Source organism: Brachyistius frenatus, unplaced genomic scaffold, assembly GCF_029030835.1.
Source record: "Brachyistius frenatus isolate BFR_SWC_R1_liver_20210118 unplaced genomic scaffold, ASM2903083v1 Contig_70, whole genome shotgun sequence".
NCBI classification, from domain to species: Eukaryota; Metazoa; Chordata; class Actinopteri; family Embiotocidae; genus Brachyistius; species Brachyistius frenatus.
Window position 1 is genome coordinate 1,278,673 of NW_027210669.1, and position 288,358 is coordinate 1,567,030.

General features: G+C 42.1%; 2 protein-coding genes across 5 annotated transcripts; one reads left to right on the forward strand and one right to left on the reverse strand.

Annotated features, from left to right (window-relative positions):
* Positions 1–29,968: 29,968 nt before the first annotated feature.
* Positions 29,969–41,050, reverse strand: dthd1 (death domain containing 1). The gene is made up of 10 exons (XM_069707677.1): positions 40,393–41,050; positions 39,502–40,003; positions 38,467–38,800; positions 37,240–37,419; positions 36,442–36,704; positions 36,198–36,353; positions 33,431–33,738; positions 32,438–32,691; positions 32,294–32,351; positions 29,969–31,286 (listed from the first exon to the last, which is right to left on the reverse strand). Exons 1-10 carry the CDS (start codon positions 40,784–40,786, stop codon positions 30,961–30,963), a joined length of 2,775 nt encoding a protein of 924 aa, XP_069563778.1. The 5' UTR covers positions 40,787–41,050; the 3' UTR covers positions 29,969–30,960.
* Positions 41,051–41,283: 233 nt separating this feature from the next.
* On the forward strand, positions 41,284–154,542 carry arap2 (ArfGAP with RhoGAP domain, ankyrin repeat and PH domain 2). 4 transcript variants are annotated; one of them, XM_069707667.1, is made up of 33 exons: positions 41,284–41,374; positions 46,137–47,011; positions 47,438–47,520; positions 50,891–50,967; positions 51,281–51,345; positions 52,352–52,696; positions 53,530–53,599; positions 61,071–61,191; positions 70,084–70,277; positions 77,746–77,852; positions 85,938–86,137; positions 91,458–91,543; positions 91,874–92,056; positions 97,158–97,332; positions 108,249–108,377; positions 115,784–115,928; positions 124,052–124,154; positions 124,680–124,869; positions 131,354–131,417; positions 131,992–132,155; positions 132,772–132,984; positions 133,386–133,491; positions 134,817–134,964; positions 137,091–137,168; positions 140,752–140,826; positions 141,545–141,662; positions 144,270–144,395; positions 145,303–145,436; positions 146,431–146,513; positions 148,911–148,946; positions 150,970–151,033; positions 152,860–152,985; positions 153,399–154,542. In XM_069707667.1, the coding sequence occupies exons 2-33, from the start codon at positions 46,203–46,205 to the stop codon at positions 153,741–153,743; spliced, it is 4,962 nt and encodes a 1,653-aa protein (XP_069563768.1). In that variant the 5' UTR covers positions 41,284–41,374; positions 46,137–46,202; the 3' UTR covers positions 153,744–154,542. The 4 variants fall into 4 exon arrangements, with proteins under 4 accessions (XP_069563768.1, XP_069563766.1, XP_069563769.1 ...); XM_069707665.1 differs by lacking the exon at positions 41,284–41,374 and adding an exon at positions 43,216–43,284; XM_069707666.1 differs by lacking the exon at positions 41,284–41,374 and adding an exon at positions 44,504–45,132.
* Positions 154,543–288,358: the final 133,816 nt, after the last annotated feature.

The following is a 288,358-nucleotide window of genomic DNA, read 5'->3' on the forward strand; positions in this document are numbered from 1 at the left end:
TATTTAAGTAATTCAATCTGCACTGTTAAGGTATCTCAGTTTGGTGCTCAGGTCTTTTCCTTTCCATCTCATTGACTTCAAGGGACATAACACTCACTAATTGTCTGTTCAAAAATTTGAGTGCAGTTGACTGATATATGATATCATCAGTAGCTCAGTAATCCACAGCAAAACTCAAACATGCAGAAATGTGCAGTCCAGAAGCCGGCTGCCACCAGTGAAGAAGCTGGTGTGAGTTAGAATCAATGATTACTTTGATTAAACCGATTCAAGACAGATTCCTCAATATAACATGTCTGTTTCAATGACCTTCGAAAACAGAAAATTGAGAAGAAACATGATTTATACATCACACAAAAAGTCATTTTAACTTTCATTTAATAAGATGCACACTTTTATACAGTTCCCAACTTCCACAAACTCAAGGACATTACAAGATTTAAAGCACAATTACCATCAGTCAACTCAAGCAAAGCCAAATAAAATAATCTGCTAATCTTTCACAAAAATAAATCTGGTCACGAGCTGAAGAACTTCTTAGCCGGGACCAGTTACCAGGCAACCGGCAGACATGTTGTGTCCCAGATATATTTCACGCTGTAATTGTGAGTAGGCTTTCAATTTGTAGTTTGTACACACTGTAAAAAAATAAATAAAAAGGAAGTAAACCCCGGGCGGTCAGTGCGCCATGCTGTTCAACGGGTCTTTGTTGGGTTCAGTCGCGCTGTTCTCGTCTTGCATTATTCAGTCGGGACCGTATAATAAAACCATAAATCACCGCGCACAAATAGCATGAAGTACTGCGACGCAGCTTTTTGTCCCGTTTAAACGATCGCTTTGGATTCATGCGAAACACCGTTCAAGCAGGTAGAAGCGTTATTTGTTCGCGCCGTCATCACTCACGTCTGCTGCTGACCATGTCTGGCAGGGATGACGAAGACCATTCAACTCTCTTTGTGGATGTCACACAGACACACTTTGGAGCTACGAGGAAAGCCCGATGACATCAAGCGGCTCCTGACTCCTGACAGGAGGATATATATATATATATATATATATATATATATCAACTTTATTTCATTTCAAGTTTCTATTTTTAGATCTCCGCCTCGAATCTGCTGAGCATATTAGAAAGGAAAGGGAAATTGGAATACAGGAAAAAAAAAAAAAAAGGTGGGTGCAAAAAATTCCTAATACGAGCGATGATTAAAAATGCATTTAACTCCATCCAATCGTCGGTCGGCTGCTTCCTAATAACACAATATGAATAGGGCGCTCATGAACCCTTGTAAAGAAGTTCTTATCTGTTCTGTTCCTCCGAGTCGTGTGCGCGAGAAAGTAGCATCATGTTTATAGCGGGAGGATCCTAATTGTGTTTCAACAAGATTGATTGTGTTTGTCCTTTTAGTTCGTGACATCACATTTAAATGGAACATTTAACCTCCTGGTCTTAACGCTCCCTCTCATTGGAGCGCACAAACAGGCACACAACCCCCCTCCTCCCCCCAGAGCAGCAGCTGGATCTTGCTAATTGCGAGCGCTAAATTCAAAAGCCGCCGTTATCTTGGTTGGCGGGGGCATAAATATTAATACATCATAAAGAGCCATAAAAAGCTCGCCTAGCCTCATTTGGATCCATATATATGCAGCGCTTAGTGTCTATCGGAGAGAAAGGGGGCATCATTCATTGAAGGAGGGGGGGTGGGTGGGGGTGGGGGTGGGGGTTGTCACACAAACAAAAAATAGGAGCTCCAGCAAAGACAACAGGAAATGACTTTCTCTCCAAACACGAGATTGACGGGTGTGTGTGTGTGTGTGTGTGTGTGTGTGTGTGTGTGTGTGTGTGTGTGTGTGTGTGTGTGTGTGTGTGTGTGTGCTGGAAACGGAGCTGATGTCGTCGTCCAGAGGCCCGAAGACATCAAAACGTCTGATTCCGACTGAAGTGTCGCTTCATCCTCTCCGTCTGTAGAGATTCACACACACACACACACACACACACACACACACACACACACACACACACACACACACACACACACACACACACACACACACACACACTCTTGACCTGTCCTTGGCACTCAGCTGTCCCGGCCGCACCAGACGGCAGAAGTGCCGTTGCGCTGCACTGCTGTGCTCGCTGTTCCTGTCTCCGCCCGTCCCCGTCCCGTCCCGTCCCGTCCCGTCCCGTCCCGTCCCGTCCCACCTGCCTGCGACCTGCTGAGAGCAGAGCAGAGATGGCAGGTGTTAACCGAGTTCCACCTGAAGGGATCTTAGCGCTCTCAAACGCTGCCGCTCCCCAGCTGCTTAATCAACACAGACGTCACAAAGTAAAGAGAAAGATAGCCTTGTAAGGTAAGAACAACAGCTTGTGTGTGTGTGTGTGTGTGTGTGTGTGTGTGTGTGTGTGTGTGTGTGTGTGTGTGTGTGTGTGTGTGTGTGTGTGTGTGTGTGTGTGTGTGTGTTGGGGAGGAAATGGAGGAGTGTTTTGATGAAAGACAGCAAAATAAACACAAATGTAATTAGCCATCAGTCGGCTCATTAGCTGTAACAGAGACTGTAAACAACACGTCGGGCAAATTCACCAACAAACAAACAACGACGACGGAAAGAGAAGAGTTCTGCTAACTTCTGAAGAAGAAGTGAATTCCCCGACACTCGGTCGTGGTTAACTCGCACTGCCGTTTGCCACGAAACCTAATTAGCCTAGCAGCAGCCACTTGCTGAGTTGATTGTCGGCGGTGCGTGTCAGACAGCTTTCTTTCACATGTGAACAGGCTGCGTGAAATGGAGACAAATTATTGCGGCGTTTACTGATTGACTGACCGGATGAGATGGAAAAGGCAGACGGGGAGAAAAAGAGCCGAGTCGGGAGGGAGTCGCAGGTAAAAGAAAAAAAAAAAAAGCACAGACGACCTTCGAGTAAAATAAATGCTCATACTTCTTCGTAAGTGTCGTATGTGCTGAATGAATGTTTGCATCTTAAGAAAATGTCCCATCTTAAGTATGTGATCCAAATGTAAACAAAAAAGTGGACTCGACCTACATTTCGGGGTCCGAAGCGTTTTTTTTCCTGAGCGTAGCGTATTTAAAAAACAAAAGAGTTAATGCTATATCGGGTTTTTTTTTACATCTGCACATAAATATTTGCATATAAAAGAAGGATCATACCACACCAAGACGGAAGTGTGAAGAATTTAGCCACGTTGCATTTTTATCAATTCCAACTCCTCGTTTGTGTCGTGTCCTCCTTGTAACGCCGTCTCAATCATAAGTGGCCATAATCAATATTTGATGTCATCAATGGATTATCTAACTGCTTAAAAGGGTTCACTCGTACCGTACAACGTCTCTCTCAGTCCTGCAGGGCTTTTTAGTGTCTTTCAGTTTTGCATGTCAGCTGATTAAAACCGAACAAAGAGACACAAAGTAAGTAGTTCATGAAGAAAGTGGAACATCTGGCGGTACTGAGATTGGTATTTCCCTCCGGGGATGTTGTAAAGAAAAGATTCTTTGTTGTCCCATAAACAGTAACCGCTGATGGCTGCAAACAAGGAGCCAATCTGATGTGGTCAGAGATCCACGTAGAGAGGAGGTTGTGGTGGATGACTTGGACAAGGAGGTATTGGACTTTCACACAAAGCCATAGAATATTTATTTTAATCATAACCGTTCTACAACCTCAACCACATGTTTATTTTTTGTAGCCATGACAACACAGGTCCTCTATTTTAACCATCGACGCTCCATAAAAGTGGACTTATCTTCCAGGCCTGAAAAATGAGGCAAATGGTGGAAGTGCCTTCAAGTTCAATACCAGCGAGTGGCCACCAGGGGTCGGCTCCAAAAAGCCTCCGGCTCCGTAGACTCCCATTCAACTCCTCTAATTAGCTGGCCTGGTGGCGTAAGGTTTTCCAATCAGATCGAGTCTGAACGCCTGGCGAGCTAGCCGGATGGCGAAGGCCAAAATCACAACGCGAGGCTTCAAAACAGAAGTTCATGAACCACTGGGTGACGTCACTGTCAGTAGCTTCTTGATTTTAAACCAAGCCCCAATATTTTTCTAAACCAAACCAAATTTTTGTGCTTAAATGGAACCAAACAGTGGAAAAAAAAAAAGAGAGGTTATTTTAAGCTCCTGTGGATTGTTGACTTGTCGTTTCCGTCGGTATTTCTGATCATGATCGTACAAGGAAAGGCAGATTGTTCCTCTATGTGTCAGCCTCCATATCAACGACGCATGTATTTACACGTATGACACACGGCCTCCTGTTTACTGTGTAGCTTTACTTTAAAAGCCACCTTTAATGTGTACAACACGTTACTCTAATTGATTTCTTTGGCACGCGGAGCAGCGTCGCTCCTCCCAGCGAGACTTCTTCATCTTCTTCTCCGGCTTCTCTTTTCTCCTCACCATGGTGATTTATCCGTCCCTGGGTGAGACGCGTCGCTGCCTTCAGAGTCGTATACACTCCCAATCAGTCGCAGAGAGGTCCAAGGCTCTCGGCCGTGTGCCAGGCTTTCTCTTAAGAAAGACCTTGTGTGGGCGTGCATGTGTAAACGAGAGACGCAGAAAAAGTTTAATTAGAAGTATAGAAAACGTGTGTGTGTGTGTGTGTGTGTGTGTGTGTGTGTGTGTGTGTGTGTGTGTGTGTGTGTGTGTGTGTGTGTGTGTGTGTGTGTGTGAGAGCAGTAATACATACAGTAGATCCTCAGTTTATCATTGAAGCTGTTTTCCTCTTCTTCCCTGCGCGGGCAGCTTGTTACGACTAATGCGTTTATCTCTTAGCGCCCGCCACCAGAGAAAACCTTACATCACACAGTCCAAATGCATGCTGGGACACGGACCACGGAGGAACTGCATGACAGCTAATTCCAAACACTGGCATGGCACGGGCTGGCACTCACACGTGGTGATTTTACATTACTGGGTGAAAAAAACAAAAAACTCATTAACATGACATTTATATCTTAATTAGGTTTCTGAGCGTGTGTGTGTGTGTGTGTGTGTGTGTGTGTGTGTGTGTGTGTGTGTGTGTGTGTGTGTGTGTGTGTGTGTGTGCGCGCGCCCACTACCCGTGCCAGCAACTCAAAAGGAATGAGCAACGAAAGAGGTGGCGAGGGATTTTCTCGCTGACAAGCTGTCTAATCCATCCTGTCTCCATGTACATGCACACCGCCGTCATCACCGACGCGTACAGTGAATATGCAAAAACTAATTTCTCTCGTCAGAATATTGCTGCAATTCTGTTATTCTGGCTATAGAGAGCCTAATGAGTGAGGCCCTGTTATTACTGGGCTCCAGCTACTTTGTCCCCCCCCCCCCTGTTTTTTTTTTTTCTTTTTTATGCATAGAGTAGCATTCAGACATAATGACACACACACACACACACACACACACACACACACACACACACACACACACACACACACACACACACACACACACACACACACACATGTGCACGCATATAAATGGGAGCCAATAATCTGGTTGCAGCAGAAACAGCGGGCTCATTCTGTTTGAGGTGTTTTGAAGCGCAGGAGACAGAGAAAATAGGGCTAATTTAAATTGCCAGATGTGATTGAGTTCTATTGTGTGGTCCGGGTTGGCTAATGGGTGGTAGTCAAAGGGAAAAGGCAGCCAGGAAGGATGAGAGGGAGGGGAGGGGAGGGCGGGGGACGGGGGGGAGACGGGGAGCCTTGATGTGCAGAGCTTATTAGGGGCAGGGCTGCTGAATTGGACTCGATCGCCGGGGATTCTTCCGTAAATCCAATATATCAGCAGACGCTCGTGCTGAAATACCATAATGTGACTTTCTGCCATAAACACAAACACACATACATTTACAGAAAGGCATAGATCCTCTCCTGAGGATCCTAAGCTAGCTCAGATAATGCTTTTCAAAGGAAGCTCAAAACATATCTCTTTACTTTAGCCTTTAACTAGTTTCTCTTGAACTTGAACTACTGCGCCTTTAAAATGCAAATTGCTTATTTCATATTCTACCTCTATTCATGTTTAATTTTTATGCATTTTGTCTGCATCTCATTTCTTTTCTATATTTTTAGATATTCCTTTATATCTGTTTTTATGTGAAACACTGCATGTCATGTTCTTGCTGTGAAGCACTTTGAGCTGCATTTCTTGTATGAAAGGTGCTATACAAATAAAGATTATTATTATTATTATTATTATTATTATAATATCTATATATATATCCAGCACATTTTAAACAGACAATCACACCACATCCACTCGGTTTCCGCCTGAACTCAGGGCAGAGAGATGATCATCCGAGGGACACTGACTCTAATTTATCCCAGCAGAGCTCCGTCCTCAGCTTACTGAACAGAGACAGAGTACACTGTATGTGCAGCTCTCATATGTCACACCAACTGACATCCAATTAAATTTTGCTGTCTCCGTCTGTTTTGTTTTGATGACCTCGAAAGCTTCTCTGTCAGTTTTTTTTTTTTAACACCGTTTCCATTTACAGGAAATGTTGCAAAGACTTGGTGTGTTTGTAAGTGAGTGAAGGCACAAGGAGTCATGTGCGTACTTTAAGGACTTCGCATACACACTACAGCACCAGTTTAACTAAAAGGCTACTTCGAGGGTGATGCAACTCAACGTCCTTCAACAAAAACTGATGTAAACCATGTTCTTGGCTTACGGTGTAATTTCTGTGCTGCATGTTATACAAATTAGCACCACATGAAAATATAGCTGAAGGCTGACACAGGTCACCAACAGAATTACTGGGAAAATGTTGATATTGAGCTGATTGTGGCCCTAAAGGGCACCAAAATTTGTGACAATACTTTTAATAGCTGTCGAGATGAACGTCAACCTCGTTGTGAGCGTAGCGTGAACGTGAGGATAATGTCAGAAGTTGCTGGGATGCATCATGTTACAGTATTTCCATTCAAAATTCTGTTCATCACCCATGTAGATGTTGATTTGCTGGGAAATGTTGAAGTCATTCGTTTACATCCGCCACGATTGTCTGTACAGACTTTTACAGCCACCTCCGGGTGTCTGGATAATTTAAGTCGAGCCTCGTATTGCCGTTCGTAACTTTCCATCGTCGGTTATTTCCAGGCGAAGACCTCAAATTCGTTTTGACATGATTGGAGCAACCAAATCGTTTTTGACCACCACAAACATTAACCTGCAGAGATCCTCGTCGGTAACCGACCATCGCAGACTTTTTCACAAAAAATGGAGGCATTGCTTTTGCTATGGCTTCAGTTCCTGGATATTTTGCTGGCATTGCTTCGTTTCGCTCCATCTCCTGTAGCTCCGCCGCCGTCGGAAATACATTTAGACAAAAAAAAAACGATTGACTTTAACGTCACCGCCTTCCGGTTCCTGATCGGTCCTCCTGTCAGTCTGCGACTAATACGGCATCGGTCCTCGCAGCCACATTAACATGACGGATACACATGCAGCCGCCTTCCAAAGACAAAGAAGCAAACAAGGAAGCGAACAAAGCCTTTTGTACCGCAGCGGACACGAACAACTGTTTGATGGTGTTATTTTAACACCCATTAGCTGAACCACCTTGATGTCTAATGAATCAATCAGCATTTAGCTGACAGCCGAGCTTCAAACACCAAATCCAGGCAGCCCGCCGCCCAAATTAGGGACGCTCTGAAGACAGCGTGTTGTTGATGAGCAGGACGTAAGGAGAGGATCTCTTCCTCATTCCCTCCCCACTCACTCGCTCTCCCTTTTATGTGTCCAACAAAGCGTCCTTTAATCACTTTGACTTTGAACACAAGCCCCTAATGGCTCCGAGGGGTTGGTTACGGCAGCCGTCTTGACGAATTCCTTCTGTCCGGAAAAGGAGTGATAGAATTTTAATAGGAAATCCTGTTGCTCATATCTCACGTGCGGTGATGGAAGAGTGATGAAAAGCTGCATCGTGGGAAACAATTATGAGGATGAGACTCTTACAGACCGAACATGACGCCCAAGCATAGTTGCAGCACTTTTTTCATATAAACCTTGACAAAGGTTCGGCCGGCCATATCTACTAGCTTAGTTATGAGCACAGTACTTGAAATCTATCCTTAAAGGTCCCATGTTGTATAAATTCAGATTTAAAAATAAGTTATGAATCAGGTGTAGGTGCTTTATAAATACTGACAGTGTCACTAACGCTCAGTCGATGGAGGATGAACACAGTCCGTAAGCAGTAACTCTACTGTTTCGACGAGATGTTGGGACTTCCACGAGTTTGTGATGTCACAAACTTGCGCTCGTGTCATACGTCCGCCAAAATGATTTTGGACAGCTAGATCCATATCGACCAACATGGACTAACGCAGACTTTATCTCTGTGCATTAAAAATCAAATTGATGATTTCTGGAAATAGAAAATTGAAATTAGTGACTAATGCAGTAACTGTTTGAGATATCCAGTCAAAGCTGTGAATTAAAAACATCTCCACATCCTGTGAAATCTCAGTAGGTGCTGTCATACTGTCTTTGGAGTTACTTCCTATCAGTGGAGCAGCTAAATGACATCATCGGTTTCTTAGCTGCTCACATCCATTAAAGGAAAACCAAGCTGTGCAAAATTAGAACCCAGATTAATGTGACCACTATATTATCATGGAAACAGTTTATATTCACTCCCTGAGCAAACTGTCAAATATAACAATGTACATAACAAATGCCAAAATGTTTTTTCACCACTTTTTTTTTTGTGTGCATTAATTATCTGCAAATTACACAAATGCCTCTTCCAAAGGAGAAACTAATTTTTTGATCACGTGTTGTAGTTCTAAGTTTTATAGGAGTAGGATCGAATCTGACGTGCAAATGTGCATGCAAATAGGCACAAATATTTACAGTATTTTCAACACACCCTCGCTCGGTCGGGGATTTTAGTCCCTCGCTAGCCGCCACTCGACGGGGTGCCGCCTCTGACGTGTGCCAATCTGACTTGTTTACACTTGTTAATTGCTTAAAGGAACTTCCTCTACATGTGGTGCCGCCGTCATGGCATCAGGACACTATGATTAGATGGTCCTTGTTTGCGCCGCTGGTAATTATACCAGTTTGAAGCACTGGACGTCTGCCCCTGAACCACAAGCATGCACGGTAAAGACATGTTACGTTCCTGGAAAGCAGCATGCGGTGATGTTTCCTCAGTGACAGCGTATACTTCGGATGATCAAAAAATATTTTAAATTACAGTTTGGTTGCAGTAGAATACATAAATACACATAAATCTGAATGATTTATCGATATATATAAACTGGTACATTGCTGTCAGCAAGTATGTTGTCGGGTAAAACTTATTTTTTAGAATAATGCCAAAAAGGATTATAAGCATAGACTGTATATAAAAATGGACATTGTCTCGGGATCTGAAAAGTGAAGCCAATGCAGAAGTGTCTTAAAGTGCAATAACGCTCATGGCCACCAGGGGCTGCCTCCAAAAAAAAACTCTGACTCCCATTCAAAAGCATCAACCTCTATCATAAAACGACGTGACCTGGTAGCCGGTTGATTGTGAGTTATCTTTTAACAATACAAAATTAAATAAGTATTTTTTCAGCAGATATTTTCACTTGTTTTTAACACTACATTAAAAAAAAATTTAACTCATACATGTACACACTCTACATTGTTTTGACAGATTACCTTTAAACCCTATTACACAATTTAAATATTATTACACACTATGAATTTACTGTTTTTAAGCTTGAAATAGATCACTTGTGTATTATCATTTTAATGTTGTCACACATGCACGGCCCACTCGGATGTCTGTGCGTTCCTGCTTATGGTAAACAGACATGAAAAAAATGGCTCTGATGAATAACAATATTGTTTTTTCTATTTTGTCAGGCAGCGACATTATTTATTCATTCTATTTTTCCAGTTAATGAAAGGAATTATTTAGAGTGAGGATCTGATTTCAATATCAAATGAAGAGAACAATCACTTTGGTGCTGGCCTGGCTTGTTAAGGTTCCTGTTTGCTTGCGTCCTCTGGGGAAATATTTCCACTGTGAGCCTCGAGGCCCAGCTGTCATCACAAATAAAGTCTGAGAAGCCCCCATAGGCTTAGTTAAACTCACATTATTTTCCCCAAATGATGCTCAAGCGGTGTAAAATGTCATTCACAATCCAGTGGGGGAAAGGTACAAGTGCGTCAGAGCCTCAATGTTTTTAATGATTCACAAAAAGCTATTGGCAGAAATGCCAGCTAGTTTTTCTATGCTGTCCGTGCAGCGTCAACAAAAAGGATTTCATCTGCCATGTATGAACCAGGATAATCATGTGGGGATGCTGGAGTGAAGGTCAACTCAGTTCCTTTGTCAGGCTGTAATATTTGACTGCACTGGCAGTTATTGAATGTCTGACAAGCTCAGTTTCAATTCAGCTAATTCAGAAATGAGTTGCTGCCCAGCAATGTGTTAATTACTTCTTGAACTGTTTTCCAACCAACTTAATGCTCCCAAGTCATGCAACAACACAGCACATTGTTGTGGCTAATAGCGCAATGCCTCATTGACTGTTTGTTAATCTGCTCATGTAAGAAATCATTGGACAAGCAATTTGTTCAGTTGTAGGAATTAAGTCAGATATTAAACTCTGCAAATGTGAAGGAGCTTTTTTTTTCTTCTCAAGGTTCAAACTGGGCTCTTGCATCCACAGTGTTAATTACCATCCCGTATTCATTCTCGTGGCTAAAAGCTAAATGAACCCAACATTGTGAAACTAAATATTTTTATGCTAAGGAGTTCTTTATAACCAATAACACCCCCGACAGACTCTTCACGTTCAGATTAAAGACAGATTATTGGTTCCAAAGTGGTCTGTTGCTTGTTCAAATTTGTCTGTAGCTGGATGTCTTACTAAAGTAAACCCACGTTTTCAGTGCTGAAATGTAGGTAAATTTAATGTGCACCCTATATAGCGAGGACTATAATGTGTATTAAGCTATTATTCTGGGTTTTTACATCAATGTTAATGAGCATCCTGGGCTATTCAGTGCCGGAAGCTAAATGAGCCCAGGAAGCAATTTCTAATGGGTTTTTCAGTATTTAAAAAAATAAAATAAAATCAGTAATATGCAACATCAAAACATTAAGTAGGGGGGATTGTTGATGTTGACAGGCAATTATTTTCTCTAAATCAAAGAAGAACATGTCGACATAATGCTACAAAAGGTATGTCAGCCATCCACAGCATCAGTCTGGGCTATGTTTTCTATACAAATCAAATCAATGCTCAAAGAAAGTAATTTACAATTGAAAATAGTTCTGACAACAGTTTTCATTGTCTAATTAAAGAATAATGTGTTTTTAATGGCGCCGTGCTAATCTACTGTGTTTCGGTTTTGCAGCATAGTCATAGCGTAGTCATAGCTTAGTGTAAAATAAGCATGTTTTTTACTTAAGTTAACTTATCGACGTTAAGCCAACATTTTCCAACTACCCCGACCTCCTTACGTGAACTCTGACACTCTTCATATCGCTTTGACACATCGCTCGCAATAATCACGGCCACGAGAGTTTTACATTAAATGTAACTTCCTGGCCGACTTGCAGGTGCAGTTTCCTCAGTCTGAACATTGGATCAATGAAATAACTGGGAGGTGACAACTTCCTGTCCCTACCGGCAGGTTTAGCTCCATATAAATGGGACAGATGTGTGATGATAACCGCCTCATCATTAATGTGATAACGGTCAAATAAGGTGATTCATTATGGGTTATTAATGAGTCATTTGGACGTAGCCCACTCCTTAATGTTAAGCAAACCCACATTTCCAGTGTTAAAACAGTTATTTCATGCGGGGGAGGACATTAAGTGTGTGCCTCGTCGTCATAAAAAAAAATATATAGTTGCGCCTTAGGGTGTCATTAAAAATCCTAAATGATGTGCTAATCTGGGGGGGCACTGTGTGTGTTGGGATCGTCCGCATTGAGATGCAAAGCTGCAACGGAAAAGCGCCTATTTGCCTCGGCGGATGACGCTGGAACTTTCCTGTTTGACACAGGATTAATAACAACAATACAGAGATTTATTTGCCTGCGTAAAGCTTGCCGTCTCCCTCCTTCTCTCTCTCCCTCCTCATGCTCTCTTTACTGGTTTTAATATTTGACTAATTCTGGCACAGCGTTCAGGGCTGAAGATGGGATGACGCTGCAGAGTGAGTGCATGGTGTAACCTTTTTTTTTTTTTTTGAAGTCATTCTTCGCCTCAAGGTCCTTTGATGTCGGGGTGTTGTGTGCAAAAACGGTCGTCATTTTGAACGTATAAAATAAACGTCTCTCTCCGCCGGCGTATGAAACCTTATTGAGATGCATCCTTGTGGACTAATAAAACAACGCTCGGAGAGGCGGCGCCGGCTTTCTCAGAGCTTTTAAGAGCAGGCCACCATCTTCTGTTTTTGCCTGTGCAGAACTTAATCGAATTTATGCAAGAAAACAATAGATGAAAGCTTGTCTGAGGCTTTTCCTATCTGTGTGTATGTGTGTGTGTGTGTGTGTGTGTGTGTGTGTGTGTGTGTGTGTGTGTGTGTGTGTGTGTGTGTGTGTGTGTGTGTGTGTGTGTGTGTGTGTGTGTGTGTGTGTGTGTGTGTGAGAGCGTGCATCCGTATCAATCCATCCAATCTCCTCGACGACCAGCCTCTTGAGAAGTGCTGTGGTAGCTCAATTAATAAAGCAGCCAGCAAATTACGGCGTTTTTCTCTCCTTCCTTCTCGCTTCCATTTGTTTGTTTTTTCCTCCTCTTACACGCATTGGTTTTCATAGCACTGACCCCCCCCCCCACCCACCCACCCACCCCTCCTTAAAAAAATAGTTGAATTAAACAAAAGAAAGTCACATTCACACGCACTTTCTTTCTCTCGTTGACACGCAGCCACACTCAGACCTACTCGCAGATATGAGCTGACACAAAGGCGCAGAGCGCAGAGAGTACCAGATCACCTTTTGGCCCCGGCCATCCACACCGCTATACTCCGTGTCTGCTCAGACTCAGTGGTCTGTGAAGGTGAAAGCCAAAGGAGCCAATTAGAGCACACCAAGCCATCCAGGGCCCTTTTCTTTTCTACTCCACGGCTCTCCCGCTTCAACCACTCGGCAACCTCCCGAGTTCACATTCACAAGAACCTCTTCAAGATTATATTTTGTTTAATATTTGAACGCTGTTGCCAGGATTCTTTTTCTTTTGGACCAACTGTCTTTTGTTTATGAGCTGTTTGTTGGCTCCAGTCCGGCCAGCGGGCCAACGCTTTGACCCAGAAACACGAGACGCTTGGAGTGTCAGCGGTGGCTCACCGGTTCTGTGGAGACAATTTTCAGGTGTAATTACGAGGGCTCGCCGGGAGTGCAACAGGTGACACCTGGTCCGCAGTTATTGTGTAATGCAACCGCTGTACAGAACCATCGACAGGTGTCAAAGTTGACTTGGTCTTTGCAATTTCCTTTCAGGTTGTGGAAAGGTGGACATTTCTCGACGTTGCTGTTTTGAAGCCTCGAGTTTGGCGTTTTGGTCGTCACCATCTTGCTTCTTTTGGAGCCAGAAGTGACCATATTTGGACGAGCTGTGGGAGGAGCGATGGGCGGATCTGACTGAAATCTCGAGGACACTATGTCCCGCCCATCTATGGTGTCAACCTGACTGAACTCGAGGCATGTCAATCAAACTAGACGCCCCCCCCCCAAAAGATAGCTGTCTTTGAGGCCTAATATCTAATTAATTGGTGTATTTTTTTAGACTTTCCATCAGAAGGAGGGAATTTAGCCAATGACAACATATTGACACGTGAAAAAAATATATTGACTTTGTATTTTATGAGGGAAGTTGACACTTTGTAAATGGGAGTTTATTGGAGCCAAAGGATGTTTGGAACCAGCCCCTAGTGGACATCAGTGGTATTGCACTTTCAGGCTCTTCAGCAGCTGGTTCGATTAACCAACCAGCTTTGGTCTGTCTATCTCACTAACTGTGATTTACAGAGATTTATCCTGCATACAGAGTCAATAAACAAGATGTAACCTCTTAATTTGCGAACTTTAATGCTGCTGCTGGTTGTTTCATTCTCAACCCATGCTAAGCTAACCGTCTCCTGACTTTGTATTTACGACAACAGACATGAGGGTATCGATCCTTTCATCCAACTCGAGGCAAGACGGGAAATAAGAGTGTTCCCAACACATCAAACTTTAAAAGAGACGTGAGAAATTGAGTTTCCCCGAAGCTCAGTGGTTGTTATCAGAAGAATCATGTTTCAGACGGGAAGATCTGAAATTACATCTTTCAAAAGAGATCATTAGCCTTTGAATTATTACCTGTAATATGTGGAAGCAATAATCTTCTTAACTTCCAGGTGCTGAAATGTATTGAGCCTCAAATTTAAAAAAAAAAGCAACAGCTCAGTGGATTTTTTTTCACAGTTATTCTGTTTTGACCCAGTTTGTCTCAACAGTCCAGAAGATAAAGAATACGCAAACAGGAGAATACATATTAATTTAGGCCAATATGTAAATCATTTCTTTTTGTCCTTGGGTTATTCCTTTTGTCTGTATAATGAGTGCGTGAATGTGAACTTGGGAGAGATCTGTCTCTTTTCCTTCCTTGTCTCGGTGAACAATAACAAAGCATGAAAACAAACCAAAAGGTCACGGTTAGTGCAAGAATATTCAGTCAAGTTCACCGCAATGAACAACCTTCATTTTCATTTAGTTACTTAGTTCGGTGCAAATTTCTCCTATTTTTTGTCTCAGAATTAATCCGGCCGTGTTTCTTCAACCTTTTTTAGAAGTGGAAGTTGACATCTCTTCTCATTGACTTTCCATTTTTAGTGCATAGACCACTACTTTGTGCACATCGTTGCCGTATTCTCCCGAAAGCTGAAAACCTTTTACACAGTTTTACGCAGCTTTTTCTAACTCCAGCATTTTGGTCATCAACTGACATGTAATTACATTTATATCCTTCGAATGAACGCGGTTATCAAAGCAATTTAAGGGTTTTGTGTGGCAATTCTTTCTTTTCGCTTTTATCTATTCATTTTTGTAAAAAGATGTATTACTAAAAGTGGAAGTGAGTAGCAGAGGCAAAGCAAGAGGTAGCAGGGGAGGAAAGCCAGTTTGACATGGGTGTGATGGTGATGCCGGGCCTGTGTTCTTTCGGTCATTGCACTTTCTCGCTCCGGGTCAGCCTATCTCTTACATGTGCAGTTTGACGCCTGATAACACGAGCCTACAGGCGGCTGCAAGCTGCGCGTCTGTGCCGAGTTTGAAGTTGAGATGTGGGGCGCGTGATTTCTCCCCGTGATCCTTCCGAGGATTTGTTTCGGCTCACGGCGCTCCCACATCGTCGGACAGAACAAATACCCTCCTCCTCCTCCTCCTCCTCCTCCCCCTCCTCTTTCTTCTCCCCGTCTCCCCGTTTCCCGCCCCCGCCGCGGTAGGTCCGGCAATCAGCACAGGAGTAAACCAGCCGCAGTCACAAATGAGAGAAACCGCCCGGCATCCTCATGAGGCATCAGGTCAATCAGGCTCAGCGTGGGCGAGCCGTGCGAGGGCCCCCCGGGCGATGTGGATCGGATCTCAATAAGCGCCTGTTGGTCTCGGGGGCAGCTTAGTAAATGAAAGAGGATATTGGGGAGATTGTTTTGCTACTATCATCGTTCATCATCGTTCCTCGGCTGGAACGTCGACAATATGTTGCTTGGTTATTGCGCTCCCCGTGAGGAAGAGGAGCAGCTGCCATCGATAAAGACGTACGAGCGGATTGGAGGGTGCAGAAATTGGACGTGGTAATGAAAGTGAATGGGACAGAGGAGGATTTGTGACAGAAGAGGAAGGGGACGGATCAATGAGAGGATGTGTGTTTGTGTTCTTGCTTCCAATCAGTTCGTTGCGGCTGTTCTTTGCTGGGGAGGCAGCGCTAAAAGGCACGTAGTGTAAACCGAAGGGCTGGTTCTGCCTGGACACCCCGGAGGCAGCAAGAGCAGCAGAGGAGAGGACGGGGATTAAACTGAACTCCATCTTTTTAACAGCACCACCCACCCTCTCTCTTTAGGAAGCTGACAAAGCAGAGCAGCCACTGCCTCATTCTTCAAAAGATGCAACCTCGTGGCATTACGCTGCACAAAGCCTTTTAGTTTCGTCAGCGCCAGTACAGTAAGCTGTTCACGGTTGAGAGGTAGAAACGTGAAAAAGCAGAAAACGAACCTCTTTTTTGTCGATTTTTCACATGCGGACGGTTTTGTTTACCAGTGAAGGGCGAGGAAAAAAACAGATTCAGGCCCATTTTGATTCAAGTCCATGATATCAATAAAATACATAACAAACTGATCCAAACAAACCGCGTCCTGTATAACTGTCTAAAATCCACGATTTAAGCATTTTTAGGGTGGATCAATGTTATTAATAGAACTATAAGTTCTATAAGTCGTCGACTTTTTTCTGATCGAAGCAAAAAAATGAAGGAAAAAAATTCGCAAATCAGGAAGTAAACCAAATGCTTTGCTTCTGGAACGTACCAATCGGTGGGGTTAAAGAGCCAGTCGTCTTTTTCAGAAGTTGGTAGAGACCAAAACGGAGCTAAAAGAAGCTTTATGATTGACCTACATTTGTTAAGTGGACACAAACACACGCATGTATCCAAATGATAATACACCCTTAAAACGGCATCAGAAAACATGAAGTTACTTGCTGTCGTCTTAGTCCTCGTGTTATTTGTGGGTTTCAATCTCGTGCTTTAAATTTTTGAAATTAAAAAAAAAAAAAGAAATCAATGTTTTTCTTCCTCAGTGTTTTTAACTGACGTGTCTCTTTATCAGCTGACCTTCGGGCTGATTCTAAATCAGTTTCCGTTGATTCTTCCTTCATTTGTTTTGTTTAGCAGAGCTTCAGAGCTGTAAGTCGGTCTGGTTTTCACCTTGGATGGAGCTCGACCAGCTTCTCCTTCCTTCCACAGTTTCCCCCTAAGCCAGATTAAACGTGACTCCAGCAAGTCATCAACTTCTCCTTATCTCCACTCCCTGAAAGAGTATTTTCCCCCAAAAAAACGACTCCTTTAATAGATATAACGTGAACTCGAACTTGATGAGTTCAGTGAATCATGGACCTCTACACGTGTTTATAATGATGTGAAGCCGAAGCTGTGAAGGAAAAATGACATCACTGCTGGAGTGGCAGGAGAGCACCCCACGGTCAGTGACATCACCGCGTCCTGTGATGTCACCGGAGCGAGGGCACGTGGTCATCCTTTGCTGAGCTTTAAATAGTCCACTGTCTTCCTTATCTCTTTATTCCCCCCTCCCCCTCCCCTCTCTTACTCACCACCTCCTGTCTTTCCCTCCTTCACCCATTTGTCCCCTTTGCCTTCTCTCCGCCACATTTTCTCCGCTCATTGAACAATACAGCAGCAGCTTATCTCCGTCTCCTTCTTTCTCCCCCTATTTCTCTCTCTCCCCCTCTCATCTCCCTCCCTCTCTTCCTGAGTCTTTTAGCAGGAGCTTGGATGGTGGAGCGGGGGCAGGATGGGAGGGGGGGTGGGGGTGGGGGTGGGGGTGGAGTTGTAAAGCAGGGGGTTCAGCACGGCCACATCCCAGCCTCTTTGCTAGATTAATTTGCGGGGGCACTGGGCTGCACTGCGCTGCTTACTGTACGCAGTGAAAGTCACTCAGGGATTAACGGCAGGCAGGACGGCAGCGGCCCCCACCCACTTGCTGCCTCGGCAGAAAACGACCCCCCCCCCCCCACCACCACCCCACCTCCTCTCCAAAAACCTAACCTCCAGCTCTCTTTCCTCTCTCACTCAAAAGCACTTTCTGTATCTCTCATACCTCTTTCTTTCTTTCTTTCTTTCTTTCTTTCTTTCTTTCTTTCTTTCTTTCTTTCTTTCTTTCTTTCTTTCTTTCTTTCTTTCTTTCTTTCCATCCCATCAACCCACTCTCTAGTTAATTACTGTAATGGGCTGGGCGTCCTTGGGGGGTAGTTGGAGGGCAGGGGGTGGGGTCCATAGGAGATGCTGTATGGTTCAGCTCTGTCATGCTTCTCGCCTCCAGCACACACACACACACACACACACACACACACACACACACACACACACACACACACACACACACACACACACTCATAAGGCTGTATATTGTATGTATATATAATATATCTAAAGATATATGTATGTTTATGGAGATAAACAAATCACAGTATCACAATACAAACCGCTTCACATGATAACGCGACTTGATTATTTTGGCTCCGTGTTCAAGTTGTAATCCTGATGATCTCAGTCTCGGTTGATTTGGCAACACCTGTGGTTACCGTGGTAACAGCCAGTGCGGTTCAATACGACAGGTACCCAGAAATCTGGAGGTCACAAAACACTCTGCGAGCGGCTAGTTTGTCGGAAACGCCACAGAAGAGCAACTGGTGTTGGTGTTTACAGCCAAACAAACTGAATATGTTTATTGAAACGTGTGTTTTGGGGCGCTTGCTGAATTGATTGAGCCTAAATACAACTCTGATATGAGGAGAGACTAAATAAGGACACTGATGTCAATGCGATAGAATGGTTGCAGAGGCGAAATCATTTATCTCACAACAGCGGTAATGAGCTCGCAACCTAACGAGCTACATTTTCGATGTCGGTCAGTGACCACTAATGCTACCAAACATACACGTTGGTCAAAAGTAGCTCACTAATGTTATAGCTACCTGATATTCCACGACTTGGTCCAAAACATGATAGAATTCCCTGTCTGGAGAAGGTGTTTTAATATTCACTGATGTTATCTGACCAGTGGGAACCCGGGAAGACACTTTGCACTTATCTCCGAGACGCACCCGGACCGCCCACTCACAGAAGGACGTGGAACTCCAGATGCTAATTTTTGATCAAAGGAACGAAATTTGTAACGCCTCCTCACCGGGGTCCCACCGTCCTCCCGCTCCGCGCACGTCACGGTGCTGCGCATCGTTTGTGCGCAACAGGAGCAGTCTCTGAACCTATTTGTCCTCCCGCTCGTGTTCGACACCCCGGGGTTACAAGAGCGGTTTGGAAGGAGTGAAGGTGGAGGAAGATGAAGTAGAAAGGACTGAGTGTGGAAAAAGAGGGTTGGTCAGACAGAGTAATGGACGGCAGGAAGGAGAGTGATGTGCTGTGATAGATGCAGCAATAAACCCAAAGTGTCTGTGGGGTGGGGAGGGAGGAGTGGGGGTGGGGGGGATGTGGGGTTGTGGGGTTTCATGTGGGAACTTATTGGCCCAGTTTAGGGATCAGTCAGATGAAACACTTTGGCTGAAGCTGACAGCTGTTTGAGAAATGCCAAATGGTGCTGGCAGAACTCGGGCACACTCACTCACATCCACGGAAACGCACTTTTTGCTCTCGATCCATCTCTCGTATGTACGCGGACCATCTCTGAAATACTCCACATCGCGCTCACAAATGTGGACAGACACATGCACGCACACACATAACAGTCTGTGTGATTACAAATGCAGTATTTGCAAGCGTACAGTTCAGTGCACATGAGCAAACATGCTGCACAGTAGGCACACACACACACACACACACACACACACACACACACACACACACACACACACACACACACACACACACACACACACACACACACACACACACACACACACACACACACACACACACACACACACGATAGTTACCACTGCCAATTGCAGATGAGAGAGCATATGTCTGCGCTTACAGGAGACACTAAGCAGACATGACTTTTCTCAATCAAGCCAGTTAACTTGATCATCCGTCTGGCTGACTTCAGGAAGAAATCCTTTTAACTGTTTCAACGTCTAGACTCTTTTAAGGCTTCGCAGCTGTGAGATCGATCGTAGTTTTCATTCAATCACCCTCAGTTCTGCCTGTGCTTCGGTTTACTCCTTTTGTACAGTGCAAAAACACATAAGAGGGAAATGAAAGGAGAGGGTTTTTTTTTTTTTTTTTTTTTTGGAGCTGCTCCATTAACAACTGAGAGACTTGGACGGAAAGAGAGTATTTAGTTGAGAGATTCTGGGGTTATCGAGTGCACTATCGAGCCATAATGGGGACATTTCTGAAGGGTGCTGGGTCCATTTTCTAGGAAAATCTCAGCCTTTTTATGCGTTCAGAACTATTAGTGATACAAAGCTGTGACGCTGAAGAACTATATATCTGGTTAGAGCTTCGCGGAAGTGGTCTGTTTTGCTCTATTAGGGAAGTAAAGCTGCGGTAGAGAGGTTTGTACAGTAATCATTTAATAGAACTGAAACCTTTTGTCAAATAAGTGGTTAGTTTATTAACAGAAAAATGAGAAGTAAAGTGTCTCCGGTTTTGGCACAAAAAACAATGTGGTTAGGGTTGAGAAAAATTCATCGTTTGGGTTAAAATAAGTCATTTTATGTCACATACATTATTACACATACAATACATAAGTAAAATACATTGTTATGTATGTAGTTTACTTATGTTACTTGTGAAAAAAAACACCAGCCCAAAGACGTCAGACTTCCAGCCCAAATCGATTTTTTTTCTCTCATATCCAGATTGATTTTTCAAGACCAAACACACGAGAGGCAATTTTTTAAAATCAGATCTAAACCACACTTGGAGGGGGTTTGAAATGCGAAGCATCAGTCCGGACGATCTGGTGGCTCTGATGGGATTTCTCGCATCACTCACAGCACGACACACGGTGACGACATTTTTCAGAAAGAGAGTGTGAACAGAATCTGTGCGACCACCAGCGTAGCTCTGGAGGACAACAACTCGACAACAACTTCTCAAAGATGGAGAGATGATGGACCTCCATTTGTCATGCTTCCACCAGCGTACGTCGCTACCACAACGACCTGTGCAGATAGATTAGTGACGTCAGGACACACCAAGTCCAATCTGCTCTCTTGAAAAACACCAGTGTTGGACAGTCAAGCCATACTTGGCAATATTTTCATGTAAAATCGAACCATGTAATCATCCTGAAAGCCGACCTGCAGCCGTGCTGAAGACCTTTATATCAAACTGTTGCTACTGAATGTTTGCTGGTGTATTGTTGTCGAATTACTGGTCACGTCACGTAATTTGGAAAACAAGAAGATCCAGAATAACGCATTCCTGCCAGCACACACATACAGTACAAAGACAAAAGGAGCTCAAGATTATGATAATGTGGTTTGACCTTGGATCTCAGCGAGCTTCATTTCCTTTCATGTTTACTCGTGATCATCGGCTCGATGCGTGTGGATGTGTGTTTGTGTTCCCATCTGCTTTTTTGGTATTTTCTAAATCATTTTTAAAGGCATGAACAACCATGTTGATACTCTTAAGAGAAGAGAAATGAAAATTCATTGATTTGCAGTATGGCGGAAAAAAACCAACCAAAAATTATAAAAAATATAAAGTGAGCCCTTACAGCACATTGTTGTGGTGCCACTGCTCATTAAGATGATTATGATGTGAATATTTACTGTTGTTCTGCTGCTACTAGTACTATACTCGCTGCGTGATAGCCGGCAGCTATTAACATCTCAACGGTGCCATTTAGTCTCATAAAACACACGTTGCTTCACAAATTCTCACATAAACAAGTCAGTTCAGATGTACCACGCATGAGCACACACTGAGTAACAGAGTACATCGATTACAGTGCATATACCCCACGCAGCATTACAGCTCAGTACAAACACCATAACCATTACAGTATCATTTTCATTTCTTCTCGAATTACCACAGTGATTCCTCTTCAGGATGTTTAGACTGCTGTAACAGAGCTGTTTAATTTAAAAATACATTCATATAAAACCTTGTTTAGTCTGGTCCATCTTATCACGTTTCAAATTTGGCTAATTGAATAAAGTTGTATTCACTTTCTTGCCAAGAGTAAAATGAAACCACTCTGGCGTTTGTGTGATACATACAGAACGAGAGTACTGAGGTAATTAGCTGAGCTTAGCTTTGAGACTGTTAGCCTTGCTGCGTCAAAAGTTTAAAAAGACGATATGAGAAAAAGGGCTAGAATAATACAGACATTTTTGTTTCTTGGTATTTCAGTTTATGTTTAGCTTTATGTTTTTATTTTATTTTTTTGTATTTTTAAGTTTATAAAACAATGAGTCTTTGCAACTAAAAATGATATTTTGTCCAGAATTGACGTGCTTTTATTGGCGGTGTAACCGAGAGGAAAATAGTTCAATATTTAATTTAGTTTTGGAAAGTATTCTTCTTTTGGACTTTGCTGAGAAAATCAAACTCCGATCCTGCACACTGGAGGTTGAAGCTCCGCAGTTCAGCTCCACAGACATGAAGGCAGACACACAGAAAGATTCTGTCAAATCAGCGCCGCGTATCGACCGTGCCACACTCGCTGTGAATATTTCCAGACTTGTTTCATCTCTATCTGCAGCCGCTGTGCTGAGCGCCGATCAGAGGCCGGGGAGAGGTCAGCCAGCCAGCCAGCCTGTTGGCTTTCAGCGAGGCGACTAACAAGATGCTCATGTAATGTAAATGGCTACATGAAACCGGTGCCCTGGGCGGAGTAAACCCAGGATTTTAAATGCACTGCTGCAAGGTGCTAGAATATTATTATCCGCGTAACACTGCTCTGCGTCCCACAGAGTGTGGTATGAGGCTCACCAGGTACATAAATATTGATAATGCATTCAAACACCGTGGTCCCTTTTCGCAGTGCTTTGAGAATATGAGAATATACTGAACATTTATAGCCGTGGTCAAACATTGGTTGTTGTTCGGATATATTGCACTGTGACCAGGAAGCCGTGCTATTGCCTCGAGTCGTCTGAGGGAGAAAAAAAAATACAAAAAAGAAGGAAAAACTGTGAATCATTGTCTGCTGGGAGAAGTGTGTGCATTGTGATGGGGGTTCTCCTTTATCGTTGTCCTCTCTTTTCTCCCCTTGTGATAAGAGGACGTGCATCATAATGCCTTGCGAGCCTCAGGAGTCGGCTTCATAATAAACAGCAAACATACCGAGGAAGGCAGCAGCTTGTAGGACACACATAACTGATTCAGACGTGTGTCCGAACTGGACCTCCAACCCTCCAAAGCAATATCTGCACTGTATTTACAGGCGGGAAAAAAAAAAAAAAAATCGGAAATTATTTTTATCCATCTATTTTTACAATGAAACAACATAATCCTCGAGAAAATATGGCTTTTGGAAATCCAATCTGCTCCCACCTCAGCCCCACTCGAGCGGCCGCATATTGGAGGAAATGGAACCACTTGACTGCGAGGTCATCTGCAGTGCAGCGTCTAACGAGGATTGGTGGAATTAGTAAGGAAAGCAGACAGCTGGTTGTTAAAGAGTGAGAGGGACTTGTGTGACGTCCACGCTGCAAAAAAAAATCTGTCATCTAATTTAGCTCTGATGCTTTCAAATCGTATCTTTGGCCGGGAAACATTTCCTCTGAATCCGTTTTACTTTGATAGTTATTTTAAGTCATATTTTCCCTTCAACGAGATTTCAGGAAATTGTTTTCCCAGAAAATGCGAAAGACTATGCGGCTATGTGATTAGCTTGCCCCGGGTCACGGGATGTGACCGAGATATCAGTTCATGATAGACGGGTGAAAGTAGAGGAGACGCTGAGGCCAATTAAGGCCATCAGACGGAGTGTGACATTCAGAGAAGTGTCTTCATTGTCCTGCCAAACTTCTCTCTTTCTCCTTCCTTTGCGCCTGTTGTTCCCCCAGAGACTTTTGTCTTTTTAAAAAGGACTTATGGTTCTTCTCCACACACAGGTTTTTTTTAAGCTGCTATCATTAATATATTTAGATTAAGAGTTGGTTTAAAAGACCCGCAGATCTTTATAATTCCACTGCAGCTCTCCTCAAGTCTATGAAGCGTTTTTGTATTTTTTTGGCGTCTTTCAGCTCACTGTTTTGGTTTTCAGCTCGCACCTTTAACATTTTGGTTGGCACTCAGAGCTCTCACTGTTTTAACAACAGCAGGTTTAGAGAAGCATGTAGAAAAACGTGTTAAAGGGTCAACTATTTCCCCCTCAGACTTGGTGAAGACCAAAACAGAGCTAAAAGAAGAGTTTCTACTAAAACGATCAGGTAGAAACAACACAAGCACTGAAAATAATTTGTGCGTCAAACAGGGCTGAGTTTTCTGTCGCAGCCGGTCTTGAATACATTTTCCTCACATGATTTTACTTACAGTGGAATGATTTACTTCAAATAAATTGGAGATATTTTTAAATCATTTGCCAGACTCATCAGCATTCACAACCTTAGTTTCTAAATGCCGGCACTGATGATTGGCACCTAATTACACCAGATTATAATTTGATGGATTTGAAGATGTGATTAATGTAGGGGTGTACCGAATTTTTTTCCAAATGATTGATGTGTTTTTGTTTAATTACATTATAAAAAGGACAATAAGATGTCAATTGCATGTGTCATTGGAGGCTCTGTCACCCAAGAAGGTTCTGTGAATGTGAATATCAGGTATGAGGAGAGTTTGATTGCATGATTATTGATTAAAAACATATACCCACTGGGTTGCATGCACTGTGAACACTTGCAGGCATACAGTAGCTTTAGATTTATGCTTTTAAGGTGATGGGAGTGTTGTTTGTGTTTGAGTGGGTCGTCTCTACATGTTGAATCACGGAGGGCCGAGCAATGCTGCGTTTTTGACCTTCTCACTCGGAGGAGATCCTCTCAGACAAACCAGAAGTGTTTTGAGTGTCCGTGTGTGTGAAGAAAAAATCAAGCCGGGAGTCCGTGACTTTCCCTGTCTTGTGATCTCACACACACACACACACACACACACACACACACACACACACACACACACACACACACACACACACACACACACACACACACACACACACACACACACACACACACACACACACACACACACACACACACACACACACACACTCCCCCTCACATTTCACCATCTCCCATCACGTCACACCTCCTTCGCTCCTCCATCACTCCTCTGACACCTCCTCACCCCTGCTGCCGCTCTCTCCGTTCCCCTCCTCATCATCCCGACCTTTTTTCACCTTTTTTTTTCCCTCCCAGCTCCGCATCACAACATTTCATCCAATTTTGGAGCATTTCCTCTGCAAACAATACGTATTTCCACCAGGAAATGGCCAACAGGGACAGACAGAGAGAGACACTGCTGGTGTTGCATTTGTTTTTGTGTGCCTTCTCCATCTGAATCGATGCAATAAGGACAAATTCAGCCTTTTTATGTGTTAGAAAAAGAGCACAACACAATACGAACTGCAATATTGTATTTTTACATTATTAGCGCTGCTAAATTTTGCCAACTTCTTATCAAAAAGAAACTCGGCAGCAACCCAGCATAGAATTTGGCTTGAACGAAATGCCACGGCGGCCAATCAGAAACCTCAAATTCCCTTGAAAAATCCCTGGCTTATGTTTTAAAAACTGCGTCCAACAAGCTTGGCATCGCACAAAATCCTCAACTATATTCTTTGTATCTGCGTTCCAAACTCGAATGCTCTGCCTGTTCAGTCTCTGTTGTGCCACTCTGCTGCATGAATACCTTTCAATTGGCCCTGATTTTGGGAAATGAACTGCTGTGCTGTTGATATGTGTCAATCCTCCCAGCTTTTGTGAGACTGGGAGGGGGTGGGGGGGATCTTCAGCAGTGTTTTTTTTAATATCATTCCTTTTGCCAGCGTACTTCACTCAAAGTGGCGAGCTTATAAGAAGTGAGCTTCAATTAGTGCCAGCTATCTGAACATGACCAAACTCTGAAGCACAGATGGAGCGGATAGAAAACCTCAAAGATCTCCCGCAGCTTTGTGAAATTATTTTTAGGTGCCGGGTAGGTATCGTCTCTGATCGGTTTTTGAAGCTTTTTCAATGACGGGTGACCAAAACAACGAGCTGAAAGACTCTAAAATGAGTCTGATGATAAGTTATGTCACATTACCCACACATCCAGCCACTGTGCTCCGATGTTTATTACTGAAACAGGGATTATAGCCCTGCTGGGGTTGTGAGCTCTTCGGACGGGGACTCGAGTCACGGACACCTCGACCCAGCTGCCCTGTCTGACGCTGAAATGAGAGACAAATGAAGAGTTTGTCACGGACTAGTGAGCATTACACCTGAGAGGTCTCTCTGTCTGTCTATTACTCTCTGCCTCGCTCTCTCTCACACACACACACACACACACACACACACACACACACACACACACACACACACACACACACACACACACACACACACACACACACACACACACACTGTCTATTCACACTGAGGGATGGAGGCTGTGAGTCAGAGAATCACCCCAGAGACTTGGTCCTTCCGTGTTTTTTTGTATGAGTGGGCAGCCACACTGGAGCTTTCTCCATTTTCCTCTCATCACAAGGTTCGGCTCGGCACGCTGACCCCCGTCACCTCACTGCCCCTTAGGGTGCTCCAACACTAGTATTTTCCTGAGTACACGATGAAACGTATGTCCAGACTTCTTTTTTTTTTTTTTGTACCCTCTGGCATTTTTGCATTTTTTTAATCGCATTATATGATGTTTTCACGAAGTTAATTCTTTCAGACAGAAAATGGAACTTCACTCGATTTCACTGAGGTGAAAATGATTATTATGTAAATATGTAAAATAGGAAAAGCACCAATGTTTGGCGTATAAGCTTCATTACTTCTACCCAGATAGAAAGCTAGACTCGGGTCATGCAGGCAGGTGCTGAGGTGGAGGTGGAGGCGGAGGTCTTTTGAAGTGCTGTCAGCAGCAGTATAGGCCTGTCACAATTATTACATAATCGCCTTACTGCTAATTAAGCAATCATTTTGCATAATCTATGGTTTCTATTCCAACTAGCAGAAATGTCATATTTCTGTCACTATTTCCAGATTTTGTTTTACCTATTTGAGGTTTGAAGCTCTTTTAAAAATGGTATCTCTCCTTCCATCATACCTAAAATGATGAACTTTGTTTTTAATTTCATTGAGTTTTACTTCCAGTGTTTAAAGGAATAAAGGAAGTTTAAGAAGTTCACTTAAAGCATTTGTTGAAGTCTTATTACATTTTCAGATTTAGGCTGAGCTGACCGTGTTGCTTAGAAACTGCAAGCAGGAACCCACAAATTTGATGTTGTTTTTTTATTTTTTATTTCCAATATTTCCACATTTATTTTTCATGATGATTTGGTTCATAAAGAATAAATTGTGCTTGTTGTAATGAGTAAATATGAGCCTGTGTGATCAAACCAGCCTGAGAGCCTTCAAGTTTCTCTACTTGATGGCAAACTGTTTCTTTGTGTGAGTCTGTGTTTCCTTCCAGATGTGAACGCTACGGTCCGATAACGCTCAGGACGAGCTCTGACAGTGCATATGTTCATTCACAAACAGGCTGTTTTACCTTGACAGCTACAAAAGTTAATAAATAAGGGTGAGAGTGGCAACTGATCAAGGCGGCGAGGATTCCTGGTAAAAAAAAAAAAAAAGTCAGAGAGCTCCGAACGAAGAGAAGGATGATGAAATGAAATGATGAAACAGATGAGGTTTTTAATCAGAATCTCTTTATGCTGGCACTCCGTGGGAATTCTTCATCACCTCATCAGCCCTCTGTATCCCCCCTCCCTCCCTCCACCCACTCCCCACCCCACTGGATGGCAGGGCAACCTCCCAGAGTGCCTTGCTGCGTGGCCTTTTCAATAATGTAGAGGGGGAGAGAAGAGAGATAAAATGAGAGAGGAAATGATTTCTTGGCGCTGTGGGAGCCCCCTCTGTGACATTTACCTCTAGCGAGGCCCTCAATGGGTGTGTGTGTGTGTGTGTGTGTGTGTGTGTGTGTGTGTGTGTGTGTGTGTGTGTGTGTGTGTGTGTGTGTGTGTGTGTGTGTGTGTGTGTGTGTGTGTGTGTGTGTGTGTGTGTGTGTGTGTGTGTGTGTGTTTGATGGCCCTGTGCCAGACTAATGATACCCCCCTCTGGCTCACACGGTCGAAGTGCCAAACTCCTGCTAGTGATGCCACATGTGTCCTTTCGAATCACACCGAAAGGGAGAGAAGGAAGAAGAGTGGCGAGATAACAGCCGAGGAAGGAGCGCGAGGAGTTTGAAAAGGAACTGAGAGAGCAAAAGTGAGGAGTTGAGGAACAATAGAAAAGGGCAGGAAGTAAAAGAGAGGAGAAAAAGGTTAATGAGGGGGAGGATGTGGTTGTTTTTTTTTGGGGGGGGGGGGGGTTTGTCAGAGAGCGACGGAGAAAGAGCGAGAGCAATCGTCCTGTTTAATTGATCAGCTCCACCTGTTACCGTTTCATACTTCATTAACCGTCCCCTCCTATTTGCAGCGCCGGGTGGTCCCCCTCCGTCTTCGCGGGGACTCCACTGCCCCCCACCTGGACACATGGCACCTATCATTACCTCCCTGCTGCAGCTCAGGGCCTGCAGAATGTCACACAGCTGGAGCATGAGGCTCTGAAGACGGATGAAACGGAAATACCCCCCCCCGCTCCGTGGACGTCTTTCAAAAGACGGAGAGCCACTGCTGCTGCCTGCCGTCTTAGTTATTAACGGATTCGTTACAGCGCTATAAAAAGCAACGGAATATAGTTGTTAAGAAAACTATCTCACCACAAGGTCCATCCAGCAGCTGTTTCATATCACACGATCATCAGATGTAATCGTCTTGGAGCTGGATGTTCATATTTTTCTATTTTCGGAGCCCTTGATAGAACGATCATCCATATTTTCTTTAAAACTTGGTGGTTTAAGTTCATTCTTATCATTGGAATCAGCAAGTTAATGAAAGAGTTTTGATCATATTTGATGATGGAAAATGGAAAATCTTTAGATGGTATATAAAAGTGGGCGTACCCTCCGGGTCTCAAAAGTGAGGCTAGTGCCTCAACGTGCAATACCACCGACAGCCACCAGGGGGCTGTCTCCAAAAAGACTCTGGCTCCACAGACTCCCATTCTACTTTTCTTCTGAAATACGAGTCGATAAATTTTTTTCCGAGTCATTATGGTGCAATTCCCTGGTCACTCCTTTTTTTTTTTATTAGTTTTCTGGAGGTCCATCTGAAAATAATTCCATTGTCAATTCGATATTAGACCTCAAAAACTCGACTCTGTTTGATTGACAGGCCTGTGGTGCAGCCAGGTTTCTGCGAGAGGTGTGCGGATGTAGTGTCCTCAGAGATCGACATCTCATTAACTTCATTGCCGTATCTCGACCGCAACTTTCTCCATGTCTCTGATTTACTGGTCCCACCAACCTACCCACTGTCTATAGTTTGCTGTCTCTCTATGCTGCTCTTTTCTCTCTCTGCTCTCGGATGGCCGCCCACCTCGGAGCCTGGTTCCTTAGAAGGTTCATTTCTATTAAAAGGGAGTTGTTCCTACCAGCTTTCACTGGAAATTGTTGAATTGTTGTTTTCCTCTCTGTAATGTCGTACAGTTTTGTTCTAAGGACTTTATTATGTTCGGTGTCTTGAGACTGAATTGGAAGTGTTTAGCACTTCATATTTTCTTTTTTAATGCTACTAAAGAAATATTTTGTTTGGTAATCACCTGTGGTGACATTAGCTTCTGTAAACTTCCCCCAATCAGCAGAGGGAGGGCAGAGCTGCTTAAACCTTTAGCATCCTGAACAGAAAGGCTGACAAAGACACGATCCTTCAAGCTTGTTTACCAAGAGACCGTTGCTCACTGCATGCGGGAAGGAAATTCAAGTTTTCACACACCTGCCAAGGCATTTTATGAACCGATATTGTTCAAGGTTGAGATTTAGTGACCAGTCGATTCCACGATTACTGAGAAACCTTCATGTGGTGGTAAATAACAGAGCAGAGGAGCTACTAAATGGATCACCAGGTGTTTTTGTCAGCCACTCGAACCCCCTGGATCATTTCAAGAATTTGCACACAGACGGGATTTTTTTTATTTATGTCATCATTATTTAATGGCACATATTCAAAGTAAACACAAATCTTCCAAGTTTTTTGTTCCAACTCCGTATCTAAGACAGAAATATATCTGCTGTGCTGAGAAACGAGAACGTTCGTTATGCAATCAGCTATCGTCGACGTACGCCGTCACGTCTCAGAGATGACTGGGTGTCAGGGAGCTGAAAAGAGGTCACAGCTCGGTGTCAGTGTTTGTTTACACGGAGAGAAGAGACGGCTGACTGGTCGGCTGAATCACCCACCTGTCGGCGGAGACAAACTACGAAATGAAGTGACAGAGTGAAGGCTCTGTCAGACTTTAAGACAAATTGGAGACGACACTTACAGTACTAAACACACAAGAGAAAACTACAATATAACTAACTTGGTTTTAAAAATATATACATATATTATTACTACGATTATTTAAGTCTGCGTCAAATTGTCGTCGCAATTAATTCTCTGTGTTTGTTTCTCGTCGAGTTGTTGAGATTTTATTGCATCATAATCCATTATTTGAGGTATATATTTCCTAAATACTTTATTTTGATTGTCTGAATGTCTCACTCCATTGCTTTAATGCCAAAACAGAAACATTACAGATATCACTGGTTGCCAACCTGGGGTTCTGGGCCCTCCAAGGGGTCACAACATTAATATATGGAGTCTGTGAGCAGAATTTTTTTTTTTTTATGAACAATATATATATAAAAAAAAAAGATTCTAGATGTTTCCTCCAATTTTTTATTGTGTTCTTATGGCTAGTTTATATTTCTCGTTTAGACTTTTAAAAATTAGTCTCATAACCACCTCTTTGATTGATTGATAATGGGTTGAGGGTATACTTTGAGTTTAATGGATTACAAGCAAAAATGTTGTGAACCACTGACCAACACTTGAGACCAGAAGACAGCACTGAATCTGGAGGTCTGATGCTGACCTCTAGTGGATGAAACAAAGCACTGCCCGTGAACGCAGTTGGCCCCTGATTTAAAGCAGCAGTGAAAAGCCAGCGTGAATTCAACTTTTTGATCTCCCTTCTTTCAGCGAGCTTTGCCTGGTGGCCGCAGCCTGTCGCAGCAGCAGCTCCCTGGCCAGATCCGGCCGCCCGCTCTTGGCCAAGCAGTGAGCGAGCTGCGAGGCCTTGGGTTGGTGTGGGACGGCGGGCTGCCCCCTCCTCCACACGGCCAGGACGTGGAAGGCCCGGGAGGACAGGCTGTGCCCGGCCCGGAGCTTCACCAGCTGAGCGGTGCTGCGACAGAGACGCAGGGAGAGAACCAGCAGAGCGAGTTCCTCCTCCGACAGCTCCCCGGACAGCCAGAGAAGAAGAGAGTCTGCCAGGGGATCTGGAGGAGGAGGAGGAGGAAGAGGAAGAAGAGGAAGGCTGCAGGTAAGAATTTTCCTTTACATTGAAAAATTATGCATTTATATCTTCAACAGCAGATTGTTTAAAAATACTCGTTTTTTTTTTAAGTATCTGGAGCAAAAAAAAACAAGTTTCAAACATTTTTTTACTCAAGTATAATTACAGCTTACTTTGAATTATGATCTTGAATAAGCTTTATGAAAAATTTGTAATTGACAGATGAGGTGAATATGTGGTTAACTTTTACATAGAAATGAAATACACAAGAACAATGTAATACACCTTTAAGTCCACTAGAGTGTTAATGTCACGCTTTCACCACCACAGATGCAAAAACAAACTAAAGTGTTCATGTTTAGAGACAGGAAAAGATTTCTCTGAAGAAATCCATATTGCAAAAAGTTGGCTGTTTTATCTATCAAACCTCCCAACCTGCCAGCGTACGTGGACTTCGGGACTTTTGTAACCACCTTTAACTCAGTTGGGGATAAAATAATTAAATCGTGAAGCTCCTCGAAGACTTTCCAAACTTTATCGGACCGAATGGATTCAAATTCTGACAGTGACTCGAGTCATTTTGCAGGGAATATGACACTCAAAACAATTTATCAACAATTTACAGCCAGAACAGCAGCAACAGAGTCGACTGCATTGGAACCTGTGAGCACATGACTACACTGTTTTCTGTAATTACACTCGGTGCCAGAAGGGGGAGCCAAAAGTTCCAAAGCTCTGACCGCTATAGTTTCTGGTTACTTCGTATGAAAAATGTGCAAAGTAACCAGAAACTATAGGCGTCAGAGGTTCATATACAACTATGAAAAACATCCAAGATGTCAGTACAGTCAAATAAAGTTGGATTTTTAGGATGTCTCAGTGGAAACTGCAGTAATTTTGAGAGACAAGGTCGAATGCAGCAAGAAGGACGGGAAGAGACAGACAACAGAACCGAATGAATTAATGATAGATGAGAGACGCATCACCCACCTGTCTCCTCGCATAACTTCACCCTGGCTGTAAAGGGCCGAATAATGTTCCTCACTTTCTGAAATGAAACGAGTAAATCTGTAACGATGCGCAGTTCTTGTGGTGTCACGTATGATATTGAATTCTCTGTAAAAGCTTCGGCACCTTGGGTAAAGTCAGGGACAGCTTACAGACGGGATTTCCCAGGAGCTTAGTGTCCTTCGGGACGGCTTTGTCCCCTCGCCACTCCAGCTGACCTCTGGTGACCTTATAAAACAGGAGCGTGCCCTTGTAGTGAGGAGAGCTGTGGTTTCCGAAGGGGTCCACCTCAGTGAGACGCAGCAGGAGCTGATTCTTGCGCTGACCGTGAAAGGTGAGGCGCTCGTGCAAGGCTTCGTTTTCGTCGTCCTGAGCGCCGACTGCAAAACACCAAATATGACAACTGAGGAACTTAAATGACGCTGTTTTCTTTTCTTACGTGATCGCTGAGCATATTTTCTAAAATTAGTTTTTTGTTTTTGTTTTAGTTTAAATGATTTTAAATGAGGTGTTTTTAAAAGGTTGCTTTTCTCATTTTAAAATGTAAAATAACATTAGAGCCTTTCTGCACGGTGTCAATAAAAAAATAAAAAATAGAGTGAACGTACGATAGTCTGAACAAACATCAAGTGGGAATTACAACATCAGAGAAAACGTGACAGAAATCACACAGCGCTGTAATACACCCATCAGTCCACTAGAGGATACCGTGTCATACGAAACCTACGTTAAATAACGTAACTTTATTTATGTAAAGTTACTTATTTGAACCAAACCATGATTTTTTTTCCCCCCTGAAACTTAAACGCGTAGTTTTGGTGCCTAAAACTGACCAAATTGCGATCATGTCACCTTTAATTCAAACCGTAACTATGACGAAGAGTGTTACATGTACAAAAAGTGACCGAAAAGTGAACATGTTTGATCGTGGCAGTACTTCAAAAGGCATGAAATTGACTTTTTAAAGGCCATTAAAGAGGAATGTGTAGAGAGACGTTGAGATCCTCCGATGAGTCATTTTCTTTTACATTTTGTCACCTTTTGTTCATGCAGTTAATTTGTTTATTTATTTTTTAATCTGAAGAGCCTCGTGTCATCGTGTGGCCATTTTTCCTTTACCTTTCGTGCTCGCCCCGCCTGTGGAGGTGATGTTGCCAGTGAAACGTAGAAGAAGCTGATCTGCTTCGCGCATGGAGATCTCTGAGGAGGTCTCCACGAGGCCGCCGCGGCCTTCGGCCTGCAGTCTGCTCAGCTCCCAGCCGAGGTCTCTGCTGGGCACGGCGGCCACCAGGACGCCGTGAGGCTCGCCGTGCCGGCGCTGGAGGACGACGGCGACCGTGTGGCGGCACACCGAGTCCTCCAGCTCCTCCGCCAGCGAGGTGAGATGACCGGGCTGCAGCGGGGAGAGCAGACGAACCACGAGCAGTCTGAGAGGGAGACGCACACAGAAAACTTAAGGAGTTTAGCTCGGGGGAAAGATTAGATCATTGCTGAACAGGGGCGAAGACTCTGTTATCGCAAGCCAGAATACAAAAGTAATATACTTAAAACAGAATTAGGAATTCACAAAACCTACTGCCCATGTATCATTCCCCAGACTAAGCAATTTTAGATAAGAGAGAAGAAGGAATTACAGCTCAGGAAGGAAATAAAAGGAATCCATCCTTATTACAGCTACATCTAATACTTATGATTTAATTAATTTTTTTAAAGCAGGTGACTGGAACAGAAAGGCAATGAGGTGCTTTTATTTTCTCCTTTCAGTTACCTCTCTGGTGGTTTCCAACACGTTTCCTGTGTTCTCATGACATAGATATGGAAAAGTCTGGAATGTAAAGCATTCATTCCCCCTTTATCCATGCTGCCTTTCTTAAACTTCTTATGTAAGAAGAAAAGCTTTGACCTCCCCCCCGTAAATCTGGCGTTTATTTGCCGTGGTGCGCAATTCCTTTTCTTTTTCATCCCGTTGCCTCTGAGAATGTCTCAATGAGAGGAAAAGGAAACTCAACAGCCAAAAAAACCCCAGAGGACGAACAACAGTCCCTTCAGCGGTGAGATCATTTCTTCTCTGTGTCTCCAGTTTAAACAAGGTGAGGACATCAAATTTGTTTTGCAATTTTTTTAAGCAATTTGCAACATGTTGCTAATTGAGCCACATTAACTTCAGGAGTTTAGTTTACTTTTACTTTACATAGTGTGGGTGAACTCATTTCCTTCTTATCATTGTCATGATTAACTTTTACTTTTGAAATGTAATAGGTTACTGATTACTCGTTAGCTTGTTCGAAATGTTCGAAAACTATTTTAATTATTTCATCAAAAATAATAATAACTCATTACATTTGATTACTTTTTAATGATCTTTATTCAAGTTATTTAATACAACTTGAGTTACAGTTGGGATGTCTTGGTGTGGTCAGCAGTGTACTTTGATTTAATTGGCGGACGAGAGGCAAATTCAAACAAGAGAACCAATCACAAATACGGGTGAAAATGTAATCGCATTTTAGCTCAATGTTAGATTTGACATATATGCCTTTTACTGAAAAACATATTTGGATATAACTTCTTTATAATCACCAACATTTTCAATAGTTACTGTAATATAATTACGTATATTTCACTGCAACGGTTTGTGATTACGTTTATTTCCATTTTTACATGTAATTAGAGCTGCAAACACACAACCCTTCGAATCAGCAGCAGTGGTTGGTCAGCTTCAGCAGGAAGGTGCAGGCCCAGGGAGACGTGGTCTGAGACTATACATCGCAGCTCATTTGAAGAAGACTACTCTAAGTCTACGCTGAATACAATATGACATATGTTTTTCCGATTTTTCTGCTGCTGGTTGGACAAACTGGGCGAATCAGCGCTGGATCCGACACGGTCGACGCTACGAACGAGACGCGGCCGACACGTTTCACCCTGGGTTTGTCCGCGCTGCGCGTCGTCCCGCTGTGGGTGTTTCTGCCTCGCGGCACAGTTTGCGCTGTGATCTGTTCGGGTTGGACGGCACAGCAACAAATCCGCTGAGTCATGCTGTCGTGGAGACACTTGAAATCAAGATTTGGAATCTTAACAGCAGCATAAAATGCATTATATGCTAATGATGTCTGCATATTATTCATAACGGCCTTGGCTTTATTCCAGTTCTGAGATTTTCTGACCAAAAAAACCAGACTTTTAAATACTTTCAAATCTACCGAACTGTCTTAATATTTTGACCCAAGTCTCTTTTTGCTGCCTGCAAATCACCTGAACGCTGCAACAAGGCTTCGAACAGGACTGGATAACCATATTACATTTGCTCTTACCTCCCCCCAGTGGCTCTTTGTTCGCTTGAGAACTGAATGTGCCTTTCAAACAATCGTCTACAAAGCACTGTGTGTTTTTTTGGGCCTTAAATACGTTCTGCATATCTGAGCTCGCTGTAGGACTGCAGTAAAAACCCTGTCACACTCCAGCCAAGCTCCAAAACCAGTCTGTCCACTGTCTGTTTGACACACATTTACTAACTGGCTTCGAAGTGTCTTACTTTGAGAAAAGAAAAATCCTTTGTTTCCCGCTTTATCTTTTCAGACATGCGCATTTCATTTTGGCCCCCCCGTTCCCTTTCACAACCCGTCATTGTGTTGGACATTTCAAACAGAACCACCGAGAGCAGACATGTCCGAAAGACGTCCGTTTAACATCTTCGCTAATGTTTAGATGACAGCCAGAAAGGCTGCGGACGTCCAAACGGGGTCCGACTCAGACCTTCAGATGTTGAACCCGTCTTGGACGTCCGCCTCTGATCCGTTATCATCTTCGCTCACAATTCTCTGCAACTATTTAAAATTGCAACCAGTCGTTACGTTAAAGACAGAGAATACCTGGCGTTACAAACCTGTCCCAGTTCTCCGTCAGCTCAAAGGACACCAGTCCGTTCTGCTGGTTCCTGACAGCCACTTGGTCCAGGACGCTCCACTGTTTGTCCCTCGAGCCCAGAAGAATCAGCGCCTCGTTGGACATCTCCTTGGACTTCACAGGGACACTCAGGATCCTGACACAGACAAAAAGAAACTCTCTTGCTCTTCTTTTAGGAAATGTTCCATTTTTGTATTCACTATATATATATAGATCCACCTCACCTCACTCTGTTGGTGACTGAATGATCCCAAGCTGAAGAGGCGCTGACGGGCCCTGTTTGGAGGTCTTGGTTCTCGGGTTCCCCCCTCGTGCGCCTCTTTTTTTCCAGGTTTGGGGGACACGGCAGCGTGACCGTGAGCGGCCTCCTCAGGGGCTGCGAGGTCGGGTGGGTGAGGTCGAGCAGCGGGCTGGTGGACACCACCGAGTGATAGACGTCCTTTCTGGACTTGACGGCGGCCAGAAGGACGGCGTCGAGCGGTTGGATCTGAAGCGGACGAGCAAACGTCTGTTCTGCGTGATTCAGGCAGCGGTTTGGACAGAGATGCTGTGTGATGTGAAAATAGTTTTTCGTTTCGCCGACAGCCTCTTGTTTTTTATGAAAGAGGGCGGTGCAGAGGGGGAGTTTTTTTGTTTTTGTTTTTGCGTAAGATCAAGCAACAGACTGCTGCGGTGAATTTAGTTCACAAATGATTGGGCTCAGAAGTAAATTCAAATATCGGCCGTAGCTGTTAATTTGTTTACCTCACAGCAAGACATCTGCAAAAACTTAACTCTGTAAATCAGAAATGGTCTGTTTCTCCATCCTTTGCTTGTCTGTTCCAAACAATTTTCATGACCATGTCTGTGTTTTTATCTCTTTTTTTATTTCAATATTTTAATCAGGTTCTATTTCAAAGGCTCGATCTCAAGGTGTGTTACACATCTCTCAACCCCAAACCGCCCTCAGCTTTGTAAACCTACGCTTGCAGCTGCATCAAACTAAGTGGGAGAAAGATAGGTAGAGATGGTCATCTCCATACCGTGCTTTGTGCCATTATAGGTGCAGTGAAGGATCCTGGCAGGTAGTTCAGACAGATTCGAGGGTCCATGGGGAGTTTTAGTGACAAACCCCTCCTGGGAACGGTGTAACTTTCTCTCTTTATACACGAAACCACTGCGAATAGACCCAAAGAGTAAACCTTCACCTCCGCAAATGAGCCCTGAAGACGACAGAAACAAAGAGTGAATTGTACATTTATAAACTAAGAAATATAACAGTTTCTAACACAAAGCAATATTCACCCTGATGTTCAATCAGGCTTAGATCGAAATAAAGGACAATTACAGCGATCTTCTTTCGTATTAATAGTGTTCTTTTTTTTCAATTAATAAGATTTAACATTGGCCAGCTGTTTTCATAACCTCATCTCCAACAGATTACGCTTTATAAAACTGAAATATAACAGCTAATGTGTTTTGTAGGAAACGTAACGGAGACCAGGTTATGTTTTCTATCATTGTGATGAAATTACATGAATTAACATATTTAGCTGGTTGCAAATACGTTGATATTGAAACGTACCCGTAATATATTCACTGACAACATCATAGCGAACTCACAAAAGGTGTACCACAAGGCTCTATGTTAGAATCTTTTCTGTTTTCATTCTGCCCATGAAAACACTTCTATGCAGACGATACAATTACCTACCAATATACTTTCTTCAGAATTTATTTCAACAATGTAGATGATATTACTATTTAGAAAGTACAAAGTATATACATACAGTACAAATGTCATGGAACATGGCTGAATGACAAAATAACTCATTAATAACCTTTTAGACAAATTCAACCTCTACATCTTTTAAAGACATTCATCATGAAATCACAGTCTTTCTCTCTAAAATGTTCCCTCCTTCAATCGGCTTGCAGACCCAACAAAATCTATAATTGTCAGTTTCCAGCATCTCTGAACTGAAACTTCATTTTCACCCTTGAGCTCGGAGAAAATTAGAAGAAAATAGAAGATCTTTATTTGGAAAAAGCTGCCTTCATTGGAGGCATACAAACACACATTCAAAGCCCGTTTTATGAATAATAGAATTTTTAAAAGAGCTCCTCTGTGGCCAGATCTGTACTGGGTATTAAATGATGTATCAGAAGAATTTCAACACAAATTAAACTACAAATATAATGAGTGAAATAAATGAATGATCGACATTATGGAAAGTTAGAGATTATTTCAAAGTAAGAGAACACCTTACCTTCTGCCCTCCGTACACACCCTCTGTTGTTACAGGAGTGATGTAGCTCGCCCTCCTCTTCCCATCAACTACCTTCACAGTGACATCCCTGTAGCTGCCGCGATACCGCGCACGGAAAGGCACAACCACAGTTACGGGGAAGTGAAAGGTGGTCCCGTCTTGAACTTTGACCCGGATCACTCTGCTGACCAGCTCCTCCGAGCCGGTGACCATCAGGCAGCTCAAGTCGTCGGCCACCTCACACCTCAGGCCGTCGGCTGCACCCGCGGGTGCTCTGATAAAACATGCGTCCGGTACATCGGCGTGGCGGCCCTCCTGCAGCTGACCTGTCAGCCTAAACGTCATTTCAAAAACACGCGTGTGTGCAAAATTTGAAAGTTTCAGCAGGAAATAAGAGAGAGTGGAGACCACAACTCTTTTTCTAAATAAAGCTTCCTGCATCAATTATGCATGTTTATCTTTGCACTTAATATTAATAGTCACATTTTTTCTTTTTAAATATTATCATCTTCGACACATTTCGAGCAGCAAAGCAGCTATTGTAAGACTTCCTGAAATGCTGGAGCGCGCACATTTCCATATCAGCTCTTCGCAGACTTAAACCTCTCCCTCTGATCTGAATTTTCATGATTTGCTTAGCTTTTTGCACAAACGCAGGCGTTGACTGGACGGTGAACTGGATGAAATGGGCGGCTGTGTGGAGGTCAAGATGCCAAACAAGTGTGGAGTTTTTAGGTGGTCAGCAAGTCGTAGAAAGTATGAGCTAACTTTATCCGTGGTTAATTGAAGTGGAAAATAATGATCTTTCTCATCCTGCGCAGAAAATGTTTATGAATATAATGCTTGAGTAGCTATGAATACATAAAGATCAGTTCACTGATTGTAAACTTTATGAATCTTCAACAAAAACAGAGAAAGCGGATAGAGAATGTAAAATACTGGCAGACTGTGAATTAGGACAAAGATTTTAACTACCTCCGAGCTACTTAAAGGGAAACAAAAGGAGACATTGTGTGTTACGAAAGGATGACGTACCCAACTGTAATCCATTCACTCTTTATCTCCTCTTTGCCCTTGTCATGTGTCCTCTCCTGGTCCCTTTCTGTCTCCTCCATTAAATCAGTCGGACAGTGAATGAGTTTCTCACTCACTTGACCTTTGGCTTGTGATTCTTCTCCAGTCTCTTCCACATTTTTGCGATCAGAAGTGTTGAACTTGGCGTCTGGTGTTTGTTCTCTACGTCTTCGATCAGCTCCGTCCTCAACCTCCTCTTTGTACCCAGAATCAGACTCGAGTCCAGCGTGGGAGTTCAGGTGGTTGTTCACATCTTCAGGTTGCACCGAGGTCTCTCTTGGTTCCTGAAATGCTGCGCCCACAGTTGGAGCCTCATAATAATAAGATAATTGGAGATCTTCCGCGTCCAGCTTGGTCAAGATTGTGCTCAGTTTTTCCAGGATGTTCTCTATGTCGTCTCCAACGCTCAGAAAAGTGTCACTGAAGGAGTCTGAACAGGGCCGAACTTTACATCCTGTAACATCTGAAACAAAACAGACATTTAGAACATTTTACAACAATAAAACTACAAATTGCATGTGACAAGCAGCTTTTCTTTCCCTGAAGCAGTTTTATTTGACCTCACTCGTCAGCTGCTTTTAGGAGAGTCATTTTTTTTTAATGCTCAAATATCAACTATTTTTATTCTTCAAACTTCCATAAACACTTGACATGCCTTTATTTCTTAAAGTGAGCTGATTTAATAACTATTAAATAGTGCATACATTAATACCTTAACTGTTTAACTTTAACTGTTTCACCTGCATTAAAAAAAAAAAAAAAAAACACATTTCGCCTTTCCTGTTAATTTTTTTTTTTTTTTTTTTTTTAGGTTCTGAGGATCACATGCACCACTCAGATAAACCCACATGCCTGTTGTGGATGGATGCTGCTGATCACTGCCCTCTGGTGGAGACTTGTTGAGCATGAAGGCACATTTTCTGAGGGCTTCTCTCCAAGCTGCAAGTCTGCATGAATGAAAAACACTCAGCTCCCTCAGCACTTCCAGAGCTTTCTGCTTGCACTCTTTCTCCTCCTGCTCTTCATCGACTCTCCTTCCTCTTCTTTCATCCTCCTCCTCCTCTTCTGCTGGACTGAACATCGTTCCTTCACTCCTCCCAGCCTCTCTTTCACGATGATGATCTCTGCAGCATTTGACACCTTCGAGCCCCTGAACAGTTTCAGTCAACGTAATGAGGAGACTGTCCTCACTCCAAGGAGGCTTTACTTCATCCTTCTGTTTCTTCGGATGCACATTCGTATCCATGCTGAGCTGAAAAATGCATGAAAGATGAGATTCAAAAGAATCTAATCGGTCCTGTTTTCTGGCCCTCTTTCAGTCCATCTTGCACATGGCAAAAGCAATTTGTTCCTTTCACAAAATTTTGGTGAATAATATCAAACGTCGATAAAAAAACAAAAACATTGCATTCCCTGTGTACCTCCTTTTAGATTTGAAGCCGAAGCCACCCCTAGTTCACTGTGTCCTTGGCATTGACTGTTTCTGTGTACTGCTATCCAAGTTTACAAGAGCCAATGCTGTATTTATAAGGCTGCCAGCAGTAAAACATGTTGCCAAGGCGACCTCTGGGGGCGTGGCAGAGCGGAACAAAAGAGGAGCCACTGAGCAGAAGATTCACAGGAAGACGAAGCGCTGCCCTCCAGACATCTTCTTTTCTTCTGTCACTCATTTTACTGCTTCTATGTCCAGACGGTAAAAGATGTCAGCTCTTCAACTTTACAAGCCTGTAAATCATTAAAAAAAACACACAAAAAAACTGCTTGGAGTCATTCAATGATGAAGATTGCATGGTATTTTTTTTATTCTCGAAACACTGGGCATGTGCATGTTGAGGTAAATATAAACTTTGACCCATTTTATTGAAACAGAGCGTGCAACAACACCAACATGGGTTGTGTGGCGCAGGTTTGTGGGTTTCCTATGATATTTGTGTGAAAGTCCTCACACATCTGTGGTGAACGAAGCATCCAGAACTAAAAGTAGAAATACTAAAGTCTAAAAATTTACAATTTAAAAAAATAAATAAATGAAAATGCTACATAACTACATTATTATGCAGGAAAAAAAAAATCCTCTCATGGTGCTGTCTTATTAATACCTGTTGTATTCTTGTATACTACTGAATAATGCAGTCATTTGTTGATTAATAGTCCATTTTAAGTGCTTTACACACTGCATTGCATTTCATAAACTAATCAAATGATTTCAATGTTCTGTATTAATCTGAAAAGTAACGATTGGCGCTGACAAAGTTTTATTTAGTTTTATGAAGTCAGAAGTTTCCCTCTGAGATGTGAAGGAGTAGAACATTTAAAGTGAATATAAGAACCTCGAAATACTTCGGTGCAGTGTTTGAGTAGATGTACTTGTTGAATAACGGAAGTAATGCAGGTAAAAAGTGTCCCGTTAATGCTATTCCACTCAGGTGTTCCCAGGAAGTCATGACAGTGTGTCAGTGAGTCAGCTTGTACAACAGCACTCCCTCCCTCCCCCCAGCAGCTTCATGGAAGTCAGCCATCCATCATTTTATTATTTAAACCAGTGCTTTTCCTATCTTTGTGAGTAGAGTCACAGTTCTGCAGCACTTTGTCGCCATCATGTGGCTGATTCTGCTCACTATCTCCAATTATGTTTTTTAAATTTTTTTTTTATTAAAGAACTATATAAACACTAACAATGTCCATCTGTTAGGCAAGAAGTACACAGTGGGGAAATACATTTTTAAAAATGTTGAAAAAAAATGTCGAATGAAGTTTTTATAGTATTGATAGCAGGGTAGAACTGCTGTAAAAACATTTTGATTTAGGCTATCGGATGTATTGTCCTGAAGATATTGTCTTATTTAACCTATATATATATATATATATACATATATATTTCAAATATTTTTGAAATATTAACAAATAATCGACTGAAATCAGCAACAATATTATATAATTATTACAATCATGATTTGAGTTCCTATATTAAGAAACCTGCTATTTTAAATAGTCTTATTAAAAACAGAAAAAACATGTAAATATTTATGACAACAAAGTTAACAATGATTTTATATAATTATAACAGTAATAATATAATATTATTCTTATAATTATTATAATAAATTGTGATAGTATTAAGAGGAGTTGTGTTAGGATTAGAAGTATCAATACTATTATTGTTATAGGCAGTATTTGTTGTTGTTCTATAGTATATCACCTGTCATAGAACAATACGCTTTGTATGTTTAGTGAAAACTAATCTTGAAAATGAATAATACTACAAAAGTGTTTTTTCAAACTGTTGCGCCAGCTGCATTCCTGCCTGCATTGGATGTGTGTCCCGGGGCTGCAGGATCAAGCTGGGACACGTTGAGTGTTCCCAGCAAAACATCCCAAACTGCCTCCTCCACTCTGCAGCTCAGCCACATGCACCCACACTTTGTTCATATTGTCTCAGCTCAGAGTGACTTCCCCGTCAGCACACTGTCAGTCAGTCAGTCAGTCTGTCTGTCTGTCTGTCTGTCCAGGTTCAGCCTCGCAGCCTTCACGGACACAGCGGATGGAGGGGAAGCTGACGGACCGCTGCCCGTCAGCTCGTGGAAGGGGGCGTGGACTTCGGCTCAACGACGGAGACAGCCGAGCGCGTTGAAAGGCGGCGAAGAGAAAGTCGACGCGGCGCTAAAGGAACAGACAAGTGGTCACGGCGAGTGCGCGAAGGTGCGCGGATCACACCTGAGGTTCCCGACACCCTCTGACCTGCAGGTAAGCTTTTACAAACACCCCCCCGCCCCCCCTCCCCTCCTCCACACACCCCTGGACACGTCAACAACAAGTGTGGCGCCTGTGTGGCAACTAAAGTGGGCGCGAGACTGAAATAAACAAGGTAAATAAGCTGTTTGTCAGAGCTGAACGTGCTTGTAGCGATTTATATCACGTGCCGGTAATTAAGTGCAACTGTGGCACACCAGTGCCGAACATGATGTCGGTCCCGGTGTTGGACCATGATGTCGGTCCCGGTGTTGGACCATGATGTCGGTCCCGGTGTTGGACCTTTCCTCAAAGTGGAAATGAGCATATCTGTCTCACGTGCTTGTGTTGCTCCTGTCAATGCAAACAAGAGTCCTGCTCGTGCAACCGAGGACGCGTTACACCAAACGAGTACTTCAGCAAACGTTTTGAAATGACTTTCTTCTACAAATATGTTCCCGAATCGTCAAAAGACCGCCTAAAGTTGACAAGAGTTACAATACAAATTGTCAAAAATAAATACATGTTGTTTTCTTCCTCAAACCAGGAAGGGCAAATAATGTGGACTTTGTTCAAAGCTGAGGCATGTTCAGAAGTATGAGGTAGGTTTGTGTTGGGCGGGCATGTTCTGACTCACTGCCTCTCCTTTACAACCATCCTTTGCAGTGCTGGAAGAAGGTGGCGACACACCCACCCAACCACACACCCACCCAACCACACACCCACACCCCACGCACACGCACGCGCACGCACAGTTTCATATGTCCCCATGCCCGTTGTAGCATGTGCAAGCTGTTTACCTATTGAAGTTCTCCTTTTGCTATCCGCTATTGATCTGCACACTCTGTGGGTTCCCACACCAGGCAGAAGCTGTGGATCAAAACTCCTATATACAGCCTTTAATAATGTTTGCCGTGTGCTTTAAAGTGTGCAGTTTTGTGTGTGTGTGTGTGTGTGTGTGTGTGTGTGTGTGTGTGTGTGTGTGTGTGTGGGTGTGTGTGTGGGTGTGTTGAGAGTCAGAGATGTGCAGCAGGCCAGGTCAAATGTGGCTGGCAAGCTTTGGTGTGTGCCTGCGCTGGCCCCGAGCCAATACAGGTCCCTGCCTGTTAAAACTGCAAACCTCAGCTGGGGCTGCTCTGATAGGCCTGATAGACTTTTTCTATGATGACGACTTAATAGAGTCATGTGTGGTACAGGAAGAGGAGGAAGAGGAGGAGGAGGAGGGGTAATTTTGTCCTGTGTTGCCAAGAATGCAAAAGCAGTGTGGCGGCTTAGGTGTGATGTGTTGGCAAGTTAATAAAAAAAGAGAAAGTCTGTTATGAAATAAAAAAAAAATAATGGATGCAAATAAGTATCAGAGAGGAAGACATATCGTATACGTTCCGTCGGGCTCATAAAAAAAATCCGGGCTACAAGCGGGTTTCTATTCTGGTTAATTCTGTGAACTATATATTTGTGTAGGAACACATGCCAAAAGATTGCGTTTACTTGAAAGCAGAAGTAACACTTCAGGTCCCATACGTGCTGCCAGTTTGCTGCTAAACAGAGAAGTGGACAAGAAGTGGATGTTTATGTACCTTCCTGTGAGTTTCAAGTGTGTGTGTGTGTGTGTGTGTGTGTGTGTGTGTGTGTGTGTGTGTGTGTGTGTGTGTGTGTGTGTGTGTGTGTGTGTGTGTGTGTGTGTGTAAAAGAGTGAGAAAAGCAGTTGAGGCCCACAGCTCATAAATGCTTGAAGATATGCTGGTGGAGAAGCATAAGGAAGTGAGGAGGTTATGATGTGTTGCTCGGCAGTAAGCTGCGATGTAAAGCTTGGATGTTTAAACTCCCCGGTGGTAAGTGCTGCTGCTGCTGCAAAAAGAAAAGGTTTGTCAGCTGGTCTTCCAGAAGAAATATATATATATATATATTTATATTTATATATTTTAAAAATACTGTAAGGTCCCAAAAACGAGGCCAAACTGTGTCATGCTATTTCCTCATAACTGTTGCTGTTTCCTGCTGTTTCACAGAAGTTTTGCAAAGTGAAGGTGTGTGATGAGATGTGTTGAAGTTAGAACTTGGCCAATGCTGGATGTTTGGGGTCGGTGCTGATGTCAGGGAATAAAAATATCTGATATCAATATATCGGACGATTTTCCTTTTATAAATATTCAATAATTTATATCTATGTATAAAAACTTTTGAAATGATCCGTCAAATGCGGTTATCAACCGCTTTTGATTCTAATGACAAAGATGCTTTAGAGTTTAGAGCACTAAAATAATAAACTTCACTGTGAAGTCAATAATTATAAATAACTGTTAAAAAACAGAAAACAACAAATCCTAATTTACATCATGCATCTTTTTTGCGATATTTTGCCAGGCCGATATCTGCCCAGAACGTTGGTGGATCTCTAGTTAAAGTGAGCTACGGAGGTCGAGTTCTGCCTGTTTTACAGCGCTCTCCTCCTACTTTTTGCTAAGCTGGGAGATTCATCTCCTACAGCTTCATTTTTACAATGCAGACACGAAAGTGGTTCACTCCGGCAAGAAAGTGAATAATAGCATTCCCCAAAATCGGTCCTGAAATTAAATCATGTTTCTGAAGCCGGAGTCGATTGATGCCATCAAACCGATTCAATTTACAGGTGAAGTTCAACCCTTAAATTTCAACCTGCAGAACTTCCTTCTCAGACAGAATCAATATTTGCTTTGGGTAATTTTTGGCTTGCGGAAAAGTCAAAGTAAAAAAATCTTGTGTGGTTCAATAGTGGCAGTTGGATGTCAGGTAAAAGATTAAATTCTGTACGATAACTCATACGGCTCCTTTACAGGGTTTTGCTTCACACATCACTTATTTTTATCTCTTTTTTTGTGTGCCTGCAGTGAAAAGCGGGACTACTTCATCTTCTAAAAGTCTTCCTAATGTGGCAGTTGTGTGATTAGAGCACCATGTCGGAGGCTCCGGACCCCAGCCAAGAGGTAGCGGAGTGGCTGTCCACCCTCCGCCTGTCCCGGTACGTCTCTTGCTTCCAGCGGGGAGGCTATCGAACTCTGGGAGACTGCGAGGACCTCACGGATGAGCGTCTCCTGGAGCTTCAGGTGCTGCCGACGGGCCACCGCAGACGCATCCTCCGGAGTTTGGAAGCGCCGGGAGTGAAGCAGCCGGGCGCCGAAGAAGATCAAGATGAAGAGGAAGGTGCGGAGAGCACGAGGGGTCGCGGGGGGCCGGTGCCACACCCGAGACGCATCTTCCTGAAGGATAGAAAGAGGGCGACGTCGTGCTCAAAGGAGAGGAGGGAGCGTGGTTGGGAGGGGAGTCAGACTTTGCCTCCAGGAGCAGGACTGGGAATAGAAGCTGAGCACCTTCCGGAGAGCAACCTGCCTCAACCGGCCCCACGTAACCCCCAGAACATCCAGACGTCTGCGACAGCGCAGACCTGCACGCCTCCTGCTGTGCACTTCAGCTTCAGCAGCAGTAACAACAACAGCAGCAGCAGCAGCAGCAGCAGCGGCGAGTCTGAAATACCCTCAGATTGGGACATTTCCCCTGAAGACCCTTTCATATCCGGTACCGACTCCATCCCCCCCCTGACTGACGACCTCGGGGAGTTTCTTGGTGAAATGGTTGAAAACTCCATTTATGAGGCACAGCCGGGTTTTAAGAGTCCCGTTGGCCCGCGGCTTACTCGCTCCTACCGACTGAGGCACCGGCCTGTTCCTGAAATCCCGATTCAATCCATAGTGGCGCTTCAGGACAGGTACTGTAGTCCTAAAAAAATGCCCAAATTGTTGAGCTATTCCTTTTAAGCAGAACATTTGACTTTGTAAAAGTTTATACTGGCAGTGTTTGAAAACAAGTAAGAATAGTGAAGGGAAAAGCACGAAGAAATACATTACCATGCCGTCACTGCATGATTGAATATGCAACTTCATTTTTTTTCTCTCTTTACTTTCAGATTCGCACGCAGAACTTGAAGCCTGTAATTTTACATTCAATTCTGCAATTTGAACTGTTAAACACTCAGAGTTGCACATCTCTATTCTAGAGGCCTTTAGGGTTACCTATATTTCCCACGCGCCGAAAAAGTGGTTCTAATCCACAGAGTTTTTTTTTACCCCCCCCCTTCCTCCTCCTCCTCCTCCTCCTCCCCCCTACACCCCCTACTCTCCCCCTTCCTCCTCAGGAGTGCACCACCAGTGCAAACAAGCAGCCCTGAACACCTCACCGGCTCCGAAGGTCCCACCGGTGCAAACGGCATACAGAAAGGTACACACAAGTCTTTCAGCTGCATCTGCTTCATCTCTGCCATGAATATTTCATTCGGCGGTGCTGTTGTTTTTGCCCCGATGAAAGTAGGGAGAGGGAGATGAGTAGATGGTAGTGCGTGGGTGGGGGGTGAGGGGTGGGGGTGGGGGTCGGGGGGACTGGCGGTTGTGTCGGAGGCTTGTGTCGTGGGAAACGCTGGCACCCCTGTTTCAAGTGCTCATCTCACAGGGAATCTGCTCTCTCGCATCTTGTCCCTCAGCGAGACCCCGGTGAGTATTCCTGTCGCACCGCTCTCCAAAGTTTTTTTTTTTTTTTTTTTTAAGAAGTTGTTTAACTTTGCTAACAACACACAGACTTGTAGTACAAATATGTTTTTGAATTCTTCCCCAGCTGTATTTATTGGGGTTCGTCAGCCGTCTGAGATAGACGCGATCTCCTAGGATTAGATGATGCCTTTTCCGTGTCAACAATCTGTATGCACACGTGATAAACACCCGTGAACATGTCAAGTCTTTTTGGGACCATAATTCGACCACGTTGTGACTTTATCGCTCGCAGCGAGTCAACAGATTTCTGTCCATCATCACACTTAATCTCCCCTCACGCTCCTTTTTCTTTTTTACTTTTACTGCAGCAGTCTCTTGATAAGCCTTGTTTTTCTGAACTTTTTCTCTGTACGGAACAAGAACGGGGACCCGAGACTAGAGAGAAAGGCGCGACAGTGAAGTGGGATGGAGGGAACGAGGTGGAGATGGATGCAAAACAGGCAAAGACGGAGGAAGGAGAGGGAGTCCCAGTGCAGGGAAATGGGGAGCTCGACAAGCAAGGCTAAAACTCCCTTTACGACGAGGTCTAGCAAGGCGTTATTTGACTTTCCATTTTACCCGAGCATATTTGAAGAGTTTATTCCAGAGATGAAATTCAGAACGTACAAAAAAGCGTGCGGTGTTGTCTCAATGAAACTGGCTACTGGAGGCCGAATTTTAATCACTCTTCCTCTCAAAGACACTTTTTGTTTTTACAAGTCAAATCTTATTGAGAAAACAGTTTCCTGTCTCGTGCTTCTTCAGCAGATTTGTTGGAGCACAACAGACAGTACAGATTTTTTCAATAATTGTAACATGATAAAAATGACAATCGTATTAATAGCCCAATAATATTTGTAGGTGTTGGTCTTTTGATAAAATGACACGAGTACAAGAATCCCACACACACACATGGCTCAAGTTAAAGAAATTATTTTTTTTATCAACAATAAACCCCCAAATTGCTTATTTTTCGTGACACTGCTTTGCTGTCGGACAGCTATCACCTCGGTGCACACACACACACACATCACTGGAGAAATCCCAGTAAACACCTTCTCCAGGACTTTGAGAGGAAATTCCCCAAAAACATTTTAGGGATCTCAATTTGTACGCCTGAATTCTTTTCAAGGTTTGATTGAGCCATTCTGTGGAAATCTGACATGCTTGAATAACAACAGCATATATAATGCAAAGTAATATCTTTTGGAAGGAGGAATACCTGCTGTCAACTGTGCAACTAAAGGCCCAAAGTGAGATGTAACATATGATTCAGAAACATAGTTTTGCTTTAGATATGCCCTTAATAATATATGACTTGTTCAAACTCCAGTTTCTGTAATGTGAGAATTTTTCTCTGTATAAATAGAAAATGTCTTGTTTTTACAGACGAGCAGGCTCTATAGATTATAGATTAATCAATTATTAAAATGCTGGTGAGACTGTGATTCCGATATGAGGCGTTACCTGAGTGCGGCGGTGCTTTGAGCAAAACATCTGCTGACATAAAGAAACCTACTCACAATGACAAACAGAATATGCTGATATATTGCAGATATAATCATGCGAAGATCTGATAATAAGTTGAATGTTTGCTAAAACAATTTCCCGTCGGGGATTAATAAAGTATATACCTACCCTACCGACCTACATACTTTCTCTTTTAGTTCTGCTTATTAACATGCTAACGTGAGCTAGCACTAAACACAAAAGTATAGTTGAGGCTGTTGCTTTAGTTACTTTTGATCTTAATATATAGTCAAATAATTGTTTTGATATTTTTATGATAAACAACAACAACACAAATCTAAACTCAAAGTATTCTCACTAGCACTCCTGAAGAAAACCCCCCCCCCCAAAAAAAACCAAAGAGCTATTGTCTCTTTTTTTTCTCGATTTACTCGCTGCTAAATTCAGGGAAGCAGTGACTCAAATAAGAAATAGTTTGGTCACTAATTTGAATTCTCATCATGGCAGTTTTGTTTCCTCCAGAGTGCCACAAACAAGCGAAATTAACAACCCGACCTGCAAGTCCCCCGACTTAAAAGACACGAGGCTACAATCGGAACAAAATCAATCTCCTGGCGAACTCTGAGCCGACGGCTTCGCGTCCAGGTTGCTTCCCAGACTGCGACTTGACGGAGAGACCGGTCAGGAGCAGATAAAGAAGTGACGGGAGAAAACAAAAAGGGGAGGGGGGGTGGAGGGAATCGGACAGGAATTGAGTACAGTGGTGTCTGGCGGCCCCTCGGAGAGAGTCATGAGTGGCCTGAAGGTCGGCTGATAGATGATGATTGATGGTCCGCCCAGCGAGCCTGTCCGCGGAGAGGGAGGCTGAGTTGGAGTGGATTCTATCATCGCGTAAACCCCCCCCTCCCCGCCCCCCCTCCATAAAGCCCACCGTCCTCCGCTCCTCTGTAACGGCCCGCGTCGCCTGGACGCGCGCGTCTGTAAAGCTTTAAAAAGTAGTACATTCGCATCCGTGCGAGAGTCCGCTTATTCGTCTGTCCGTCCTTTTACGTCTTCCAGGCGTCTTCGTGTCTTCTGAGGGGTTGTTTCGATCTTCGTATCTTGCTGCTGCTCCTCCGCCGGTGTCTACGTGGGCGTCTCGCCCCTGTGGCGGCATCTTCTGGCTATCACAATCCTCAGGAGAGGGCGGTGTCATTTTTCACAGTGACAGGCCGCGGCCCACGCAGGGTGGCCCGGGGTCTCCACACTAATAGAGTCTGCCCAGCCGTCTCTCTCTCTGCTCTGCTTCTTCATTTTCTTTTCTCTTCCACCGACCACCGGACCCCAGTCCAGACACAGAAATGGTCTTGTCTGTTTGAGACAGACTGAGGAGGATCATCCTCCAGTTGGGACGTGAATGAAGGCAGAGAGATGGCCGCTAAAACGAAATGTAATCGGTTCATTGGATCAAATGTTGACGCCTTTTATTCAGATCAATAAGTCGGTTTAATCAAAGGGAAACATAACATCTGAGTAAATTTGAAGTTTGATTGGAACAATCCCGTTAACAAAAGCGCTATTGTGTTTGTCTCGTTTTTGTTTTTTTTGTTTTGTAGCTCCTCTTCAAGGAACCTTGACGGCCATCGCTCCCTACAGAGAAACGTTGCTGTACAACACCCTTGACAGTGCTCTGGTAAGACAGCGTACACTCCCACTAGTGGACAGGGAGGAACAGCTTACCAAAGAGGAACAGACATTTCTCAGATCTTCAACACTATCTCCCGCATTTCAGCCTGCACACACACAACTTCCCTTCTTAGTGTTAATGTTGTCACCACATAGCTGACTGGAAAATGTGCTTGTTTCAGTTTGCTCCCTGAGGTTAATAGAAATGCCACCTCGCCACTAAAGTTAACATAGTTTAGTGCCCCGACACGATAACGGTGTCTGACTGAAAGATGGACACTTTCTTTTCATCTGATGCTAATCTCCTCGGTGCTCTGTAGGACCGAGGCGCTAAAGAAGGGTTGCAGAAGTGTTTTAAGGACAAGATAAAGCAGAAGAAACAAAGGTATAGTATGTTGATATAAAACCGCTGTCTCACACTGAACATGGGAATAGAAATTCACATGTTCAAAATGAGAACTAGTGACCACCGATTCAGTTATTGTGGACTTCTCAGCATACATTATGGGATACACGGCTGAAAACGAGTGTGGTTGTCGCTGCAGAAAATGTGCGGATGGAAAAGAATTGTGATCACATCTCTAAAAAGTCAGTTCGCGTCACGATTATTTCCTCCCGTAATGAATTCAAATCTAAACTTGGATAACATTATTCGAATCCAAACAATCATTTTTAAAACCTAACAGAATAACAAATGTGTCACACTTAAACCAAACCTTTTCCAAAACATAACTACGTGCTTTTTGGTGCCAAAAGGCACCTTGTGCGTATCATGGCACGCCAGCGGACTGAGACAAAACAACAGTTTCTGACAACCTGAGATGAGAATTTGTCGGGAGCCAGGATAGCAGAGCGCAAACACTGCATGGCTCTCTCCGAAAAATGACTTGGGTTGTCATCCGGAGGTCACTAACTGTTTCAAACTGAACAGAAGCCAGCGACAGTAAATCTTCTTGATGTTTGTGTTGTATTTGCTACATATTTTACATAAAAGGTCAATTCATTTGAACATTGTTTCATTCAATATCTATGAAGCTCCTTTAGGATGTCAGACACTAGTTTCTTGACCTTGGACAGAGCTCATAGCTTCAGTCTTCATGCTGAGCAAAGCAAACCATTTCCTCAATTCATATATTCCTCGAACCGAATTTCCGGCAAGAAAACTAAAAGGCCACAAAAAAGCGATCTAAATTCTCTCGTAAATAAGGCTAATTAAATTGTATTTTACATAAAAGCCGTGCTAATCGGAACGTTTCTTTCTTCATAAGTAAATCCTCTTTACGATGTGCAGGGGGCAGAGTCAGCGTTCGAATTACAGGTTCTACGAAAGTGTTATTTCTCTCCGCGACTTACTTTTTTTCCTTACTGGTAATGTTGCCGTCCTCCTGCAGAAAAAACAAACCGAAACCGAAAGAGTCGAAGGTAAAAGAGTGTCCGCCAGCTCCGACCGTCCCACATCTGGAAGGAGACGAATACTCGACGGTGGACGAGTGTGTCGGCTGTTTGGACCAGAGTTTTTCCGCGACCCCCGACACCGCTGCCGGTGCGCCGGCCTCAGGCCCCGAAGACGGGTCGTTGATCATGGTGGAGTGTGACCTCTACTCGGAGCCCGCGGACGCTCTGGGGGCCGTCACCAAAAACGAACTGCCCGATATTTCTCCCTACGCGTGCTTCTACGGAGCCCCCAAACGGCAGGTGCTCCGAGTGGGCTGGCTGGACAAGCTGTCACCTCAAGGGTAGGTCACGCTGCTTCGTTGTACGCGGCAGGTTTTCCTGCAGCTCAGGGAACGCTACAGATATTTATTTCCTCCCTAAGGGGGGGGGGTTTCCGCTGGTTTAGTTTACAACCTTTCACCTCTAAAAACTCCAAAGAGTAACTGAGGAAACTCAGCACAACACTTAGACAGACACTGCTGTCTGTCTTATTTTTTTTTTTTTGTTGGTCTTTTCTTTTTTTTGTGCAGTTTAATTTTACACTCTCCTCTGCTTCCCTGCGTGTCTTCTATCTTTTATGCTGATTTAAAGCTGATAAATGGTATTAGACACAGAAGCCCGAAGCAGATCTCTCCATAATGCATGGTGCTATTGAAAGGAAGAGGAAAGAAAGACGGGAGATAACCTTGTAGTATTGAGATGCACAACCTAACTGCTTTTACTTAGTTCAGGTTTTCCTGGCAAAACTACATTTTCGAATCTCTCGGTGCTACATGTTCCACCGGCGCCTCGATGCAGCAGCTATCAATCATTTACTTCCTTTTTACATTCCCCTTCACCAGCTGATTTGCATAGGTTTGGCAAACTGCCCTCCGGCTGCTGAATATTCAAACTGGAAGTAGCCATTTGTTTTGATTATGCTAATTGACAGCTGTTGATACGACTCTGGCCATTAATGAATCAATGGCACTCTTGATGAAATATGAGTACCTGTGCAGAGCAGATTACTGGCTCAGTGTCTTGACAGTTTGCGATTTTGTTTGTATTTCTGACAGTAACGGTGGCTTAGCTCGGTTGCATCTGCCAGCGTAATAAATCCATTTTTCGCCTCACCGTTTTCACTGTTTCTTTGCAGAAACTGTGTTTTTCAAAGGAGGTGGGTGAGATTTGACGGCAAGAGTCTGGCCTACTACAGCAGTGACAAGGTAGGTGTGAGGCTGACACCCGCACTCGCACACTAATGGCTGCTGAAGCCCAAAAAACGACAGGCATGCACACGTCCAAACTTCCCTTCCATCCTCGGGTTTCCCGCCGACACACCCTCCCGCCTCCGCAATCACAAGTCTGTTAGAGAAATGTTGCACCACGAGCAGCCGAGCCGAGTTCACAAGTTCACGAGCGCCCCTTTCTTTCTCTCCTCCTTCTCACTGTCATCATGAGCTCGGCAGAGTAAAGAATGGGGGCAAGGACAGAGCGACATTACACCATGCATGACGGGCCAGCCATACAGTAAAGTACATTGATGTTGGCACCGGACCAGTTCTCTGGCAAAGAACAACTGAGGAGAAAAAAAAAAAGGGAAGGCAGAGAGAAGACTCTCGTCTCGTTTTGCCTCCCTCAGCATTTATCCGTCTCTGTACCTTTCTCCATTCTCCCTCCGTCTGACAGCCGAGTTTGAAATTTCGCTTAGCATCGCCTGCCTCATCATCAGAGGAAGAGAGCGATAGGTAGCTGTGGGATGTGAGTGTGGGAGCTAGAAACGAAACCGCACAGGATGCAGACACAGATGCCGGCAAGATGGCGGATTAGCCTCCCCCTGTTTAGTCTGGACAGCCTTGGGTTTTTCTTGGGTTACATTTTTCTTGTAATGCGTCGGGCCTCACTGCAAATTTGCATGGAGGTACGAGTTGTATAAGCCACTTGAAAAGTAAACTGGATCCTTAAAACTACAAAAACAATTGAATAGCGTTGAATTTCAACACAGCAGTACATCACAGTAGAGAGTAATTAAAACTGGAGTAAAGTACTGAAGGTAAGCCTGAGTTATGTAAGTTAGTAAAATGTGAGTCAGGTAAACTTGATTAATGTAAGATAAATATGAATGAAGTAGGTGGGATAAACTTGAGTTCAGTAACTAAGGTAAAGCCGAGTTAAGTAAAGTAAACTTGAGTTCAGTCGGAACCAAAGATTTTAGTAGGTAAGACTGGTGGCCGAGACTGAAATAACAGCAAAACAAGTCAAGACCGTTCCTTCATGTGTTGATGCTGTGGGCACATTTGGATTTTTGAATAATCTACTTCTCAAGCAATCTGCCATTAAATGCCGTTATCATGCAACAAGAAGAAAACATTTCAAATAATACAAATATAAACCCAAGAGATCCTGGAGTAGACGGCGAATACATGAAGAAATCTCCAACTGCGCTACATGCATCTGATAATGCTCACATGACCAGTAAATGAGGAAAGTAGCAAGCACTCACGTTGTCCTTTTAAAATCATTTTTTTATGCTTTCTGTGTTCACGAGTGAGTCTCAAGTCTGTCTGACAGAACGTGCTTTACCTTTATGTTCTCACTAATGACCGTGGGATGCGTTTTCGAGTAGGAACAAACACATCTCAGTGTGTGTGTGTGTGTGTGTGTGTGTGTGTGTGTGTGTGTGTGTGTGTGTGTGAGTGTGTGTGTGAGAGCAGTGACCTCGTACCCTCCTCCTCGGGCCAGCTTGTTTTCGCTGCAGCAGCACTGCACAACATCACAATCAATGATGTGGGACCTGTCTGATGCCTGCTCGTTAATCACTTACTAATTATAGCCCTCCGTGCTCCCTCGCTCCCTCTGTCTCCCTCTCTTTCCCCTCGTTTTCTCTTTCCATTGCATTTGTTGCTTTATTTATCACGACACGCTCCGTCGACAGCGGGGCGGGAATCGGCGGGGAGGCCAGCGAGTCAGCACTTTATACTCCGTGTCACTGTCGGCATTGGCACGCCAGTCTTTGGAAAGATGAAAGCTTGCTTTTATGCGTGTGTGTGTGTGTGTGTTTGTGTGTTTGTGAGGGAACGGGGATTGTTGTTTCGACTTTTTAAAGTCTAAAAAGACTCCTAAAGTCCTGCCAATGTGACTCTCCCCTCTGAGACAGCGGAGGGCTTCATCATGTTGCGGGTGAACGGAGAGGTTGAGTACAATCTCTCTGTCATCCCTGCTTTGTGTGACCAGCTGAGGCACTGCACCCAGCCTCCTCCCCCCGCCTCCCCCCCTACCACCTCCACAGGGTGAGCAACGCGCAGGGGTGGGCTGGGGTGGGGTGGTTCGGGGGGAGGGAGGGATTACAAGGAAGTCTCTCTGCACTGCTTTATGCCAGAGATGGAAGACTATGAGTTGGTGGGATTTGCTTCTCTCAGTGCAGACGTCGATGTTTGTGAGTACAAAAACCCTTTTTGTGTCACGTACTGCGGTGTTGTTGACGTAGGGGTTCAGAACTGGATTATTTTAGACCAGAGCAAAATTACTGCGATATTCACCGAAAAACAGGCAAGCGCTCGCAGAGTGTGTCAGTACTGCGTCACTTCTTCACCAAAACATAAAATCTAATTTAAGTTTAAGATGCTGTGCGCTAATTTGCATGTTTATGACATCAATACCGGCTGATTAACGTCGGTTAGGAAGTAGCCCGTACACAAAAACAAAAATGCCCACTCACTGAAACATTCCCATGCTTGTTCTCTCTCTCTCTCTCTCTCTCTCTCTAACTTTCAACACCCCCCTCCCCCCAAAAACCCTCTTTTTGTAGTTTGAAATCCTACGGGATCTCTCAGCCTCAGACAGAACTAATCGCACTTAATCACAGTCGCAGCTTGAAGGTCTCTGGCCGCGGTGATGTCATCGCAGGGGTAGCGGAGGTGGCGTGGGAGAGTAGCGAGAACCCCGGTCTCACTTCTCCCGCTCTGCTGCATTGTAGTCAATCTGTCTGATCAATCACGCCTTTCGCCTGATTTCGTCAACACCGGGATTGACTTGGGAGAACGCTTTGGGCCTGAGATGTAGTTTTCAGGGTCCTGATGTGGTGGCGTGTGTCCCTGTGTGTGTGTGTGTGTGTGTGTGTGTGTGTGTGTGTGTGTGTGTGTGTGTGTGTGTGTGTGTGTGTGTGTGTGTGTGTGTGTGTGTGTTTGTGAAAACAGTCCAAAGCCTGGCTTTGGGGGTAGTGAGGGGAGGAAGTGAGGAGGATGGCTGCAAGGGATGAAGGGATGAGAGGATGGGGGGGGGGGGGGGGTTGACGGATGAGGCTGGGTAGAAGGCCAAAGGGGAGATGAGGTTTTAGGACCGGAGGATCAGTCTTTCAGTGCATCAGTCTGTCTGATTGTCTGTCTGTCTGTCTGTCTTGACGCTGAAAAGCTCTCCTGCCAAGCCTGAAAAGCTCCTCGTCTTACCTTCTCCGGTATCTTCCTTCACAGGTCGCTGATGCTCCCGTTTTATTTATTTATTTTTTCGTTCTCTTTTATTGATCAGCAGAACGCTGCTCAGGTGGGTGATGTTTGAGAGGATCTTTTCATGGCTTCGACGTACATTTTCACAAGCATGTTCATAAGTTCTGTCTTGTCATAATCGAACTTAAAAATTCTTCGTCATAAAGAGATATAATTGAGTTTTACCTGTCAGGAAGACTTACCACCTTAAATTCATGCTGCTTTCTAGAAAAATACGATTACAAAAAATATTGACTTCTTCCTTAAAACTGCACTTATTGATATTTTTCAGCACCACACCTCAGACGAAGTTAGTGATCAGCTGGTGCTACTGGCTAACTTTTAGTGAAGCTTTTAGCAAATAAAGAGCAGCATATTTTGTAATAATAACACGCCTATAAACACAAACCAACATGAATGCTATTGAATGAATGCTGTCATCACTGGAAGATGAGAAATGGTCAAAAGGACAAAGAATGATAATCTTAAACCTAAATCTCCAAAAATGAGGACTTGGACTTGGCTCAGACTTTGATTTGACTCTTCAGGGTTTTTTTTACACCTGAAAGTCCAGACCAAGGTTTATGGTTTTGTTACATCGTAAATATTCGATCCGGTTAGTTTTGGTTTCATATTGCAGTTTTCCGAATACACTGAACAACTTTACTGAACATACCTCCGTCCTGCCATCATCACCTGCCTCCTCCGGACCAAACTACTCAAACTCCTTTTGTAGTCGTCTTCTTTTTCTTCTATTTCTTAATGTGTTACAGTAATCTGTCTCAACTTCCTGTAATTTGTCCAAAAGTGTTCTCACACTGTGAACAAAGCGATTATGCTATTATGGTTCCGACTAAAGTGAAAAGTCTGAAGGTCCGGACCAAACAAGGTGGACATGAAAACTTGACTTCAGACTTCAAAGTTCAATTTTTTTGACTTTGTCTGATCCTGAAACAACAGAAGATAAATGAGACTGTGACGTGCTGACCTCGCATGGTCTCACTCAATTAGACCTCAGATATGTGAAGGAAAAAAAACTGACCCAGGTAAGAAGTGAAAATTTTATTGGTCGACATTCACCTGAAAGAGTTGCTGCTTGACTTCCCCCAGAGAAACCTGCTCTGCCTGGAAGCACAATCTTTAAAACCACTTCAGGCATCCCACTTGATGAGATGCTGATGGAGGACGCGTCCAGAAGCATTTTCTCTAAAGTGCAGTTTCCTGCAACAGCCAGCTGGTGTCCTCATACCTCCACTGATAAAGCTTCTGAGACACCAGAACCTTAACTCCATGCTGGTGGTAAAAACTCCTTCCACTCTTTTTTTATTTATTTATTTATTTTTTATACCCTCCTCCCTGTTTTCTCCACACAGTGCCTCCATTATTGTAGGCTTTAGCTCCATTGCTCTGCCTTAATTGTTACCAGGTTGTTTTTTGAAAAAGAAAAAGGAGTTCTCCATGCAGCAGTGTGTCGCTACACACACACACACACACACACACACACACACACACACACACACACACACACACACACACACACACACACACACACACACACACACACACACACACACACACACACACACACACACACACACACACACACAAGAAAGGAGGGACACCGCCCTGCAAAATGACACAGGTTGACGAATGTCGGGAGAGTAAAATGAGAGGAATGGCTCGGATGATGTTGGAGAGTCAAACGTTGTGTGTGTGTGTGTGTGTGTGTGTGTGTGTGTGTGTGTGTGTGTGTGTGTGTGTGTGTGTGTGTGTGTGGGAGGAGGTCAGAGCGAGGGGAAATGAGTGAGGAGGAGATCTTTGGCAGAGGGAGGCGAGTCAGGTGTGTCTGTTATTGGAGAAAGAGAGATAGTTAGGCCTCATTGCTTCCATGGCAGCCCGTCCTCTTGAGATTAGTCTATAAACATTACGTGGGCAGCTGCAGTGCGCCGGTGCCGGGTCTGAGTCCACCGTCTCCAACGCTGACCGCTTCCTTTATTTATTTGTTTTTATTTCTTTCTTTCCGCACCACGTCTCTGCTGACTCTGCTGTCGGAGTATTTACTGATGCACAACTCACAATTAAACAACTCCCTCCTGCATGACCCCAAAACTAGAATTAAAACAATTAATTACCGTTAACCCATACCGGGGTATAATTATCACCAGCGCACAGCCACCGGGCTAATTCATCCACACTTAGTTTCTCCTTTCACTCACCTTCCTCTAACTTCTATCTAAATTTAGAGAGAAAAGAGGGAGATATTGGTGTGAAACTCCCGGGGAGAGAAATGGACAAGGCTGGCTGTCGGTAATTAGGTTGAGCCACTTCTCGCCATTGTTAACATCCTGCTTTAATATGAGGAGGACCCCTTCCTGACCCTCTTAGGCATCTTCATTTCGACATGATGTCTCTATCTTTCCCACACGACTCCTTTTTTTATATATATATATTTTTTATATCCTCCCTCTTCTGCATCTCTTTCTGATTGTTTCCGTCTGTTCTTATCTTTCTTTCTTTTTCTTTTTTCTCCCATGTTGTATCTCTCGATAAGCTCTTTCCATTTTCTTTTTCTCTCAGTTCTCTCCTTGACCTTTCACACAAACCTAATTTCTCTCTCTTTTTTTTAAATTTTTTTATTTCACAGCCCTCCCTCCCTCCCTCCTTCCCTCCCTCCCTCCCTCCCTCACGAACTCCTAACTCACTGTGTCGGCTGGTATATTTTTGGCCGTATGGTCTCTGGAAATAGGCTTTTTTGTGGATGGCAAGGTTACCGGCTTAATTAAGAATGGCAAGTGGGTGTCAGAAGTTCACTTCCTTTCCTCCTCTCCTTCTCTTCCATTCTTCGCTTCGTCATCTCTGCAGGATATTGACATGCAGCAAACCTTGCGGTAGTTGTGTGACACGTCATTGTGAACCATTACATAAAAAAAAAAAGAATCCAAATTCAGGTCAAAAAACTGCTACAGAAAAAAAAAAAAAGGAAGAGAGAAAATAGGAGTCATGTCTGTATTTTCTCGTACTTTGCAATGATAATGATATTATCGACATGAATAATGCAACGTCTGCTACGACCCTTTTTTTTGTTATAACCCAGTGATTTGCACACTGCTGCCGCCCCCCTCCATCCCCCGTTCACTCTAATGCAAGAACATTACAATCTGAGATGATTTTCCGACTCCTTTAAAGGCATTTCTGTGTTATACTTTGCCACATCAGGTTTTGAATACTGATTCGATAGCGGTACCGTTCTGTCCTTGCTTCTTCAGTAGTGGTAATGTGAGGGTTTGATTCAGTTTTTTTTTTCCTTTTTTTTTTTGCCCCCTTCTGTCTCTTTCACATTGACAATGACCCAGTACTTTAATTGCCATTGTCAGGGGAGATTGTAAAGAGGGTCATGAAGCCTCCAGTGCAACATCCTCCTTATTTGGATGCCTCCGCTGTCGCTGCTTGGGGAAAAACATAATGAAACAATCCACACACAACCAAATCCCCCTTTACCCGAGCACTTCCTGTTACTCTGCAGAAATTCCCAACGCGTTGTGCATGTCTCTTTTTAAATATTTGAGAAGTTTGTTTTCCGGCTTGTTTTCATGATGTCCCCGTAACACCCGAATGACAGCAGCTGTGTGTGTTATTCTTGGGTTTAATATAATGCAGTTCACTTTTTTTTTTGCACCTCTATTTCAAATCAAGTTTCGACTTTAAGCTCAAAGATAACATGGATGCAAATTTGGCTCGTGTAACTACACGCGGCTCATTTTCGAACATATTATGGTATGTTTGTATTCCTGCGGCGGCTGTTCTTTTTTTGTTTTCGTCTTTTTTTTTTTTCAAACGCTCCTCGTCCAAGAGCTTTGTGCCATTTTTCAAAGTTATTGCTTGAAAGGGAAACAGTGATAGCTATTTCTGTGAATAAATGTGACTCCGTATTGATGGGATATGGCTCGAGTTTGATGAGGGTGTCTGTCTGTGCCGTCTCAAATTGAATGCCATCCTTCACCGACTGTAATACAACTCTGAATTACAACATCTATTGATGCAAACAATGCGCTGGAAAATAGTAATTGTGAGCCCACAGATGCAGATAATAGGAATAAGCAAGGATTCAATAACATTATCAGCATGCATGAAGCCGTGCGTGTTTATTTACTTATTTGGAGCGTGTTTCTGGCGCCCTTCATCTGTGTGTTTACGTGCCCCCCCCCCCTGTCTGCAGGAGATGTACTCCAAAGGCATGATCCTGGCCAGTGCCGTCAGACAGGTGCGAGGACTCGGCGACAACAAGTTCGAGGTGGTCACCTCCCTCCGGACCTTCGTGTTCCGGGCCGAGAGAGAAGGTACCAGTGCATCTTTTCCCTCTTTGATCTGCATCCTGCATCTGTCTGTCTGTCACTGTGCCCGTCTGAGTCTCGCCTCGTTTCCCCACCTCTCTCTGTCCTCTCCAAACCTCCCCTCCACCCCCTCCTCCATCCCCCCCTCCCTCGACCCCCCTCTTTCTCCTCTTCTCTCACTCTCTCTAAAAGCTTCTGTGGCTTCTTCTTCTTCTTCTTCTGTTTCACCTCTTTCTCATTTGTTTTCTCTCTCTCTCTCTCTCTCTCTCTCCTCACATGCAATTTATTTAATTTTTTTTCTCGTGCAATTTCTCCTCTTTTCAGTCTGATAGGAGGTTTTACATGACTCTGAATTGTTTTTGCAAAGTACCCCCCCGCGTAAAGACGTGGTTCTATTTTTGGGGAAAAATACATTTATCTTCTATCTTTTCAAAGTGCACACATAAAAACGATCAATAGCTATTTCATGCTTGTGCGTTAAGCGCAGCTGTGTTTAGCTTAGCTTCGTATAAACACTGAAGATAGAGGGAAACCAGTTAGCATAGCGTCGCACAAAGGCTGGAAAAAGTATATGTTTATATAAGTATATGTAAATATGTTTAATTAGTCATATCATACAGTAGCTGGAGAGATTAAACCAGCTGGCCTGAAGTTAAAAAAAAAAAAAAAATCCATCTCTTTGAATGAGTTATGTAGTTATGTGGTGAGCTAGACTAAGAAGTATCAACCAGGAAGTGTCCTTTAATAATCTCATCCCTCCCTCCATGTCTTCATCCCCCGTGTCAGACAAAGAGTTTGTCTCTGCTTATCGTCTTTCAGGTGGAAGCTCGGTCCGTGTCGGCCTTAATGAGAGGGGAAAGAGACACTTTCCCCTCCTTAGCTCCCGCCCGCTTCATGGCAGTCTATCAGGCGGCTCGGGTCGAACAGCTCATCCGCTAATCACGGGTCTGGTTCTGGGGTCAGATACCGGGCGCCGCTTTGATTCATTGGAACGAGTCAGATTGGAGAAATTGAGATTTGCACGGTTGTGGCAATCGGGAACCTCGGGGCTCATCGAGCAGATAGAGCTGGAAGATCGCGATTGATTAAAAGCTCAGTGCAAGTTATTGACTATTGACATCTGTTGAGCAGAGGATGGAAAAGTCCATATTTGACTTGGTCATCGTTGGTATTGAGCATCAGTTTATTGGTCTTGATGAGCTTGACTGGACTTTTCGTGCTCAGTGGTTAGCTGGGATGCTAAAGCTGTTTGATTAGACTTTGATGCATCAAATTGAACTCCTCTGCTGGTCTTATGGTTATTGAGCCAAGCTTGTGACCAGAAAAAAACAGTTATAGAAGTCTGAGTTGTTCTTCATTGAAGCTCTTGACGGTCGAACGCTCTCGCTGCTCTTCTGGAGAAGCTTCAGCGATCAACATGATAGCACTGATTAAACTTGGTATAATTACTCACGAATGGCCATTCACATCTAGTCTTTCAAGGGATAAGGATTTTCGTAAAGGACCATTCAAGTATCTCAAACTAGAATAGCAGCATGTAGAAATGTTTTAGAAAGCACAGTATTAATGTCAATTAATCAAAACTGAAAAAGTGACATGAAATCTCAGCAAATACATGAAAGCAGAAAAGTGAAGCAAAGTTGCTCTCCACTAACACACATACAAAGCTCTCGGGAGGAGGAGGTGGAGACAATCGTTGAAGGAGTCCATTGCTTTAGAAAATACGTGAAGCTGAAAGGAGGCTTAAACAACGTGAAACCTCGCGACTGTACTTGAGAAAAGTTCTGAGTTTATGAAATCTCACTTGTCAAAGCTGAATTAATCGATGTTTGTCAGTGAACAGTGGATTAAATGAATCATCACCTGATACTGCTGCTCTATTCAGGGCATTTTAGCATCTTTCGGCTATTTGTTTTGGTTTTACAATGTGCTTCTTTACTGTTCGGTTCAGTCTTACTGCTCACATTAACTATATTTCCAGGTGCAGCAGATATCTTTTTTTTTTCTTTCTGAAAAAGTAAAAAAAAACCCTGATAAACATACTGTATGAAAGAAAGAGAGACAAAGTGGCAGGTGAGGATAGTGAAGCATTTAGCAGCTAAAAAAGGCAAATATATTTCTCAGAAGTTGTTAGACACCAAAGTACGTGACATATTTTACAGAAAGCTAACATTTTAAATCTAAAATACAATTTCAGAATAAATAAAAGGCTAATCTTTAAACTGTGTAGTTGTAATTGTATTATTATGCTGAATTTTCTTTTTCAAAAACATTAATTTCGCCAAGTTTTTCCAAAACCTTCTCTTGTCGGTGTGTCAATGCCTTCGATCTCTAATCTTGACTGGCAGCCCAAAGTCAGTGATGTAGGACACAGTAAGAGCAGGGGAGCGTGAGAACACCATAATTCTTTGCAGATAAGACGTAGGCCAATGTCGTTTAAGAGGCTGGCTGTACATTCCCGTAAAACTCACAATATGTACGGTTCGTAGTCGCCACGGTTAGGATTTTACTGCACTTAAAACAAGGAGTGTGAACATCAGCTTGGACCATGGGCCCCTGCTGTTGATGAAGAGGACTTGGGACATAAATATGTACAAAAAAAAGCTTAAAAAATGACACATAATACTTTTAGGAAGTAAAAAAAAGAAATCTTTGAGGAATACACAATGAAGCAGGCGACTACTCTGCATGTGAAAGAGCGTTTTGTAGACGGCAAACTACAAGAAGGGCATTCGTGAATCTCCTTTTCATAAATTTTTTGCATTTCTGGTTCATACAAAAAAAATAAAAGCTATATAAGTCGCCCTCCAAACTTATTTCATCTTTTTTTCACCACTCGGAGCAGATCCTGTCAATTCAGCTCATCATCATATCGATGACTGTCAGCTTTTTTTGTCCGTTTATGAGTTGCCGGTCCTCGGCCGCATCATTTATCACGCTGTCTGCCGGCTGATCGTCATACGTCACGCTCAGCCATCCTGACAAGAGCCGGGACGGGCGGAGGGCCTGTCTGATTTGGAGGTGGCCTCTGACTGTGGGAAGCCTCTCGCAGAGGTGGCGGCTGCCATCAGGAGAAGGAGCCGGGTGGAGAAATGGAGAGGGTAAAAGAGAAAGAGATAGAGAGAAGGAGGAGGAGGAGAAAACTTGGCCTCATCACCTCATGCATCTTTAAACAGGCCCACTCGCCTTGTGGCGGAGAGTCATCAATCTTTGGGGAAACACATGAGATAGAGGGAGACATGAGGAGACCGAGGCAAAGAGAAGGAGTAGGTTAGTGAAGTGGAGTTAAGGAGCTGCTGGGCTGATGCGGTAGGGGTTGGGAGGGTGGAGAAAATGATGGAGTGATGATCGGAGGAGTGTGCGAGAGTGTTAAAAGGCATCCGAGAGGGGATTGGAGGAACAAGGGAAGGAAGGGATTAAGGGAGGGAATAATGGGAGTGGATAGAGCGAGAGAGGCAGACACGCAATCTCGGGGTGAAAAAGCAACACAGAGGTAAAGGCAGAGATGGCGGGGAGAGATGAAAAGGGCAGAGAGAAGATGGAGAGACGGGAAAAAGGAGGAGGGAGAAGTGAGTGAATAATTGAAGGCCACCGGAGAGAGTGTGCACACAGCTGTCGGCTGATTCCCCACTTGGTCCGCAGGTGGCCTCTTCCCTCAGGTACTGTCAGCTTGAGAGAGGAAAGATGGAAGGAGGAAGGAAAGGCAGGCAGGCAAGCAGGCAGGCAGGGGGAGAAGAAGAAGAAGGAGGAGGGAGGAGGTGACGCGGCGAGCAGTGGCAGCGAGGGAGGGGGGAGAAGAAAGGCGAGAGTGAAGGAGAGTTTGGCAGGAAGAAGGTGATGGAAAACAGACAGGACAGAGAGGGGGAGTGTTGGAGAGGTGCTGCAGACAAACGCTCTGGAAGACAGAAGATGGGATTTATTGTGTTAAAAAAAAAAGGTGATGATTTGTATTCTGATGCTTCGGCAATTGGCTTTTCACAAGCTTGCTAGTAACACATGTTGGTTTAGTTTGAGATGATAGGAAAGAGGGTGAGAGAGATGTAGAGAATAAGGAAGAGCAGCGAAATGACTGCCAGCAGGCCAGAGACAAAATAATGGCAGAAATATATATTTGTACATGTTTCACTTCAAATCATTGAATGTTTCAGTGGTCTGTTTTAGTCGTGCTCCTTTTCTGTACCTGTACACCTGCTGTTAGTTCAATATTCAGTCTGTTTTCGAAAAGTGCGATAAATAGATGAACTTCACTGTACTTATTATCACTTCTCTGATCCGTCTGAATATGCTTCTATAATTAATTACATATCAGGCCTCAAAGAGAGCTATGTTTATTGTTTAAAGTTAGCTTCTTGACGGGTAGATAATATATAGTTAGCATCTATTAGTGAGGCAATTAGGTCCATAATGCAAACTTACCTAATTCAAAATGTGTAACATCCATTGTTCAGTAAGGTTCCCGTAAATATAAAATATAAAATCATTCTGACAATCAAGACATAAAACGGGTGAAAGACATGTGGCCTTTGTTTCATGTGATATAACAGTGAGTCTAAGATGCGTTTTCTTTTTCTGTATCGCAGTTTCTTGTTACCGTCGTGACATCCACATGCAGGTACCAGTAAATCTGCGCTAAACTAAGATTGGCTGATAAAATTGTTCGTGCTGACGCGACAGTAATCCGTTGCAAACATGTAGATTAAAAATGGACCCGTAAAAGTGAATGTTTTATTCAGTGTTGGTGTGTTTTGGGGCGAGGTGATTGAAATGAGAGAAAACAAAGAAAATGGCCGCAATCCTTCTGCTTTGTGTAATTTTTTTTTTTTTTCAATTTCTTTTAATTTTGTATTGCCTGTTGATGGAGACTGTGTGGGCGGCTTCTAAGATCTCTGCTGAGCGCTGAGTGGACCTGGCTCTCATCTCATCCACTTTCAACGAGGATTATCTGCCTCTCTCCTCGTCTCTCTCCATGTAAAGTGTCTTCAAATAGACGGCCGCGCATCCATCCCTGAACAAGCTGCGTAGACGGCTGTTGGCTTTGAGTGGTCGAGGCTTCGTGTGCGTTCTCTTCGTGTGCGTGCGCGCGGAGGTGAGGTCATGTTTACGTGTTTGCGCGCCGGGGAAAAAATATTTTTGGCAAGCGTGCTCGGAGATTCGAGACTCAAATGAAAACATCCACTCAAACATATGCAAAATCCGTTCAGGAAGTCAGATGCACACATGCTAACATGGTATGGGCGATGCCGCTGTCGGTTCCTCCCAGTCCTCCCACCTTCTTCCTCGCTGCCTCCTCCTTGCGCTCAGATTGACAGCCTGGGCGAAGGGGAGAGCGGAGGGAGGGAGGGAGGGAGGGAGGAAGGATGGTAGGAGGCCCTGAATTAATGAACAGGCAAATAAGTGAGAGCAGGGCAGGTAATGGAACTCAGAGAGCCGAGTGGGAACGGAACAGTAAAGGCTCGTGATGTAAAGAGTCGTCAATAATTGAGGAGGTCATTCATTATTGAAACTGGCTCTTTGTGAATTCATAAGAATCTAGGGGGGAGGTTATGGGGGGGGGGGGCAGTCAGACCAGAGCTCAGTTTGGGTCCAAGGCAGCAGGTACAGTATTTTGGAGGTCATCGAGAGGGACGCCCAGAGACGGGGAACGTTTCTTCAGAGGTGGATGTGTTTGCACGCGAGGTCGAGGAAAGTTGAAAAAAAAAAAAAAAAGGCTGCCGCAAAGTTTGTCACTGAAAACGGACGTGTGGAAAACCGACCTGGACTTCACATGCAAAACTTGAACTGTACTTTGTACAAAATGTCTAACGAATGTCTCGGGTGTATTTCCACTCTTTTACAACATTTTAAAAATCCGTTGTTTTCACTATTTTGAAACCAGCATTGTTGACATTTATGCAGCTCTTCTTCTTCTTCTTCTTCTTCTTCGCTGTCTTGGCAGGTGGATTTGCTGCATTACGTGGCTCATTGCTGCCCCCTGCAGGAAACCCTTGATAGGAATATGTACTGAGTAGGACTCGTATCAACATAACACAGTCCTACAATAAGTGGGCCTGCAAAGACGACTCAAGGACAGGGTTGAGCAGCTTCTGTCTTTTGAAGAATGCTTTTTATTTCTGTCCAGCAAACATATATGCATAATGTATGCAATAATTCCCCCAAAATTTTGATCTCTTTTAAATTAGATTCTTCTTTCTAGACTTTCCTTGCTTTTGTATTCAAAACTATTTAGCATAATTTCTCGCGCTTCACCTGCTGACTCAGTTGTTTTCATCTGGCAAGTTATGAAAGTTAAAGAATTGCCCTTTGTACAGACATTTTTTTTTCTCCAGGATGTGAAGCTGATTTCCAACATTTTACTTGATCGCCATCCCACCATCAGCTATTTGGAAAACGAGCATAGTAGGAAGCAGTGGAAGGATGTCATGTTATTATGTAGGCACTCTAAGGCGGACATGTGATCGGCTATCGTGGAAGGAAGCGTGCAAAATATGGCTTTTCCCCCCCGCTCCTCCTCCTCCTCCTCCTCCTCCTCCTCCTCCTCCTCCTCTTCCTCCGGTCCAGCACACGGTGTTCTTTGAGGAAAACACCGAGTCCCGACCACCTCTAGGCCTTCTGTTGTTTTCCTGAGCTGTGGGAAGAAAGTTAAAAGACACATTATTTTTCCATGGAGGAGATCAATAAATTCGCAAAAACAATTATTCTATCTTCTCCTAAATTGGCGTGCTTCAGCGCCATTATTTCTTAACCTCCTACAAACATTTCCCGCCTGCTTCCTTAACCCACGTCGCTAATCGTTCAATTAATTTTTGGTGACATGGTTTGTGTGTTGCCGGGGTTTTTTTTGTGCACAGAAGTAGCCCATAATAAGCGTGTTAATGGGTAGTAAAAGCAAACGACGGTAATTACGCAGCGTCTCCTCTGTACCCCCTGAACATTCTAATAAAATACATTAGAAGCACTTGGAAATGCAGACATCAAGTCCTGTGTTTGGAGATCACTCATAATGTCCTCCATGCTGTTATTTGCTCAAATTGCTTTATATCCAAAAATACATTTCCTGAAGAAAGAAAAAAAAAAGAAAAAAAAGGGGTGTGTGATGCCCCTTTGGCGACCACACAAACGTTCATTGTTGTTCTGAGAGCTTCACTTTTTCAGAGAAGTGTCTGTCAGTCTGTCAGCTGAGGTTTTTGTTTTTGGATGATGAGTTTTATAGCCGTGTAGATTTTAAATTGAAGTGCATTTACTTTTCAAAAACGTTCCGCCTTTATATTTTCTATTTTAGAAAAAAATATAAATAAAAGGTGCCTTGTTGCCTTTTCAAACATTTGCAGGTCCATCCTGACTGATAGTTTTTGTATCATCTTTTTTTGATTTCTTTCTCTGTGATGTGTGTGTGTGTGTGTGTGTGAGAGAGAGAGTGTGTGTTTACAATCCTTTGGTATTTCTTGTGTTTCCACTTTGCCAGCTTTGATAGCACTGTGTCTTGGGCGGTAGGGGAATGGGCTTTACATTGTCGGCTTCGTGTCTCCTTTCATGTCCATTTGAAAAGTTGTAGAGGACGATATCTGAGGGGCCGTTTGAGTGTACATCGTTTGAATGTAAACTCTGGATGGGACATGATCCATCGTGCAACTTTTGAGCCATTTAGCTGTGCAGTAATCCTGGGGGAGGAGGAGGAGGAGGAAGGGGATTCACAGTAAATTACAGATTCTGTGTCCTGCTCAAGGACAAATAGCTTTTGAAGACACCAAACATGTTGGATGGGACAATGGACTGTTTGCTAAACCCCTCCCTCGAACATTGATCGTCCAATCATAACTTTAGCAACAGTAACGAGGCACGTCAGGCCTGTTCCTCTTTGGGCTTATACTAAGAGATACTCTGTAGATATAAAGTTGGGATGATGGCGTCTTTCCAAGGCTAAAAACAACTGAAGTTATTTATCTGCTCCAACAAAAGCTCCAATTCTTAGCATTCCTGACCTAGCGGTAGTAACGAGAAGCCTGCTTTGTCTGTCTGACACAACGACCCACTGTTTTCCCAAAAAAATGTAATAATTCGGAAGTCTTGCAGACAACGTTCACACTGCATGTGCGAAAACGGAAAGCCTGAAGCAGGAGATGAAGGGTCGGGGCGTGATAGAGAACAGTTCATGGCTCTAACCAGCAAACAAAGATGATAAAGGAAGTGATACTCCTTCAAAAACCAAGATAAATGCTTCTGTGAAATGTATTCACACCTTTGGGTGACCGAGCTCTGTTGTTTTTCCAGCTCCAGACAAATTAGTGGATTCGCAGAACTGTGGCTGCTCCTCATTAAAAGCTATATTTTTTTTTTAATTGTGTAATTTAATTAGGTGTTGTCTTGGACCGAAAAATGTACCGCCGCCAAAATCTGGCTTGAGGCGTGTGGATCTCAGAGAAGCAGATATCTATATCTTCACTGCTAGACTTTGCACTTTTCAGCGTCGCAGGATTTTCTGTTTCCAGGGGCAAAGTTAATTTTCATCAATTGTAGCTTCATCCTGTTTCATTTACTTCTCTCTTTTTTTTTTTTTCAATGGAATTTTCTGTATCAGTATGCGGTGGAGGTTTTTGCAGCCAAAGAGCCGATGTAGCTCACTGAAGACATGCAAAAATGATGAATCAACACTATGATGCAAAGACTTTAGGATGCCCTGATCTCTCTTTGTCTTGTTCTCTTTCTTGATTTCCTTCCCTCTTGTATTCACTCGCGCGCACACACACACACACACACACACACACACACACACACACACACACACACACACACACACACACACACATGTGTGTGCACGCGCACACACACACTTGTATCCACATGCACCATCTGCCTCTCTTTTCCTCTGTTTCTGTCTCTCACTCATGCACGTGTCCACAGGGGAGCGCCAGGAGTGGATGGAAACTCTTCAGACGGCCACGCGCCCCCCCGCCTGCGGCTCCCAGAAGCGCTTCGACAGCCTCTCCCGCCCCGGCTCCACAAACAAGCGAGGCTTGCTGGAGCTCCGCGGTTACAAAGGCAGAGTGCTGGTGTCCCTGGCGGGGAGTAAAGTCAGGCTCTGCAAAACAGAACAGGTACTTCCAACACCGCCGGGACTTCCTCTCTATAGAATGACAGCTTCCTGTTTAAAAAGAAGAAAAAAAAAAGGGAAGATGATAAGCCAATTTGAAGCAGAGGTGGCAGAACTGGGGATGTTCATGAATGTCTAATGCGGAAAAGTAAATATATATGGGTGTAAAAATGCCCCAGGGTGCGCCGAGAGACGCTGTGCGTTGGGTAACAAGCACGTGCCGGCGCTCAGGGAGGGCTTGTTGTCGCCGAGTTGACCAGAATCACAGACGTGTTGGTCCAGATTGATGTGGAGGACAGGTACAAGAAGTATGTCGGGAATTTACAGTTAGAGGGAGCTTTACCTAGTAGCAGTTGGCATTTAGCCTGTTCTTTACAATAGCCAAACAAATCAGCTGCTTTTTGTGTCATTTTTTTTCTATTAGATTTATTTAGGAATATAAAATGTGGGATTAACAGAGGTGATGAAAGAGAGCTATTTCTTTTATTTACCTTGTTGTTTATTTTGAATTGATATTGTCAGATTTCAACCTTACATCAAACTCGCAATTTCTTGAACGTGGGGGATATTCGGTGTCGACCAAATTTGACAACTTTGACACAATGAAAAGAAAGACGAGCTAAAACTCATAAAGTTAAGTATTGACCATCTGTCCGTACGCGGGTACTGATGGCTGTCAGCGCTCGGTTATTCTGAGGACGCGAACTCCAACCCACACTTGTCTCGGAGCAACTGCAGTTTCATCTGACTGACTGTGAGCTGTCAGAAGCAGACAGGTGTCACAATGTTATTGGTTCAATGCCATTAGTATGCAAGGATCCTCCAGCTGCAGCGCCTCGGCCAATCGCATCTTTATGCAAATACTTAGTGCAGAGCAGCGAGACGGGGGAGGGAGAAGTTGAAGAAGTAAAAATCAGAGAGGTTGACACTATTGAAGAAGGACTCAAGATTGTCAAAGTCCAAAATACTGGCAGGACCAAAATATTTCCTGGTGTTTCTCTCAGTGAATTACTGGGAGCTCCAACAGGCTGTTTATGTGACCCTTTAAAAACTGCAGCATTTTCATTTGTTTCGAGTCATCATTACTGAATCTCAGGCCCTGAGAAAAATTAGCATCCAACCTGTTTGTGCTTTAATGAGTGAATACATTATAGGAAGGGAGAAGCAGCTGGATGTGGGAAGACTAAAATGTGCACTTCCCTTTTCAGTGTTTTTAAAAAGGAATTATTGTCTTGATTGAATTTTTGTATATTTTGCTCTGATTAAAAAAAAAAAACTGCTCTAATTGAAGACAATAATTATGCATTCATAAAAATAATATTTGTTGAAATACCCCAACCAAAGGTGCACACAATAAGAACAAATTACAAATATATATATATATATATAAAAATATACAATAATAATAAGATAGATAAAAATATTTTTTCTTAGACAAAGTAAGAACAATGAATAAATACACACACGCGCACACACACACACACGCACACACAAATAAATACAAATAAATACATACAACTTGGGATGAATAAAAGTGTCAGCTGTTGTTTGCCAAGAAATAGTTAGCATGTAGCATGTAGCATGTAACTCCCTTCAAAACAAGCTCGTGCTTCGCTCTATCGACCCACGTCAAGTTCACGGAAAGTGGTTTAGTCCGACTTGTTTTGAAGGCAGCAGTAGTATTTAGGAGTTAAAGGTTCATGGGGAAATCCTTGGTAATGGTGTGCTCATACTTGTGGGGCATGTCAGGGATGATTTAAGAGGGCCGTGTCGTGGAAACAAAGGGGCCCAAAATAAAGTTAACGGAGTCCCTGAATTACTTTGTTTATTACTCTTACCGTTTACGTCGCATTAATTGTCACACTGTTTGTGATCAAATGAGCTGACTCATAGTTTCTTTAGAGTCTTTCTTTTTTTGATGCGAGTCTAATTAAGCCCTAATGGTCCCCGCTTATACGCAGCTTCTCCGTTGTCTGCCTCAGCAGCGAGTCGCTATCTGAAATGAAAGGATACCTTATAGCGATGATACTATTTCTTAAGGCATGTATTCGCAGGCATATTTGATAATGCTACATGCATCCAGCTCATTTCCATCCCTCCTTGGCTCTCATTTCTTTTCGCTCGCTCTTGTAGTTTTGTTGTTTGCCTTTCATTATTTTCTTCATTAGCGTGAACAAACATCTTTGTTAGAATTCTCTTTTGGGTATCACTCCATGTCAGCACATTTCCACTTCCTTGATCTGAGACGGCGGGAGAAACGCAGGGAAAGAGAGAATCGGGGAGAGAACAAATTAATTGTATTATTTCAGCTTACAAGCTAAATCCCCGGCATAAATGCGGCGGCGGTGCATTTTGCAGAGAGGAAAGCGGGCGGCAAATGAAAGACAAGAGAGTTTAAGAGACAGAAACAAAGAGATAGAAGAAGTAGGAAGATGAAGTGAGCGGGATGGAGAGACCACTTTGGTACAGGGGGCTTGAGCGAGTGAGAAATTGAACGTTGGTGGTTTTGCAAGAAAAGGAGAGAGTGATGGGGAGCGAGAGCGCGGGGAGGGTGGCGGACCGTTGCCCCGTTCAAGTTCAGTGGAGTGGAGTATTTAATCTAACATGATGAACGAGCTATTGGAAACATCATCCACCCAGCCCCTCCTCCACCACCCCTACCCCGTCTCTCACGGACCGTAAGCCCTGTGATGGAGCCGTGTTTAAGGTCATTTAAACACCAAGGTAAAGAAAGTCAGACACTGCACAAGGTGTGTCACACACACACACACACACACACACACACACACACACACACACACACACACACACACACACACACACACACACACACACACACACACACACACACACACACACACACACACACACACACGTTAACTCAGAAAATGATCTCCAGGACGTTGACTTCATAGGCAGATGGGTACACGTCTTATCTTCCAATACATCAGCAGTGGTCTGTTTTCAGCTGAAGGATTGATTCATCGTTGGATGACCGTATTTCTTGCCGTCATCTGTTTTACACAAAGCAGAATTCCTGCGAGTTGGGACGAGTTTTTACAGCAAAATATTGGTTGAAAGGAGAACGTAAAACACGCAGGAGAGCCTTCTCTGGTGGAGACGGTATTCACAAGGTCCGCTTTGTGACCATTAACATCATCCCAGGACTGCAAGGCCGTCTTGTAGAAATTTGTGATTCTAATTATTTTGCTCACATCAAAGGCTCTCTTATTTCTTTGTGCTCATACCTGATAAAAATAAAAGCATATTTCGGTGTCTACCAACACGTGAGGCGTTTAGGGAACATTTTTAAGTTGTAAAAGCAGAGAGCACGTCAAAGTTTGCGTCAAAGTTTTGGGAGAACGGAGAAAAAGTCGCGAGGAGCCAAATCCAGTGGGGAGGGATGCTCCTGGGTTTCCGACGCGTTTCAAGATATTGACACAAAACACGGTCGTGTACTCTCGAGTCGATTGTGAATTCGCAATCGGGTCGATGTGCGATGTGTAACGCAACCCGACGACCTCGTTCCATCGAACCTGCTCACGAGCACGAGTTGAGGCGGACTCACGTTTTTTTACAACCCTGGACGACACGCATCGTAAACCTTCATGAAACACCTTCAACGGAGGGAATTTGAGTGACTTCATTGAAATAAATGCGCCACTCGAAATATTTTCATGAAGGCATATTTGAGTTTTTTTTTTTTTTTTGAGTGCCTCTTTCAGTTTCTCTTTCTTGTGTCTTGTTCTGCGTCTGTTATATGTGTTTTGTCATCGTCCGTGACTGTTGGCTTCCTTGGCCTCGCTGTCTCCCCGCCTAATGTTTAAAATCATCAAAAGTCTTTTTATCTCCATTGAGTGTGCGCTCTTTCAGACTCACCTAACCCTCCTCGTGAGACGGTCTTACCCAGCATGCTTTTACACCATCTTAAGTGGCTGAGTGGACATGGAACTACAGATAGAAGCAGAGGCCGCCTCTATTTGTGTGCCGTCTTTCAGAGCGGCTCGATACTGAGAAGTGACTGACTCCCACAATGCGCGGTTGAAAAGCTTTGAAGGGAATTATAATTGGATGTACGACTAGAATATTCAGAGTGGCCTTTGCTCAGAACTCATGAGGTTAAGTCTATTCATTTTAGGTGCGAGAGAAATCCTTTTTCTCTCAGACCTTGCAAGAATTTCCTATGTTTTCTTGATACGTGTTGATTATTAACATTTTTTTCTGTTTGTTCTTTGGTTTTTGTCTTATGGTATGCGGGCAAAAAGTAGCCAAGTGAGTAAAGTCACGCATGCGCACGATTGCGTTCACCTTAGGGCCGTTTCCCCCTCGCCATTATTGCCACCTACCCCATGGCGATTGTAATTGGGTGAGTTATTTTTACCTCTAATGCCTCTCCTTCCTCTCTCCATCCTTCCCTCCCTTCGTCCTGGGTGAATTAATTGGAGAGGGCAGAAGGCCACGGCACATATTGGGTAGGTAACGAGTGGCGAGGGCTGGACGGCCGCTAACACCCGGCTCTCTAATTGGCTGCCTGAGAGGGATGAGGGTCATTAGGTATAGGTGACTGCTTTGCCCTCGCAGCACAGTCATGCACATACTTTCAGACTGGCGGGAACGATCATGCATGTATGTGTGCACCTACGCTTCCTCCTCCTCCTCCTCCTCCTCCTCCTCCTCGCAGTCTTAAACTGAGCAATTTTTCCCGGCTTTTCGCGTAAAGCCTTTTCGTCCCCGCGTATTTGAGTGACAGTCGTGTGTGTGTGTGTGTGTGTATTGCCTTGAGATCCTCGACTGAAATGACTGGTCAGCAACAATGAGCTTTGAATGAGTTTGCTTTTATACCCCCCCCCAACCCCCTCCACATTCTCATTATCGCGTCATACGGCTTCAAACCTTCGAAGAGCTTAAAAGAGCGATGACTGCACGTCGCTATAATTGATAGGATGGAGAGGGAAGTTTGCGCTGCCCCGGAGCCCTCAAATCGAAAGTTTTAGCTCAATTAGGACTTGGCCATACAGTGAATTCACGCTTCACACTCTCATATTATCTCTGTCTGTCTCTTATGTCATCCTTCTCAGAGATCAGAGTGTCTTAATTACTCATAATGCTTCATAGAATCTGAGTTCTGTTCATGAGTCTCTTTCGCCGTCCTCTGGAAACACCATTGTGCCAGGAAAAAGGAGAATAATTGTTTTTCACCACGGTCTCCTAAATTTGTTTGAAGTAGTCTAATTGGGCCTAATGATAGTCAAATGAGGACCTTGACAGCATTAGCCCCAATTGAACCAGCCCACACAATACCGAAAGATCGGGCTGGAGATTCAGCAGCGTGCAAATATTTTAAATGATTTCCATCTTGCGTCGCAATCTGCAAAATTTGGCTGCTCTGAGAAGTTTGTCGCTAATTACTCTGCGAGAGATATGGCAGCTCCACGTACATAAACACACACACACACACACACACACACACTTCTTTGCCAGGCCGTGTATTTCCAAAAACATGCCTAATCAACAAAGATGTTGTTGATTGACTTTGCTCTGTGTTTGGTGTAATTAATGTAAATTGTTCTGCCGGTGAGGAACAGTTAGCGCATGAAAACACACGTGATTTATAGCTGGCACAGCGCGGCAGCATTCAGCGCTCCTCACTTAAGTGGTATTTTGTAATCCGCTGTTGAGGAGTGTTGGCGTAGATGCCGTTTCGTTCTGCCCCCCCCACACACACACTTTCTGTCAACTGACCCCTCAACCGTCTCACCCACTCTCGGGGAGGATTACTAAAACCTTATTTCACTTATTCTGCCTCTCTCCTTCCTCTTCCTTTGAGTTCTTGCTCTCTTCGTGTTCCCCATCTTTTGAGTCACATTTGTTGGTTTGCCTCAGTGAGGAAGGAGTACGGTGTATATTCGTCTGTATTGTAATGGTTTTTTTTTTGTTTGTTTTTGTTTTGCTCTGTTTTTGATGTTGTGCTTATACGTGTGGGTGTAGGTGCACGTCTTCTGTCTCTGTCTGTTTTTCCGTCTCAGCTCGGCGCTCCGGGCTACAGAAAACAGTCTAAACTGCTGTGGAGGTGGGACGGGGGGTGGTGGGGGGGAAGGGAGGGAGGGAGGGTGCAATGCAGAGTTACAGTGGAACTTATGAAAACTGTGCCGCTGCATCTAACCCCTATTACTGAAATGGGCCTCAGAAAACATTGAAGCTGAAAGCTGGGGTTGGTTGTTGAATTCCCCAGGTGCACCTTTTGGCTTTCGTGGAGCTTTTGCTGCTGTTCACAGGTGTATTCGCACACGAAACACACACAAGCACAAGCAGCAGCACACGCTGCAGCCTCTCTATCCCTTTTCTGTCTTTAACACGCACGTCACATACAGGCTCGCTTCGCGTGTCGCCGGTGAGGAGATGAAAAAAAAACACACACACAAAAAAAAAGCCACTGACTTGTTGGCGTGCCGTCGGTCTGTCACAAACTGTTTTCAGCAGACACGTCTGGCTTTACGTCCGCTGCCATCTCTTAATTAAAAAACAAAAAACAAAAAAACCCAGCACACCAACAAAAACAAGAGATGCTGAGTGTCCCTGCTGCGACTGTGGGTCTTCCTTAATGTTTGTTAGTTGTCATTATACCAAAATGACATTCAAGCCCCGTCTGAGAAACAAAATGTGACTTTAATGAGACGACCTGTTGATCCCATCTTATTAGTTAGGGTGTCTTTAAATCAGCCAAAAAGGGCTCCAGGTGGTGTCTAATGAAGAGCTCTTCGGGGGAATAAAACTTTCCTACACTTTCTAGATTCATATAGAACTTCTGCATATTCATGCTTCAAAGACCCCCTCCGGTGAAATGCTCAGGAAGGGAAGTGAAGTTTTACCCTTGTTCATAGGCCCATATAGTGTTTTTTTAGGGGGATACTAGAAGACATATCATGCGTAAAATAAGAGGTCAACGCATTTCTGTTTTTGGAACGGCAGTGACAGTCTCAAAAATACAGACGCCGGAGATTTTTATGTCATAAACCCAAGGAACCAATCCCGTCGTCTCGCAGGTGGGTCTGTCCATACCATGAAAATGAAAATGAATATTTCGTCATACATCTCACAAAGAATAGTTGGATATTTTTTTTGGGGAAAAAGCCCAAATGCTTTCTTGTCAATCAGCGTGTGATATTTTGCCGAACATGTCACTCAGAATAGTTTGTTCTTTTGTGAGAAAAGTGTGTTTCTTTAGCGTTTAATGGAGGGTGTCAATATCAACTTTTCGGTGCATGAAGGCCTACTGCTAATCTCTCCAAGATTCAAAGCATTCCTGTTTGTGTGCTTGGCTTTGCTACATAAACATGTAAAACATAAAAGGGGCAATTTTGTGTTTTCATCAACAAATTGAATAAACGTATGTAGTATGGCAAACGATTCCTTTTCGACTTAAAAACAAAATATCACATTACATTTCACTTCTCTCTGATTGTGTTTTCCAGGACTATAAAGCCGGGCTGGCTATCGCTGAAGTGGAACTGACTGCTGCCAATATTCGGGACGTGGACCGCCGGGGATTTGAAATCAACACACCCTTCAAAAATTTCTGGTATGTCTGCTCTTCATTTGCTTTATTTTTTGCATATGTGTGTGTGTGTGTGTGTGTGTGTGTGTGTGTGTGTGTGTGTGTGTGTGTACAGTGTGTACCTTGGCATGTGTGCGTATCGCTGTCTGTTTCACCTTGCTCCCTTTTGTCATCACAAAAAGCTCTTCATTCGGTGATGTGCGTGATGTCTTCTTGTGTGTGTGTGTGTGTGTGTGTGTGTGTGTGTGTGTGTGTGTGTGTGTGTGTGTGTGTGTGTGTTAGAGAGACAAAAGTGCACTGTATCCGTTTGATCTCACAGCTCTTACCTTAACACACACTGCTTCTTATTGCTTTTTCATCATCTCAAAGATGAATGCTAAGTGAAGGAACTTCTGCTTCACTACGGACCCCTTTAGAATAATGTTTTCAACAGGTTGACGCTGTACACCTTCACTTTTCTTTTTTCTTTTTTCTTTTTTTTTACATCTGACTGCAGGGAGCAGCTTGATTTCAAGACATTATTAATATTCCTTTTTAAAAAACGAAAATCCTATTGGATTATCATCTGATTTCATACATATAGTTCAGGTAAAGGTCCTTCACATACACTCAGGCTTTTATAACATTGTGTTTTAATCTCATTCATCATATCTTACAAAGCTACAGCAATAGGTGAGGGCGATTTTTTTCTTTTGTTTAATCGGCTCTTATACACGTAAGGTATTAAGAGTCTCATACTGCGATAAGAGTTTAGGGCACTTCTGGTAAAAGAACATTCACAGTACGATCAGATTGGCCTTTTTCTTCTTCATAACATTTTTTTTTTTTTTTTTATGCCTGGAGAGGTTCAGGATTCATTTGACTCGCTGCTATCTAAAGGCCTGAAAATAACTCCTAATGAGACGTAGCGCGTGGGAACCGTTGATGACTTGTTAATTGGTTTGTTACCTATAGCTTTTGAGTTAACTTTTTTCTGCGCTTCATTCCTTTGAAATATGAAAATGTTAAAGCGTTACGGCCTTTCGTCTATTAAATCGAAAGTTTAGTTAAGCAGCAAGAGAGTAAATGATCAGCAGGATAAATCGTTCCTGTTTTGACGACGGTAGCCCGACATGTTGCGTATGACACAAACATGGTTGCTTCTTTTAGGGTGTTGTGAAAGCTGTGCTATCTAGTTTGGACCAACCAACTGCTTCCGGTGTGACACTGGTGCAGTTTGTTTGGGGCGTGAATGCGAATCAGCCTGACCACAGGATTATGTGGTCACCAACGTGTTATTTCAAGCGGTTAAATGAATGTGAACTGTGAAGACAGACATCTGTATGTGCGGTCTTAGTTTGAGTGAGCAATGTGCAGGGGAATTACATGGCTTAATCAGAAAGGGACAATTATTTAAAACAGAAGTGTTGGTGAGAAAGGGAGTGCCGTCCAGGAGGCGCAGCAATTAAATTTCCAATTCCAAATTAATGTTTATTTACACGTGAGGTTCACTTCCTGAACGGATAACTTAAGTACAAAGTCCCTGCTAACATTTTGAGAACATATTGTAAGGAGCAGTGAGAATGAATCTGCAACTATTCTGAGAACTGATGAATCATTTGAAGGTGTTAAGCCAGGGGTGTCAAACATACGGCCCGCGGGCCAAATCCGGCCCGCTAGGGGGTCCAGCTCGGCCCGCCTTTGCTAAGTGTGAAAATTACAGAAAGACATAAATTGCATTTCTATGAGAATATGGAGGTTTATGAGTACAACATTTTTGTACGTTTTTTTTTTTTAATCGATCCAGTAATTGCTTCAAAAACAGCGTAAATGCGACGTCTGCTCCGGAGGAAGAAGCACTCGTTTGACGTCAAACGCGTCACAAAGCGAGGGAATCTGCAGAGGAGAGCCGGGGCAGATAAACAGTGGGCTGATGTCTGAGTTTTTGCTCTTTATGTTTCCAGTTTATTGTAGAAAGACCTTAAAATAGGGTTTATCATCCAAAAACCTTCACCAATGATTTAAACATAGAGAAATATTGTCGTTATGTATGTGTTATTATGCTATGATTTTACTGGTCTGGCCCACTTGAGATGAAAGTGGGCAGTATGTGGCCCCTTAACTAAAATGAGTTTGACACCCATGTGTTGAGCAAATAAATAAATAAATAATTCACGTTATCATCATCATGTTCTACCTATTTGCTTATTATTATAGCCCTCTGTGATACTTCATCAATATATTTTGGTTTTAGAGAGCTGATCAGAGAAAAAACAACAAATTGCAGATCTGCCCTTTGGGATATATCGATGAACATATTTTTATTTGAACATTTTATTGACCAAACATTTAGTCCATTAAAATGATGTAAACAAGTGGCAGGTGATTCGCTAATGACAAGAATCGTTAGTTACAGCCCGGGTAACAGATTGGTAGTAACGATCATGCAGGATTTGATCACCAAAACGTTCCAATGGATTCTGTAACTTTCCATCCAGATGATAGCATTTTTTTTTTTTTATCTCTTGTGGTTTGTTTGTGATGAATTTTGAATAAACCATCCGTTATCCATCCAGTATAGTTAACAATGTGAAAGTGACACGCATCGAAAACGTTCTTTAAACAGGAAGAAAGTTGAAACCGTTCACTGACGATCATTTCTGCAGTCAATCACTTCAATTTATGCACTTTTCCTTGTTATAATAGAAAATATAGTAAATGTTTTCCTTTGGGGTGCAACTTGTGAAATTAATGAGCAGACATGCCCCAAAGTTAAGACTCGGCTCTAATGAGACAAAAGAGAATCTAACCGTAAGTTCGCTTTGACTGCATTCAGTAGCTCTCCTGTCAAATCCGCTGCACCCGCCGACACACCGCGTGGACTTTATCGATCGCGGCGCTGCACACACTACATGAGAACGGGGTCCTGTACAGAAACCGCTAATTATCGATCAGGGTGGCTTTCTTTTATGAAGTCTCCCCCCGGGAGCTTTGTGCAGGTATCTCCGCCTCTGCGGGGCACGAAGCCTTTCAGGCGACTCCGGTCCCTGAGGGCCGACGATCAATGAGGGCGCTGCTTGTTTGTGCCGTAATGGCCCATTTAGAATACAACCGTCACAGCCGCCTGGACAAAGCACGGCTCGTTTGTTTGTGTGCGCTTGTTCACTATTTTCTCTCCTTTCTTTTTGTTTTTCTTTATGCACCGTTTTCTTATTTTTTTTACCGTTGCCTCCCGTGAAGATTATTATTATTATTTTGACCGTCATTCCTCTACCTGTCTCTTGTATGTGCGATCGATCTGTTTGTGCCAGCTCCCTTAACGGTCCCATCGTTTGGCAGCTTCGTTAATACGCCGGGTGTAATGGAAAAAAAAAAAAAAAAAAAAAAAAGTGAAATTACAATGAGCTCAGGTCTCCCGAATTGTTTTGATGGGTTGATTGCTGAAAGGGGGTTTCATTGTGTATGTGAGTGTGTGTGGATCAAATCGATTGGCAGCCCTGGGAGCGTTCTCCTACCTGCTCAAGGTGGGGATTAGTGAGAAACTCATCTAATCACTTTAAGCTGTGGAGACTCACTTTGGCTTTTCCATTGTTTTGCTGCCGTTAAATGGACGGAGCGTTCAGTCCGCTGTGGTGGATACAATGGCAAACGTTTCTGAGTAGAGAGAATGACAATGAGGCACAGAGGAGAGGAGATGTTACCAGGCAAAGACGTTCAACTTGGGAAACAAGAAAAACTTTGTGCTGTTGATCAGAAAGCACTTATACGAAAGTAAAGCTGCACATAAATGCCTGTAGCTCAAGGGCGAATTGGAGTAAATCCATGTTCGTCTGGTTTGTTTGGTGTGTATTGAAATCTCTGGACAGTTTCGCAGTTTTTACCTTAGAAAGAAATATGTTTTGGCAGGAAAATAAATCTGAATGAAAACTCTTGACATGCAGGGTTTTGGATTATCTGGACCAGAGGGCATTGGACTTGGGTTTTAGTTTGCAAATAAAATGTTCCAAAGCTTTTAGCTGCACAGACTGCCTGGTTTCTTTCATCACCACTGTATCAAGTGGGCCGATGAAATATCGGAGGGAAATAGTTCAAATATATATAATATGACATTATTTCTGCGTATTTGTCGTCATTTTTCATCATCGTCAGCATTCACGTGTCTTTAAAATAGCTGAAATTATTTTTACAGAAATGTCAGATTTCCATCAACATTTCCTTCATTTCCAACATTTGAAGTTTGATTGATGCGCCCCCTTCTTCTGTTTCGGATTAAAGGCACGTGAATGGAGAATTAGCGCCACCAACTGTTTATCTCGAAGTACTTAACTTCTAATATTTAACCAATGTACATTTTGACGAGCATCTTTTGACATGAATATTATGGATTCCGATGGGAGGCCAAATACCTCCGCCTATAAAATGACTCCTCTCCTTCATCAGCTGTATTATTCGACTACAATTCAGCTTATACTTTAATAGTAGTATAAAATGACCAAAAACAATAAATTTGATTGTTAATTGCAATTATTTGTATGACAATTAACTGTCAGCTGAAATGGCGGTGACCTCCTTGTGTGGTCGAGGTTGTTGTGGGTTTTATGCTTAGTATTTTCATATTGTCGGTGCTGCTATGCAATGTTTTTCCATCTGTAGTGATCTACTCTGACCTCATTCCATCGCCTAACATATATATGGCATATATTGAAGACTGTTTAAAAAGAGAACTAATTTCCCCACCGCTTTCCAACACAAAGTGGTGCCCTTGCATTTGAACCACACAAATTTAAATCAACACTGGTCCGACTACACCAAAGCCAACTGATGCCGTAAATTATTTGTATACTATTGGAAGCCGCCTTAAATCTGGGTCCAAGTTCAGTGTTGTATTTTCTGCCAGTAAATTGTGGAATGTAAACTTGTATTGTCTGTTTATTTTCTACTAACTACAACTCTCGGCGAAGGGGTAGCAACACCTTGATCTTAAAGGGGCACGGCGGCTTTTAAGTTTTGCATTTCCATGACTTAAGAGAGAATGACTGAAAAAAGCAGCGGTAGAAATAGAAAGAGGACCAGATGCACCTCCGGTTTTAGTCTCTAATAAAGGCCAAGCTATCAAAACATCAGATCATACATTTTCCAACGTCTACCAGTAGCATTGTTTAGTTTGGCCCTCTGTGGCTGGTTCAATGTCCTGCGTAAACTGGAGTTCTTGTGTAAAAACAGTGTAATGTCCCTTTAAAGCAGACATGATGTAATTGTAATGCTGGAAAGGATTCCTGTTTGTTTTTTGTGCCGGTGTTTTTATTTTATCTTAACACTGCTTGTACATTTTGGACGTAGTTGTTGATGTAATTGGAAAAACTTTTTCATTTTGTGGCTGTGAAGCCAGAATTTATTTTGAGTTGTCAGTGACTGGCATTTAATTCGTTTTTAGATACATCGACTGCATGAAATTAGCTCTGACTTGTTCTGTGTTTTGTAAAGCAGGGCGCTGTTAGAAGTGCTCTGAAGTTTGTTGATTTCGTGTCAAGGTCAAAGAGACCATATTGATTATCCACACATTAAAGCTCTTTATTCTCTCGGCACTAAATGCTGTTGCGAATGACTTTGTTTCCACGTCACCTGAACTTTTGAAAGAAATATTGAGCTGTAACTGATGAACTTTCAGTATTATGTCGAACAAAAACTTTTCGTAGTACAAACCGCAGCAACAGAGAAGAACGTCAAGCTTCTGCACATCGGAATTGGATTACAAAATGTAATTGTCGTTTTACTTTTGATATAAAATACATTTTCATGAGTGGGGACTGATGCTAAATCCTCGTGTGAACGGGGATCCCTGAAGCTGACTTCAGAGAGAAGACCATGAAGGTCAGCTCGGCCGGTTAACACTGAATGTTAGAGACTTTTCAAACAGGACCGTTCGAGACATTTTGGGAAATTAACTTATTCGCTCTCTTTGTCGAGACAAATCTGTTCGTGCAATATGGAGCTAGAAGGAGGGCAAGAAACCAAGGTGTAAAACCATCAAGCAATGTGCACAGTAAGAGTCCAGGAAGTCACTGTCCCGGGCCAAGGAAGGGTTTTTGAGCCAGGCTTGTTTGCCAGTCTTTATGCTAAGCTAAGCTGAATGTCTCCTGACTTATATTTATTTAATGGACATACAGTGCCAGAGAGTGACATCAATCTGAAACAAGAAAGTAACTCAGTTGTGTGACTTTTGACTCTGACTCTGTATTTTTCATATCTCTGGAGTGTTCGCTGCACTCTTTGATTACTTTCAGCTTTGATAACTTTCCAGATAATGACATGGGAGCAGTGTGGAATAACTTGAGAGCTCTGTGATTGTAGTTTGTGGTGGAGTGGCAGATAATGGAAGCTTTGTAGCCGGTGGTTGTGAAAGCATATTTCAACAATATGAAATGACTTTTAAGTTGTAAAGTTATTGAAAAGGGTACTTGAAGGCAACTTAGCTAAAGCACATTTCACATATACAGCAAAGAGTACACTTTCATGGTTGTTGGCGACTTAACTTCCACAGCATTTTTTCATTGAGACTATTCGGTGTTTGTTTCTAATTTCCGTTCATAGTTCTTCAACACTTGTTGTCCTGCAAGGCTGCAGTTTATTTTGCGGTCTCGTGTGAGACCAGCCTTCACTTCATATCTAAAACTCTGCGTCACCTTCCTGTCCTCCCGTGCTGCCTCCCTCTGCTCCTTTGTGGTTTTTCTCTCTCTCTCTCTGTGTGTGTGTGTGTGTGTGTGTGTGTGTGTGTGTGTGTGTGTGTGTGTGTGTGTGTGTGTGTGTCGTAGTTCAGCAGACAGTGTGAGCAGCCGTCTCTTCAGATGGGCCCTGGGCAGAGACCGGTGGGCACAGAACGGCTGAACCCAATCAACCTATCGATCTCTGCTGGGTTACTTGGGCGAGGCTGGCCCCCGCCGTACATCCTCTGCTCCAGGCGAAAGCTCCTTCCACCACCTCCCCCTCCCACTCCTCCCCCCCCCCCCACCTTTACATCTTCCGTCTTACTTTACACCGGTTGCCAGGTTGCTATGGAGACCAGTGGTCCCATTTCTCCTTTCTAAGTGCTTCTTTCAGTCAAGCAAGGGTGCTCTCCGGCTCTCTTTCCTCTCAATTTTATATCTCCGTCGATCTCGGTCCTCCTCGTTCGCTTTGTCTTTTTTGTCTGTCGCTCGCTCCCACTCAGGCTCCCACAGATCAGCGCAGCAGGTACATTTAGCTAATCCTGAGATATTCATTACTTTCAGACAACTTCTTCAAAATACATTTACACTTAAACGGCAGCTTCAAGAGAAACCGGCGCTGTCTGTCTCTGAATGTCACTCCGCTGTGTGTGTGTGTGTGTGTGTGTGTGTGTGTGTGTGTGTGTGTGTGTGTGTGTGTGTGTGTGTGTGTGTGTGCGTGTCCCAAAAAAAAAAAAAATCTCTTTACTTTAGAAGAGACGTTGCACGACCAGCGAATGGGAGAAGTCTCATTATAATAACCAGGTTACCACGCTGCATGTAAAGCTCAGTCTATTTTAATGACATATGCTTGCAAATTAAACTTGGGCTAAAAATTCAAAAAATTACCATCATGAGACATACTGTCTCTAGAAGAAGCCCCACCGATCACCCCCCTTTTTTCCCCTCATTTTCTCCCTTTCCCATCAACAGATCTCTTGTTCCAAGTCCTGATGGAACAGAAGTGTTAAACAGGAGGTTTTCTTTTTAAATGCGTATTGAAGCTGTAAATGGGTTATGTTTACACAGTTGTTGTTTTTTTCTCCCTCCATCACCGTTTCTCAACTGTCTCTGGCCCTAATGTAGAAATAATATCCCCCAAAAATATCCTGCATTAGAACTTTATAGATTTTAGCGGTGAGACAGATTGATTCACCCCCCCCCCTTCCCCCACCCCTATCAATTTCACCAAATCTATTGCAATCACACATAGGCATACACGTTTAGCACCCCGCCCTCCCAAAACTACTTCAAACACTGCACACCCTCGTAACCCTGCCAAGCGATACTATGCTGTTTAATTGCTCTCTCAAATCAAATCAATAACAGTGAGGTATGTGTTGGGGTACTGGGGGGGCCAAAAAAAAAAAAAAATCAATTGTTGCAGCTTCACGGCCGACTCAGAGCGGGAGAAGGAGGAGTGGATTGAAGCGGTCCAAGAATCGATCGCTGAGACGCTCTACGACTATGAAGTGGCGGAGAAGATCTGGTTCAACGAGGCCAACAGGAGCTGCGCCGACTGTCGCGCCCCGGAGCCGGAGTGGGTGTCCATCAATCTGGGCGTGGTCATCTGTAAGAAATGTGCAGGTAAGTCGGCACCCGCTCGCTCTGCTTTTACATCCGGTGCAGACACGCATGGACACACACGCACACACGCACACGCACACGTGCTGGACGCAGGTGTAAATGCTGATGAACAACATATAGCACAAATAACCGCCTCAGGAAAACAATCCTCACATGTAAACATGCCTCCGACAGCTTTGTGCGACTAGAAGCGACCAACCTGTCAAAACACGCTTCATTAGGGGAAAAAAACAACAGAAAAAAACCTAATCAGGAACTACTCTACACTACATGTAGGTCAGATTTATCTGATTTAATTCATGGTTTATTTGTAGTTGTTTGTTTCCAAGGCAATTAAAGTCAATTTGAAGAAACTCTACTCTCTCTATATGTTTCATTGCATATTTGCCTGTAAACGAATTTCACATGAATGTTGTGCTGACCTGTTGTGCACTGACTAAAGGAGTCCTGAGTACGGTGGCCTAAAGGGGCAAAACACAACCACAATTTACACAATGCAAAAACATTTCTTAAAAGGCAGCAAACTCCCCAAAAATTTCACTGAACACATATTTTTTGTGTGTGTTTTTTTCTAGCTTTGTTTTGACCCTCAGGGCCACCGTACTCAGAAATGCTGCTTTTCAGAAGCATCTTAGAAGTTTCTTCCTGATGAAAATACGCGTGTTGTGTATTTTCGAAGCTGTGTAAAGCTGCACAGAGCAAATTAGGCAGGCAGGAAGTCAGACACAGGAACCTAGTCAATTTTCAAAATAAAACACCCTGGGTTGACTCTTAAGCGTATGTCAGTAGACTATATCAACGCTTTCCCTCCTCGTCTTTCAAGTAGGAGAAGAAACACGATCTCCTCGTGCCTACAAGCACCGTGTTTAAAATATAGACATAAAATAATTATGAGGATGAACACAGCAAAGCGTATTAACTTTGTCTGTGGGCTGCAGTACAACGATGCGGGAGACCGTTACAATAAACACAAACCTGACAACAACAAAACATTTAACAGCGTGATCGACTCTCATGCTGGAAGCACAAAAATCAAGAAAAACACGAGCAAGTAAGTCAAGAAAATCGAGCAGCATGTGATACTTCGCTCTCTAAAACGCTTCCAGTGGGGGGAATGAAGTCGTGCAGAGGACAAAACAAAACATCGTGCCCGGTGGAATCCACAAGTTTGACTCGAAAAGGTCACAAACCGCAAAGGAAACCATCTGGAAATGCCAACAGACATCATTCTCAAGCTCACGTCATGTTTGAAGATTATTTACTCGTCTCTCTCTGAAAAAAAAAAAAAAAAAAAAAGAAACCCGTGCTGCATGTAAAAAGTTCTGACACGCTGAATTCAAAAGACATGCATGTTAGTCGCTTCCCCTCCCCCTCCCCTCCCCCGTATGTGTGCGGTCCGATGTGTGTACCTGTGTGAGTATGTACTCCGACCCAGAGGCGCTTTTGGAATACGATCTCAGGTGATAAGCCACTTATGGGAGTCTTGGCGTCTGGCCTCTGGACTCCCTCTAATCTATTTGGCAATACTGGATGGCTCAGATGAAATGACAACAAAGATTAAGCCACAGGCGAGAACTTGGGGGATCCCGAACTGCTTCTTGACCCGCTAAACATGATTAGAGCGACGCAGCAGCTGTGCTCGGTGTGCAGGATATCTTGTTGGTGTGTACTTTTTTTTTTCTTTCTTTCTCCCATACACTCTCTCTTCCACTTTTTAATGCGATTCTTCACTTCACCTTTGCGAAGCCGGTGTAATTGGTACACATCGGATATCCGACATCTCTTTTCAAACACCCTTAAATGATTTCATTTGCAGGGGTGTTTAATATTACATTTTGTCGACACGCTGGGAGCAAGAGGGTGAATATTTGCAACGTGGAAGCTGTCCTCACTGTGCTCCCCTTAAATTAGGCCGTGGTCCATTTTCAAATACCGATGACTGCTCACGCTTTCAATTAGCGCTCTTATGCTTTATTATTGTGGAAAATAAAGAGAAACGCTGTGGAAGAGGAAAGAAGTAATGAGAAGGAGTCCAGATTGCCTTTCCTCTTTTTGTGCCAAGGCAGAAAGAATATTAATTCTCTGGAACTTCACTCTTTGATATGGAACAGCTTCATACTGCAATATTTTCAAAGATGTAAAGGATTTTAAGTTTTTTATTTTTTATTTTCAGTTGGTTTTTAAAATAATCATGTGAATCTATTTGATGTTTTTTCAATATTACTTCAAAGATCCAATATTACAAAAATCTGAGTGACATTTTTTTTAGAAGAAAGTATTGTACACGTAGCACCGCAACTTCAGAAAATAACCAGGCGTGGTTTTCAAATTCCATTTTTGTTGACTTTTTATTACAAAGTAAGAAAACACAAAGAGAAAGTTTTATTACTGAAACATTATATTTTAAGCCGTTGTTGTCACAATTATACTGCAGTGTCTTCTGGCACCAGGAAACCCGACTGTCCTTCAAAAATTAATCTTATTATTGTTATTGGCCACCAGGGGGCATTTTCAACAAGAGACACAGCAAATGCAAAAGACATGTTGCATTATCTGACTGGAGCTTATTTCCGTTTTCATTAGTTTATTTAAACTATTTTCATATTATATTTTCAATAGCAAGAAATCTAAATCAAGATGTGATGATGAAAGAAGTTGCAATAAATGCGAGTTCATTATTTACTCTCCTTTTAGTGTTATTTTGGTCTCCGACCTCTGTGGGCTCCGTTATGTTAGCTCATTGCAAACTTGGTCTACCAGTGGTGCTTTGCAGGAAACACACGGTGGGTTTATTGCAGTTTATTTCCTGCTGTAGTGGCTGAGAGGTGCCACTGAATTAGCATGTTAAAGAAACAGGTTTATAAAAACAGTCCAGATTGCTAAGGGAGAGAGGGTGACGATTCTTAGCAGGTTTGTCAATGTTTCACATTACGTGTAATCATTTGATCTATGGTCAATATAGAAATACTGAATGATTTAAATCTACACATTTTAGAGGGAACATTTTCCATTCTTGACTCATGGTGTTTTTCTGTAACTGTTCACCCGAGTTCTTCACACTTTTCTTGGCCCCATTATCAAACCAATATTTTTCTGTCATTTTTATTTTTGTTTTTTTACTTCCGCAATAACATCAATCTGTCCCTCCATCTCCAGACTCCTTTTTTTTAATTTTGTATTTTTTTTTATAGCCCTTCCTTTCACCTTCCACCACAACCACCAGAGGAAATGACATCTCTTCAAAGACATTAAGGCTGCTCTCCACACATGTAATTGCAATAAACTTCTTTCAACCAGGATGCCACTCGTAGACAGTCTGCTGGCAACAGTCGCCACGATAACACAAAAACACAGCGCTCATTGTCTCGCTCCGTTTCCGTCTGACTCGTCACAAATGCCACACAAGTACAGAAGGGTCGGAAACGTGCTCCATGAACTGTTGCTGGAGTCACCGGGAAGGTTTTTAATAGGGGCTGAAATCCAATTTTATTTAATTTTTTCCGATGGCGGCCATGATGGGAATGCCCTTTCGTGCGCCGTCTTTGCTACCACAGGAAAGATGAAGACATTTACAACAGGCTATTTATGTGGGAAGATCCCACCGTGCACCCGGTGGCACATGCACACTCTTCTCCGCTTCATTACCCTTACACAAGTGAAAATGGTCCTGTGGTGTTGTACGGCTCAGTGGATGGAGCACGGTTGTGGCACTGCAGCGAAATGTTTTCACACCCTCGCTGGAAAAACGTGACAGAATCTTGCTCTCTGGCCTCCATTTGTCGAGCTGGACATGCGATCTCAGAGGCAGTTATCGTCCCTGTCGTTTCAGTGACACAAACCAGATTCCAACAACGGTAAACCTAAAGCGCGAAAAGCATCCGTACTCGGCACTTTAATATGTACTTCACCAGAAACGTATTTAATCTAATCTTTAGACAGAAGAAAATCCCTTTTATTTGTGCTCTCGAAGAGCTAAACTGGTTTGCTGTCAACAAAGATTTTGCTAATAACACCAGATTTGTCTTTCTTTGAATCGATCGAAACAGATTACTCAACAGCTCAACTCGTCTTTGTTAATGTAAAGATTTTGCAAAATTCTTTATTAGAAATTGTCTAAATTTGATCGTAACAGCATCAAGAACGCCAATACAAGTGTAGTATTGGCCACACGAGTGAAAGCAAGTTAGAAATAACAATGATAAAAGAGAAAGTATGGTGCGCATTTCAACATAATAATTATTTTAGTATATATATTTTTCTTACTACGAAGCCACAGTTGTAGTTATTTGTCCCAATTAAAAATGACAACAACAGCCAAAACAAAACCCCAAAGGAAAACAAAAATAAAATAGAAATCATATTAGTTGCATGGTGTATGTAATGCTGCCCGGGCTGAAAACAATCGTCTCGGTTCAGAGCTGTTGTGACGGGGAGGGTGGCGCTGTCCTTTGTGTTCACCGACCGAGCACATCAAGCCTGACCACAACGGGACGTGAGCCGGCATATCAGATTTAAAATCCAATCTGGGAGCAATTAGACCCGTCAGTGAATGCATCCTTGTGTCAGATTCACAAGGCACCACAAAGTCCTGATGTTTGCAAATGCCTCAGTTTTAGATTAAAAAAACAACAACAACACATTTGGCATTAAACTTTTTCTAATACCTTCGTTTGGCAAATAGTTCCAAAATTATTCTTCTCGCCTCGGCGTTTTCAAGAACTGTGTCGAGACGGCCTTTCGCAGCTCGCAGCCCCTCGTTCTCACTCACAGCTGCTCTACTTGAGGATTAGAAGACGGTAATGAGATCATGCCCGACTCTAAATCTAAAATTATCCGCCGTTACACACAGGACAATCATTCACATTCGCGCATATACGCCGTGTTTCTGTCTAATGTATTATGCATGTATGCTCCGTCTTTGGCCACGAGCAACCCCAGAAGCCTCTCGTTCACCCAAATAAACAGGCCGACCAACAAACACAATGAATTACTCATGATTCATTAGCAATTAATGGTGCTCGTTCTCTTGCTTTCATTTCCAATTAGAAGAGCTGAGGGGACTAAATACATCTGTTGAGTGAGCGAACGAGCTCGCTGTCACACTCCGCTTCTCCGTCTCCTAGCCGCGTATTTATTGTTTATTCCGTCACCCGACGTTCGGCGTGCGTTTGAGCAGGTTTTTTTCCCCGTGCGTACGTGCAACGTGGTGTAACTTTCTTCGGCCCGGCGGCCGTGCGTTTCATGAAACGTGAATCTTAACTGTGGATGCGTGTTTGTTATTTCTGTACGCTCATATCCACGACCTCCGTGTGTCTCCCAGGACAGCACCGCTCCCTCGGCCCGAGTATCTCCAAAGTGCGCAGCCTGAAGTTGGACAGCAGCATCTGGAGCAATGAACTGGTGGAGGTAATTGCAGATGTGCGCAACTCTGGTATCCCCCTCCCCCTCCCCCACAGTCAGAGAAACAATATTATTTGCCAGAAGTAATAGCTAATAACTATATTTCACTTGTACTAACTATTTCTTCTCAGTGATAATGATACATTTCATGTTAAGGCAACACACATCTGTAATTTCCTCAGAAAAAATAAGCACTGTGGTAACTTAGCTGTAGAAATCCAACCGCTTTACTTTGGTTTGGTTGCGAAGCTTGGGAGGTGCTAAACTATAAACCGTAGCTGCAGAAGTCTCACCTGAACGTGTTTTCTCCTACATTTTATTTACATAACTCCGCAGCTCTTCCTGGAGGTGGGGAACAAGAACGCGAACGATTTCTGGGCCGCTCATCTTCCTCTGGAGGAGGATCTCCACAGCGGGGCTTCGGCGGAGCAGCGCGCCACCTTCCTCCGCAGGAAGTACCGGGAGAGGAAGTACCGACGGGTCCCGGAGGGCGTTCAGGACCCGGAGCAGCTCAACCGGGTGAGACCGAGGAACCGTCACAGGTCTCGTGTTCTGGGTTAGACAGTGGCCACTTGTTTAGGGGCTGTCGCTTTTACAAATTTGAATCAATTGAATGAAAGTTATAACTGTAAGTAAAAAGTAACAAATACTCAGTAATCAGTAGTCGCTTTGGAGGAAAGAAAATACTTTGCATGTGATTTCTCCGACCACAGATTAGAAATTCTCACCACACGCTAACTTCTTTCAGGTACAGTAGATGTACAGCCGAGTCCCTCCCTGCTCCTCCGCGTACGGAGATATCCTCGGCATTAAGGTTTTTTACCGTGGCGACCGGAGCACACTAACTTCATCGAGTCGGTCGACTTGTGCCCGAAGCCGGTTTCATTTTAGAGGACGGCGCTCCCTCGTCCGGCATTTGTTGTGCATTTTCAGCTCTGATGGTGATTTTCACCGGAGTTAGAAACGTTATATGCTGCTAGATGCACACTGTAAAGACAAGTCAGTAAAACATCAAGAAAATCCACGGGTTCTTTTTACATCCAGTTAGCAAATGAATTCTCAGTTGTGATGGAGCAAAGTTTAATGTACGTATACGTCCTACACAGTTAAGTGCTGCAGCTACAAAAGCTTCACCACGCGACTCTCCCCTCGCTAAATCCACTGAACCTTAAAAAGCTAATATTTTCTTGCCCTTCTGACCATCAGAAAATCTGCACTTTAAGTCTAAAGATGCCAGTGGGAGAGTCGTATCGATCTCATGTGTTGGTGCTGGAAGGGCTCGACGGTTTTATTGCTGCAGCAAAAAAAAAAAAAAAAAAGAAGGGGGGGAGGTGGAGGGGGGTGGAGGGGGGCCCCTGCTTCTTCTTCTTCTGGCCTCCTTTTTTAAAAAGAGGGTCTTAAAAGCTCAAAGCAGCGAAGAAGTTTTCCACCTGCATCAGCATTTACGCAGATCAGGCCCCCCGCCCCCCTCCGTATTGTTTTCCTGCGCGGAAAAGAGAGGAATGGAAATGGAGACGGAAAGAAGGGGAATGAGGCGAGAAACTAAGGAAGAGATATACCAGCTAGCTAAGTGGAAAAGTGGATTAGGATCCACAACAGAAACGCTTGGGTTGGTTTTATTGCGGCTTTGCCTGGCTTTTTGTGTGTGTGTGGGGGAGTGTGTACATGTGTGTGAACATGTGTGTTGCTCCACTTGAAGACGTGTGAATTTGCTGCTCTAGTGGGGGTATATATATATATATATATATATATATATATATATATATATATACACACATATATATTTTCTTTTCTTTTTTTTCTTTTTTTGCAGGGTGATGTAGAAGGAGGAAGTGTGACACTATAAAGAGTGTGGCTGCCTTAAAATGGGTCTGGCCAGCAGAGGTGTGTGTGTGTGTGTGTGTGTGTGTGTGTGTGTGTGTGTGTGTGTGTGTGTGTGTGTGTGTGTGTGTGTGTGTGTGTGTGTGTGTGTGTGTGTGTGTGTGTGTGTGTGTGTGTGTGTGTAGTTGGGGAAGAGGGTGGTTGTGTGTGCTCTTTTGCTGTCTGCTCTTCCTTTATAAATGGGCTCAACAGATTTGATAGGGATCAATGTGTCATAAAGCTATTATACACAGCCGGGCTCCACATACGTGTGCGTATGTGCGCTAAACAATAAACCCTCTTTAAAACAGTTATCTCAACATGAAGTAATAAATCACAAGCAGCACATAAAGAAGTATTTTTACTGCAAACAAGGACACCGAGTCTAATCTCATTGGACACGTCGTTCCAGTTCTGCGTCACATTTGCTAACTGTAATGCGAGTATGAATATGAACTAATAGAAGCTATATAAAACCTATTCCTTCGGGAGTCCTCTCCGGAACAAAGACAATGATACTCGCAATTTCCTCATTGACATTCATGCGATTTAGAAATCACTCGATGGCATTTTAACAGGTTTTTTTAGGGGCTCAGGGGTCGTGAAACTCACTGGGCGCCGCGACTGCAAGAAATTGCCGTTTAAAGAGTAATTTCAAAGTAATGGTAAAAAAAAAAAAAATGAGGTCGTGAAGTGATTTATAGGCGACTGCGTCGACATATGTCCTTACATGATCTCCACCGATTGTGCTGATTGTGTTAAGATGCATCTTTTTTTTTTTTTTTTTCCTGTCTGCGATCCATCCGTCGCCGTTTCTTAGTCCCATGTTCCCCATTAGCAGCTCATATCCCAGTGACCTCCACCGCGGTCTCCGCAGACCACATGACCTAGAGAGGGGTTGAGGTGTCAAAGGACCTTCTTATATCATTACACACACACACACACACACACACACACACACACACACACACACACACACACACACACACACACACACACACACACACACACACACACACACACACACACACAAACTCTCTTGTGGCGACGGTAATTGCTATGACACGGAAGGTCATTTCCAGAGATGGTACAGAATAAGGCCAGGTTGCATGGGACTGTTTTGCCGTAATCTGACCCCGTCTCGAGTGTGCCAGACAAAAAAAAAAAAGACTAAACTAATGACATCATTCTGCGTATTTATTTTTCTATTTTTTTTTTCTTACTGATGAAGATAAATCCTCATGGCGATGGGGAAAAAAAACAAAACAAAAAAAATCCCACATACTTAAGCATCTTTATCCCAGTGCAGGCCCTTTGTGTGGGCGGTCACGGTGCTATTGACAGGCACTTTGTGTGTATATGCACTAGGCTCGACGCGCCTCACTTTCAGACGGATATTGCTTGTTTGCGGCGGATCGATGCGGCCCTACTGACTCGCCCGATGAAAGCGGCGGTTGTTCGCTGAAAACTCCGCTATTTGCCACTCGACTCCTCTGTTGATCCACTTTGTTGCGGGTCGTTGTGCGCGATGGCACATCAATTGACTGGACTGATAGGAGGAGACAGACGGGAGAAAAGAAAATATTTTCCTCGGCTCAGACTGTACTCCTCCGGCTCCTTTATCTCGCTTCTCTTACCTGAATCGCTGTGTTGAACCAGGTAAATACTTCTTGCAAAGTCTGTCTGCATTGCTAGACGTCACAGACACACACACACACACACACACACACACACTGTGGATGTGATTCATTTGCCGCTATTAAAGCACAAATTATAGACTGTAAAGAAGCGAAAATTTACCTTAACAGGTGCTCGTGCCGACCTGAAGCCGGAGCAGCGGCGTCTCACACGGCACTTCTTCTGATATCCTCTGGAAACTCCTGCTGAAGAACATTCAGTCTGTGTTTGAATCAAGGTCAAAGCTCCTTTTTGAGAGGCTTTTACCGAAGGAGACAGACAGAAGAAGTGAGACTCACAAGCGGTTAGCGTCAACTCTGTCTCTGTCTTCGTCTTATCTCTCGGTGGCAGTTTTTCTGAACTATATTCTTCCATTAAAGGCGTCTTCGAAGTTCATGAGAGTCTTTGAGATGTGCTTTGATTGACAGGTGTCTCGGCCTATCACGGTCTGCTGTTGCGGTTGTTGTTTTGTTCGTTCAACTTAACTGATCCCAGGCTCCCCCCCCCCTTCTGTTAGAGATGGTAGTGAATATGAAAGCCTTGAGTCTCCGTTAAAGGACCAGTGTGTAGGATTTAGGGGGTGATCTCCTGCCAGAAATGGATTCTAATATTTGGTTTAGTTTTCGTTTGTATATAATCAGCCGAAGCTAAGAAATGTTCCGTTTTCTTAACTTTGAAATGAGCCCCAAGTATCTACATAGTGAGCGTGTCCATGTTGAACCGCCATGTTTCTACAGTAGTCCTGAAGGGACAAACCAAACAATTCTAGAAAAGGGCCTTTTTGCACTTTTTTGCAGCCATCAGAATTTCTCCTCCACGCTTCGAAGGGTAGCGTGAGGCGAGGAGTATTTAGTCGGTTGCCATCTGCAGCCTCGCCACTAGATGCCAATAATTCCTGCAGACTGCTCATTTAGGGAGTTAAAAAATTACATTTCAATTTCATGTTTTAGTTTTGTTATACGTTTTAAACTGGATGCGACAAAGTTCCTTTAGCGAGTGTTATTATTAATGGTGACATACTGTCACTGTGTTTGCATATAAACATATGATGTGTAGATTATTATTATTATAGATACTGTAACATAGTTTTCACACATTCTGATATATATTTTTCACCTGGCAACTTCATACAGTTCAGCTCAATACATTTTGTATGTAATTATTAATTTACAAATTTCCATACTGCTTGAAAGCATGTAAAGCAAAAGTGTTTTTATACATGATATACACTCATATATACACATATTCTTAAACAAGCATCTTCCTTTAAACTATAATATTGTCGTACTTGTTAGTTTCATATTGTTGTGTATATCTTGTATATTTGGTGTGTTTTCAAACAGCATATTCACTGTAGTTGTCTTTGCTTGCTGCTGTTCTCTTGCTCACTTCAGTGTTTTTCATGTCTTTATTCCCACATTTCTCTTCCTGGAAATTGTTAGTTTCATTATATTTAATATGGCCCATTTGTCCTGTTCTTATTTGCTATATTGCCTTTTTTTTTCACAGGGATTAGAGCTTTAATGATTCCCACAGGGAGCATTAAAGTTTGATCATATTTTAACTTCTCTTTGGAGATCAGCGAATGGAACTCAATTCTAAACTTTATATGGTTTTCCGACCCGCTTTATAGACTCTTTGTCCTCTATCAACCTGGCATTCGCACACATAGACGCGCATGTTAACGCCGGGCTGCTCCTCCTGCACCGGGGAAGTGAGCCGGTACTTGCTTTTTTTTTGGGCTTTTCACTGCTTCATTGTCTGGGAAGTGAAATTTTTTTAGAGTTATAAATCCAGCCATAGAAAAGCTACTTAGAAATTCAATGAGCCGCTGCTCCACTTTCTCAATGTTTCATTAGGCTATCACAGCAGGAAATGTTAAGTGACAGGTCAGCTTTAATAAATAAGATTTGTGACCGATAAAAATCATCCTCAAGAATTTGATACACATAACAAATGAAATATCCTACGCATGCATTATCGAAGACTTTTGTGAATGGTGTCGAGGTCCCGAGGGACCCGTCGTAAACCGAGCACAACACAGACTCCTCACGGGCTCTTGTGTCTTCTTTTATATATTCAGGCGCTGTGCGCAGCTGTGGTGTCGCCTGACATGCTGCAGACCATGGCGCTCGTGTTCAGCGGGGCGGACGTGATGTGTGCCACCGGGGATCCAACCTTCTCCACCCCGTACCTCTTGGCTCAACGGGCTGGACAGAAGCTCCAGATGGAGTTCCTCCACCAGAACAAACTATCCGGTAAGGAACTTTGTGTGTCCCCCCCCTCCCCCCTCCCTTCAGAGTGCCATATTATTAATTTCAATAATGATAGCAATACAAGTTATAAATACAGGAAACGTTTCCATGCTCGATGTTCAACCTAGGCGAGCTGCTGCGTCGCAAAGAGCAGCCATGAAAAATAATTACTCGTGTATTCTCCTGGCCATAGCTACAAAAAAGAAAAGAAAAAAAAAAAGCTGACAGGCTCTCATAAATCTGTGAAAAGGGCCTTAAACTAGGTGTGCAAGTTGGACTTTTACCACTGTTGGCGCCACATATATTCTGCCCATTATCTTTATACTTTAACAAGTCAATCATGTTTAAAACTAGTACTCACCGCCGTGCAGCCACATTCATAAAAGCACAGTGGGAAGTTTTTTTTTCTTCCTTTTCGCCATGAATAGGAAATGATGGCATAAAAACCCACAAATTTGCAGCCAGCGAGTTTTAAGTTTAAAGTTCTGTCTCTCCGATTTTCTTTTTTTCTATTTCTCTCATACTTTCACCCATTTCTCCTTTGTATTACCCACCTCGTGTTCCTGGCATCGGAGGCAGAGCACAGATGTGCCGTGTCGTGCGGCTTCCTCGTGATGTGCGTGTTTTGTTGGTGCGCCTCCACACAGGGCTGATGACAAGAATGTATTAGATTAAAGGAGCGAGAGAGGCCGTCGGCTGGGGTCGGGAGGGGCGGACTTTCTCAGGGACTGTATTTTACATAATGTATGCGGCGCATCTGTGTACGCTCGCCGGCGCCGAGCCTGTTAGAGACTCACTAATTGCTAGTGTGGGTCACCTGGTCACCATGGTGATGGCCATTACTAGGAGGTGTTGCTGGAAGACACGCATGCAGACAGGCAGACAAAACACACACACACACACACACACACACACACACACACACACACACACACACACACACACACACACACACACACACACACACACACACACACACACACACACACACACACACACACACACATTCACTGGTGTGGTACTGTCCATGTGAAATGTACATACAGGCAGTGTCTGTATGCTCATTATGTGTTGTAGGAAGTTGTAGGGCCTCATCTTTAAAAAAACACACAGAAGACCGGAGCAGACTTTTCCTGTTGAGATGGATGTCAAAATAAGCTGACCAACTGTTGTGGACAAGCAGGACCCGGGTCAGAGAGGTACCGAGGAGCCACATGTTACTCTGACAGATTGACTCTGTTCTGTGGCTGCAGTGGAGATTTTGCCGCAGGGACAACAAGTCAGTGCAGCACTTTTCTAGTTGGGACTAAATGACACCAGGAAGCTGCTCCTAACAGTGAGGTTAACTCGGGTTCAGACGCCACCTTAAGGATGGCGTCTTGTTTATGGTTAATTGCGGTCTTACATCCGATTCAAAGCCGTGCCAAGACGGAGGTGTCTCAGCTAGTTTGAGACCATTTTTCAGTCCAGTGCTCCCACACTGTTTAAACACCAAATGTACTTGTGTCCATTAATGTGGCATCATAGTGGCGTCTCGGCCTTAAAACGAGGTGTGGCCAGGCTGCATGATTGACCAATAAAGACCTGGTCTTAAGTCAATGATGCAGTATTTTAGGGCTTTTTTAAGGGCACATTATAAAGAAGTATATATAATAATATGTGGTTACATAGGTGAGTACACAACACACATAGGTCACACTCACAGAGGGATGCACGGTAATAGACTGTATATAAAAGTGGACTTAGCTTCCGGGTCTGAAAAAAGTGCCTTAACGTGCAATACCACCAAGGGCCACTAGGGGTTGGCTCCAAAATGACTCTGGCCCCATTAACTCCCAATTCAACTTCTCTCATGTAATACAAAGTCAATAAATAGTTTTCCACTATTCATTATGTTGTCATTCACTGAAGTCACAGTTTTTTTATTAGTTGTTTGATGGTCCATCTGAAAACAATTCCCTTGTTAATTCGATTTTAGACCTCAAAAAGCGGTGTGTTTGAGGGCCTGTGGTGCAGTCAGGAGTCTGCTGCAGGTGGGCGGGCGTCGTGTCCTCAGAGATCGAGTCAGATTCATCGCTCGCTCCCGCCCAACTCGTCCAAATATGGTCACTTCATGCCATTCATGGTAGATTGCTGCTCGACGGCGGCACAAGATACCTATTAAAAAGATACCTATTTACTACATTATTATTGTGTACATCAATCTGCTCACAAACACATCTGTTTTGCCTCCAGAGAAGCGTTTTTGTTTCCTACTACGTGGCAAATCTGCCTTTATACTAGCAATCTGTTGAAGTACAAGCAAACATAGCTCTTATAGAAAACTGGAAATTACACTCTGATTGGTTTATTTCATGTCACGGCCAAAACACACCCACGATTAATTAAGAGCCCTTGAACCTTGTGCTAATTTGCATTCAATTTACCCACCGTTAAACTAGCAGACGTTGGTTGGCACTTGCACCATGTGCTGTTGCTATTTTAGATGATTAAAATGTAGCCCTAAATATATTTTTATGTGTGAAACTTATAACGTGGAACCACAATCTTTTCTTAATATCCTGAAATACCAGCCCAGTATCCCATGAAATGACATTTATATGTGACAGTTCTGCAGTCCCATGATTTATGTTCAATACCAGCATTAGGTACCAAAGCAGGAAGCTGTGTGCCTTTTTATTTAGCATGGCAGGAAGTTTGAGTGTGGAAGCTGTGGGGATTGTGTGGCGTGTTGCAGGCGGTCAAAGTGACATACTGTCCCAGTAAAACAGTGGATTTCGTTTAAAAAAAAATAATAATAATCTCACGCTTTCCCACATTAACCAAGTTTAAGCTGCCAATCTTGGTAGAACCAGGATATCTATCCCTGAAGAGCCACAGCTTAACGAAACTATCGTTACCATGTGTGAATAAGGTTCATTATTCTGATGGCATATCCCATAAAAAGACCAAAAAACAATAATAAAGCGATCGAATCAACAAGTCTTGCTGCTTTTAGTCCCCAACAAATGCGACATTTTCTTCTGTTTGTGTAACGAAAACTATAGTGACACGACAATATTATTATTATTATTATTTGATATTATTTGCTGATGGATTTTGGGGCTGAGTGCCCCACAGACAGGCTGGAACAAAAAGCACAGACAAGTGACAGACAAATTTATTGCAAATATTGGTCTTGTCAGGGGATTTGTTGAGAACAAAAATAAAGATGATCATAAGCCTTATCTTTTTAATATCTCAAAAAAACGTATCCACAACTCGGGCTTTAACATAACCTGGGAGAAAATCTACAGCCAAGTTCTAATGTGTGTTTTCATCATGACTGTACATAAGACACATGTAGTCAAGAATTAAAGATAAAAGGCAAAGAATCACACTGTGCTGCTGTTTTTATATTGTGGAATCTTTTCATGTTGTTAAAAGACAAAACAGCGGTGTGATGAAAAGATTAAATCTTTTCCAGATGCCTTTTTTTTTGTTGTTGACATTTTCCTGCTGTTGGACACTTCGTCACATCACACAAAGCTGTAGAAAAGGGGTGTCTGCGTTGTTTTGGTGCATGCGGCCCCCCGAGGTTTTTGATTAAACAGGAGTTGAACTTTTTCCGTTGTTGTGTGCAGTGTTGTGTCTGGCAGAATCTGGGAACAACTCAATACCCATATGACACCATCCCATCTGTATGGCGTGGTGTTGACAGAAGGAAGAATAAAAGGGGGACACATAGCAGCCAATAGTGAGGACAAAACTGAGTTCAGAGTTGTTTGAAAGACCTCAGCCTGGAGTTACTGTCGAATAATAATGATTGCACACACGGGCGAGGTGACATGAGGACAGATACACGAGGGTCAATCAACTTCCAAGACTGGAACTTTGGTCGCACATAAAGTTATGCGAATGGAGCACGTTTAAGCTGAGGAAATATTGGAAGCCATGTTGCGTGATCAACAGCAGCACCTGGCATGTGCGCACTTCACCGAGGACACGTCACATTTTGTGTCCAACTCGGGGAAACGGAGACTCTTGAAATGTTTCAGAAAGCCTCCAGTAATGAAGCAATAAGCTGGACGGGGAGTTTAAGACCAAAGTGGGAAGGAATTTTCATTCTTTTTGGGGTCTCCCCCGTCTGAAATAATCAAGTCTCTCTAATCTGCTTTCCCGACCTCATGAGGTCACGATGTCGTCCTGGACTCTGTAGACGTTACTTCAGTTACTTCAGTTTCAAACATTCTGGGGGATAACATTAGCTGGACCGGGCCGGTACGAACTTACAGATGGATTGGCCAGATACTTTTACACTTGTCACTACGTCTCTCTTCCATCGAGTTCTGTCAATAAACAATCGCTGTTTTCCCACCCGAGGGGTCTCTTTTGACTTCTTCACGGCAACGCCACAAAAAAGGCACATCACACATTCATGTATCTTGTAAAACAAGCAGCCACATTAAGTGGTTCACTCCAACCAGCATATAGTTCTGTAAAACAGACACTATATTGAATCACATGTTCTTCCCTAAATTCACTCTCCCCCCTAACAAACAACTAAAATTTAAATTGGACTCCTTCTCGGTGTGCAGAAGAGAACATCGTGGTTGTCTCTCCTCGCAGAGCGAATCGCGCTCCCAGTTTGTAAAAAATAAAACTAGGAAAAACCCTCCTTTTCCCCTGGATATAGAGAATGAAAACAAAGCTGACAGCCGGCTTCTCCCAGATCCCCTCCACAGTCCATTCCCTCCACAGCGGCTCATTTGTTGCTCCAGTGTTAGGACATCCACTGATAGCGGAGCATGGCCACTTCATTAGCTCACCTCCGTCTGCGTATATGTGAGTGCGCTCACGTGGGCCTCGATGGGCCTCGTTCTGTCGCCCACACCTGCTCGCCCCGAAGTACCCTGGGATACTGTAGGAGCGTGTTCATTTGCATATTTCCATGCCAGGTTATACATAACATTTTTTATAAAAAAAGTCAATGGCAGCTCTCAGCGGCGGTGTCTCCTCACATTTTAGGGACCCCCGAGGGCACCTTTAATAAAGGCTCTATCCCTTATAGTCAGAGGCTTCCGCCGCGGTGGTGTCTTGTATATTTTTAAGCTCCTTTATTATGTTTTATGTGTATGGCTGTATTCCCATATGCTACATTCAGGCGGCCACATGGACCAAATAAATAAAATTAACTGTCAAAAATGTATGTGGTGTGTTGATACAGCTTTTTAAAAAGCTCATCTACAGCAGCGCCAATTCCCCCAATAATTAGTGTCTCCACAAAACTTCCACTCTAAATAAGAAGTCCTTCTTGATAAACACATCATATGGGGTTGTTGTCATTGCAACATTATCTGCAAATGTGTTGGGAGAGTTGTGAAACTATCTCAGTCGATGTGTTTATAGGCAGATTTGCGAGTTTGTGCAGTACGTAGACTCATTTTGAAATATGCGTGTTCAGATTTACAGGTGTGTGAAGATCCGTAATATGTACACAAAACTGTCGATTCAAATCCGATGTTCAGTGTGTGCACTCAGACATGGAGCTTCATGAAAGTTGCGACGATGCCAGCGAGCAAACGCTCTGGATTTGAAGCCGGAGTCGGGGAGGTCTGTTATCGTAAACTCGGCAGGCAACATACAGTGAATCTACAAGATTTCTAAGGTAAAAGCGTAAAAATAAAGTTGTGGGCACTGACCGAAAAAACACGTTCAGAGACTGAAAGGAAAACTGCAGAGTTGGGTGTGAGCAAAACATTTCACCTTAAACATATTCATTTCACCAATTTGCGCATATAGACAATTGAAGTAGAGCAGCTGTGTGAATGATTCCATTCACTGGCCACAACTACAGATAGAGTGAAAACAGACTCGGCCATAAAGAGACACCATTTTTTTTTCTCCACCACTGTTCAACTCCTCTGTGAACAAAAACTGCCAGAGAACAATGTTTGTGCGATGCTAAACTTCTACAAATAGTTTTAAGCCTTCAAATTTTGAGCTCAACAACTTGTGTCTTGTAGAAAGACGGCGAACCCCTGCCAGCTGCCTCGCCGACAATACCCGGATCAAAGCATCAGCTGATGCCCTAAACTGTAAACAGAACAATATAAACATGTAAATTGTGTTTCATGGCGGCTCTTCGCTCCACCCAGGAGGCCGCTGCACTGTAAAACCCAAGCCATGCAGCAGCAATGCCTCTTACTGTTGACATCACTCCGCCTCTTCTTAAATGACACACTGCGGATTTGGAGGCAAAGAAGTTTTATTATTGCCACCCGAGCATCCCCGACGCCTCGAATCTTGCGTCACATTAAAAATTTATCCAGCAGGCTTTCTGTGTGGATAATAAAAAGATAGACACACACACACACACACACACACTAAATCTAAAGGCCTGTCTCTTTTCCACTGTGTTGTTAGCGACATCGTAACACTTTGGCTGTTTTTTTTATGCGCTTGTTGACGTTGTTTACGTTTGTTACTAACTCACGACTGTACACAGGACCGTTAGATGGTCGGGAGGTCAAACGCAGATTTTTGTGTCTGTTTGTAGATGGTTTTAATTCAAAGACTGTTATTGGGAGAAAACTAAAAAGTGTGTGTGTGTGTGTGTGTGTGTGTGTGTGTGTGTGTGTGTGTGTGTGTGTGTGTGTGTGTGTGTGTGTGTGTCTATCTTTTTATTATCCACACAGAAAGCCTGTGTGTGTCTGCTCTGGCAAAATAGCTCAATAAATAAAAGTAGTTTCTTTTCTATAATCAGGTGAATGACTGTTTTTTATATTTATATTTACACCTGGAAACTTCTGGCCTCTTTTATCTGTAGTGGTTATCTATTCTGTTCTTGCATATGTTGTGTGTGTGTGTGTGTGTGTGTGTGTGTGTGTGTGTGTGTGTGTGTGTGTGTGTGTGTGTGTGTGTGTGTGTGTGTGCGAGCGTGAGTAGGCAGACTCCTCTGATTATCCCACTGTCCACTGCTTGTCGGGGACCACTTTGTGACCGTTGCCGTGGGCGACCAGATGGCTAATTGAGCACTATGTCATGTCACCTCCCTTCGCTGGGGACTGAGCCAATCAGCACAGGCCAGACTTCTCAACTGCCGCCCCCACAGACATCACACAGTCCCATCTTGACAGAGTCCAGCTTTAGGGGCCCAGAGGGATTGTTTAGAAGGCTCACAGAGAGAGAGCCTTGTTACAAGTGATACAGCATCAAACCACTGGCTTATTTACATTCTGTCAACCTGAGTGCTTGGAGGAGTGTGTGTGTGTGTGTGTGTGTGTGTGTGTGTGTGTGTGTGTTAGACTCACTTCTCTGCAGTTTAATGGTGAAAATTGATGTCAAGTTCCATATATTTACGACGCTGCTATTGGCAGACAACGTCCGCTGTGTTAGATTCACGGCTAGATTACAGATGTTGCTAACTAACTTGGCTCTGCATCCCTTGGCAGCACATCAAAAATATATTGCACTTGTTACAAATAGCCATAAGCGCATAAAAAATGCCTGCGTGGTGCCAGAAAGGTTGTTGTTTATTGGATTGCTGAATGCTACGAGCTAGATTGCGAATGGACAAAGAGTGATGGTGCATTTTTTTAAGGGTTCATTTTACTTTAAAGGAGCAGTGTGTAGGATTTAGTGGCATCTAGTGGTGAGGTTGTAGATGGCAACCAAACTCGAATGGCGCTCTCTCGAAACAAGTGTTTGGTTTGTCCCATAAAAGTGGATGTATCTTCCGGGTCTGAAATATGAGGCCAATGTAAAAGTGCCATGAAGTGCAACACCACCGAGGGCCACTAGGGGTTGGCTCCAAAAAGCCTTCGGCTCCATAATCTTCCATTGAACTTTGCTAATGCAATACAAAAATAAATAAAACATTTTTTATTGTTATTTTGGTGTTGTTAGCTAAAGTCACTCCTTTTCATTAGTTTTATTGCGCCCCATCTAAAAATAATACCGCCATTGATTATAAATTAGGCCTCAAAAAGTTGTGTTTTGGGTGCCTGTCTGTTTGATTGACAGGCCTGTTGTCTAGTCAGGTTTCCGCTATCGGTGGGATGGACGCATTGTTGCTGGCTGAGTCAGATCGTCCACATGCCAAATATGGTCACTCCCTGCTCCAAACTTTTCTGAACTGGCAACAAGGCAGTTCACAAACTAGTGGTTGACGTCACTATTGGTGGCCGCTTGGTGATGTTTCTGGGAAACTTAATGAAACTAAGCCGTCATTAATACACCCATGCTGTCCCTGAAAAGACGAGTCAAAATGTCTGCCACGAAAGGAATCCAAAGATACAAAGGGTTCATTTAAAGGTAATGAAAACATGATTCTTCGTTAGAGGTGATTATACACTAATGAAAACATAATCATGATTATTATTTTCAACCTCTGCCAGTAGATCCCCTTTAATCCTGCACACTGGTCCTTTAATCCTTACAGTTCTCATTCATAATTAGTAAGTTGGCAGTTTTAGGCTAATTAAAAGTGGGGATGCTTTAAAAACTAACGCCAAGAAAAGTTTTAATTACTGAGAATCTAACGCTCTCAAGTGCCTGAAACTTGTGCACAGGATTGTACAACAGCAAAATAAGAGAGTCATCACATGCAGGAAATTATATTAATTGAAGTATGTTTAGTAGTATTATTAAAAATATGAGTAGAAATTGTTACAGCTTCGTACACATCAAATTCATTAACGTTGATGCTGATTAATGTAATAGCAAAGAACTGTAGTATTTCTGTCTTCTCAACAGTTCATCACAGCTCTAAACCTAAAGATCTAATTTATAACTTGAGTAACTTGAAAAGTGGATCACATAAAACGTGGGATTCGAAAGTATTTGATAAGTATGGACTTGATGCATGAAATTCCTACCGAATTTGGATTCAAGAAAATACTATTTAACCCTCAAACCCAACAAATGAGCATAAAGCAGTCTGACTGCCAACTTGTAGTCTGTGACATCAGCCTAAAACAGCTGCGATAATACAAAGATATTCCAGGATTAAACACTGCGGGATGAAAGCTGTCTGGTGTGGTTGACAAATTTATACGATCCTGCAATATAAATGGTCCTAATTGGAGTTTTAAGTCAAAGTAATCGACTCTCAAGAATTTAAATTTATGGAGATGGATTTATAATTTCAACTGTACTTTTTAGATGATTGTAAAAGTTCTCCATAATGGCCTTTAATTTCACGTTATCATCGTTTTAGAATATGAGGCTTTAAACCACATCCATTTGGTTCATTTTCCAGAATAATAGCGCCATTTATTAATTCTTTACTGTAAAGCAAAGATTATTATTGCACATGTGAACACTATTAATGAGTTTGACATAATGAGTCCACACATAGAGCAAAGACATATTCAGAATTAGCTGTCTTCGTAAATTAACTGATTTTTTTCCCCCCATTCTCCGTGGAGTGATACGTGGACCTGAGATGAGGCGTCAGCAAACGGTGGAAATGTCACTTCAATTAAAAGTGGTTTCAATTAAAGTTATTTTACCTTGCTTGATGATGGAGCTTGGAGGTAGTGAAGATAAAATCTTTAAGATATTGCGAAGACTCTGGCAGAAAATTGAACCCCTAGAATTGAAGCTAATTGAATTTGAGGATGATAAGGTTGAATGTGGGACCAAGAGGAGAGGAGGGAAATGAGCGAGGAGGACTTCTAATTTACATGGACAAAGATGAAGCGAGGACGGAGTGTAAAACCCAGTTTGGACAGATACGGTACATGCAGGCCTGAGCCTCTCAGAATACCTTATCTTTGACTTTGCCACCGAGTGACCATGTGACAAAGTCATGACTAAATAAACAGCAGCTTGTATAATCATACTGTTCTGCTTTATTGATGCCCACGGGAAAATACTCTCCACGAGGAGGTCAGAGCAGAGGTTCAAGAGCAGCAATCATGAAGCTGATGGGGCTTCAGTGTCTTGCTTAAGGGTACTTCAGTAGTTTGAAAGCGTACATAATGCAGGTCCAGGAATCCGTGTTTTCAGGCCGAAGGACAGCCTTTTCAGTCATGTGAATAACTGTGGAAGAAAAAGCTCAGATCACATCTGGTGTTAGTGCCATCTTAATCAAAAAACATTTTCACTTTTCAAATCCGAAAATCCAGCATTATGGGATGTCGGCTGGGGATTTGACACTCGATGGAAGCTGGACACCTTTAGGGATAAATTCTACATGCATATGGCAGTAATACAGATGAATGCAAACTTGATTCATTGATTTATTACCAATTATGTGCTGATTAAATAATTCATTGCTATTCATCTTTATTGTATGAACATAATTGATTGTTTGAATAATCTGAGCATTTTAATGTACATATAACGAGTTTTGCTTTTGTAATGTTGTAATAACAGTGAAATAGACTCAACATCTTTGGCCCATAGATTATTTTGAATCTGATTTTGCCTATTGTGATATGTTTTAATAGAGCATAACTGACACTGGATTTTTGGGGCCGATATGGAAATAAGGAAGTCCAAAATTAAACTACTAAATCTAAATGACCTAAAGCTTTTTTCTTCGCATTATGTTCTGTTAAAAAGAACATTTCAATATCAGTGCATATCGGACAACATACACGCTGATCAGACAATATTGGCTGATAAAATCAGTTAGGCTCTAATATTCATATTATACTTCAATACTTTGGCATGATTATGAAATAGATTGCATCCTCCATGGTGTCATAAAATGTGTTTATATTTGGCTTGGTGAACCACCGCAGAAACCCCCGAGATACCTGGTTTCCCGTGAATCCGGCTGGAATCCACTGAGGGTTAAAGATAGAAACGAATTATTTAAAGATATTACAGCTGCAGGTGAAAGTGAGATGGTGACGCTGCCACCATTACATTCTTTGGGAAAAACCCATTTCCTCGCTGATCTTCCTGTGTCTCCCTCCCTCCGGTAGATTTCCCTCGACTGGAGCCGTGGTCGGAGAGCGCCTCCCCGTCCGACGCTTCCCTCTTCATGGACGGATTCCTCTACATCTCTACATCTGGCCCTGCCAGGGCCACGTTGGATCGGCGCGGAAGAGACGGTGAGCGTAAATGCCGTTTTGCGAGCCCCCTATCCCCCTCCCTCCCCCCTCCCTCCCGGGCAAGGCCAATCAATCCATCAATCCATTTGCAAGCAATTTAAACTGCGTGTTTGTCAGAGGTCCACTCCACTAAAGCGCTGATCGATCAATCAGTGTCAGTCTGTCAGCTGTCAAACTGCCAATCGTTTAATCCGTACAGCAAACAGTCCAGTCAAAACGATCAATGAATCTGTCTTTCAAATGTGTTCCGCGTCGGTCCTGCAGGACTTCTTGTCTGAGAGGAGTACGTTAGACGACCCAGCGGTGAACGCTCTGCGGAGGCACGAGGCTCACGGGGGTCAGTCGACAGAAAAAAAAAAAATCAAATGCAAGAACAACTCCTTTCTAAACATACTTTAGACGCCTCCTCCAAAACTTCTTCCTTTGTCTTCGAAGGCAGTTTGAAACTTTTAATCAGGTTTTATTTCCCACCCAAACTCCTCAGCTGCTGGTGCTGCTGCACCTCCTGCTCTGCAATGGTCCCACTCCTCCAAACAGCTGCAGCGTTCCTGGGGGCCCGCGGGTAATTAGGAGAAGGAGCCAGCTTTGGGGTACTGCCTCCGGGGGATGAGGGTTACTGGGATAATGGAGGAGTGAGTTGAGGGGGATGGCGGAGAAACGCTACCTACCACCGGATTAAGTCTCCAACTCTGTTTCCATCACTCGGCTCACGCTCCGCTCTCATTGGCGGTCGTACGAACCGGCTCATGAGCACGACTGAAGTCTGGGAAATTGCCCCTTAAGAGGAGATGGGAGAAAAATTCATCTCGTGGAAATCTCATTTTCGGAACAAATGAAATTAATTTTCACTTCATTTGTTAAAGGATAATTCCAAATGTTTTGCGTGTATATCTCAGCTCTTCATTTGATCGTTTTTGTCCATTATTTACTGTATATTGGGTTTGATAAAATTGTACTCACTGGGAACATTGGGATCTCAACAGAATAACGATGGGCTAAGAAACCTGAAATAAGTTTGACATTTTCAAACACTAACCTCTCACATAATGTAAAAAAAAACCATAGAAACGGTTATTTGCAGTTCCTGGTAAATAGTCCCGTGAACTTTACGTCCCGTCGGTGCGCCGTGCTACAATCCTGTGAGACGGCTGATTGGACGGATCAGAAAGCCCCGGGAGCACACAAAGACGTTTTTGGTTACCTGGTAAGCGATCCACTCTGTTTACCAGCTGTTTGATCTTGTGCTAGCAGGTAGGAAACAGGGTTTGGTCAGAGTGTTTTTGCTGTAAACGGCCTGCTTTGCCTGAAAATGCTACGAGAGCCGTGGGACTCAACCAAAACAGCGAAGTTTCAGAACCAAAACGCTTCGGAGAGTTGAGGGTATATTCCACGGTAAATTCAGCCAGTGTGATATAAATGATTCATTAGAGCAGCTTTAAGTAAGCATTCCTAACTTCTAAAAGAAACAGACCTGTTTGTGTATAAACCCTGTCGGAGAGACAGCATGTGATTTGTTCCTCCTCCTACAGTAAATATTTGAAATGACGTGATGCTTACAGGTGTCCATTTTGTTGAGGGCCATTCAAGTGAGCGTTGTGCATTTTGTACTGCTCACAGACACCACGCCCACCCGAGGCAGTCTCCCTTCACATAAGTGCTCGTAATATTTCGGCCGATAAATACCTTGTTATTTCATCTATTATGGAGAGCCGTACGAGTTTGGCTTTTGTGCTTTAATGGCGCTTTAACTGCAGCTGCAGCTGCTGAAAAATTCAGAGGGGTCGGGTTTAAAAACTCAATGTGCTCCAACTTCTTCAATCACAAGGAAGCGCTGTCAGGACTTTGTGAGCACGGAGGGATGAGGTATTTTTGAATGTACTCCAGGATGCCTTTCGCTTCCAGGCTAATGGTTTGATGGTCTATAGATGTGCCCAAGTTCTTAATAATTCATGGGTTGTGCTGAGGGCTTAATAAAAGCACTCTGCCACAGTGTCTTAAACTTCACCTTTTTTTTTTTTTTTTTACTTTGGTCTGGAGACGACATCCAATCGGCTTTTGTGCTTCATCTAACTAAATTCAGAGTATGACGTAAATTAATTTGGCAAGCAATTCTGGTAATGGCTTTGACAGAGGCGGCGGCATGGAGGATCGTTGTGCCGGTCCTTTGAAATGGAATAAAATATCATCCTATTTAGCATTTACGAGCAGCGTGTTCGGTCTCGTAAGAACTGAATTAGAATGAGAAAAACAAGTTGTCCTTGTTGCTAAAAATTTGTCAAGCTGTTTGTTGCTGCTGCACTTTATTTACTTGTTTCCTGTCTTGCGTTGTGCTCCTCTCCATATCGGGTTTATACAGTTGATTCCCGCACAAATGAAGTCTGACTCATGCTACTCCTACATGTACGAGTGTGTACTCTCTGTGTGTGTTGGTGCCGGTCTTGTGGAGGACAGTAGGCAGTCACTGTCTGGAATGGTGAGTGGCAGCGGGGAAATGGTCGCCCTAATTTCTGATTAGTTTTGTCTTTTCCTCATCAGCGGCCGCTCGGCTTTGGCCGGGCAACGTAACCGCCAGAGAGAGAGAGGAGGGAGGGAGGGAGGAGGGGGGAGGGTGTGGATGGACGAGAGAGAAAGAGAGAGTGAGAGAGAGAGAGAGAAGGAAGCAGAATAATGTTAACTCGTTTATTGAGGACACAAATCTGAGGCCATATGAACAATTCAATGAGTTGCAGTCAGGTTTTTGGACAATGAACCAAATCTTCTTCATGGTTTGTATTTAAAAAATGAGTTGTCAGCAAATGTTACATTTTTCAAGTGGTCACATCTACGCTCTTCTGTTTTATAGTTTAAGAGGAGGACACAAAGCCTATAAAAACAATTTGACTTCATCTAATATTCGGCTTGGAGTGTTTTTGTTGATACTGTGCTCTTGCCTGCCTAAATGAATGAGTAGTGCTGCTGCTCCAGCCAGAAATACATGGCAGATAGTGTTTTTTTTTACTTTATCTTATGCCATATCTGTCCATTCCTCCCTGTAATGAAGTGGGCTGTAATTCTGGCACAGACAGATCGTTCAGATCCCTTCAGTTTCTCGATTTCCATTTCTAGCCCCCCTGACAAGCTGTCCAGCAGATGTCTTCATCGCAGATATTTTAGGCTGATGGCAAGATAGGCAGAAGATTGGTGGACGGGGTAGAGGTGGGAGAGTGAGCGAAGGGAAGAGGGTGATGCGGTGGAAAAGGGGCACAGCCTGCTATTTCGATGGATGCTGAAATGGGTGTCTGTGCGATGGCGATAAAAAAAAAAAAAGAGAAGTTTAGGGGGACATTGGGTGAATCTGGCGGAGTGCAGCTAGAAATAAAGCTTGATACACAATCAGAGTCAAAACTTTTTAAATAAACATGTTCTACAACTCAGTCGTTGCACAATACGACGGTGTAATTGCTCCATTGATGACTTGATCTGTCTCATCAACCTGCTCATCTTGCAAACTTGGAGCATTCAGCTCATTTTACCAATTGGTGAAAAGCAAAAGGAGTTGAGGGGAGAGAAAAACGGAACAAACAAAAAAACACAGCTGAAAAAGCGAGAGAGGAGGTTCCTCATTGTAGATTTGGAGGCTTTTCTGCAAATGGAAAAACAAGCCAGGCGGGGAGCTCTCTCGGTGTACAAGCTAATTGGCCCAATTTGAGCTGGTGGAGGAACGTACCGCGGTTGGCTTCCGCTAGCGTCGTCTCTGGCGGCTGGTTGGACTCCCGTGGAGAGCGGCTGGGCCACGGGGCCGTCGCTGTGTGTGGGGGAACAGCTGGCAATGGACGCAGCTGCTTGATTGTAAATCAAGCACCATTGTTCCCACTATTGCACTGGTGCTAGTGGTATCCCACTCGCTAAGGAAACGCCGATCCCCAAACAAAGAAGCGAGAGAGGATGCTCGTGACTGGGTAATGTGCGGAGTTTTGATGAAACCAGTTTCCCGGTGGAATATCTTCGAGCCATCCAAAGGAGCGTTCACTGCTGCGTCAGGAAGCAACTTGTGCCACAGATTTCAACATAGCTGAAGAATTCAAGTGAATCAGACTCGTTGCAGCTCTTCCACATTCACACCAGCAGTAGATGTGGTAATGGAGGCGTCGCACCTGTTGTCTATTCGCTGTCTTGAGACATCGATCTTCCTTCCTGCTGCTGTCTTTTTCTTAATCTGCCAAAATCCCTGACATGTTTATTCACAATTGACAAAATCAGGAACTCCATTTGTCAAATATTTTGTCTCGCTGCACCTTTTGGCTTCTCGTCTTTTCCCTCCCCTCCGTCTTTTGAGGCAAATTACGGCCCGAGCATCTGCGCGTGGTTGTGGTGGTGCCGGCCATTATTAGGATAATTCTTCAAAAAACGGATTATACGAGGAGGGACCCCGTCCATGTGTCCACACTGTCTGGACCCACGGTCCCACAGCAATTTGCTTCCAGGATTCACAGTGGACTTTTTAGTGTCTTTGTCCTTGGAGTGGCACGGAGAGGAAATTAAAACCGCTTTCTCCGTGTGCTCGATGTGGATGGAAAAGTTCGTCGGACGTTGTCTGTTCAAGGAGACGAGATGGAGATGCCACGTAGGCCAACTTCAGAATAAGATCTAATCATATTTCTAATGTCCCTTCATTTACATATTTCTAGGTCTTCACCCATTGGGACTTGACCTCGACCGGAGGTTCACAACCTTTATGGCCCTTGAGACAAACCGATGTCTTGTCACCGGGTGTCGGGCGTCCACTGGTTGATTGTTTCTTCATGATTATTGTTTTATTTGAATCATTTTTAGAGGCCTCATGAGCTAAGAGTACCTTTTGCTTTAATTGGCGCCACTTGGCAGCTACCTGCCAACTACGACTCCTCTTCATATATATATATATATATATATATATAGATGATATATATACAATTTGGGAACCGCTGCCGTACACGTTAGCTGTCTCCACAGTAGCACTTTACTTCAGCTCCCTAAAAACAACCCCAGGAAACCGTTAGTTAGCGAAATACTGTGTCATAGTACATTTTAAATGATCAACGAAATTGCAGGTTTTTAGCAGCTCGTGATAGAAACTGACTTCGGTTAGAAAATCAAGTGTGCCTCTTCAGAAAATGATTGTGTGGAGGTTTCACACGGTACAACGGAGACTAATCGGTTATTACCCAATTTGAGGAAGGACAACAGCATTACTGGGAAATGGAGCACAAAACAAGAACTTAACTCTCCTTTGCTGTGCGAATGATGGACATGACATTTTCTGCAAAACCTCGTATTTGAAACAAAAAGTGCTTCACAATCTTTTCCATCACCAAGACGACACTGTGTCCAGTCAGCGATTGGATTGGTAATGGCTTTAAATACCAAAGTCTATCTCGGTCTATCCCACACATACCTGAAAAAACAACAACCTCGCTCAGTTTCAAACACAGGCGATGAATCTTCAGCTGCTCGAATGTTTTTTTTTTTATTTTTCTTGAATTGAAGTGGGGTCAGAGGGACAGTATTTTTTTAAATGCCACAGTAAACATCATTTTTGCGGTTTTATGGCTGTTTGCCGAATCCTGTCTAAATTGTTTCTTTAAAAAAACCAGAAACGAACCAACAGAAAACACAAAGAAGAGTCAGATAGAACCATAAAGAGAGGCAGTGCAAGGGTGAAAAGAGCAAAACTGACATCCTCCTTTCCCATGCTTATCACATCTTTTTTCTTTTAACAGCCAGTTGTAGACACTTCCTTTTTATTGGAACTATATCTGTTCCTTCAGAAACATCACACAGTTGGCAGAGGAATGCAACATTAGCATATTCATGAGATGAATACAGTGGAAACTTTGGAGTCGCAAGCGACAGGGGGTGTTGGGTGGGATGCTGCTTGTGTGTGTGTGTGTGTGTGTGTGTGTGTGTGCGTGTGCGCGCGTGCGCGTGTTTGTTGCGGAACAAAAAAAACAGATGGCACGGTGACTTTGAAAATCCAAAATTAGGTAGGTTTTCATGAACTTCATGCTCATTGGCTATGTAAATTGCACAGTCAGACAGTCATGAAAGACAATGTTGTGTGTTTTCCAGCTTTTCCACCGAGATCATGTTTGTTGATTGAAATCTGCTCGGTACTTGGAGTCTCTTAACAGTTTTAATTTTGTGTGTGTGTGTGTGTGTGTGTGTGTGTGTGTGTGTGTGCGCCCTCCCGTACTGTATATATTTACTGAAAAGTGACATCCCGTCGTCTCTTCACACGAGTTGGTCTGATTAGAATCGTAAAGTTTCCAGGCTGACTCGAATCTGTCGTTCAGCAGATAAATGTTGTCCTCCCGCATGCCAAAACATCTTTAGATCATTTGGAAACGCTGCCAGTCCCACTTTGGACTCCACTTTCACTAATTAACCCACGGATGCTCTTTTTTTCTTTACGGTTTAATTTTGGGAGGATTTTGGCTTGAAATTCTGGCCTTCAGGTGCCGGTGTTGTCTTTACATCTGATTGGTTTGGCTTTGGATAAAAACAAAAAAAAATTCGGTTTACGACTTCAGTGCGCTCTGAAGAAAAAGAAGAAAAGCTCACTCCACAGTGTGAGAGAGACCTATGACACTGCCACATGTGTGAAAGTGTCTTATCTCTGAACTTTTAAACGATTTCTCGGTAGTGCTGTCTCAGCTCGCAGAAAGTCATTAGCTGTGTTAAATAGGGTTGGAGTCGGGCTAATTGTTCACAAACCAATCTCTCAAATTGCAGCCTCTAATTAATTGCTGTTTTCTGACTCTCCAAATAATAGCCAGTTTGTTCAATTTTATCAGCATGTACATGTGTGGTTCTGCTGAAGTAATCCAATAAAGGCACTCGACATATTGAGGGGCGCATCGGGAACAAGAGCTACGTCTTGTGTGAAGTTAGCGCGTTGGCGTTATTGGACAGAGGAGGCCGTCTCTTGTGTCCAACTACGTAATGAGAGTCTGGAAATGTCTCCTTCAGTCTAATGTCAGCCAAAGTTAACAAACCGCGCGTTGCAATGACGTACGATGACACAGCACAAACATGGGTTCCCTCATATGTAGTCTAAGTGGGCCTCTTTACCATTTTAATTGTTAGGATCATTGGTAATAAAGTCTTTTAAATGCATTTAGGAAAGTTCAGCCCTTGTTTGTTTTTTGTTTTTTAACATATTGTATTAAGTTTTTCCAACACTATTTCCAATCGTTCTTAGGTTCACTACCTTTAACTGTCCTTTTCGTAGCCTAATCAGCTGGTCTTTGTTTGTCCTACCTATCGGGATGCCAGATCGGCAAAAGTGTTTGTGATAAATGGCTGATTTTGTTGTTAAAGCTGTATGTCCATCGAAGTGACTGTTCTCGGGACAGCGCTTTTCTAACGTGTGGATGATCGTGTTCCAGACATGGCGCGCCGTTGGTGCACGTTGGAGGGCGGCTTCCTGAGTTACTACGACAGCGAGCGAAGCCCTTCAGCCATCGGCAGGGTGGACGTCGCCGAAGTGGTCAGCCTGGCCGTCAGCAACACGGAGACCATGACCGGAGTTGGGTACGAACGCACACACACAACCAGCAGTTAGGGAAAATGCCTTATTTATTAAAAACACGAACTGTTGAAGCATCAGAAACAACTTTTTCGGAGCTTTTTAGGTGTCCAAGCACCAAGCAGTGCCGAGGCCCTGTTGTATCCATACGCTTCTTTATTCCTATTCGTGCTCGTGTTCGTGTTCGTATTTGTGTTCGTGTCGGTTTTTGTATTCGCGTCCATGTTCGTATTCGTGTTCGAGTCCATGTTCGTATTTTTATTCGTTTTTGTGTCCGTGTTCGTATTTGTATTAGTTTTTGTGTCCACGTTCGTATTTGTATTAGTTTTTGTGTCCCTGTTCGTATTTGTATTAGTTTTTGTGTCCATGTTCGTATTTGTATTCGTATTTGTGTCTGTATTCGTATTCATGGTCGTGTTTGTGTCCATATTCTTATTCATGTTCATGTTCGTGTCTATTTTTGTAATTGTGTTCTTATTCGTGTCCGTATTCGTGTTCGAGTCCGTGTTTGTATTCGTTTTTTGTATTCGTGTCCGTGTTTATATTCGTATTCATATTCATATTTGGGTCCATGTTCTTATTCGTATTCGTGTTCGAGTCCATGTTCGTGTTTGTATTCGTTTTTGTGTCCGTGTTCGTATTTGTATTCGTTTTTGTGTCCTTGTTCGTATTTGTATTAGTTTTTGTGTCCCTGTTCGTATTTGTATTAGTTTTTGTGTCCCTGTTCGTATTTGTATTAGTTTTTGTGTCCATGTTCGTATTTGTGTCTGTATTCGTATTCGTATTCATGTTCGTGTCTGTTTTTGTAATTGTGTTCTTATTCGTGTCCGTATTCGTGTTCGAGTCCGTGTTTGTATTCGTTTTTTGTATTCGTGTCCGTGTTTATATTCGTATTCATATTCGGGTCCATGTTCTTATTCGTATTCGTGTTCGAGTCCATGTTCGTGTTTGTATTCGTTTTTTGTATTCGTGTTCGTATTTGTATTCGTTTTTGTGTCCCTGTTCGTATTTGTATTAGTTTTTGTGTCCCTGTTTGTATTTGTATTAGTTTTTGTGTCCATGTTCGTATTTGTGTCTGTATTCGTATTCATGGTCGTGTTTGTGTCCATATTCTTATTCATGTTCATGTTCGTGTCTGTTTTTGTAATTGTGTTCTTATTCGTGTCCGTATTCGTATTCGTGTTCGAGTCCGTGTTTGTATTCGTTTTTTGTATTCGTGTCCGTGTTTATATTCGTATTCGTGTTCATATTTGGGTCCATGTTCTTATTCGTATTCGTGTTCGAGTCCATGTTCGTGTTTGTATTCGTTTTTGTGTCCGTGTTCGTGTTCGTATTAGTTTTTGTGTTCGTGTTCGTATTAGTTTTTGTGTCCATGTTCGTGTTTGTATTCGTTTTTGTGTCCGTGTTCGTATTTGTATTAGTTTTAGTGTCCGTGTTCGTATTCGTATTCGTATTCGTGTCCATGTTCGTATTTGTATTCGTATTTGTGTCTGTGTTCTTATTCGTGTTTGTATTCGTTTTTCATATTCGTGTTTGTATTCGTATTTATATTCATATTTGTGTCCATGTTCTTATTCGTATTAGTTTTTGTGTCCACGTTCGTATTTGTATTAGTTTTTGTGTCTGTGTTCTTATTCGTGTTCGTATTCGTGTTCGAGTCCGTGTTTGTATTCGTTTTTCGTATTCGTGTTTGTATTCGTATTCATATTCATATTTGTGTCCATGTTCTTATTCGTATTAGTTTTTGTGTCCACGTTCGTATTTGTATTAGTTTTTGTGTCCCTGTTCGTATTTGTATTAGTTTTTGTGTCCATGTTCGCATTTGTATTCGTATTTGTGTCTGTATTCGTATTCATGGTCGTGTTTGTGTCCATATTCTTATTCGTATTCATGTTCGTGTCTGTTTTTGTAATTGTGTTCTTATTCGTGTTCGTATTCGTGTTCGAGTCCGTGTTTGTATTCGTTTTTCGTATTCGTGTCCGTGTTTGTATTCACATTCATATTCATATTTGTGTCCATGTTCTTATTCGTATTAGTTTTTGTGTCCACGTTCGTATTTGTATTCGTTTTTGTGTCCATGTTCGTATTTGTGTCCATGTTCGTATTTGTATTCGTATTTGTGTCTGTGTTCTTATTCGTGTTCGTATTCGTGTTCGTATTCGTGTTCGAGTCCGTGTTTGTATTCGTTTTTCGTATTCGTGTTTGTATTCGTATTCATATTCATATTTGTGTCCATGTTCTTATTCGTATTAGTTTTTGTGTCCACGTTCGTATTTGTATTAGTTTTTGTGTCCCTGTTCGTATTTGTATTAGTTTTTGTGTCCATGTTCTTATTCGTATTAGTTTTTGTGTCCACGTTCGTATTTGTATTCGTTTTTGTGTCCATGTTCGCATTTGTATTCGTATTTGTGTCTGTATTCGTATTCGTGGTCGTGTTTGTGTCCATATTCTTATTCGTAGTCATGTTCGTGTCTGTTTTTGTAATTGTGTTCTTATTCGTGTTCGTATTCGTGTTCAAGTCCGTGTTTGTATTAGTTTTTGTGTCCATGTTCGTATTTGTGTCTGTATTCGTATTCGTGTTTGTGTCCATATTCTTATTCTTATTCGTGTTCGAGTCCGTGTTTGTATTCGTTTTTCGTATTTGTGTCCATGTTTGTATTCGCATTCATATTCATATTCATATTTGTGTCCATGTTCTTATTCATGGTGGTGTTTGTGTCCATATTCTTATTCGTATTCATGTTCGTGTCTGTTTTTGTAATTGTGTTCTTATTCGTGTTCGTATTCGTGTTCAAGTCCGTGTTTGTATTAGTTTTTGTGTCCATGTTCTTATTCGTATTAGTTTTTGTGTCCACGTTCGTATTTGTGTCTGTATTCGTATTCGTGGTCGGGTTTGTGTCCATATTCTTATTCGTGTTCGAGTCCGTGTTTGTATTCGTTTTTCGTATTCGTGTTTGTATTCGTATTCATATTCATATTTGTGTCCATGTTCTTATTCATATTAGTTTTTGTGTCCATGTTCTTATTCGTATTAGTTTTTGTGTCCACGTTCGTATTTGTATTAGTTTTTGTGTCCATGTTAGTATTTGTAGTCGTATTTGTGTCTGTATTCGTATTCCTGGTTGTGTTTGTGTCCATATTCTTATTCATGTTCATGTTCGTGTCTGTTTTTGTAATTGTGTTCTTATTCGTGTTCGTATTCGTATTCGTGTTCAAGTCCGTGTTTGTATTCGTTTTTCGTATTCGTGTCTGTGTTTGTGTTCATATTCATATTCGTGTCCATGTTCTTATTCGTATTCGAGTCCGTGTTTGTATTCGTTTTTGTATTCGTGTCCATGTTCTTGTCCGTGTTTGTATTATTCGCTGGGGTCTCAACGGTCAGTGGTGCAAAGGTGAACTTTGAAAAGAAGATGGTGACCCTGCCAAGTGTCTTGTAAAATGCAATGACACATGCCAACCATGAGGGGGCGCTGTAGTAAAGGCCAACACGTTTTGTCGAAAAGCTCCTAAACCCTAAACCACTTGTCACAAGTTCAAGTGCTTTAGGCCACGCCCATTTCTTCCCGTTATTGTTTTTTTGCGCTAAAACGTTTTCGAACTCGTATTTAGTTTTTCATTTGAGTTCATGGAACAGATTTTGAAACTACATTGTCCACCAAAAGTTTTCAAGAATCAAATTCCTTACTATAGAAAATATAAAAATATTTCGAATCACTAAAATCAGATTTAATATGAGTTGAGTACACATAGAAAGTACATATAGAAAGCACACATAGAAAGTACATATAGAAAGTACACATAGATAGCACATATAGAAAGTACACATAGACAGCACATATAGAAAGTACACATAGATAGCACATATAGAAAGTACACAGACAGCACACATAGAAAGTACACAGACAGCACATATACAAAGTACACACAGACAGTACATGTACAAAGTACACCTACGCCATTAAAACCTGTTTGAAATGCTTCATTTGCATCTCCTCCACTAAATCATAGATGTTGTGATGTTGAAGCTGCTTTGAAGACACAAACACAAAAAACCTCTCATGATTTATTTTCTTTTATTGGCTAAAATTACAATTTACTGCACTTGTAATTCATATATTACAGAGCTTCAACCTGGCTTGACATAAACACACACACACACACACACACACACACACACACACACACACACACACACACACACACACACACACACACACACACACACACACACACGTGCATGTAAACACAGGCTTCTCTGTTATTTCTTCTCCCTCGTCATATTGCTCATTAACATAACCTTAGCTTGAGCATTATTTAACAGAAGCATCAGGGCTTTATAGCTGCGATATTTCCTGTTTACTCCGGCGGAGATGCGGACGAGCGCTGCAGCTTTAACTGCCGCTTCCTGTGTTGCCCCCCCCCCCCCACACACACACACACACACCACCCCCACACACACCACCCCCACCCCACCCTCACCCCCTCCTGAATCACTTTTCCTCACTTTTCCTCCGTCAAGATTATGATTCAGTTAAAAAGTTGCTCCCTCTGACAACAAACTTTTTCTTTATTTTCTTCTGGAAGTGGTACAAACACACAAAGAAGAAGCAGATGTCTCCATCCTTTCCCTGCTCACGCACTTCACACTCCCACTGCATCGAGTGTGTGTGCGCGCGCGTGTGTGTGTGTGTGTGTGTGTGTGCGTGTCTGCATGCACTACAGCTCCCGAGCAAGAAGTCTGATAATGGTTCATGATTAAAGCATAAGCCAAGTCCCTAATGATAGCAGCAGATGTTATGAAGAGCGAATAATGTTTTTATTTGTAAATGTTATTTATACAGCCATTAGAAACACATCTGGCCGACTGAAACTGTGAACTGTGACACACACGAGCAGCCGCGACGGGTCACGGCGACAATATTTCGCGCCCGCAAAAGCAAAAGTGACGACGTCCCAGTTACAGGTCGCGGCGTCGCCAACGGGAAACGCCATCACTCCTCCGTCGCCGGCGCCTCTCGCCAGACTGAACTCCGCCTCGCTCCCTCTCACTTCTGCAACTCCCGGCGTTCCCAGCGTGGCTGAGGACGTCTCACCTCTCCACTGTCTGCCGCTCATGAATATTAACGTATGCAGATGACACGCTCCCACCAGCAGCCTATCGCCGCGCCGCAGGAGGCCAGAGGTGTCGTTTCCATTTTATAAAAAAAATGCAATGAGAGAATGTTGGATGGTGATAAATTTAAGTTTTTTTTTCTTTTAAATATATATTTCCAAGTTAATTCTGACCTTCAAATTTCGCTTAAAGCCTCTGAAACAAACCACCTCCTTTACCCGCTTTTCTTTTTTCCTCTTTTTGGCTGCAACATTTCAATCTTTTTTACCATCCTGTCCTCACACACACACACACACACACACACACACACACACACACACACACACACACACACACACACACACACACACACACACACACACACACACACACACACACCAACAAAAATAGCTGTTTTTAAAGACTTTCAGAGGCACTTAGGTGCCAACTTTGTCAGTGAGATATATATATATATATGTAAGAAGACTGGGGAATTACGACTTTTCCAGAGCACTCAAAATCCTTAAGGAGAAAATAAAAAGCTCCAGAAATACATGGAGATAACTTTGCGCATGTTTAAACCACAGCTGAATCGTGTGCGGCACACAAGGACACATGTCTGGAAACTGAAAATGACCATTATGCAAAGTTTACTCGGTAATAACAAATAAAAAAAAAAACTACTTTTCCAACAGATATTGTATTTATGTTAGCAACAGTTAAAGGAATATAAAGGATATTTACAAACTAAGTCTGACTGAAGTAACTTGGTTTTGCCAGCTTTAGTGCAGAAATCTGATGGAATATTTCTGAATATTACATCACAGTAGTTTTTTTTTTCCATCTCGGTACAGGTGAGCTGTGTGGTGACACTGTGGTCGACTGAAATGAAAGATTACTGCTCCTCTCTGATGCAAAGTAATTCAACTGAAACTCAAGTGAAACAAAAAAAAAAAGAAATGTTTTAAAGAAGTGATTTTTGATGGATCATTACAGATCTGTTACTGTCTTACTGTCACATGTGATTTGGCATTTATTTTATTAGCAGATGAATAGTATCCTGACTTTCTGTAAAGTCCATTTTGGATGAGTTAAAGATGACGCGTCGGTGTTTCTGCTGTTGTGCTGATTTGTCTTTGTGGGTTGTCCATTATGACCGTGTTTTTCATTTTAATTAAACGTATTAACACCTAACAATTGCAGTTCATCGACAAACTGCTATGCGGCGTAATGCGAGTCATTTTATTCAACTCATCTGAAAGCTTCAGTCAGAACAGTTCTGGATTTTATGGTGTGCAGACATCAAATACTCCCTTTTTCGTCGGTCGGTTAAACGTAGCTGCGTCGTGTCATCGTTTTCTTAACCATGAAAAGACTCTGAACAAAACCGTATTATCGAGACATAAAAATCTCCGAGTGGGCAGCTGAAAGCTTCCAGGAAGAGAGTTCGACCTCCCACCCAAGTTCACGTTGCGCACACACGATGAATCACATCACCAGGGTCACTTCATAATGCTCTCCTCCACTCTGAGAGCAAATTATCATTAAGAGGTAAATTAATATACACAAATGGTTATGAATACATGATTAGCATATTAATAGTGATAAAGCATAAGCCCGTTACTGAGTTAACCTTCACAGTCCTGACGGACTTTTGTTGTTTGTCAACCGAACTACGCCGGCCGAAATCCCAACTCGAGGCTTCGTAACGGCCGTTTGTGAACCGCCGGGTGGCGTTGCCGTCGGTAATGCAAATCTCCTTCCTCCGATCTCGTGCTCTCCTGCGCGTCTTTTACTTCAACGCCTCCCTCTCCTCTCCTCTCCTCTCCTCTCCTCTCCTCTCCTCTCCTCTCCTCTCCTCTCCTCTCGCCGAGCCACTCCCCTCCCTCTGGGACTCTCATGATGCAGCGCTCATCTCTCATACCTCCTTCCCTCTCCCTCTGGGACGCCCTCGAGCACACCTGCCGGCGTGGAGGAGGAAGAGGCGGAAGAGGAGGAGGAAGAAGAGGAGGAAGAAGAGGAGGAGGAGGAAGAAGAGGAGGAGGAGTGATGGTCATGCGAGGGCAAGCAAACACCCATGTCTCGCCTGTTCCCTCGACACGTGTGAGAAAGAGAGTGACTCAGCGCTGCCGTGCCCCCCCCATCTCCCCCCCCCTATCAACCCATCTCCCCCCCCCCCCCTTGACACGCCACCTTAAACACCCGTCGCTGCAGCATTTAGAGCCACCCTCGCTGCGGCGCCCCGACAGAAAGGCAGCGTGTGCTCACCATTAAGGCAGCGACCCTCTAACCTGCGCAGCGACGCGGAGGCGGGAACGACCGGACGAGAGACACCTGCAAAGATTAATAGCTGCTGCCTTTTTTTTTTTTTTTTTTTTTTTTTTTGCTTCCGACAGCGGTGTGGAAGTGCGTGCGTGCCCCTCTGTTTCTTTTGAAGGATTATGTATTTAGTGTGTACATAACTTCACGCGGACACATCTGAATGTCCCTTCCCGATCGGCCGATACGCATCGGTGAAGGCATATTCTGAACATTATTACATATAATATAATACGTAAACGCCCGCCAACCTGACTGCACAACAGGACCTGTCAATCAAACAGACACGCCCCAAAATATAATGCTCTTTGAGGCCTAATACCTCATTAATGACGGGGTTATTTTCGGACAAACTTTTAGTTTACGACACCAACAAAGTGGAGTCTATGAAACCTTTTTTTTTTTTTTTGGCACTCTTGTAGTTTATGGCCTTTCTGCATCGGTCTCACATGTCAGACCTGGAAGTTCTCTCCACTTTAACATACGATCTACGACAAAACCACCAACAAATAATGAATATTAACCTTCAATGATGGCTGCATTCTATCTAGATGATAAGATTATTATGCAGTATAAGTTTTTTCCTCTGTGAAAACGTAGATAGTTTCCTCTACATGTGTGTGAATATTTTCGTGTGTGTGTGTGTGTGTGTGTGTGTGTGTGTGTGTGTGTGTGTGTGTGTGTGTGTGTGTGTGTGTGTGTGTGTGTGTGTGGCAGGGCTGTGTTTACCGTGGAGCTGTACATGCAGACGGAGCGAGTGCTGATTGTCGGAGCTGAAACACAGGAAACGCAACACGATTGGATCCAGGCACTAACAAAGGTGACACACTTTGCAACACACACACACACACACACACACACACACACACACACACACACACACACACACACACACACACACACACACACACACACACACACACACACACTGTCCTCTGTTCGCCCCACGATGCTGCCTGTGCTTCTTCCAGGGAGTCGAGTGGTCCTGCTATCTCTTCCCCCACACGCTGACAGGATCTTGTAATAACACCCGACATGAATATGTCCCCTGTTCATCTCTTTTCTGTGTTTGGTCTCAGTCAGAGATCGTGGGAGGTACAGCAGCATTAGTCCATATGTCTCTCCATCTGCACCACGAAGCTCTTCCAGACTTGCGTGTTTCAATTAGAAACACAGAACGGCGGGCCAAGAAGATTTATCCGTCTCGAAGAAGGCGGCACACGTTCTGTTCTTACTGACGTGCTTTCTTTTACACGACGTGGGAAAAAGAAGTTTCGCATTGTCAACTGTAAAAGTTCTCAATTCACGAGTTGTTCCTTTTTCCATTTTCCTCTCCGACTCGCAGTGCTTCGTCCCGTCTAAAGTCGAGGGTCTGGTGCGCCGAGACGGCGAACTGATTGGCAGACTGCAGTACAAAGAAGGCCACGACCTGTACCACTGGAGGACGGGCTGGTTCGTGCTGGCAGGATCCGCTCTGCACTTCAGCTCGGGAGACGAGGAGGAAGTCCTTCAGCTCAAACGGCTCCAGGAGCTCAGTAAGCTCGGCAACTTTATTTCCTGTTTATTTTTCGGCTCGTCGCTGGGCGTCGTCGTGCTGGGAGCTCAGCGACGTCGCAACTGCAGGCAGCTCTCAGATAATACGTTATTGGTGTTTTATTAGTGGTGGAATAACAAAGTAATATTTACTGTTGTGGCCCGGATATAAGATAAACTCGCCTTTTACCGTGTGACATAAACACTTTATCAGAATCATCCTTTTGGGGAGCTTTGCTTTGTTTAAGAGTCCCTCAAAGCTTTTATTTTGAAAGAGCAAATCATCAACACTTGTTTGGCTTCTTTCTCCAGCAACAAATATAACAAAATACATTTCCAAAACTACTGTACTTACTCCTCTTTACACTTCCTCAACTCTGCATTTTGAATGTAAATATAGTTTTTGACGGCTTTAGTTACCATTTACTTTATAGATTCTGAAAACACAATAGTTAACAAAAAATTTTGTTCTATGTGAAAAATACCGTTTTTTAATATATTGTTGCAAACGGAGTTCAAATATGTTTTCAATATTTATTTTGTTCCTGTAAACTTACTGAGGCCAAATGCAGGTGGAAATCACACACTTGTCTTGCACATTTGAGTTTGTACATATTTGAAGTGCAATAACTGTCTTATTTATGAATAAGTAAGAAACACTCTGTCACTTAAAAAAAAAAAAAAATCACGCCCGATCAAAAGATTCTGAAAAAAACATTCAAATTCAGATTCAAAACACGTTACGTGATCCTGTGGGTTCAGGCTTCCTCAACACTTTTATGGCACTAAAAGCACCATAAACGGATATGAATAAACATGCTTTGTTAACAACATGCAGCCCGCAACAAAATTCATATTACAACATTAAAAGTGAACGCATGCTGTTGTGAAGACGAGGGTCCGGTCGGTGCTCAGTCATTTCACTGCTTCCCGCTGAGCTCAAACTGAGCTGGGCCTTGATTCACTTCTTTCATTAAAATAAACATAAAAAAAAGTTCTTTAGCATACTTCAAGTCTAAACCGCCACAGTTTACATGAGCAAACGGCATTTTAAATAACTTCTCTTGAGCTTCAAATAGGCAATAAATCACTTTTATTTTTATTTTTAAATCTAAGAGCCTAAAACAAGCGTAGTGTCAGCGGTCAACCGCATTAACTTCTTAATGAATGTGCTGTGACTTGTAGCTTTTTAATATTCACTATATTTTCATATACTCTCAGTAATCCCCCCCCCCAAAAAAAAAAAAACTACCAATCCATAACAGCCTCTTACTGCCTGCATTTATAACTTCTTAATGATGTCAGAGGATGCGTGCAAGCGACCGGTGTCAGAAGACATTTGGGCTTCTCACACCATTACACATTTCAGCTGGATCTCTGCGCGAACCGGCGAGTTTACTCTTCCGTTATATAAAAGAAGAAAATCCTGCTTGCAGGGGACTCGACCAGAGCGAAGAAGTGTACGAGAAGATGAGGTCAGTGAAGGTCAAATATTACATCATGCATTGACGAGCTTCCCCAAAGCCGCTCACGAAATCTGGTCCGAAAACATTATTTGAGGAGGAGTCATGTGGTGTGCTTTGCTTTCGCCGTGATGCATAATAATCCCAGTGTGAGGGTGCCATGTTCCCACAGCCCGCTTACAGGAATTTTGCCAACATGTCCACATTTCTGGCAAACAGGCGTTACATAAAGGACAGCCAGTCGAGGGGAAGCTGCCAGCCGGGACGCAAGGCTCAAAAGTTCACACACACTTTGGCAGATAATAAAGATTTTGGAACATTTCAATTGATTGCGCCAAGTGTGATGTGCGAACAGAAGGAGGGGAGAATCAATGGATCTTTTTAATCCACTTACAGCTCGACATGGATCAAATCGCGCAAAGTGCCGCCCCATCTTCTCACCTGGGGCGGGATAAAGAACTGCAGCGGTGCTCATTTTTATTCCCGGCTTTCTCAAACCATATTTGTCACAGCCGGGGAGCCGCTAGCGCCAGAAGGGGACTGTGTTTTGTCAGGGGATGGAAGGTTCTGGAGCATTGAAAGGGATCCCTTTAGGATTCAGTCTGTGAGATGGGATTAACTGTTATTTTCTCCACAGTGACACCACCACATGAAAAGGTGCCCCTGTGTAGAGCCGAGGGATTAAATAAAATACACTTTTCAATTAAAATCACGACATGTTTCCAACATGCTTCACGTCAGACTGCGTCAGGAGTTCAGGGAGTCTGACATCATCTGTTCCTGTTTTTTTTTTAATTCAGCCTCAGGCCGCCGCAGCTTTAATCATTTCAGTCACTTCTAAAATGTGCTCAGTGCTGTAAAACACAAACACAAGGCTTTTCATTATTTTATTCTTAATTGCCTTTCTGTCATTTATTTTCTATTTGGCTAAACCGTATGACTGGTTTTTACTGTGTGTAGCTTATTGTCTAAAAAAGAATCATTGTCAGTTGTTTATTATTAATTTATCTGGCTATGAAGCAGTTTGTAACTTTTATTTTGAAAAGCAGTATATGAGGTGCGGTCAAAAGTTTCTGTTTTGCACAAACGCAGGGCAGCACAGTAAAGTGAACAGAGTAGGGAGACGTTTCATGAGTAAGTATTCAGCACCAGAAGCTGTGTTAGTAACGTTTTTGAGATTTCACAATGGATTTCAAACTTAAGCAGAGAGCGCACATGAAAGTTTTGTGTAAATTTTTTGGGGGAACCTGAGAGAAGTCGCTGAGAGCCAATCGGACTCCGCGTTGACATCCGGACCCTCGGGACAAATTCACAATGCACGACGCAGAGAATGTCAAAATAAAACCCAAATGTGCATACACTCATAGAACAGGAGTTATGTCCAGTAACCTCTATTTATTTCCTTCTACCCGATGGAGACGCTGCCCCCTGGTTGTGCTCCTGACCTGATACTCCCTCATGGTCTGAAACATTGACGTCCTTCCCTTCTTGAAACGTGAATGCTACTCACGACACGTCGCCCGGTTTCATTGCTTCGTTGCTGTCGGTTTTCTGAGGAATTCTCTGTTCCCGGTTGTCCGAGTTTGACATCAAATTGCTGATGTTTCGACGTCATTTCTTGATTCTTCTGCTCATTGTACATTACTGTGCTGCACTGCGTTCACCTTGTATATAACTACATAAATTAAAAGTAAAAAACGGAAATAATAATCCCATCTCCAAAGAAGGAGTGTGCAGTCCTTCTCCAAAGGGCTTCTGAGGAGCTCAGCTCTACACTCGAGAGGAGATTGATCTTTTTTGTAATGTCTTGTGTCAAGATATCTACTGCACAAATAACGAGCACCAAAGTAAAATGAGCGGAAAAATGACAGATAGAGCTGGATAAACATGAACCTGTCGCGTTGCACAAATCTGCCTTCCCACCCAGAACTTTCTGAAATGAAAGGCTTTCAAACCAGATAAGCACATTAACTTTAAACTCATACAGTGCAGTTTTATCACTGGGTTTCTCTTATGGCATTTGGCTGAAGAGAAAAAGAAAAAGTTAATCCCATTGCTCTGCTCAATCATCTAGAAATGAAGATAAGCATCAGTACAAGACTGCAGTCCAGCATATTTAGTGGTGAAATATCTGTCCACGCTCGGGTTCATTTAAAGGAAAGATCTGATTTTTTTAAAGCCATTTTAAAATTGTGTAGCAATCACTGTTAACGTGTTCGATTAAATCGACCTCAAGGCTGCTCTGAAATACCCATTTAATACAGTATCACGTGTTTACATGTCCGACCTGACCAGCAGGAGTTACTACCACAACCTCAAAGAAAAAAAAAAAAAAACCTCATGATCCTCTTCCTCTTTGTTCGTTGAAAACGTCCGGACGAAGCCCTCAGGATGATCAGTCTGGAGGCCCTGCAGAGGTAAACTATGATAACACTGTGAGGCAATCACTTAATACTTGGCAAAAAAACAACAACACTCAAAATCAGTCTAATTCTCAAGAAAAACATGATGAAGCTCAGTACGAATGATGGAATTATGAAAAAGGCCGCAGACTTAGTCGCTTATCACAAACATATTAAGTAATAAAAAACGTCCCACTGAGCTGTTAGATGGATAAAAGGGGATTGCTGTGTGTTTGTTCAAACGACTGACAAGTGTTGTGCGTTTACCTGATAACAGTTAACAAACCTCTCTCAAGTCAATATCAATCTCTAAGGTTCTTTCTTCTCCTTGTTTGGATCAGAATGAAATGCTGTGCCCTTGAAAATCCACCAAAGAAAATTAAAAGCAAATTATTTGTTAAGAGAGACTTTTGGGGATTAATTGTTTTTGCCGTTTAGCTCAACATACAAACGATTTGTTCGCCAAAATAACACTGTGAAGTGGAATGTTTTTACCAATCGTCTTTCTTTCTTGTGCCAATCATCGGCATTTTTATCTTTTGACTCTTTTTTTGGGGGGGGGAGTGGGAGGGGGGAGTTAATGCTTTTATTTGACATTAACAGTGGAAATAGACAGGAAATGTGTGGGGAAAAAAAAAAAAGAGCAGTGGAACGGCATGCAGCAAAGGAGATTAGCTGCTGAGGGCATTCGCCCCCGTGTGAAATGGACCCGAACCACTTGGCTGTCAGGTTGCCCCGATCAAATTTACTCTCATGTCTGACTGGCCTGGATCGCCCTTTCACACAAAAAACAGGATTTTGCCATGTTCTCCCACGAGATCACGTGTTTGACACGTCTACAACATGTCGCCACATATGATCACAAACGCATGAGAATGTTCCAGAACCACATGTTTACCATGAGGGTTTTTACACGTGAAATTCAAGTGTTGTTTTCCATCAGTGTTGGTAGCGGAAATAAAATTAAAAAAAATCATCGCATGATTGTGAAATTCTCCATCTAAGATCTACAGTTGAAAAGGGAAAAACGTTCTTACAGTTTTGCCTCTGATGTATACTGCCAGTTATTTGTTGGCAAATCTTTGGTAAGAGTTGAGGGTAATCCCGATTCACAGGCTGTCACATGACGTCATCTTAGCATGAAGTCTGGAAAAGAAAAGGGAAACAACTTGCCTGGCTCTGTTCAAACGTCCAGCTTACCTCCAGCTGGCTGTCGAATCAATTTATTATATTTAGTTTGTTCAAACCAGACTAAAAACAAAACAAGATGCATCAGCAACAATTTACATTGAACCAAATATTCTGATTAAAAATGTTTTAAAAGCCCAAACAATAAAAATGCTCTGTATAAACACTTCAGTCTGAATAAACAGACTCAAGCAGTTGCAGAAGGTTTGTTTTAATCCTTTTCAGAAACCCATTAAAAGAAAGATTTTACCACGTAAACAAGGACACTCGACGATTTGTTCTTTCATCTCGTGCCCTTTGTGTTGCTGAGTGGACATTGTGTTTCAAGCTGAACTGGACCACAGCTGGGTTTGGTTCTGATCCAAACTCTGAACTGTAATATATTCAGCAAACTGGTCGAGATCACAAAACAGTTAACCTGCAACCTTCAATGTGGACGATTTCAGAATGAAAAGAAATAAAAGTCTTTACGTAGCCGCTGCCAGTGTTTCGGCTCAGCTACCCACAAAACTCCTCTTCTATCCTTCTCAGACAAAACTCGGAGTTGTTTAGTAATTGTACAGGTAGTTATTTAGGAAGCAATAAATCTTCAAAAAAAACAGCAACAGTTTGTTAAGGTGACGCCCTGCTTCTTTTGTCGACTTCTTTCTCTCCTTCTTTCCATTACTTGAGCACAGCCAGTGCTCCAGCATGATGAAAGCACCAGATGTTGTTGCTAGGAGATTTGTGCCGAGCCTCGTGTCCTTTTTCTTTTTTTTTTTTTTTTTTTGTACTCCCTCTGTTGTGCTGTGTGATTGTTGCCATGATCCAAGCAGCTGTTTGAAGCCCCAGAAGAGATGATGGGCAGAGCCTTTTTATTATTTTTTTTTTTTATTTTGAGTCCCTTAGCCCAGTTTTCCCACTTTGTGCATTCGGAATTCAAAAGATTGATTGTGCAGATGAAGACTGTCGTTGTTTTGTTGTTGTCGTTGTTGTTTTTTAACGTGGTGAATACGACTCGCAGCTTCTTTGGTTGCATTCAGACCAGCTCCGTGTAAAGCTTGATGACGAATGACGCCGGTGTTTACGCCCCACTTCTCTCTCTTGTTTAAACCGCCGCGAGTCGGACAGCAGCGCAAAACCTGAAGTCGTGTTTGTCATCACAAACAAGGAAACGCTATTAACTCCAGCGGAAAGCATTCTGCGTTTTCCCGCCGCCGTGCTGTTCTTCTCACTTTTCTTCTCACCGCCGTGCGTCCACATCTTCTGAAAGCCCTTCTCAGGATTGTCTAGACGGATTGTGCAGTGTTTCATGTCGTTTGACTCGAAATGTAAATGAATACTTAAAGAGTAGGGAGAGCTTTTCACATTACTTGAATGTACACAAGCAGCTTTACATGTCGCTCTTTTCTCTCCCCCCCCTCCCTCCCTCCCTGCCCCCCTCCACCCAACAGCTGTTTCCACACATACCGAGGGTGAAGACAAGATCCAAGTCCTGCTGATGGTTGAGTGCGGAAGGTACGTCTTTCGGCACCAATTTTTTTTTTAAAAAAGGTGTGCTAATTGGCGACGTATCTGTGATCCCAGCAGCATTATGTAATGCTGTTAGCTTTGACTTTTGTCTTGTTAGTCCGAACGCACTTCACCTACTGTAACCACCCGAGGTAATTAAAGCCCTGCTTGACTGCCCTCCGTGAGAGAGACGGAGCGAGATGGCTGCAGCCCTCGCACCGGCTCAAACACTTTTAGGCTCTCCCTTTTTAAATTTTATTTTTTTTATTTTGTATTTATTTTTTAGAACTAATGCAACACGACTTTGTGCTTACTCCATTAATTGCCGTTCGTTTGTGTGTTTTTTGATGAAACCTTGTGGGAAACCAGCGGTTGTTTACAGATGTGTGTTCTGTTGAATTTCCTTTAATCTTGCTGGTTGTTTATTTAATGACTTAGCGGGTGCCTTTTCCAAACATACCAACATTAAGCCTTCGAATACAAAGCACCGCATTGTTTCCTGAAAGTCATGTAATAGCATTCTGCATTAATAATGACCTTTTTTTTGTTGCTTTTGTTTTTTCCCATCTCTTTTTAATAGAACTGTTTACATCCACGGCTTCAACAAGATGGACTTTACATTATGGCACTCTGCTATCACGCTGGCTGCTGGCACAGATGGCAAAGCGCTCAGTGACCAGCAGCTGACTAAAAATGGTGTTCCCATTATAGTCGACAGCTGCATTGCTTTTGTCACTCAGTATGGTGGGTTGCATTATTATATTTATCTGGCGGAAAAAGTTTTGTTTTCTTTTTAAAAAATAAAAAAAGCAAGTTCTGCGTGACTGTTATTATGAATTCCCCTTGAGGAGCTGATTCATCCACGAGAACGGCGTTGTGATGCGAATGTCATGCTTTCTATTGCTGTCTGGCATAATGCTGGGACATTAGCTCTCTTTTCACCATATTTTTAGAAAGGTAGAAAATGTAGTCCAACTTTTCACTGCTGCTGCTGCTGCTGATGTGGAATTGCTCTTTCCAAAGTTCTTTGCACAATATAAACATAAAGTCTTTACGACACAGCGTCTGTCGCCTTGGTAATGTATGATAAATACAAAAATGGAGACTTGTGCAATCTCATGGTAAGTAGTGTGCAGTGTAATGAGGGGCTGGAGTGAGTTAACTCGGTAAAACGGTAGAGGAGGTTAATGTTCCTCGCACCGACAATGTTATTCTACCTGCAATTTAAATTGAAATGTGCTTATGTAACGTCGGTGAATCGCACAGTTCAAACGGCCCATAATGTCGGTTATTTGTCAGGTCGTGTAGAAACCTTCATACGGTCGGTAGTACACAGATGTAATCTCTCATGTAATCCCAGGTTTGTGCCAGGAGGCGGTCTACCAGCGACCCGGCGACCCGGCTCGAGTGTCTCCGCTGCTCGAGGAGTTCACCCGCGACGCCCGTAACGTGAAGCTGAGGGAGAAGGAGCACCGACTCGAGGACGTCACCGACACCCTGAAGAGCTTCCTGTCCGAGGCGGAGGACGCGCTGCTGACCAAGGAGCTCTATCCCTACTGGGTGTCGGCTCTGGGTATGTGAGGTTGCCAAGTAATTTAAAAAAAAAAATGCCATAAAACCCACGTTTCATTTAGGATATATGTCGAGTTAGACTTATCGTTAATCAATATCAGTTCATGGCAAAAAGACCACATCAACAAAAGTCAGTGACAAAGATCTGATCAGGTTTAGTCTCTGAACTTATTTTAATCAGCACTTGTACAGTAAATGTCATCAAATGAAGCCCGCTGTCAATATATACGTGCAGTTTTTTTCTTCCCGTATCATATTATCACTGTCTGCGATCTTGATTATGTCTCTACGTAACTCTTCTGACATGGAAAGTTCTTCCACACAAGAAAAATAAATAATAAAAAAAAAAAAGGACCTATATTTATTTCCCTTTTTTTTCTTCTCGTCTGTTCGGTTGGATAGATGAAACGGAAGAGAAGCAGCGAGTGAAGAAGTACTCCACTTTCATCGAGAGCTTACCAAAGATAAACAGGTCAACCCTCGCTGCCCTGCTGCAACACCTGTACAGGTACCGTATACCCACAGCAGCTCCCACAGGCTTCCTGCTGCAGGCGCGGGTTAGAGGTCAGAGGTCAGAGGTCAGAGGTTAGAGGTTACTGGTGAGGCCGCTTCAAGGTCAAGGTCAGTTAATGTGTTAAAAACATGAAAATCAGGACGTAAAGATGCCAAAACATGTCTCAACAAATTATAAAACACGAATCCTTTGTTGTAAAATGCATCTTTAATTAGCTTTTTATCGGTTCGTAGCTTTAATATAAAGTAATTTGGATTGATGAAGTACAAAACCACCCTGATCAGCGCTGCCTCTCACGATCCGGTTATTTCGTCCGGTTCACTTCCATCGCCGGATTAAATCTTTCTAGTTCTTTTGGAGTTGCGGACTCGGTTTGTGTCTCCGTGTTGTTGACCGAGCCTGTTGCTGGCAGAACAAGCGTTGCTCTGCAGACGTTGCATCAGAGACGTAACAAGCTCAGAGACTGAAAGGTCGTGCGCCACGAGGAGCCCTCGAGTTGCTATTTGTCACCTGCTGATTAGCCCGTCGCCCTCTTCTTTTCTCCTCGTGACCCACGCTGCTCTCTGTCGTGTGTAATGATTTTATTTTTTTGTCCTCCTGACCCCTCAGGTTGGATACTTTCTCAGATTTAGTCATGAATACCAAAAGAGTTTGGAATAAATAATATGCCTTTCATTTTTTTTTTTTTTTTTTTTTTTATAAATGCAAGCTTAATAGGAAAAGGCTGTTTGTGTTTATCGCTGAAGCGATATGTGGCCTCGGGTTGAGAACGATGAATGAATTCCATATAATTTGTACCAATTTGCTGGCATTTTCCAAGGAGACAGATTGCGCAGATCATTATTAACAAAAAACTGTGGCAATTAGCGAACACGTAGTTTATGTCCGCATCGTCAGTGGTGCTATTTTTGTCTTCTGAAAATCATATACTTGGAAGTTGTTGAATTTTCGGTCCTTTAACCTTTGGACGCTGTGAGCTGTCAAATTTACTAAAGGGGAGGAATTGCTGGTATTAAATGAATGGCTCTGTTAGGGATTAAAATGATAATACTCTGTTTGGACACAAACTCAAAACGCATCACAACTCGATTCCTTTCAGTGGGTCGCTGTGATTTCCGATTTTCTGGACTTTAAGGACTCGGAGCTGAATTCTGACCGAGGCCCGACATTTCTCTCTTTTGTGTCGGTGCCGCTGTGAACAGTGTGAGAGGCTGACTGATCCAGACATTTGAACCGCCGGCGTCGACGTGGTCGGCTGCTGCTGGAAACATTCTCTGCTTTTTCTAAAACGTGTTTCTCTCTCTCTGTCTGTGATTCAGGATTCAGCAGTGCTCCCACCTCAACCGCATGCCCAGTGAAAAGCTGGCCTCCGTCTTCTCCTCCTGTTTGTTCCAGACGCGAGGACAAACCCCGCAGGAAATCAATGTGGTCCACGACCTAATCAACAACTACATTACGCTCTTCAGTGTGAGTCAAAGATGTTCCATTCTTTCCTCTCTCTTTTTTTTTTGTTTTTTGATTCTTGTTCCTGTTGATAGTGGTGAGGAAGTGATTTGAGGAAGGTGACTAAAGGCTGGTTACTCGATATGGGTCTTCCTCCTGTTGGTTTATATAACATCCATTTTCTTATTGCATAAACACACATTGCATAAGTTGTTAATAAAAAAAAAAAAAAAAGTGCTGGTATATTTGGTGCTCTTCTGCTCAGGTTTTTGCTGCATTGTGTCGACTGTACTCTGCACACATGTCCAGAAGACAGATTTCTTTTTAAAACGGCTCAACCAAAAAAAAAAAAAAGAGTTGCATTCGAATTTTGTTCCGGACGTCTTTCAGGCTTATGACTCTGCTCTATGTGTGTGCAGCCATTTTGATATCAGAAATGTAGATGGAACTGGGAAAGAAAAGTCAGATTTTCACTCAGTAGTCTCATTTTCTTTGTTGGTTGTTCTTGCTGTTCTGTTGAAATAATTTTAACAGATTAAATACTCAAAACTGATTAAAGAACTCCAAAAAAAATAAGTGATCCACTTTGAATGTTGAATGTAAAACAAGCCTCGTGTTAAAATGCCCGATGAATGTTTACAGCCTGCTACAAAAGCAGTTTTGTTTTCTTTAGCAAATTTTCCCTATTTTTGACAACTGCGCTGGAGGTGAATTTTGGTTCGGTGTAGATTGTATTAAGTCTTCAAGTTGTGCATAATTAATGAGGTGGCTGCTTTAAGTGACAGTAGTTGGCAAAAAAAATTACTTTCAGTCTATGTTTTTTTTATGTAAACCTGGTGGACTTCCCCGTTTAAAGGCTATATTTTTAAACAAATCCTTAATATTTAAAGTGGTTACAAGTGATTGCCTGTGTTCCTGCTCAGTAATGTATATTGGCATGACAATAAAGGCATTTTATACACAGTAATGTATTAAAAATAGGGAATATAGAAAGTGTTATCCAAACACTTGTTTACTGACACATTTACTAGTTTTGTGGCTGCGCATCACATCCTCACTGTCAGATCTGTTTATCATTTGTCCCAGTTAGCCAATGATAGAAACTGTGGCCCTTTTTGTAGTGCAGTCGGCCTTCTGTATTTAGAATCCCTCTGAAAACAATCAGTGGTGGAGAGAAGAAAATAAAAAAAAGAAGAAGAAATATCCAGATATTACCATATTGCATATCTAAACCGAGCCACAGGCATGACTTTATTTACACTCTCTTACTTCCACCATCTGGGGAGCAGGACTGTCGTTGCCAAATCTCCACAACAGCCTTGACTTTGCTGATGTGCGGATGGGCGGGGGGTGCGGGATCAATGTTACCCTTGGAGAGCCCGCCTGGCTTTACGGGATACGCGGCACCGAGCGGCTGCTAATTCCCCGCGGAACGCCCGGGTCCCTCTTGTTCCGACGTTAAAGGAGGAGCGTTCGCTCCAAATCGGTTCGGGACGCCATCATTCCCGTGACAAATAGCCATTAAGCTCAACCAATCATGAGCCCAATAGCGGTGAATACACTCGCTGTGACATAAAACGAGTGAGACGTTTCGCTAATTAAAGCGCCAGTTCTGCGCTGGATGCCGTCGACGGGTCCCATTATCAGGTCCAAACACACACGATGAGTTTGTGAGGGTTTTTTTTTTTTTTTTTTTTCCCCCCAATCTTCTCTGCCATTCGTATAACTCCAAACAAAGCAAATTGTTCTCTGAAAATGATAATGATGTTTAAAAAAAGGAAAAAAAAAAGAAAAGAAGTTGGAATAAAAAAATGTCATTTCTCACACAGAGCTCCGTGAAAGAAAAGAAATATTCACTCGGTGCCGAGCTGTGTCAAACACTCAGCCAACATTCAAATTTAGTATCAAAAGTGTGAGCTGAACGACCCACTTCCACAGTTTTGCATGCGATTCCTTCTTTTTAGTTTTTTTTTCTGCTTTAATCTGCTCGTCCAAGTATAATACCTAAATCCTCACGTTAATATGTCTGATAATAATGACTTTATGTTTCCATCCGTTGATGTGTCTCCAGCGAGGTTGACTTGATCTCAAACTTTCTCTCTGGCTGAGTTTCAACTGCCGTCCGTGTGTGTTTGTGATGTTTCCAACAGGTCAACGAAGATCAGGTGCAACAGATGGAGAGAGAGAATAGTTTCATCACACGCTGGAACGACAAGAAGGACACCACAGTGAGTCGATCACCGGAGGGTGGTGTGTGTGTGTGTGTGTGTGTGTGTGTGTGTGTGTGTGTGTGTGTGTGTGTGTGTGTGTGTGTGTGTGTGTGTGTGTGTGTGTGTGTGTGGATTTGCATGCATGCATCAGGGACTCTCAAATGTGGGATTCATTTTTTTTTTCTTTTCGGTCTGGCAGAACTTGGAGGAGGCGGGTGAGGAAAAAAAGGGCTTTGTTCCTGTTAACCTTTACGGCAGGTACTTCATGCCTGGATGCTTCGGCCGAGAAGAAAACATTTGGTTCAGATAACTATGGAAAAAAAACAAACAAAAAAACTGCATCTTGTACCGCTGCTGTTGTTGAAATCTGAAATAAGTTGTTTATGCCTCCTTTCTGCCCCCGCCTTCCTGTCGGCACCTCGTCCGCCGGGTCTCAGAACACGTCTGCTGCTGCCGGGCATGAATTCCTCCCTCAGCCGGCTAATACAAAAGCTGTGGGAGGTGAAAATTGGGATGACATTCTGGTTACGGATCCACTTTTTTTGTATTTTAAAATAGGAAAGTTATTCGACTTTGTTTGTTTTTCATTAAGAACAGTTATTACGAGTCAGTGTGGGGACTATTTCTCAGTTGAGGGTGATATGTGCGGTTCTTTTAGGGGTCGATTTTAAATTCGAGCAAAGTTAAACATCGCTAAAAGTCGTTTAACGTTACGTTCGTCGTCTCATTTTCGCGATTCACTGTGTCTGCGGGGACCAGGGAACACAAGCTAAAGACCAGCTGTAGCCAGTCATGGCAACGGATTTAGAGGTTGAAGTTCAAAGCTGTAAACTGAAATGTCCACCATTCATCCATTTTATGCAGAGCCCTCAGCTTCTAGAAATATGAAAAACAGAAAAAGAAATTTCCCACCCACAGATTTCTAAAGGCTGCACCTGCAGTGGTTTTATGGATGCAGTTCATTTATAGTGCCTTAGGTTTATATCAGCTATCATGCAAAACAGTACTCCACTGCCATTTTTATTCAATGAGGTATTGGGAAATTGTGAATACAGCTTTTTAGGTCTGGTTTGTTAGAAATAGAGCAAAATTACATCAAATGTTCCTTTCAGCATTCATCCCGTTTTCTATAGCAGCCGGTTGGAAGGACGGTGTTGTGAAAACACGTCCTCAAACCATCAACGTTCATTCTGTCGATATGTGTATCTAAATTACTCAACGAACTCATCAGCTCATGTCAGAGCTATTTCTTCTGGTAACGGCGCTTCTTTCATCGCTGCAAATGTCAAGCAACCTTTTTTTAAAACCTGCGTACAACTGAACCTGATGGAGATGTCATTGTCAAACCAAAATACTGGGAGAGATATAACATTTTTGGCCTGATGATGGCGCTCATCAAAAGTTAGAGGCTCACAAACGTTAGTAGGGTTCATCCCGATGGGGACATGAAGGCCAGTTTCCATGGAAGTCCATCAAAACCACAAATATGAACGTCGTAGTAGTGACGGAGGAGGGACAGGTCTTGGATGGTGGTTCTCAACTGGTGGGTCGTGATCCCAAAAGCGGGTTGCGGGGACATTTCGATAGGGTCACGAATGTGTGCGTGCCAAATACTTGATGGAAAAAAATACCTCAGACTTTTATTTTGAAGTCAACAGAACTTCTACTGAGTCTAAGTTGTACCATGACGCAGCACATATGCAGTAACTGGCGGTCATGTTTGCCTTTTTTATTTATTTCAAGAAGAATCTCCTTCATTTCATGTTTCATACAGTTCAATATAGGTGCTTAAAACTTTGATGAGGGTCTCATCTGTTCCTTTTTGAGGCAGAGACTGGCGAGGAGGATAGGATGGCTAAACTTAGGGAGTGAGTAAATCAGTGATATAATGAGGTGGCGAGGCAATGTCATGCCTCTTAAGTTGGAAGTGGCACTTTAAAATCGATTTTTGCATTTACAGCGGGGGCGAGGAAGGCTGGAAAGATTAGTATTGCCTTAATTCTAATACTCGTAAAACACATTTAAAACTTCCCTTTGGTTTTCTCCATCAAACAGCTTTATTTCCTATTTTTCACAACAGAATTCGTAAAGTGTGTGTGTAAAGAAGGACCTTCTTCGAAGGGGGAAGGAGGAAAAGTGCACAGAGCGAAGCAACTTGGCCTTATGTCTGTGTGGCATTTTCACAATTACAGCTTTCGCTGCATTGGTTTGAATGACTGTAATTTCTGTAATTTTAGGGCTACGACGGTCAGAAGTGGTTTGCTCCCTTTTATCATGCGATAGTTCTCCTAGCTCAAGCCAATAATGTACCTCAGTTCACCTGCACATTAAAATGACAAAGGGAAAGTAACGGTTATTTCCAGATAGCGGAGGGAAAAGAAACCCTTTTGTGCTCACTTAGTCGTTTCCATTCCGCTGCAGACTGGCAGCAATCCAGATTCTGTTTTAAAAATGACCCGCTGTCTCTGAAAAGAAAAATAGGAGATACGTGTTTACGCTTTCACTTAAATTCTGTGATTTCACCCACACACACAAAAAAAAAATCCTTTTTTTAATTTGATATGGAGAAGATTAAAGTCCCCACACATTGAGCAAGGTGCCGTGATTTCTACTGACAAGAGTGTTATCACTGGGAACTTAAAAGTCTTGAATGTCAGGTTATATTCAGTTAAAGAAAATGTCTGTCATCTTCTGTTTATTGACCTGCTGGGGAAAAAAAATCAAATAGCATTAAAAAAAAAAAAGGAGGATTTTATACTTTTCATGACCGTGAATCCAACTTTCTTCTCAAATTCAGTTTATGCTTTAAGAATTTTTTTCTATTCATAATAGCCGGTGTAATTGCTTTTGTACGGCGCTAAATCACGTTTAGCTTCATTTAGATCAGCGTAAGGACTGGAAGGACGAGAAAAAGCCAGCCCGGTTCTGTTAAAATGGTTCGTGAATGGACAACTGGAAACCTGAATGGAAAGTAGGAGGTTTTTTGAAAGCTCTGAGACGTCAGCGTGACGTCACCGTACTGTATATCTTCCTGTAAGTTAGCTTCGATAGCTCCACGCTTTAAAAATGTCAGATTTTATTTCCAAGACAGCAACATTTTGTAAAGGTAGAACCATTAAGTAAACATATTTCCTTTTCTGTTGTGTGCTGTTAAATTCCTCTTACACTGAACCCCATATTTTGCTCTGGTTGCATCTCTGCTTGGTTCATTCTGGATCTAAACTTTTCTTGCTGTAATAACACGTTCAACGTGCATCTTCAAACATTTTTAAACTGTGAATTAACAACCTTTGGAAATAATTTCAATTCTGCTGTAGATGAAACATTCACTTTGTGCTCCCACCTCACGTTTCGCACGTTCTCTTTATTTAGCTGGATTTTTGCATGCCATTAAACGCTGTTGGGATTTGTTTGCCGTCAGCGCCGAGAACGACCTCTGGTTCTCACAACCTTTCTCTCTCACGTTTTTCAATTTAGATTTACACCACACTGGGGCCGGAATTTAGAAGTAAATTTTTCCAATTAATCCAGCTGCATTGGTTTTTTAAATTTTTTTATTTAACTGAGGTGTTTTTTTCTTCTTTTATTTGTGTCTCCCCAGTTCTCTCCAGCTGGGGACCTAATCTTTGAGGTGTACCTGGAAAAGAGAGAGCCAGAGAAATGCTGTTTAATCAAGGTGAGTGTGTGTGTGTGTGTGTGTGTGTGTGTGTGTGTGTGTGTGTGTGTGTGTGTGTGTGTGTGTGTGTGTGTGTGTGTGTGTGTGTGTGTGTGTGTGTGTGTACACGTACCCTGCTCTCCCACAGGGCCTGATGGCGAGGTGAAATACGAGCGAGGGAGGGGAGATGGAGTTTGGGATGAAGGCAGGTGAAGCAGGGCGGGTAGATTGAGAGGTGGAGAGGTTGATAGAATAGGGCCGAGACATTGGTGGTTTAACCTGATGGGATTAGCGCCACTGAAATAAATCAAAAGCGAACTAATCAAAGAAATGTCTGATTTAATTGTGTGAGTAATTGCATTTTACAAGGCACGTAGGCCACTGTAGGTTGCCGACTTTTTTGTCGCAGGTCGGCAGCAGTGGCAGAGCGGGGTTAAAGAGGAGCTCGGTCTGCCTTTAATTTCTCCGTTTTCCTCCCGGTGGAGGAAGGGAAACACGCGTGTGCTTCGTTCGGCCCCGTGCAGATACAACTCATAGCTTCACAAAGAATGAGCCGTTTAATGCGGCGCGCTGCGAGTCGGATGTCTGCGCCATGAATGTTACATGTTAAATATGGTATGGCTCTTCAAAGGGGGAAATGGTTGAAGGCCGTTATATTGATCCAAAGAGCTTATGATCTGAGCTTTTATATGCAGGGTGTCCTTGTGTTTGGTTTTGATTTTGATTGTGTGTGCGCCAGGTGTCTCCCAGCATGCGGCCCACGGAGCTCGCAGAAACTGCGCTGAGGATGAGGAACGTCACTTTTAACGCCGACGACTACTGGACCACCTTTGAAGTCATTGAAAATGGAGAGTTAGGTAAGCAGTGGCCTATGATACTAAAACCGCCACACTGCCTTCTCACAAAGTGATAAAAAGTTATTTGCACAAATCCCAATCCTGGTTAATAGAATCTTTAAGGCGAAGCAGAGCTTTGATAGAATTGGCAAATTATTTCCAAGAACTTGCAATAGAATAATGAAGACAGGAAACCAGAAAAAGAAAATCTTGCTGCTTCACAAATTATGTTTTTCTGACTTTCTTTTCGGTCCAAATCCACTTTCTTTATTTAGTTTAACGGAGGACAATCTGACCTCAAAGGGGTCACAGGGAGCTACTTTATGTTTTAATCACAGCATTGTTAAAGCTCTCGACATCATGTGAACTTTAAACTTCAGTTCCTTTTAGGCAGGTTTCTATCTGTTAGTGGCAAAGGTCTCTTTACTTATTGATAATTACGGGTATTTGCCTTTTGTTCGTGTAACTCTTCTCTTGTGTAACATGTTTGTGGCTTGACTCACTGCCAACTTGAAACGATCTGCCAAATGATTATTTGGAAAATGTGCACTTCATTTCTTTGCCCAACAGTCTCCGCTCATTGCCGCATAATTACTATTGCTTTTAATGTATTCAGTTCCTGCTGTGTGCAAAAACCTCCTCGGTCAACTTCAACTCAGAAGCTCCTCTCCACTGTCACGGGTTTTAATCAACATTGACTTTTTTTTTGCAAAATGGCAGCATGTTTGTCTTTGCCTCAGATAATTGAAGAACCACCTTCAGTAATTACCACCTCTTAGAATCCATTTGAACACAGAAAACGGGCATTTTATTTTAATCAAGTAGAAAAGCATCTTTCATAACAAATGCTTCATTCTTCCTTTTTAGTTTGTGTGAAGGGTCAGGAAGTTGTTTCTTCTTTAATTGAAGTGCTGCATTTACAAAAGCCTGACAAATGTTTCTATCCGCTGCTCTTCTGAGGATGTTTACCATTTGACTCCGTAGTCTTTCATAGTATCTCCATGCTTATGTAAAGTGAATTCACACAGTGTCTTGCACATATTGTGGCTGTTATCATGTAGTTTCCTTTTTTTTTTTCCTTTGTTGAAATTAAGTTTTTCTTCCAGCTTCTTCTTTTCCTTCCCGCGTCTTATCATCTGTGACTGCGGTGGAAAATAGCCAGCGTTGTATTGCATGTGGAATACATACGCTGAATATATTTCCTCATCATTACACCTGTTGCATTACATCTAGATGACACAGTTTCGGGAGTAAAAAATACGAGCTTTATTTCACAAGTGAAATTAAAGGCTACCCGGCCGTGAACTCCCACATCTCACAGTCGTAAAAGAAACTTCTCCTCTGTCATCTACTGTATATCCAATTAGCGTCACATCGCCATTTATGTGGCTACTCTCTTTCAGGGCACGAGATCACACTTCCTCTCATCCAAGGGGCCACGTGATGAGAACATTATGCTATCGCTCTAATGAACCAGTGTCTGTGAACGTGGCAGCACGCTGAGAAATTAGCCAAGCGTCCTCGGTTTGATAATATGCACATTAATTAATCATCTTTACCATCACATGTCACGGATTACCTTCATCTTTCTTGCATGATCGACCCAGAGAGCTGAACCACCTCATGTCGCCATTAATATGCACTGACGGCACACTCGCGCCTCGCGCACCTGCATTTGATCGCACCGTGGAAAGCAAGCGGGAGTCGAACTTGAGCTTTTTGTCGCGAAGTTGCTTTGCTTGCGGCCCCCGTGCACTTTTCATCAGTTCACTGAGAGTTTACACCTCTCTCTTGTGTTTGTTTTTCTCCTCGCAAAGTTCTAGAGGACGCGCCGTCCCCTTCGAAAAAATGAAGGTGTGTTGAATACTGAATATATTTGCTGACGGTTCAGCATATTTTCCATGCCAAAAACAATATGTCTGTGGAGGAGTAAACAGTCAAGCTATTTTGAAGGCGTTAGCGTGACAGGTTTTGCTCGTAAAACCATAAAGAAGGAAGGGAACGTGCGTTAATTAGCCATTTTGGAGGATAGCTACAGATAAACAGTGTTATCGAGGACAATAGGCAGAAAAGGGGAGCTAATATTTGTTAGGAAATGAGGAACTAATTCCATGGCCTCGGTCTGCCGAGATTCCAGAGAGAAGATAAGCCCACTGCTATGAATAAGTTATGCCATTGTGGCTGTTTTTACCTCCTTCGGTTATGAAAAACAGGGGAGTGTAAAGATGGAGGCATCAGAGCAGGGGTGGTGGTACACAAATTATCTGCTTTTTTATTTATTTTTTAATTTCGGCTGATAGCATGTACCCTGTTCGCCAATTAGAAAGAGATAATAGGTCTATTTTGCACATGAGTGTGTTTCTATAATCAGGTCCTGATATGCTGTAGATAATTTAAACTGTTTTGTGATGAAAATGGGAAGAACAACAACATCACTTTGTAATTTGGTTAACTAGAATTTGTCATGGGCTTTATGATATGACTGAGGTTGTGGTTATGCTTCTACATTTAGAGTTCATGTCAGACCAAATGGCTTCGTTGTTGCTAGTTGACTTTTTCAGACCATTGACATTTCCTTTTTTAATAATTTCCCTTTCTCTGACTTAAAGCTTTTTTATGTTTCAACAGAGCGACCGTTGCACCACAGTGAGAAGATTCTCGAGCAGGTGTTGGAGTGGAGTACCTTGGGCTGCCCCAGCTCGGCTTTTCTTGTCATAAAGAGCTTTGCAGGGGCCAAAAGAGCAGCTATCGATGGTACAAAAATCTAAAAAAGTGATTCCTGTTGCTGCCAAATGTTTTATACACGAAGCTATTTCACACATGTACTAGTTGTTGTTTTTCATTGGAGTGCTGGAACTGGTTTTTTTCACTCTGTGTTAATGTATTAATTGCATTTTATTATTACTTGTTTATTCTATACTACTAATACCAAACCAACGTCTACTCCTACTCTTCTACTACTTCTGAAATTGTTTACAAAAAGTAATTGATAAATGGTTCTCGCTCAAAGTAATGTGTAAACATTAGAGTTGCCATAAGATAAAAGTAGTGGATATATAGTTGGCTGAAAATAATGGAAAGTCTGTGTGGAGAAAGCTTCATGTATGAAAAGCTGTTAGCGAAAGGTAACTGCTAAATAATAGGTAAAAAAAATAATTAGCTTATTTTTAGCCGGAAGTAGTTGATAAATGCTGAAATGGTCGCGATTGGCTAAAGATAATGAAGACGTAGTGAGAATTGATAGCTAAAGCTAAGCAGTTGAAATAGTTGAAGAAAAGTAATTGATTGATTGTTATAGCTAAAACTAATGTAGAAAGTATTAGTACTACCTAAAAGTAATGTACTGTATAAATGGTGAATTATCTTTTTTTAAACAATCATGAATTGAAAAAGTTGGGTAAAAGTCATTGATACATGGTCATAGCAAGAAGTAGCGGATGAACATTGTAGTGGCCAAAAGTAATACATATATTGTCAAATAGTTACTAGAAATAATGATTTACGGTAGAAATAGCTGTAAGAAAACTTGACCAAACCGACCGAAGCATCAGTTAAACAAATACACGTGTTTTCACAGAATTAATAGTGTTAAATAATAATTAGTATAATAGTTTCAAATCAATTCAGATCAACAATGCAACGTTTCAATGTCTCCCAACAGACCAAAGTCACTTCATAAAAGGCGACTATCTGAAGTTCAGCGACGGATCCTCCAAACTGCTGTCGGGGCACAAATTTCAGGACAAATATGTTGTACTCCGTGCAGAGAAGCTGCTGCTCTACAGAGACATCAAAGTGAGTACACGTTCAGTTTGGGATTAATCTACTGTCACGTTTACAGTAAACATTCTTTTGGCGTGCAAACACACAAAGTTGAGCGAACAGAGAGCTCCTTGTATCCCCGCGGGGATTTAAAAGGTTATAGGACTGCTTAAGAAAACCAAAGTGTGTGTTGGACTGGAGCCGACGTGACTGCGACCAAACAGACCGACCGAAAAGCTTCATCTCCCCGGCGACGTGTTGGTCTCGAGGTTCCAAATATTCAAATTAAGCAGGGAAATAAAACATAATGATGGCAGCAGACTTCCCACTCTTTTTCAAAAATAGGAAGACTAAAGCATGTGCTTCAGAGAGGACCAGCAGGACCCAGTTCCCTGGAGGGCTTTTCTTCTTAGCACATTTCTGCAGTTGAAACATGGGATTCGTAAAGGAGTGTGAAGAAGTGTTAATAATTGATGGAGGTGCAGTAATTCTGGCGGGCGGGGGAGGGAGGGGGGTGTAGGTGGGAGGGGAAGTGGATAAGGGTAGTGTTGTGTGTGTGTAGGGGAGAGGCACTTTCACAGAAAGCTTTTTTAAGTATCAGGTTGCACAAGAATGTGTCTAATTACTGCGTAAATGCAAGAGAAATTAGAAGTGTTGCTGGAATTTAATTGATATTCCTCAGCCTCTGCAATTATTGCCAACTCTGTATGTAACGCAAATTATGTTGGATGAAACGGGGAACGGGTGGTGATTCGTGATGTGTAGGTGTCAGAAGCGGGCTGCAACTTTGATTTTGTTTGCTTTGTTCTCTTTCTACTTTGTTCTTTGTCGACTGGAAGAACAGGTTTCCTGGTAATGATTCAAATTGATCGGCTTGTTGCGATTCTATGAAAATGGCGCGTAATTTGTTGGCTTTTTGTTTTGTTTCAGTTTATTTCGGCAACTTGAATGTTGTTGGGTTTTTTTGCATATCCTTGCAGGTATTCATCCAAAACATTTAACGACTTTTCTTTATTTGTTTCCACAGAGCGCAAAAGCAGAGAAAGTAGTCCAACTGAAGTGTGTGAAATGTTACTTGGGCCTGAAGAAGAAGCTCAAACCTCCAACCAAGTATGCTGCACTCATATCTCATATGCATATTAAAACTGTAGAGGGACTACACTTTCTGATGATAAGAGATAAAAAAAAAAAAAAAAAAACCTAAATTGCAATCTTAAGTGTGGCGCATTGCTGCATCTTTTCACGTATATATTTAATTAAAAGTTACGCATCTGCAGTGGATTTATTTTTAAATCACTGCAATCGACACCCGATGCTCGAATGTTTAAAACACTCCTTTTTACCACACAAAGAAAAGCCCACAAGCAAGAAAAATGGTGGTAAATAATGTACTTTCAGCTTAATATGAAGGTCACTGACTCGGTTCTAAAGGCCTCCTAAAATTATATATAGCCAGCGAGGGAGATTTGTAGTCTGTTCCATACGTTTGTGCCTCTTTTGACAAAATTACTGCTGTAAATGCATACATCTGACCTGAAGTTCAACGTGAAAGTAGCTTCAGTCAAAGAAAACCATCTGCAAGCAGCTTCACAGTTCCTGGGGAAAAAAAAGAAATTAAATTACACAGCTTGTGTCTGTGTATTTTGAGCTGCTGTAAAGTGCACTTCATAGTGTGCGTTCGTCCAGTTGCTGCATTATGCTTGGCTTCCATCACTCTAGTGTTTTCATTGCATTATAGATTTTGCGGAAATTTTGATAACAAAGGTTTCTCTCTCTTTTTGTGGCCATTTGAACAGCAGAGACTCAAAGGAGTCGTGAATATAGCCTTTTTTTTTAGGGAATCTTTGGGATGCAAAGTTCCAGTGCGGCTTCATAATAATACATATGGTGGCTCATTAGCACAAAAACAGCTGCTGCACACATTCTTAGCAAATCAAGCCGTCTGTTATTGAAGATGAACTAATGATTATTTAGCTGTGCCATATCGTCTCGAGGGAAGTCTTTAACAGTGTGCACGTGCGCAACTGTTTTTGTGTCTCAGCTTTTTGGCCCCCGAAGATGTATCACCCTTTCTCCCGCCTCGAAGTTTGGCGACCCCACGGGGGGGCGGGCGGGCGGGGGAACCCAGGCCACCCCTGACCCCATGTTATTTTTCACCGTAATGAAATTGATTAAATGTAATTGCGTTTTAACAAATACAAATTATTAAGCTCCGTTTCTGCGGATACAAAACGCTGCTGCCGCTGTTTTATATTAATGATCTTCTATTATTATAATTTATGACACATGCCAAAACCGCCCGACTTCTTGTTGGTCAAACAAAGAAGAACATTTTTGAGAAGCCATACCCAATATTTCACATTACCGAATTATAATTCCTCATAATTTTCCCCCACGTCGGAATTTCGAGTCAGGGAAAGTGTGAAAAATGAGTCCGGCAAAGCGATTGTCTGCGTTACGCAGTCCTTTAGGGGGGGGAGAAAAAAACTGGATGAGAGAGAAAGAGAGAGAGAGTGGGAGATGAAGAGAGAAAAGAGAGCGAGGGAAAGAATGATGCAGCGTGGTATCAGAGATATACTGTTGAGTGGGCTGCGGTAGAAGTGATACGGCGAATAAAGAAATAAAGACAGAGTGCTGAGGAGAACGGAGGGAGTCATAGTGAGAGGGTTAGGAGAGCCAGCGCTCCAGTACCTCATTAGGCAGAGGTCTATCTGTGAGCGGCCGACTGCGGGGTTGGATCGGCTGCCTTAACTCACAGGAGTTGTGCTCCGGGCTGCGGGCTCTCCATCTCTGCCCCCTCTTTCGCTTTGTTCTTCCCCACACTGCTCTGCTCCTTTTCAGCCTCGGCTGGAGAGGGTTTTCAGGGAAGGTGTATTCCCCAGGAAGGTGGTCTTTTCACCTTCTGCTGCCTGTATGCAGGTTAATTCGCACGAGATGCATTTTTGTACACGGTTACGAGCGTCCAGATATCTCGGCGTGTGGGAAGAGGGTCATTTCATTTAGCTTGCAGCGTCGTACAAATAAATCATATCATTTACTGTACCGTCAACAGGTTTGCAGCATGTTCTGAATTCTCTGTTTTGCGAGACAACTTTTTAGACATTGAGTATCTCTTGCATCGCTCCCAACACATTGCACTTGAAGGCTGATAGGTGAGCAGCATGTGCTCTGTGTGTTGCACACTTTGGCCCAGAGCATATTGATGTCTGCTCATGCATAAACATGTGGGCAGAAACTGCACTAATTAACTCCATTAATTCCACTGTATCACCAAGAATGTTTGGCGAATTATTTCGTGAAAAGGTTTTGACCTTCTGCTTGTCTTCACAGCACTCTCCAACATTTATGTTTTGAAGTTTGACACTGAAATGTTTTACGTTTACTTTCACAAAAACATGTTTTTAACCACCGTCGTCAACTTAAAACTGGTACACAGGACGTTGCAAGTTTAGTTGTGTGGAAACAAACTTTTGAAATCATACCGATGTGTCTTTCTTGTTCTTCCAGCTGGGGCTTCACGGTCTACACTGATAAACAACAGTGGTGAGTACCACGTAGAAGTTCTTTGGTTCAATAATTCATGATTGTGACTTTTTACCCTTCACACTGAAAATTTCTCTGAAACGCAAAGAATCAAGTGGCAGCGAGTTAAAACGTTGAATTTAAAGCACGTTGTAATGATCTAAGTGGGGGACTAATGGGAACAGTTAAACTATATGAAGTGATGGTCACAGGTTGAGAGGCTGCCGGCTGGTCGACTCACAGGAAGTGAAATTACATATACAAAGATTCGTTTCCTATTTTATTGAATCGGGATTCAGATCTTTCTCAAACTATTATCTGCTGTCACAAAAGAAGAACTGCTTCCCAACTTAACAATGCAATTCCTTAGCTGGATACTCTCGTACCATTTCTGCGTAAGCTGCTTTCATTATTTCAAAGCTTTTTTTTTTTCTTTCTTTTTAAATAATAAGATCACTTCGAAGAGGACGGTTAGATTTGGACCTGTCGGAACAGCATCACTCAGCAGAAAGGGCATCTGAAGGGGTTTACAAGTCTTAAAAAGATTTAAATGTATTTCACTAAATAATAGAGGATACTAAAAAGTCTTGAATTCCATTTGTAAATGATCTGAATGTTTTCTCGCCTGCTGTAGACAGAAATAAGATGCATTTTTTTCATTTTTCCATGTGAGGTTTTAGCAAGTAGACTTAAAAAAAACAAAAAACAAAAAAACATTTTCACCCGGTGACATGTCATCTTTATCTTATATCAATTAAGATGTTAAAACGTATTGATCTCTCACTCATCTATAACACACCTATAAATTAAATGTTAAACGGGTACGACAGCAGATTGTGCTGCAGGAGGCTTTTTAATAATAGTTTTTTTGTGCAAGTATTTATTAGTAGTTATAATTCTCACTGAAAAACATCATTCTTATTTTTAATCGGTTAATCTGCCCTTCGCTTTTCTACACTTTATCTGTCTCCAGGTTACTTTAATCAATTAATCATGTGACTAATACGAATTATTGTTTTGGTAAGAGGATGCTGGGATTTATTTGCTAGCCATGCCGTCAACAAAGCTGCGGGGATCTCTACTGTAGTTGCTCTCTAGTCCACCAATTGGTCCGGGCTAAGATATCTATAACCATTAGATGAAATGTGTATTGAGGGATAGCAAATGTTAGCATGCTGACACTCTAACCTAAGATGGTAAACATTATACGTCCTCCTTTGTCCTCTGGAGTTTTGTTAGCTGGTATGCAGTCGCTGCAGGTTATTTTTCACAGTACGAACGAGAGCTTCCCGCTTGCTTGTAGGCCACCTTAAGTGTCGGTCACTCAGCGGGTGGGAAAGAGAAAGAGAGATCCATTCATGTTTTTTTGTGACACCACCACAAAACTCTGAATGCCATAACATAACAGCTAAAAATAAGACGGGATCTGCTGTTGTCAATGTTATTTCTGACTCAGGAGGTTATGAAAAACAATCAAAATATTTAAAACAAAAAAATATATAAGCACAGTGCATACGGGGTTACGGCTTGCTTATATTTTCTTGTGACCCATATGGCAGTTTTTATAAACTTCCAGCCATCCAGATGTAAAGAAAAGCATCACAGCTTTTATTGCTTGAGAAGTGCCTGCAGTGCAATTGAAGTCTATTTTATTCCCATTCTGTTGCCTTGACCGCGCCTTGAAGGCCTTTCATTACAGCCTTCCTAAAGTGCCGTGCAGTACATAACCACAACAACTGTCACCACAAATAGCATGAAACCAGTTACTGTACAAAGCTGAATAGGTGACAGGTGTTACTTAAACCATCATCCTAGATTATTACTTGGAGCACTAATCACTGTGGCAAAGCAGCACTTTACTCGTGCAGATTCATATAATCGTGGATAATGGCAGCGGGCTCACGCACAGTCAAGTCTGTTTAAAGTGATTATTGTAGTGTCCCTTCGGAAGACAACGTGTCCATCAGCCTGTTTAAAATGGGTGTGAAAATAGCGAGGTGTGAATCGGTGACCCGTGTGAATCCGAGCTTTTCCCCCTCCTCAGGCATTTCTGCTGCGGCGGGAGGGAGGCGCAGGTCGGCTGGGTGACGGACATCATCGGGTTGAAGGTAAGATGACGCGTGGCGGAGATGTTCGAGCAGCGTGCCACGGATTCTCTCGTGCAAAGAGTTTGATGAAGCAAATGAAATGAGTGGACACTGAAGCGCACTGTGACTTTGGGAGTGCAGGAGAAGTAGATGTTTCCTCTTTCTAACCTTTTTTTTTTTTTTTTTTACTGCAATAGAAATATCACTGAATGTGACATACACACTGCAGACGCATCCTTCCTTTTTTCCTTTCCTTGTTTGGATGAAAAATACACTCGATTACAAACTGAATAAATCATCTTTTGCAATCCATATCTCAGAACAAGGCGATATGATAAATCATATTTCCCCCTAATCATCCATTTCCATTGTGATGCTAGGCAGATGAAATACATAAACAGGGAAGAGAACTGTAAAGTTTTCGAGGTCACTCAGCAATAACATAAATCACTTTATGTGGAAAAGCTGTGAGAATAAGGTCAAGGCGACTGTAACAATCACATTGTGGTACTTAGCCCCCAGATAGAGCGAAGTGTTGTCGCTGTCAGTTGCTGACACAGCACATATGACATAAATAATGCAAGGCAAAGCAAACACAGTATGAGCAACCACGGATGTGTCATATTATTGTATTATCCGCCCCTCACCCCCTTCTCACGTTCATTTCTGCTTTACCTCTTTGGGAAATAGCGTCTTGTTTCCTCATTAGACCAAATCCACGTGTCAGTTTTCTGCTCATTTTCAAGTAAATGACTCGAGTTGAACATCCCGTTCATCCCTAAACTGGAAGATCAAACCAAGATTTCCCAGCTCTGTATTGTATGCTCAGCACCTTTTGTCAGTATTAGCGCCCGGCTCGGCTTCCTATATGGGAACCCGGCTGCAGCACCGTGTTGTTTATCTCCGGTGCTTACTGTAAAAGCCTTTTAGTGCCTTAGTTTTGGGTTCGCGAGTAAAAAGGGCAACACTGTCAGGGCGAGATTGATCTAAAGGGGAAGGTAATTTCTATCTGTTGTTTCTAAGTGTTTCAGTGTGTTGTTGTTTTTTCCCCTCTGCTCTTTGGAGAAGCTCTCAGCTCTGCAACAACTAAATCTATAGCAGACTGGAGACGGCTAAAAAATATTAGGATTCTCCCTCCAAATCCGCTAAATATCAGGATTGTCAGCTTCCAGCGAGGAGGCTCGTGGGAAGGACGCGGGACTTTGTGGGAAGGGCAGAGAGAAAGTACAGAGAGCACTTCAGTGTTCTTGATTTTTTTTTTTTTTTTTTCCTCCCTTCCCTTACCTGTTAGCGAGCATTGTGCTCCGACAGTTTCCATAGCAACCGCCGATGGAGAACCTCATTCTAAAGCAAGGTGGAATGGGTGGTGGTGGCGGCGGTGGCGGTGGTGGTGGTGTGTGTGTGGAGAGCCGGGGGAGGGTGAAAAAGGTCCAAAGACAGGTCCGAGCAGTGATGAAATAAGGATTTGTTAAAGAAAGACAGTTCTGTAGGTCAGCGGGTCGCAGTGATTTAAAAGGAGACATTGTTAAAGAGAAAGTTTAGCCAGAGATCAGGAGACGGTCGGACTGCTGCGATGCAACGGAGAGCGATCGCTCTCTGACCTTCCCTCAGTTTTAAAGATGCTTGTTTTAATCCAGCCAAAAAGAAAAAGAAAAAAATAGTGAGTGATGAGTGACTTTACACATGACGTGATGGTTTTTTCTACGTGTCCGAACTTTTACTTTCACGCCGTCCTGTTGCGTAAAGACCGTACGAAGGCCATAAATTACCGCCAACTAACCTCGTCGTCCACTCTGAATATAGTTTTTCTTTAAAATAAGTTTCTGCTGTCGGCTGTGTGTCTTCAGTACGGGTCCCACCTCGGTTCAAAGGCCGCTAACGCAAAAGAAACTGCAGTTCATAAATCCTCCAGAGGGGGAGCTGTGACTGAAGGCAGCAAGATTCCACCACAGAACTGCAACTCCAGCAAACAGGTGAGGAAACCAGCGTTGCTAAAAGCTTCCTTTTCTGTGCTATTTATGATTATTATTATTGATATCTACTTAAAAATAGAGCTGGGGATATGCCAACAGGATTTATTTATACTAAGACTGTACTTAAAAATCTCTAAATTGCTGAACTAACAATGAAAAGCATCTTTTTCAATCCTTTGTCTTAACAATTCCTTCAAATGCTTCACTCTGAACAAAAGGATCCAAAATTATTCTGATTTGATTTCTTCTTTTTATCACTTCGACGTTGATGTGACACATTTCTACCGAGTTGACAGTATTAATTGAAAGTGTGATGATTTTAATCTGTTGTCATGACAGTAAGAACAAAGATAATACAGCTCAGGTTTGTTGAGCGGTTTGAAGTTGACTTCATCTGCCATGTTTGCCCACAGCTGACAGACAGGTGGGTTTCTCTCGGAGGTGGAGACCGGCGGACCGCCAAGGATCCCGGTCTCTACTTTAAGACCAACACCATAGCCAGCTACCCAAAGTCCGGTGATCTGTTTAAAGTCCCAGAGGTCCGACAAAGAAGAACCTCCTTGGACGTTTGCCTACCTCGACGGGTTCCTTCCCCGTCCGGACGCTCACCGCCCACGCCCGGTCCTCCTCAGAGCGGCGGTAAGATGGTCGGCAAAAGACCGATTCTGGGCGGGGAGGGCATTATGCCGTCTAATCTGCTGAACGAGCTGAACACGGTGCTCAACAAGACGGGTCGCAGCACCAAGAACAATGACTGACAGGAGGAGAAAGGTGAGTTCGAACAATAAGACAAAGAGAAAAAGATGAAAAGACTGAGATGCAGATGGGGGGGGGGGGGGGTTGCTTTCACGAGGGACGATCAGAGCCCAAACACTGCTTTCGACCTCGGATATATAAAGAGATGCCGATTCACGAGGGGATGTGGAAAACAGGTGCGGGAGACAGCGGAGGTCACGGAGACCTCAGCTGGACATGGCGCTGACCCAAGCACTACAAAACCTGATTTATATGCCGCTCTTCAAAACCCAGAGAAAGTTACAAAAATATGTTCGGCTGTCAAACTCTGACGTCTCCAGAGAATATCGCTCACTTTGTGCTTTGTGTTACTTAGAAAAGTCAGTTTTGACTACATCTGAAAAATATTATGATTATTTTTGAACATTTACTTTTTTTGTTCGTCTTTTTATTATAGGTGTATATATATATTACATAATAAATTGTTATTGATGGGGTTATGCGTTGCCACACAGCATATAAATACCAGCAGGTTTAGGGTCTTTTAACTATTAATCTTGGGTAATAGACTCTTGTTTTTATAGACATAAGATGAATATTAGCCAGTAATGGTGGACAAGATCAAGTATTATTATTTATTTTAAATTCTTTTTTTTTTTTGTGACAGTTTACATCGTAACCTATAACTGTACGTCTACTAGCGATGTTTTCTTAAACACATAATTCTGTGGCGTACTCCCTTTAAACGTCGCACTGGCAGCCACCAAATGTAATTTTAATGTACAGCATAAATGCATTAATAAATGTTGAAAAATGCTTTAACATGGTATTTCACTGATCAGTTTAATATTTAATGATAACTTGATTCCGTTTGGTCAACATTTTATAGTCTAATTAACTCGTCAGCTCCGTGTTAGCGTGTTTTCTGGTCAATTTAGAAGAAAAACACGCATTAAAATAGAAAATATTGGAAAGGCAGCTTTATTTAAACAGCAAATTTCAAACAGAGGCATTTGAAAGTGCTTAATATGCAAGGACAAACATGATAAACATTCAAAAATGAAACGGAATACCTGAAGATAAAATGTGGTTAAAATGAATGAGATGAAATGAAAAAAAAAAAGCAACATAAAGTTCCTATAACTATATCACAGTTAGACTGCAGTAGTAGGTTGTAAGATCTCCGCATGCAACAAAGGAAATAAGAGAATAGCAGAGAAACCAATCAATCAAAGGCACATGAGAACCGCAGAGGTTTTCATATTGATTCAAAGCTGCAGGTAACATTATGCTGTATTGAAAATCACCAGGAAGTTCACATAGCTCTACCAGCTGACTGCCTCATAAAGATCCTATTTTTTTTTAATATTCCTCAAAGAGATCAGAAATGTATTTTATTGAGCGACTTGTGAACGAGCAGCAGCTTTTGGAAATGTACATACTTCCAACAAGATGTGGGTTCAGCATCCCTCGTGGTGATGAAACCATCAGATACTTAAGATCAGTAATTCCTTTTTAAATAACAGGTAGCGACATTCAATATACATTAGATACATTTCTATTTATATCTACTGCTTTAGGATTACAATAATTAAATCTTCTCTATATATTTATCTTACTATTTTTCTTCTCACATTTTTATATTTGTACTGTATATTGTGTCAATGACTGTTAACTGCTGCTTGCGAACCAAATTGTCTCTTGGGGACATAGAATATCTATAGAATAAAGATTCACTAAACTCTATTCTTAAACAGCAGTAATATGATTGGTTTGCCAGCTTCTTGTTAGAACAGTAGCTTTCTGAGGTCTAAAAGGTATTTTTGGGAAGACCAGACGAGACACCTCAAAGTCTTTCAAACTATTAGACAAATTGATGGACTTATTCCCAAAGTGAGGCCACTAATCTGCCGATCCAAGTCGGTCAAGACACCAAAATTATTAACTTGGGTTTTCGTCTTTGGAATTCAGCTGAACAAAAAGTTTGATCCTTTCCTCTTAGTGTTGTTCTTAGAGGAATAAAAGGGTGTCATCTGCATAGTGAAAAGCCACATTATTGTCATGCCTGATTTAACTTTGAAGGGAGCAGGTGCAGTTTGAATTGCAGTGGCCAAAGAATCGAACCCTGGGGAACTCCTGGGGAACCCTTTCATCATCAGTGGCAACAACATTGACTTTTTCAAGCGCTAAAATCAATCTGCACCCAAACTGATGTTTTACCTGAATCTGAATTGAGACGAATATCATTTAACAACTTTATTAGCAAGATGGAAATATGTCCAAAAAGACCACTTACATTTAAAAAGTTGGAGCTCCCCAAAAAAGCTGAAGTGACCATGTTTGGACGAACTGGGGAGGAGTGAGCAGTGGAACTGAGTCTGACTGGAAACCTGAGGACACTCCTGCCCACCTATAGTGGGAACTTAACTGCACCACAGGTTTGCTGAAGGCTCTTTTTATCTGTGCTTTATTTCTATTTTAATTTTGCATCTGCTCTCTCCAGGTTTGTGTAATATGGTAACTTGGTTTTTTTTTTCACCTGGTAAATCTCCTCAGTATATCTAGGGATTTTATATTTCATTGAACAGATTTTCTTCTGTACACTCTGCTGTGTTCTATGACCAAATCTGCAAGATTGAGGCGATACAGCTCTGGAAGCACATTGAGCAACTTAAGCCCCACGGTGGATTTCAACGTCAAAAAAGACCCCATATTCCATCTTTGACTTATTTATATATAATTATATCATTACTTTATTCATAAATTACACCAAGTTCCTCTTTTTATCGAGTGAAATGCAAGAATAAACTCCCCGTCTCGAGTCGCTGGCGCTCTTGTTGAATAATGTATCGCGGTCGGAAAATGCACACGTAGGCAATTGTCACAGGTTCCTCCATGAAAAATTCATATCAACATTTTATTTTCATTATACCTTATACACCAGCTGCTTGTCCTTTATTTTATGTCCTTATATTCTAATCATAGAGCTACCCTATTTATGCATTCATAGTTTGAGCATTTCTTATTAAGGCTTTGTGTGCGCTCTCGAAATGCTTGTTTTCGTCTCTCGACTATATTAATTATACGACTGCAGTCACCGCGTTACTGTAAATGAATACATTCAGGTGTAACTGGACTGCTGAGAGTTCTTTCATTTCAAGCAGGCCTGCTTCCACTGGCGGCAGACATGCAGTAAGTATAGCCTGATTGCAATAACCCGATGTGCTGTATGTGCCTCATTTGTTCAGCATTAACTGCCTGTGTCCATTTAATAATCACAGTATTACTCTTTAGAGGGTAGTGAAGATAAGATTTCTCCTAATACTCAGCACAAAAGTACCTTTTGTTTTACCAGATAGTATCTTTACGTCCTCTGTCTCCTTCCCTCCGACTGCCGTCTGGATGTATATTTACCTCTGCTGTCCTCTGCGTCCGTATAACCCAGCATTTTTGCCATCCCTTCGAGGCCTATAGTGCACGAAGGTCACCATATGGTGGAAGTGAGTTCAGAGAAAAAAGCCCTGCAGAGTCATGAGCATTATTGAATGTGCTGACTTTGACCGTATCATGTCGGGGTAACAGCTTGTGTGGCTGCAGTGATGGAAAATAGCAAAGTACGTATACTGAAGTGCTGCAGTTTGGTACAGTTTTGAGGTGCTGGTTTTCAGGTAATTAAACATTTAAATTTGATCTCGTGCATGAAATATTTTCGTCTTGACTGCATTTATTATTACCATTGTTCCTCGTGAGCAGAATTAGGTTTTACATGCGAGTCCTCCTGCACGGTATTGGGTAACCTCATACAACAGCTCTACGTTTTTACCTTGTGTTTGTTTTGAGGTTGTCTGATAGGTGCTGATTGAACAGTATGTTTATTACTGAAGTTACAGCTAAGTTGAAACTAATTTGCCATGAATTCTGGGTAAATTAAGCCATTTTTCAAACTGCAAGAATAATGACTGACTGAGCAACCATGTAAAACCACTCAGATCCCTTCGCCTCAGCAGAATATCTTTGCCTTCTGAAATAATTAAACTGTTACATGAGCATTTTAATGGGAAAAAGTCAGCAGTGCAAATGCGATCCAAGCACAGTGCAGGCGTGGATCGGGCGCTTAATGTGGTGGGATTCAGTACTTTGCTAACTTGTCACACTCTGGATTAGTTTTCTTTGACAAAACAAAACCAGTTGAGCGAGTGCTCTCTAAAAATGTGATTTACATCACAGCTAATGATTTAAATGTAGTTTTCATACCATCCACACAGTCGCTGGCTTTTTTTTTTTTCTTTCTTCATCTCTGTACAATGTGAAAATAAAGAAGCACTGTGGACTCCATCACGGAGAACATCAAGTCTCATTTTTGCATTGTAGTGTTGATGATCGAGGACTCTTCGACTCATTCAGCATTCCCATTGCTTTGCCGGTCAGCAGTAATTTAACTCTGACCAAGCTTAAAGCTTCGAGAGGCAGAGAACTGATTTGCGTACCGAGTAGTAGTAAATTGAAACCAATGGCCTCTTGGAGATTGTGGAATAATCCATCGCTCACAGCTTCAGGGTTCCTAACTGTGATTGTAGTCTGGACACGCTGCTCGTATTAACGTTGGCTTCGCCGCTCTGAAGGCCGGACCAATCAGCAACCGGTGTCAGTGGTTAAGTGCATTTGTCCCGCCCCTCCTTAAATACGATTGAACGCTTAAATAAAATGCGACAGTGACAAACGCAGTGTTTCACCCAAAGATGAACATTTTTCAACAACCTGAAAGTTCAGCGCTCACTCGTTGACTCCTGCTGTTTAAAAAAATACGTTGCTGATTGGTTAGAATGAATTCCAGTTCTACACCTAGTAGGATAGAACCACTATGAACGATTCCCTTTGGACCCATATATTCACAGTGAATACATAGAAAAATACATCCAAAAATCTAAAGCTGGTACGGTATTTCAACTGGCTATGGGCCTTTCAACGCATATTCCAGAGTCACTTTTAAAATTTCTACATGCCGCAGGTTACTTTGACAGTGTGGTGTTGCCTTTACTTACAGTAAGCCTTCTAAATGTTTCTTCCAGCAGGAGTCCCACTGTGCTTGCTTGCAGAGGTGAACAGTAGCAGAGGACCTGAGCTGGATGCAGTGTTCACACAGTCGTTGAAAGACAGCCAGAGAAAGAGAGAGGGCCAGAGAGGAGGAGGGGGGGGATTATAGAAAGAAGGAGCGAGCTGGTGAAAGAAAAGAGAAAATGACAAGTTATTTCAAAAGCACAGACATGAGCCCTCTGATTCGACGTGAGATGCTTCTCAATTAAGCCTGAAGCCTGTGGTTTAAAAAAAACCAAAAAAACAGGCCATGTTGGACTTAATCTGATGCAGTTTTGAAATGTGGAGGTTATTGATCAACCCTCGGCCTTGTGGAAGTGTCCGCCGAGGCCGCGAGCTGATCTCTCGCTCTCTCTCCATCTTTGGTGTTGGCTCGCTTTGTCTGTCAGTGAATAATATAAATATCAAGGGAAGAAATGAAAGGAAGCAGATGAGTGACAGGTCTCGACATGGCTCTCGTCCCACTTTAGACATTCAGATTCTTGTATGCCGAGAAGCACTGGCTCGTCCTCACGTCTCCTTCCTGAAGCAGCCGTTCAATTAAAAAAACACAAATCTATCCTTTGCCGTCTCTTAGATGCTTCCTCGTTTTTAGAGGTAGAGTTAAAAATACACACCAGATGTCTGGGAGGGTAGTACACAAAAATGAAGCGATCTCCTTTTGCTTCATCCCCGGCTTGTGTAAATCAGAGAAACAGTACTGTTAGCTCCGATACACTGCAGCTGTATAACATCCACGTCGAGCCGTGGCCCCGGTGATTTACATTTCCAGAAAGGGTAAGCCTTATATTAATGGGGCCGTCCATTTTAGCTGCTATAAATAGCTCACCGCATGAAGTCGTCCCACTGCTGGCTGCCTTTTTGCGCTGATCCACACATTCTGCCCTCAAATCTCAATTCTATTAATGTCTCGGGTGATATTTACGACACGTAGACCCGTTTAGCCTGACACGGCTGTAAAGTATACGTTCAAACCAGCCGAGCTTTATCTAATTAAAAGCCTCTGCAATTGCAATTCAACTGGGATTGAGTCTTTAAAACCTCAATCAGCCCCACCACTCCCTCCCACCCCCTCTCGGTGGAGGGAGGGAGCGAGTCACTGCAGAGCTAATGAAGAAGGGAATGTTAAACATTCCAATTAAACCTTGTGGGTGAATAAGACTGGAGATCATTTTCATATTTTCTTCCCGTTATTGGAATTGTAGGAATGTGGCCAGACGGAGGAGGTCACCTCGCTGGAACCCAGTATTTGTTTTGGTCGTTACCTTCGATAAAATATATTTTTCATAGCTTTATAATCAAACTGAATCATTAATTTCGTCACTTCATTCTTCTATCTGACTTTGCGTCCACGCGAGCCAACAAGACCGACATGTATTTAGTTTGCTCTCCATAACGAACATGTACAGCTTCGGTCATCTCACCCACGTTTTTTTCGCCGTTTTGTGACGATCTTTCTGCCGCTTTTGTCTTCTGCTCTGCAACAGGAAGATTACGTCTCCACACCGAAACCTGCCGACAAAGCTCTGATTTGCTCCGTTGTTTTTTTTTTTTCCAGCTGCACAGAGGGCTTTTAATTACTGCAACCACAGAGCTATTTGAGTCTCTGAAAAATGTTGAGATATGGAATGTGTCTGGAAGCAGGCTGCTGATTTTTTACAATGCTGTACTTGTCGTTGAGAGCGCTGCTCAGCCTGTGAAAACAGTTGTACATCTCTGGTGGCTCTTTGAGGTCTGAAAGGAAAACCTGCATTGCAGACTGGTGCCTGGTTTGAAAGACGTGCTGTTTACCAGCTATAGACAAGTTCCATTATCACAATTGTAGGATCCAGTGTGTTTCCAGCTTGACTCGGTCTCGGGGTAGGATATATCTGTGCCTCTATATATGACCTTTATTTAACCAGGTAAAATCAATTGAGAACCAATTCTCATTTACAATGATGACCTGTCAACACAGTCCACACAGTCCTCTGCTGCACACATTTTGACCATTCATTTTTAAAAATGTGTCTCTTGCAAGTAAGTCCACGAGTAAATCTCCAGAGTAATAAATCCTCAGGTCTAATCTCTGCATTGCTGTCTCTCCACTGTATGCTCTGCTGTAGAAGAGAATGATTTCTAATATTAATACACTTTCAGTCGGTGGATTAAAAAAAAAAAAAATGCGGGCAGGCTGGATGTGAGGGTCTTAGGGACTCGGTGAAGTCTCAGCACCTCGAGAAAGGGGTTCGACAGAGAGAGAAGGAGCTGTGAGCTGATCAGGCTGGACCTGCAAACCCTGCGGTCATTTCCATTTTAGTAATCCACTCCAGAGGTGGAATTGGAAGCAAAGCCAAGCCGACCTTTGCATACCGTCGTCCAATGGGCGGCCTCAATTCACGAACGAATACAGGAATGGGCAGGCATAAACAGGACAGGAACAAGGTAAAAAGGAAATGAGTGAGAAATAATGCAACTAATAGAAAACGGTACGATTGAATAGCCGAGCGTTCAGCACGGCACGGAGGAAAGTGCATTAGCGAGAGAAGGATAATGCCGGCCAATCTTGTGACCCCAGAATCCAGAGTCCTGGTATTGGCTTTCTGTTCATGTGCGGGACCTTGACCATCCTATTAAAGCCGGTCGACCAGCTCCCTGGAGTGACCAGCAGCACACCACACAAGACAGCAATTTCTTGTGCACCATCATGCCCCCCAGCTCTCCAAACCACATCATCCCAAGGACACAGATATAGATTGGACGCCATTGATTCGAATTGGAGAGACTAGCATAATTTGTTGCCTCATTCTGAGTCCATTATTTATTTATCCGCTGCTAATCTAGAATGCCAGTCCGTCCACAGTAACCTTCATCTCAGGATTGTTTGGTCTAAATTAAGTTATCAACACGGGAGGGGGAGGGAGGGGAGGGGAGGGGAGGGGTTGTTACAAAAGACAGAATTGGCAAAGTGGAAGGGATCTAAACATCTGCTTGTTAAAGATGCATGGAGTGTCTATAGAGCGGCAGAGTACTTGTCCTCTGAAGTTGAGGCGTCCTTGGTTGGTGTTTGTTTGACGTACTGTCTGTATGCACACATCAGACCAACAATCAGGGAGCTCTCATGGTTATTGCATAAAAGTAATTGGATGGTATTAGTGAGTCAACATGAGCGCCACTCCTCCGGCAATAACGGCTGACACACAGATTGTACCCATTCAGTTTGTTTTCCGTTCGACTGCAGTATCTCTATTTTTATTTATGCACCATAACTCTGAGTCTTTGAGGATTATTGGTTAGAAAACACAGTGAGGTTTGAGTATCACTGAAATACCTTTGACGTCAGTACCGGCTGCGGGTAGACGAGCATGTCGTGCACGTAACTCAGATATGTTGACAAAAATGAGTTTGAAAAAAGAAAAAAAATGCCATGTCATAATGTGATATTTACCGAAGTTGAAGCTGAGGGAGTTTATCTACGTGGGTGGGTTGAGGCTATGCTTGGCAAATGCTGTGTCCCGCTGATAGTGAAGAAATTCAGTCCTGCGTAACCGCATTAAAACAAAAACAAAATGTTAGTGTAGATGAAGCCTATGTATCGAAACTGAAACATTAGTTTATGACCCTTTATTCAGCCTGTTGTTACACTAAATTTAATGTTAATTGTGAACCAGCTGCTATTAGCAAAAGAAGAAATGACTCATTGATTTTCTTAGTAATCAAAAGGTTTGCTTCAACCTTACTTCCTCTCTTTTTCCAATATTTGTTTGAATTCACATTTCATTCAGTTCTTTTTGTCTGTCGGAGGCCGTTGGATTATTATGATTTTTTTGTTTTGTTTGCATTTCTACCTGTCTCCATCTGTTTAACCCTTCGAACTGCACCATTCCCAGCATGTCTTTGTTCACACCGCAGCTCACCTCGAAGCTCTTTCAGAATAACGTAGCTGTAAGTCTGAAGGCACAATTAGCCGGCGGATGAAACGATCACAGGATCCCATCTCATAATTGATATTAAGCCTTTTCTATATGCAAATGATTGAAAAATATCCAATTTCCCCATTTTATTTGATAAGGCTGTGAACTCTATCATAGCACATATCACATAACACACATACACACACATCTCTGCATCTTCCCTGAGCCAGGCTGGTCTTTTCTTCTTTTCTTTCTTTTTTTTTTTTCCTGATGGCAAGATAATGACCCTCATTGGTGTGTGAGATTTCTGATTAGCAGAACAACAACAATGACTGCTAATTACCACCTGAAAGACAAAGCAGCGCTGATAGAAGTTTCTTTCAGCCCCTTGGTGCTGCAAAATGGTGTGTGTGTGTGTGTGTGTGTGTGTGTGTGTGTGTGTGTGTGTGTGTGTGTGTGTGTGTGTGTGTGTGTGTGTGTGTGTGTGTGTGTGTGTGTGTGTTTGTGTAGCTTTGTTTGCGTGCATGCGGTTGATTTCCCACTAGAGGATATAAAAGAGATCAAGATAGAGCAAAGGTTGAGGGGCAAGTGCTCTTATGAGACGTAGTTAGAGCGGGAAAGAGACAGAAGGGACGGCTGAAAGGAAAGGCAGTGATGATAGAGTTGTTCCAGCTCGTAGACATCAACTGTTTTTCAACCCAACACGGACTCATTTGGCAGAAAGACGCTTTCCTTGACTGGTCTGAGCAGTGGACATCTGTATTACTGGTCTGGCCGAAGGAGAGGAAGCACACCGGTGTCGGAAACTGAGCAGAACAAAAAAAAACGGAGTTTCTTGGAGAAAAACTTACATTACGTTTTTTTTCTTTTATTCGTCAAACTTTTGAGGATACTTACAAAAAGCTTAAAACAGCAGTCATTTGCACTCCAGTGTAGCATGACAGCGAACACCTGCCCTCTGAGTTAACCAAGTCTGCAGCTCTTGCAGCACTCTCTTTGCCCTGACAGGGTTTACCGGCTTTGATGTGTCTCCTGTTGCTCTGACTGGGGCTCGCTCCGTGGCCTCCAGTGAAATGTGTCCCAATGAATATTTGATTCACCTTGATTACCTATTGGTTTGGTTCAATATGGCATGCATAATGAAGCACAATGCAGCCACATCAAAAATGCTGCCCGACGGCTCGCCGGAGGAGGGTGGCGTCACCTGTAGACGGTTCTTATCCAAGAACAGAGGCAGAATGGACTCTCTCCCCGGCACTATCTTTTCTCCATTTGTGCTCCCGCCGCCTCACCTTAAGCTCTACCTCACCTCTTTAATTGATCTTCCGTTTTCCTAACCAAGCTACAAGCAAGTATCTGATGGAGATGCCTCGGAGGGAATCGGATTAGACGGTGGAATAATGGTTTCAGACAGAACTGTCGCCCCAGACGTCCCCATGCTCTGAGCTTCATGCCATTACGTATGCATGAGTGTGGTGCTTCTGGACCTTTTGGGCTTCCGTCTCCTTAAAGCTAAACATATACTTCCAAAGAAATGCAATATTTATCTATCTAAAAGACATCGGGGTTCGGCCTCTTTAGCCTTATTTGGTCTGGTGTGATGAGTTGTTCATGGTGGTCAATACTAACTGGATTTGTTTGTAAATTTAATTTCTCTTCTGTAATTAACAAAGGTGAAAAGATAAATACGCCGGTATCGATGAGACGATGGGAATCTTGGGAAATGAAGGCTAATTAAATGTAACATTATCCTCTAAATATCATAGACTGTATATAAACGTGGACGTAGTTTCTGGGTCTGAAAAATGAGGGTAATGTGGAAGTGCCTTTAAACTGCAATACCACCGATGGCCACTGGGTGTCGCCTCCAAAAAGCCTCTGGCTCCATAGACTCGGCAGTCAATCTGAAAATAATCCCTTCAGTTAATTAGATATTAAGCCTCAAATAGCAGTATTTTGGGGGCGTGTCTCTTTGAGTGACAGGCCCGTAGTGCAGTCAGGTTTCCGTTATAGGTGGACGGGGCATAATGTCCTCTCGAGCTCACCCAAATATGGTCACTTCTGGCTCCGGACTAAATCCGACCTCGAGGCTTCAGAACGACGGTTCACAGATCAGTGGGTGACGTCACGGCTGGTTGCCACTTGATGAACAAAAGGATAAATTAATTTTTGAGGGCTGATATGTTTAATGTTGTGTTGAAATAACATGATCTCAAGTTATTAAGCATCCTCTGACTTCTCAGATTTGGCCCCCTGTATCCTGAGAGTCTTCTCTGACCAGACATACAGTAGTTAGCTGTTAATCCTTTTCCAAACTCGCCTTTTCCTCAAAGGATGAAAGTTCACCAGTGTCTTGGAACCTCCATCTCCAATCGAACGCTTCTGTCCGCACAAATCTCGGCTCAATCAATTTTCTCTCTTCCTTTCTAACGAGCCTCTTTTCTGCTTAATTAACATTAGTCTGGGTTTGTTTGTGCAGATATGCTATTCAGGTCATGAATAAACTAGGGACTGGAACTGGTTTCTTTGCATTCTGAAGACTATTTAGTTCCTCCATATTCATCCTGGCTTATCGGATGCATTGTCTGCAGATTCGTGTGTGTGCGTGTGTGTGTGTGTGTGTGTGTGTGCGTGTGTGTGTGTGTGTGTGTGTGTGTGTGTGTGTGTGTGTGTGTGGGTGGGTGTGCGTGTGGTTCCTAATGAATAGAGCAATGCTAATGGTGGTAAAACAGTGATTTCTCCAGCTGATTGGGTGTAATGGATGGTACTCAGAGCTCCTTCATAATTGATGAGGGCGTCTTGTGGATGTCCCACTGCTGTTGTGCATTGACGGTGGTGTGTCTGCGGAAGCGCAGCACTTTGGGTGGGGCCCGAGACGGCGGCGGCGGAGTCGGCTCTTGTTATTTCTGCAGTAGCTCCTGTCAATTCCTATTAACAGAAGCACGCTCTGCCGTCTCCATAATGTATGACTGCGGATGGTGGGGAAGAATGGTGTCACATTCCCTCATCAAATTGAAAGAAAACAAAGCCATAATCTAATTGTTTGCAAAAGGAGAATGGGATGATTAAATCTCGTTGTTTTGCATTTCTATCAGTGCAAGGAGAAAGTGACGGGGGGAGGGGGGCATCACAGCGCAGGAATCTTCACAAAAATTGTTTTCCATCGAAGTTTTTCAGAGATTGCAGGTGAAGTGGGTGTGACTGTGGGGCAAACGGAAACACAAGCAGTCGGTTCAAACAGCAGCGTCTGATGAGACAGTCGAAACTGCGTGAAGACAACCAGCCGAGGACATTCTGGCTGCCGCTCGTACAGTTCATATCGTTTATCTTAATGAGATGGTGTTCGCAGACCAAAGTTTACGGCGTCGCTGCAAAGATATTTCATCGATTTTGCTACCTAACGCAGCGAGAGAGAGAAACCTAATGTAAGGTGCAGAAAGGAAAATACAAAATTAAAGCTTTTGTTGCTTGTTTTATTGAAGTGAGTATGTGACATTTTGAGATGACAAGGTGAGGAGCTGACTGCAGGGTTACAGTCTGCTACAGAACGTTATGCGTGTGTGTGTGTCTGTGCGTGTGTGTGTGTGTGTGTGTGTGTGTGTGTGAAAAACAACAATTGTGACATCTCTGCTGCAGCGCACCTGCAAGGTCCTGGAGAGCTGCTAGCGCGCAAACCTGCAGATTACCTCGGGGCCCCGCAGGGTCTCCCATCACTCCTACACAAACTCCTGCAGTTAAACACATCTTACTCACTCGCTCTTTTCTTCTCTGTCTGTTGTTATGCTTTCATTTTGCATCATCGGACTCCCCCGGCACGCTCACCGCTATCACATTTTTCACTCTGTCTTCTCTCTTCTCGCTCCATCTTTGTTGTACTTCCCTGTTTCCCCTCTCGCTGTTTCCGAGGCATCGCGCCAACCTGATGCTTCACTCCAGCTCTTGCCATCCGCGGCTCTCACAAGTTTGGAGCAGAAGGAATGCAGGCAGGTAAAAAAGAGAAGTTGAAAAGGATAGATGCCGGTTCGAAGTAGGAAGGATTAAAGGTCAGACTCAAATTCAAATGTGTTGTTGTTAAGAAATCAGTATGTATATTTTAGTTTTGGATCGTTTTATTTATTTATTTTTCAACAGCATTTTCAACCGTTCCAACATTCAGAAATCCCCCCTTCATGCTGTCATTGGCCAACCTGTGTGCAGGTTGAATTTGACACAACTATTTGTACCACTTTTCACGTGTACGACGGTTTGCATCAATGTCGTTTATAAGAAACTGTTTGACAATGGGCTCCATTATTCCCATATTTCAAGGAGCGGTCGTTAGGATTTAGTGGCATCTGCAGCAGCAGTGAGGTTGCACACTGCGAACACATGAACACCCTTTGCTCTACCCTCATTTTCCAAACGCTCAACAGAATCCGCAGTGGTCGCGAAACTTGCGAAAATCCAAAAAGGCCCTCTCCAGAGCCGGAGTTTTGAGTTAATCCGGCTGCTAGGGTACAGTATGACATCACAGGATTCAGCTCACGGCAATAGGTTTGCTCATTTGGGACAACTGTGCAATGAAAGTTCGACAATTATTGCCAATTAAGATCAAAACATGCTGCTGACGACCTCGGAAGTTCTAACAGTGACCACAAACATGAGTGATGGCTGATGGGAATCAAATCTTGCAAAGGTTTACTAGCTTTTAAGTGGAAGAAGGTTAAACCAGTTCAGTTGCTTTTAATAAATGGTTGTCATGAAGTCGTAACAAAAAGCTGCAGAAGAGAACAGACTGAACTTCCAGGTCTACGGAGGGACGTAACTCTGCTCATTATAAGGGAAATCAAAAATGGTCGCGGAGCAAATATCAATGGAATAAAAGAACAAAAAGCATGTTTTTAAGAGCAGAAGGGGGGTCCGTGTTTCTTTTCATGGTCTGCAATTATGCCAGTGCATTTCCTGAATATGAATCATGCCCAGTAAGCCGCTCACATTGTTAAAACAAATCATGGGTCAAAGGTAGCTTCTTATTTATTAATTGTTGCCTTTTTAGCAAAATAACTTTGGCGGAAGCCGCACGGCCGAGCGAGACTAGCAATTATAGGACCACTGTGTAATAGCTGATTCTTCATTAATGGAGCAAAAGAAAGTGATGAGGCAAACGCCAGGGTACAAAAAGAGAAAGTAACCTCTGAAGCCGAGGCTCGGGCAAACAGAATAAACAAAGAAATGAGCAAAGTTCCACCGGAAGATTCCAAGATTTCTCCTCACTTCTCGATGTGGGGGGAAAAAAATCATCTCTTTGAAAACACTTGAGGGGGGAAATTCGATTGTGTCTTTACCGCAGGAAGATAATGCATCCACAGCAGTTATTATCAGCATGTGAGATGGACTTTGAACAGCGGCGTTCTGTTAACGACGACAAAAACCGAACCGACCTCTGTCGTTGTTATTCACTTTCATCCGCGCAGTGTTTGCAGCAATCTGCAGGGAGACATGTAATGAAATATCAAGACGGTATTGTAGAAGCTGTTGGCATGCCAAAAACCTGATCTTGTAAAAAAGAGAAAATGAAATAAGATCCAAGTTTTACCTTTTCCTGAGTCATCTCCACCGGAAATCTACAGCGCTGTAAAAGATGTTTTAAGTTTAATTGGTCTGAGTTTCATAAGATGCAATTTAAGTAGATCCAGGAGGATTTCCTGGTAAGTGGCAAAAGGAAGGTATACAAGAAAAAGTCAGAGAAAGTGATAGGATCAGAAAAGTTTGAGCAATGATGTGAAATTGGAGTTGGGATGGCAAATAAAGCAACGTTTTACTTTTTCTGACAACATTGCCGTTCTGGGTTCTGACTTCCAGACGGATATCAAATTTGTTCCCGAATGGTGAAATGCCTTCATGATCCACTACCTCGCCTCAAATTGAATCTGGCCTGCTCCTTCCTCTGCTGATAATAAGGGGAGGAAAATGTCTCAGGTTTTAAATGCAACAGATAGAAATGTACACGTTTATACAGCCGGGGCACGCCGTTCGAACATGCGTGTTTCCTGAAACACTCGGATCATATCTGTGGAGAGGAACTCGTCCCTGTGCTCGCGTACAATCAGGTGGAATGGAGTGTGAATTCATATCTCCTTTAACAGTCAGCGTCACCGTGTTTCCCTTGCATTGTAATGAGCATCGTGGCGCCTCATTTACGCAAATATAATCTGACACAAATTTATGCTTTAAATTGTGATCTGTGAAAAATGCATCTCAAAGCTCGAATCCTTGAGCTACGCTGACTTTCTCTGATGAAGGAAAAAGCCGAGGGAGATCTGATTGTTATTTTTATTTCTTCTATTCTTTAAAATAATCATTTGAATTGTGTCATCTATTCCCCTTGATTGTAGGAGACATGCTTCATCTCTTGGGTTACAAATGCTTTGGAGACACATTTTTCTCTCAAATTAATTGAGCTCATTTGCTGCGTTTCAAATCACCTCAACCAGCTCGTCGACTCGTTGCCGTAAACCTTCTGGGTCGATCTGTTGTCGAGCTCCCGAATTTGTCACGACATTTGACGTGCGCTCCGCTTCAAGTCTCAAGTCCATCGTGATATCGCAAACGTGCACACGAGTGGTCGAAAAGATTGGTGTAACTCGGATGCGGATGTTGCTCACGCTGCGTAGCGTGGAGACCTTCCCCGTCGATGGTGTCGCTCCCTCGTGCTCCGTGCACGTCGCCGTGGGCTCCGTTCTCCAACAAAAGACGCAGTCGTGCGACTTTTTGATCTCATCTCGCGGAGTGACGGGATGTCGTCTGCAAATAGGTCAACTAATACGCAAATGACCAACGAGCCTCCCGGCGAAGGCCGAAGCGGGCCGAGACGAACCGCGAGCCGTACTCGCGCACGGCGCTCGGCCCGGTCGGAGCGCGACACCGTCGGACGGAGTGGAGCTCCAGACCCGTTTCCTTGTCTGCACACGCTGCGCTTGTATCTTGTTTGCTGTACAGTACTGCTGCGGCCGATCATGTGGAACCCAGACTGGAGCGCTGGCCGTGTTGTGTGTGCTGTCATCTCAGATGTGCACAGAACATTGAGGAGTCACAGATCACTGCCCCTCGGGGAGATGGAGTTTGTGTGTGTGTGTGTGTGTGTGTGTGTGTGTGTGTGTGTGTGTGTGTGTGTGTGTGTGTGTGTGTGTGTGTGTGTGTGTGTGTGTGTGAGAAAGGAGCTGGTTGTTATTTTACTTCTCACGTACTCCTCAAGTACCTCCTTCAGTGTTGCTGTCACCGGCCTCGCTGGCTGGAGTCGCCGCCATCACCTGACCGACCGGAGCCACACGAGAGCTTCATCAAACCCGATCCACGGAGAGTCAGATGAGCACATTACGTGACCAACTGAAGCCAGTCGGAGGGACGCTGCCAACATGCACACGCTAACACACATTGTTGACCTTGCTCTACACTCCTTGTGCCTCGTGAGGGTTTTTTGGCTTCCATTGTGACAATCTGTAGATTTCTGCCAATCATTTGCTGCCAATGTCACGAGAGTGTTTTACTCTCGCTGAAACTACTCATTGATGCAAGCTTAAGGTCAATATGCAAACGACCAACACTTGTCGACCGTGGTTTTAGTTATTGAAGAATTATGCCTTATAGGCCTTATTAACCTTGTATCTAGCCACAGCAGACACCTGCTTAGCTTTAACACTCTCACAAACCGGCTGCATGCTCCCTGTCCAGCATCGAATTATAGATAACCAAAGGTATGACTAGCTGGCAGTTGAGCAAAAGACACATTTATTTCCCTCGTCAGTTAAAGAAAATATATATTTGACTTTCACACGTCAGGATGCAAAAACTGCTCATGTTTCTTTGTGTGTTTGTGAAGCTCCATTAGTGGCGCTGTGTTTAGGATTCATTTGAATTGTCTATATTTCTGTATAATTACAATCATCATCATCATCATCTTTAGATTTTCAGACAAGTCTTAAAGAGAACCAAATTAAACAAATGAGACAAATAAATTGTACATTTATTGACTGAGGAAAATAATCCAATAAAAAAAAAAAAGGTCTTTAATCTATTTTTAGGACTGATGGAGGATCAAAAAGATCAGAGACTGTTCCTGTTGCGCGGGAACAGTGTGAAGCACTGTGATGTGCACGGAGGAAGCTATTACCAGAAGGAGTTTGTGAGAGGTGGTCCGAGGCGTCTGCGGTTTCTCCAGAGACGTGACCGGAGGGCGCACATTCAAGTTTGTGTGAAACTCCGAATATCAGCAATGGAGAGCCTTGAAATGCTTCAGGAAGTCTGCAGCGATGAGCCCGTAGAGGCGTCTTGAGTGACACTCACGTTTCTGAGGGGCAGAACGTCACTTTCCGAAACCAAAACACGTCCCAGGTGGGTCTTCTTCGACATTCGTGGAATTTGTGCGCCGTGAATTCATCAAGCAACGAAGCTCGGAGTGTTTAGTCATGAAGGTTATTAAGGTGCTCACGAACTCAGAAACGTACGAAATTCAAAAAGACTCACAAACTCTGGAGCGCCACCGTAAGGCCATAAAGCGTCTGTGCAGCTTTCACTTTTATTTTGGGCAGAAAATTAGTGCAGTAAAACAACTTTTATCCTTAATTTCATCTCATGACGGTAGCCATGTCGAGATATGCGCTTGCCTGAGTTTTAATCTTGGAAAGAGTCATCAACTGCAGCATGAACACGTCTGTGAATGCATTTCCTGCAGGACTTTGTGTTAAACTGAGATTATGTTCTGCAGGTGTGATATCTGGACTTTGTGTCAGGTCGCCTCATGAAGCCGACGGCTGCAGCTTTTTTTTTTTTTTTTTTTTTTAATCACTTCTCTCTCTTTTTTTTTGACATCTTTCATTTGAGTTCCAGTCCGTCTCCATGAGACGACATGTCACTGCGCTTTCCAGTTCGCCTCCTGTCAGACGCGTTCCAGCCTGCTGAGCTCCGATGGTTGATTTTCCTTTACAATGGCAATCTATATTTGCAGCTCTGACTGTGTGGGTTTGTGTCTCTGCTCGGGGTCGGTGGCATCCGACAGGAAACCGCCGTCTCTGCAGTTCGATGATGCGTTCGGGGCGGCGGCTTGAAACAGCTAATTGATTATCGCTTTACCTCAATGTAATCTCAGATTTCTGGTTGCGAAGTTTAATCAGCCGCTCGTTGAAGCTTTTTAGGCATCAACAGGTCGGTCACCGTAAAGTAAACGCAGCGCACGGCGTGTTACATCTAAAACCGGTGGCTTGAAAAGGGAATTTTTTTTTCCGTCCGTCTCCGGCTGTCCATCAGTATGTCGGGCACACAAACGGAGACACACACATCGACAATAAAGAGCAGGCAGTGATGGGTTTTTACATGGCTGCGAACACGAGATATGACTAATCACGATTATACGCGAGTAGTCTATTCCGGGCCGAGCGAGCCTATCGCTGCATAATCAGGGGGAGAAGGAGAGAGCGGGAAAAACTCCTGTCACCAGATATTCGGGTGGAACCTAATATTTGCATAACTGTGTGTCAGATAAGGGGGAAGGAGGGTGGCGGTGGGGGGAGGGGGGACCATTATAGCGTGGCACAGCCATAACCGGCAGGCATTACAGACAGCGAGGCATTATGGGAGCTGATTGGGGATGGTGTGTGTGGCGATTCCATTAAAGATGGAGAGCCGATGCGGAGGATTGCGAAGTTGCGGCGGGAAAGTGTGCGAGGACTTTTCATGCAGAAACAAGCGAGAGTGTTTCTGCATCTGGATTTTTACATACAGCGAATAACGAGCAGTTTAGGACATCAGTTCTGCCACGGCTGGTGGAAATTGAACAAAGAAGACACAGTGGGGTTTGCACAGAGTTGATAATATTGTATTGAATACTCTGCAAGCCTTATAATCATAATCCCCTTAACTCGTTGCTGTTATGTTTGTTGAGTGTTTTATGCTGAAAAGCTGATCTTCACTTTAAATCCCTCTCTTCTCTCTCGCTCTCTCTTTTTTTTTTAAAGTTCTGCAGCAGCTAACTTTTTAGGTCTTTGTCACAGCAAATGAGTGTCGCTGAGAATTATCAACACAGGCAGCTTTCAGCATGTCACCTCCTCTCTCAGTATGCAGGCACATGATTCTGTCTAGACAATAGTAGACAGGCAGCTGCCTTCGAGCGCACGCACACACACACACACACACACACACACACACACACACACACACACACACACACACACACACACACACACACACACACACACGGACTCTCTCTCCCCAAAAAGCATTCTGTCCCTTTCATCTTGAGCAGTTGTTTCGGAGGACCAAAACTAATAGATGAATGCGCCCGGCTTATCAATCAAGCAGGAGGAGCGGCGAGATCGATAAGCGCAGGCAAACATTTAAAGGAATCCGAGGCTTACACACATAATCTAAGCTGTGTGAATTTCCCTTTCATGGCCACGACGATGTCCCAGGGAGAGATGGCTCCACGCTGACCCAAATTTCCTCTGACAAGCGTTCACAGCTGCCACTTACACAGTCACCCCGTCACCCTCAACCTGTTAACCAGCAGGTTGCATTCGTAATATCCCTCTTTTTCTTCCTCTGTCTCTCTGTATATCTCTCTCCTGCCACACCTGGACACTTCCCTCACTTTCTTCCTTTCCCTTTTTCGCTTTCCAAGTTTACATCCCCGCAGCCCACGTGAATGCACAAAGCAGCTCCTATTACGGGCTCCAAACATGGCATTTGAGACACATTCAGCACGAAGGCGGAGGACAAACAATAATTAATGAGACAAAACTTTTAGCTGTTTTGTTGACAACAAAGCGAGTGCATGAAAGGGCGGTGAGGGAAACATCTGGAAAGTCTGATGAGGGCCTTTCAAGTGGGGGAGGACGACGACTCTTCTGCCTCCCAGGCATATTAACAAATGCTTTAAAAGGAAGAAAACCTTTTCAGGGAAAGGCATTTTTTATTGAGGAGGGGCCTCTTCCAGTGTGGCCCCCTTCGCTTTTCATCACCAAACAATCAAAGAGAATTTGTGAGCGGGGCTTCAGAACAGTCTGGGTCTATATTTATAGAAGGGAATGGATCCACAGGCACAGGCAGTAATCAGATAATTAGGAAAGCAAATTAAAATAGACAGATACAGTCTGCTTGCTGGAGGCCATGTTTAGATTCTGCCTTTTTAAAAAAAAAAATTATTCCCACTTCTCCCTCCATTTCTTCTTCTTTTTCCTCTGCTCCCTCTGTTCTCCTGTCCCTCTGCACCTCCTGCTACATCAGTGCAATCAATACCGAGTTTCGTTTTCACGGCACTTCTTCACTTTGGACAGATTAATGGATTCGTGTCTGCGTGGATTGTTTTTGGGGCCAAAATGGTGTAGCGTTTCCGTTATATTATACACGTCTCTGTCCGGCTGTTATGGCCCGTGGCGTTATTTGCTCCACAGTCCGTCAAAGTCACGGGGTCAAAACTCTTAAGTTTCTCGCCTCAGGCTGGATGTAAAGATTTGCTGTATGGCACACACCCCCCCCCCCCCTCCCGCCCTTGCAGCTGCAAACTCAATGGGGCAGTCATCATCACAACATGTCCACCATCAGGACTTTTATTTTTTCTCCTTTCCGTGACGACCTTTGCCATTACTGTCCAGCATTATTCATCAAGTCTTCGTGACTTCTTTGTTTCCCTTTCCTCGGGATCACCTCCACCTGCCGGGAGCTGAATCTCACCGGAGGGTCTTCTCCTTTTTCCATCCTCTACATTTCCTTTTTTTTTTTTGCTTCACCTAAATAGATTTTTTTTATATATAAACACCTCTATTTCAACCCTTTTATATTCCCCACCCCTGATGATGCTTTCTTTTGATCCACTGCTTGTTTGTTCTTCAGTGCAACACCGCTGCTCTTTGTATTCACGATGCCTGGAAACAACCGTTCCAGTCTTCAGGGTCATAAACTGGCAGATAAATTAGCATCTAAAACCTCCCTGCAAACACTGTTATCACAGACAAACAAACCCAGGAATGCTGGACTTTCATTTAAAAAAAAGAACCAAATTCTGTACAGCATGAAATATTAATGACTAAATGAGCAGCAATCAAAGTGAAATTATGAAACAAAACATCCTCAGTCATTACTTATTAAGAGGTTATTATGCTCGAGCTTATTATGTTTTGATTCGGTGTTGCTATTGTCTGATTAGTGCACAGAGATGCGTGAGGTCCCCTTTCTTCAACTCATCTAAACACAATAAACAAACACAAACATCTCGTGTGAAAGATTTGTTTCTGAAGGACCACATGGCTCATAGGAAGAACTTTTCTTTTTGCACCTGGTTGTAACATCTTACCGAACCATTTCTGAACGTAGAGGAATACTATCGTAACTATGGTCATTAGTATTAGTGGAGCAGACCGGCATCACGCCAAACCCTGTGATACACCCGTCAGCTGAGGGTTTAGGTGTGAAAAGTACACGCACGTATGACCAAGGTCCTCAGACGAAGGACGAAATGGATAAAGTCTTAAATTGGGATTTTCACCCAAGAGATGATGGTTTGAGTCCGAGAGAAACCTTTCTTTAAAGAAATCTTTTTTTCCTGCTGGTTTTTATCCTAATCCTTAACCATGTGGCATTTGTTACTTTTCACACTGAAGCAAAGCAAAACTTCAGTAAAACCCACCACATTCATTACTTTCGGGTGACATCAAATCTTATATTGCACTTAAAGATGAACATTTTCCCTGACGAAGAACTGTGATTATGAACAACTTTTCAGCCTCTTAAAGTTGCCGCTACGCCTTCCTGTCAATCTCAGCCGAAAATGAATGTCCAGCAGTGAGATTATTGAATCATTCCTGAGACCGTTCAAGAACAGAAAAACCCAAATACCTACCAGAGAGTGATAACGTCTGAGCAGAGAGAAGGTCGGTGGTCGTTGGTTGGAACAAAAGATCTTTGGCAAAAGAAAACGTGGCTTTATTTTAAGTTACGTATTTAACTTGCATAACGTAAATAAGTGTTATACGTAACATAACACGTAACATTACTTATTTTAAACCCAACCAGGATCTTTTATTCAACCTAACCAAGTAGTTGTGGTGCCTAAACCTGAGGCACCTTACTTTTCACGCCTAACTGGGGCACAACGTGACACTGACACGGTATCTGGACCGACGGGTGTATTACACACTTTGACTAATATAACTCGACTATTACCTCGTTACCTTCCTACTTTTGTGAACTTACAAACTTGTGGTGTGTACATACTAAATATTGATTCTATTTGAAGAAGAACATTCATGTCAAGAGCAATGCAGATAAGATGGAAAATAAAACCTCATCCTTCAGTTTGAAACTCCTTTACTTCACAGACTTTCCACACACAGGGCGTGCATCATAAAAGTGTACTCTATTTACCGTTCCTATGTTGACATTTGAGAGTTGACCTTTGAAACCAAACGGTCGTGCATGCAGGGACCAGGGATGGCATTAATGAGGGAATTTGGCGCACAGTGTCGATTTAAAAGTCCATTAACTTTGCAGAGCTCTCTGCATACCAACTCTGCTCTGTGTTTTCCCCAATCTACTGCAGCTAATTGCCATTCTGGATAGGGAAGGCTATAAAAGTACCCGTTTAGCCATGCGCTGAGGTTCCTAGGTGCACCTTGTGGTGTTTGAGACAATACAAGCTTTTCTCCAAATAAATAAGATAAAGGGGGGAAACGGGTCTTCGGGGGCAACTGATTCTACACGCTGAGAGGAATAGTTCGTAACAGATGCTATCGAGAAGTATATTCCTGATCCCCTCTGTGCCATTTCCATGTTTTGTCTCCTGAAATCGCAGGAAATCATCTGCAGACGGGGTGGTGACAGAGAGAAATACATCCACAGACAGAAATAATGATGGAGGCGATAAAGTACATTTTATGTGGGTGAAAGTTGAGATCATTTACTTTTAACTTTTTTGCTTTGAGGGTATGAGATCAGAGGGTCAACAACCAGTGGTTTGGTGTTGTCTGTGCTTTCTTTACAAATGCAACTCTAGCCAAACAAATGCAAAGTAGTTAACTTAGATTGAAATCACTCCATTTAAATGTGTTTTCCCACTTTGTCACCTGCGAGGGTTAAGATCTTCTTTTTCACCTGCTTTACTCGTTAACAGTGGAATTTTGTGGCAATCGGAAATTGACTAAGATGTATAAATACTCTGTAAATGAAAATGTTCAATTGATAACTTGGCCACTGCAAGAAAGAGGAGTTCCAGACACATTTCTTTCACAGTTAAGTAAGGAAAATATTTAGTACCCATTATTGTAGCCTAATTAAATCAAATATGTTTGTGTTATTGTGATAATCAGGTGTAATATGTTTGTTTTGTTTTTTGAGATGGCCTCCAGATAAAAAGAAACAAAACAATAAAAACTGTTGATAAATCAGATACTATTGAGGTCACAGACAGTTATCCTTAAAGTGAGAGGGCGAGATCGTTTGAGGTGAAGGTCCTCCTTGGAGACGGGGACAGACGCTATGTGCTGGACATGTATTCAGGGGAGGCTGCTGTCCGTGGTGCTGAAGAGGCCAGCCCATCATTTCCTCAAGTGCTTGTTGTTTACATGTGTGCCTGTGTGTTTATGCTCATCTAAGACGCTCCCAGATCCTCCTGTCTTTGTGTTTGCCCTGAGGGCTCCCCTTCATTTCCCCTTCACTGAGGGGAAGCCATGTGTAAAGATGCAGCTCACCCCCATTCCCACAACAAGATACACAACACAAAGAGCAAACACTGGCTTCCACTGCCATGCACTCAGCTCTATTACACGTCAAACCTTGCCGCAGTCATGAAAGCCTGCAAACACTCCTCGATGAAGATATGACATATCGTTTCTAGGAATTCACCGTAGGAACCTTGTAAGTTTGATTTAGTTTTTTACTCATGCAGAATGTCCTGAGGGAAGCTACAGTAGCATTCTGCTGTGAAAGAGCCTCATAAACACCTGTATAATTTGAAAAACAATAAAATTGTTTTCATTTCTGAGAATCAAGCCGTTTCGCTTGGAGTCAATGTCGTAACTGACAGCAGGAAATTGCTCACAACAGGTAACTTTTCCTCCGTTTCTGTCAAGGTTTTGGGTATCTTTTCCATCAGCAGCAGATGTTTGTGAATCCACATGGCGTCTGAATGGTGTATCCCGCTCACATATTTTGTCACAAAAAAACCCCCCAAAAAACCCAGCCCAATTGAATCAACCACTTTCAAACATTCTTGCAATACCCAGTATGTGTTTTGAAACTGATAGGATTTGCGAGGGATAATAGACCTACAGGGGACTTTTGCGACAGAGAGGATGTAAGACATAAAGAAAAGAACCCACAAAAGGAGGACTGAGCTGATCCACACAGGCCCACCATTAAGGCTGAGGATGTTGCATAGTGTGCAGCGTCTATGACTTTGAGCCAAGTCTGTAGCAGCAAAATGGCTGTTTCTGGGTCCCCTCCCTCCTCCCCCTGAAATGAAGTTTGGTTTTGCCATGTTAAAGCCTCTTCCTCCATTTCCCTCCATGTAAAACACTAAGGGTGACAAAAGTAATTAGGCCGTTGCTAGGGATTTTTTGATACTGGTGCCTCTTCCTTCCGAGCCCATCTGCTACCACGAGCATAGGTTTCTTTCAGATGAATGAGCCTTTTGAAGGAAAGTGAGTCGTGAATAGACTCTGACGAAGTCCTTCTTTGTAAAAAAGATACAGCAGGAACTCTTAGAACTGTTACACTGACAAAAAAAAACAACTTTCAAATGGAATAATGTACCGCACCTGATGGTGTGTCTATTCAGTCACTGTGGAAATCATGTCAGTCATTGAAAGATTCCCCAACAAGGGTATTTGGACCAGAAGGCATGCAGTTTGAAAGATTATGGAGGAGCTCAGCTGAATTAAGGAATACAAACTATGATTTGATTAAAAATGTACCTACGTATTTGTGTTAACCGATGTGATTCTTACCTTTAGTTATTTTATTGTCACAGTGACCAGTTACCTGCAAGCTACTATGGTTATAATGCACATCTCCCACCAACCAGAAACAGATGTTCAGAGCCAGTTAGCATCGGGGCATACAAGTTGAGAAAGCTGCCCAAAATGAATCAATAAACATTGGATGTAAATAGCACCAAAAAAAATAAATGGTTTAAATATTTGAAAAAAACTGATGCAATATTTCACTAAAGTAATGGACAAACACTTGAAATAATTAGATAAAAGTAAGCAGTAAAACAATTAGATTGCTAGAATTAAAAGTGATGGACAAATGGTTAAAACAGATAGCTAAATCTAATGGATAAAGCATTGCCATAGTTAGCTGATGGTAACTAATAAAATGTTATCATAGTTAGTAAAGAGTTAAAAGCGTGCTAAATATACGTTTTAACGACTGAAAATAACATTAATGAGTTTTTAACACTTCACCAGAATTATGGATAAAGAGATCAAATAGTTAAACGTAATGGAACTGAGATAGTTAGCCAACAGTAAAGAGTTTAAAAAGTTAGGCAAGTGGATAATAGTTGAAATAGTAGAAATACCTACATTTGTGCTTAAATTGGATAAATTGTTGAACAGTTGAAGTGAGCTGAAAGTTGTGGCTAGACAGTTGAAACAGCTGAACGTAATGGATTTGCAACTAAAATAAATAGTAATGGGTAAAGAGTTGAGTTAACAGATGGGCCTACATAGTTGAAATGGCTCAAATGCTAAATGAAGGAAATACTTTGCTGAAGGTTTGGATAAATGATTTCATTTGATGAAAAGTAAATTCCATTAAAACTGTAAAAGTAAAAAATAGCTCAAATAGTGAGCTAAAAAAAAACAGCTCCACAGTTGAAATAGCTCAAAAGAACTGGATGAATAGTTCAATCAGATATCTCAAAGTAATAGTTGTTGTACTAGTTGTAACTTTCAGCTTCTGCTACTTCAGACATCCTTATCCGCTTTTACATGTTAACATCCATCCTCTTAAAAATCAAGTCAATACATTGGGAACATGAGGGAGGGCACGAGAGCCCAGCTCATCTGATCGGGACGAGTATGTCAGATAAAAAGAGTGAAACCGCTGCTCTCGTACTGTATATTTCCCCCCCGACTCTGCTCAACATCATATTCGGTTATCAAATATTGAAGATGCTCATTTAGTCCATTTATGCAGTTGACTTACTGCACCAGGCTGTGTACTTTCATTGGCCTCCATTACATTCTTTAATTTGGACATCATGCTGCCTGGAGTATTGGATTCAAAGAGTGAAGGGGGAGGAGGGGAGGGGGGGAGGATTGATGTGTGGGGGATCAGACAGAAATGGTAAGAGGTTTAGGAATAAATTGCAGCTACATGGAGAAGGAGGGGGGGGGAAGTGAGGGGAAAGAGACGTAGAGAAAGAGACTGAGTAATGGGGGAAACCTGCCGATAACTGGTAGAAACACGGTGAGGCCTCCGCTGTCATCGAGAGCCAATTTAAACCCCACACATCCATTAATCCCATTGCTGTGATAACCGAACCATAGCCCCCTCCCTCTTTCTCTCCACCAGTTGTGTCTCCCCCACTTCTTCCCCCGTTTCCCCATTGACGGATGGGATGCAGCGCGCAGTGAGCCAGGAGGGCCCTGATAACGGGGCTCTCATATCAAGTTGCTCCATTATTGAGATGCAGAGAGGTATCAAGATCGCTGACATTCTTGTCGGAGTCTGTCACCGTCTCCGATTCACGATTCACGATGCCGAGAGGAGGGCGACGCTGGCATGAAGGAAGGGGAAGGGGAGGATGGACACTTAAGAGAAAACAAAGCAACTCGAGGGGTGCTGAGACAACATTTTGGGGGCTGAAGAGATGATCCGGGAGTTGGTTTTTCTTTACAAAGTCCTGTTTGAGATGCAGGTGAAGAGACGTACAGCGTTTTGTGTGGGTGGCAAGACGGAGGGAAAAAAAGGATAAATATCGTATTCAGATGTAAAATGAAAAATCTGTGTCTTGAATTATTTATTGATGGAGGAACAGTAAGAGACACATACAGAGTGCAGAGATGGGGAGCGTGAGGAGTGAAAGGGGCGGGGGAGGAGGGGGCGGGGGGGCGGGGTGGATCTCTTGACAGTAACGCGGGGAAACGGACTCCATTTGTCATGTGTTGCGATGGAAATGATTTTTACTTGCAAGGGAATGCGCCTGACCTTTGTTTTACACGTCCCCTAAGTCGGCGTCAGAACATTTATCAATGTGAACCTGAGTTCTGTTCCGGGCTAAAAACGGAGACGTTGGAGCGCGGCGCTCTCTGGAGATCCTTCACATTTGCGAGCATTTAGAGAAAACCAAGGTGGTACCAAGCGGTCGCCATTAAACCGGTGTGAGATTCTCCAAAAAATAAAAAAAAACGTCCTTTGAGGTAACTTTTCCGCCACCTCGCTTCGCTTTGATGATGCATCGTGAAACAAAAAAAAGCGCAGCTCATCCAGAAATGCATTGTGCATGTAATGGTGGCTTTGTTCTGCGAGAAGGCACATTTAAAAGGGATAAGTTGTGTGCAGACAGGATCCCCCTCCTACAAGCCTTTGATGCCTAATGATGGGCGGGCGTTTGGATTGATCTGGCACTGTGTGGGCCAGATGAAAGGGGAGTTTGAGACAGGGATCTGCTGCTTTCCTCTGGAGGTCTCTCCTCTCTCCTCCACCCATCCATCCACGTCTCCGCTGTGGATCTACCTTTCACTCTTGATGTATAAACGGTGTGCTGCATCCGCTCCCAGGCTCCTCTCCTCGTTGCTTCGCCTCATCCCTCATCCATCAAACTGGCCGTTCATTCAAAAAAAAAGAAGAAGAAGACACCTCTCTTGAACTCCTGATTTTCTTTTATACTCATTTGTTAAACGCTAATTTCGCCGGCTGTCTCCCGCTTATTGCTCGTTTCCCCCTTCCAAATCCTCGGCTCGCTCTTCTCTTCATCTCCCCCTTTCCCTTTTTCTGCTCTTCCTCATTTGTTCCTCCAGCCTCATTTAAATAAAATATCACAGGAATCTCCCGATTCAATTAACCGTTCAGGTCATGTTCAAGCTCTCGCTCCCTGAGCTTACTCCAGCTCTTCTCGCTCTCCACCGTTCTCTTGATCATCCTCTCTCTGCGGGGAATTATATGCTTCTAATCCATCAATTAATATCAGTGCATCGCTTCTCTGCCCCATTAGAGGCTGTGTCATCCTATGACTAAGTATATAACCTTTCCACTCGCCGGAGCTCAAACTAATATCAAATCCAATCTGCTCCTCTTGCTCCGTCTTCAGCTTCACAACCTTCCAGCCAACGTGAGGATGTCTGCGTGTCAAAGTTCAACTATTTTTCTTTTTCAGAACTAGTTTTCCCAAAACATTTCTTTTCTGATTTGAGGTGGATTGAAGAAGTGCACGAGATCCTTTCTGAGTAATTAAACCGCATCCTTTGTACCTCTTCCTCAAACTCCACAGAAGCGCTATGACTTGTCATGTAGATGAATAAACACCCAGCTTGACTCAGTTGTCAGTGAGGAGCCGAAATGAATCACTCGATGTGGAAATTAATCCACCCCCCCAAAAAAAAAGCAGACGAGGAGGGCACTTCGTCCTTTTCTCACTAAAAATCAAGATGAAAGTTTGTGTAAAAGTGTTCTGGTTTATCACTCAGATGTTAAAGGATGTTCGTTTGTTGAACACATGAGCGAGTGCAATTACCAGTGCAGATGTCTGTTCTACATCCCTGATGATTGCAGGATCACACAGTTGAAAATAATGAGGTCTTGTTTACCAGCGATTACAGGCGAAAGGCTTTGATTCCTGCCTAAGTTGCCCTCTTTGAGTTTACATGCTACAGCCAAAGGTGAAATACTGTAGACGGGTTTGTCGAACACCGCAGATAATAACCAAGCATCACTCCGGCTGAAGAGGAAAGATAGAGAGACATTCATCTGATCGAACAAAGAACTATTTGTTGTGTTATGCTCGTGAAAGATTAATGTGCTGCTGAGGTAGAATGGAGGAGTGTTTCCTGAGACGGGTTTTTTTTTTTTTAATTATTATTGAATTTAGTGCGATCCACTCCTAGCGCGTCACTGCACGCCCACTCGGATCACACAAACAAATCACCCACTCAGCTGCCCCCCATCCCCCCAAATAAAATAAATAAAAATAAAATCTAAAACACATAAACTTACCCAGGGGAACGGAGCACAAAGTGTTCCGTTCAATGCGGAGAAGGGGCCATGAATATTTCACGGCCTCAGCCCAGCCTTTAGGTGAGCACGCCAGCCTGGCAGACTGTGTGATAATTGAAAGGGAAAGGGGTACACTGATTGTGAGAGGCCGTTCCTTTGAAGTGGGCCTCCTCCATTTTAAATGTTTAAGTAGCGCCTGTCTGTGTCCTTCCGGCTCCGAAGCCGATGCCGCCTCAGAAACACCTAGCTTAGCTCAGTCAGACCGGGTGGGGGGGCCGGTGGGGGGGCCGGTGGGGGCCTACCTTATGGCATCAGCAGAATGAAACAACTTAATTCACGGCTTTCTATTCAGAAAGGCAGGCAAGACGAATTAAATAAATAATTCATAACGCATGTTGTTGGAGCGTACCACCTATAGGGACAGATTAAGTTAATGACACGTAGGCAACGGGCGATTGTGAGACGGGGAAAGAGGGGGAGGGGAGGTGTTGCACTTCCTTTCCGGCAGCTGGTGCGTAGCGGTACGGCACCTCTGGGTAAAATCCACAGAATTAGAATTAGCACAAAGAATCAAATAATAGAAGTCAGAGGAAAAAGGAAAAATAACACAGAGGGAACGTGGCTGAGAAAGATGGGATGTCTGGTGTCGACCGGGGCTTCCCACGTGAGCAGTAAATATGTGCAGCATGGGAAGATCTCAGCAGGGACCATTTGCTTAAATGATATCATTCAGTTTATGATTGCACAGCGTCATTATACAACACTTAACACGGTACTCTTCATGGAGAGATGTTTGTTATTTATCTTTTTCACATGTCAAGTACAATGTTGTTGCGTGTATCACAGAGGCTGCTGCATTTAGGTTTTTTTGGAAGTATCTCCACCCTCATGCTCGGTACTCTTCCCTGACTTCCTGGTCACCTGATCTCCCAACACCCACCAGCACACCTGCTTCTCTATTCCCCCGGAGAGTGTGTGTTTGCCGGCCCTCTGTTTGGTCATGAATGATACCAGTGTTGACATTAAGTTTCCAGTTCCCTGTACCTGCTTGGACTTCTCCCGGTAAGGCCTTTTTAAAAAAAATGTTTATTCTCTTTAGTTTTTTGGAAATCCCAACTTGTTTCTGTGTTTTTTTTGGTGTTTTTTTTGCTCCTGTCAGTTTTACTCTTTGTCTATTCATTGTTCACTGCAGCCGAAGGTCCTGCACCGCTTTGGTAACGGCACAATCATGGTTAGAAGTAAGGAGGACTCCGAACTGTCTACGGTGCAGTCTAATAGTTTTAATATAATAAATGATGAACAGAAGTTTCATTTAATTTTTCAAAGTTAAAAGAAGATGAAATCTGTATCTGCAAAATTCTTCCCAGTGACAAGTGGTACCAATACTGGATACAAAATAAAGGTGAAATCTCAAGGCTGTAAATATTGAACTATTTCTGTTTTTAAAACCTGCCACTCAGTGAACACTTTGCAGAACTTTTTGTCACGTTCAAGGCTTCGCAGTTTCACCAAGGAGCGCAGAAGTTTTGTTTTTTAACTACTTTCCTGACAAAAGTGTTGGACGCACATGATTAGAACAAGTTTCCAGCTTTGATAAAAAAAAATTAAAAAAACATTTATTTATTCATTTTGTTTCTACGGAAAAGTCTCAACAAGTTTCTGTGTTGAGTTCCTGGACTTCATCTTGTGTGTCTTTCTTTTAGTATTCAATCCTGTTGCTGTGTTCGAGGTTTACAGAGTATTACAACATCCTCTGAATGAACTGAACACCAGTTTCTCCGCTTTTCTTCATGTGCCTGTACGTACAATAACATCAAGCCTCGGTACACGAGTGCACTTTTTCTTTCTCGTGTTGGAACATTTCAGTCTTTCCCTCGGTTCATGTAGTCTCGGATGAGTTTGCGTCGTTCAACCTCCACTTGCATCTTTTCACTCCATGTTCTACACTAACAGCACGGTTTGCGGTTCAATCTCGTTCTCTTCCCGAAGTATCCTTGGGTAAGACGTTGAACATTGAATCCCTATTCAAGTGTAGTCGATTTAACTTTTACTCAACGCTGAAATTCATTGGCAGGTATTCGTGAAATAGTTGGTGTTGGTGATGTTGTGAATACTCGTAGGACGAACTGGTGACTCGGTCTGCTAGCAAGCCGATGAATAACGCAATATGAACCGGTATATGCGTAACTGTCAGTTATCAAGTCACTAAGTTTATTCAACAGATGCATTTGTACCATTGACACTTGTTGGTGTTGCAATTGAACTAATGATGTGATAGTTCCCACCAATACGGGTGTCAATGCTCACGAGAGGATCAAGAACCCCAATGTCTGAGTCGAACACGTTGAACATTTGCACCGATTCTTTTTTTCACCCCACAAGTGATTTAATTCGTCAGTGATTCTGCTGAAATGAAAAAGTTTTGTCACAACGTTTTGCCACATTAGCTGCAAAGTAAGAGTTTAAGCTATTGAAGTTACATGGGAGGATCGATGTTTGCTGGAACTGCTTGCAACCCTCAGATACATCAACTTTAATGAGGTATCATTAGTAGACTTAAAGGCATTGCAAGCCCAAACAATTGGGAACCCCTACTGTTGAGGTTCTGGAGGTGCTTTGAACGTTAAGGTGAATTTTTCTTTCTTAATCTTGTGTCCATTTTTTTTTTTTTTTTTTTTCATTGTAAAGCTTCGGATGTGAGTTGGTACGGAATTTATATGGCCAATTATTTACCCACCCACACGAATGCCACGTATTTTGTACATGCAAACACACACCACCCTGAGGGGGGTTGCAAATCTGTAATCAGCGAGGACCGAATAGTTGCTGCTGCTCCATCTTTTGCTCTGCTGATGTTCCTCCGAAGATCTGCTGACAATGTGCCAGCTACCCCTCGGAGACCGAGCGTACAACCGGGAGCTCTCTGTACTCCTTCTCGTTCCCTCCTTCTCTCGCTTAGTCTTTGACTTTTTCTGCTATCCTTCGGTTTTCAATTGTCCACCGCACCCTCCGTCCTATTATTTCATTACTCATTTCAGTTTTCATTCCTCTCCCCGTCCCCCCCGTCGTCCCCGCCGTCCCCGCCGTGCAGAGATGGGCGGCGATAAGGACGGAGACGGGAGAAAAGGGAGCATTTGTTGCGAGGGGAGTTTTTAGCAGTTGAGCCGAGGAACATTTAGTGCTGATAAAGAAGGAGCAGGTTGAGTGAAGTAAATATGTGAGAAGAGGAGAAGCAGACAGGTGAGAGGGGAGGTGTGTGCTGCTGCAGCAGCAGCGGGAGCTGGCTGAGTTGCCAGAACCGTAGAGAGTGTCGTCTTTAGAGGCTCTTTTTGAAGTTGAGCCCGGGGATTACCATGGTTGCTTCCTCAGCAGTGGCAAACCTGTGTCTGATTCCTGAGACGGGCGGGGTGGGGGGGGGGGGGGGTTGAGAGAACAGGGGAGGAACACAGTTAAAGCCCTCGGGAATGGGTGATCACATGCATCCGAAAGCAGCCAGTGTGCGGCGACAAAAGCAGGAGAAGAGAAGGTAGAGGTTTGCATGTGCTGATGAATGCTCAGGAGGTTCCTGCAAAGACAAGATTCATGAGTCGCTAATTCGTCACCTGCTTGTTCATTATTTAACACCATTCAGCAGCAACTCCAGGTGAGCATGTTTCTATCCGGGTCTCCTTTATACTCGTCACGTCTTCTTAACGCCACGACCTTTTCAACACGTCAGATGAGAGTCACAAAGAAGAAGAAAGACGTGGCTCTGACAGGACACTGAATCTTCTCCCGCCTACTTATATCACGAGACCTCCGTCGTCCAGATAACCACGGGCCGCTGCTTGTTCCAGAAAGCCTTCCTGTTGAGTCATATCTCCGAGGTGTTATCGGGTCTCAGTGCTGGTAGGCAGACCTGTCGGCAAACACGGTGTGTGCCAGGTCAAGGACAGGGATGCTCGTTTTTTTTTTCTTTACCAAAGAAAGAGTCTGAATTTGTTTAAGTGCTTACATAAGATTCAACATTTATTTGGAAATCCTTTCTGGATGAATAGAAAATAAGCTGTTGACAGGTGAAAATATCTGCAGAATCAGCAGGAGATCCCATCAGCCTGCATTCTGATCACATCTCAGGAAGGGAAATGCAGCTCGCACACGAGAAGGGAACTCTAAGAGTGCAGACACCCTTCCACCAAATTTCACAAAAATCTGCCAGGTAGTTTTTCCCGTAATCCTGCTGACAAACCGAAAACATGAAGGTAAAACTTCGCCAAACTTCTGCCCAGCAAGTTCAAAGGTCATCGAGCATCAGACTGGCTAAAGCTACAAGCAGCTGTTACTGGCAAGTCTTCCCTTGCAAAAAATAATGTTAAAAGTGAATGATGCACGTCCTCGGCATCACTTCCCTTTCACTGGGGTGCTCCATGTTGGTTGGCTGCCAGCCCTGACCTCCTATTTTGTATGTTAAAATCCAATTACAGAGACAATTGGACCAAGAAAAGTGCAATACTTATTAATATGAGGTGTGTAAATGCCTGTCGTTATCCAGATACAGTATGCACTGGAGATCACCTGGTGTGAAAGGTGTACTGGATAACTGATCACACCACAGGCCAGACTCCTTCAATATGTTTTTCTTTGTCCGAGTCATCCAGATACTGAGTGCGCGTTAATAGAAGGTGTAACAAACACCTTTACACCCATCAGCACCAGTTCACTGGCACAGGTGGAGAATCAATAGGTGGAGAATAGGAGGCTGAGGGGGAAATAGAGGTAAAAAAAATATATATATATATATATAAAAAGAAAGAAGAGAGGACTTGTGTGTGTGTCTGACAGCAAGATGGAGGGAAGGGTGGAGGGAGTACCGGCGTTCCTGAGATGGATTGAAATCACCCCGCCGTCCACGGGCATGACACAAAACAAAGCATAATGGGTTGGAGGTGGCCATGTGTGACAGAGAAGCCAAGGGGAAGGGGGCGACGGAGGGACGGTGGCGGGTGGAGAGAATAGCTGTGGCTCAGGCGGAGACAAGGAGGACATGTGGAAAAAGGGAAGCCGGAGTTTGTTTGTATTATTGTCCTCTCCGATTGCATCGGTTGATTTTTACCAGGCGACGTCCGTTAATATCTGTTCTGTCACCTTAATTTACATTCCCCTCTGCATCGGCAACATGGCAGCCCAGCAAATAAATTCAACTGCGAATGAAAGAGTGAGAGGCCTTGAGGAACGAGGGAGGGAAAGAGAGAGAGAGTCATCCTGTGAGAGGAGCATATCGCATACCGAAGCAACTCCTCCAGCCGCTGACTTGGAAATGAGTCACAGTCCTCTGCTCGACTAATAAAATCTACAGCAAGTGTTATACTGTTTCTCCTTGTTTAACACCAAGGCAGAATGTGTTGGGTCATAACAATGAGGTGGTAAAGATGTTTTAAATATACTTTCCCTTGTGGAGCTCACAGTTTGTTTCCTTTGCATGCCAGCAGAGGGGGGTAATGATACATTAAAGAAGGCAGAGGCTGCTTTACAGCTGTCTGAAAGACCTGAGAGAGAAACCTTTTTTGGCATCGAGTGAAAAATAAATATGCACCTTTTGTGTTCTTCAAGCTTTTGCACTTGTGACTTTAAAGGTTGCATTTAGTGGTGTTTATTAGACTTGTTTGTTTCGCTTGTGTCGGCTGCTCCTTTGACTTTGAGCAGCCAACAAGAGGGTTTATTCGTCATTAAGCCAGCGAGATATCAAGGGAAGGAGGAGCTTAAAGCTTTTCAGAGGTGAGGTGGAGTCGGGATTATCCAGTGGAAAACACGGCTCGTACACTGGCTACGGCGAGGCCCTCATTCTGACTTTCTCCCTCGGTGGTGTGCAGCGTGCCGGTGTGAAAAGGTGTGTGTGTGTGTGTGTGTGTGTGTGTGTGTGTGTGTGTGTGTGTGTGTGTGTGTGTGTGTGTGTGTGTGTGTGTGTGTGTGTGTGTGTGTGTGTGCGCTGAGGGGTTCTTAGTGTATTTGCAGAGCGACTGGAGTGCATAACACCGACAACAGACAGCTTCAAGCAAAGCAGTGCTGACATGCAGGATTATGTACTGCTCAAGCTCACGCTGCAACCATAAACAAATCAACACTGAATTGGGGACAGTTCAGCAGCAGCATCTGCTCAACATTACAAATACTCTAACTGGATTTTTAAATGCTACTCAACAAATGTACCCATTCACATAACATTAGAATTAGATTTACGTGCTATTTTCAAAAAGTATATTTTGCAGACAGCCTTCCTGCATTTGTCTGCATGTTGGTTGTTTTGATGGGATCTTTGTGATGAAGCAGGCTCAACAGAGCCACAATGAAAGAAAATGACCCAAGCGCAGGACTTTAGTGGCCAAAACTTTTAATTTCAAAAAATGGCCAAGTGGCAAAGCATTATGACGTCACCCATTTGATTTGTGAACTGCTGTTGTGAATTCTAAAGTCTGGCATTTTGGCGGTGGCCATCTTTTTTTTTTTTTTTTAGAACAACAAATAACCATATTTGGACAAGTAGTTGGAGCTGGGAAGTAGAAAGGGGGCGGATCTGACTCAGAACCTAAGGACACTATGCCCCGCCCACTTATACCAGCAACCTGACTGCAGCCCAAGCATGTCAATCAAACCAGAAACGCCCCCAAACATACCTCTTTTGATATCTAATTAGTTACGGAAATATCAGAACACTAAGTGAATTTAGCCAATTACTTTTCACTGACTTAGTACTTTTATGAGAGAGCTTTTGGTGCCAGCCCCTGGTGGCCTTCAGTGGTATTTCACTAAAGCACTTCTGCATTGTTCCTGTACTAACACATCCCAAAGACTTTGGTGTCATCTCTGAAAAAGGCAGAGTAGCTTCCTAAAACAGCTGGGCACCATAGTTTTTTAGTAAACAGCAATTGAACAGGTTGTAATTGGTGTAATAATGATTTTATTTTCAGCTGTGGAAGTATACAGATTTGGTGCTTGTAAGTGTTTATGCCTTCTAAACAGTGTATGTGGGATTGACTCAAAATAAACTACAATGGTCAAGTTTATGCTGGTGAAGTACTCTCATCTGCTTCAACTGTGCCACTCATTGATGGGTTTTTAATAGTTTGTGGAAAACATTGAAGGTTTTTGACACAGTGAGATTTATTATTTCAGGCTCTGGATTGGTATTTTGTTAGTTTCAAATTTACAATATCATCTGGCTTTATCCTTGAAAACTCAGCTTTGTGTTGTGAGAATACAATATAAAACCATACAAAATTATATAACACAATATAAGACACAAAGGTAAAACAAAAATTCAAATTAAAAACTTCTTCTCATTCTTTTCTGCTTGCTTAGGAGGACACTTTTTTATTCAAAACTGCTGAGCCTCAGACCTGAAAAGAATTGTCATTATATTCCATTGCGCTGTGGAAAAATAAAACTAGCAATTCAATTTTTATTTGTAAGCCTTTGTATCCCTAAAATAACCATTCAGTCTTCCAAGAAATCATTTTTGCAATACCAATTGGAGCTTCAGCGCAGAAAACATAAAATTTCTTCATAACGACAATGATACAAAGGACATGAAAGGGACATTTGTGCAGGACACACTCATGAAGAAATATGGGAACAAAACAGTCTATTTCTGCTGCGAGTGCATTTGCTCTGTGTGGCAATGTGAAAGGTAGACAGAAGTGGCACTATACAGAAAATATAGGAGGCAGCTCGCCACAATATCTTATATAACAGTGATACTTTGTGCTGCATGAAGCAGAGCAGAATAAAACAGGATTCAATTATCTCATGAAATACACAGGGCCCTGCATGTATATCCACTTTTATTGTGGTAAAGCAACAACACAACACATGTCCTTTCATCTATTGAGCATGTGGGGACAACAAACAGCGGTGAACATGCTGTGACACATACTAACCGGTCGATCCATGATATGTTGTTGTTTTTCATGATAACACTTTGTCATGTAATAGCTGTTACTTGTTCCACTTTCCCATTGTACCTCTGTCAAGTCGAGCTAATGAGTCATTAGGACAAATTATATTTCCTGTTGTTCCTATATTTGCCATGAATGACTGTGGCTTTATGAGTCATACTAACTTTGTGCTCGGTTACTATTTTAAAAAAAATATTTTTTTTTATAATTTTGGCGTACACTGGTTGTAGAAATATATAAAAGGAGGTTGGTGCTTTTTCTTTTTTTTATTGCTGGTGGGGAAACACTAATTAGGATCCTCACCTAGTGTTTTCCATGTTACAGGGCTACAGTCATCTACCGTGAGCTTAGCCTAGCTCCAATCAAAAGAAAAAAAAATAATAAGCCGACCACCTCTAAAGAACACAAAATCTTTTTGGTTTCAGATGTGCAAAAAAAAAAAAAAAAATCTAATTTTAAATCAATCATTTGCTGTTTTCAGCGCTTTATACAGTAGAGTATATTGGACTGTTTCAAGGACGGTAGCAGGAATCTCCACCTGGTGCTTGGCTGCTGCTCAACAACGGTTCAGCATCTGTAAAACAGCAAATTCTTCTTTTTGCACACGTCTGCCTGCACCATACATACCTTATTTTACATGCCTCCTTGTTCCCTGAATCTCTACACGGAAGCACCAGATGCACAGTTAGCACAACCCAAGGGTGCACAATAGCCAAACGTTTATGGGAAATAAACCAGAATTATCCTTTAAATCCTTCTGTGAGATAAAGTATTCCTTTGACGTCTGCTTCAAAAGTAGTGGTAACATTTGATGGTTGTGTGATTAGTATACCGGGTGCATGTTGCATGATAAAGATAATAGCGGTGAGTTAATTGGCTTTAGCATATAGTACATCTTGATCATGCAGGAGTGTTGTTTTCATTCCTCCTGTATGGAGCTGAGGAAGCTGGTGTGTAGCCGTAAGACATGAGGTAATTAACTTATCTAACAGAGACATGTTCTTAAGGCGCTTCTTCCACAGAAAATTGGCTTAGACATTCTTTTTATGCCCCATATAGGCAACTGCAGTTTGAAATAATACCACTGTAATGGGGACAAAATAAGAGTGTACGACCAAAATAGATATTCATTAACTTTTGGTATCTCTGCTAGGATATATGCTACGGGAGGGAAATGGGGTGGGCAGCTCTCTGAAAATACAACATTATAAAATGTGCCGGGTATTTGTTCATTAATTAAACCCTTATTTGCATTTTCTCCAAAATAAAACATTGTTCAGAGGCAAAAAAGCCCAAAATAGTGACACCACAAATTACAAAAGGCATTTAAGTTAATATGCTCGCTATGCTACAGTGGCTGCAATTCTGCATCAAATTCACATCAGTGCACTCCACAACTACTGTGGGAGGTTGTAAACAGTGAACCCGGTCCGTGGGGGGTGGGGGGGTACCGGAGTATGATGAATGTATTGGCACAGCCGACTCTGTGTTGCTCTTGTTCTCTCCAGTCATTCGTAACATCAAGCGCTCGCCGGTGTTCCTTATGACTTTGCTCCAGTGGATGTAGGTGTACGCCACCGGCAAATTACAGCCACCGAAGGAATTCCCAACGGAAGGGGCAAGGCTGTGGCGGCTCAGATTCCCTTAAGGTTCGTCTTCTCCTGGCTTTTCATGCCCCTTAATGAATGCTAGAAGACAAAGATTTGTTACGCTAAAAAATATACCAATTATTTTGGCCTGCTGTCCGTGGACGCCCACGCAAATCTCACGGATTTAATACCTGCGAAAGGATTTTGTTTCCTTTGAACAAAACAGTCAACCTGAATAAATACTTTTGATGGCAGGTTAGTACACACTGACCAAGTACATTTACTGAAATGTAGTTTTGAGATATTTGTACTTTGCTGAAGTGATTTGATTGATTTCCATTTACATTAAGGACAAATGTTTCCTTGAAAATGATGATTTTATACACAAGACCCAATGCGGGAGCACACTAAAATATGATAATCTGTCATAGAATAAATGGCCAATTTTAAATAAATAACAGCTAACCACTCCTTATATGTTAAAGGTATAACATGGGAAATTTAGGAAACGATAATCTTCAGGCAAAAAGTTAGACCATTTATCATCAACGCGTAAACTTTAGATAGGCCTCATGTTATATCCCGTAAATATCTCAGATATGAATGCAGAGAGTTGCAGTGAAGAAGTCATCACACTGAGCAGGTAACGCAGTTACAGAAGTGTTGTGAATGATCACAAATAGCTCATGTAATCTGCAAAGCTAAAGGCATCGCAGGTTCCTTTTGTGACATGTTTCATAGTCCCAGTTCACTAATTTATGTGTCTTTCTAGTGATGACCTTACAGAGCTGAAGTGTCCCGAGGCAGAAAGAAAGGCGTGGTGTAAGATTGGGGAGAGTCAACCCCTTAAGTGTAGTTCACTGTCGCCATCGCTTCTTCGAAAATATTGAGAGCTTAAAAAGCCTGTTAGTCGCAGTGTCGTCCCTCCCGCCAGGCGGACCCCAGGTAACCGGGGTCCTTCACCAAAAACAAAACAAAAAAAGTTAAGGCAGCATTGATAGCCGCAGCTGTGCGTGCCTACCTGTACCCAGCTGTCATCTATAATCAGACTCCGCCGTGTTGTTATAATGGACCTGATATGCCGGTGCCCTTACAGTGTTTGGCAGCTCGTCTCATGTTGCAGACAGGCAGTGGAGGAGGCGGACTGACACCCATGCTGCTTTGCAATCTGACCAGGATTTCCATCTGACCGCCCACGTTAACCCCGGATTACTCGACGTCTTCTCGGTCATGTTCAGATTTTCAAGACACACCGCGCCACTGTTGCCTCGCTTTTGAAGAGAAGCGAGGCAGAATAATCCATATTGCTGCGGTAAAGTAAGGACAAACTTGTGAACGGAGCTACTTTGCAATCGGCTTCAACCGGGATTTGAATGATTGTATACTTGTCATTTCCGCACTGTGTTTGCTGTGTATATTTGTTGTAGACTGTGCAAGACATCAAATAGTTGCAAAAAGAGTTTGGCAGTATGGTCTAGTGTTTCATTTGCAGATACACGACTACTTGTTTACTGAAATATGGATATTATTTAAAATGCTCAGGCAGAAGAAATTGCAAGGGGTACAGTGACTGGCACAACTAGGCCTGTATAGTGTGTGTGTGTGTGTGTGTGTGTGTGTGTGTGTGTGTGTGTGTGTGTGTGTGTGTGTGTGTGTGTGTGTGTGTGTGTGTGTGTGTACAGAGACATTATTTGAGTTTGAAATTTGGAAATGCCAACAGGCTGTTTCATGTTATTTGTCTGCCTAAAGCTACAGCAAACAGTTAGACGTCATTTTTTTCTTTCTGATTTATTTAACATAAAACACAGTGCATCTGCCAATTCACAGCTCATTTGGAAAAATTTAATACAGAGTTTCACAAAATACCAAGGACGGAGCTGCATCCCACACTAAAATGATCTTGAATTTAAGCCTTGCATATGAATATTCTATTACTTTATAAAGTGCGTGAGATTTTTTAGCAAAAAAATTGGTGTATTTTGAACATTGACATATTCTACCGTCAAGTGAAACCAAATATTTCATCCCTTAGAACATTTGATCCAATAATTCCATCAGCAACCTCAGTCTCTACTCAAACTAGCTAATTAACAAACTTCTCAGTCACTAAAAGTAATACCAGTGGGAAAGTAATATGAGGTATAATTAAAAAGTTCAGTGAGTGCGAATAGAGAAATACACCATGACGACGTGCACAGAGCTTTAAGCTTAGTGAGTATGAGCGGAGGGCGCACGTCACATTTTGTGTGCGACTCGAGGAAATCAGCAACGGAGGCCCTTGAAATGCTTCGGAAAACGTACGGCAATGAAGCAATAAACCTGGAGAGGTGTTTTGAAATTACGTTTCTGATGGGCGGAACGTTGCTGACCTGGAGATAAAAAACAGGTCAGGACATCAAGATTCCCGCCGTGAATTTTTGCTGCTGTCTAATGGAATAGGAGTGACTTTGTCGCCCCCATTGGTGGCTTCAAAGAAGACATTGTGGCCGACTGTCTGTAGTTATCCTTTGGGTGTTTCACAATCTCAAGGATGCATCCTCAGTAGGCTAGATCCCTCCAAGTTGAGTACTTTTCGAGGCAGGGCAGGACTTCCCGGCATTCAGAGGACACACGATGGAACAGTCTGACGAGTGTGCAGGTGTTGCATCATTCTTCTACTTCTTTTGAATGAAGAAACTGCAACCAGGCAGAGCTCATCGCCACCTCCTGCTTCGTATAAGACTCCTCACATTCAATAGTTGTGCATTGTTGGAAAGGGTCCATCCTTGTCTGTGCACATAGGATCGCGGGTGCCTTAAGCACGCCGAGCATACACCTAATGCACCTTTGAGAAATCTCTGAATGAAAGACTCGGTCCTCAAAAGACTTTCAAAGGAGCCGAGACGTCGGAACAGTTTCTAACGGGGTTTGAAGACGTAGAATCCTCGAAATGCATTCGACCAGAGACACATTCCTGATATTGAGAAAAACAGCCCGTGTCTGCCCACACTTGTCATGGATCCAATCGATGAGCTGTGAGATGAACGGGCTGAAAGCAACATATAGAATGCAGCACTCTCCGTTGGGGTTGTCTCATTTTGATGCACACAAAAGTATCTTTCCATAATGATGCGAGTATGCTAGGCACATAAACGTTAGTAATTTCATTGCAATGTGTCAACATTTAAAACTCTTTTATGCTTGGTATTTTACAGTATGAGCGCTGAATGTGCCCGAAACCATCAGCAAAAAGATTGGGTATCTATCCAGGACTTTGCCTGTGCCTGCTTATTTTCTTGGTTCCCTGAACGTCTAAAAAAACGTTAATATTCTTGCCATTTTGCCGATCCTTTTGGCCTCTCCTTGGGGCTTACATCACCATCATCTGTGGCTGCCAAATTAGATAGCACCTGAAGTGGGACATGGCATCAATATTCTTGCTGTTTTTCCTGGGCGATATTTAAAAACATGGTTTCGACTTGGTAGCGGCCCAACACTCTGTTGCTGTGTCTATTTAAGATTTGCAGTAGCAAAGTCTTATTATCTGTGGAAACAGTTTTCTTTGCATCCCCAGAGGTAGTCTTTAAGTTCCAACATGAAGGCGCAATAGTTCTTATCGTTCTGCTCATTTGGGTTCATTTCTCATCTGCTGTTACTCGTTCTTGGCCACCCCTCACACACCAACCCTCCAGACTAACATCAGTATACTGAAGTTTTACAAAAGTTCTCGTGGCAATGCTAAGGATATTGAAATTTGAACATTTCACAAAGCACACAGTGTGACTAAACTCTGCTGTTTACAAGCTTTCCTTATTATTTTTCTGGCTCTCAAAAAAACATCTTCCTATAATCCTATGTCATAGATGTGGACCGGTCCATCCTCCGGCCACAGTCTCCATGCTTGGTCATTCCATCCACTTGCGCGACAGTAGCAAGGCTTCTGGGTAAAAGAAGGCAGGCTTTTGTCGATGCTGGAGGTAATCCTGTCAAAATCAAACTGGAGGCAGAAAGGGTGTCCGTGATCATCCCCGCACGGAGGGAGCCAGGTCGTCAGTAGCTGGTCTGCTCAGAAGCTGGGCAAGGGTGGCCAGTTGTCTGTTTACCCCTTTTAATCCCTCCTGCAAGCCTGGCTCCAGCACTGGAGCCAACTTTATTAGATCTGTGCGTGTGTGGCCTTTCCTTTGGGACAAAGTCAACAGGGGGTGCAGCGGCAACTTGGCAAATAAGGTCCTCGAAGTCATCACTCTGTCCTTTTCTTTCCAGCTCCCTGGCCTACTTTTCTCACTATTAAAGGTCAGAGAAAGGTCGGGGATTCTACACACTTGCTTCTGCAGCTCTTTTTCTTCAAAGTGGATTGCACTGAAGTAATCTGGTCTCTCAAGACAGTCTCCAAGACAGTCATGCTTGACTTATCGCCATCTCAGGATTCTCTGATACCAAAACAGTGTCTAATAAAATCTCTTGTATGTCCTGAGTAATAGTGAAAAAAAATAATCTGATCAGCCATGTCCTCCAGCTTTTCTCACGAAATAAACCTATGAAATCAAATAAGCAAAGCTCTGAAAATGTCCAAAACCCTCTGCTTCTCTGTGGGAATTTGATTTGGTTCTAGATTCAGGTCCTGTCAGGACAAGCCAAAGACGTCACAAAATCATTTATTATTATCATTTATTTATTCATAGGAAACTAAAGGCCTTTCAGACATATACCTCCTTATTTAAATTTTACAACAATTTACTGTCATTTTCATGTGAAAATCACCTACTAATATTTCTGTAACACTTCAAACACAGCATGTGTGAATTCAATGTCAACAACAAAAAAATAATAATACATACATGATTTAATATCACTTCATACATGAAAAATGTGCAAAAACTTGTTCCCTTAAGGAAGAAAGCATTTTTCACAAAACATATTTACTATGCCATCCAATAACACAAAATGCAGACACTAAAGATAATTTATGAAGATATTTGCTAGAAAGAGCATCGCTCACACTCACCATGAGCAATAATAGGGGTTTCAATAGCAAAATTAATTTCAATCCATCAGAGATTGAGAGAGAGAACAGTTTGTAACTTTTTGATGGAGTAACTGTGAACAAATGACCAAAACTAAACAAGTTTTTAAGATAAAGGTCTTAGTATCAGAATATCACAATGCAGCTAATATTTAATAACATCTCAGAGAAATATCATAATGAGAGTACTTTAAATGTTGAAATAAAATTCAAAAATTGCAGTTGTTTCATATTAATTGTGCTCCTCTGTGTTGCCCCAAGGAGCTTCTTAATTAGCAAAAACAACAAAAAAAAGAAGGTAATTATTACTTTATTTAACTTGTTAATTGGGGTTTCTCTGAAAGGGGAATGTGAAACACCGAGGAAATGAGAGATTAAAGCATTATAGAGCTATTAATTTATTGACAAATATGTCAGGGAGTTCAGACTCAGAAATTTGCAATGTTTCTTTACACATAAATAGAATTTTATCATCTGAGGCTGACAAAAGAAGTGATCTTGCTGCCCCTGGAACAAATAAACATGTCAAATAATTTTCACCCTAAATGACATGGAGACACTTCATTAAGTCTTTTATAAATTCTGATTAAATTTCTGTGTAACGTTAAATTAATGAAGCACACATCCAAAGATAATTGGAAGCTATGCAGATCAAACTAATATACATGTAAGTAATTAGATTGACGAAGGAAATTAATTAACTATCATTACTAATGACATATTCATGCTTTGGTTTATCTTAAAATATAAATACATCAGAATGCATCTCCATAACAGCATGTAGTAAATACACGAATATGAAAAATACTCCCAGAATAAGCTTGTAATGCTTCAGATGACGATGTATTTGCTAATTTAAGGCACAAATCGTACAAACAGACACGGTACAAAATGTGTGATAAACCTTCGGAGACGTAGTTCACTCGAAGTGTAATGTCACTGCAGTGGGGATATTTCTTCCACCGTCTAACCTTTTCCACCAGCTGAGCAGTCTTAAAGGTTCGGTGCAGATCTGCCTAATTTGAATGAACTTCTGAAGGAGGAAGTAGTGCAACCATCAAGAATCGCCGCTCTCACACAGCAAGTGGAATTGGAAATGTGTTTTACTGATGAGTGGACAAACAGCAGGTGGTTGAGCAGTGGGAGTGAAGATAAAGAACTGCATGTTTGAAGTTAGTCATTAAACTGAGTTGCAGGTGGATATTTTTTGTCCCACTTGAACAATACTGAACTCTAGAAACAGATTTGAGGTGTTCTGAAAATGAAAATTGAACATATGTTGATATATAAAGGTGTTTACATTTTTTGGAGTAAACTGAGAGGTTTTAATTTAAGAATATTTTCTGGCAAATCCTGCAAGCTACGTTAAAGGTATGCAGTTTGTCTTCAAGCACTGTCGAGCCAGCTTCAATAATTGAAGGTGACCTCCAGTAACAACCCAGCAGGTCCAGGCCTTACTGGGAAATTTGTTGAGTACCAACTTGAATATTAGGATTTAATTTTAAAGCTGCACTCGTGAGTGTTTTTATATTACCGGCTATTCGAAATATGACATGTAATGTGAATAAGGATTCTTGTCGCAATGAAGTCACAGGTAATAATTACCATCTACTGAAGTTAAGCTAAAATGAATGTAGGATTGAATGAGTTTGGACATCCCAGAGGAAGAGCTCATATTTCTCCTACACCCGTGGTCCTCAGGTGTGTGGTGTTTATCACATCAATATATTTCCCTGTAGGTCTGTGTGTCATTGTTGTTTTTGTCAGTGATTATAGTTATTGGTTTGTCAAACTGAACCCTCAGAAACATCAGTTTCGGCATTTGTTTGGTGACATTTACTCATGCCAATTATGGGAATTTGACATTGCTTTACCTCAAGCAATTCATCTTACTTTTATTTAGTGAACCGATCAGGCGCAACATGTTAAAATCTTAATATCTCATTTTAGATGCAAACTCAGTCAATTCCAGCCTCCACTGCCAGTTTTTACTTGGAAACAATCAGTCTTCCGGCATAAGCATTGCGATCACTAATTCAGACTCCAACGCATGACTGTATTTTCTGCAACCGGGCCGTTTGTCCCCTCAGCTGCTGTCCAAATTATTAAAAATGCATACATCATCTGCTCTGGCCTTTTATTCTGGCATTGTTGAACCTGGCAGATGAACCTGGGGTGATAGTAGCCACAGTCTCTTAATAAGCATTCAGCATTGCTGTAATAATACCGTAGGACATGATGAATCTTCGCGCCTGTTATTTTTCCGTCCACCGTCTGAGTTATGAATCTAATTAATTTCATTGTTTTCAAGGAAAATTGAGTCTGAAGTGGAATTTCAGCTTCGGCATCTCGAATGACAGATTCGTTTACTCCCTCGCTTCTCCGAGTCGCGGTCGACTCTGAGCAACAGCAACTCTTTCATGGTAAGCACGGTTTTGTGAATAAAAGGTGCGCGCCACCTTTCATCTCACACAATACAACCTTTACTGCACCCCCACTCCCACTTTTCTCTCCCATGTCAATGCCTAATGGCTTTGCAATTGGCTTTTAAAAGCTGCCATGTTTTGGCCTTTACCCCCCCTCCAAACACTTTTTTTGTGTCCTCCTTCCACAACACTGTATTTCTCTGTACTCTTTCTGTCACAGCACTTTGCTCAGAGAACACAATTAAACTTGTTTGACTGGACCGGTAAATAGTGGAAGGCCCCACTCAAATCTAAAAAGCGCACCACGCTCGCATGCTGGAGTGGTCTAAAGATAGAACGTGAACTTAGCTACATGGGTTGTTTGTGGTTGCTCTGCTCTCTGAGAAGGCCATTAGCTGCTCTGACCTGTGCAGTTAAGAGGTGTCAACTATGATTTGCTTTTGTACATCTCTGGTCTCTATGGTTCGGTGCTGATGGTCTTTAAAAGCCCCACTGGGGAGCTCTCGATTATCATCTACTTAAGGACCATCATTGTCCATGGCTCGCTGTCATTCACTTCACCTACATTAGTTCTTTAGATATAAGGTCAACCGTGACATCAGGGCTTTTATTTCTGAGTTTATGCAGACTTGACTTGGAGCTCGGCGCCAGATATGAAGCAGTTCTCCAGCCGATACGGAACGACAGACGGCCTTCAGACAGTTTCTGATTGCAGTTTTTTTTTCAGTTTCCTGCAGGGGATTATCTGGAATTGGTGGTTGCATGTGTCAGTGGGGTCATGAATGAGAGGAGTTGCTGCCGACCTCAGAAGGTTTTCACACCTCAGAGTCTGAATCTGTTTTTCATATTGCAATTTCGCGAGCGCACTATAAAATACTTAAAAATTAATGAAAAGATGAATATAACGCTATACTTTTATCATTGCATTACCAACAGCGAGTTGGCTTTTGATTTCTTCATTGTACCAAATTACAGTGAAATACTTTGTCTCTTGTCCTTCCCATGTTATAGCCTGGCTAATTTTTTCCCTCTTCTGGATCTTTGTCATTAATTTGTGACGATACCCGTAAATAACTTATTTTAATTGGTCCAGCCCAGCCGTCATGATGTTTATAAGTAGCGTTGGCTCGATTACGACACCACGAGTCTGTAGTTTCCACTTTTTCCTCTCACCTCTAACTGTCCCTTCACGTCACATCTTCTTATCAAGTGAAGTGACTTTTGCAGAAAGACGTATTTTCTTTCAGGCCGTTTTTTATGGTGGCGTCATGTAGTGAAATCCAACAAACTCAATTCATCGGCTGTCTTTTGGATTTGTCACTACATGCCTAATTTACTGGCAGCTGGCAATTTCTTCGAATGCTACATGTTAATTTGACCACATCTGACTGACCTGCCTCCGCGTTGTCATCGTTATCCTGGAATAATATGAACTGTATAATCATCTGCCATTTCTTACAACCGCTTTTCAGACTTCCTCTTAAGCAAATGATGAAAAATGATCTCTCGTAGATAATTTTTTTCCCAGGAGAAGTGTTCTGTCAAAGACCCCTTGTCTCTGTGTCTAAGGGCATGAGACAGTTGGAATTACCCTGGCCAACATGGTGATGATTATGCTGTCTTCTGGCCTTTGTGCCATGGCAATTAGACTTCCTGAGGCACTGAGTTGTTACTCCCGACAATAGCAAATTCCTGAGTCAATTCATCAGAAAAAATACCTTGTCATTAAAATTGCACACTTTTCTTGAGCCTGTGAATAGGAATTAGGGTTGTCAGGGCATCAAGGCGCCCAGTTCGGACATTGTTGCTCACTAGTCCTTTTTAGATTGCAAATATAGACAAAAGGGGAGTTTTTCCGTAACAGCCTTACCGCTTCAGCTGTTTACGTGGGTTTACTTATAATTTGTGTTCAGAATTACTTAATTTTGCTGTCAATCAGACCTTTACAGTTTTTCAAAATATGTTTTTTTTCTCGATACCACAAAATCCTGTCAACTGTTTGAAATGATGTTTACGTGGATTCAAACAAAGTCTTTACCTTTTACTTTTCCCTGCGTTCTGTGTTTACCTCGGCTTCGCTGATAGAAGTATGGAGCATCTGCGCTGTAGGGAGAGCTTCATCCGAGGCGGTTGAGGGCAACGCCGGAGTAAATGCGAGTGGGTGAGTGAGAGGTGAGATGCACGCAGAATTGCTCGCGGCCTTCCCTCGTACCCTCTGAACTATTTACCCCAACCAACCGCTGTTCCCCCCCAATAAATAACACATCGTTGAAACTGTGCCAAGCTGACATGCTGCAACCCTTCACTACCCACCCTCCGGTGTCTGAAAAAAGAATGACAGGCGGAAAAAACTAAACTCTTTGACGACTGCCAAACTACATTTTATTTTCTTACGGCTCGAGAAAAACGGATTTGAAAGGATCCATAACCTGCTGTAACTCTGAACTTCAAAATGTGTCATTGCAGTGTGCATAAATCCCATTCCCCTCCACCACCACTCTGTTTTTTTTTTTTTTTTTTTTTTTTTGGGATCACTTCTTTGTCCAGATTTCCTTTCCTGTCTCTCTTACTCTGTCATTGTTCCCCCATTGGCTAAAAATGCTAATTCTTTCAAAGGAGTCCTGGGATTTTGCTTGCCTCAGTAACTTTCCTCTCCAGATCCCACATTGGATGTATTCCATGATGTGTTTTTTTCGTCCGTGATGGAGTGTAAATTACATCCCGTATAAAACGAATCGAGTGCATACATAGATCACAGTGGGAGTTTATTTGTGAAGCGCACACACACACACACACACACACACACACACACACACACACACACACACACACACACACACACACACACACACACACACACACACACACACACACACACACACACACACACACACACACACACACACACACAGGTGTCTCTTCTTCCCCTCTGTTCTCTTTGCTCCTTTTTCTCCACCACTAATGGGGATGCATGCCCAGCCATCTGTGAAGGACAAGGGAACCTTTTGGCCGAGACAAATCGCTTTGGAGCAGGGCTGCAGCCTCCCACCACCCCACTACCCCCCTTTTTTTTTTTTTTGCTCTCCGCGCACATACACACAACTGAACACGTGTACACACATGCTGTCCCTCTCCTCCAGGGTAACAAGGGAAGCGTCTGCGTTGGTTCCATAGTGTTCCATCAGGAGTCAGCCAACTGAGCCACCAGTCTAATCCCTACCAGCAGCCCACATGGCCGCACTGCCAAGTTCCAATTAGACCCATAAAAAAAAAAAAAAAAAAAAGTCCTCCAGTTTTTCCTGAGTAGGGACCTTTATGAGGGGTGTGCCCAGCCCTCCATGACCCACCGTCCACCCGATGTAACAATTCGGCTATAAAAGCCAGGCAAGATGGGGAAACAGGCCAGAACTATAAGACAAACCCCTCCTCCCCCAAGGGGTGACACTTGTAAGGCACAAACAAAGCCCTCTCCTCCCAGTGGGAAACAAAGTAGTAACTGTCTGCTCAGCGAGCTGCAGTGACTCAAAGAGATAAAATTCAACCTCAGAGACTCTGAGACCTGTAAACAAGTTGCAAGGAGTCGGTGAGCGACTGGCAGGTTTATCAAAGCGTGGGCACTGAAGTACACAGGACTGCCATTTTCAAAATTACAAGGACTGGTGCATTGCAAGAGATAGGCCAATTATTTGGTGGTAATCCTTCACTGCAAGTAATGTGCCATTTCGAGTGAACTGATTGGTTTTACAGTGGGTCAGAGAAGCCAATGCATACGTCTGTGTGAACCATTATAGATGATGTTTCTCAAGCCGGTCAGGGTAGCAGTTTAAAGTTTAAAAAATTTCACAGCTCTGTGTTCCACAATCGGTGGTTTTACTGTTTAACCAAGCTGTCTGATGAAGCTGTCAGGTGGCAGAAAAGTACCACTGATCTGAAATTGTGAGTACAGAGCTTTTCCTCTAAGTTAAAGGCTGACAAAAAGCCATAACAATGGATTTATAACTCCTATCTTCTATAAACAGGACCAATATACTGTAAATGGAGACAGGCCCTTAATAGTGATAGCTCTTCAGAGGTAAAGAGTTCTGCTGACAACAATGTCATCGATATTGTCTGTGTGAATGAGTGTGTGTGTGTGTGTGTGTGTGTGTGTGTGTGTGTGTGTGTGTGTGTGTGTGTGTGTGTGTGTGTGTGTGTGTGTGTGTGTGTGTGTGTGTGTGTGTGTGTGTGTGTGTGTGGTGGGGGGAGCTGCTGCACCATCCCTGTTCAAACCTACTAATGTCCTGAGTGACCTTGCTAAATAAAGACCAGTAGATTGAGTCATCCGCTCTCCCTGTCCATTGCTGGAGCACTGAGGCTTGAAGTATACATTTGCGCGCCGCATTACACCCTCTAATAGGCAGTCAGTCAAAATAACACGCTGCCTGAAATGTCAGCGTTTACCTTTTGTAATGACCAAGCTTCCACTGAAATTAATAGATCCTCAAGCTCATCTCTGTAGCTCCAGTGTCTTCACACTGTCAGAGGCAGACACCCTGAAACCACCAACCCACACGGATGGACACACACACACACACACACACACACACACACACACACACACACACACACACACACACACACACACACACACACACACACACACACACACACACACACACACACACACACGTCTCGACCAAACACGGTGTGCTCTCTAACTCGCCGCGAGTTCCCATCACTGGGAGTTTATGAAACGTAGTGCGATCGGATGGATTCATTCGGTTTGATTTGATGGACTCGTGTAAATCATGTTGGAAGATGCGTCCTCGCTGTAGGACCTGTGCATTACTGAGAGCTTTGTGTGGTCAGTGCCAATATACATACCTAACATGTTCTACTGATGTAAAAGTTATATAATCTCTGCCTGATTATTGATTTTGTTTGACACCCCTAATCAACATAGCATGTCATATCGGGGAGAAAAAAAAAAAAAGGCCAAATCCTGCATGACAAAGCAAAAAACAAATAATCTGTCTTTTCATTTTGTTGAACCTGTAACAATTTGATTGACACCCTCAAGCTTGCGACCATTTTACTCAATTAATCACACCTTTGGGTGCCATTTCACCCTCAGCGCTAATGCCCTTACACACTCACTCACTTTCTGTCAGCTGGGGAAGTAAAAGATAAGGTCCCCTTTGACCTCAAGAGTGACCATGAAAAGGCTCAATTACATTTATAAAACTGTCAAAGCAGGTATTTGACTCTTTGACATCTGATGGCCCAATCAGACGCGGTGATCAGCATGACATCATCCAGTCAGATCCATTCAAACTGGAACAAAATATCCTGCTAATTTGTCATTCGTAAAGCTTGTGAGACCCACACTGTGTTCCAAATGACAAACTTCCCTTAGTACACAAGCAAACAGTGCTTTTACATGTTAGGACTCTCACTTGTGCAGCGTGTGTTGTTTTCAAATGGCTCCACTGACCGGGAATAACCTCAGCATGTGAACACATCACCCGCCAACATATCTGCAGCTCTAATTGTTTTACCCAGAAATGAACGTGTTTTTGTGCCCTCTGTTTAACTCGCACAACAAACACATCGATGGCTTTCAGTCCAACGGCGGTAGTGAAAATGAAGTGCTTTTGTGTGGCGTTACAGGAAAAGCTGCCGCTTCCTCTGCGTTGCCAAGATGGCGACTGTTTTGGGTGGAAAGTGTCATTTTTTGGACCGTTTTGAGTGCGTCATCTTGGTACTTGTAGTGCCGCGCGTTGTTTCTGTACTTGACACATGCCCTCAAAACAGTGAGTGTTAGTTCACAAGTTTGCCATCTGGAACGCGGCACTGATTTTATACCTGGGTAAATTTTTTCTGGAAAATTCACATGTTCACATGTTTATAAGCAGAAATACAGCCACACCATAATGTCGGCATCCACTTGCTCCACTTGTCACTATGTTGTCACCTCTTTCTGAAACTTAGTCAATAGTTAAAGATCCCACACGGCTGTGCTCACTGATCATATGCATAAACAGGAGCCGCTATTAGCGTGCCACCAGAGTGCATTCATGTATATTCACGGGTCAATGGGAAAATGCAGCATCTGGCCTCACCTCCTCCACTGTTGCTCCCGTATACACAATAAAATGAAATGTTAATGGATGCTAATGAAATGGCTAATTGTGGATTCGGTGCAACCATGCGAAGCTCACTCTCTAGGCTTTGCTGTTCCTCGTTTATCACACAAACACCTCTTGAGAGTTCGAGGGGGTAGGGAAAGAAGAAAAAAAAACAGAAAAATTATAATAATAATAATAAACATTAAAAAACAATGAAATGACAATTATTATGCATGCAGACCCGGTGCCGCGTTAACCTGCTGTGCAGCATGCGTCATGCCAGCTCAGAGGTGACATTCCTTTGTGCATGTTCCACCGACTGTGCTGGAACTTTTGGGATGGTGAGATGGAAAGGTAACTCACAGTGGGCTGGCCGGCGGCGCTTTTTCACCTCAGCAACAGTCTTGCTTGTCAGTCCCGACAGAGACAGCCGCCGAGGCCTGCTAAAGCTGAGTAAAGCTCGCGGCTGTCTTTATCTCTCGGCCTGTGAGCCCAGAGTGGTTTCAGGCAGTGATTAGTGAGCCGGATCCCACGTGGGTCACCCTTCTTTGCTGGAGGAGATCAGTGCTGGAGATTTGAGGCATCTGGGCACCTTTGTAGTAAGAGTATGTGAGTGACAAGGAGAGGAGAGGGGAGGTGGACGGAATGGAAACTGGAAAGAAAGGGAGACAGGCAGATGGAGAAGAGGTCTGGGTAGTAGCAGGAGGAGATGAAGGCTGTATGATTAGTTTGCTCAGGGAATAGAAGTGTTTGGTATTTTAGACGGGGAGGAAAACAGCCTGCTACGTTTCATAAGAGCTGCGTCATGCTACTGTAGGCTATTTCAGAACACCTGAATATAATGAGCCAACGTTGACACGTATGTCCATAAAATATATTGCACTGAGAGGATCGTTGTTATGTTATGAAGCTGTTGTTGGAAAATGTCATCCTGCATTCTGGCCAGTATTTCTGTCTCCATCGCTGTGATTAATTGATGGTGTTATAAGAATAGTTTGACTACTTGGGTAATGCCTTCTGGCTGGGAGTTATATTTATGTGTCTCTTGAATCTGAAGCTACAGCCACGATTTGCTGAGTTTAGTGGCTGAACACAAGAGGGGTCATCAAGCTATCAGAATCTTTAAAATTAACACTAATCATTTTTTCACCACAATTTTTGTATGGATTAATATGAGATACAATACATATTTTTGCTATTTTGAGACCACTGGGCTGTTATCCCTTGTTTAAAATCTTTATAGCCTTTTGTGATAACCTAACAGGCAGATTGCTACGGCTAAATAGCCGCAAAAATGTTTATTGCTAATTAACAAATGTTTGCGCTGATATGTTGAACTAAGAAGGCATGAAAACTAAAAGAACTGCTGACTCTTTGTTTTCAACTGTTAGATAAATTCTCTTAAAAAAGAAATAAAGCCAACGTGCTCATTGCCAGTAGAGTCTCAAAAGCTGCCAGCACGACTTGAAACGTGTTGTTTTGGAGAGAGAAACTGTCAATCAATATCAGTAAATAATCTCACAGCTGAGCATGTTTCCTTTTAAAACCTGGTTTCCTGGGCCACATGCGGCACACGTGTGTCCTTCCTGCAGTCCAAATAGTGCTGTCAGTCCCAGCAATGTCAAACCCATGTTAAACCAACAGCATGCTGCTTGAATAAGATGCAGAGGGGACAAAGTGGAATTACTTTTGAGCAGCAGAGATCTTTGTTTACTTTGACGGCCGATTGTAGATACATATTCGACTCTTATCATCCTGGACAACTGCTTCCACTATCTGCTTTAAATGGCAGCGAAAAACTAACGGCCCGCAGGAGATAGCCCATGACTTTTAAATGAGCAAAATGTCCTTATTGCAAGAACCAAAGAAGAGAGATGGTATCTGAGAACGTGTTAAAGGTGGTGGGAAGAACCTTCGCGGGACACGGACAGATGAGCTCTCATCACGCTTCCTTTCAGAGCGAGCGGCGGCAGGCATTTCTTTTTACGCCTCATGATAATTACCGTTCCGAACGGGCTGAATAACTTTTTTTTTCTTTTTAAGGATGTCGATAATTTTCGATGATGGAAATTGAATTTTAGCAGGTCGTCCACCTTAAAAATTCGACACTTTATACTCACACTTCCACTGTTGCTTGTGTGGTTTTTAAGGTCTTTTTGTATGCGAGCGTGAGCGAGCAGCAAAGCGCCTTGACCTCCTATTGTTTTACTGAAATGGTGCATTTTCAAGTGTCTAAATCAGAGTCCATTCAACATAGGAAATTACTAAACCTACAAAAATCCCAGACTACAAAATTAAGGACACTAAACCCCACTGAAAAGGTTTACAGGAACATGTAATAGGAATATCCTTCAAGGAGTAATTTACGACATTGAAATCAGCATTCATTTCCATATTCTCATGGCTCTCGCCTCGACTTTATAGTGCTAATTATGCCCATTACAGTGTCATTGATCCCCCCACCACATGTCTTCACTAGAGACATAGAAAACCCTGCCATTTGCTTAGTAATGAAGAAAGTTGTTCCATTTCAGTGGACTAACCTCCCATTGGCCTTTATGCTGTAAAATGAAACTGATTTGCCTTTAAGACAATGCGTCTTAAGTCTGAAAGAGAGAGAGAGGGAAGTGGGTGAAGAGAATCATAAGGGGGCACTTATGCATATGTTTGATAAAGATAAGTGACGTCCCATCTATTGGTCGTTAATGAGATCTTTTGCAACAGGAAGATGTATGTGGCTGTGGTGTGGTGCGCACTAGTGGGAAATGACTGCTGAAGGGGGCTGCGAAGGGAGGCACTTCATCAAGTATAATTGCTGCCTTGTACACACTGGGTCCCCGAAGGCTCTGGCTTCTCTGCCGACACCCAAGACCTTCCTCCTTGTTTCAAATTCCCTCCTGCTCTCCTTCCTCACTCACTCTCCGTCTCTCCACCTCATTCTATCTTTTCCCCTCCTGACCCGTGCGCCCCCTTCTTCCCCGACTACATTATTTCCTATTAAACAATGCTAATAGAACAATGTCTTAGCGGCTACAGAATCTGAATACGGGCTCGATTAATCAGGCAAAAACACAATGACTTCCTCTTTGCCAAAAGTCCCCAGTGTTCCCTTTGGTTTCGTGTCTCGTAAGTTTTTTGTCAATGCTGTGCATTTATTTCTGGGAAGCAAAGTTAGTAAATCAGGCAGGAATAGCAGCTCTTTTATCTTGCTTAAGTTATAACATTTTGCTGTACAGTTAATTTTTTAACAAGAAATCTTTCAAATGCGACACCATGCCCGGAACAATTGCTCTATTTTTAACATACATGAAAGGAAACAAATACATCTGATATGCTGTATGGCTCAAGTGGGACTCATAGATGAGTGTATATTTACAGACGCTGTGATTTCTCAATACCGCATAATTGCAAATAGGAGATTTTCATAAGGTAAAACCTCAGCAGCCTTGCTAATCAGCGATATTGTGTCAAAATTCCCCTTTTGGTAGCATTCCCTGTGTCTTCACCAATTAGCAAATAAAGGGGATTTTGCACATTCAGACAATTATGGCATAATGATGAGTGTCTGAATGCTGAAATATTCCGAACAATCTTAGAAATGGCACAAGATCGAGCGTTATTGTGAGCCTTTCATGGGATTTTGATTGACGAGTCTCTCGCTGCTGTCTGTCCATCTGCCCGTGTTCTATCCTATAGTACGTAACATGTAGTTGCAAATCTCATTCGCTTGCAGCGCGCGTCAGCCTCAACAATAGATCGACTAATGGGCGTATTCCAAAGTGGCACCAGCAATTTTGGCACAATACCCTCACGCCCATTCAGGGGATGGTGGGAACACTGGCACGCAACTAAAGCAGTTTCAGTCGGGGCTGTTCATGTTGGCAACCAGGCGTGGAACTAAGTGCAACCATCAGCCAGTCCACGCAGATTGCATGGCACATCAGCGCAGCGCAGCCCCTTCCAGGAATGGAAAGAGTTTGTTTCCTGCCAGAGCTGTGGAGCAGCCATGTTCATAGCAGGTTAGCCCCTGTGCTGGGTACATCAGGTGGGCTTTGGCGAATGAGAGGGATGGAAATAAAGGAGTGCATGACTGGATCAGCAGATGGGGGATATTCTGTACTTGGTGCCATGCAGCTGCGACTGCAGATAACATATGCCAGGGAAAGGGGGCAGACAGAGGCTCTGTAAACCATGATAATCCAAACAATGTTTTCTAAAGGAGGGCCAATACTAAGCCTAATGGTACTTCAGTTGAACATTATCAAAGGTATTGGACACATTACAATGCAAATGTGTTTGTTTTGTAGCGTTTACATGCCAAAATAATTTTTATGATTGCATGAATTGACAGTTTGTCAAAATGATTCTCCAGTCATCATCATCCCGGGAGAGTTTTCAATTTTTTTTTTTTTTTTTTTCTCAGAAAACATTGTTTGTTGACTTGTCAAATTAAATTTGCCATAAAAAAAAAAGAAAGAGTCATAAGTTGGCCGCATCGCATCATATCACAATTAAAGCTGAATTTTAAGATTAAATTTGCCTGCCAAGATGGAGATGAGGCAACGATGCACGCTGCTGTCTAAAAGCAGCTGTGGATGACAACAGGAGGAACAGAAGGACGAATCACCCAAGTGATTTTAAATTAAATTTTGTCATGTGCTCGTTCAGCATAGAAATTGTGAAAGCCAAAAAAAAAGAATTTGTAGCCTATATAACTAAAATTGATTCCACCTTCATATAAGTGGGCCGATTTTTGGTTTTGACTAACAATGTCAGTATGGTCTTATCAAGTATCTGTACTTTTGAGCATTAGAAATAGTCAGTGCTGATGTTGCTCTGATGATCAGTTGCCGTAACCAAACTCGGATCCCCGAAAAAGAGACTGCTGAAGCTAATTAGACCCCAATCCTTTTTAAAGTTGTACAAGCACATAATTGATTGATTGCAGGAACTACCAGGTGTTCAAATTATATATTTTTTTAAAAAGTAACATCTGTAGGGAAACACTGCTAATCATAATGTAAGCTCGCTGCTTCGGAGCTAACCACCAGCTCTTGGCACCACCAGCTTTTCCCGCGTTCTCCACATGAAATTCACATGGCTCGTCTGTGAGGGCTGATACAGAAAACACACATCCAGAGTTAGAAGATCAGATACATGTATTTCATGAACATGTAAAAAAACAAAAAAAAACAATTTGCATGATAACTAATATTCCCTCACACACGCAAAAAGGTACATTTATTTTTCAATTTGAGTTTGAAGTCAGCAAAACAAATTCTTTATGCCGATTATAAAACTCCACAGTTGTACAGCAGATGGATGTCGAGCAATTTCACAGGCTGAACTCTTGGTGTTGCCGTGCAGGCTGACACATAACTATCACCTTTGTGTAATTATAATTTTTGATCCTGCACATAAATGTTTGACACACAAGATAGATATATATACTGTACATATATACATGTAGTTTGATGAAACTACATTTTTGCATGAAGACTTTTCCCAGCTTTAACTTTATTCATCTCCGCTTTACACGTCGTTGTTGTCATGTCCACATTAATGGCTTGTCATTTTGCCACAGACACAAATGCTGTTAGCCGACTGAAATGAGAAGCTGAGCGAGGGTCCAAATCATGTCTGCAGCATGTCCAAACACACGGAGCAAGAACTGTTGGCCAACTCTTCAACAATGGGTCTGCCTATCTCCTGCAATGGGTACCTAGCTCTTGCAGCAGCTGCCAAAGCCACTTCAAATGGCCCCCACTTCAGACAGGATCCTTTAGAATAGGTTTGAGCACCATCATGAGACTGAGGCTAAGCCGTGAGAGGGACTAGCTTGTATAATTCTCACGAATATGCAAAGCCTTTGAACTCGACTGTGGGCTGAAAATCATGCCTTGTTGCAGTTTACAATGTGACTAAAGATGATGGGGAATTATTTTATTGATTTATGAATGGGGGAGAGGGCCCTCTGAAAGAGATTGATGGTTTGATGTCTTGGCATGTCATCTCAGTGCTTATGCTTTCTTCTCTCTAGCAGCTAAGTCCATCTGGTGTGCAATATTAATAATATGCATAACTCACCAAAGCGTGTATGGATGTAGCTTTACAGTAATCCAACAGATCTCATGAGTAAAAATGTGAAAAAATAGTAAATATCGTAAGAGTAAAAATGTACTGAACATGCGTTACTGCACTGATGGAGCAGTGCCCTTCCCCTCAGGAGTTGTTGGTTTCCTTCTTGAACTTTCCTCAGAATGGACCCTTAAAAAAGGAAGAAAATATGGCACTCAACAATAGGCTGCTGTACGTGTGGGTGTGAGCGAGTAGGAGGATAATACACAGGCTGCACTGCATGAGTGGGCCTTTGTGCAATAGCCAAACTGAAATGGGCATATTCTCAACATACAGCACACCATAGATTTACCAATACGTGTAAGATACAGCGCCGTGTCCCTTTTGTTGAAACGGCAGACAGAGATCATTCGGGCATTAAATCCTCAAACAGTAAATTCCAAATTGTTGAATAAGCGAGGGAAGAAAATTCTCAGAGGGTAAATGCTGGTTTTGCTTGGAATATTCATAGAAATGGTAAATCGAGCTGCAATTACATTGCAGGTTTTTTTTTTTAGCATACATATCTCTTATAAATCACCTGTCCTCTATTCTCCTGTAAAAAAAACAAAACAAAAGGGAGATATTTGCATTTTATATTTATGGATTTATGATGATGCCTGCAATTTTTGCATTTTCTTCATTGTAAAGGCTTTGACATACTTGGATTTAAAACAGCAAAATTATGCGGTGACATCAGTTCATTTTAGTGGAATTACTCTGATCAGAAAATCCACTTAAGGCGGCAAATGTTCAGCGTAGAATTCAACTTCAGTGAACTTTGAAATAGGAATTCTTCGGCCTCGGTGTGAAAGTGCACACACGTTGGACCGGAGTCAAAACAGGTCATGTGATAAAGATCCTTTAATGACATACAAAAGTCTGTAGCAGGTAGTTTGGGGGTAGTTGGACAATTCATGGGACTTTGTGAGGAAGCAATCTGGATCTCTTTCGAGAAATCTACTTCTTACCAAGTAGTTTGATGCCAAACCTGAACCATGTGATTTTTCATGCCAAGGTGAGGCACAACGTAACGGTCGCACAGCATGCTGTAGTGGACTGACGCCGAGGCGTGATACTGGTTTCTGTTGTTTAATACTCCGTCAGAGTAGTAACCGCTCCACAAAAGAGAAATGGTTTGAGACAGGATTCAGTTGTACAAAGTCGCCTCTTGTGCGAAATTGTCCCGTTAGCCACCGAGATAACTTACTGAGGTAACCGTCAAGAACTGACCATTAGCAAGTTTGTTAGTTTTAATTTTCCTCTTCAGTAACTTTAAATTGGTTTGCAATAATGAACAAAATGCAAAGTTGAAGTAAACAGAACTGTACAGCGCTTTTAATGTCTCCATGCTACGAGCCCCACTTACATTGTGTGGATGAGCGAAGCCACTTTGTGGCGGCTAGTCCTCCTTCTTCGTAAATTTAGATTTTGTTTCTGAACAGCCAATCAAATGGTTTGATTTGAAACCGCATTTGCATCGGCACTCCGGCTGGCTGGAAGCTGCTGTCAAACACAGACACCAACATGTCCCACCAATAGCTGAAAGGAAAATAACTATGATCCATTTGTATGTTAATCATGAAAAATGTACAAAAAATACCAACAACTTTTTTGACTTCAAAAAGAGACGATAAAAGTTGGAATATAACTGGAATTTTATCCACGAGATGAGGTGCAGCCGCAAAAAACTAAACTTGATGAACTCCAAGAAGAAATGTGTGTTTATTCAACGAAGAATAATTTAACAGAAACCTTTGACCAGACCAGCTGAGAATATTTACATCGAGGACCAGAGTTAAGTAATGTGAATTATCCTGAAATATTCATTTAGATACAATTATGTTTTACAGTTAATCATCTGTGCACAAAGTGTACTTCAGCCATTTGCCTCATACAGGAAGAGGCTAGTGTGATTAACAATCTATGAACCTACACATTGTGGGAACCCGCTCATAGGAATTAATTTGCTCTGCATATTGGAAGGCTCCTAATTATCAATTGTGCGTCATGTATTACAGTAACCCGTCTGACCTCCAATTACAATAGCACCAATCAGAGTGGGGTTAATTCCAAGCGACGATCAATTTGGCCCAATCATTTTGCTCCACTCCCCTGGGTGACTGAGTCACTTTGAAGCAAGGAAATGTATTTCCAGCCAGCCCACATCAACATATTACCTTGTTTTTGTTTTTTGTTTTTTTTGTCTCTGTTAATAGAACACATTCATCAACACCACTTTGCATATTGCTGTGCTTCTAAATGCTGTGTTAATGATACTGTGCTCGATGCATTCTCAAGCACGGCATCGTTCTCGCTGAGAGTAATACAAATGAACTATGACTGCTACTTTATTGTGCTGTTTGTTGACATTTTTTTTTGTTTACCATTGTGACTGTTTATCCTTGGTTGGGCTCAATTAAAATGTCGTCCCCTGCTGCATGTTAACTCCTGTAAATGTGCCTCTGACTCATTGTCTAATTGATTGATATTTTGCCTTTAAATATTTACAGAAAAAGTTGAGAAAATTTGAACCAAAACAGAGATACTCGATACTTCTCAGCAGCAAAGGTCATCAGGCAATATGTGAACATCGAATCTTATTTCTTCGCTGTATAAAATGTTCAGGAAAAGTATGTATTAAGCGCTGCCCGAGGAAAAGAGCATTGACATTACCATTTGTACGTGTGCATCCTACAAGAGCACACTTAAAAGGAAGGCCACAAGTTGTCTCCAGAGTACATTTTCTGCTGAACAGCCAATAGCAATTGTCTTTGACGGCAAAGTACAATGGACAGGGAAACAAAAGCTTTGCTCCACTGTAAACCAGGAATAAGTAGGTAGGCCTAAACAATGACAGCATGTCCTTGAGTTATAAATATATAATATCCCTCAGGTGGCACTGGGAGACAGCAGCTTCTGATTGGCTTTGGTTATAAATCATTCATTACAGTTCACATCAATAATTAATATTCCAACCAAGCCTGAATCCTTTATGTAAATACTGTCACACGTTGGAAGGTTACCATTGTAAACTTGCACAGACAGCAGTTTGTGAACTTTTGATTGTCGGCTTAGGGTGGCGTGCTTGTCTCTGTTTTCTTTTTAACTCAGCAGTGCAAGGTAATAAAGGGCAGGGAGAGTAATCTATACACTTTGTAGGCGTGAACAGATATGAATCCATATGTGGGTATGAAATCAATACTGATTATTGATCGATCGCTGTCTCGACAAACCACAGAACACTTGCCAACTGTCTAATGGATGGATGGTTTATTGTGGGCAGGAATTCATCAAAGAAATATCTTCTTATGTTGGTTTGTTTGGTTAAAGATGATAAATGTGTAGTCTGGTGAGTTAGAGATGATGGTATAAAGTGCAACAGAAAAATATTCAAGCCTTTTTTGATTTTGTAGTTTTTTTTTTCATTTTTAAATCTGTAATTGTAAACATTTTAAAGGAATAGTGTGACATTAGTGGGCAACTTGTATTCTTGCCGTAACTTTAGAGACGATTGATACCACTCTAATATTTGTCTTTTTAAGCGTAATAATTTGCTTCATTGTTTTATTCTTTACTGCTTCACTGCAATAAATAGTCCGCCACATAACCAGTGGTAAAAATCACAAATTATTGTTTTTACGATTAGAGTAGGGTGGCAATTCAACAAATCAAGATATAAAGTGTTAATTCATGAAAGGGTGTCAAATTAGTAAAGTATATATATTTTTATACATAGCGTATGGAAGTGTGAAAATAGTCATGGTTCCCTTGCCACAGATTGTAAAACACATTTGCTAATGTTTTGTGCGCGCATATTTTAAGTCCAACTACAGATACAATTATAGTATTTTAACAGGACGAAAAAAGGAAAAAAACAGGTCAGAGCAAAGTCTACAATTCAGTTTTTACACTGCAAAAGTGGTTTTTCTGTCAAGTCATTTAATTTCATTATTTCTGCCTTAATTGCACTTTAACTCAGCACAACCTTATCTTGGAGGGCTTTTTGAAATTAGGTTATGAAAAAGTCCAACACTGAGGTCAGAAGTTAATGAACTTTAATACCTTTTCTTTCGCTTTCATTCGGTACCTGCGCCACACACAGCAGCACTGATGGTCCCGTCAATCACAGCTCGTTAATGACAAGAAATGGGCTGCTGGAACGCGACCATATGGCTCAGGCTCTGAACGCTGAGTGTTCCTGCCTCGAACCTGCGGAGAAAAAAAGCCACTGCTCTGGTGTTTTCGCTCAATGGTTACGACTATACAGCTATGACTTTTGTAAAGTTTTGATTTGTATATAAATGTATGTATTTATCCCTTGTAAGTTACAGTGAGAAAAGGTCATAATGAGTGTGTGTGTGTGTGTGTGTGCGGCTGCGGAAAATCACTGCAGTGAAGAAGCTTCGTAACCTTGCCACACCTGCGTTCTGTTTAATAGCCATATGGTAAAAATGCTCCATCAAAAGATTTCCAAAAGTGGGACGACAACAACTTTGACAGCCGAGTCTGCCTGCGCTGACACGCCAGCGGAGTGACCAAGCGGTGGGAAGAGAACTCTGTGTGTCGGTTGCCTGCAGGAGCGAGACCCGAATGTTGATCTCGGGGGCTGAAAACTTGTTTACAGTGGACTCGACGTTGGAAGAATGCAGCATTAGAGCAGCGCTGAGCCGATAGATCGGTGCTGATTGAAAATAGCAGGACACTGTCTGGAGCGCAGCAGCTTTATTTTAGGTTACTTACTTCAAAAGGTCTGTCTAAATGTGCGCTCTCTTCAATCTCTTCAGCGCTTTGATGCCTTGATCCCGCTGAACTCAGCATTTAAGCTATTGATACTTTTCCAGAGAGGCAGAGCTGTGCTATTATTGATTCATATTAGGTGTCTGCTGCTGTTTGTGTAGCCGAGCCACTTTTATCTTCCATCCCATCGACACTTATGCCTCGGCAGTAGCCGCTACAACTTTCCTGATGGACACGAGTTGGCACTCTGGTATCCTATAAAATGCTTCAGGAGGCGATAATACGGGCAAGAGCAAAGCACAGGACTGCAGACTGGCACTTTTGTCATGTTAATGTGACCGCATATGACGCTTCGCAAATAGGATTTACTGTACAGGGCCCCCTATGAAATGGAATTGCAGTCTCATAAAATGTACTTTTAAAGAAATTGTGTGAGGGAACTCTGGGCAGTAAATTAAACTCCTCTGGCAGGATTAGATGGAGGGGGGAGGAAGAGAGGGAGGAGGGCGGCTGGATGAGTATGTGGGGCAGCTGTAGAGCTCCTGTTCTCAGAGGTCATGGATCTGCTGTAATTCCACACCTCTCCATTTCAGCTTTTTATTATGTTTTATTGCACTTTTTTTTTTTTTTTTTTTTCTCTGAAACAATTGTCCAAAGGGGAGCTGTGACATAAAATTCAAACATGAGTGCTGTGGGCACATGCAGCAAAATGCACATAAACTGGATTAGACTGCATGTGTGTGTGTGTGTGTGTGTGTGTGTGTGTGTGTGTGTGTGTGTGTGTGTGTGTGTGTGTGTGTGTGTGTGTGTGTGTGTGTGTGTGTGTGTGTGTGTGTCTATGGACAGAAAACCCTTTGCATACCCACCGAGCGGTTGAGTCCGGCTTTGTGGAGAAAGTGTGAAGTTGATTTGCAGCTAAAGTTACCTCTCACTCATGTAACATTTTGAAAGTTGAAGACCAATTTTCGGATGATTCTCCACACTGCAGGCTCACAGAGCTCCTCTCATTAGGCCGTATGTACGGTGGCGGCTCAGCTACAGTCCATGCAGAAGTCATCTAGGACCTTAACATCGCTCTGGTCGCTGACATTTAAGTGTACTTCAAGAGCCTCCACACTATGCCTTTTAAAACCTTCTCCTCTATCAACCCTAAATCCCTGAATCCCTGGCCCCTTGTGTGTGTGTGTGTGTGTGTGTGTGTGTGTGTGTGTGTGTGTGTGTGTGTGTGTGTGTGTGTGTGTGTGTGTGTGTGTGTGTGTGTGTGTGTGTGTGTGTGTGTGTGTGTGCGTGCGTGTGTGTGTGTTGAAAGCTCTCCGTAGATATCCAGCTGTAGCTGCTGATAGGAGCTTGGATGAACTCTTAACAAGCTTGTGTGTAAAGATGCAGGAAAAGGTGAGAAATCACTTTCTCCTGCTTCCACAAAATGCTCCTCATCTCTTAGGCATTCCCTCCAACCTCTGGAGTCAGTTGAAAGTTGACAACAAAACCACTCAACCTCCAGCTGTCAAAATCTCAGCAACGGACCACTCTAAATAGTTTCAACCAGGATGAAGAGAGTGAAGCCTTATTTTTTATTTTTTTTATTTCCTCTGACACATGAAACAATGACATTTGGAAAAATAGCCTGCATTGTCAAATTGAAGAGCCATTAACAATGAATTTGTCTGAGCTTTTACAAAGCTTGCATAATGCAAGATAAAAGCTGAATGGTAGATTAATTCCTGCTTAAGGCCTGTCATAAGTGTACTTGTTGAAAAAAAGATTCCATCACAGGAACAGCTGGAAACCACATGTCTACAAACAGTCAAATCCTCTGTATGTATTTAAATAGTTTAATAAATGGCTATGTTTTGCCTTCATGCTATTATATTTTTTACAAACTTGCATTTAAAGACGGCCACAGTATACAAATCAAAGGCGAATTTCGAGGCACAAATTCTCTTCAACAGAATATCTCAGGAGGGAAATTCAAAAATTTGGAACGAACATTCACTTAGACTCAAGGAGGAACTGATTAGATCTTGGAGGGAAAAGGTCAAAGGTCGCTGGTAAATTGTCGAATGGGATTAACTGATGGCGTGATGACACTTCATTCCAAAAAGTCGAAGGTTTTTCTGGCCGTTGCTCAATGCCGTACCTCAGGAACAGAAGAGGGACGTTTCTCTAACCCTAACCCATATTTCACATTTGGTCTGATGCTGGTGACACTAATCTTGGGTGTCCACCTTGAAACTGTCGTGATGTGATGAAAAGTATGGGTTGATTCCTTCACTGGTCTCACTTTCAGTCAAATGTAGTAAAACCACAACAGATTGGTTCAGCTTTTGAGGGTTAAATGAATGAATTATTTGTTTTCCCCCAAAATTAATTTTGATTGTTGCTAATTTAGTCCTGAATCTTTAACATTTAAATAGTTGAGGTGTAAAATAGGCTTTAAGGGGCTGAAAGGGTTTTGCTGTTTAATTATCTAAAAAAGCAAAGCGACAAAGGTAACAATTAAATGTGGTTCATAACGGACAATTGGTTCTAATCATTTCCCCCATATGTCTTTCTGCATGAGACAAAGCTAGAATCCTTCCATTCAGAACAAATCTCATTTGTCCACGAGATTGTTGAGGATTATCTGTAAACTGAGTCAGGTGTCCAAGGATGGAATTTGATGGGAAGATTTCCAGCATTATCGCAGGTAGAGTAAGAAATACTGATATAGTAAAAAATACCGTTTCAGCTATCTGATTCATGTTTCTCTGTGAGAATTTGTTTCCACGGGCAACAAAATGGTCTACTCTGCAGTTCTGCACTTCAAGAACTCAGAAAATATTGATTAGTTGAAAACGTTTTAAAATGTTTATACCTAAAATTTCCCTGTGCAGGTTTTTATTCCGTCAAACATGAAAAGGCCATTACAGTACATCTCTGGTGTTCTCATTTCCCCAAAAGTCTTTTGGGGACAGCCAGTTTGAGATATTATTTAAAATCCGACATCTTGAAGGGACGTTTTGTCCAAAAATATTGTCACACATGATATATAGTACATGCATTTTCCCATCAGGCAAAGTGTTGGGATCCCAACAGGGCCACTAACAGTCTCAATCTGCTCTTCTTTTATATTTCCTAAAACTTTCATAATTTGTCACCATCATTTCTCTCTTTCTCCCTCCCTACAGTTTTCCCTCAATTTTAGATATTTCTTGCTACCTCTTTACAATCTCCATGCTTTTATTCTCTCTTTGCTAACACCCCCCTCCACCCACCCTCCACCCCATAACCCCCCCCCCACCGCCCTTCTATTTCACGCATCATTTCTCTGTTTAATTGCTGCTGGCTGAAACCCTCTCCATATTCCCCTGCAGCTCAGCATTCCTCCAGTCCAATGCTATTGCAGCTTTGTGCTATTCAATTACCCCTCGGTAGACTAAACTAAGCAGGGCGGGTCAGAACTGTTTGGGCTCTCAATCACTGAAACACCAGTCTGGACACTGGCCAAACATCGTCGCCTGGAATGATAAAACAAAGCACAGCAGCATTGTTGATTTGAACTTAAGGTGACTGGGAGGAGGAGAGTTTTGTGCAATATGATTATTTTTATTTATTTTTGTTGGTCTGGGATAAAAAAAAAAAAAAAAAGCCAAACTGAAATCCTTGCCGGTGTGTCTCGAAAAAAAAAACCCTGTAAAAGATGTGAAACCAAGAGTTTACGGGACTACACTTTGTTGGGAGTTTAGAAAGTCTGGCCCATTTCCAACCACACAACTGTGGCCATGAAAGAGAGACACCTTCCTCTGAGTAACGTGGTGTGAACACGACACTGAGTGCTAGAAAGCTAGGCTAACTTTCTGAGTCTTCTTTCTGAGAAAAGCTAGTTAGCCTAGATGATCTTGAATGAGCCAACGTTACACGTTCCTGTCAGTCACAGAACTTGACAGCTTGCCCATATATATTAATCATTTGACAGCCATGATTTGTGATATCGCGATATCGAAATTGAACTGATTTGACTTGATTTTTTATGTCTACTGTTGTGTATGAATGCATTGAGATTGTTCACATGCTCAGCCATTAAAGCTAATTTGGATAGAACCCAACGCTGCAGCCTTGAAAGTCGACAACGCTTGAAATGTGGACGTTGCTGCATTGAATACATGTTTTTTTTGCAGCACATCATGATGTCTCAGTGAAGTTGACCTTTGACCTTTTCTAATATGAAACGTCATCCCGTCATGATTTGATCCTGTTGGACATTTGCGTGAATTTTTGTCGCGAGTAGAGAATTATTTCTTGAATTTATGGCATCAAACGAGTTTTGTGAGGTCACAGTAACCCTTGCCCACCAAAATCTAATCAGTTCATCCTCGAGTCCATGTGAATTGTTGTGCCAAATTCGAAAACATTCCCTGAAGGTATTATTATTATTTCGAAAACGTAATGCGGCTGTCTCGTGTAGAGGCATAAAAACACACAGGCATTTATGGTGGTTGCCTTCAATGGAGACTGTCTCGCTATTTAAAAATGCATTTAAGTTGAAACGGGGTTATAAACCCTTCTTAAGAGGCTGGATGATTTGTATTCCACGATCAAGGTGCCTGCTGTATCATTTAGATCCATTTGAGAGCCACTAGAGCATCATTGATATTCTTTCTTCTTATTCTTATTAGTCTATTATGCCACGCAGTCACTAATGCTTGCTGACGGTTCGTTTCCATAGAGACATCACTCGGTCAGTGATTCAAAAAGCAAGTGAATAATAATGAATCTACCAGGTAAACAAGTCAGTATTGCTCATGAAGATATCCAAACATTTGTCTTGATCATACAGATGTTGGACTGTGAGACGTTTTTAATTTGAAATGTAAGGGGAGGGTACCATATTGTTTTGATGTTTATGTTGTGTCAGTTGGTGGGGAGGGAGGGGGTGGATTAGGAGTTTGTGGTTAATTTTATCATTCCTCACAGCTGCCAACAAGCCACAGTGCTTTTTTTTTTTTTTTTTAATCAGGCCAGTGCTGTTTTGTTTTAACAGCAGCTTTACCTGAGACGGTTTCAAACACGTTCACAGCAAGCAGCAAGCAGAGAAGCTGCTCATATTTGCCATGGTAAGCATGAATATGAATATGGATCTGGAGCGGGACGTTTCTAGGCCATAACACACATACCCAGTATGTTAACCAGCAGGGCAAACACACACACACACACACACACACACACACACACACACACACACACACACACACACACACACACACACACACACACACACAAACACGGCGCTTATCTGTTTCTCTCCGAGGCCTCACACGTCGTAATGGCTCTATCTGCGTCACGCACACACACATCCACACAAGCCACCGAGGTATCCAGAGTAATTATCAGGCTGTTAATGATTGCCGTGCATCAGCAGTGCTCCAACCATTCATTACAAGAGCTTCTTCAGGCCCCTACTGGGCCCGCGAGACTGCTTATCACGCACCACACCACTTGATGGGCTTAATGCAACCTATTAACCAACAAAAGTCTGGATGTGAAGTTCGCCAAACCCCCTCCCATCAGTAATACACTTTGATTTATGTTTTTGTATCAGTCCAAAGTCAAGCACTGGATGGGGATGAGATGGATTGTTAATTTTTTATCTTCTTAAGAGAGGATGTTGCTCTGAAAACTGTAATTACTCTTGTAAGAGCTACAGTGGGATGAGGGGAAGCGTGGTCACAGCTAATCCGGAGCTGAAGTCCCTTTTACAGCGCGGCTCGTCTGAGCAGCAGCGGTGCCCCTCGTTGAATGTGCGGCACGAGCCTCGCGTGATATTAGCATGTTGGCCACGCCGCCACATCTTGACAGCTGGGAGCCTTTGGAGTCACCCCTCCTATGCTTCAATCTATCCCATCCCTTTCTACATTCACTCTCTCTCCTGACACTGACCCCTGTCACCACCCCTGCACCGGGGGTTTTTACCATGAGATAGAGAAGGTCGATAATGTCTGTCCACATCACAGTCGGGAGATGTCACCCCGGCCTTAATGAGGAGCTTCCCCCCTGTGTCTGGACATGTGTGTGTATGTGTGTGTGTGTGTGTGTGTGTGTGTGTGTGTGTGTGTGTGTGTGTGTGTGTGTGTGCCTCTGTGTAAGGGTGGGGGGTCATGATGGTGGGGTATGTCTTTGAAGCCAATGTTTCCTTTATAAAGTTAACTAACGTGAAGTTTTCATGTAACGTAACTTATGTTACTTTTGATCCGAAGCGTAACCAAGAAGTTTGGTGCCTGAACCTAACCTAAATTGCGAGCTCGTTACATTGTTAACCAAGTGTTTATTATTGTTACCATGACAACAAAGATCCAGTACACTTTTAGCTGCTACTGTCCATTGCATATTGTTGATAACAGCCTCCTGGACCTAACACTAGGTTTAGTAGTTCCCTACTGACCGATATATTTGGGACAGATTTGAGATGATGACCACCTTTTCAATCGTTAAAGTATAATTGAACCTCCAATTCATACATTTGCCCAGAAGTGTTTTTTTTTAAATGTCAATTCACTGCAAACTGCAATAAATGTTATTAAGTTGTTGTCAGAGGTCAAGAATATCAAGTGGCACCTGATGTCTGTGATTAAAAAGAAAATGGTCAACAAAAGCTGACTCTTGGTTTGATTATAATACTTTCTCTTTCATCATCTTTTAGCAACTCCTTTAAATATAATACTTAAATTCAGTCATATAATTCCAGTCAGGCTGACCACCCTCACTTCTCTTCTTGCAAAACAAGACACGTCCCATATCACCTCAGGTACACATCTGGAATGCCAAAGTACACTTCATCAAGAGCTCAGCATATTTAATGTTAAACACATTATCTCTTGTTGGATTTTGATTATGTGTCCATCTTCCTTGTATGCAAGTCGTTTTTCTTGTTTTGTTACGTGATTAATGTCTTCTGATTTGGTGAAATATTTAGATTTGATGTGTTAATCATTATTGTGTATTTTGTATTTCGCTCAATCAAATTAAAATCATTAGTTTAAATTTGTATTGTCTAGTTTAATTTTTTTAGTCAGTTGTAAACAGCATGAGTGCAAAAAAATAAACAAAACTAAATATGGGAAAAAAATGGACAATATTTATGTTATTCTATGAAGTAAAATGTGTAATGGTCTTGTGCATTGTGCATATTCAGATTAAGCTTGGCTTGAATTCTCACAGGCTAAGCACCACATCAGTTAGCCACTGTATATGAATCTGATGGGCCTGTTCCTTTAAGACTAAGGACTGAGAAAGTTTGGCATGAACGCCAGCATCCTCACAAACTTAGGCAGCGGTGGAGACAGAGCATCACATCGCTGGCAACAGACTCGAGGCCATCCAGGACGTCTTCCACCAGCAGCGCCTGCGGAAGACACACAGCATCATCCAGGACCGCAGCCAACCAGACGGTTCTCCTGGTTACCGTCTGGCTGGCAGACAATCCCTGAGCACGTCCCACCCGACTGAAGGACGGTTTTTACCCACCAGACTGCTCAACTCTTATATCGAAACTGTATCTGACATTGCAGAACTGTTGCATATACTGTTGCGTCACTTTTAACTTTTATTTCAAATAAATCCTCATTTACAGACATAATGTCATATTCTATTCCCTTTATTTGATTTCTTATATTCTATATTTTATATGACTCGTACCCGCATTGCGAAGCTGACCTGTTTCAACTCGTCCAATGCATTTCACTGTACTGCTGACCCTGTGTTAACCTTCATGTGATGAATAAAAGGGAACTGAACTGAGCTGAAAGGGCCTCTGTGAAAATGAAGAAAAAGATGATGGAAGTGGTAGATGTTTGAGGGCAGAATGTATGGTGTAATGTCAGGCTGCAATCTGTGCAAATACATCTGTTTTACCAGAGGCCAGGAATCCCGTTACTGTATATGTGAATAGCCTCCAGGTGTTATTTTTTAAGTGCCTAACAGACACAATTCATTTTTCAAAATAAAATATAATGCATGTAAACACAACAAGTGATAAGACAGTAAGATAATTACAGTAAAGTAATGTTGTCTACATATTGACTTTTTTTTGTATTTGTCCATACCTTTAGTTGCCTTTATTGTGCTGTTTAAAAAAATATATATATAATGAACACAGTACATTTTCCTGTTAAGCACTTCTGTTTGTGAAAAATACTTTTTAAATTAATTATAACTATTTTAATTATTTATTTTTATAAAGGTTCATATTGAATAAGAAGAAGTAAGGTGAGTATAAAAACAAGTAAGTGCATTTTGGAAAAAAACATTTTTTGGTTTTATTTATTGATTAAGAGCATGTGCTTTTTATATGGCTTACTGTCTCAATATCATGTATTTCCTTTTTAATTCAATTACATTTTATTAATATAGCACCAAATCACAACACAGGTTAAATCAGTGCACTTAACATCGTAAAGTCAGAACTTTACAACATTAGGATCTACATGTCCCTTGCAGGATGGCTTTTATTTTGATAGGACGAGCACATAGCCCTGCCTGGAGGTCATAGCCATACCCACCTCATTAACCAGATATGGAGCACAGGTGCTCAGGAAGTTCCACATGTACCAAACATTTAGTGCCACTGTCCTGTTCACATGACAGTCTTCATAAGCCAGCCAGCTGTAATGAATTGAACACAACATGTTTTCTGCATGAACTGTAAAAGGAGGAGGGAAGTGTTTGCGAAGACCTGCTGCATCACCTTTTGATAAATCTGGGACGAAGATGGAAGGCTGACGACTGGTCAAACGTTTCAGACTGAGTGGTAGATAAAAAGAAAGAAAAGTCTGATTCAACCATTCAAACCGATGCTTACTGCTTTCAACCAGCCAAACCACCTGGAAAAAGCTCCTTGTGACCGGAGAAGAACTTTTAAAAACTGAAATAAATGAAAAAGGATGGACTTTCAGCTCTGACCATCAAGTCTCCGGTGAAGCCCCGGCAGGAGAAGTTCAACAAGGCAATGGCCATCGTGACCGGGAACGAGCTGTGCATGGACCTCCTCACAAGTAGAACAACAACAGTAAGTATTTGTTATTTTTCCATTTTACTGTTGTGTTTCGTTTTCATGGTTTCCATGCCAGGACTGGGTCTGTGTTTGAAATTGATTTTTCTCTTTCTTGTCTGACTATTTCTCTGAAGTTTGTCTTGCTTGCCATTCTGCAGCCATGGATTGATAGCCCTTCAACATTATTGCTCTCTGTTTGGATGTTGTTTGTCATGTTGGTTTCAGTCCCATGTTTGTCCTTTTTATTATGTCGGCTGTAGTGTCCTTGCTTGTTGTGATAATTCTTTTCAGAAACACTTGTAAATTCCAGAGGGTCATTGTTATTTTTCTATTCAGTTTGTACTCAGTGTAATGTTGAGTTGTTTCTTGGATGTTGTGCCATGACTGGGTCTGTGCTGGTGTCCTCTTCTGGGGTTTTCAGTCTGAAGGGGAGAAAGTGTTTGGTGACTGGGATGCCTTCACTGAGCTTTGTTTTGTGTAGTGAATTCTCACATTTCTATCAACGAAATTGTATTTAAATGTTTAAATTGTTGCTAAACATGTGATTTAATGCAGGACTTCATCACACTATGCAAATGAGTTCCATATGTTTGTCTGCAGCATCTGCACGTTTCTTTTTAATTTCTATTACCATCATGCTTCCAGTGAATTTGTTTTTCTCTGGCGGCTGTGCTGTGACCTTGTTTTGTGTTGTAATCTTAAACTTCTGTCACAGAAATTGTATGTAAATGATTTCTGAACGATTTAGTGCAGGACTTCGTCACACTGCTGCAATAAGTTCTACATGTTTATCTGCAGCGTCTGCGCTGGTTTCTCTTTCATGTAGATCGACAAAAAGACAGCATCATTTTTATCATCATTGTTGTTTTCTCACCACCGTTCCATGACTGGGTCGTGTTTTGCGTTGTGTTCTCCAATTTATATCACTGTAGATTCATTCAAATTGCTCCAAAAGAAGTTATTAATTTAGTGCAGGACTTTGTCGCAGTACTGCATTGAGTTCCTCGTGGCTGTTAACATATGACTGAACTGGGTCTGTTGACTTTATAGTGAGTCTAAAAAAACGGTGGCTACATTCGTGTTATGTTTGTGCTGTGCTTGCTGCCTGTCCATCATGAGGTCTAAATGATTGCAGCTGTGTTTATTGAAATACATTTTAGGGTCTGTAATTGGAAAGGAAAGTTAATTGTGATAGGGGGTATCTTCTGCTATGATTTTAGTTCGTTTGCAAGTCAGCATTTGCATCTGATTCAATTACTGTGTTGTGATTTGTGTTGTTTGTTTCAGTACAAAGTAGCTGCAGGCTGTAGCATTGTCCTACTTTATTCACCCCATATAGGATGTAGTCTTTGTGATATTTTTGGCAATGAATTGGACGTTAAGCTCATTTGTCCAAGTGTGATTTTCCTTAAATTAATATTTAAAAGATACGGAAGGATAAAGCGCATACTGTTCACACTCACATGTGCTTGCAGTGTTATATTTACCGTCTGTGCCAGTTACTATTCTTTCGTCTCCAGAGCTTGGCATCACTTAAGCTGTACTGGTAGGTTTGTGGAAAAACATGTTTTTATCATCAAGGGTTTTATTTGAATAGAATCTGGCTTTCAAAATAGGCAGCAGCTGACCTCTTCACACGCCACCCAGTGTGTGGTTTGTCCCACATTTTCTGTTTAGACAAATAAATTGCCCAATTTAATGCCCAGCAAACTGAGTGTTTATTGTCTGCGGAGATGCCAACCTTCCAAACACCATTATAGTTTTCTTCAAAAAATAAAAACAACTTCCCATGTGTCTTACAGCCAAGCGACCTTGACACTTGCCCTCATCTTTTGTACCCATTGGATTTGTACACGCTGTAGTCACAGACCAGAACGACCGAAATAAGGTGACTTGGCGAGCTTAGCTGCCAGTTTTTGAGCGATAGATGTTTGGCCACTGACTGACCTTGTCCACCACAGATGTCTCGGGAGTAAGAGTGAGGAGGTACATTTTTTAAAAAATTTTATTTTTTAAAGTAAGCCCAAGCATGATTCGGGCTTCACCTATGCGTTAACCTTGTCTTTGAGTTGGGTTTTCCTTGTGCTGAATCTTTGGCTAGTCGTGGGGAGATGCCGTTTGTCATTTTTGTTTTCTGAAGCACTTCATCTGAGTCTTAGTTTTATCTGTGGACATGTATCTTCACCGAGGCCTATCGGTACCGAGTTTGCACTTATCTCTCCATGTTGTAATATAGTATAATTCTGTATATTGCTTTTCATATGTGGTGCGTCGTGGTTTATAATCACCACCAATAAATTTGTTATTTAGCTGCGGTTCTTTGAGAATTTTTTTAAATGTGCATTTTTAATTAGGCTAGTAATTGACAGTTTTGAATTCTGCATTCAATCATACCTATAATAAATTCCAGTGCTCACATTCTAATCAAAAAATGTTTGCGACACCAACGACCGAGAAAACAAATGGCTGTAAATAAAACCAGGGAAAGCTCCTTAACTATATTGCAAAATAATTTCAGTCGTTTCTGTTATTGTTGATGACCTTGCTTAACATTTCCTAATTTCACACTCTTCCTGTGACAAAAATCCATGAATTCAAAACAAACATTGTGCTGAATGATGACTTCGGGTATCTGTGTTCCCTACAAATAGCTGCTGTGAGAAACCTCTTGGTTATTGTCGGAATAAAATGGAAAATGAAAAAATAATGAACCTATTTCAGTTAGGCCATAGTCCAAGTCGATGGCCTGAATGCTAATTGACTTATTTACATCCGCTGATAATAAGCATGTTGGAGGACCAGGCTTAAGTGGTGATTATTTTTCCCTTTCAGTTTGCTGAACAGTTGCCTGTTGTGACCTGGTCAGGTTGACACTAAATACATAAGCACGTCCCCCACCTCAAAATCCTTAAAACATTCTTACCTGTCAGTAATGCTACCGTGACACCGTCTCACAATGACAACCTTATTTTTTCAGTCGTAATTCAATAGGACTGTTTTCCAACGGAGAGTTTGCAGCCTCAGGCAGTACAGCAACAAAACAATTTCAGGCTGCCGAGGCACAAGGTGCCTGGGTGGGTGTTGCGTTGGCAATAACACCACACGAGGTGTCAGTCTCACAATTATGAGATCAGTTCCTGGTGGGATCATGTCATGAACCCAAGAGGAAGTTTTGTAACCTTAGCTTATTCAGCACTGCAAGGCAACACACTCAGCACAACATAGCCCCCCATGTCCTGGCAAGCTAATACATTTTTATTACTTGTGTCAGGCCGTTTTAAGCTACCACACTATGCAAATGATGAATTCTTCCCCGGGTATATTTTCTTGCTGACAGTTTGGAGAAAAGCTGAGTGTCACAGTATTGATTTTTTTTTTTTTTTTTTTTTTTTTGTGTGCTTCTGGCTTTAGTTGGAACCATTTCTCCTCCACGTATGTGCTGTATCCAAAAGTATGGGGCTTCGAGAATATTTCTTGGTGAATACTTGCAGCCAATTCCAGTGGAAAGTAGAATTTTACAAGGATGAAACTGATGAAGACCGGAGAACTGAAGCGATTGCAAACAACAGAACCAACAGTTTCCAATCAGGTCGTGCCACATCTCAACTTGTTGCCGTGTGTTGAGATGTGTAGTCGAGGGAACATACCACGAGGCTGAAAGGAATGGCCCGAGCGGTCTCCTATTACTTATGTTTCTCCCCACTCTCGGCCTCACCTAATGGGATATGCCTCAAACTGAACAATAGTTCCATTAAACGCCAAGTCAGAAACAAGAAGTTGAACAGCGATCCTTTCAAACTGGCAAGCCAAGCTGAAAGATGGAATTTCAGCTGCTTGAGATTAAAAACCCGCAGCAGCAGATGGAGGTGTAAAAGAATGGGAAGAGGAAGAAGGGAAAGAAAAAAATGGTAGACGGAGGGAAAAACGAGGAAGCACAGGAGCAAGACAGAGGTGGCAGCCAGTCAAAGTGGCAGTTACACTGTAAATAAGATCTCCCCACAGGGTGCTTACCTCTGGACTGCCTTTGTCTGGCCTTTAATAGCTTACAGGGCTGAGAGAGACAGATTAGAGCAAAACTGCAGGGACACAGAAATATAGGCTTTGTCTACAGCAGGGATTTATCTCCCACCCTGAGTCTGAACTTTGTTTTCCTTGGGGCCTCCACTGTGTTGACTTGTAAAACCTGAGTTGCATCTCAGTTCCTGTTGCCTCCTGACTTTAAATCATTATCACCTCAAAGAGATTATCTTGACTTTTTGACTGCTCTTTCTCTCCGTCTCTCCTGCATTTCACAAATAACTCTGCTCCGAAAAAGAAACTTGCTGTAATCAACTTGAAATGATGGACGTGGGTAGTTTGTGAACTTTTGTAACTTTATTGGGATGCATTTCCTTGTTGAAGCAGAGTAGCGTAGTGAACCAGGCTCATTAATCAAAGTGCAGCCTAAAGGGAAAACAATACTGGGCTACATTAATTTTCACAGCAGAGTGGCTGAGGGAAATGATTAATATATTACCATAAGGAAACAGGTTAAGAAGCCCTGATTACTGTCATATAACAGATCAATATGAAGTTATGCATTATTGACCTATTTTGTCATAATGAAGTAAACTGTAAGAATTAAATATCCAAAATGAATGTATAAAATATTCATTGTAGTCCATTCTCCTTTAGTATTCAGAAAAGAAATCGTGCTTTTTTTTCCCCCCAAATTTACACAACCGACTTGCGTTGGCCTGGAACGGGGGAGAATAAGTGCAATTTCCATAAAACACCTCGCATTTAAAATCAGGTATCGTTAATAATGAGCCCTTGTGTTTGAAGGAACTCTTCATTAGTGTGAATGAGCATGTGATTGCCCGTGCTTTGATGTGACTTCACACAGCAAAAAATGGATCGGGGTGGCTAATGAAGTCCTGAAAAACGGGTACCGAGTTCAGTGAATGTCAGCGCTTCTTTTGACATAAAAAAAAAAAGAGAGAGAGCGAGACTTCGACTCCCTTTGATGTGACACACCCAAGTTTAAGGGAGCTTTTGACACGCAGTCGAACGAGCGGCAACGCGTGGCATGCCAAATTGCATTTTGTGCATTGTCTGCAAGCAGATACAACCCACACAGACTCTAAATGGCCCTACTTAGTACTTCAAGGATAACCGAGACCTTCATGGTACGTTAAAAACTTTTCGAGCATACATTGAGCGAGGGAGTCAATCCACAGGAGGTTCGAGGAGTAGATCCTCGAGTGACTGTACTCGTTTTGCCCCAACTAAGAAGTGTCACCTTCATCAGTCGCTATTATAAGCTCCTGTTTTGTCTGTTTTAGTAATTTCCCTATTTTTTATTGTCCAAAGAACTTCAACGTGTTTCCCAAAGTGGTCTTAGCAGCAACAACATGGGCACCTGCGTGTTTTGATGGCGGTATGCTAATTAGCTGCTGCATGAGCGGATGCTCCTTCCGAAAGAGAGCAGAGCCTAATTAATTTTCAGATTCGAGCTTTGATGTGTCTAATTGCTCTAAGCTTCCCAACTTCATTAGTCAGCGAGCTCCCTCGGTGGACGGTGGAGTCGGGTCCCTGCGGTTACCGAGGAGAGACTTACCTGTGTATTTTTAGGCTCTGTTATTATTAGATGCACTGTTGTTGCTGCTGCCGCATCTCAGCCGTGTCTAAAACCAATAAGACCAAAAGCTTTGTGGTATAAAATTGCCCTTCCCCGTTTGGAGTGTGGTAAAGTGTGTTGATCAGCATTGTCAGGTCAGTTTTACAGCGCTTGCTGGGGTTTGTTTGTAAAATTGCCTCGAAAGGTGTATTGGGAGTTTTGAAGGATAACAATGAGGTGTCCGAATGAATGTGTAAAGTTTGGAGTGGTCTTACTTCCCAGGCCTCTATTCTACCCGGCTTCTCTGCTAATTCTCTCAGTCTTCAAACATTTTCTGGATCTGATCATTTAGCAACACAATATTCACAGTATACATGTTATAGTTTTCGAATAGTCAGCCAGACGAAAGACTGTTGCCTTTACATTTTTGCCGCATTGTGAACATTTTTTTTCAGATACTTTAAAATGAGTAATTTAAAATCTAAGTAAGGATTATTAATTCTTGGCACTTTTACGCAAGTAGGTGAGCTGTGATAATTTAGAAACTCATTGCAAAATGAGCCATTTATCTTCGTCAGTATATGCAACTTTCCGAGTTCTCCCACTTTTTAAACCAGTTTGCTGCATTGTAAAATTGCATAATCCACATTATAAATTAAATTTTGCTTTTGTCATTAATTCTGTTTGACAGGGAAGCCAGGCTGCCATCAGGACTTTGCTTAAATTTCCAACTGATTCTTCATTTAACTCGTTGAATTAAGTTGTTCAGAAACATGATCTTGTTGGCGTACACTTCCAACATTGCATTGTTGTTGCATTAAGTCATCCCTTTTTTTTTGTAAATTGAAGACAATTCAATAATATAGTCCTGTAAATGTCTTTTTATACACGTCTTAGTGTCACATAGTCCTCAATGTTAAGTGCAAACCACTATAGATTGGCAGACATTTCAACTACAGCCCCTCTTTTGCATTTGTTACTCATGCTAAAGTAGTTTTAACTGTCATTTCCAGAGTGCATTAATGGAAATTAAAATTCTAAGTTGGACAGACTTCAATTGTTAGTTGGACTTTTCTGCCTTTTCCACCTACTCAAATCATAACAAACCAGCATGCATTTAATTTTCAGGGTAAAACTTGTTTGTAGTGTAAACATGTATTTGCAGGTATAGAATGTTAATCAGCAGTTTCAAATCACCACTTCTGATTTATACCTGTCCAAAACACAAATATTTCTAATTAAAAATCTGTCTGCATTCTACAAAACAAGTGCACAGGAACAAAGCCGTGATAGTACCGAAAAACTCGTAGGGGCATCTGGAAAATAAAACTAATGCTTATAAGGGAAAAGTTTCAACTATAAGAAAGAACGAGTGGCACTGGAGAGAGTTGGGGTATTGGCCATCACCATCATCGGAAAGGAGGTGTCAATTATACTGTGTCTAATGAGTTGATGAGCCAGTTGCAGCAATCTGAACCTAGTTGACATTCAGAGGATGCATATGCCATGGGGCACACTGGAATATGTTTTCGCTGATCCAATTGACACCTCATTACTTGAGACAATATTGATTGAAGGGGAAAAGTTGTTGTTGGGGTCTGTTTCTGCTATATGTTTAAAAAAAAGACAAAAAAAAAGTTTTCTGACTGAGATGAATCATTAGGGAGACATTTTCCTGAAATGCTCTGATTAGTTATAAGTAAATGTCACTCACTGTCATGGCACATCCTAATAATAGCCCTCTGCTCCCTGCCTATCGCTGTAATTTGGGATGTAATGACGATGCGATGCTGCACTGCTTACGTGCGAAATGTGGGCAGCATGGCTTTAAGACCTATCGAGTGTCTTAAGTTTAAAAAAACAAAAACAAAAAAGTTTACCACATAAAACATCATTTAACATCATTGTTTGATAGACAAAATGAGGACACTGAAATGGAGATCCATTTGCTGGAAGAATAAAAAAAAAGAAAACGGACACAAAGAAATAAGTTGAAGACTGCTGGCTTGCACGTTTTTTTGGGGGGGTTGCCTGGGACAGCAGGATTGGCCTCATTAGTGAGCTTCTTGGTGATGTGGGCTCCAGAGTCCTGGGCCGAAGCTCGGGGACTTGCTGACTTTGTGAAAACACCTTTCTCTGTGCTTTTAATTTTTTCGTCTCTCCGAGCGCGTTTAGCACCTTTTGAAAAGTCCCAGAGAGCGATTGACCTCATCAGTTCGCCTGCTTGGCCGCGACAGGATAAATAATTGGCTGTTGGTTTCGCTGCCTTTTAAAGTATTATCATTTACTTTATAAATAAATGTGTTTCACAGGCATATAGTGTTGTTTTTGTTGATATTCAGTAAATGTTATTGCCTCTGCAGAATACATTCTTCTTATTTACATGAGATAATAAGGAGGCACATTTTTCACAGCACTGTCCTAGAGGCAGAAACGAGTGGCGAGACACACACCACACAACTATACTTACAAATTTATACACTTTTCTATACTTATTTTTGTTTCACCACAGAATATGACACTATAAACACTGCTCTATTATAAAAGTATTTTTCACCCCGCAGCCATCTCGCACCTCGATTAAAAACCAAGTTGCCTCCAAAGGCCACCAACAATGTTTTCTCTTTTTCTTTTTTTTTTAAGTTGTTAAATACTGCCCGACTCCCACAGCGAAAAGAGATCACTTTTCATTTGGCTCACGTTGCAGCGCATTAAAAGCCTTTTGGTCCTGATGATCCATAATTCAGTCTCATTTTGACACATTACATTCAGGGCCCACATTTGTATTTCTGCTGATCAAACAGGGGAGGGGGGGGGGGAGTCTTCATCAGCAGCTTGTTGGAGATTATATTTCTTAAACAATGTTAATGCACCCGTTCAACTTGTGTCTGGGGACGGCGCTCCGAAGGCCTGAAGGGCGAGTCATCATTACTCATAAACCCACAGAATAATGTACTACTGAATATTACTCATCCTTTTATTTGGTGCAGCAACCAAGTCTCACAGGTGTGAAGGGAAATTGAGACGTACCTCCTCACACTAGTAATGAGCCACTTTATTCATACGTGTTAGGTTCTATATATTTGCCTGGCTGCTATTAATAACTTTTGGATCCATTTTAATTATGCATATTTTTGCAGCACAGAGTGTTAAACATGGTAGTCACACAATTGCGTTTGCTAAACCCTTCCTCACCGTGATGTCCAATCACAGCGCATCATCTTTAAACGGCACAGCAACCCCTGTCAAGCGTTTTATGTTTTTCTGCATGTCGGAGCGGCGTGCAGCTCGCAGTCGTAAAAGCGCTACGTGGCACTTAACAGAAGAAACTGTAAGGAATATATTCCACAGCGTGTAATCTACTTTGATGAACGCAGCGGTCATTAGCATGTCTGGCTAAATAGCAGTAGCGACTGAGCATTTGCTTCAAGGCCAAGGAGCAAATCATTAACTACCTGTGTAAGCTTGGGGGGGGGGGGGGGGTTACAGGTTGCGGTGTGCAAAAAAAAAAAGAAGTCCGCCTCAGGACTTAACTGTGTCGCGTTTCCCCAGTTGAACCTGGATGCTTTCACAGTTTAGGGTTACGTTGGTGACTTTTTACTTCTCTTTTTTTGGAACGTGAGATCAATTACGTCCTTATTCTTAAAGTATTTTTCTTCCGTGTCAATAATAGTGAAAACATACTTGCAGGATGTGAAGAATTTTCCTTTAAATACCTGCTACACTATTTCTGTGTCTTTTAAATGGGTCATCATCTCATAAGGGTGCTGAATTATTGCTTAGAAAACACAGCTATAGCCTCAGTGTTTTAGCTGTATATGCATGTATCCACTAGGTGCATATCTTAATGTGTCTTTTACATATTTTATAAAAACATAAAGTCTGTCAGATCTGGAGTTTTTTAACCAGTTGATGGAGCTAATGTTAAGTAGCTTCATTAGCCAGCAACGATGGATTCAAAAAAGCAGCAGTTAAACTGTCGGCATAACAAACCCATTTTTTTTTTTTTGACATCCCAGACCAAATGTTTTTTACGCGTTCCCATAATCCTGAGTTGTAAATCTGACTTTGTTCCCCGAGAAGAGGAAATATGACAGACGTTCGCAGTAATGACGGAGGGCAGGGCTCGGTGACTGCTCAATCGTCTTCCTATATGAGTCTTTATGAATAAAACATTGCTGGATCAAGGCTGCACTCATCATCTGCCTGATAAACTGTGTCACTTGATCAGGAATCAATGACATCATGACTGAGAAGTCCAATCTAATAAGACAGTCAAATATATGCATATTCCCGCAGTCAGGCGTTTTCACTTCACTGCAGTCTGTCTGCTCAGTTGCGTATTTACATTCCAAAACACTGGCACTCATTAATTAAAGAGGAGACCAAAGTTCCCTGCCAGGTTTATATTGGGGCCGATACACCCCACTAAACCATTTCCATTTGCCCTTGGCTTTCTAGGTGAAGCCGAAGGAGGGAGAATCTCCATATCGCGTTTGTTCTTGTCAACCTATGGGCAAACGTTGAACCGGCCCCGTCATATATTTGCATTATAATTAGCTGAGCCCAAGCGTAAAACAATTTATATTTTCTAGTGAATGTAATATGCAGTACACAGAGGAGTGTGAAAGTGTGTGCGCGTGTCTATATGGATGGGTTGTTGTGATGTTGGATATTTTTTGTTTTCATTTTCAGGGTGGATTTGTTGTTGTGTCAGTTCAGGTTAGTCTTTTTACCTATTGTCTTTCATGACGTCAGCGGCCTCTCCGTGTGTGTGTGTGTGTGTGTGTGTGTGTGTGTGTGTGTTTGTGACCCGGGGGAAAAATGTTCCAGACAGTAGCAGTGACATGCTCACAACTTAACTGAATGGGAGTTGCACAAATTGAGCATGACAAGCTGCAGACAGAAGCTGGTTGGCACAAAGCATCTATATGGAAGAGTTCACTTCGCTTAGAAAAAAAAAAAAAAAAAAGGTGAGGCCTCTTCCAAAAACTTTACTTTAAATTATTATTTTTTTTTTTTAATTCCAACAGCTGAGCTGATGAATGATATAATTCATCCAAGGAAACATTTAATAAATATTCCCTCTGAACAAACAAGTGCCTGCATTAGTAAAATGTGATTACTTTATGACATATTAGGTATGTCTTAATATAATGTGATCTAGCACAACGTTAAGGCCTGACACATTACCGTGTAAAATGCTCAACACCTCTCTGACATAATGTCAACATAACTGAAAAATGTAGGCCTCCTACAGACTTGGTAAAGATCGGGTTGGACGCATACCAAAGTTTAGATGACGTTGTTTAACGTAGAATGTGTTGGAAAAATATGTTTAACTCACATCTGTGTTTGCAGAAATTAGCCCCCGTCCATTTCTACTGATTGGGACTTTGAGCTCCTGCCTCTTTGCCAGTGTTTCTATGGCGACATTATCTCCGGCACCTGTCTGAGGATTTGCATTCTGTTGCTTCTTACTGGTTGGAAGTCACATTCTAACAACTACCACCTCGACATAGCGCCGCTAAAAATATGCAAGTGTGTGCCGTGCTTTTGTTTAGTCACAACCCAAAATGTTATTCACAACGAATAATAACATCACACCCGGAGCAAAGAAATTCATGAATTAGTAATTGTAGGAGCGCACTTCTTTCTTTTTTCTTTTTTGTTGTTGTGTGTGCGTGTCTGATGTCTCTGGTGATGTTTGACTCATTAAGCATTCCAAACGGCGGGCCGGGGTCTTGTGTATATGTGCACCTCGCAGTGTTATCTAATAACTGGCAGACAAATGGAACACCGGCTTGTATTTTACAAACATTAGACCAAGGTTGTAATTAACATGCAGCATCCACTATTCATGGCAATTGGTTCTTACAATTGATGCAAAGCTTTCCCAACACCTTTTTTGGTTTTGTTTTGACACGGTCATTTTTCTTTCATATAGCAAACGTCCATTAAGATTCTTTTACTGGACGATTTAAGAAAATAATTGGCATGCTTTGGCCACGAGGTGACATCATGTGCCTCTGTGCAGTGGAGTCCAACAGCGCTGGCCCACGATGTTATGGTCACCTTTGAACTCGGCCGCGTGGTGTTGTCATTATAAAGTGATCAGCTCAACATGTAGCGATGGCAAACAGTCGGCCATATTGGGAAATGTGGAAGTCTTTTTTGTTTTGATGTGTCAGTCCCCCGTTTCTCATCCCGTTCTGTTTGCTGTCCTATCAGAGCTCTAATGAAGTCCATTTCTGTGTTAAAGCTGCTCAATGCAAATGAAATGATGCAAATCGATGTCTGCAATTTCGTGTCAGTTGGGGGGTGGGGGTGGGGGGGTGGACTTGCTCAGAGGAGCAGCTGAGACAACAAGCACTGACACGAGTTCCCAGGAACCATAACTCATCATAAAAAGGGCTTCTTCTGTTGGCTGTGAGAAGTTTCTGCGTCACAGTCTGATAAAGTTTATTTAAAGCGCAGCATACGTAAGATTAGTTATTGTTATTTTGATTTGGCATAGTAGTAAAGGCAAATTGTTGCTAGAGCGAGACTGATATATCAGCAGGACGATTTTTAAAGGTCAATATTGTCCTCCCAGACATATATTTGTATTTGGCCCATATGAAAACTTACAGAACATAATACAGAAAATGATGCTTGGGATAAATAAACTGTCAAATATCCTGCTTCTATTAATGTTAATATATCCTGTGTATATATGGTGTGTATTTGTAAAGAATATCGGCTGATCATTTTTTTTTTTTCCTCTCCTTTCCTTAATATTGGATATCGGCCCCAAAAATCCAGTATCGTTCAGCTGCCAATTGTTGCTAATAAAATTAACAATTGCTCCATTCGTTGAAGCGTCCATTGGCATGAAGGAAAGACGGCGTCGAATAAATCAACTACGCAGTCACAAAAACTGTTGAAGCGCCTGCAACTTGCAGACGCACTCGTGACCTCATGACCATCACATCCGAACACTGATGTCGTTAGTGGTGACTAAACATGCATTAGACTCGTTTTAGTGAGTCACAAATTGATTGAGCTTTCATTGCAGCGTGACCCCCGACCATGTAGTTCACTGGACAATACCTTTTAAGTGCGTGCTGAACGTTTGAGGTGTCCGAGCCATTTGCAGCGGTTTGTGTTGAACTCTTCTCACCGTTTAATAATTGAACTTGAAGTAAACTTTGGGCAAAAATAGTCGGCCGCACACATTGTCCTCAGTCTCGAGGCGAATAAGCAGTTTGTTTGTTTACACTGTTGGTTTTCCAATTATTATTTTTGCCTGATAAAGGAATGCAAGTTACCCAGCAGCCTTTTACTTCAGCACTGTGGCTCAAAGCAGCGTTTTTTTTTTTTTTTTTTTTTTTTTTTTTAGAATGTGTGGCAGAGAGGCCGATTAGTGTAAGATATGAGATGGAAAGAAAGGAGGAGAGATAAATCTTTAAAAAAAAAAACTAGAAGAATATCTTGTGAGCTGAAATGGAGACTGAGGCACAGAAAATAGATATCTATAGCACATCAGCGTCAAACATTGCGCTGCTGGGTGTGAACCTGCAGCTCATCCGGGCGATTTTCAGTTTCCATTGACACTCAAAAGATAATGAGCTTATAGATGTTTTTAAGATGTATTTTTGCTCATGTCTGTGGCAAGGGATTATAGTTTGGAGTTGATAATGCTTGTCTCTTGCTTTCACAAACAGAGCTTGGTATGAGAAAAAAAAAAAAAAAACCTCTCTTGACAGTCCAAAAAGCTTGCAGATGTCACATTAATTCAAGACAATGTCCCTAAATGTGTGCCACGATTAACTGTTTACACATCCGAATAGATTAGAAAGCTGGAGATCATTTGGACTGAATTCTTTTCTTTTTTTCCATTTTGTCATCTTGGACGTATTACATTCATATTTAAGAAAATGTAAGGGTCTTCAGGATGTCTCCTTCATTATTTTGACACTGATCATTCAGGCTCTTCTCACTATACAGCACCTACACAGTCAACCTTCGTTTGCATGCAACACATGAAAACACATTTATCTACAATTTATGCATGGTAATTGGGCAAAACTATTTTAATTAAAGCGGGCTATTAAAAGTCCCATATTTTGCACTTTTTAGGTACCAAAAACATTTCAATGTAGTTTTAAATCTCTCCTCTAAAAACTCTTTTTGAAACTCTACAAAGAACAGGCTGTTTTGTGTCTGTCTTTAAGGCGCATTGATATTAAAGACCGGTCTTCTGATTGGCTAAATCCTTTCTGAGTGACACGCCTCGGCCATCCACAGGTCTCCTTCAGTCATGTAGCATGGTAGCTTTGAGACTGAATGGCCGCTTGGTGTTTTCTTCCAAATAAAAGGTTGGACAGGTGGCCATGCTGAAAAAGACCATATGACATCATCATGAGTTTGTGACATCACAAATTTATACGGGTCGAAACGACACACTTGCTGGACGAGTGGACTAAGTGTTTTGTCACTTTCACAATATAAATCAATCTGAATTTGCATAATCTGGGACCTTTAAAATCAGAGACGGGGGGGGGGGGGTGTCCTGAGAACAGGTCAGTTTTTACTCTGGTAATTTCCTGTAATTGTGGAGCATTCTTGTGTAAATGCTGTACAACTGTCTTTAGAGTGGGCTTTTACTAAGGAATTATAAACCTCATTCAGTCATCTTTTAAATGAATGGTGCTTTGGTGCGAACAGTCGAATTGGAAATGAAAAAACAAGGACACGACCTCGGTGACTTTAATGATGGTAGCAGTCAATCTATTTGAGTCATTTTTCTCATTTTCTTTTCAGAACATAATGAGCTCAGATGAAGTGAATTCAAATTTTAAACAACTAAATCGGATATATGGGAGCAGCATTTACGATTGCACACATATACAAAAAAAAAGGAGACCCTAAGATCTCCATATGTCTTCAGTTCAAATGACACATCCTAAACAAGTTTAGCCACAGGGATGAGCTTATTCTACCTTAACGAGCACAGAGAGATATGTTATCTTTATTTTTAGCATTGCGACAGCTTCCACGTAAAAATTATTCAGCTTCACCAGAGGGCTTTATGTGGCCCCTGGCTCCATCTCTGGCATCTCACCCACAACTCTGCTGATTAGCAGAGTATGACGATTACTAGCATGTCGTGGCCAGCAGGGCTGTGCGGCGTGAATTGTGCCAGGGGATCCATTCGCTTTGGCACAATGACCGGGCCAGATTTTGCCACGGGCTCGCTTTCTGATGATGCAAGGAACTTGGAGAGAGGGGTCGTGTTGTGAGTGAAAAGGTTTCTCTTCAAGCTGGGGATGTGAAATTGAGGAGGAAATGGGAGATTTTCAGGAATAATGTGTAAAATGCAACTTTTTTTTGCCCTCTGAGGACTGATGTCTTTGAATAAACCCCACCTTCACCACATAGTATATGCAGTAGTTTTGTGATGACATAAATAGCTTTTTTTTTCCTGTTGCATTTGAAGGACAGCTTACATGCATACACATACTAAATTACAATATATTATGCTCACATACAAAGTCTGAAAACTACATGCTTGGAAAAGTCTGAGTATGCTTACCTCAAGGATGTGCATTTGTAATATCCGAGTCTACCCGCTCACCCAGACAGTCATTTCCTTGGCGTAACCTATTCCATATCCACTCTCATGTAATCTGAATGAATTTATTGACTTTACCTCTGGGTGGTGCTGAATATTCAGGGTGTGTCAAAAAAACAAAGTGGCATGTACATGCACATTAATACAAATCAGACTCTTCTCCTCAGAAACAATTCCATAAAATGCAAATGATGCAGGTGACCTTGCCTGGTTGGGGAAATGAGAAGAAAGCTGCTCACATTGTTGTCAACAGAAGTGATAGAACCAGAAAATATTCCCCCGAGGCAACTGGAACGTCTCTATTCCTCCTCCCCTACAGGACAGGCAGAGAAAAAAAGAAATTCAAAATGTTACACAGCATGAAAGATTGTGAGCTTTTGGATATTGATACATTTTAATGCAACTCTGTTTCTCCCAGTCAAGCAGGTATTATCAGCATCGTGAGGCAGTGTGCCTTTTAACAAAAAATAAAAACTGTGTGTAGTCGATACGAGTGTGTCGTCCACCGTCTGAATAATTGACGATGGTGCGAAAGGTGAGGTGGGAGAGGGTGAATTCATGCATGGTGAGAGACGGGGAACCACAAATATAACTGATGCTTTACAATGCATTCTACATCCAAATCCATACAACCAAACAAAACGGGTGCAAACAGGCACATGTATGTTATCTAGCACTTATTCTAGCACTGCCAGTAGTTCGGTTTGAAATGTATTTAAATATCATGGGTCAACAAACCCTTTTTTATCAAGCACAAGCAGACCATGCTCAGCAGATACGGCCTAGCTGCCCATATTTACAGGAAGAATGATTTGAGATTAAAAAAAAAAATAGAGTTTTTAAACCCGTAGCACAAAATATTCAGCATACAAGAAGTGTCCATTTTAGTCCATATTATATTGTATCACTGACAAGCATAAACTTTTAGCTATACAAGCCTATTTCATCAGATCTGATATGACCCTTTACAAAATGCATAAAGCATTTCTATCAACATGGGGCAACTTGTTTAAGAAACCTATAGTTTGCAAAAGTCTTGTTTAGATTGCAAAATGGGGTGGAACCATCAGTGATCAGTGGGAGTGGCCACGTGCAAAGATGTTGAAGTCAAGCGTTTGTTTCTAAATGAAGCTCCACCAACGGTATTGGTGGTAGAGCTCGATGAAGCGATGAGATCAGTGATCACATGAACCAATGCTCCTTGTATCCTTGAATTTAAAGTCTGCATGGCCGACATGGCGTTTCACTTTGCTTCCGTTGGTGGCGGATCTTTGTTTGTTTACCGCTTGGTGGGTTTAGGCGCACAACATGCATCATATGGTGGTCGTTGCCAAATGGTTAAACTCTGCCCCAGTGTTTTCAACATGAACCTGAGATCTACGCTCATTAGGATGCAACGACTGGAAACAAATCAATACTGTGTGACCAGACCAACACAACTGGGTCTGGCAAACCCAGGCTACTAAATAAAAGCAGCCATTTATTATTTCAACCTTCCAAGAATATTAGGTAAAACTATTTCTAATTTTGTGTATACGTAATCTTCAAAGAAAGAGACTCACAGGAAGAACATTTGTATAGTAAGATGGTTCAATTTAACTTGATCATTTTTGAAATCCACGTCTCAGGAGGAGGTTCGGATTGCGGTAATACGGTGTTGTTACTACCGTGAAGTGAGACCATCTCTAGATTGGCACATTGTGTATGACAGTGGGCGGCACGGTGGTGCAGTGGTTAGCACTGTCGCCTCACAGCAAAAAGGTTCCGGGTTCGAATCCGGTCCTGGGCCTTTCTGTGCGGAGTTTGCATGTTCTCCCTGTGCTTGCGTGGGTTCTCTCCGGGTTCTCCGGCTTCCTCCCATCATCCAAAAACATGCACTTCAGGTCAGGTTAAAAAAAAAAAAAAAAAAAAAAAAATGACAGGTCATCATTGTAAATGAGAATTGGTTCTCAATTGATTCTACCTGGTTAAATAAAGGTGTAGTGAAAGGAAACTTGGTATTTTGAGCGTGGTAACTGTATCAGTGCATGAGTCAATCCTGCTACTTAGAATGAGGGAAATAATGGAAACCTTTTCATGTTAGATGGAACCAGAGGAAGGGGTCACTTCTCAGAAAGAAATATTTCAGAAGAGAGACCAGAAGGATGGGTAATTAAGGAGAACAAAAGGTTTGTTTCTGGAGGAAGAGGATTTAGAGGCAGGGAGAGACAATAAGTAGCTTCAGAAGTAATGCACAGTAAGGTTAGTGAATCCAAGGTCCAAAGCCCTAAATCAAAGCTCTCTTCAAACCCCAAGTAGGAGCCGCTGGATTCCATCTCATTGCTCTGCTCAATTGTTGCTCACATCACCGACGAAGACGCCAATTCCTGCCACGAAATGAAAAGCACATAATGGTTTTGCAGCGTTATTCTTCAGAGGGTACAGTGTGTCCTCCAGATCTGTAAGAGACTTGACATTTGATAGGAAATATGGAGCAAACCCCGGGTGTCAATTTCACACTCATTCTTCGTTTGTCACTCTTTAGGATTCACATCTGTGTTCTCCTGCTGCGTGCCACACTTCGTGCTCTCCGAACTTGTCTGCTCAATGAAAATTGCAGGAAATGTAAAGATTCCCTCCCTCAACGTACGGATGTAAGCTCTACCAGTAGGTGAATGAATAGAGCGGAGGAGTAAGAACTAAAAGCACGGGGAGAGAGAGGAACATGAAAATGGAGGCAAAAAGAAATGAAATAAATTCATAGAAAACAAGACAAGCATCATTGAAGGATAGGCTTACATAAATTAACAGCAATCACGACAGCACTATCTGGAATCATTTTTTTTGTGTGTGTGTTTAGCTTCATGTATGTGTATTTGGGTGTGTAGGGCAAGATTTATGATTCATGATTGACATTTCTGTTGATATGTCTAACTATGTAATTTGTAACCACGCGACGCATCACGTAAATAAACACGTGGACACGTACAGACGCACGAGGAGACTCAAAAACAGGCATTGCAGCCAATCACTTCAGTTAAGGCTCAGATTATTTGATTAATCAAGTGGGTTTGAGAGGCTCTACTCCTGCGCTGCCGTGGATTAATGAGTTGTGCAAGGAGGCAGCTTCTACAACTCTGAGTCTGATGTGTATCAGAAATGACAGATGTCGCCCCTGTAAATCGTCCATCGCGATGGTTCACCGTAGACCTCCCGGTCCTGGTTCACATTCATAGTCAAATTATGTCTCTAGCATACCCATGTGCAAATATTTTGTACATTGGCATTTTCCTAATGTGTATTAAACGGTTCATTTTGCCCTGATGTAACGATTGATCGAGTGCAGCTGAGCCTTACTGTATACCGCACCGATACTGAGGATTATTGTCCATCCAGTGGTTTTATTTTCTGGCGTGCAATGAGCATCATCACACAGCGGCTGCAGACGTGTCGTCCTGGCTTACATGCTGCTGCTTCCGTCAAAAACATGCGGGGGGAGAAATCATTTTCAAGTCATTCTCACAACAGGGCAGACTTCCCGCAAATTACAGGCTTGGAGCACTGCGTCACACAAATGACTAGTATTATGGTGATGGCAGGGAATAAACAGGCATGTGGGTGGGAAGATGGGGAGCGAGAAGCAGAGGGGCAGGATCACTTCAGAGACATGACCTCCTTCTTTCTGCCCACTGTCAGGAAGGCAGTCAGTCATTCAGACCGTCCAGTATGTACTCCTATACTGTCCAACCCCACTAGTTAGCAAGAAGATAGGGGAGTGTGGGCCAAATACATTTCTACCTTGGCAGTGTGATGCCACTGATTTCAACATGCTGGCCGGAGGAAAGGTTAGCGGTACCCAGGGAGGGCAGGATGAGAGCAGATGCCCTCTTATGTGTCCTCCACCTCTGCGTCCCCCTCCTCATCTTCCTCAGCCATTAAATCTTTTGCCCATGCCACAGCTGGCGCACAAAGCTGACAATGAGCTTTTCATTGCTGCCATTCACCTATGCACAAACCCTGGTAATTGTCTCTCGCTTTGATTCTCGCTTTTGATTGTGCGTCCCCCGGCAAACCGCCACGCAAACCCAACAAAGAAACCAGGGGTCCTGTTATCACCGCAGATGAATGGGTGTAAAACCCGGTAAATATTTCAGCGAGATGGAACGCGAACGAGAAAAGGGGGGAGGATTTCTCATCGCCAATTGAAATCAACCAAACAACCCAGCCTCCTGTCAGTGGTCCAACGTTTCCGTGTCAACGTGTACAGATGTCTCGCCATCTGTGCGGGGGCCTCGTAACATCCAGGTCTGCATGAGTTAGGTTAAAGGTAGCTGATACCTGCCTTTTTCCTCAGGCACTTGGAGGAAGAAAAAGAGACCCGCTAGCTCAGTTGCCCCATTACCACCTTTACTGGACGAGACAGTTTTTTTCTGTGAGAATATAGCAGTAAACTGCCGAGGCTATAATATAAAAGTTTTAAGAAAACAGTGACGAATTGAAAGTAGCTGTCAAATGTATAGCTGCGTCTGAGCCCTGCAATGAAAGCGTGGCACAAACAGACAGAAAGCACTGCAGCAGAGAGATGATGAGTTGACAGACTATTACAGTACAGTGAAGTATACAGTGTGTCCTTGGAACACGTGTCAATGTGGAGCGCAATAATTGTCAACTCTGAAAGACAGGAAACGCTTTCCCAGCGGGAATTGACGACAATGATTTATTTGCACGTCTGGGAGAGTCCTTTACTCTACATGGCTCTCGTGTCATGTGTCTCTGTCTTATCTGTCATGCATCGAAGACGCACATACGGCCGCAACGTCCCAATCTGTCTTCGGCAATCTCTCGTGTCATTGTGCCACTGTACGAAATGATTAACTGCCATTTTTAATGCACATGCGGTTGAGAGATGGCAAACAAGACAACAAAAACCCTGCGAGTGAGAAGAAGACCTGTCAAGCATCCACTCTGGAAATCCACAATTTTGTGGTGCTACGGCATGACGACGCCACGCAGTGTTGGGAAGGTTTTGAAATATCAAAGATTACTTTGTTTGCCTGTTGTAATAAATAATGAAACCATTTCAACTTGTTCGTCAAAGTAATGTAACGTATTACATTTGATTAGAATAACTTCATCTGTGGCTTGTAGAGTTCCCTTCTGTTGCACCGAAAAGACTTGATGTTAAACCTGCCACATGATTATCTCTCAACTTATACTGTTTGAGGAACATGTTAACCAATTTACAGCTCTGGCAGACACGGAGCAACAGCAGTGATTTGTGATTGTCGTCGTGTGTTTACCTGAAAAATATCATTTCAACTTTCAGTCTTCTGTGCTCCATTTCGGTCTCCACCATCTCCTGAGAAAAATATGTCTCTTTATCTACTTAAATACTCCACTATGTTAACCAGTTACAAACTTTATCTGTCGTTTGGTGCTGGGCAGTTAAGGGTACCGTGTGTCCTGATTGAAAATGCCTCTAATGAGAATTTTGAGACCAAAACAATAGCTGAAAAGGGCCCATTTTTTTTTTTTTTAAATAATAATAAAAAAAAACCTCTTTAAAAGCTGACTGGAGCTGCACAACTGGATGGTTACACGTCACTATGAACAGCACTTTTCATGTGCTTGTAGTTTTACAATCTATTGTTAATACAGAAGTATTGATTAGAGCTGCTTTAAATAAAATACCTCCTGAACATATTTGAAGAGAACCAACTCTCTTTATAGGTGTATTGACTGCTTCAGTTGTTGCCTATAAAGTGAATCCTCTTAAAAATTAAATGGTTTTAAAGTAATGATATATGATTAAGAGGGTGGCTGTTAAAATCCATTGGTTGGTCAGTTTCCAGTCTACAGTCTCTGAGGAGTCATTATGTCCAATGTAGCCTAATCCAAGCCAAGATACATTTGTTTAACTCTAATGTAGTACTGCATTCCCAGAATTTGTCCTATAACACTAGGGATAGTGTCATTAATGTCATTGTCATTTAAGTCCCCCGAGGCAGTCAACCTTCATGTTGCCCCTTAGTCTCCCGTTGGCTTAGTGACAGCAAATTGTGCTGCGTTTTCACATTTAAACTGTGGCACGTCACAGTTTTTGTCAATGCGCTAAACCATTAAAGACTCACAAAGTCATATAAAGTACCAAAGTGCTGTTTTCTCTAAGTGTCGTGTGTTCTTTCCTCAGGTTTGGCATCACTCATTCAAGATGACTTTCATTGGACAAAAAAAAACTGTCAAATTGTAGCACCCACTCTTTTCTTAGCTTGTGAAATATCTTTTCTGCTGCTTCATTAACCTCTGACATGTTAAGTGAATTCACGAGCGCCCCCCCTCCCTTAGTTAAACAATTTGGAAATGTTCCACAGTCATAAATTGTTCATCTCGGCTGAATACAAAACCAATACATAAATTAAATTACAGTTATTCTCTAATAGAGATAGAAGGAACTGGCAGTTCACTTTTCACTGTGAGGGTGAGATGTCAGGTGAACAGATCAGCCATTGTGGGATAATAGTATGTTTAAAAAAATTAAAATTGGACCAAAACTTTTGCCCTTAAAGTTTAAGTATTGATATTGAGTAACAGACTGCGGGTTGTGCACATTTTAGCCAATAATCTGTTCCTACTGACTATTTTCTTAACTTGCTTATACATTCATTTTATGACACTGCGAGTGTACCGAAACTTCAAAACTTAATGAAATAATCAGTCCTTTAATGTATTACACTGGAGATTTCTGACGAACAAAGCAAACAAATAAACTGTTCCAAGCAATTTTCAGTGAGAAATTAAGTACAATTTAGAAGTTCTTGTATTTTACACACGTTATTATTTTGTTTTTCAGTTTGAGATGTTACATGGTAATTATGAATTTAAGGAATATAATGTTATTAAACTGCTTATAGCAAATTAAAACTAGTTAAAGTTGCTTTGTTTTAACATTACAGGGATGATTATACATAAATGTGTGAGTAATAATCTTCAAGTAGTATATTATAGTGGGAAGGAGAAACTCAATTTTAACAGGAAGAAACCTGTTGGTTGCAGCCATAGAAACGTCAAGTAGCATGCAAATCCACAAAAAACACTTTTAACACCTTTTAACGTTCTACTTAAACTAAATTAACGCACTGACGCCACATAAGACTGAAACAACATCAGTGTTCTTGTAAATTCACGCTCTAATCTGCCTGAAACATTTACTGTGATTGTTTCTTTGATTTAAATCACTCATTTCTGCCCAAAATGAACACCTATGAACTTTGGAATCACAAAAAGCGATTTACTCATCATGACAACGCCCACTGAAGTCTTGAGTGTGCGCATACCCCCGTTGGTTTTGGTGGACTGGAATCTGCGCTCCTTGTAAAGCGAATAACAAGAGCTTATCCTGGAGGGGTAATTGCTTGCAGGGGAGGACATCCTTTGATGGAGCCACGGTCTGCTTATCTCTCAAGGTTCCTGCGAAAAAAAAAACTGCAAAAAAAAAACAAACAAATAAAGCGCTAGAGAGAGAGAGAGAGAGAGAGAGAGAGAGAAAAAAAAAAAAAACTTCAAACGTGGTTGTAATGAAGCAATAACAAGCTGCTGCGAGATGTTTTGTATGCATGTCACCATGGTAACAGCAGTCGGGAATCGGATGCAAAAGACACCACATTAAATTGCATTAACGAGAGGGGACCGCAGCAGACTCCCGTCAGATGCCGAGCACATTGTGATTGGAGAATTATGACAATGGCACACTGTGTGCTTTTCAGGAGGCTAAGCAAAATTAATTGTTGATGATGATGATGACATGCAACTCACTGTAGCTGATGGAGGGAAAATCCAACACTGCTTGTCTTCGCATTTAAATCTGTACACAATATGCGATTTGCTCCAGAAGGTGCTTTTCATTAGTATTGGTTTTGTAGAGAAGGGCAGAAATACATACAAACCTACGTTTACAAAGTACTGCGTCCAGTTGTTTTTCCAAAATAAAATAGTGAGGAGTTTTTCTGGGAGAGCATTTTATCACAAATTCTAAGGTATTTTTGGGGTGTGGCAGCCCCACGTTGTTAGGTTTGGGTTTATGAATGTGTGTTTGCAATCCAATGTCTGATTTACTGAAGCAACATCCACTTAATCAGTGACTCACTGCCTTCTAGACATTTTGTAAGTTAAAGTGAGATTAAAAATTCCAGTTAAGCAGTAATATTAATCTAAAATCAGCAACATCAGAGAAAACAGTCGTAATGTGGACATGGAAAAAGTAATGAAAAATTCCAAAGCATTTAAAAAAAAAAAAAAACGCCTTTTAACCTTCAACAGCACTGCTAATAAAAGTACACTCTGGGAAACTATAGGACGTCATCCGAATTAGATTCAGCCTTGTAATAATTATGACGTAACTGATAATAGTCATTTAAAAAACATGGTAGTTTTAATGAAAGGAATTACTCTAGCGTGTGTAAACAGGAGAAAAAAAAAGGAGAGAAGAGAAAACCTACCTTGAGTTTCAGCTCTACATGTCACAATCGGTGGCTGATTTGTATTCCACGGTCACATTGTCGCTCATTCAAATAAGCTCAAACGCTGTTGTGAACACTTTTACCATTCACCCCAACGTTTCTTCATAGAACAAAATTACACTGCATATTCTTTGCCCTTGGGTTTCCAGACTAAAAACAGGAATAACATAAAAGATGCTTAATGTTAAATTTCACACAGCAGTAAGCTGCTCTCCAAGCAGTGCTATGAATCATGTATAACTACACTTCCCCAAAAAACTTTTCCTTGTGCCTCTGAAGGCTGTTTTTTTTTTTTTTCTGCTCTCAAATGGTACCCATGCTCCAACCTCTTTATTTTTTATATACTGGCATATCTTTTTCTCAACATGATATTTGACCTGTGTCTTGTGAGTGAGTTTATCACATGTCGTGATAAAAGAAGGGCTGAGATCCCCAAGTCGCTGTATAACAATGTAAAATGACGATTACACATAAAAGCTTGTTATTCAAAATCCTATTCGTGTTATTTGCAAACTGTATTTACAATATTTGAAGACAAATGTCCTTGTTGATATTACATTACAAAATTTTATGACATGATGCATCAGTTAATGTTTTAATTTGACTGTTGAAGCTGGTGGTGGTTTTAATTGTTTTTCACAGTGAAGTAGTTTTCCACGTGGAATTGTTAAACCGTTAATTAAAAGGTATGAATTCCCCTCTGAAATGAAAGAGTCAAAGTTTAAATTCGGTTGAAATGGAAATTATCAATCAAAAAGTGCAGTCATCTCAAATAATTGTACTTAAAGCAAAACTGTTGCTTTTACTGAACAGCAGCTGTTGTGGCTAAAAGTTATGAGAATGCCAAATGTTCATATTACTGTTTAGTTAAACAATTTTTTAGCATTAAGCTTTAGTTAAAGAAGTAGTTTTAACAGTAGCAAGCCCGCATGTTTGCCAGCATTAGCCACCATACACTGTTGACCATACCAAACTAGTTATAGCTGCAGGAGCAAAACCCCCCTAGGTTTATCAAAATCATCAAACATTACATATGAATTCAGGTTTTAATTTGTAAGAGGCATGACATGTTGTTTCTACTCTACAAAGTGTTAGTCTTGCTTTAAGTCAGCTCCTGTCCAATCCAACACTGAATATGTGCAAACGCCATACTGGTAGAGTGATGGTTTCATGTCAGAAACGATTTGGAAAACTGAAACCGTGATATAATAACACAGTTTAAATGGACAAAGTAATAGGGCATACTTTCAGGTGCCAAAGATTTGTGTTCTGTGTTCTTCTGGCCCACAGTGCAGAATATTGGGCAAACTACTTCCAAGACGGGCACTGAAACGTGCTGAAATAGTTTACATGTGCTCTATTGTTAGATATGATGTTCTTTTTTCTCTTCTGTGCCCTGGTAAACTGAATTTCCCTTGGGACTGTGCAGTTTTATTTTTGAAAACTGTTAAAAAAGTAACCTAAATCCACCCAAAGACTTTTTCTTCTCGACGCTTCTTATGAATTTCCAGAGTCCTTTGTTTTCTTTGCAAATGTTCAGATGTACTTTATATAGAAATACCAAGCCATGAATCATGTCAAGTGAGATTTACTGTACATTTCTGCATTCGCTGACTTCCAGGGACCTTTTGTGTTTGTCTCTTTCTCCTTGTCTGCCTCCTTCTCTCTCTCACGCTCTCGCTTTCTCTTTTTATATCTTCACACTTTGTGAGGGAAAATAATACAGTCAGGGAAGAAAAAAAACTTCTAATTCACTCCTCTGTTGCAAAACAACTTTAATGTGCAGCACTGTTAATAGCTTGTGACTGAATAACCTGCCATTTAGTCAAACTTTTCAGTGAGGGGGCTGAAAATTATGCACAGCCATTTCAGAGAGTGGGATGATGTGTAATAGAGGGGACAGGAAGCCATTGGCAGCGGAGGGTGTCGGGCACGGGGTGCACTACCCTCTCGGCACAAGACAGAGCAAAGAAAGCAAAGCAACTAAAGTGCATCAATTTTTCAGCGCCTGACGGAGCGACATGCTATTTTTCAGGTTGGCCCCAAAAAAGCTGAGCACTTAGATCATCATTAGAGTGCAATTTTACAGAAGGCCTTCCTTAATAGCTGCTGTGCATTTTCCATTTCTCTACATTCTAGATCCCTGTGGGTGGTATTCTGGAAGAAATGATGGATTGTGTTTTTCACCCCTCATTTTGTATTTCTGCATGTATGTTTTTTTTTTCACGATGGTTGTATGTGTCTATTTAAATTAATTTGCCCTTAGAGAAGCAGAACTATCAAGGTTGCTCATTTATTTCGTTGATTATTCAGTTAAGTGTCTGTGTGCTGCACTTTAATGGAGGTGGGACGGTTAATCAGATGTTCATTTGCCAACCCAGGCACTTAGTGCTCATCCTGATAGTCTTTTCTATTTTAAAAGTAAAAAATAGTGTTTAAAAACCTTCTGATGAACCACACATCTAGTTTTTTGTGTGTGAAATCTTATTTGCCAGCTTTTTTGACAAACAATTTTTTTTATATCTGTAAACTACTGTACAACTTTGACCAAAAATGTATGTGTGCATGATACTGGGGCATTTCAAAAAGGAAAAAAACTCTATTACATATTCATTGTCAACTATTCCACTATCCCAAACCCAACCCACCCCTACTTTTTACCATGCAGCATATGTAACACTGGAAAGAGCAATTCCACCAAAAGTGAATTACCATTTTCACAGCAGACATTTTGAGCTCACCTAGCAAGAAAACCACATGTATAATTTATTATATTATTGTAACTTTACATTGCATTTATTTATTTACAGCTCCCTGACATGGCCGACCAGTCAACTTAAATGGAACAGATCTATTGTACCTCTGCTGCTAGTCAAAACTTCTGCTGTAAAAACAAAAAGGCCATTATCCCCTTTGTCACATGTACAGCAAGTAAATGCTAAAGTCCCTGGTTTGTCAATGCATCATTTATTCTTTGGCAATTTGCTTTTCCAAATTGCTGCCAAGTCTCCAGGTGAAGTAAGCCTGTTTTTGCAGTGATTTCTTTTTCCTTAACCATTCAACCCCATTTTCTCTCCTGCAGCGCTCTGAGAGGCAATTCACTTGCTTCCCTTTGAAAATGAATCAAGCCAAACTTTGCTTTGCACCACATTGAGCTTCGAGACTGTTCACCATCAGATATAGATTTGGGGAGAGGCACAAACCTGTGCTGGTTTCTTACTGTCCATCCACATCTCTCAATTGCGTGAGTGGCAGGCACCTTTTGGAGTGTCATTTCTGTAACTCCGGGTGATTTCAGTCAGTCGAACAGCCACAAAGACGCAGCACGATGAACTGGGACGTGGCTTTGACGTGAAAATCCATCCCCATACAGAAATGACATGATTTTCTATGACATTGTTGTGCTCAGCTTTTAGCTCAGTTAGCATTGTTGACCGATAGCTGTGCTGTAGATCAATACTTTGAGGGATGTGAAGACCAAAAGCTAATGTAAACAAATGAAACATGCCATAATTTCAAAATGATCGACACAAAGGCTTTTCAAATGTTTCTTGCAGTAGTGAAGGCATTCAACCTGTTTTTAGGAGGTTGTAGGTTCATACAATGCATTTTTGTGGTAGGAAAAAAAATACTGTTGACCAAAGAGGAAACCTTTGAGCTGAACAGTAGACAGGCAGAATAAAGCAATGATACAGCAGTAAATCCTGAAGCTGCCTCAGACATAAAACGTGGGAAAAGTTATATGACACTTTGGTATCCATTGGTATTTCAAAGCTAAGAAAATAAATAGATATACTTGAGAGTTCGTGTACTCGGCTTTAAATTCAGAATCCATATGGGCCAAATTGAAAAGATGTCACCTGATGGCATCATCAGTAAAAATCCCCACACTCTGAACTCCAGCTTACGGAGACCCTTGTCCATGTTTGTAGTTACTGATGTTAAAATTCAAGATCACTCCGTCGGCGGGGTGTAAAGTCTATCTTACGGTGGGCTTTCCTTTTAAGTAGATACTTCTATCAGTTTCTACTCCGAGGCATTTCAACGGGCCGGTCCTCTGTGTCTCTTGGGTTCAAACGCATTATGTGTAGTTGGGCATACAGTATTGTGGTAATCTCTGAAAGTCTCAGCGTGACTTGTGATGGCTCACCATAGGAGCGAAGCCACATCAAACCAAACATTGCTAGACCGAGGAAAGGCACTGGGGAAAACAAACCATTAGCTCTTTTCATTAATTCATCAAAAGCCGCCTTTTTTCAGCAACCCACAGCAATGTCATTGTAAAGTTGAAGTAATCTGACAGTAAAATTGCTTTTGTGATTTAACTATGAAATGGTTTTTGTCCTCTGGTGGAATATTAGAGAGTACAATGATTGGACTAATCTAACGGAGGTAACCGAGGGAGTCCATCGCTCTGTTGTTTTAATGATTAAAGAGTTTTTAGCTGATTACTCTGACGGGGTGAGAGAAAAGAAAGATTTTTTTTTTTTTTGGACTGTCTGCATTGCTGTTTGTGTTCCCCACCATTGTGTCTATGTGGTTGGAATAAATGTGTTGAAAGGTGTTGTGGATCATCTTTGGACCTTTTACACTCTCTTCTTCACTTTGTAGTTGAGAGAAGCCTTTGTAGCCTGGACACATGATGCTCAAGTGTTTTTAGCCAGGGCTTTAGAAGAGGGGATGAATGGGGAGTGTGATGGACATTGAAGCTACAGCATTGAAGTGGGTCCCAGGCAGAAATGGATTTGTAAGGAAGGGGGGATAGAGGGTATGGGATGGCAAAGGTAAGCTTAAAAAAACCCTGTTGATGCCGATCAGTTGTGACCACACTGTTAAAATGAAAATTATGAGATGTTGTGCTTTTTTTCTTTGTGTGTCATGTTAACTGTGAACTGTGTGGACATTACATTTTATGAGGTTTACAGTCTGGAATAAAAAAAGTGTTCTCAAGATGTTTTATTTATGGGTTTCATCCTAGTCTGGTGGGGGAACGCATTACCATTCGACTATTTGTGAAAAAGGAAACATAATTAAGCTGTTTTTCACATTTGATATTTCATGGCCAAGTGAGAGTGCAGTTTTTACTCTGCCAGTAGCGTGAGGACGGCAGTGATGGTCGGTCAGTTCGTCCATCCAACCTGTTGGTATGGAGCACATTATTTCAAAGACTAGTGAGCAGATTGTCAATAAATTTGCTGGCTTTCATGGTCTCCAGATGATGAATACCAATGCCATTCCTTGAAAATTATATTCTGCTGTGTGCAGGAACTTTCTGAATTAAATGGGTCATTAGTGATGAAATGTCTTTACACCCAAAAAAATCTTCCTTTGCTCAAACCATCTTTCTAAATAAAGACAATCTGAAAGTTTGAGATTTCACAACACCATCGACCAATGCTACGTAGATCTTGGTTCCCAGCAGATGAATCTGACTCACTTTTGTGATCCTGTGGCCTCTAATCTAAAGCCACCAAAAGACGTTTTTGGCACTCAGAGAACTCGTATGACATTAGTCTCGCGCCACCAACAGGTTCAAATGTTCACTTTTTTTTATATCTCTACATTTAGGTGATTGATTTTGCAGACATTTATTCTTTACAAATGACCTAATAACGTTGATACCATGAACACCAAACTCACATTTTCACAGGTTCACATTTGTGGCATTTGAGTGAACATTGACAACTTTTGGATTTATGACCATGAAATCTGATGCCAGCATGAATCATAGTAACTCTTGTGATCCCCTGCCTTTTTCATACAGCACTATCATCAGGTCCAAACTTCCCCTCTTCCAACACTTCAGTTAAGTTAATTTTGATCAACTTTAGCTGAGCTTTGTTCATACAACTATTTTTAAAGTGCAAGTTTGATAAAATGGTGATCGTTGGCATTGTCATCATGAACAGGACATTTGCATTTAGTTCAGTTTAGATGCGTGTAGTCTTACACCAGCTACACTGCAGACCATTAGTATTTTTAAAAACCATCAAACAGCCTCACCTTTATCAGTGTTAACAGTGACAACCCAACCACTGTTGTGCCACAGTGGCACAATATTTACCGTCATTTTTTTTTTGTTTGAAAGTTAAATAATGTTGATATTGGACAAAAACTATAATAATCTTCTTAAGTGAATGCAATTCTCAGAGTTTCTAAAATGGCAGCACAGACTTTAAGAACTTTCTCAAGTGCAGTCTTTTTGAATGAAATCAGACACAAGGATATTTTTTTTTACTTAAAATACTCCACAATCTAATAGGCAGATTGTCATGCGTTATCCTGAACAGAAGAATACACCTCAGATGATACACCTTTCAATTGACCCGGTAGGCTTACCTTCATTTTCTTTGTCTAAGCTTGAAGAGTTTGGTGAAAATGTAAAATTCATCCCTCGGGTGCAGGTATAATGTTCATTATTCAGTATATTTTTCAGCGCATATAGAGGAGAATTTTTTAGGAACCTTTATCCTTGTCGAGATAAAATGTCACAATTACAATGATTTTGGGTTCTTAAGACCTGTAGATGTTACATTTTGTGTAAACTCAATTACTTCTCTTGTCTACTTGGTGCATTATTTTACTAAGGTGTTTCATATCTATAGAGTTTGACAGTTCTTCTTCATGGCCACTGATAAATCAAGTGGTCTCTGTGCTTCAAGCTCTCTGTTGTATCATTTGACAAAGAAGCAATCACGCACAGAAAATTCAAAGGATGAAGTGCCAGGGGACACAATACTCTGATTACACTTAAATTCAAAGCCAAAGCTTTTCAACAATAGAAAACAATCCAAAGTTAAAAGGTGAAGATATTCAAACTGCCTTTTCAGATACATATTTGATGCATAATTCTGGGATATTATTTAATGAATTATATAATCTGTCTTTTATAACTTCACCATGACAATATATTGTCAGCCAATTCTAAACTTTGGCAAAGAAGACAGCTTATCTCAATATATGGAGAATTTTCCAGAATATACTGAGTGTTGAAAAGCCGAGTGCTCAAGGTTTATGGATGGACCTGTCAACTGTGAAGAGATACCACAATGACATTTTCGGTCTGGTATTTCCCCTCATGAGACACTTGACTTGTGGTGAGAAAAGTTTTCACAATGACACTCCAGCTGACAGAGAATTGGCTCATTAGCTTTGGTTGCAATTGTGACATTTCTGCTTCATAAATCCAGACAAATATATTAATGGAGTGCTTTAACAAATAATGATAATCAACTTTATTTATTGCAAAATGCTTTCCATGACAAATAAAAGCGTCAAATTAATCAATAATATGGAAAGCAAGTGAATGCTTTTGAATAGAATTAAGTGTCTTGAAGTGATTTAAATGATCTAATTCTAATTCAGGCCACACTATTCTGCCTTTAATTTCTGATGTGCTACAAATACATTCAGGGCTTCACATGACCATTATAAAAATGATGATTGAGTGTTTTCTGATTTTCCACCTTTAGAATTCAAGGTTTGGTTAAGGCAAGTAAAACTACCTGGTTTTGATAATGTATTTTTCTAAGTGTAAATGAGTCAGTCTCCATCAGAATCTGTGATTTTAGCTTTTTATTGCAGCTAGCTTGCCTGGCAGCGTTTGCGTGTACCTGAATTCTGATATTCACTCTATTCACCAGCTAGTTGTTAATCGTTTTCTGTCTTTTGTTTGATGCTGACCAGGTAGTTAACCGTGGGTTTTTTAGACCTTTCTGGCTGCACAGTGTGATTGGACAGCTCCAGATTCATAGTAAAATTGTCTGTCACCAAAAGTAACCCCTCCCACATCGTCCCATTGCTTTTCACATTATCATTTGATACCTTGTTATTATAAAAGCATCTATTATAGCTTTAAGACTTGAAATTGTGAGGCTATGCTGGGAAATAAAGATGTACTCAGTTTGATACCCATTCAAGAAGCTTGATTATGTTGACTTTGCTAATAGCAGAATAGTATGGTACCATCGCAGTTATCGATAACTTCTCAGATTGTGTTTCAGTAATTCTAACCCTAACAAACTTTACTGTAGCCCAACAGTTCTTTGCTTTCAGGTAAATGGATACTGTTTGAATATACAGCAGCCGTTGAGCTTTTGAGTGTTGTTGATTTAATCCTTACAGTGACACAAGAATATAAAAGGCTTAAAACCAAACGGCCAGCCATATCTCACTATTTAAAATCAGAGCCAGAACCCGGATAAATTTAAACCAGAAATGAAGAATAATGGGACCGACCTGGCGACCAACACCGTACACTTTTAAAAAAGTGTAAATGCAATGCCTGTGCCGCCACTTGGCTCAAACTTAGTGGGCTTTTCTTATGCTGCTTTGTAGGAGTCCAAATGCTTTGCGACGGAAACGGGCTCCGCTTACACACACACACACACACACACACACACACACACACACACACACACACACACACACACACACACACACACACACACAGTATCATGTCCATTTCACTAATGATCACACAATGAACATTACTGATACAACAGATGGATCTGGCGAGACTTTCACACTCCATGGTGGCGCCAGTGGACTTCCTTTGATTAGCCCTGCTTTTATCTTTCAGTTAGTCGACTGTTTTTGGTTCCATTTCTCCAGTTTATAGAAGTTTGTTGGAGTGGATTTGTGTTTGGTTTACTTAGTGAAATCTCTGCTGGACATTTTGTAATGGGATCTTTTTGGATGCTTACATTGGTTTGGATTGTATCAAAAGACGTATGTATGGAGATGGATTCCATCCAATTTAGAGGTTTTTTTTTTGTCCCTAGCACATTTGTTATGTTTTTCTGATTTATAAGTAAAGTTTAGCTTTCATTCTGCTTCTGAGGAAATGCAAATTCTGATATCTGATAAATCTGTCACTTCTGAATGTGGAGATCGTAAAAAGATATGGTGATGGCAGGCCATCATTCTGCACCGAATTTGCTTTATACAAATTCAATTTCACTCAATTTCCATTTGAATAGAAGCCCTTAAACTGATCAAAACAGTACTGCTATGAAAAAAAACATTTTATCCTGCACAATATGCTGATTGAAAAACAAAATGTTTCTCGTACAAAAGAAACTCAGGTCACTTCACATAATTGCTTCATGATATTTTCATCTGACGTAGGATTTGTACTTAGTGGTGATTCTTTTGGTATTTCATTTCATAAAACCCCACTTGTCCTCAAGTTTGTTCCATCATGCGGCTCAAATCCATGAGAAGTGTGTGATTTATTTTCTCATTAACATTAGCGTTTTAGTCTAGAGGCCATCTTGCTGAAATATCTTTGCCATAAGGGGAGGCAGAAATGGGGAAAACACTGCCACTGCAGAACGTTCCCCTATCTCTGTCTCGTTACGACTGCTCCTATATCAATCCATTCATTTGGAGATAATTAAAAAGTTGCCAAAATAACAGCGTTCAAATCTGTGGGCCAGAGCCATTAAAACAATTTTTTTCTCCCTCTCTCTCCGCTGGTACAGCTGCCAAGCGAGGTGATACTCCAAAATGGCCAGCTGTTATCAGTGCACTCCACACCAGTTGGTCTCAATGCTTTAGAGAATTTGTTTAATACGATTTCTTTCCCCCTAAACCCGCAATTTCCTTCCCCTTTACCCGTGCCAAATTTGCAGACTTGTGGGGATAAGGGGGAGCAGGAAAACCCAGGCATTTAGGCGCCGTTACTATGAAAATGCTGAAAATCCCTTTGTCTAATGAGTTGTCAATGCTAGCAGGATGAGAGCAGTTTAGAGTGCTGTTGCTTGTAGTTTGTACATTTAAGATTGACCGACCTGCTGTCTGTAAGTATCACCCAACATGTGTGTGGACAGGAGCTTAATGAAGTAAAGCGGCACCAAACAAGATCCAAGGACACATTGTCTTTGAACTGAAAGCCATTTAGAGTAAGGAATGAATGTGAAAGAGCAATAATTGTTCTGACTTGGAAACCTTTGAGGTGAGATTGAATCTGAATAAAGTAAAAATGTTGAACCAGACGAAGGAAAACTCTCCTCTTTCAGTGTTGTGAGCTCATCACATATTTCTCACTGTCACACTTGTGCAGACTGTTATTTTGCGTGACTTAAAGCCAAGAACATTAAACGGCCCTTTAGCAGATTTGGGACAGAGCTGAAATGAAGTTGACCCATTCAGTCGCAGTTCAGAATGAATGAAAATGGTGGAAAAACTCTCCCAGTGTCAGGGCGTGCTAATTAAAGACGTCCATCAGAGGGGTTGTTCCTGCCAGCATGTCCACTGTTGCTGATAATGGCCGAGTGTCACCAAAAAAAAAAAAAAAAATTGTGTTTTGCTTTTATTATATTCCGAAAGAGACGCAGTTAAAGTGTAATTAGGAATGTGAGAATGGGCAGCACACATCACACACGCAGGAGTGATTGGCTGAGACTTTTCTCTGCACTCCTGTCAGGCTTTAATTACTTTCCAGGGAAGAAGAAGGAAAAAAAAAAAAACGGAACAAATGCAGAAATGATGCTAGTAAATCCCTGTTCCTTTCACAGGATTCCAGTTTCGCCCCCCCAGGTCCCCGCTACTCACCCTCCAGCGGTAGCCGGGCTTCTATCATGATAAAAGTGTCCCCACAAAAATAAAGTCAGTATCACGCCGCACAGACACCGAATTTAATTTGGGAATTCTTGGAATTTTGACCTGACAAATTGAGATAAAGCAATCTCATCTGAACACTCGGCAGATAATAGCATCTCGGGGTTTATCCACTCCAGGTTTGAACTTAGTTACTCGGGAGCTTATAGTATTTACATTATTTTCACTGTGTGAAGTGGGCTTCAGTTCAAATGTCTCTGTGATTCGTTTTGTTTTTCCACCTCAAAGAAAACTTGGAGCAGCCAAAGTGCTGTGGCTATTGATTATTCATTGTCTTCAATAGCGTAGTTCCAATTGTTCAGTGACAGCTTGGTGGTTTTCTTTTTCCCCGGATGCTGGTAATGCCGAGTTCACAACATGTGGCTTCACAGATAACAAGGACCAAGACACAAAGCTCCAGACGTATAGTTCAGCAGTGTTGCAGAGATGTGGCGACAGAACGAGCCCCGTTTCAGTGGTTTGCCTGTCGACAGTGTCGTGCTTCCTGCTGGCCACTAGGTGGAGACGGGTGGAAGTGATGACAGGAGCGATACGAGCACAGCTACGATACCAACAAGCGTCACGGAGAAATCTATAATGCAAATCTGCTGTAACGCCACACATATGGACCAAATACGTTGTCATACATGTTTATGTGCTATATTATGATGTGGCTGCTATTTATTGAAATCAAAAGTAAATGTTGTATTGTTGGAGTTATAATGTTATAATGCATTCTGATTGTTTACCTGAGCACAAGAGACTCACAGGAAGTCGTTGGATGCCGCTAATTGCCTTCTATTATGAAGTAACTACAAAAAGTCCAATATGTTCGTCAGATGTTAGCAATGATTGTTGAAGACGGCATTTAATTTACACCTCTGAACTCCACAAGTTAGCAAGGTAATTGACTTCATTGTGTCCTCCTGTCAAGTCGAAAACATTTTTACCGCAGTGCAACTTTGGCATGCGTACACAGTTGTGGCTCATTTCTGAGACAAGTTCACATTCAATAGGGAATAGTATTGCTGCGTCTTTCTTTGGCAGAATGCCACCGATGGGCATCACCAAATAAACCAGGACTGAAATTACAAGTCAAAAGTATCGTGAGGATTAAACAACTAAATCATGACATGAAAGAAAAGTGGTGATTACAGTAAAACAAATATGAACCTATTGAAGACTGCCGATCTCTACACCTTTACTTTCCACTTTGATACATGAAAGGAGCACGACATCCTGCACTGATATTGATTGTTGGTACTAAATGTGAATTGCAGATCTATATGAATGTATATCCAAGAGATACAGAGACTAGAATTGTACTGTCTTTATATGCCATCGGACAGCTTTACTGACAGTAAAACAGACTTCTTTTGTTTTCCAGCATGTAATACGATAATATCAATTAATCAAGTTAATAAACTAAAGGTCAAAGCACGCTTTGCTCAAGTGCAACACACCCATTTGCAGTCAGTCGAGTGAAATCCATCACTGCTTGGTGGGAGACCAGGAATGAAACATTAGGATAAATGTCAGGATGAAGTTGTTGGAACGGCGGTGTTGCTCTGAAACCCGAGGAAAGCTTTTGATCAAATAAATGAAAATCCAAACAAATATTTTCTAACCAGCAACAATTGTGCCTCGGATGTATAGAAACGGCTGCAAACGGAGCAGCTAAATCATAAATTGTTTAGTGTGTACTCAGCAAATTATAATAAAAAAACAAAACATATCAAAGGCTCTTCCCCTCCTGAGGATACAATCAAAAAATGCAAATGCGAGGCAACTCGTATGCTGATGTAATTTAACTGTACGGAGGCGAGCGGTAATGAGCAAGCTCCAATGCAAATGTTTCCACGTCCTGTATGAGCTTTCATTCACATGCACATGACATGAAACATACTTTACGCTAACTGGAATTAATTGTCTGTGGTGCATGGCTTGCAGTCAAATGAAACCTGGGATTATGATGGTGCATTGTGGGATAAATAAGGGGTCAGGAGTGCTGTAAGCATGTGCTTTAAATGCATGAGAACCCCAGGAAATCAAGATAGATGTTTTTCATTATTGCCTCCAATCTGTGATCTTTTAATGTAATTGTTATTGGAATCCACCCACTTCTGGGACATTTAACTTCTTTATTATTTCAGTGCACTTTAACTTAATCAAAGACACAGTTAGACTCATCTGTCACACTCCAGCTTTTCAAACTTTTTCCTTTTAATGACTGAAAGATTGTCAACATCTAAAATAAATCTACATTTTTTTTTTCAATTTTTTTTTTTTTTTATACTTTGAAGTGTTTACTGAACCCAACCACAGATCATTATAGTTATGATTATAGATAAAACAAAAGTGACAAAAATGCATTCAAAACTAGTTTTTGGTGAAGTTCAACTCTAAAAATCCCTCCATTTAATGGACGCTATGTTCTGTAGCTTTTGCTTTGAAGCTTTAATGACAGCCTCATTGAGTCACAGAATCTATGCAAACTGAAATTGCAATGTCTAACCTATTATGGAGAGGAGAGAAAGTCAATATTTAGTCACGTCTGTATTGTAAATTTAAGGGAGTAAATGTTTTTTTGATTTGGTGTTGCTCCAAATGAGTTGAGGGAGACTGTGTATTCCCAAAGTAAAAGCAGATATCCAACATAAACATAGTAATGAGGTACTATGTCTGCTATTTATGGGCAAATAAAATGTGAAATGTGTTGTGGTGCTGTGCAGCAGCGTGGCAGGGACACGGAGGGAGCCTTTACCCTCTCGTACTGGCCTTTCGAGACTGAAACGGCGGCCAACGATCTCGGCGCTGGTCATCTGACGAGCTGCTGAGATGAAACAGGCTTTGAGGCACTCTGAAAGCCATTTACGCTGCAGTATTTCCGCTACATGTCGGCAAATGGTGACTCTCATTTGAATAACTCGCACTGGAATAAGCCTCTGGTCAGCGTTTAGCATTTAAAGGCACATTAATGTTTTCACTCCGTGCATGAAATCAGTGGACATCTGGCTCCTTCTCTTTGCCAGGCTGAGCACAGACCTTGCCGTACTGGAGCTCCACTGGACAGAAAAATTGCATTGTCAACATTTATGGCTTATATCGTACAACCTTATACTCATGCATGCTGTTTCTTTTAACTACGTTGCTGTTAAAAAGGTGGTTGGTTTTGTTCTGAATATGGGCCACATTTTTAAACTGTTTTCCAGCCATCCATCATTAAATTCTTAAAATGCCTTTTCACCATCAGCCCCTTGACATAATATTCCAACTTGTGTGTAACGTTTTGTCAGTTATGTAATGATTATTTTGCATGAACCAAGTTACTTTAATCAACAACAAGCACCTTATTGAAAGCTTTGTCCATTTATTTTTTCAAGAATCTATCTTTCGTCATTTTAATTTTACAACTCACTCTAAAACACTTTCTTTCTTTTTAAAGTTTGGACTGCATGTCTGTCACAACTAAAGGTCAAGGATGCAATTACACCTTAAAAATTCTCCTTTTTAAAAGATGAGTGCGTGCCCTTGAACAACAAAAATGTCCTCTGGCTACCCTTTGAATTTCTGTTTTAATCATAATCATTATTCTGCTTTACTGGATTGTACTCGATGTAAGACAAACATATTTTTCATTCTCAAAGTCTGCAGAACTTTTTTAAAAAGAACACTTTCAAATACATTAGTTGCTTATCGAGGGGGCGTCATAGAGGCGAACCTCAGGGACTATGAGGGCATCTTGAAACGCCAACAGATGTATGAACCAAAAAAGGGGAATGTAGAAAAAAAAAAAAAAAAGTGAACATCTGGGACTGTAATTGTGTGCGTTATTGGCATTGATAAACAAGGCCAATACTGCGATAAGGTCCATCTAACACTTTACACTGTCTTATCAAGGCAATGACCATGTCTGAGCCCCGCCGCTGAGTAGATACGGGCGGGTGTGTCTCTTTTTCTGTGTGTGTGTGTGTGTGTGTGTTTGATAGAACCACTCAGGTGTTCTCCCCGAGGCCTCCCAGATATCATCAGTCATTATCCTCGTCATTCATCAAACACTGCAGGTGCACGTGAGCATGCATGCTTCACCGGTGTGCCCCCCCTCCCCTCACCTCCTTCTTTACCTTATGTCTACCTACCTTTTTCTGCTGCTCTTTCCCTCGTTTCCCCTGTGGGGCCTTTCCAAACATAACTCCCGGGAGGCCAGAGGAGATGTAAATTTGTACATCGTGGAGGAGCATGCTGATGTAGCGAGTACAGAAAGAAAAAGGCAAAGTTATAAATAAGAAAAGGAGGAGGACTGCAGACAATATTTCAATTTGAGCCTTCGGGCTGTGTCTAATGCCCGAAATCTTGGGTACAAAAAACAAAACCACCTTTATGATCCCGGTGCGATTGTTTTTGTCCAATTTTTTTTTTATGTTGCTTAATGTTGAGTTTCTCCAGGTGTCAGCCAGCAGGAGATCTACCTCTCCTCATTCCCACCCGGTTGGGGAAGACGCGATGCATTCGGGTTCATGGGGAAGAATCCTAAGAACTCATTTGATCCTTTAGACTCTAAAGTTTAAAGGTTAATGGTGTCTAACTGGATTCAGTAACGGGCTACTTAAACAACACTGACAGCAAGCAAAAAAATGACAAATAATAAAATAGCTTGCTCTTTTCTTTGGACTTGACATTGACACTTTGATATATCCTTCTACTTTTGTGCATTCAACACAGCGTTTAGTGTGATGAGCGAAGCCAAACTTGGTCGATAATCTTCCAAGCAGGCCCAAGCAGAAAAGATTCGCAAGTAGTAAGTAGTTCATGCTGTTTTATCTGTTAGTGATTTCTTGAGACTGCCATTTTGGGTTTTAAACTCCCTTCTTTTTTTTTTGTACATGTTTTTACTCTAACACACACTTGAAACTAAATTATAAATCCCAGTCAGCCTATTCCCGTGGAAGTCTGTGTTGCACCGCGACTCTTTCTCCCATCACCGTCATCACAGGCATAAATGTTTTGTCAAGAATCACAACCATATAAGTGAAAATATTTCTGTGCCATGGCTGCACCTGCCTCTGCTTCAGACACTTCTTTTTTTGATGCATTCACCCCGGTGACAGTCAAGGCTGAAGGCATTATGTTTTTGAGTTGGCTGTCTGTCCCTTTTTTTTGTGAACACAATATCTCAGGATCACCTGGAGGGAACTTTTTCAAATTTGACAAATAAATATCTACTTGGCCTGGAAGGATGAACTCACTTGAATTTGGTGGTCAAAGGTCACGGTGACCTGGCATAACATTTTTGTGGCCATAACTCGAGAATGAATGGGCTAATTACGACAAAGTTTCACACAAGTGTGTGATATAATAACATGATAAAGTGATGACATTTTATATCCAAAGGGTCAAAGATCAAGTTCATTGTGGCATCATAATGTTCTGCAAAGGCACATTTCTGGCCGTTGGTTAACAAAGTCTTGATTATTGTATCTGGGACAGACACGGATGTAAAATCCAACCACGAGGTTGGAATTCTAGTCTCTTTTATTATTATTCTATTAGATTGACCTCTACTTTCTCAGAGGTCATCAGGTTTGAGCAGATGGTTTTGCATTTCACTTCATCAGTTTCTATTTGTGACTGTGCTTGGTGTCGGAGCGAGAACTTTTTTTTTTTTATAAAAAGGAAAAACTAAACGTTTTAACTATATTTACTAGAAGTGCATTTCCTGTTTTGCCTCCTCAGGCAAAGGGCAGGAGTTGTTTATTATTAAAAACATTTTTTTGTTGTTTTATTTCTCTCATTTCACCCATCCTATCTCACATTCCTTATTATTATGCCGTCTTTGTTACCGGTCATCCTCCTTCCCCTACAAAGTCTTGTCTGGCAGACCGACTTGGCTCCACCCCAGCCCCAACGCTGCCTAGTGGCTGATTGAAACGCTTTAATTGGGGCTTGGATGATACAAGCCAAAGACATGTGCCTGTGCTCTGTACCTCCACTGCTCCTGCATCCTCACACTTCCTCCTGCCTCCAAACTTCTCGCTGCCAGGGCCACAATAGTAGGACAGCAGAGAATGTTTTCTCGTTTGCGAGGTTGGCGCGACAAACTAGTAAACACCAGCCTGTAGCAGAGGGGACCCGTTGGTGCATGCACCAACTGTGATGATTTTAAAGTGGGCACAGTGCATTATGAGTTAGCAGCCTTCTTTATCGCCCCCAAAATGAGTTTCCTAAACCTGATATTATGTTGCGCATCTGTTGTCTCTGACTCTTTTTTTCTGGTTTGAAGTGGCGTTTGTGTTGTTAATGGGACACTTTGATTCACCCCCTCTTTAAATGTTTAATATTACATCTGCGTTGCTTCAATGTGTTTTTATTTCTTTCTTTATATATTTAGTTCATTTTTTTTATATGGAACCAATCACGTATGCCATTAACATTAATTGAATACATCTCTATTCCTTTTTACAAACACCCAGATGGTGACCAATGGAATTGTTCCTCCAAAACAAATTAAGGATGAGAGCAAATGTACAGATGGAGGGTAGAAATTAATTTCTTGCAAATTACATTTCATATGTAGATTGCCGTCGCATTAATGGTCTGGTTAATGCCTCTGCAAACAGGGAATAAGAGGAGAAAGCCCCGAGAGGGAGAAGCGAAGAGGAAATGAGAGCGGGAGACAGAGGAAATGAAACGAACAAGAGAGGCAGAGTGTGGAGAGGGAGAGACGCTGTGCTGGATACCGGAGGGACGCTGCGCTATTGTGCATTGATATGAACTCAGCATAGACGATCACAACCTCATCCAGGTGATCTCTACTTTGTTATATGAGGACTTGGAACCTGACACTGCTTCTACTTGGCACTGGACTCTTTGCCTGCTACCCAACACCATCCAATTTTGAACCTCTTAAATCACAGATGCATTACATTCAGTGTGCAAGGGGCTGAGATCTGCAGTGAGGTAATGGTGCCAGCTAAAGGGAGGAGAGAAAGGCGGAGGGGAGGTGCAGGGGAGGAAGCTGTGTGTGTGTGTGTGTGTGTGTGTGTGTGTGTGTGTGTGTGTGTGTGTGTGTGTGTGTGTGTGTGTGTGTGTGTGTGTGTGTGTGTGTGTGTGTGTGTGTGTGTGTGCGCGCGCCTGCCTCTGTGTGAAGTCAAGGAAGGCATGCTGACAGAGCTACTGTAGCTCGGGGAGCACTTTTCCTCTGTCTGTCAGTATGTCTACCTCTCCTTCTGTCGCTCATACTCACACATACACAAGCACAAGAGTCGAGAACATTTACTACTTCACCTCGGTAGCGTTCAAGGCTCAATACTGGCCATGGCAAATTCCCTTCGCCCTTGCCAAATATTGCGCATGTGTGATTACAGTTTTTTTGAGGGGATCCTGACAAACTGCATTAAGCGCACAGCCATAGATTTTAAGCACTGACTGCTGCTCTTGTAAGATACAGATGGTGAATGCAATGACCACCATTGTCTGAAATGTGGTAAGCTTGAGATGGAGAAATCGGCTTACTTAGCAGGCATACACTTCACATGTAATCATTATAGACTGTGTATAAAAATGGGCCGAGCCTCCGAGTGGGAAAAGTGAAGCAAATGTGGGAGTGCCTTGAAGTGCAGTGCCAATGAGGTCCACTAGGGGCGGGCTCCAAAAAAACATCTGGCTCCAGTAGACTCCCATGGGAAATGCATCACCTTCTTTAATAAAGTACAAAGGTTATCTGTTTTTTCCATCTATGGTCACTTCTGGCTCCAAAAATAACCCCCAAGTACCAAACTGGAAGCTTTGAAATGACAGTTCACAAACCAATGTGTGATGTCACAGAAGTTTGGCATGTGGTAATGACTTATTAATTAAGGAAATACATGTTTTCTTTTCATTAATTTTCTGCTTTGACAGTGTAAGGTATTTTACCATTTGGCCACACCAATGCATCAAAGAGTCTCCATTTAAACATGTTAAAAAGAGGAACAACTGCAATTGAAACTATCTCTGGTTATTTGATTAAGAAGGCAAAGCTGCATATAAAAACATTTAATTAAAAGTTTACCACAAATGCCAAAACTAATTCTGGCCAAAACCAGTTAATTACAGAGCTTAAAAGTTCTTTCTCAAAAATGTTGACTTTGACTGGCTTCTGTTCCTGAAGTGCAGCCACTACTCCTTGGTATTTAAGTATTTAGAACCATCTGCCATGCCAAACCGAGAAACAACACCATATTTTAAAGAAAATTAGCAAATCGGACTTAACAGTGGGAAAAAATGTATATTGGGAAACTTTGCAACACTAAAGTTTTCAGTCTCACATACATGAGGCTCACTTTTTAGAAACATAACACATACCAGACATACATGGTTTTAATTGCTGGAAGGGCGATCACTCCTTTGAGTGAGATGTATTCCCCCCATAGTTCTTAATCCGAGTCAACCAAATGAGCCCCATTATTATGCAGACAGATGGAAATGAGCTACTTATTTCCCCCGACTAATGGCCTCACACCATGTTAGCAAATGCCTGAGCAGAGGAGTATCAGAAGTCTTCGGAAATATTGAGCACCACACTGAATACTACATTTATATTATCCGAGTATAGGTTGTAATAATAAAAGTCCACTTAAGACTTCTAATGTATTGCCATTGATTAAATTTCAGAAAATACCAATGTGAAATCAACTGCATACTCTAGTATGCAAACAAACAGCAGCAACAGGTTTCCCTTGGCAATAGATGAAAAGAAAAATGGACTACATTTGTGTAAATGGATGGTGCTTTGAAACCTCTGCATAAGGCCTACTAATGCACCTAAAATAGTGAGTGTTAGTACATAAGTGGGTTCACGCGGTCCAGTATGGAAACATGCAGTCCACTATGAGTATCTGGATGATGCTCTCAAAATGTTCCAAGAATTGAGAGTGAAACGCTATTGTTCCCATTTTGCTTGCATAGTCACAACCTTTCTGCACTATAGACTACAATAAAATGTGTATATCAAGTAATCATAGGCACTACATCGAATAAGCTGTATGAAGATAGTTATAAATCTATCAAATCTAAATTCAGAAGATGGGTTTGAATTCATATTCTTTGTTCAGGCTTCTTGGTGTCAGATTTGGAAGTTTAAATACGTAATCCTGCAGAGAAAATGGATGTTCTTGGCCCCGGTAATTACTATTTTAAACAAGCATGTCTGTCCAGCCACAGCATTTACAAAATTCATGTCTGGTTTCTTGTGTCAGCCAACATAATGGCGTATCAACTTTAATTCCATTCTGCCTCAGTTCTCACTCTGTCTACAGGCAAGCTGTGTGTCTGAATCACTGTTAAAGTTGACTAAATGACAGAAAAAAATAATCCCACATCTTTGTTAACTATTTTTTCCTCTTCTGAGTTTTACTTACTGTTCCACTCCAACATCCAGTTCTATTAAGGTTTTTAGCAGCGCTTTTCCAAGACCACATGCTGTACAAGAGCGAGAGTGCTGCGCAATTATCAACCTCTAATGGTGTCCCCTTTCACGTATGGCCTCAAAAGGCTATTTTCTGTCCGTGGTCATGGAGGAGAGAGAGAGAGGAAAAAAAGAGAGAGTCGAAGCAGGCCCACTTCAGAAGAGAGCAAAAGAGATGGTACGTAGAAATGGAGATAAAACTACAGGAACTCACAGGTGGATTAGAAGAAGCAATTTTCTGCACCACTTTTAGAAATGTTATCAACAAAAGAACAAAGTGAGCTTCGTTCCAAGACAAAATGCCCCTCTTCTAAAATGGGTAGATTAAATAGTCGAGCAATAACAAAATCTCTGATTGTCGGAAAATATACTACTTACCAGTGAACACCAACTAACAACAATTGATTGGTTTAGAGGTGATTTCATCTTTGATATTATACTTGCATCTGTTGAGTTATTATCCTGGTATCAATCAAAACCCATGACTAATTAAGCCCAGAAGGAAACAGGAGCACTTCAGATTTTCCTGTAATTATTATTTATTAGATGTCGATGCAGTGTGGTGTTGAGTTGAAACGCCTCACTACAGGGAGTACAAATAGTTCTCACAAGCATGTGATTGGCTTGATCAGCGGAGGACAGAGCGTTAGTTTTTAGCCAGTTGTCTTGCAACTAGAAAGGCTGTTTAGAAACTGCCATCCTCGTAGATTTGAGTATATAGATGTAAAGCGTGTTGAGTTTACTTTTTTTTTACTTTTTTTTTTTTTATTCAAAAGCAAATATCCATGATTTGTTTGTGTGGCCTCTGATCCCTGTCAATCAAAATGAAGAGTCTCCTGTTTTATGCCATTTCTGTGTGTAGTATTTCAATTTGCTGGTACAACCAATAAACATTCTCAAGACACAATGGTCTCACTCCAAGGTCCAATCAGACGCTGTTCTTGTGCTTTTGACCAGACATGATAATCTGCATTAGCAGTTTAAAATGGTCGGGTCGAGAAGAGGTCTTAGTGTGACCAAAATCAGTGAGTTTCTTTTTCTTAAATACAGGAATACCAGGTGGTCACAGGTAAACAGCCAGGCGAATAGAGAGAGGTAACAATGAACCATCAGTGGAGGTAAACTGGGGGAAAAAATAAATTATTGAAAATATTTCTCCATCGTTTCCTCAAGCCATAATTGTAATTCCAAAGGCACATTAACCGATGGGCGGTAGCGCTGTTGTAGGATATTAAGTTACCTGCTTCTGTCTTGCAGCTCATCTGGACAGAGTGAATTTTAATTCACCAGACTTTGCAACAATGCTGCAGTTCACATTATCCATTATGTCCAGTCAGCCCAGTCCAGCTTGTTTCAGCGCCATGAATAAAAACTCATGGGGGCAGACGTAGCCTACAGCTTGTTTGGGATAATTATGTTGAAATGAATAATTAGGAATTGTGTTAAATTAACAACTAGTGAAAAGCCTTGCTAAATGCCACCTGTGAACAATATGATGAAAAAGGATGAGTGCCAGCACAATGTTATGTCTGTAACCTTTATCTACATGGAAGAGTCGTTGATTTGTAACGTCGCATTTTTACGTTTTCTGCAGCTTTTCACGAGGGTCATTTTGGGGAGTTGGAACTTTTAAGACTGTTTCTCAAACTGTGGTGTATTTCAGTTTACAATTTTACAGTTATTACACATACAAATTAAATCATAGCGATGTAAGAATTTGTTTTCAATCGTTGAAATATTTCAGAGATAACATTTGCCAGTGCTTAGCGACACAGGGTGATGTCACATCCGACAGCATAATGCTAAAGTTAGCTTGCCAGCGTTTCGGGTTCCTCGTCGTTGGTTTAAGGAAGTAGAGTGAGTGAAATTTAGAAATGACTGCAAGGTCCAAACAACAGTTGAGAGGCAGGTGACAACGCTGGAGCCGATAGGTCAGACGACCCTTTCAATACATAAGAAAAGTCAATGTAGTGTTAAATTTTGAAACGGGAGCATTATGTTGTTGTTTAGCCTTTCCGAGGCTTCCGCACAATTACATCAGGCAATTTTATTTTATGGGAAAAAATTGCTGCAAGCCACAGGGGGAAGTGGAACCGGGGAAATTTGGTCAGTGTGAGGTGACACTTTTTTTAATTTTGCTATTTTACTAGTCGGTTAAAGCCGGGCTGACTGCTGTGTAGGCACTGCATGGTGCATGATCTGAAAAGTTCAGAAACTTCTGTTTTATGAGAGAATCTATTCAGACAAAAGAAAACAAAAAAAATAATAATTTCCAGTCTATAATTAGCTGTTGTTGTTAATGCCTTCGAGTTTTCAGATGACAAAAAAAAAAAAAAAAAAAAAATCCCTGAATCAACCAATTAGTTAACAGACAGAAGCTAATTCACTAACAGTGTTTATAAGAATTGAATTGTTTTAATCATGTATCCAGTTGAATATTCTGGTTTGAGTTTCAAAAAATAGTCAATGATGAGAATAATTCTTCAGCAGCTGCCAGGCAGGATTTACAGAACCACTGACTACATTATTTCACACTACAATGCCCAAACAGCAGAGTCACTTCTGTTCTCTAATAGCAAAGTTAAAAAAGTGTCGCCCCTCTTTTTGTGATTTATTGCGGATGAATTTTAACACTGATTTAATGCTGCAGATGAAAATAAAATAGTAGATTTTTTTTTGAAGAACTTGCAGAGGGGTGTTTTAGGAATATGATTCTTGCTGGATATTGTTGTGAAGCTTCACAATGAAAACACCATACAAATTTGAGCTAATCACCAAAAATCTGTTGATAGTCTCGGTCGGTGTTGTGTATTTATACTCGTTGGGCATCTTTTTTTTTTTTCTCAAAACACTTTCTCATGCCCGCTGCAGAGACTATTGTACACGGGGATTTACTCACACCCACTACTGACCCCGGAGCCACCTCACATCGTGGCAGCTCTCTCTCTCTCTCTCTCTGGGACTTCCACTCTCTCCCTCTTCCCTCAGTATTTATCCATCTCCTCCCACTTCTACTCCTTGACCCCTCAAGCACCACCCGCCATCCCCACCACCACCTTCTCCAACGCGCCTTCAAGAGTCACCTGAAAACACTTCACTCGCTACGCGGTTATTCACTTCAACCTTCAGGCTCCTTTTTTCAATGAAGCCAGTTCTACCGGGGTTCAGCTGTCTTCCACGTAATGGAAACCACTGCTCTTCTTACACCTTTGGGCTTTCCCCAACTGATAAGGTCAAGACCTCCACTGGTCAGTATCTCCAGCTCGTGTGGTTTTTGTTTACACTCGGAGCTTTGGGTTTATTCTTCTCGGTTGTAAAGTTTTTTTTTTTTTTTTTTTTTTTTTTTCTGTCCTTTCCTATCCCAGTAACTCAGCAAGCCTGTATTTACAGTTTGTGTGTGTGTGTGTGTGTGTGTGTGTGTGTGTGTGTGTGTGTGTGTGTGTGTGTGTGTGCGTGCATGATTGCATGACCACGTCAAGCCTCAGTCCACTGATCTTTCTCTGCAACCATAGGACCACAGCTCCTCCAACATCCAACTGTCTGTATCCACTTCAAAGCCAGACGAGACTAAGACAGCTGAGCTCAAACAGCAGAGAAGCCTGGATACGAGCCTGCCTGTGGGTTCTTCTATTGAAAGGCCCTGACCTGATTGTGTGTGTGTGTGTGTGTGTGTGTGTGTGTGTGTGTGTGTGTGTGTGTGTGTGTGTGTGTGTGTGTGTGTGTGTGTGCCTCTGTGTGTGAGACAGAGAGAGAGTGTGAGTGGAGAACAGACATGATGTGTGACAGGCACACATGAAAGACGTGAAGGGAAAAGAAGAAGAAGAAGGAAAAAAAAAAAAAGGAGGACCCAGAGACTTACATGTACTTTGAGGGGTGCATAGGGTCAGGTATGGAGGGCCACAAACGAGTGACACGACGCAGACAAGTGGAAGACGAGAAGAGGGTGGCCCTAAGGGACACCACTTGACAGCATGGTACTGCTTGCACACACAAGCCTGTGTTTGACATAGGACATGCAATCAGGCTGAGCCATTCATACCGTAGCACTGTAATCCCTGCCACCGTAATTCTCCACACATCACTGCTAAACCACAGGTTTTTATTTGACTTTGTATGAGAAATGTGGCACACGATCATATTTAAAAGTCTTTATTTTCTAAAACACATTTAGCCTGGTAAAAATAGTCTCATTGTAGATTCACAAGCGCTGACCTTGTTCTTTTGTTTGTTTTTTGATTGCAGAATTTATTTGTAATGACACCGTAATGACTTCTGGAAAAAATGTTTTATTGACTTTGTATTTCATGAGAAATTTGAATGAGAGTCTATAGAGCCGGAGCCTTTTTGGAACTAACCCCTGTTGGACCTCGATGGTATTGCACTTTTAGGCACTTCCGCACTGGCCTCACTTTTCAGACCCAGAAGCTACGTCCACTTTTTATCTCCAGTTTATAGTTGTCACACCAAAGCAAATGTTCTAATGAAGGTCTGACAGACCAAAATGCTTAAATAAAGGTTGCCGGTAGAGGTGGTTTGCCAATTGGCTCCTGCTTCCTAAGTGTTCCATTCAATTTACTTTGTGCAAGGCATCCACCTTTCTACAACACAGTAAGAGCCTCATGTCTGTGGCTCCACTGTCCTTCAGTCAGAACAATGAGTTATTTTAGCTTCTTTTTTTTTAAAGTTAGCTTTTAAGTCTAAAGTCTATATAAGCTGTACACTTCACTCCTAATAACTGTGGAGGGGAGCTCCAATGCAGAAAGCTACTAGTAGTCCAGCTTCCGTGTTACAAATTCATCAGTTCTTGTTGACACCCAAACAAGCCGTCACTTCTTAATGAGATGAAAGGAAGTCCAATCAAAATGGCATTTAGAGCCACAATGCCCCTTTTGGTCTTACTCCTCCGTAATAATTAACATTACGCTCAAGCCCCGGCAGATGAGGACCTTGTAATGAAGGTAGTGAAGTAATGATATCCCATTATGACATGCAGATCCCTCGCTGAACGCACTGCCAGACCTGCACTGGCTACCGCAGTGAGTTACTCCTTCTAAATACACTCAGGCGGTAGCAGTTGAGTCCTTGATCCTCATATAGCTCAATTTAAGAACGTCAATATGACCAAGGGCGTCGGCAAACACCACTGGTAATTGACGCAGTAATCATATCACATTCAGGGCCAGGTAATGTTCATTGCCGTGCTATTGAAATTGATTTTTTGATGCGCAGGGAAGACAATATCAAGTATATTAGCAACAAGGGGGAAAAAAAATAATCAACTGCGATAGATGGCCATTATGGGAGGTCGCACTGGGTCACTGGTACACCGGCCTGTTTGTTTATTTGATGTTCCTCATTAGCAGCTAAATGAAGAATACAGGAGAGGAGATGTAACTGAAAAAAGGGACTAGGACGGCTAAAACATGCCACGGCATGAGCGATAAGAGTTTGAGCACCTGGGCAAAACAGCTGTGTCCTTCGACTGGGAGCCCTGACTCACATGGTGTGTGTCACACCAAGGTTGCAAAGAGGAGGAGGGGGGGGATGCTTGCGGGGATCAAAGAAAAACTAATGACAAGGACCTTTACGGTTGTCCTTTTCCATACAGTGTAACTCGAGTCAGAAGCCAAAGGCCTTGTAAAGTAAAATCCAGGTAATGAGAAAAACAACTGGGTCGTCAAGTGAAAAGTTAGAGATGTGACTTAATTTGTCCATGAAGGCAACATAACTCACCGGTAATCAAAAAAGATAAGTGCTGCCATCAAAGGCACTTTAAACCATTCACAGCCATCTGTTGATGATATTGCAGGCAGAAAAAAAATTGCCTCTGTGCTCAACTGGCATGATTCAGAGTCTTTACTGTGTGTATTCATGAGCGCCGGCACAGAGCAGATGAATGGCATGTGTTATTATGTGACGTTATTTATTGCCAGGTCATGACGCTGAACTTAGATTAGCTTCCTCTCAAGCTTTTTAATGAGTAAAGGTAATTGGCCATGTCTGCTGAAGCACTTGTGTGAGAGTCATAAACGGGATGCTGAGGAGGAAAGAAATAAAATAAAATAAATAAATAAAAGCCTTCTATCTTCGGCTTGATACAGAATAGAAATGTAAACAGGGCACTTGGTGGAATTGCAGTTGAACTTTGCAGCCTGATCATTGGTTATTGTCGCTCTTAGCTCGGAATCAACCCGAGTTAGGTATTCACACTTTGAAGCATTTGCAGTCCCAAATGCTCAGAGAGGGGAACAAAAAAAAATGACAATATGCATGCATGAAAAGTAAAAGTGCCTGTTCCCTGTTAATTCTCCCTTTTGTGCTGTACAACATTTCCAGATTGTTTCATATGCAAACAAATCACAACGTTTTCATCTGTGGGAGTTTTTGACCATGCCCGAGCTTCCTCCTCTGCTTATCCTTTTATGCCACGCTTTCCGGGCTTTCACCATGCATGCCGCTGCTGATAGAGTTCTGTTGGGCTTTGTGTTCTTCGTCTTATCGGGTCAGAGGATTCCACTGAGGACTGGCGGTATTGTTGCGGCTGACCTCCCTAAAAGTCACACAGAAAGGAACTAAATTGAGCGGTGGCGCGCGGAAAGCTCCAAGGAGAGCCCATTTGCAAGTCAAAGGCAAATTAGCAAATCAAACACTTTGTCATTGCCAAAGGAAATTGATGTTAAAAAATTGAGTGACAAGTGTTTAATATTGAAAGCTTACCTTAATCAACACATCATCAGCTAAAAAAATAATAGCTCCTGAGTGAAGGTGACATTACGACCTTGGAGGCTTTTTGAATGCGACATCATCTACATAAAGGCAGATTTTGAGGTCATCATTGTCATATCCAATCTTTGGAGTGACTAGTCAGTATAAATCAAAATGCAAAGATATCAATGACAACTGCCCTTGTACTAAGTCAATCCTTTCATCCATGTGTACTTAAGTTTTCGGCAATAACCAAGTGGAAGGGTCTTGAAAAGTTGAAAGTAATGTGAATAATGAATGAGATGAATGGTAATATCCCAGACATGGCTAGATGCTTAGCTATTCAGACAGGACAGTGTCAGGCACATCAGCAAGTATATTACTATGCATCAATCTCGCTCATCTGTCATTCAACACCCATGCAAATACAGTCAAAGATTGAGGACAAACTAAAGCAAGGCAGAGTCAGCAGCTACAAAGCTGTACTTGACCTTAGAAAAGAGCAGCATTTGAGAGCCCAGCGGAGCAACATGCTTAAATAGACAATAACGGCATGCATGGGTTTAATGTTTACCATTATCACCATCTAAGTTAAGCTCAGACATTTTATGTTTTTTTGTTAGTGTAGTTTGGCCCACTAGTGCCAAACTACAATTCCCTTAATGTTAGAGCTGTAAAAAGGAAGTATAATGTTGCCGTGGAGTCACTAAATTAACGTTAGCTGTGATCCCCCTCTTTTTTTTCCTTTTTAGCCGATATGCATACATTGTGGCAAAACAGCAGCGTTAAAAGTATGCCGAATTAGCTATTAGCAGGCTATGTTTGCAATCATCGATGTACAGAGAACTATCGAATGGATTAAGAAAACTTAAAAACAGGACCATTTTTAGGTGCTGTTATCAAGAGTATCTTTTGTCTTGATTTCTAACCAGAGTTCTGGCTGTGTGGGTCTCGGATATTTCGAGAAGTATAGGCAAACGTTTCAGAATGCCCTGTTAAAAGATGATGGGCTTTTGTCTCATGAAACGCCAGAGGACTTGTAATTTGAAGTATCATAGTCATAACCATTTTAGTGCTGCCAGAGCAGTCCAGAATAACACTCTGGGACATTTATTCTTTTTCCAAGTGAAGAAATAAAATGTTCACAGTTCTCTTGATTCAGTTGAAATTTATTTGCATTTTTAATATGTCATGCAAGAGAGCCAACAAAAACAAATGGAATGATTCAAGTTGTCATATTGATATTTGAGGGGAATTTATTGATTGTCAACTCAAAGCCTCGTTTTGATCTGCTCCCATTTGCCCTGTTAAAGTTGACCTCAAACTCAAAAAGTGCTATGTTTGACACAAACTGCAGATTTTGAAATACCTTACAGCCTCCATGGACTGTGATGCAGCTGCTGCTCCAACAGTTTGACTGTGTTAATACATGTGCCAAATCTGTGGGGCCACAGTATAATAACTAAATTCCCCTTGTTTTAGAATATCTCCATGCACTCGTCAATTTCATCTCACACTGTATTCCTCTCCCGTGCCGCTCTGGGGAGGTATGGCTCACACTTTAAAAGCTTTGGAAATGAAAAGCGAGTGGCTCAAGTGACTAACCGGCAGCCTCATTGTGTGATTTGGGAAAAGTTCGGCAATGATAGCATGTAAACTCCACAACAAATAGAACAAAGGAGAGTACTGGAGGACTCCAGCACTTTGAACCAGAAGAGAAAAAGGTTTTGTACCGATTTACATCCCGCACTGACATTCATAAGATAAGGTTGCATTTATTTGAAAGATGTTAACATTGCAATGTTATCAAAGATTTGTCAGGTGCAGTCGTCTCTGCAGTGGAGTTCAGTGTCACACTTTGAAAACCTGTACTTTCGCATATTCGCATGCTAACGTTTGCTAATTAGCGCGGGGGGACCATGGATTTAATGGTAATTTATTACAGTTATTGAGATGTTTTTTTTTTATCCCAGGCTAAAGCAGTAGGCTGACCAAGATTGCCGTCCCGAGAGAAAACAGTCATGCCATTTGATGTATGTGTTTGCTCTGTCATCATAACTGCCATGAACCGTTTGCCTTCATTTCTGAAGGTTTATGATTATGATTAAAGAAATCCATGACATTAACTGAAGTTCACCTTTGGATGCCAATCAGTAAAGACACAGACGGTACAGGGAATGGGGGCTGATATGTGAAAGAGACGGAGGCAAATGAGCTCATAACCATGCAAGTGACCTGTAATTATAGATAAAAGCCCTCTGCATCTGATCATAATCTGCATCATTGACTGCTCTACTCTCACTTGGACTCGTAAATCACTTATCAAAAGGAGTTGGCACAATTTCCCAGGTCCCTAGCTTTACGTTTAGTGATTCTTCACGCACCGTCTTTGCACACGCTCAAGCTACTTCACATGCACATACAATAAATGCTCATACACCTTGATGCTCCTTGAAGTGTTTTCCTTTTTGAAGTGTTTTTTTGTTTTTTTTTTCAATGGTGAGATTGATTAACATGTAACAGCGTGTCTTTGTATAATGGCAAAAAAAAACAAGAGGAGATGAAGAGGAGTGGTGAGTGTACTCGACCATAGTTCACACCAGGTTGTACCATTAGACAAAGTCAGAGACACAGAAAACCTTGCACAATATAACAAAAGCACATCCAGCCTTCTAAAACCAACACAACACTTTTTCTCCCACAGAGATTGTTGTGAGAGAGACCGTGACTTGATATGAATTATGACCGACAACCCGGCTCGGTGTTAGAACTACATTACTTAGACTGAATCTAAGTGTAGTATTGGAAGCACTAACTGGTTTTTAGTGAATAAGTGTTCACGGGATGCTCGGTTCCCTTGAAGCTGAGGCTCAATGTGAGGTAGCTAGGGAAGCTTTGATCCCATAGCACTGGAGCTTTGCATAAAAAGTATCAACCAAGATGAAAAAAAGTTGTAACAAGAATTCTCAGAAAGACAAAAATCCAGCACAAAGGATGAGCTCCTAAACGGTTGGTTGATTAACATTAAGTTAACATCACATTAACGCCGAGCGTGTTTTGATGCTCCGAGTGCATCATCGACTGAGAAAATGTAGTCTGCTACATTATTGGATGTGTGGAGCCTGTTTTTAGGGTGCACACCATTAAGTTTATAGACATACTGCTAGTTAGTTTTCATTTTTTACATTCATTTGTACACGAGAGCTACTTTGGCTCTTTACAGCCCCCGTTTCAGAAACCCCCCCACCCCCATACTTCCCTTTGTATCGGAAACTTTTCATGTTGTTTCAAAGACATTGGCTGCGATAAATGTCGGGTTGCATCCTCAAAGGGGTTTTTAAAAGCCGGAAAGGTCTGGATCTTTCATCTGATGTTCACTAAGTGTACAGAAAAAGGGAGAAGGCGTGAGAGAGCATGCACCGGTATTGATGGTGACAGAGCAGATATCCCGCCTTCCCCATGGATTCAAATGGTCAGGTTCCCTCACGAGCGCCTCGCATGTTCAAGCCTCTCAGCACGCTCGAACCTCTCAGCATGCTCGAGCCTCTCAGCGTGCCTCCTTAAGCAGCAATACTTAACGGATTATTGAGCAAGCCACTGTTTGAAGTAAAACAGTAGCTTTCCTTGTAACAGATGTCAAAATGTCGAGAATTTGGGAAAAGACATGAATTAAATTTCTTCTCCGCATAAATTGCAACCCTTTAAAACTCTTCTGTATTGTGAAAGACACAATCCAACACAGTAATCTGAGAATATAGGAATAATACATACATTTTGTAAAGTCTGTTTTGCTGTGTTCCATAATCTAAATCATTGATTACTTCTCTTGAATTTATAATGATAATGAGTCTTGTCTGGCACTGTAACTAGCCACAGCAGTGTGTCGTGGTTGTCCATAATGGCAGCTGAAATTGGGCTAATTCTTTTGCCGTTCTATTTATTGAAAGACCGTTGAAGCAGGCAGAGGTATTGATATGCAAACAAGTGATTAAGGACATGTCCACATCCATCTGTAGATAACTAAGGGAGAGAAAATAAGGAAAATAAGTCCAAATTCCTAATTTGTGGTTACATAAGAGTTGTAAGCATCTGTCCCCAGATCTTAAAGCTGTTCTCCTGGCTTCACTAAAACCCTAAAAACTCTTCTCAGAATAACATATTTAAAAGTAGTTTTGTTTTTGTTTTTGTTTATCAAGAAAATGCCTTAAAGTACCCTAGATTTACAAAAACTCTCCACTTATGCCTTCATTCAGTTCATGCAGATATGCTAATGGTGTTTAACTATGGCTCCTCCTTCTCGTGAACCCGAGGTTACCACCTCACCTTCAACTCTGCTCATGAAACACACAAACGTCTGCTTATTTTCTCTTTCAATAGCTATTGTACGATACATGATGGAAAGTGGTAACCTTGGTGATATTCAACCATACATGTTTTTTGAAAACGGACTCAGAAGATGATGAGTGACTTGTCCAGGGCTGCTCACAGGTCGATGTGATCAATTTAAGAGTATATTGTAATGAATATAGTCATCATTTCCATCATCAAGGTGACGGGATTGGTTCCTTAGATATGCCTGTCATTGGTACACTGCATTTCAAAAGTAAATAGAGTTTACCAAGGTGTCATGTCATTTTACTCATGATGTCTTTTAGATACACATAAAGTTGTCTGATATTCTCTTTTTAAAGGGACACTTTTTTCCTCAAACTATTTACCCCAGTTAAATCATGAGGTAAATCTTGGATAATAACAAAAACAATAGGCCTTGTACCTACAAGTTAACACTTTTGAAAGTCCACTAATCGCATTGTAATTGCAGACATTGTGCACACAGCATGAGAATACACAGCAGAATGCATCATGTCTGTGTTGCATGGCAACAGCTAAGCCCAGGTAGCAGGTGTGAGCATTATTTTATTCAGGAAGCGTGTGTAGCCCCGTGCCGGCATCCATAATGGAGCCAATCCTTCAGGGCGGCATGTGGATCTCCAAGCAGGTTGAGCCCTGCACGCCGAGGTGCGTTCGCTAACACGGGGGTTTCATTAACCCCGTGTTAGCGAACAGTTATAATGTTGGCAGCTGCCAGATGGGAACTGGGATGGTAGGATGGTTCACGTCATTGCATAATGTGGCAGGTGTTGTGCAGGGAAAAATCCTGAGTGCCTAATGTTATTGTTATGAGAGGGGGAACATCCGGGGAAAAGGGGCAAAATAAATTGATGCCTCTTGGGGAATGATTCAAGAAACTATTTTTTTAAAGACAGATTACACAATGTTTGTTGACTAACAGTTTATTATTGATCAGTTTTTCTTGTGATGTTGAGGGCAAACTACTATTGATTTGAAGTTTAGGACTTTAGTGGATTGCCATTCTTTGTCATCGTATTTAAATCTAATACAGGTTAAAATGAGCTGGTATAAAAAGAATGGTGCTTCAATGGTGTCTCGTCTACCTTCGTTGTGCGTTGCTATGAAACATTTAATAAGATAAAAGAAATTCTGGAAAAGGTCCAAAATATTAGGGCCTCCTCTCGCGATGATGTTGTTATAATCAAAATTTTTGAAAGGTTCTTTTGTTCAATGCTGAAGTACATGAAGTTGGAGGTCAAAAAAAAAAATTGCCCAGCAACTACAGGCAGACCAGTCGCAACCGAGGCCCAACGTCCACTCTCAAGTCTGTGTGTTCAATGCATTTCCTTAAGTAGACACTTATGCAACGGTTCATGTACCATGAAGATGATTGTGCAATTTCAAGGACACTAGAGTTCATCTCTTGTGACTGAGAGAAGAGCACATTCTCAGAAACGCTCACTCCTTTAGATGCCGGTCATCATCCCGCACAGCGACATAAGTGTCCCTCTCTGCCCTCAACTCGCTTCATTTGACGGCGCGGCAACACATGCAGAGTCAGCGTTAGAGCGGCAAACCTTCATTTCCACCATGTCAAAAGTCCTGGGTTAAATGTTTCTGTCATGACTTGATGGATGAAGCTCAATTCATAGAATGCACGAGCTGGATCGTGATAGGTGTTCCTACTGTTTCACCAGGACAGAAGCAATGATTTAGAAGTAGGCCAACATATCATCTATGTGATTATCTTTGACTTTCACGTCCACGAGAGTAAAATCTATGAAACTTAATGTCTGCATGAAACAATCACAAGTCCTTAAAATAAAGCCACTGCCAAAACCTCACATTCGCTTGACTCCCTCTTTGCTTTTTCTCAGACCCTCTCCACCAAAGTTAGCTCAGACCCCAACTGATTTATGTTAGTTCACTTCTTATAAATTTCAGCCATACTGAATGTGCATTTAATTCTCTGTGCAGACATAATTTAGCTATCGCATGTATGAGCTAGTTATAGCTGCCACATTCTCCCCGACTGTCAATATTTACACGGTAGACTGTGGACAGGGTTCATCTTAGACCCTGTAGAGATTAATTTCCCTGAGGAAATTAGCCACTAATGCACAGCACTGTACATTTCCCATATATTCTCAATTGAATTACCTAGCCTCCATAAGTATTTACAGAGAAAAACATATTTTATGGTCGTGCCAATTATAATATATTTTGAATTATTGAATGAGGGAGATGGGTGCTGCTTACAAATTTACTGCTGGACCTGCCATTATGTTGAGAAATGGGCATGACATTTGCATTTCCCAGTGCGTTATGAAAAACACATTTTATTCTATTTGGTTAGCATGAAATTGGGACTGTAGGGCTTTATGCGTTCGAGGCAGCTTCATTTATACAAACTCTATTTACAACATGATGATGACGAGTCGAACTTCAGATGCGTCTGTCAAGTTAAATGCACTCTATAAGTGCGTTTAACTCAGTGTGTCTGTGCATGTGTATATGCGAGACAAATAAATTGTTGCACCATCCACACTGGTGGAGACAGAAATGTGTTCTCAGGTTTGTTGTGTTTCTGTTTGATTCCCATGGTTTCTTTTAGTTTTGTTGTGGAACATTTCATAACAAACTTAATAGTAAAAGAAATATCCATTACCATTAAGCGAGTGCATTCTACCCTTTCTGCCTTTCTCACTATTTTGTGTCCTTTACCACTGAGTAAGACATGTAGTAACACTTTACATTGCTCCTTTGATACAGTATAATTAAAAATCCAAATTTATAGTATGATATTTTTTATGGTGCATGGTTACATTGTGTTCCAGTACATTGTAGATGCAAGGAAACGTGAAATTGGATAATAAAAGGGTAACTTTTAATTAATGAATAACCACAACCTGCCTACAGTAGGATAGGCTTATTCAAATAGTGGCCTACGGGTGGGATATAACCCTTTTTAAAAAATGTTATGGCCTGCCAGAAGCTGCCTGCAAATCAGGCTGAACCGTGGAAGCTAAAAAGACGTGAAAATGGCCAATTCCCAACATAATGGATTGATGGGTTTTTATAGACTTTGCCAACAAGGAATAAACCAGCGAACTGGCTGCTGTGTGGAACTGATTAAAGTCAAATAAAAAGGTTTGCATGTGGCATGTATATTCCATGAATTAATCTATTAATATTATTGGGTAAGAGTTACTTGTAGCTATTAATTGACAAAGGTATTCTGTGTGTCACCAAGCACTGCCAGTAATTTTCCTATTTGGACCACTTGTAATTGCAAAGCCCTGCTGTAGGAACTTTTAAGAGAACCTTTACTGGTGTCTATTCGAATATTACAGGGTACTTGACCATGCCGACAGCTACATACAGGTCATAAACGAGGCCACTGTCGATGTTTGATGGATATTTATTGTACTGATATCCCACTGGAAATTTGGAAGAATTCTGCTGTAAATTGCAAGTCGTGTGCTGTGACATCACCGAAACATCCCTCCAGGATTATTCCAACGGTATAGAAACGGTATCTCGTATAAGGGGTGTAAATAGCAGAAACGGGTAACAAGAGATAAACTGTTTAAAGGATGTCCTTCTAGAGAACTAGTGCCGTCTCAGCACTGACAGCGCTGATCAATCCTGGGGAAGATACTTAATCTCTCATCAGTTCGGCGAGTTCCAATTTGTCAACAGTTCCCATGTGCCATCAGAACACAGCTTTTTGCGCATATTTGCCGATGCCTCTTGTGAATGAATGGGACGTTCCAGACATATCAAAGGATTTGCTGTTTTCCTCAAAATCCTCCTGCCATCTGCTCCCCACCCTCAACCAAGATGCTTCTACTGGAACTCTCCACCCTTTTTAAAGCTCAGCATACAGTCTGTGGCAGCCGCTCAACGCTTCTTCATATCGTCTTTGGCTTTCAAAATATATTGAATTCATTTGTAAAGTTATGTATTTTATAAATACTGCTATATCTCAAAATTGGCATGCTGTTGTGACTGGGACCCAAACCTTTTAGACTTTATTATTTCGACACACTCAACAAGACGAAGCATTGCAGCTCGCCACATATTTTGACAGAGACGATGTCTAGCAGAGCTCTGAAAGAATGTTCTCGTTTCGTTTATGGATGAACAGAGAAATTAACAGAAATTAAATGGACAAATGAAAATCTATGTGGATGATTAATTGAAATGACATACTTTTTTCTCCTTTTTTTTCTTTTTATTAAAAGTTGCAAGTATAACGATGGCTATTCAGTCATACCTTGTGACAGTCTTTGATCAACCAAAGTGTGATTGTGACAATTACATCCTGCAACACCTTTCTCACATCGAAAATGTGTCATTTCTTTAAAGGGACGACTGTCAGGAGCATCGCACAACCAAGCCTAATTGTGCACGTTATCATGTTTCTTTGATGTATCTGTCTGACGGATAGCTGTTAATGAGAGGAAAAACCTATAACACTCGGATGCACACTGCAAATCTGACAGTATAAAAACATCAGGAAATGCAATACAAATTGGTCTTCAATTTAAGTACCATCATGTAGGAATTTAGTGACATCAGACAAAATCTGTCTGGGATCTTGATTATATAACTTGATCGCTGACATTGATGAGATTTACTCCTGCATAAATGTAGCAAGTGGTTAAATGTGGATGTAGCTGAAGGTATTGAAATTTGATACCGAATGACACAGCATTTTCTTTTTTTATACTAGACAGTACTGAAGCAATTTAATTGGTGCCAAAAAGGTATCGAACTATACCCAACCCTTTTCAGGATATGTCTTCATTCCGGGGGATTAAAACAACCTTAGATTAATGCCAAAAAATTGAATCTACAGTGGAACGTAGGCTTGCATGGATTTGCATGTTAAAGTACAGCCACCTTTTTATGCTGCCGTTCACTGCATTTGGACCCCCACTGTGCCGTGGACTGAATTGAAAAAGGAGACTTAGTATTTAGTTGTAAGGCAAAAATGGGTCTGAATACGTCCTCATAAGTTTTGTGCAGAAGGTTTGAATTACAGTTGGATCTTTTTTTGATCTTTAACCTTGGCCATAGAGAACGTATGATATCTCTGTTCCATCCATATTATATCTACTTGAACGCCAAAGTTTTCACTCAATCCTACAAATCATCTGTTTCTTCAAATTGTATCCACTACTTGTATTTAAAATAGATCTGCGCCTTTTTTTAAATTATTATTATTTTATTTTTTTATATAATATCTCTACAACACTACTATATTCTCATAAATGTGTGTTTTTGTGATCCAGAGGTGTAAACATTTCTTTTGATGCCACAAAGACCGACAATGCAAAAGATCGTCTTTAAGTGACAACTATAATTATAGCTTCTGCCTGTTAATTTCCTCCTTGTTTTGCTTCATTTTTCTGTTTTTCTTTTAGGCCATAAACAGCGCCGTGCGTAGTGATAATTGGTCTGAAAAATAATATTTATTTAATCCTGCTTAACTTTCTGTGACACTGGCTGTCAGATTGGCATTCAGCTCACTAAAGATCAAGCACACTCTTCAAATCTGGTGTTAAACGTTAAAGTTTCTGGAATAAAAATGGAGCTCTATATGTTATATGTTACACATACAATGCCTTACTTAAGGTCCGTGCAATAAATCAGTGTATATGTGGGGTCTTTGTGGATAGGCGGGGCCCCGAGCACCATGTACCTGTCCATTTATGTAAATGAGCATCTATATTAATGGCAGTGACTGTCGATGTGTCGTTGGGGGCGGGACCTCCCCCGTGACAGCACTGATTATTTCAGTGACTCTGCGACGTGTTGCATTCACTGCCAACACCACTCAGCTTTCTCACTTGACCTTAAGGAGTGAATAGAAGAAAAGGAAAATAGGAGGAAATTTAAATGAAGCAGGAAGCGAAGACGTGAATCCCCTCAGCAGATGACAAAGAGTGACTAAGTTGGTTAAAGGCCTTTGTCATTGTTAGCGCCCGTATCCCATCACAACTCGGCCCGGAAATGGCTTCAGAAGTCTGGAATTTGATTAATAAATCTGCGGCAAATTCGTTCGCATCCATTTATAGAAAATGTGATCGCCTCCTACTTATGATTTCATTGAGTGAGGAGGAAAAGGGACATTGGCAGTGTGACATTGTCATTTTCAAGTCTAAACTGACACCTGGGGCTGCCCGGTGTCCCTCCAAATTCTCTGACAGCAAGACAATGGATGACGGCTCAGAAAGAGAGTGTGACCATACACGGCTTTGATTGGATGGCCAATTGAATAATCGAGTATTTCAGCTCCAGTTCCAGAAACATTATTTGTCATTTCAGCTTTCATTTGATTCTCACAAATGAATGCAATTTTTTTCCAGCACATGTTGAATCAGGAACCCTTTCACAGAAGATTAATGTTTTCCAATAAGACTTCTTTTCCTATTTAATCATTCAGTCTGCTGTGGGTTTGGGTTTCTTGGTTTTTATCCCTACTTCCATAGCTGACCCAGAGAAGAAGAAAAAAATATTCTTGAATGCATCATAAGATCTTAATGTGAACGTTTAAGAAGTTAAGCATAAGCCAAATCCAAATCACTCAGCGACAGGGTGAAAAAAAGAGTGAAATTGTGGACTGAAAGTAGAAGCGCTTTGTTTATTTCAAAAGCTTCCCTCTCTCCCTGGTAGGGATTTCTGAATGTGATCTTAATCACTTTATTATCTTTGAAGTCATTTCACCTATAGGACCTTGTGAATAAGCCTAATCTGAAAAAAAATAGCAAAATATTGAGTTCTGGCTGTGACTGATAAAAACCTGTTTTTTTTTCTTCTCTGTGTTCCTTTCTCCCTTTTGAGGACAAACAGGCTCCTTTTAAGCTGCTAAAGAGCGCAAACCTTTAATCATAAGGCAAGGTGACCGCACATTCTGGTTATCAGGCTCGCTCAGCATGTTCACACGAACACACACTCTGTCAGATATGTAGAGTATAAAGACACACACACACACGCACACACACGTACGTACACTTACTAATTCTACATACATGCATATTCCCACACGCACACTTGGCTTTCACAGTTTTTCTGTCAAAAGTTTGAATCTCATCCTCCTCATACTTGGGGGGGGGGGACCTACAGTATGATAATGTGCTTTGTCACACACATTGAAATTCAGTAGATGTCAGTTTAATATTTCTCTTTCGTCCTATGTGAAGCATCTCTAAAGATTGTCCCCAACTTCGGGAAGGGAATGAAATTGCTTTCAAGAGGAGGTTTGGGGCTGAACATAAACATAGTGATGACTCTGTTTTGGGACCATGGTTCCATTTTTGTCTTTGATGTGACATCTGGTTGTAAACTGGATTATTATTATTATTTTTTTCAATATCCTATTGATTTAAAGCTGCAGTAGGCAATATTATTTCATAATAACTGTGGTTGAAATAACTATTTTTGACCATTTCAATGATACTACTAATATATAATTGAGGGGTTCATGTAAGAAATGTATGAGCTTTGTATTTAGTCTTTTAAAAAAACTGGAACAAGTCTGATAAAAAAAAAAAAAAACCAATCAGAGTTAGCTAGCATGAAACAAGCCAATCACTGCAACTCCATACGAGGGTGATCCTGTTTTGACGTGTCTTGCTTGCGAGGTTGAGCATAATGATATGAGGCAGCAGGAAGGTTTTGGAAATGTGTACGGTCAATTTGCC

Coding starts and splice junctions, on each gene's coding strand:
- dthd1 (XM_069707677.1), bottom strand. CDS start 40,786: ATGGATACGAATGTGCATCCGAAGAAACAGAAGGATGAAGTAAAGCCT. Junction 37,420..38,466: donor GTGTGTACGGAGGGCAGAAG/GTAAGGTGTTCT, acceptor TGTCGTCTTCAG/GGCTCATTTGCGGAGGTGAA. Junction 32,692..33,430: donor AGGCGGGGCGAGCACGAAAG/GTAAAGGAAAAA, acceptor GGTGTTTTGCAG/TCGGCGCTCAGGACGACGAA.
- arap2 (XM_069707667.1), top strand. CDS start 46,203: ATGTCGGAGGCTCCGGACCCCAGCCAAGAGGTAGCGGAGTGGCTGTCC. Junction 77,853..85,937: donor ACACCCTTCAAAAATTTCTG/GTATGTCTGCTC, acceptor CAATTGTTGCAG/CTTCACGGCCGACTCAGAGC. Junction 92,057..97,157: donor ACCCGGAGCAGCTCAACCGG/GTGAGACCGAGG, acceptor TTATATATTCAG/GCGCTGTGCGCAGCTGTGGT.